We start from the raw sequence: 248,986 nt of genomic DNA on the forward strand, positions 1-248,986 counted from the left end.
CCTCTGGAGGCAGCGCCATCATGAGGGCTCACGGCAAAGACCTGGTGCCTGGTGTGTCTATGGGGACCCCACAGCTGACGGGCAGGTGTCCCCCAGGCCCTGCTGCGTGCTGCAGCCCGCCCCTGACCCCTGAGCATGCCCCCTCCAGCACACGCAGCCCCAGCTCTAGCACTTGTCATGCGTGTCACTGTTGTCTGATTCCAACCCTGCGGCCCTGAGTGGACCTGGAGCTCCGCTGGGACCAGAGGCCTCCTGAGTCAGCAGAGCCCCCAGGCCAGCCCTGCAGCCCTGCAGCCCTGGAGCTGGAGTGAGCACATGGCACCTGCCACATCAGGGCCATAAAGTTTACGGTCCCCTATTAACATTACGTGGTAACGTAATGGGGGGAAAGCTCATTAAACCAAAATAGAAATAAAAACCTCTCCCAATGTTTCCTGAGCGATGTGTCCTAATTCATCTCATATCCCGTGAGCGCCTGCCCCGTGCAGGGCCCTGGCACACAGACAGCACGGGCTTCTTCTCACAGGCTCAAAGGTGGACCAGGAAACAGAGCCCTGGGCGGGCTGGGTCTCTCCCATCCTCTCTCTCTCTCCTTTCTCTCTCTCTCTCTCTCTCTCTCTCTCTCTCTCTCTCTCTCTCTCTCTCTCTTTCTCTCACACACACACACATACACACACACACACACGCACATACCCTCACATACACGCACACACATGCACACACAGGAACACACACGCTCCTTCAGACAGCAGCAGCCGAGCACCGGCGCCAGGCGTGCGGGAGCAGATGACGGACTACCTTTGTTCTAAGGCCGCGGCGGGGAAGCCCGCGGCGGGGCCGGGGCTGGGGGACAGAAAGGGAGAGGCCAGTCCTCCTCAGCCTTTGGGGAAAGAGGGTGGACACAGCGTGGCCGAGACATACATGCCCGGCCCAGGCCAGGCCCAGGACAAACCGTCTCCCGGCCTCCGAGGGGAGGGCACCCTCCCACACACGGACCATTCCTATGCGGGCACCTCCACGTTCCTGGGCACCGGGCTGGGCAGCCTGGTCTCCCCACCCAGGAGGAGAGGCTGGCACGTGGAGTCGTATGCAACCTTAACGGCACGGGGGGATCGGTACCGCCAGGAAACACGTGTGTGTGTGTGTGTGTGTGTGTGTGTGTGTGTGTGTGTTTTCACCTGAGATCGCACCATTTCCTGGGAGTGGGGTTGCCTTTGCTCTGTAAGATCCCCTCAAAGCATCGTGGTCCTAGCAGCCTGGTGCCCTTCCTTTGTCTCCTAGCATTCGTGGTCCTAGCAGCCTCACAGCCCATCTCACCATGTCTACCCCCTCCTGACGCCACCCCGGGCACCCGGAGGCCCTCCGTCCATGCGTGCCGCACGGAAGGTAAATGCCCACATCGCACCGAGCGCTCTGTCATCGGCTCCACCGCTTCCTGAGGTGGAGGTTGGGGCTGTTCCCGGTAACTCGCTGTTACCAATCACAGCGCGAGGCCATTATCCTGCGCCTCACCTATCAATCAGCGGGTGAGGAATCTCCCCAAGGAGGAAGCCCGAGAAGGGCCTGGACCTTTCAGGCTGTGGCTCCTCTGGCAGAGGCCCTTCCTTCCAGCACACCCGCCCATTCCGAAGGCGGAGTGAAGAAAACAGTCCCCGTCGCCAGCCCAGCAGCCGGGGCTGGAGTTTGCACTGGGCTCTGCGGACACGAGCACAGTCTCCTCGGGAATAGCATCACGGCTTCCTGGCGCCCGTGCCCGATGTGAGCCCTGTGCTTCGGAGAAGCCGAGGACTCTTAAGTGAACGGTATTCCATTCAGTGACTCGTCCTGGCAGCAAAGGGGGGGGTGGGGGGTGGGGATGTACAACCGGCTCTCGTAAACGGGGAAGTAACCGTGAGGGACGCACACGGGGCTCATCTCGGGGATGGCACCCCAGCTCTCAGCGGCCAGAGTGCCCCCCGCCCGGAGGCCAGCCCACTCTGCTGTCTGCATGCCCCACCTGTGAGCGCAGAGCTAAGGGTCCCAGTGCTCATGCTGGCACCTGAGCCTCTGCAGTCAGTCCCACAGGGTAGGGAGGGCGGACACCGGGCCCCTCAGGCTGTGGTGACAGTAGCAGCTCTCATCTCTCACTGTGCCCCGCCCCCCGCCCCCCAGGCAGCCCCCCTCCTGTTCCTGGGCCCAGCAGGAGTGGCTCCGGCTTTTCCAAGGCGGCCTACGGCCTCAGGAATGGTTATGGCCTTTACAGGTTTACAGGCTTCCGCTGGGACCCCCACAAAATCATGGGGTCCCCGAGAGGCTGCCCCAGGCGGCGGGGTGAGGGCTGGGACTCGGGGTGCCGGGCTCCGTTCCCTCCCAGCTGTACCGCAGACATGCTGCCGGAGTCACCATGGCGGCCCGTCACTCCACCCTCCCACCCCCTGAGCCCGAGGCCGCCCTCCGAGGGACAGCAGGCCCCACGGCCTGGGCACCTCCAGCGTCCTTGGGAAATGGCCACCAGCAATGACAGTCGGCGTCACAGGTGTGTGCTGAGCCAGGAGCTCACGCCAAGCTCCGGGGACACGGGGACACCCTGGGCCGGCCAGGCTTTTCCTGTGACTCCGGCTTTCTGTGTGTTCCCGTCGGCCACCTCCGAGGTCGCCAGGCGAGTCAACACGGAGAGGTCTGTAAGCCTCGAAATACCAGACAATTTCACAACCGTAACTGCCGGCACCCGAGCAGCCTGCCCGTGCCACAGGCTGGGGACGGCAGCAGCCTTGTATCGGGGGGCTCAGAGCGAGAGGCCCCCCCACCCACCGCACCAGGGAGGTCTGACTGCTCCCCCAGAGCCTGGGCACCCTCCCCGATCGCAGGCTGCCGTCAGCACCCGTGGCTGTCTCTCCTGGGAACACTGAGCCCCCTGAGGGCCTGGACCCACGTGGATCCCGCTCTGCCGGGAGCCCTGAGCTGGGCCTGCTCGGCGCTCCCAACCCGGCGAGCGGCACAAACAGAACAGGAGGCAGTGAGGGGACAAAGGGAGGGGGGAGGCAGGGCCGTGGGCCGGAGGAGGCAATGCCTTCTGCATGAGCGAGCAAGCCATCCCGGCCCGGCTGGTGCTCCCGGGGCCTGGACCGCATCCAAGGAGGCTGGGAGGAACACCCCACCCCGCCCGCCGGTCACCGCCGGTCACCGCCGGTCATCGCTGGTCACTGCCGGTCACTGCCGGTCACCGCCGGTCATCGCCAGTCACCACCGGTCATCGCCGTCCATCTCCGTCAGGCCAGCTGAGAGGACAGCCAGGGCCTGCGCCTGAGCTGCCAATCCCCGGGAAGGAGCCCGGGGCCTCGCCGGCCAGGCTGCCTGCCATGAGTGCCCATGACCTTGGCCAAGTGAGAGAAAGCGGGCGGCCTCGGAGCTCTGGCCGGGGTCTCTCTGGTCTGGACGGGCCAGGAGGGAGGTTCGGGGTTTCCTGAGTGGAGGAGCATCTCACCTGGGCCAGCACTTTCCACGCTCCCGTGGGGAGGAGCCGGACGGACCACTGTTCTCATTACCCAGAAGGGAAAGGCTTAGCAGCAAAGCACGCTTCCCACGAGCTGGTGCAGCTCGGAAGGGGCCAGCACAGCCTGCCCCTTGGCTCCGAGTCCTGGCATCGTTTCCCCTGAAACCCCGTGCTCTGGCTCTGCCCGGCTCCCTCCGTCCTCTCCTAGAAAAGCCTGCACCGAGGCTGGATGGCCCTTCCACGCCAGCACCGCCTCCTGCCATGCACAGTGCCCCTGTGAGCAGCGAGCTGGGCCCTTCAGAGGACCCCGCCCTCAGAGGGCGGGGGAGCGGGCCTGGTGCTGTCTGAGGCCCCGCCCCTGCACCCAGGTCCTGGCCACCTGCAGAAGGCAGGCAGGTGCCAGCCTGCGGGGAGAGGGTCCCAGCAGCTGAGGACAGAGAGTGCAGGATCACCCCAGATCTGCTGCGGGCTCTCTGGAGCCTCAGTTTCCTTCGCCGCCAGATGAGAACATTACGGGGTCCGAGATGGTTCTGGGGGTGCATTTCTGACCCGAGGTGCAGCTCCTGGTGCTCGGCAGATGGCAGAATTAGCCTTATCCTCACCGTTAACTGTGCCACGTCCGTCTCTGCGCCACACTGTTTATAAGGAAGTTTCCCCGCCCAGCTGGTGCTGCTCAGTAGGAGGGCCTCAGCCGGGCACCGAAGGGCCGAGGGTTCATGCCAGTCAAGGGCATACACCTGGGCTGCAGGTTCCTCTCGGCCCCGCGGGGGCTTATGTGGGAGGCAACCGATCAATGTGTCTCTCTCACATCCATGCTTCTCTCTCTCTCCCTCTCTCCCTCTCTCCCTCCCTCCTCCCCGTCCACTTTCTCTAAAAATCAACAGAAAAAATAACCTTGAGTGCGACTAACAAACAGATAAAAAATGTAACAAAATAAGTACGTTTCTCCTTGTTTGTAAATAAGCCAGGAGCCCCATGGGAGCCAGGTGCTGGGGCAGGGTTCCCCGCCAGCAAGCCCTTCAACCCTCGGCTGCCCCGACTCAAGCTCTTCCCTGTAAGCTGGGACGTCGCACCTGCCCTCCTTGCTCACCTGCAGCAGAGGGCAGAGGGCAGAGGGCAGAGGGCAGAGGGCGGAGGGCAGAGGGCAGAGGGCAGAGGGCAGAGGGCGGAGGGCAGAGGGCAGAGGGCAGAGGGCAGAGGAGGAGCAGCGGCAGGATGCACATGAAAACACTGTCTAAGCAGAGAGCTTTCCAGCCACACATACATGCCGTGGGTCCCAGCTGGGAAACCCCCGCAGATCCCGGTGGACTCTGGGAGAAGAGCCAGCTCCCCCTCCCTGAACTCTGTGACTACTCCCCCTGCCTGCCACCCCTCCTCCCCTACCCCCGCACCCTCCATCTGCCGAGAGGGCTGCCCTGACCCCTACTCCACCCGTCCCATCAGGCCGCTCTCCAATTACTCACCCACGGGACGCAGGCCCCAAGGGCTGTGCTGTCTCTGCATCTGTGTCCCCATCACCAGCTGGGCCAGCCTGGCCTCCCGGCCTGGACTGGCTCCCGCAGGGCCCGGTGTGGGATGAGCTGGGGGCGGGCTGTCTCAGGCAGGCACTGTCTCCTCCCACCCGTGGCTCCTCCCCCGAGGGCTCAGGTGCGCTTGGGAAAGCGGAGAGGCAGGGATGTCCTTCTGCCCCCGCCCTCACCCCCCACCCCTGTCCACACCGAGGAACCTTCCTGGGAGGCCTGGGCATGAGCCAGGGTGGCTGTCAGAGCCCCCTTCAGGCCAGAAAAAAAATTCCAAACGTGGGGATGCTGGGGACAAGCCTGCAGGGGGGAGGGGTGGGAACTGGAGGTCAGGGGAGGTGTCGGGAGGGAGAAGGGGTGCAGAGGAGGGAGGAAGGGGGCTGCCTCCTCACTTTCCCTCTAAAACTGGAGAGACAACGTGGAGCAGGGCTGAGAGTGGACTCCAGGACCAGCCCCCTCTCGCCTGGGCCCCTGGACAGTTCACGGAGCCTCTCTGTGCCTCAGTTTCCTCGTCGGTAAGGAGAGATGGAAGTGGGCTCCTCACTGGGCAGCTGTGACGGTGAAAGGACCTCAGGGTCCTGGTCAGCACCAGGATGTGTCTGCTGCTGAGTTTCAAGTTCATGAACCCTCAGACCCATGGATCCTCACTGCCCTGGCCCACAGGGCCACCTGCCATCCCGGGAGTGTGCACCTGGCTCACAGCCCCACCTCCAGCTCATCCCCATGTCACCACTGTCTCTGTTAACCTTCTGCTCAAATATCATCAGTATGAATGTCTCAAGTAGGAGAAATAAGCAATAAATATGTCTTACAGCAGAACTCCAGAATCCCAAAGACAAAGAGAGATCCTAAAAGCAATGAGGGAGAAAGGCAGGGGGGGGGGGGGGGGGGGAGGCCAGGAAATTACCTAAAATATGTGGCAATTACATCAACAGAAGGAGCTTGATAGAAGCCAGAAGACAATGGAATAACATGGTCACATTACTGAGAAGAAATAGCTGAGGATCTAGAATTCTATACCCAGCTAATGATCACTCAATAATGAAAACAAAATAAAGACATTTTCAGGGAAAGACTAAGAAGGTTTCCTTCTAAAATGCCTTGCTGATAAAATACTAGCAAAATAAATAAAAAATAATAGCAAAAAACAAACAAACAAGAAAAAAAAAACCCCACACACACAAAAAAAGTGCTCTGGAGAGAACAAAATTAAACCCAAAAGGAAAAAAATTAAACACAAGAAGAAACGGTAAGCAAAGAAATTGGCAATCTAAACAACTATTGACTATATAAAATAATAATGACTACTTTGAGAAGTATAAAAATTCAGGATGAAAATATATTACTGGACAATATGAAAGATACAAAAGGAGATATCAGAGCTAAAGCCTTCTAGAATCCTGTGTACAGGAGGAGGTAGAAATATAAGCTAGGAATGCACCTTGAAACTTTAAAGACCAGTGGTGCTCCCTGGCCGGTGTGGCTCAGTTGGTTGAGCGGCGTCCCATGCACCTAAAGGTTACCGGTTCGATTCCGGTTGGGGCCTGGGTTGTGGGCTCGATCCCCAGGAGGAGCAAGAGGCAGGAGGCAGGAGGCAGCCAATCTATGTTTCTCACATGGATGTCTTTCCCCCCTCCCTTCCTCTCTCTCTAAAATCCATAAAAGCATATTTTAAAAAGGGCAGTTGCTAAGAGAAGAGGAATATCATATACACCTGGGTGGTGGGTAGAATAAAGAAAACTTAACCAGTTTAATAGAAAGCAAGAGAAAAACGAGGAGCATGGCAAAGGCAAGGTTAAATAATAGACACAAAACAAGATGACGGAAATAATTATATCAGTTATTACAGTAGTTATACATGGACTAAACTCTCCGCTAAAAAGGCAAGGATCACCTCACTGGGTTTCTAAAACTCATGCCATCACCAGAGACATTCCCAAAGCATGACGGCAGAGAAAGGCTGAAGGGAAACTTGTACAAAGCAAATACTGACCAAAATCAATTCCTTTTCCTTATTAAACCAAACAGACTGGAACACATACACCGTTATTACGAATAAAGAGGGTCACTGCCTCGTGTCTGACAGAGATCGATAGTCTGACAGAGAAATGCCAGCCTTGTATGCACTGAGAATAGAGCCTAAAACGCACAGAGTACAGTTAAGAAAATTAGAGAGATTGCTAAACCTGCCACAACAGCTGTACATTTAAACACATCTTCCTCAAACTTGACAGACCACACACAAGGAGACAAATGGAGACAAATTTGAAGAACACATTTAACAAGTTTGGTGTAAATATATATTTACAAGTTTGTATATATATATATATATATATATATATATATATATATATATCCAATACCAAGCATATTAGTTAGTATTGGTAAAATATATATATATATATATATATATATATATATATATATATATATATATATATATATATTTTTTTTTTTTTTTTTTTTTTCTTACCAATACTAAATGCATATTATTTTTAAAACGGGTGGGCTATTTGCCAGCAGTGACCATATTGTTGGGAACAGAGCCCGTCCTCACCAGGAAAAGGGACACTGAGGGGGACAGGGCGTCCCTGGAGCCAGGCCCTTTCTCCCTGGCCTCCGCATCCTCAGGGAGATAGCGGAGTTAATCCAGCCCCGAGGCTCAGGTACCTGAGCCGTCGTCTGGGTCCCTCCCAGCTGTAATTCCGCTCATTATCGCACGGATGATGACGGGGTTCCTCGCTCACTGTAAAAACCTGTCAGACCCGCGCTCGGCGGGACGTCCGCTTTCTTTCCCTGTTTATCGCTGAAGACGAATGACGCCTCTTTCCGCCTCGGCTTCCCCCTCGTCCTCCCGATCTGCCCCGGAGACAAACGGCCCACTCATCCCCAAGCGCCCTCCTCCCTCTTCCGTTTCTCCGCGCCCTGGATTTATGAAAGGGACAGGAGAAACCCATCACCGCGCGCCCCTCAGGCCCCGTCCACCCCTGACAGTGACCTCCCACACATCCCGCTCCCCGCCCCCGCCCCTCCCATCCTTTCTCCACCCCGGTCCGGGTCCCAGTGGCCCTCCCTCTGGTGGGAGCTGCCCTGGGGCTGCAGGGGCAGGTGGGGCAGGTGCCCACTGGGCCGCCCTCTCCCGGCAGTGGAGCCTGGACCATGGTCTCTGCTGCTCAGGATCCAGGCCATGGGGGCTCTGCTCTGCCGGTCAAAGGCTTTTTTTAAAATCGGTTTTCTGTTTCCAGGCTGCACAGCTGGAGCATCTGGCAAATGTCTGTTGGGGGGGGGCAGGGAGGACTACCAGATGTTTGAAGCTCCTCCCTCCCCTCCCCAGTAACTGCCCCTTATTTTGTCTCTGGCCCAGGCAGAGGGCATCCTTGTCCGAAGTAGCAGGTCTGACTGGCCTAAGAGATGAAGGGGTTTGACCGAGGCCGCGCAGCCAGGACTGGGGTCTGGCCCTTTTGCCACGGCTCACACCACTTCACACTCACCGTTACCCGCTCCCCCTCCCCCGCTCCCCTCTGGGACCCGTAGTGATGGGGGGCTCACATTTATCTGTTGGCATTCATTCACGCACTGACCCTCCCACACTGCGGTGTGCCCAGGCCGGTCTACCACAGGACGCCAGGCCCGCAGTGCACACGGCCTCCGCCCCACGAGTGAGCCCTGCCCAGCACAACCGACTGCTCCACGCTCTTCCTCCCACGAGGCCTCACTGCAGCCTTGGGGGCAGCCTCTCCCCATCTTAGACGAGGCGGAGGGAAAAATAAGGACTTACCCAAGGTCCCTCAGGGGTCAGGACCCAGGTTGGCCCGACCCCAGAGCCGGGCTTTCCCTAGTTCACGGGGACTCTTCCAGCCTCAGCAACGGTGTGTGTGTGTGTGTGTGTGTGTGTGTCCCAAACTTCCTGTCCTTCCTGTGTCCTGGTCTCAGTCTCCAGAATGTCCTGTGTGCCGATGGTTACTTTTCAGAGGGGGGCTCGGCTCGACTGCACACACGTTCACGAGCGCTGGGCATCCATAGGCACCCAGGAAAGGCTGGTCTCGGGGGCCCTGTCCCGGCTGTCTGGGGGCACAGCAGGGAGCGGTGGCCGTGGGTTTGAAATCAGAGAGGCAGGGGGGTGGGGCGGGTACAAACCGACTGAAATGGACACACCGCCTGAGAAGCAACAGCCATCCGTGCCGGACAGACCACCAGCAGCACCCACAGAGCTAAGGTCAGACCAGGGCGGCCCGAGGACAGGCCAGGGGGTGGGGGTCAGGCTGGACCCCGGGGGCCGGACCTGGCCTTCGCCAATCCCTGGATGGCATGGCAGGTGACACATCCGTCTGCTCCAAGCCGCAGCTTCAACACCGGTTTCTTGGCATCATTATATCAAACGTGGCAACTGCAAAGGCCTTTGAGAATTTCCAGCTTAAATAAATTCGCCCCAGATATGGATAACTAGAGGCCCGGTGCACAAAATACACGCATAGGGAGCGTCCTAGGCCTGGCTGGTGATCAGGGCTGATCTGTGGGTTGATGGGGTGGGGGAGGGGGTGGGGGACTGGCAACAGCCTTGGCCATCCTGGGGCCTGTGGGCTGGAGGCAGCTTCTGCATTGAACGTCTGCCCCCTGGTGGTTAGTGTGCGTCATAGCAACTGGCCGTTCTGCCATTTGGTCGATTTGCATGTTAGGCTTTTATTAAATAGGACACTATCACACATTTGATGCGAACTTGATACGTGCCAGAGCCTGTTCTAAGTGACATATTTAGCTCGCAGGTGAGCGAATAGGGCGGTGCTGACATCATCTCCACTTTATTTGGGTAAATGGTGGGCTTTGAGGCCCAGAGGGATCAACTGGCCTCGCCCGCAGCCAGTGAGCGGCCCGAGAGTCTCGCTCTGGACTCCATGACCCACCCCCACTCTCCTGCCCCTGAAATGGTGAGAAGCGCCCTTCACGGTCACTGTCCACGTGTGATCTCACGGCGTCGGAAACGAGCACTGCTTCATGTGAGATTCCGCTGCTTTGTTCACTCGGCGTTTTCCGGTGTCCCGGATGTGCACGGATTAATACACAGGAGCGGGACACGGTGGAGGGAAGTGCCCCTTGGGGCCCGCGGTGCCGGTGTGGTTCGCACGGGGCACATCATAAAGGCCATGACCTCATTCTATGATAGCTCCCCAGGCACCGGGGGAGCTCGGAGCCCGACAGGGCTACCCCACAGATGCCCCCCCACACCCCCTCCCCCGTCCTCACGGCGAGCCGCTCTCTCCGGTACCCTTGTCCCCAGGTGCGGCAGGCTGCCCACGGCGGCCACCTCTTCCCGGACACTCCAGGCCGACAGGCCCTGCGGTCTCTGTGTGGTTTCTGTCCATTCCCGCTCCGTAAGCGCCGAGTTTGCCGGCTCCATGTGAGATCCTCACACCTCCCTTTGGGGGTCGCTGGGGCTGCATATTTGGGCTGATGTCCCGGCAGCCACAGGTGCAGCCTGGGGCCTGTGGTGCCTTTTCCAGACAATTCCGTGGAGTGTTGGGGGGTCAGGGAGGAAGATCATAGTAAAGCCGACCTCAGCCCTGCACCCCAGCTGTGTGGTCTTGCTCCATTCACTTCCTGGGGCCACTGGGACCCTGCCACGGCCCACGGCGGTACAGTGAGGGGGCCGGAGTTCACCCCGGCATCTCCGCCCCACAGCCCGCCCTCAGCTTTGTAATGACAGCCTTAACAAAACGCCCGTGGCCCCGTCACTTGATGTGCATCAGGAGGTGCTCGGGGCTGAGAATTTTATTTTTTAATATATTTTTATTGATTTCAGAGAGGAAGGGAGAGAGAGAGAGAAACATCAATGATGAGAGAGAATCATGGATCGGCTGCCTCCTGCACGCCCCACACTGGGGATGGAGCCTGCCACCCAGGCACATGCCCTGACGGGGAACCGAACCTGACCTCCTCATTCACAGGTCGGCGCTCAGCCGCGGAGCCACGCCGGCGGGCAGGGCTGAGAACTTTAAAGCCTTCCGGTGAGGCAGGCCTCCCCGTGCCCTCGGGCCCGGCCACGGCAGAAAGGAGCGAGTGGCGAGGGTAGAGGTTTCCCGGGGCCAGCGCTCTGCTTGTCGGCCTGGCGACCGCCCACATCTCGCCCACCCCCTCCAGCGAGCATTGAGGGCAGCTCGGCACACGGTGCCCCGGGGCCTCGGAGGTCCTTTCCCTCCCACGGGAGCCCCCAAAGTGGCTGCATCCGATCTGTAACTGATACCACCCCCCATGCCAGCAGGTCTGTCCCTCTGACGCCGATAAGATCAGGGCTGCTGCATGCAAATCCCAGAGGGTCCGCAGGTGAGCCCTCCGCCAGCCCCGGCCCACGCCAGCCTCCTGCCTGCACTGGGCGCTCAGAACTGCTGCACGAGACATGGCGGAGCCAGCTGTCGCCATGCAGGGGCCTCTCCAGGCACCCCCCTCTGTGCACCCCAGGACCCCGTTAATACTCTATTACCCTCTCTGACCTGAAGGCCTGTGCTCACCCGGGCAGTGCTTCCTCTTTCTAACCAGAGCCGGTGGTCAGTGAGTGCCAGACAGGGAGCGAATGAACCAGTGAAGAAGTGAGTGAAGGAGTGAGTGAGTGAGTGAGTGAAGGAGTGAGGAAGTAAAGGGGTAAAGGAGTGAAGGAGTGAATGAATGAATGAGTGAAGGAGTGAGTGAATGAGTGAGTAAATGAGTGAGTGAGTGAATGAGTGAGTGAGTGAGTGAGTGAATGAGTGAAGGACTGAGTGAGTGAGTGAATGAGTGAAGGAGTGAGTGAGTGAGTGAGTGAGTGAAGGAGTGAAGGAGTGAGTGAATGAATGAGTGAAGGAGTGAGTGAGTGAGGACAGTCCTGGAACAAGCCAGCCTGGCCCTCTGGTCCAGATCTGCCACTCGCTAGGAGGGCCAAGGTGACAGCAGCTGCCCTGCACCCAGCAGCGGAACAACAACCTCAGGACAGACATGCCAATGCGGCGGAGGAAAGACGGCTCTATCTGCAGGCTGGGCCTAGTGGCGATGGTGCGGATAAACGCCTGTGCGGAGTGGGCTGAGACAGATGGCCTGCAACAAGCACAGTCCTCCCAACAGAGAATTCCCAAAAGCAGAGTCTGAGGCTGCCATCCTCCCTCCCTCTCCCTCCCCCCCTCCCTCCCTTCCTGCTGATTTCCCAGCTCAGTCCCACCTTCCTGCTGCCAGGGGTAAGGATGGGGGCGGGGAGGGGCCCTGGGTTAGCCCCCAGCTCCCCTCCTGCTCTCCTCTGGATCATTCCCCCCGCAAAGCAAACGTGAAAAGGAGAGGAATACTCTCACCAGCAGAATTTGTACGTGGGACAACCAGTTCCAGTAAAACCTGTGCTTGGAAACACCAGTAAGAGAAAACTGAGCAACTAACTCATGCATGTCTTCAACAAACCTTACCGAGTCCCTAGTAGGTACCAGGCACTGTTATAGGCACTGGGGTGCGGACACACACACACACACACACACTCATACACACACACACACACACACACTCACACACACACTCACACACACACACACACTCACACACACACTCACACACACACACACTCACACACACACACACACACTCACACACACACACACATACTCACACACACACACACACATACACACACACACACACACACTCACACTCACACTTACACACACAAAACTCAATGTGCTGAAGGTGGTAGAAAGTGGTTGAGCCATGCTGATAGGGATTCACACACACTCACACTCACACTTACACACACTCACACTCACACTCACACACACACACACACTCACACACACACTCACACACACACACACTCACACACACACTCACACACACACACACACTCACACACACACTCACACACACACACACTCACACACACACTCACACACACACACACACTCACACACACACACACACACACACTCACACACACACACACACTCACACACGCACTCACACACACTCACACACACACTCACACACACTCACACACTCACACACACACACACACACTCACACACACACACTCACACACACACACACATACACACACACACACACTCACACACACACACTCACACACACTCACACACACACACTCACACACACACTCACACACACTCACACACACACACTCACACTCACACACACTCACACACACACACTCACACACACTCACACACACACTTACACACACAAAACTCAATGTGCTGAAGGTGGTAGAATGCTGATAGGGATTCACACACACTCACACTCACACTCACACTTACACACACTCACACTCACACTTACACACTTACACACACTCTCACACACTTACACACTCACACACTCACACACTCTCACACACAAAACCCAACATGCTGGAGGTGATAGGAAGTATAATATTTGGGTCGTGTTGATGGGGGATTCACACACTCACACACACACACACAGTCTCACACACACACACAGTCTCACACACACACACAGTCTCTCACACACACACAGTCTCACACACACACAGTCTCACACACCTGGGGGGGAGGGGGGGGAGAACACAGGAGCTGGGCTCATGCTCAGCTCTTCCTCTTGCCCGTGGCCGCATAGCCCGTGGAGAGGCTCCTTTTGGCCGTGGAGCGTTGAGTCTGGGCGAGGATGGAGGAGGCACTGCATGCCCAGTTCACCCTCCTGAGTGCCACGAGCCCTGGCCCTAGGAGACCGTGGTGATGGGGGCGGACGGAGTAGGGAGCGGCCAGAACACAGCCCTCAGCCTAAAGCAGAGGCTCCCCACTGAGCCCAGCCCATCACCCCCCCCCCCCCATCAGCCTGTGGACCCGAGGGGGGAGAGTGGATGCTGGAGGTCGCTGAGCTGGCGCTGGTTTGCCATGAGGTGTTATGGAAGCTACAGCTGATGGGCACAGAGACGTTAAGTGACTCACCTGGGGACACACAGCCTGCAGGCAGCAGCCCGACTTCCTGCCCAGGCTCCCTCTCTCCGCTCTCCGCTCGGGCTGGGCTGGGGATGCGGACTCAGGCCATTTGGAGGTAAAAGGGAGAAAGGAGCGGCCTCCCTGGGCAGCAGCCTGGTCGCCGGGGAGCCGGGACCCCTGAGGGGACTGTGCCAGGCCAGGCCCTCAGAAGGCCGGGCCCTGAGTCAGGCTCCGCAGTGCGGGGAGTCGGGGGCAGGGCGGGGCGGGGGGCTGGGGGGGGGCGCACACGGAGGAGGCCTGGGCCCCTGCCCCTCCCAGCCCTGCCTCCGGAGTCGGAGGCTCCGGGAGCCTGGGCACATCACCAGAAAGCACCCCTCCAGGGGTGGCAGCCATGGGCCTTTGTGGACTCCCAGAAGCCTCTGCTTCCTCCGCACGCACAGCCTGCAGACCGGGAGGGGGCAGGGAAGCCAGCCTTTGCCCCAGACGGAGCTCTGGTCACACGTAACCCCACAGCCGCCCTGGAGAGCGAGGAGCGTGGCTGCTGGGCTCCTGCCCACAGGGAGCCCCACCTGCAGCCGCCGGGAGCCTTCTCTGCCTGCCAGGCCGCAGCACACAGTAGGCGCGCAGCAGTCCGTGTGTGCCCGGTGAATAAGCAACAGTAACAGCAGGGGACTGGCCACTCGAGGCCACTGGAACTTAACGCGCCAGCTTCTGTCTGCAGGCAGGTGTGTGTGTGTGTACGTGTGTGGTAGCACGTGTGTGCATATATGTGTGCATGTGCGTGTGTGTGTGTGTGTGAGTGTGAGTGCGCTGAGGATACTGATTCCGGGTTTGGGTCCAGTGAGAGGCAAACACCAGGGTGGCCCAGCCTTGGAGATGGGGAGGGGGCAGAGCAGCAGTGGAGACAGCCCAGCCCCCACCCCGTTCCCCACCTCCAGCCTCGCACCTGCTTCCTGTCGCAAATCACTCCCAGCCTCCGGGAGACAAGCTGCTCGTCTTAGCGGCTCGGCCCTGGGGAGCACTTGGCTGAGATCTATAGCGGGGGGACTGGAGGGTGTGTGCGTGTACATGTGTGCGTGTGCGTGTGAGTATGTGAGTGTGTGTGCGCGCGCGCGCGCGCGCGTGTGTGTGTGTGTGTGTGTGTGCGTGTGCGCGCGCGTGTGTGTGTGTGTGTGTGCCCGCTGTGTGTGCTGGGGAGAGAGGTGGGCGGGGTGAGGGAGGAGGAAGGGCAGAGCTTCAGGGAGTAACCCGAATGATGGGGGTCTGAGCTGGGCGGTGGGCAGGGGGTCGGGCTTTGGGGCGGGGCAGGCACGTGCAGGGCGGAGAGCTTTGTAGAACCAGACGGAGCCGCCCGCCTCTCACGGAGCCCGCCCAGTGCACCTGTGTCCGGGCTGATGGACCCGAGGGCCTCCACCATTTGTCCAGGGACAGTGGTGGTGCCGCGGTGTGCGTGCCGGCTCGGGGTGCGGACTGGGGGCGGGAAAAAAGGAGAGGCGTCTCTGTCCTCTAGGACCCGCGGCCCCATCGCCACGGCTCAGGGGCCCAGATCGGACACATTGTCCTCCCTGTGGCCTGTCAGCCTCCACAGACCAGCTGGGCCGCATCCTGCAGGCCGGCCGGCCATGCTGTCTGCTCTCTCCCCGGCCCGGTGTTCTGGCCTTAGGCCCCGGGAACAGGATGAAGAGGACGGGACGGTGAGGGGGGGTGAGGGGGCGGGGGGCGGCCAGCTGCCACGCTGCTGAGCCAGCAGCAGCACGGGGCGCAGATGCGGCGTCTCGTCCCGGGAGCTCGCACCCGGCCTCGGTGGGGAGGCGACAGGGCCATCCATTACAGGGCCCTGAGCGGGGACGGAGGCTCATCAATCACCTCCGGAGCCACAGCCGCTTATTAACGGAGCTGTGCTCGGCCACACTGGGTGCCTCCCGCCGCCACGGTGTGCTGACGGCGATGGCGGGCAGGCCCCGGCTCCCCTCCCCCGGCTCTGTCCCGCCTCCGTGAAGGCCGGCAGGGCCTCCCAGCCAGGGCAGCCCGGTCAGTGCACCCGGGGTCAGGACCTGCTCGATGACCAGGCGGGAGCGGGCACACGGGAGCCCGCACGCCGGCCCGCACACCGGGAGCCACTGCAGCGATGCACCACATGGGCCAGCTGGCCACAGCGGCAGAAACCATTTGTCAAACCGGCTGCCAGCAACCAACGACCGTGGCCTCCCTGGGGGCCTGGCCAGGCCCTGTGGAGCGGGCATCCTGAGCCCAGTGAGGTGAATGCACCACACACTCTCACACACACACTCACACACACACTCACACAGTCACACACTCACATTCACACTCACACACACACACACTCACACACTCACACACTCACACACTCACACACACACTCACTCACACAGTCACACACTCACATTCACACTCACACACACACACTCACATACTCACACACTCACACACACACACTCACACTCACTCACACACACACTCACACACACTCACTCACACAGTCACACATTCACACTCACACACACACACTCACACACTCACACACACACACACACTCACACACACTCACATACACACACACACACTCACAGACACACACTCACACACACTCACACTCACACACACACTCACACACACACACACACACTCACAGACACACACTCACACACACACACTCACAGACACACACTCACACACACTCACACACTCACACACACACTCACACACACACACACACTCACACATAGTCACACACACTCGCTCACACACATACACACACTCACACACACACTCTCTCTCTCTCTCTCTCACACTCTCTCTCTCTCTCTCTCTCTCTCTCTCTCTCACACACACACACACACACACACACACACACACTCTCTCTCTCTCTCTCACACACACACACACACACACACACACACTCTCTCTCTCTCTCACACACACACTCTCTCTCTCTCTCTCTCTCTCACACACACACACACACACACACACACACACACACTACGGCAGGCCCCCCCTGGGCTTTAGGCCCATCAGACGGGAGGTGGGCCTGGCCGGCGGCCAAGCAGGAAGTGCTAAGTGCTCCTCTCCCTGCTGCCTGGCTCCTCCTGCCCATGGAGGCGTGAGGGGCCGTGTCTGCCCAGCAGGCCTTTTCCTGAGCCAGGGCAGGTGAGAGGCGGGCTGGGCCACCTGGTCTCCCGCCAGGTCCCCGTCCTTCAGGCTCCTGAGAGGCAGACACACCGAGACAGAGCGGCCCAGCACAGTGTGGCCCGTGAGGGAGATCGGGGAGGGCTTTCTGTAGGAAGTGCTCGCCGAGGTGGGCCCTGGAGGTGAGCGGCGGCTGACCAGGGACCGAGACCTTGCAGGCAGGGATGGGGTCGGGTAGGAAATGGGGGTGGGCACCTGTGTCTTTCTGTGACCACCATGTGGAAGGTGCCAGAAGGCATCCCACTGTGCCTCTCCTGTCCCAGTTAACATGTATTTTTAGTACAGGGGAACATTTTTTTAAAAATTCAGAAGGCAGAGGAGTCTACAGTGCAAATCCCCTCCCAACCGCCTCCCAGTTCCCACCCCAGGGGTTTCCTATGGGCCTTCCCGAGACGGCCTCTCTATTCTAAGCAGACACACACACACATGCACGCATACACATGTACACACACCCTCTCTCCCCCGATGGCGGCGTGCGCCACGCTCTGCCCCGCACCTGCTTTAACAGCTGGATTGCACCTGAGACCAGGCGCTCCTCCCTCACGGCTTGAACAGCCGCATTGTTCCCCGGTGGGTGGATGTTACCGGCCCCTCTCAACGCCCATCTGCGTGTCTCCGGTCTTGGCTGGTGCTGACATGACCGTGCCTGCGTGCACATCTGTTCACACACGTGTGCGGGCCCCTGAGGGGAAGCTCCCAGGGGAGGAATCGCCGGGTCCCCGCTGAGCGGCACTTGTCTGAGAGTCCTGGCCCCCCCACGCCCTCCCCACTCTGCACGTGTCCAATTTAGCTCCCCAATGCAATGCGTGGGGGTCCCTGCTGCCCCCAGCCCTCCCAGCACCCACCAGTGTGCTGATTCCACTCAGCACTTACCTTCTGAGCCCCCGCCGTGGGCTGGTGTGGTTTGAGGCCCACAAGCCAGACATCGGAGTGGGGGGAGGAGGGTCAATGAGTAGGTGTTTGCTTCCTGACCCCAATGAGGGACCGTCTGAGTGTCATCCCGCAGGTGCGTGGGCCTGCGTGGCCTCCGTGCAGGGGCGCTGGGGTCTGCCCACTTGCAGCAGGCTCGGCAGGGAGCGGCTGTGCACACTCCTCCACCGGGGCACACCCAGGGCCTTTGCGCATGCTGTTCCCTCTGCTGTGACACCCTTCCCCCCCTCGCCCAGGTGTTGACCACCTCATTGGGCCTCGGGGCCTTGCCCAGCCAGCCATGCCTTCCTGGAGCTGGGCAGAACCGGCCCTGCCCTTCAGCACACATCTTGTGGCACCCATGATGTGTCTGCATGTGCCTCTCCGTGGGACAGACCGACATGGACTCGTCTCTCCACCTCACACAGGCTGCTTGGCACACACTGGGTGTCCGCCCGTGCTGAACAGGTGGACCGATTAGAAAGTCCTGACGGGCTTTTATTGTTTTAAAATGCAAAATATAGAATGCAAAATATAGAATGCAAAATATAGAATGAGAACTGGGGGTGAGGTCCCAGGGGCGGGAAAGTAACAAACGGTTCCCAAGGCGGACAGTGTTCGGCGCTGTGAGTCCAGCCCGGGGCCTCCCTGCCCGGCTCTGCGGACATGTGGGCGAGGCGGCTCTGTCCGGGGGCCACCGTGCATTGTGGGATACTCAGCAGCATCTTTGGCTCCTTCCCATGAGAGGCCAGTAGCGGCTTCCTGGTTGTGACAACAAAAACGTCTCCAGCCGTTGCCAAGTCTGCCTCCGCGGGACAGCGACAGGACCGAACTGAGAACCCAGGGCCAGCACGGGTAGGGTTGAGTCCAAGAAGCATGCCCTTTTCTGCCCTGCATTTGCCAAAGCCAAACCGCTCGACATTGGCAAGGCCCGCCCAGGGCTCCTGTCAAGCTCTGACCATCTCCACAGCCCCCAAAGCAGGACCACGTGCCCTGGCCCCGGGCCCCAGCTGCTGCCCGTCTCTTCAGGCGCCTGAAGGCTCGGCGTCCAGTCCTGAGGGCCCGCAGGCGGCCGGGAGTGGGCAGCGGGGGTCACAGCTCCAGTGGGGACTCAGTGACCCGGCGGCTGCCGCGGACGCTCCGGCTGAGCTCCCGGTGGAAGGCCAGGATCCTGGCGGGGCTCCGCAGCTCGGAGGGCGGGGGGCCAGCGGCCTGGGGGCCCGGGCAGGACACGCCGCCTCTGTCCAGCAGACGCTGTGCAGGGAGTCCCGACGCCTCCGCGGCCACGGTCGGGCGAGGTCCAGGATCGGGTGCCGGCCCCGGAGGCAGGGGAGGCTGGAGGCGAGAGCATCGTGACAGGCCTCTGCTCCCCGCGCCCCTCGCTCCCACACTTTCCCGGGGGCAGATGGCGAGGAAGCTGCCATTTCCCAGCACTTCCCGTGCCCGACCCCAAACACGCCTCCCCCTGAGCTCACGTCCTTCTGCTGAGCTCCCTGAGGCCCACCCCATCCCCGGGCACAGGTGAGCAGAGGAGACGGGGGCCCATGTCACCCAGATGCCTGCCCAGACACTGGTGGGAGACCCCCTGGAGCCGATGTCCTCTGCAAGCCTCCTTGTTCCCAGTGACAAGAGCGGTGACCCTTCCCATCAGGAGGAACCATGGTCTCCGGGACACCAGCCTCCTGCCCAGCCCTGCCCTGCCCTGCCCAGCCCTGCCCTGCCCAGCTCTGCCCAGCCCTGCCCTGCCCTTCCCAGCCCTGCCCTGCCCAGCTCTGCCCAGCCCTGCCCTGCCCTGCCCTGCCCAGCCCTGCCCTTCCCAGCCCTGCCCTGCCCTTCCCAGCCCTGCCCTGCCCAGCTCTGCCCAGCTCTGCCTAGCCCTGCCCTGCCCAGCCCTGTCCAGCCCTGCCCTGCCCTGCCCTTCCCAGCCCTGCCCTGCCCTGCCTTTCCCAGCCCTGCCCTGCCCAGCTCTGCCCAGCTCTGCCTAGCCCTGCCCTGTCCTGCCTATCCCTCCCATCCCTGCCCACATCGGTTTTCTCTGAATTCAGAGAGCTGCCCCGGCCCTGACCGAGGCGGCCATTTTGGACCAAACCTCTGGGAAGGACGATGGGGAAAGCTGAACGAAATGTAACAGAAGAGCTCTCTGCACCGTCTGAGAGCTCCGGGGACTGGCTGGTTTGTGGGGCCATCACCGGAAGCAGGAGAGAAGCCGGGAATAGCCGCCCGGCCCCGGGGGCCGCCTGTCCCCTCCGCCGCGGCTGAGGGCGGGTCTGCGTGAGGGTGGCGGCTGAGCGGCGGGAAGCCGAGCAGGGCTCCAGGGGCCACGGGGAAAGACGCTAAGAAACACGCCAGGCTTTGCCCGGGACCCTGAAAGGCTGCCCTAGGAATCAGTGTGAACAGAGAGGAAGCAGACCCCTGAGCACGGAAGCAGCTGGTGTGAGGAGTCTGCACCGGCCCCGCTGCCTGTCAGAAGCTACAGGAATCCCCTCTGGATACAGACAATACCAAGCTCACCCTCAAAGGATGATGTTTGCACAAGTGTTCATACACAACGTCCAGCACTCGCTGAAAAACAGCCAGACACAGAACATACGATTTACGGAGAAACACACACTAGCCCAGCAAAGTGTAGCTCAGTGGCTGAGCATTGTCCCCTGCACCAAGAGGTCGCCGGTTCTAGTCCCAGTCAGGGCCCGTGCCCCAGGGTTGCGGGCTCGATCCCCAGTAGGGGGCGTGCAGGAGGCAGCCGATCAATGATTCTCTCTCATTGATGTTTCGATCTCTCTCCCCCTCTTCCTTCCTCTCTCTCTCTCAGACCAATAAAAACATAGAGAATAGAGAGACGAGGAGAGGAAACCAGTGTTGTGGAGTTGGCCATTTTCTCCTCCTTGACCTGGGGATGCCCTCACAGGTGCGGGAGGCCCTGGGATAGTCTCGGAGCTGCCCACTGCCGCGTGTGCCCTCTGTGTGCGTCATACCTCCCGTGGGAAGTGTATTTAAGAACGTCCCCTCACCTCCAGAGGACCCAGTCGCGCCGTCTGTGCTGGCCACTCCGCTTCCGTCACCGGCCAGGGCTCGGGACACCACGGTCCTGGGAGGGCGCTGTCCACGTCAGGACTCAGGAGAGCGCTCTGAGCTGGAAGGAAACGGTCTCAGTCAAGCCTCCACCAGAGTCCAACGTCAACACGTCCCTGAGCCTTGTCCTCACTCTTTCATTCCCAGACACCCTCGCCCACGATCGGGCCTGGAACTCTCCGCGCCTCCCCCACACGCCTCCGATGGTTCTGCCATGGCCTTGGGCAGCCTGAGCACCGCCTCCCGACCGCACCTTCCCTGCCTGCTGCTCTGGGGCCCGCTCCCACCTTCCTCCTCCTTCCCCCTTCCTTCCTTCTTTCCTCCTCCCTCCTTCCTTCCTTCCTTCTTTCATTTTATTTATTTGTTTGTTTAAAACATGTATTTTACTGATTTTAGAGCAAGAAGAAGGGAGAAGGATAAATCATCGATGAGAGGGAAGCATTGATTGGCTGCCTCCCGAACACCTGCTATACCTCCTACTGGGGAGCGAGCCCACAGCCTGGGGATGTGCCCTGACCAGGAATCGAACCAGCGACCTCTTGGATCCTAAGTCAACGCCCAACTCGGTGGCCCACTTCCTTCTTTTGAGGTTGAGGAAGCCGAGCCCAGACAAGGAGGGAGACTTACACCAACTAATGGCCAACGCAGGACCACCAAAATACATGCCCCCCAACTGTGAGAACAGACCGGCCGCAAGCTGAGGACAATCTCTCCTCTGGGTCAGGCACTGGACACCCCTGAGAAAGGCCACATTACTGCCTTTGGAAGATCAGCGTCGGGGGCTCAGAAAGGCCAAAGGGCTCATCCAAGGTCCCCAGCTGTCAGAACGGAACCTCGTAACAAGAGCGGCTCCCTGAAGGGGACGCCCCCCTGGCTGCCGTCTGAGCCGGAACAGCTGTTCTTACTGAGCTCACCGGCGTGCCTGCTGCCTCTCGCCTTAAAGGCTTTTATTTTCAGGGGAGCAGGGAGCTGCGGGCTGGGGAGCTGGGCCATTCTGCAGCGGCAGCATTTTTCTAACCTGCTCTCCTGAGCTGTGAAGCGAGGGAAGCCATCAGTAGGGAAGGGAGGGGGCAGGGGCGTGGCTCGGCTCCTCCTCGTGGCACTGACATGGGTGCTTCCCTGCCTCCCCGCCCCCACAGGTCAGAGCCCAGGGCTGGTCCTGCCTGAGCCGCGCTGACCTGTCGCAGCCGCTGGCATCTCCGGCTCCAGGGTGGGGTGGCGGCTGGTCTGGAAGAGACATCCCAGTGGTTACTCTGCATGATCGGGAGGGAGCTCACACAGGTGGCCACCGGACAGAGCAGGGCCGCATGCAGAGTTCTCCCAGCTTCCTGTCACGGACCCCCGGGGAGGCTGGCCAGGCCTGCGCAGGGGAACCGGCCCGCCGCTCACTGGCCAGGTCAGCTGACCCAGCCCGCCCCCTCCATCCCAGGTGGAGACCAGCACTTGCTTGCAGGGTTTTGTTAGAACCGAATGAGAATGGGTAACTGCCCCCAGAAGAGCAGGCAGATCAGGCCTCGCCCTAAGGCCCCGCCCCCCACGTACATTTTTGGGGAATATTCTAAACTTCCTGAAAGGCAGGCGCTAAAAGAACAGAATTGCCTGGGTCCCCGGAGGCCCAGCTGGGCTTCTGGTTTGATGAGTGAGGGGGGTGTAGGCCTCTGGGTCTCACTGTGGCGTTTTAAAGGAGCCTCCACTTCTGCATGCTGGGATCTGGGGCTTGTTGACTGAGCCCCATCAGAGAGCAGGACGTTTCCAGAAGGAAGAGAGAGGCAGAGCGGGCGGAGGAGGCCACAGGGCAGCTTCCTGGCCAATCAGCCAATCATAGCCTCTGTCTCCCCCCCCCCCCCCCACGCTCCGGGCTGTGGCCCAGAGGACAGGCTGTGGCCCAGCCCCCTCCCGCACCCCCCACTCCACTCCCCCGAGGAAGACAAGCTCCGGCTGTGCTCAGTAAACGTCTGTGGGATGCGGTGGCAGAGCTGGGTTTTGTGGTTTGTGGGGGGCGTCAGTGAGGCGTCCCCAGATCGTGAAAATGGGGTTATTCTCAGAGAGCTGGATTTTAAAATAAAGCAAGACAGGTGTGCAGACTCAGTGACCTCAGGGGAGTGGACGCTTATAACTGGCCAGGGCCTTTCAGAAGGTCTGGGGAGACCCCGGCCCACGGGGAGACGTGTCCGGGAGCAGGGGCACCTCCTCCCGGGAAATAATGCAAGGTTGTGCTCAAACTGTGCCCAGAAAGATGGACAGGAGCTGGAGGGCAAACGGGATCTTGCCAGAGGAAGCGGCACGTGCCAAGGTCCTGAGGCACACGGGAGAGAGCCGTCTGGGGAAGCAGGCACAGCGCCAGGGCGACCCTGAGCTCCAGCCGCTGCGGGTGCGTCTGTCTCCCACACCAGCCCACAGCACAGAGGAGGCGTTCGGGGCGTGTTCCCCGCGGGATTGGGGCACAGGGAGAAAGGGGGCAGGGCAGGCCAGCAGGTGGTGGGGCCACTTGCCCAGCCCCACAGGAGGAGGGACAGGGCTGCCCGGGAACTGACCTCCAGGGCCCCGGGCGGCAGGAAGGCGGCCGTGTACTCGGCCAGCGCCACGTCGTCCACCAGGCTGCGCACCGTCTGGCAGAGCAGGCGGTCGGCCGGCCCGTGGCGGCTCAGCTCGCCCAGCAGGTGTGTGAGCAGCCGGTTCCGGTCCCGGCACTTCTGGACCAGGGAGGCCAGCTTGGCCTGTGGGAGAGATGCAGCCGGTGGGTCCTCGGACACAGGGCATCCAGGGGCTGGGCATCGGCTCCCTATTCTGGACCCCCACCCCCGCCTTCGCAGCCCTCCCTCAGCCCTCCCTCCACCGGAAGCCAGAGTCCCGCTGACAGTTGCCTGAGTTGACAGCAGGATGGCTTCCCTCTACTCCTCGCCTTGCCCATCGGCACAGTGGGCATCGTGAAGGGCACCAGGACCAAAGGAGACAGTGCAGGCAAAGCACCCGCACAGGGCTGGCCACTCAGCCCCGGAACCCAGCCATTCCTGCCCGCCATCACTGACTCTTCGGCCTGCACCCTCCAGCCCATCATGGCCCGGCCTCCTTCTCATCGGCCTGTTCCCATCACACTGGCCACCCCCAGCCCAAGCCCAGCACTTCCTGGTCACTCCTTCGTGGCTCCCACACGCCCCATGTACAGAAAAGCTGGATCACCTCTCCAGAGGCCGGCCTGGCCACCTCCCTGGGTGTCACCTCCCCAGCAGGCCTCCCCATCTCAGGGCCGGGTGTCCCTCTGTCCCTGGCCCCGGCTTCCTGCTGTCCCTGCAGGTAACCATACTATGGGCCTGGCTTCCCCACGGCCTGGAGCACCTCCAGGTCAGAGCTGGGCCCGGCCTGTCACATGTCATCACTGGGCACCCACCGTGTGGCCCTCGGGACGGATGTGTTCCATGAACGACACGAGTGGAGGGGTGACAGGCCCGTCCTGCCCAGGGAGGCCCTGCGGGGAGCCCTCTGCTCCGGGAGGGGAGGAGGGGCACTGCCCTCCTGGGGCTCAGGGTTGCTGGCGCGTCAGTTTCCCGGCAGCGGGGCCAGGGTGCCCGTGTAAGACACCCAGGAGCGAGCCCAGGCACACGCCACAGGCAGCAGGTTTGGGAGTGAGCGCCGTCTGTCCCTCCCCCTCCCAGGACTCTCCCAGGACGTCCCATCTCTAACGGGAAACAGCTTTTCTGAGAGTGCAGGCACAGCACCCGCTCGAACGTGTTACCTTCAGAGGGGTCACGGCCAAGGTGGCCTCGTGCTGCCGTCTCTGAAGCTCGTCCACCTGGAACAGACCGTGCTGTCAGGGCTGAGCCGCCGCCCCACGCCCTGGCTCCCCGGGGGTCCCCCAGGCCGCTGTGCCCCTCCTCTCCCACAGGAAGTCCCGGGGGCGCCTCTCCCGGCACCGGTCACCCCGGCAGGGTCGCCCTGAGCACAGCAAGGGAGCCCCACGCCAGATCGGCCACCCCTCCCTCCAGGAAGGAAGCCTTCCGGGTCCCTGCCGGGTGCCAGAGCCCCTGGCACCACGTGACACCTGCAGGTTCCCGGCCACGCCCTGGGACGGCGGCCTGTGCCAGCCCCTTTCTCTGCCTCCGTTCTCCATCTGTGGGGAACGTTAGTGACATGCAGGGGTGGTGACTGCAGCCAGGACTCCGTGAGTGAGGACCAGGCCTGGCACCCGGGCAGCACCCAGGACTGTGCGCCAGGGCTACCATCTGAGGGGCCAGGCACAGAGAGACGCTGCCTGGGCCCTGCAGCCCCGCCCAGCGTCGGCGGGACCAAGAGACCCGGTGCCTGTGGGGCAGGACCGCCGGCCAGGCCCACCCGCGTGCCTGAGCCACAGCTCAGGCCGGTCCACGGGGGGCATCCGAGTTCTTCTCACTCACCCTCCTGTCCCCACAAGCAAAGTCCTTCTCGCCTCCCACCTCTCTGACCCTGAGCACACGCCGGGATAGAATGTGAGGGGATGGATATGAAGCTACATGCAGAATGCCTTCCATCTTGGTTTCGTTTTGTTGTTTTTTGTTTGTGTTGTTGTTGTTGTTAATCCTCACCCAGGGATATTTTTCCATTGATTTTTAGAGAGAGCGGAAGAGAGAGGGAAAGAGAGAGAAACATCGATGTGAGAGAAACACATTGATCGGCTGCCTCCTGCACGCCCCACAATGGGAACAGAGCCTACAACCCGGGCATGTGCTCTTGACCGGAATTGAACCCAGGACCGTTCAGTCCGCAGGCCGATGCTCTATCCACTGAGCCAGACCAGCTAGGGCTCATCTTGTTGTTGTTGTTGTTGTTTTCCATTTGATTTAATACCATGGTGTGATTTCCATGTCAACACAAACAGACCACGTTCTTTCACAGCCCTGCCTATTCCTTCATCATGAGGCCGAAACATAACTCATTAGGCTAATTCTTATTCTGAAAATGCATATTGTTCCTGCTTCTCTATCTGCAGACCAGTGGCCGCTGGACCTGTCTTTCGGCTCCTTTCTGGATAAGCTCAGGGTAAAGGCCAGCTCCCAGCGGACTGTCCGTCACCGAGAGGCACCCGGTGAGTGGCAGGCGTGGGGTAAGCCTTCTCTCTGCTCCGGTTCAGGAAATGGCCTGACTCCGTTGCTGTGTACCGGCTGTTTCCGGTCACAAAGCCAACGAGAGGAAAGTGAGAAGACCACAGGTGAGAGAAGACATTTCCAAATCAGATCCCGAACGAGGGACGTGTGGCTAGGACATACAGCAAATTCTTACAGCTCAACAACAGCCAAAGGCAACTGCACAACGCACAGGGGTCTGACCGGCTTTCTCCAAAGAAGATCTACGAATCTCCAAGGAGCACGTTTTTAAAACGGAGGTAATTACAGCTTCACATGCAGCTGTGAGAAGCCATGCAGAGACCCCGGGTATCCCGCTGGTTTCCCCTGAAGGGAGCATTTGCCACCAAATAATGTCAGTTCCATTACCGTATTTTCCGGCGTATAAGACGACCCCCTAATTTTACAGTTAAAACATAGGTTTAGGCCTATATTCGCTGTATAAGACTACCCCCCACTTCCGAGGCAACACCAGTTCTTTTTTTAATAGACCGCCTCTCCGACTCTGGCCAATCTGAACAGTGTGTTCTAATAAAAAGCCTGTATATAGATACACTCCACCAGCTTCATTCAGGCTTTTCCAGTTTGCTTGTATGTATGTGTGTGTGTGTGTGTGTGCATGTCTGTCTCTCTGTGTCTGTGTATGTCTCTGTGTCTGTGTGTATGTCTGTCTCTGTATCTGTGTCTGTGCATGTATGTCTATCTATCTATCTATGTCTGTGTATACATGTATGTCTATGTGTCTCTATGTATGTGTACATGTGTTTGTGTCTCTGTATGTGTCTATCTGTGTGTCTATGTGTATCTGTATCTGTGTCTAAGTGTATGTCTAAGTGTCTGTGTGTTTGTGCGTCTGTGTGTTTATGTGTGTCTGTGTTTGTTTCTCTGTGTGTGCCTGTGTATATCTCTGTATGTGTACATGTGTGTCTGTGTGTATGTCTATCTATGTCTGTATATATGTATGTCTCTGTGTGTATGTATGTGTGTGTGTCTTTCTGTGTATACGTGTGTGTGTGTGTGTCTACTTGTGTGTCTATGTGTATCTGTGTCTGTGTACCAGGCTGTATACAGTTTTATCACCTGTATAGATCTCCACCACACACACATCCTTGAACAGGCCTGACACCACTGGATCTGTGTTCTTTTTAGGATGGACAGGTGAGCTGCCCGGAGGTTTTCTCCCTGTGCTGCCCTGTGCTTTGTAAACCTGATAGAGACTAACCAGTTGCTGGCAATGGCCGCTGAGGGCTGACCTGGTTCCTTCTGTTCTCACACCCTCCCGGAGGGTGGGCCGGTGCAGGGGAGAGGCCGCCCGCCCGCCTACCTGGCCCTGGAGCTGGTCCCGGTGCCGGAGGGCCTGGTCCCGGGCCGCCTGCAGCTGCCGGCCCGCGGACGCCTGGTCCCGGAGCTGGCACTGCAGGGTGAGCACCTGGTGGTGGAGCCGCCGGACACGCAGCCGGAGGGCCTCCTCCGGGGTCTCGGCCTCGGCCTCGGCGTCCGGGGGCTGCGGGACACAGACTCAGTGACAGTCTCAGCTTACCTGCCATGTCATTTGCCTTCACAAATGCGTTTTCTGTCATTGGTCCTCATCCGAGAGTAGTGTTCCATTGGTTTTTATGGAGAGGGGAAGGGAAGGGAAAGAGAGAGACACACAATGTGAGACAGACCATCTCCTGCTGCCTCCCGGACACACCCCACCGGGGACTGGGGATGGAACCCGCAACCGAGGTAGGTGCCCGTGACCGGGAATCAAACCCGAGCCCCTTCAGTGCTCCGGCCCGTGCTCTAACCACTGGGCCACAGCGGGCAGGGCAAGCTTTTTCCTGCTTCTGTTTCCCTAACAGTTAAGAACTTGGAGAAGATAAAGGGGCAAAAATCACTCCTCATCCTGTGAGCTGGTATCACCGTCGTCAGGACACACGTGTGTTCTTCCCCCTCGCTCTGTGCTCTTACACACACGCTCACATCATGTGTGTGTGAGTGCGGGGCCCATGCTGGGCTCCTCCAGGGCGGATGTCGGGCGCAGGTCTGGGAAACTGAGGCCTGACAGTAATACTTAGAACATTGTTTTCAGAAACACCTCTTCCGCCTGTATTTCAAAGGCCTGGGAGTCTGATTTACAGCCGCCGGCCGGCCGCCATTGCCTAGAGCTCAAGGTGGTGAGGGTTCCATGTCAAACCCAACTCTGAGCGGCTCATTACGGGGTGCTTCATGGTGCGTTTGTAGGAAACATAAGATACTGCGTTTTAACAGCTTTCTTTTAAAACTATGTGTTTTTATTGATTTCAGAGAGGAGGGGGAGAGAGAGAGAGAGAGAGAGAGAGAGAGAGAGAGAGAGAGAGAGAAACATCAGTGATGAGAGGGAATCATTGATTGGCCGTGGAGCGTGTAACCCCCAGGAATCGAACCCTGATCTCCTGGTTCTATGAGCCATGCGGCCGGGCTAAACAGATTTATTAAACCGGTGCACGGCGGTCCCTCACACTGTGGCCCCAACGCAAGGGCCAGAGGAGGGAGGCCGTGGGAACTGTGGGTAAGTAATTGGGATGCTGCTGCCCCCAGTGGCCTGGAGTCTACATTGTTATTTCTAAGAGCATTTATGCAGACACCCAGGCATGCACATACATACACGCATGCCCACATGTGTGTTTCTTTCCTTTGTTTATATATATTTTATTGACTTCAGAGAGAAAGGGGGAGGGAGAGGGAGAGATAGAGACATCCAGGATGAGAGAGAATCATGGACCAGCTGCCTCCTGCACGCCCCCTACTGAAGTTTGAGCCCGTAACCCAAGCATGTGCCCTTGACTGCAATCAAACCCTGGACCCTTCAGTCCCCAGGCTGACGCTCTACCCACTGAGCCAAACTGGCTAGGGCTATTTTTCTACATAAAATTCCGTCTATATCTCTGTGGTTCTGCTCCTTCGGCCACGCAGGGAGCAGCTGTCCGTGTCGCGGAGGAGGCTGAAGGGCGGCGTGTGGCGCGCGGCCCTGTGCCCGCTGGGAGCTCAGGTTAGCCTGAGACACGCTCCCTGACTCCCTGAGCCAGCGTTTTCTCCCCGGCTCAATGGCGGTGGCTGCGCCTCCTCTCGGAGCTGCGGGAGGGAGGGTGGCACGTCTAGGGGGGAGGGGTGCGGGCACAGTCTAGACTAGGGGTGTCGAACTCAATCAGAGAAGGGGCCAAAATCTAAAATCCAGCCTAAATCGCGGGCCGAATGGTTTACTGAACAGTCATAAACTGACAATGTCATAAACTGACAGCGGAGTGCAGTGATGACAGCGCGGTGCGGGCCACATTGCAAGGCCTGGCGGGCTGGATTTGGCCCGCGGGCCTTGTGTTTGACACATGTGGTCTAGACCGTTAGCACGAGGAGATGAGGGAGCGACGCAGTCAACCTACCTGGTGGCCGCCACCCGGGGGCGCCAGCGCGGGCCCCGGGCCTGCAGAACGCCGCGGTCCGGTCTCCTCTCTCCCCGCCTCCGCCTCCTGCGCTCCCATCCCGCGGACGTCTCCTTGCAGCGCTCCGGGCACCCCGGGACGCTCTGTGCCCGAGGACGGGCCCCTCCTCCTCTCTCCGGGCTGGTCTGTGTCCTCCTCCCAGGGCGGCCCGGGGGCTCCCGCTGTCAGCGGCTCTGAGGGCGGACCGGCCTGCACCGCCCTGTCCACGGCGCCCACCTGGCTTCTCCCCCGGGGGCGCTGCTCTGCTCCCCCCGGACGCCCCGCGCCCGCGCTCCCCCCCAGGGCGACCCCCCTCTCCAGGGCCCGGACCCGGAGCAGCAGGTGCGCGTTCTCCCCACGGAGGGCCCGGACCACGTCCTGGATCCCCAGCACCACGTCCCTGACCAGCCCCCTGTAGCCCAGCCCCAGCTCCGAGATCAGCGCCTTGAGCTCCCGGTTCTCCCGGACGGCGTCCCCGGTGAGGCCCCGGCCGCGCCCGGCGCCCGCGGCCGCGGCGGCCTGCAGCCGGCCCAGGCCCCGCCGCAGGCCCTCGTTCTCCTCCTCCAGCTCGGAGAGGCGGCCGTAGCTCCTGGCGTTGCAGTCCTCCAGGTCGGCGAGGAGCTGCAGGTACTGGGCCTGCTCCCCGCGCAGGCCGGACAGCTCGCCCCGCAGCGCCCCGAGGTCCCGCTCCAGCGCCCGGGCCCTGCCCGCCTGCCGCTCGCTCTGCGCCCGCAGCGCCCGGATCGCCCGCCGCAGCCGGGCGTTGTCCTGCAGGACGCGGCGGCCCTCCTCCTTCAGCCCGGACACCAGCTGGCGGAACCGCCTCCGGGCGCGCTCCAGGGCTCGGGGGGGCGGGCGGGGGCGGCTCGGGCCCAGCTCCGAGGGCCCCCCTGGGCCGGGGCGCGGGTCCCCGGAATCGAACCCCGCCCCTGGGAAAGTGTGTCCGGTGCCCGGGGCCTCGGTCTCTCCTGGCCTCACGTCCTCACGACCCTCCGAGGGGCCTGCTTCCTTCGCAGGACACGGGTCCAAACCCTCGGCAGGCTCCGGGCCACCGCCCCATCTCCCGGCAGAGCCCGTGTCCTCCCCGGCCCCGGGGGCCGCCTGGCGCCCCCAGCCCCCGCGCCCGCGCCTCAGCGCCCACAGCTGCTGGAAGCAGGCCTCCATCTCCTCGGCGAAGGCGTCTATGGTGAGCGCAGGCCCAGCCTGTCCTTCGCGTGGGGGCCTCGGGGGCGTGGGGGGCCTGGGGGGCCTGGCGGGTTGGGCGCCCTCTGGCGAGGAGGCCCACGTGGGAGGCGGCGGCAGCAAACTGCCCTCTCCTGGTAGGAAGAGGGCTTCCTGCGCCTCCCTTTCCTCGGCGCCCGCGCTGGGTCCTTCCAGACACAGCAGCTCCTCCTCCTGGCCCGACCCCCCATCCCCAGGGCCTTCCTCCAGCAGCAGGAGCGCAGTCACAGCCCACGGGGGGCTGTCCTCGTGGCCCTGGGGGCTCCTGGGGGCCCCGTCCCCCGAGGGGAGCTGAGTGCCGGGTGGAGACGGCCCTTTGGCACCGTGAGCCCTGGAGGAGGCAGCTGCGGAGGCCTCTTCCTCCTCCTCCTCCTCCTCCTCTTCCTCCTCCTCCTCCAATGGAAACCCTCCCAGGAGGCCCCACATGTGCCCTTCTGCCCGCCACCTGCTGCCCAGGGCCTCCTCCTGCGGCAGGGGAGGGGGGAGCTCCCACCCGGGCGGAGGGCAGGAGGCGGCCGGGGGCCCGGAAGCCCTCCGTGTGTTCTGCAGGCCTCCCGGGGCGCCAGCACCGTCCTCCCCGTCCTCCACGCTGGGGTCCTCCTGGCCCTCCTGCCGCCGCTGGCACCTGTCCCCGAGGTCTTCCTCCTTCCCGCCCCGCGTGCTGCCCGCCCCCCACGCCCCCGCCGCTCCCCACTCCGCGGCTTCCCCTCCCTCCTCCCAAGGGCCGCTCCCATCCCCCGTTGGGATCCCATCGCCGTGGCTCCGTGCCGGGGGCCGGTTCCAGCAAGACTGTCCCACGGCTCGGGGCGCAGGCAGGGGCCCCGCATCCAGCCCCTGCTGGGTCTGGGGCTCTGGGAACACGGCCTGGAGCAGCAGGGCGGCGGGGTCCCCGGCGGGCCCCCGGGGCGGGAGCACGGCCGCCGTCTGCAGCAGGAGGGACTCCTGGGCCCAGGCCAGCTCCGCGGGGAGAGGGGAGGCGTCGGCGCTCTGCCCCGAGGGGCAGCCACAGAGCAGGAGGAGCGTCTGTCCGAGCAGGGCGGGCTCAGCCGGAGCGGGCTGGGGGGGAGAGGGGAGGGGGGAATCAGCCCCCTCTGCCGCGTACCCTCCTCTGTCACATACCCCCTTCTGCCACGTACCCCCTCCCCCCGCCTCCTCCTGTCCCGGGGCTTCCTCACCAGCCACACAGGCCTCCCTAGCACCCCAGGGCCTTGGCACCTGCTCTGCCCTCTGCCAGAATGTCCTTCGCCCAGAGCCCTCCTGGCTCACCCCTCGCTCCGTTCATCTCACCCATAAGGTACTTCCTCAGAAGGGCTCCCTGAGCACGTCCACTCCCTGCCATTCCTGCATGGCAGCCCCACCCCGTTGGTCTGTGTGTGAGGGCACAGCCCTCCATCCCCCGCCACATGCACACACACACGCACACATGTGTGCACACAGGCGCACATGCACACACACATGCACACACACAAGTGTGTGCACACACACAGGCTCACACACACAGCACCTCTGCTGAGCCCCAGAACCAGCCAGGCCGAGCGGCCTGAGCTCTGCTCGCGGGCCTCTGCCTTTCATTTGCAGGAAGCGCTGGGCCTCAAAGAGGGCCAGACAGGGCCGGGGGTTGGTGGGGGTGGGGGAGGTTGGCTCCTGACCCTCGGGGGACAGATGGGCGGAGTGTGGCTGCAGAGTCAGGGCTCGGGGCCAGCCCAGGGCTGTGTGGCTTGGGGGATCACAGCTCTTGGGGTCCTGGAGCCTCCTCTGCAGAGCAGGGGCGAGGCTCCTGCCTCACAGCCGGTCGGACGTTTCCACGGGATGAGGCATGGCAGGTGGCAGCTGGGCCTGGCACACAGCTGGGCATCTTTACCCACCCGCCCACCTCCCACAGGGAGGGCACACGTAGGGCTGATCACCCAGCTGGCACCTGGGCACCCAGGAGGCCTCTCCTTACCCGTCCGTGGTCAGGAGCCACCAGCTCTGCCAGGAGCCAGGCTGCAGTCTCCAGGCTGGGCACCAGCTCCGAGGGGCCTCGCCCAGCCTCGACGCCACCCAGGCCGCAGGGCGCCTCGGCCGGCTGGCCTGGGGATGGATGGCACCCCGGGGTTAGAAAGACCCTCCTAGGACCCTGCCCAGGATTGTCGCCAGTGGCCCCACCCCTGCTGCCGGGGCTGACGGCACTGCCCGCTGACTCACACCCTTCACACCCCCAAGGCCTGGGGATCCCCAGCACCCTCCGGGGGAGGAACCAGGGGCTCAGAGATGGGAAGTGACCGTCCCTGCACACAGTGGGTCTGCATCTGGCAGCCGCTTCTAACCACAGAGCCCGTGCAGGGACAACCCACGCCACCTTCCTCCCGGCTTCCTCATGGGCCGTCATCCCTGTCCCCTGCAGCCATGTCCCCTGCAGTCTGTCCCATGTAGCCTGTCGAGTTGGTGTGGGGGCCAAAGAGCCGGCTCCTGGGCTCCTGCAGGCAGACCCGTGCCTTCCAAGGACGACTCTGACCTTGTCTGCTGGTCAGCACGGCTCCCGGAAAGGGGGCGGAGGGGAAGTGGGCCTCGGGGAGAGTGGCTGATGGGAGATATGACCCTCCTGTGCACGCGCACCTGGCTGGGGGCCTGCAGAACCCACAGACATTCGGGGGATGGGTGTCCCTGGGCTCCGGGGAGCAGCGCCTGTGCACAGAGACCTGGGAGCCGTGGCTGAGCCTGCCATCAGGGACATGGTTCTCGTTGGGGACAAGGGGCTGCTGAGGCAGCAGCTCCCAGGCCTGGCGGTCACTGGGGTGGGGACAATCGCCTGAGGGGCCTGCGGCCCGACCTGGCAGTGTGTCATGGGCACTGCGGGCTCCGGCCCTTCACCAGCCGTGTGACACTGAGAGGGGCCGCCACCTCTGAGCCCGGCTTCCTGTCTGCAGTCGGGACGGCCGCCCCTGCCCTCAGGGTAATGTAAATGAGCTAGCCTGAGGAGGGTGTCCACACAGATGCCCCCTGCTCCACGCACTGTGACTCCCCCATACCTGCGGAGGCGCACGGTCCCGGGGCCCCCTCGGGGTGGGGCGGTGTCTGCCCACCTGGGCGTCTGCGGGCCTCCGGCGCCTCCTCCCAGGCCAGGAGCAGCCACTCGTCCCGGGCACGGCCCCAGGCGTCCTGCAGGGAGACACGGAACCAAGAGCTGAGTGTCCATCCACGCCGGTCCCCGTGCGTCCCTCCCTGTGGGTGCAGTGGGAACCCAGGGGAAACTGAGGCTCGGAGCAGTGGCCCGTGGCTCTTGGCCTGGCCTGTAGCCCTGTCCCATGCAGCCATGTCCCATGCAGCCATGTCCTGTGCAGCCTGTCCCGTGCAGCCTGTCCCATACAGACTGTCTCCTGCAGTCCTGTTCCGTTTAGCCTGTCCCGTGTAGCCTGTCCCGTGCAGCTTGTCCCATGTAGCCTGTCCCGTGCAGCCATGTCCCATGCAGCCTGTCCCATGTAGCCTGTCCCGTGAAGCCTGTCCCATACAGCCCTGTCCTGTGCAGCCTGTCCCAGCTCCTGGCCCTACAGCCCTAACTGCCTCCTGTTAGCACCCAGGCTCCGCTCCGCAGACAACTAGGGGCTTATCTGCAGCCAGGACGCCTCTGGGCTCCAGTCCCCTCTCCCTCCTGCTCCCGCCGTGTCCCACCAGGGACATGGGCAGTCCTGTCCCAACAAGGCCAAACGCTACGGCCAATGCCCCTGGGTGGCGCCCCTGCCCTCGGCCTCTCCCCAGCCCGGCGGGTGTGCAGCAAGGCGCCCTGCAGGGCACTAGAGCACACGCCTTCTCCCGCTGCAGGCAGGCGTGGGGCCGCAGAGACTCAGCTCTGACCGCCACCCACGCACCCCTACCCCGGGCTAGTCTAACCCGTCCTAACGGTGCTGCCTGCTGCCCTCTGCCCACACCAGACCCTGAGGTCCTTCTGGAGGGGAACTGGGCTCCGTCCGGGCTGCACCCGCACCTTAGCCTAGCACACAGTAGGTGCTTGATGCATGTGTGACAGCCGGATGCGTAGGCAGACCCTGCAGACGGGCAGGTGGCTCAGACCCGCTAGTGCATCTATGGGCACACGTTTACCCAGTTCCTGCCATGTGCCAGGGCTTGGTCCAGGTCAGAGGAATGGAGGTGAGCAGGTAATGTCCCTCCCCCCTCCCCAGTCCCCCGGGCGCTGCCCTGCTCCCAGGGACCCTGTATCAGACCCTCGCTGGGCCTCCTGCTCAGAGCCACCCCGGCTCCCTCGGGCTTCAGCGCTGAGACAGGCCCTGGAAGCCACCATGGGGTCCCGGGCTGACGGACACTCCTCACCCTGGCCCTGGCCCCCACCCTCAGCGGCCTCTCCCCAGCTGCCTCCCCGCCGGCCCTGGCTGGCCTGCCTCTGTGCGCCTGCGTCTACTGCTCCCTCTGCCCGGCTGGCACGTAATGGGGAGGTGCTCATTGCCTGCAGCTTGCTGGGCACCCCCTTTCCCCACACACACACACCCCTCAGTCTCAGCCCCGCCCCTCCACATGCCCACCTCCCAGAAGCCCCACTGAGCTGGAAGCGGGGCAGGCTGCTCTCCTGGTTCCAGCCTTTCATGCTTCCCACTGCGCTGAAGGAGAACCCCCCACCCGGCTCAGTCCGCTCCTCCCACCCCATCTCTGCTCCGCCCCAGACCCTCTCCCTCTGCTCAGAGCCTTGTACCCTGCCACCTGCTCCGGGCACCTCCCCTCCAATGGAGGGCGCCCAAAAAGACGGTGCCACCCCCCTTTCATTTCACAAGTGATCTCCCTCCAGGGCTCTGGGCAGTCCTGTCCCTCACATGCCAACAAGTCCAAACGCTACAGCCAATGCCCTCGGGCGGCGCCCCTGCCCTCGGCCTCTCCCCCGGCCGGAGAGGGAGATCCATTCTCAGAGAGGGAGAGCGGCTGGTCCCAGGCCACACAGCGCACACGTGGGAGGACAGGACCGAGCTCGGGGCTCTGACCCGGATCCAGGCTCTCTCCCCTTCCCGCACCTCTCCGCTCTGTCTCGTCAACCCTTCCCGCCTCCCCCGCTCACGGGAGCACTGGCCTGTCCCTGTGCATGCTTTCTACTTTCGTTTTACTGTGAAAGATAAGGAGGAAAACAGGAACTGTGTGAGATCCAGACACAGCACTGCTCATGTGCGAGACTGCATCCCGCTGGGCTTGTCTGTGCAGACACGTTTACATCCGCCCCAAAGCCGGCTCGGTTCTGTGCTTTTCCTGTGTTTCAAGGGCCGTTTCCTCGCGAGTTCTCCTGCCACGTGGCGTTTTGCACTGCCAGATGGTCCCCGATATAAGGACCGCCTTCACTTAGGCCCCCCGGGGGCATGCAGGGTGTTTCCAATGCTCGCCAGGAGGGAGCGTGCTGAGGTTCTTGTAATGTCTGAGAAACGTGCAGAATGAAACGCAGTCTCGAGGTCGGGCCTATTGTGATCCTCACTGATGGGACGGGACCCACCTTTGGTGTAAGGTGACCGGCCTGTCATCTGGCCTTCTGCCTCAGTGTAGGTCACAGCTCCCGCCTGTGTGCTGGTTCTCACACTATCTGCACAGTGTCTCAAAGCCCCGGCGTGCTGCGGGGCGTGAGGGTCAAAGGTGAAATGCCATTTCTGCCCAAAGGCAGGCAGTCCCAGGCCAGGACTCGCTAAACAATGAAAGATTCCGGTCACGGCCACCAGGGGTCGCTCTACTCATACCTCTGGGCAGAGAGGCTGGCAGAGCAGGGCCCAGCCTTCCTGATGCTGCTGTCACCCACAACAGCGGTCGGCAAACTCATTAGTCAGAGCCAAATATCAACAGCACAATGATTGTAATTTCTTTGGAGAGCCACATTTTTTAAACTCCAACTTCTTCTAACGCCACTTCTTCAACATAGACTTGCCCAGGCCGTGTTATTTTGTGGAAGAGCCACACTCCAGGGGCCAAAGAGCCACAGGTGGCTGGTGAGCTGCAATTTGCCGACCACAGACCCAGAACATGGTCTCAGCTCTAAATTTACAGCCCGAGACTGGCAAATTAAAGGCTGTGACTGAATCTCCTGGCATCAGCCTCCTGCTACCCGCCGGGCCAGGCCACAGCCTCTGGCGCCCCTGCTGGAGCAGCCAGCCACCAAGTGCCACCTGTGTCTGCCTCCCTGTCAGCTCGCAAGGCCAGGTCGGGTCACCTCGCCAGCCCAGTGCCCGGCGCCCGGCAGTGCCATGTGCATTCTTGCTAATTGATCAGCTGCCTCCTGCACGTTCCACGCTGGGGATCCCAGTCTGTAACCCAGGCCTGTGCCCTGATCGGGAACTGAACTATGACCTCCTGGTTCATAGGTCGATGCTTAACCACTGAGCCACACCGGCCGGGCAAACCAGTCCCTTTTCATTTCCTTTCACCAGGACCCTGAGCAGGAACTCCTCCCCACGCTCCTCCCAGGCCTGGGCTTGTCCTTGGAGCGGCCATCCTCCCGGGACGGGGGCTCGGAGCGACCTGCGCCAGACTCCGCAAAGTGTGTGACCCGGGCACGGCCTTGCCCCTGTGCACTGTGGGTTTGGGGACAGGACGCCAATCCCTGTGGCTACCTGCCAGCATCCATGGAGTTCCAGCTGGGAAATCACTTTTAAAATATGAAGCAAATAAGTTATTATCTTCCCACAGTGACTGCCTTCCCCGTAACTCTCGCCGTGACGGCCACAGCTGCCGGGGCAGCACACCTCGCTGCTTCCCTGGGTGAGCGGCCTTGCCCCCTGCCTCAGTTTCCTCATCTGCAAAGTGGGGTCAGGAACCCTGCGGGTCCTTGTAGGGGAACAGCAGAAGCTGGCAGAGAGTGTAGCACTGGGCCAGGCCTGCAGCAGCCACGCAATATGCCAGCTTCTGTCACGGTTTTCTGCCCGGTGCCCACGGCCCTGGGGCTGGCCCGCCCCGGGTTCCCACTCCCGTACGTCACAGCCAGCCTTGCCCTGCGGTGGTCCCTTCCGCTAGAAGCTTCCGTTCCCCTGGGGCCGTGGCGCAAATATCTCCTTACGTTCATTTATTCCCCGAGCAGGAGCGCCACCCCAGCCCTCCCAGGCGGGTCGCCTGTTCGCCGACCAGGTGTCACAGCCGTGGCTGGGACCCGGATTTAGGGCCAAATGGCCCCGGCAGGTGACGGGGAACAAGGGGAGTGGTAGAGGAGAAGCGGCGGGCTGTCCCAGTGAGAACTGGAGCCACCGAAGGGGGGTCACGGCATCATGGACTCCCATGAGGTCAGGGAGTCTTAGAGGAAATGACCTTCCCGCCCGATGGGGAGAAGGTAGCAGGGACTTGGGGGGCGGCCTGGGGAAGGGGCAATGGAGGCTCCTAGACACGAGGAGGCGTGCAGGCTGCGAGAGCCTGTACACACAGGGGCGCAGGGTGCGGGGGAGCGGGCAGGGGAGGGTCGGGCACGGCCTGGAGCTCAGCCAGAGCAGCAGAGGCCTCGGGTGCTGTGGGCAGGAGGTTACACTCCGCTCTGAGGCCTGAGGGCCAGGGGAGCAGGAGAACAGGCCACCAGGGTTCTCCGGAGAAAGGCCCCTGACGAGGACCTGCTGAGCCTCAGCCCCCGCCCCCGCCCCTTTGGCCCCGCCCCTCGGTTCTGGGGAAGCGCGCATGTGCACTGCTCTCAGTTCTGAGGCCGACCTCACAGGTGCATGGCCACGGCTGCCACGGCTGCCACGGCCACGGCCACGGCCAAGCTCACACATTCCAGACCCAGACCCCACTGGCAGCAGCTGGCTTTGCAGCTTCCTTATCAATAGGCTGGAGCATTTTCATTTTAAAATCGCAGGTCACCCTCCCCTCTGGGCTGGAGGCTGGCGGGCCCTTGCCTCTGCCCCCACGCCTTCACCAGGGGGTCTTGTCTCCCCTGTGGGGAGGGGTCTCATCTTACCCCCCAGGGTCCTGCCCACCAGTGGAGACCAGTCAGTCACCTCGGACTGTCCAGTCTAGGGGCAGCGTGGGGACAGCTATTGTGTGCAAAGTGTGGGTGCGTCCACCCAGCTCCCCCGGGACCCCACGAGCCCAGGAAGAGATGATGGCGAAGGCGGTGATGATGGTGGTGACAAAGATGGCACTGACACTGAGTGTGACTGCCCACCCGCCACGCACCACACGGGGCTAAGGGCCGTCTCCGAACCTCTCGTCTCATCCTCACCAGCCAGCAAGGAAGTGGGTCCCGGGTCCCTCCCAGCTCACACCTGCGGGCACGGAGGCTCAGGGGGGTCAGTGACCTGCCCGCAGGCACCGCGGTGCCAGGAGGCAGTGCTGCCGGCCACGCAGGGTCCCCGCCTCCGCCCCGCACACCCCGCGCCCAGCTCGCAGCTCCGTGTCTAAGGTCTGCGCGCTCTGTCCTGCGGTCCCTACACGGCAGCCTCTGCTGCTCCCTCTGCTCCCGCCTGGGGAGGGGCTGGAGGCGGGCTGGCTGGGACTGGACCTGACAGCCACTCAGGGAACTTTCTAGAGGATTTGACTGCACCACGGTACCCAGAGAAGCCTCGAGAGCCAGAGCCTGGGGCGTGGGGCCTCTAACTGATAACTGGCGAGACAGAGAGGTCACAGATGCAGGCTGACAAGGGGCTGGGGGCTGAGGGCGCACAGCTACGAATCCGGCTGACGCTGCCCCACAATCCTCCAGAGCCATCCCCGGCCTGGCACCTCCGGGTGCGGCACAGCCTGGAGCCAGGGCTCCGATCCGACCCGTGTCCCCTCCTGGCCCCGGGACCTGGTGACTGAGTGCCCATGGCCAATGCACTTAGCCTCCCGGGTCTCAATCTCTCCATCTGCCCAGGGGGTGGCAGCCTGACGCCCAGATGTGCTGAGGGTTAAGTGGGAACACAGACTGTCCAACATGCCAGGTCTCTTAACTATTGGGTGCCACCCTGCCTCTTGGGAAAGAAGGTGTGAGTTGAGCGTAGGGGGAACTAGATTGGGCGAGTGAGGACTGACACCAGCAGCCTAACGCCGTGGTAGGCAAACTACGGCTCGCGAGCCACAGGCGGCTCTTTGCCCCTTGAGTGTGGCTCTTCCACAGAATACCACGGCCTGGGCGAGTCTGTAGTGAAGAAGTGGCCTTAGAAAAAGTTTTAAAAATTTCCAAAGAAATTTCAATCGTTGTGCTGTTGGTATTTGGCTCTGTGGGCTGAGTTTGCCGGCCCCTGGCCTAAAGGATCGCCTTACGCTTAGGAAGATCACAGAAAGGATTCTAAAGGACAACTGCCATCCAAACACGGTTTATTTTCCAAAATTACAGTCGGGGGCCAACGTTCAAACGTACAGTGTTCCTTTCGTCCATGAACATAGCGAAGGGGGAGCGAGCAGGACACGCAGCCGGGGACAGAGGAATATAAAGTCAAAGATAAACAGACGCAGAGAAACGCTCATTAAAAAAAGGTCCCGCAGGGTACAGGGCATCAGGCTGACACGCACGATTAAAGGTCCAGTGCCTTTGAAATAGGTGGTCTGGTCGGAAGAGAAATTTGATTTTTTTTTTTTTAATGAGCAATGTCGCTTGAGCTACGGTGGCTCACTGGCTTTTCCTTCAATGCAAGCTGACCCCCGGAGAGAAGCCGAGAAGCGGGGCCCGGGAGGAGCTGAGCGGGCTCTCTTGGGGAGGCGGGGTGCGGCGCAGACAGCAATCGGACTCGGAGGACTGCATGACCACAGGTCCGTGCCCGGCCTCTGAGCCTCGGCCTCCTGGGAAGTGAGGGTGCCGACAGCATCCACCTCAGCCACCACCATTCAATGCAACGGCGCCTCCGAGACAGCCCGTGGGTGCCAAGCACAGGGCAGGGCAGGTCACATGTAAGCTGTTACCTTTCTGTCAGCCACGTGACTAAGCAACGGCCTTTGCCCTCGCCTCCAGAGCCTCAGAAACCTGCCCGAGGTCACCCGCTGGCGAACAGGAGAGCCGGAAGGTCCGCCCGGCGAGCTCCGCGCCTGCAGCCCCCTCAGGCCCGGCCTGCCCCCGGGGAGCTCACAGCCTCAGGGGGAAGGCAGGTGCACACGCAGGCCACGCCGGGACCGTCACCGCCTTCGGTGCCGTGAGGGAGGCCGAAAGGGGCGGCTGCTGTCCCAGGGAGCGGGGACCGGGGACACTCACAGCCCCTGAGAGCTACATCACACTACGCCCCAGGGCGCAGCCAGCCCAGGGCCTGGCATGCGGCTGGGCCATTAGAGCTTGGCTCTGGGTGGGTGGACCGCAGGGACCAGACAATGAGGGGTGAAGGGTGGCTGGCTGGCTGCCTGGCCAGTGGTTGGAAGCAGACGGTAGGGTGAGATGATGGAGAATGGGAGACACGTGGATGGGTGGACAGGTGGATGGATGAATGGGTGGGGGGTGAGCAGGACTGGCTGGCTGGCTGGCTGGCTGGCTGGGTAGGAGCTGCCCGGGGTGAAGGGTGGACCGAAGGGCTGGTGGGGTTGGCTGGGTGGGTGAAGAGGGAGCCTGGAGAATGGGCGGGTCAGTGACTCAACCAAAGTCTGCACCAGAAAGAGAGAAAAGCAGTCACTCCTGCCCCCGGGCGCCGCCACTTACCAGGCTCCCGTGGCCAGCAGGGGGCGCGCTGCGCACGCGCTCGCCCCGGGCCTGAGCCGCCAGCTCCTCGCGCAGGCGCCGGTTCTGCTCTGCGAGGTCGTCCACCTGGCTCTGCAGGCCGATCTCCGACAACTGCAGGCCGTACAGGCAGCAGCGCAGGTCCTCCAGCTGCGCCAGGAGCCGGCGCTGCGTGGCGTGCTGCTCCCGCAGCCGGCGCGCCGCCTCGTCCCGCTCCCGCTCGCCGCGCTCCGCCCTGGCCCGCAGGGCGCGCAGCTCCTCGGGGTCCTCGGGGTCCTCGGGGTCCGCGGGGTCCGCGGGGCCGCGCTGGGGGCCGGCGGGGCCCGGGGGCGGGGTGCTGCCCGGGGGCGGGGCGCTGCCCGGGCCCGGCGCGTCCAGCTCGGCCAGCAGGCGGCCCGCGGCGCGGCAGAGGCGCCGCACGTCCCGCTGCAGCCGCTGCACCTGCGCCCGCAGCGCCCGCTCCTGCTCGCGCGCCAGGCCCAGCTCGCGCCGCTGCGCCCGCCGGCCGCGCTCCAGGGCCTCGTCCGCCTCCCGCAGCCGCTCCCGCAGCCGCCGCTGCCGCCGCGCCGCGCGCTCCTGCTCCAGCACCTGCGGTGGCGGTGGGCGAGCGTCAGGGGGCAGGCCCTGGAGCCTGTCTTCGGCTTAAACTTCGGCGTTTTGTGCATCGGAGGATATTTTCACATTAACATGTCGCATCAAAACCCTATTTATCCGTTAGGGAGTTTTCCGGCGCCCCCCTCCCTTACATCTTGCACCGGAGCCGAGTGGTGCGGGGACAGTCATCCAGCTCGGCTGGGCGGGAGGAGCCGGGTGTGTCTGGTGCGTGTTAGGGAGATGGGGGGAGGAGACCCGCAGGCACACCTGGAGACAATTCCCCGTGAGGAAGCCCCACGGGTGAACCGTCACCGGTGGTGCTGGGTGCTCTGTCCCCCCCCCCCCAAACAGGTGTGCCTCATGGGCTTTCAGAGTGGCCACAGGTCACTGCGGACACGAGGCGTCCATGGCGCAGTGCACGCTGCCTGGAGCGCTGACTGCAGGGCGGAGCCGCCGCTGGGCCAGCATCAGGCACAGGGCAGCCGAGCTGGTGCCTGCACCCCTACCGCACCTGCTCCGCAATGCACGGGTGTCGGGGAGGGAGCCAGAGGCAGAGGTCCAGGTCACCCAGGGATCCTGAGCAAGCCCCTCTTCACTGACCGCCCTCGCCTCCCCTGGGATGGGGTCCTGACAGGGGTTTTCCCGGAGCATGCAGGCGTCCTGAGGCCAGAATGGGGATGGGGGAGGGGCCTTAGTGTCCACAGAACCAGGGCCGTGGCCTTGCCGCGCCTCACACCGTCTCCCTGGCTCTCCGTCTCCCCAGCACACGGTGAGCATCTCTGATCACAGGGCCGAGTCCGATTCACCTTGGAAACCTTGCATGTCCTGGAGGCACAGCTCAAAAATGCGTATCAGTGTATCTTCCACGGAGACCCGTGACAGAATCGCTCACACCTCTGGGTTTTGTATTAAAAACTCCCCTGGGGCCAAAACCGGTTTGGCTCAGTGGTCGAGCGTGGGTCTGTGGACTGAAAGGTCCCAGGTTCAATTCCGGTCAAGGGCATGTACCTTGGTTGCGGGCACATCCCCGGTGCGGGGTGTGCAGGAGGCAGCTGGTTGATGTTTCTCTCTCATCGACGTTTCTAGCTCTCTATCTCTCTCCCTTCCTCTCTGTAAAATATCAATAAAATATATTTTAAAAAAAAACAAAAAACAAAACCTCCCCTGGGGCCCGGCTGGTGTGGCTCAGTGGTTGAGTGTTGACCACTTGCAGACTCGATCCCCAGCCGGGGGCGTGCAGGAGGCAGCCGATCCATGATGCTCTCTCGGTGTTTCTGTCTCCCTCTCCCTTCCTCTCTCTCTAACAATCAATAAAAACACAAGAACTCCTCTCAGGACACTGCTGGTGACTGCTACAAGCCAGGGAGGGTAATGAACTTGACTTTCGGTGCCAGTCATTCAATAGAAGGGAGAATCACCACTCGTGTGCCGCCCCCCCCTTCCCCCTCCCCCCATCTCAAAGACTCCTTTCAACATAACCGCACGCCTTCCCTGAGCCCGAGGGGACGAGCTTTTGTGAGCGTCTCTGAGCGCTCCCATGATAAGGAGCACACGGCCACGCGTACCCCGCTCCACGGCCCGGGCCGTGTCCTGAAGCAGCGCCTGCTCAGCACGGAGGCCCGTTCTCACCGCCTAGTCGGCTCTACCTGTAACCCCGCTGTGACTCAGAGCTGACTTCCCGCCCCTGGCGATGGCAGCCTGCAAGCAATCACTGCCCAGGACAGGACCCCCTGAGGCTCTGGGGGCACCACTGCCTCCGTCTCCACCTCCGGCTCCTGTCATTTCCGCCTCCGCAGTATTTCCTATGCGCCCCGCCCTCCTGCCTGCATCATCTCCCCCCTGGAGTCTTTCCATAAATGCTACTAATGACAAAAGCGGCCACTGCTGTGTTTACACTTATTAACTCACTTAGCCCTCATCGCAATCTGAGGGTGCTGGTGCTATATCCTTCCCATTTCACAGAGGAGAAAACTGAGGCCCAGAGAGGTTACGTCAGTTGCCCTAGGTCACGCAGCCATCTGCCTCCAGCTCTGATTTGTCCCCCATCCCGCCATCTCTCTCTCCCTGCAACTAGAATGACATCTCCAAACCCTGGTCCAGAGCCTCTCCTGCTCACGTCCCCAGCGCCTGCTCTCTCTCTCTCTCCTTGAGAATCGGTCCGCGCAGCGGCCCTGGCGGTCTGGCCCCGTGGGAACCCTCCAGTCTCACCAACTCCCTCTCCCCACGCACACCCCCTGCCGGGACCCAGTATGGCCTCCAGACCTTCGTGCCTCTGCCCGGGTGGCTGCCCACGCCTCATCTCACCTGCCCTGCCCGCAAGGCCCAGCTCTCCGGCCGGCCCTCTGTGGCTCCTGCCCCATGCATTGCTCACCATGCCGCACCGCCCTTGTGACCCCAGCGCCCAGCTCTGAGTCCTTGTTTCCTATTGGGTCCCCACCTGCACTCCAGCCCGGAGGCGGTGACCGGGGTCAGCCCTCTCCCTGTCCTTAGGCCAGAGCTGCGTCCCACCCCCCCATACCGGCACGGAGGCCCCAGAAATGAACGTCTGCCCAGAGCTCCCAGTGAGTGCCCAGACCCCGCAGGTCACCCCGCCCACGCCCCCACCCCAACGGTCCCCCGGGAGCCTGTGAGGCAGGCAGGGCAGGGATCCCATGTTCCACATGACCTCACCCAGGCCCCCCACACACTGTCTCTGCTCAGGTGTAGCTGCGACCACATCCAAACCCGGGGGGGGGGGACCCCCGAGGGGAAGAGAGTTGGTGCTGGAGGGAAGGGGAAGGCCCATACCTGGCAGGCGAGCTCGCCCTGCAGCACCTGCAGCTGCTCCTGGGCCCGCAGGGAGGCGCTCCTCTCCTGGCACACGCGGGCGCTCAGCTGGTCCACCTTCCGCAGGAGCCTCCGCTCCGACCGCTCCAGCTCCTGGATTCTGCACGGGAAGCAGGCTCGCTCAGTCCCACGCGGACACGGCCAACACGCCCGAGGTTTGCACACGCCCGGACCGCCTCTGTGTGGTTATTTGGCCCATGTCGTGCTCGGACACAATTGCATTTTGTAAACCATCACACGTATCTTCCTAGGGATGAGCTACCACACTCCAAAGGCCTCTATGGACTAAGAAGGCTCCAGGCGTCAGAAATCCCAATAGGAACCTCGTCTTTAAGCCGGAAACCCCGAGGCTGGCCACTCAGGGAGAGCTGCGCCGGACAAAGGTAGGTACCTCGTGGTCTCACTCACTTGTGGGACACAATGAATGTAAACTGATGGACAGAAATAGAGTCAGAGGGGGAAATAGTCTAGCCCAGTGGTTGGCAAACTGCGGCTCGCAAGCCACATGCGGCTCTTTGGCCCCTTGAGTGTGGCTCTTCCACAAAATATGACAGCCTGGGCGAGTCTGTTTTGAAGAGATGGCGTTAGAAGAAGTTTAAGTTTAAAAAATGTGGCTCTCAAAAGAAATTTCAATCGTTGTGCTGTTGATATTTGGCTCTGTTTAAAAAAAATAATAAAAATAAATATATATATATATATATATATATATATATATATATATATATATATATATTTGATATTTTACAGAGAGGAAGAGAGAGGGATAGAGAGCTAGAAACATTGACGAGAGAGAATCATTGATCAGCCCTTGACCGGAATCGTACCTGGGACCTTTCAGTCTGCAGGCCGACGCTCTATCCACTGAGTCAAACCGGTTTTGGCAATATTTGGCTCTGTTGACTAATGAATTTGCCGACCACTGTTCTGGACTATAATAGAAGTAATTCTGTTATTTGCAGATTTTCAATATTTCCTACAACTTCTGTGATATACTGTGTCAGTACAGTTTTGATATTATAATGTATTTAAAATCTTTTTTTCTTAAAATATTAATGTTTTGTTGCATGTAATATTATACTTAAGATTGTTTTTCTTGAAATATGAATGTTTATTGAATGCAACATTATTATATTTAAAATCGTTTTCTTGAGCTATTAATCTTTATTGCATGTAACATTATTATATTTAAGATTGTTTTTCTTAAAATATGAATGTTTATTGCATGTAACATTATTATATTTAAAATCATTTTCTTGAGCTATTAATCTTTATTTCATGTAACATTATTATATTTAAGATTGTTTTTCTGAAAATATTAATGTGTTTTTCTTGAACTATTAATGTTTATTGCATGTAACGTTATTATATTTAAAATAATTTTCCGCCGAAACCGGTTTGGCTCAGTGGATAGAGTGTCGGCCTGCGGACTGAAAGGTCCCGGGTTCGATTCCGGTCGAGGGCATGTACCTTGGTTGCAGGCACATCCCCAGTAGGGGGTGTGCAAGAGGCAGCTGATCAATGTTTCTAACTCTCTATCCCTCTCTCTTCCTCTCTGTAAAAAAATCAATAAAAAATATATTAAAAAAAAAGAAAAGAAAAGCAAAATGAATTTAAAAAAATCATTTTCCTTGAGCTATTAATGTTTATGCATGTAACATTATTATATTAAAATAGTTTTTCTTGAAATAAAAATAAGGTAAAGGAACTGAGCCTGAAGCAAGCACCTTCATGGCCTCAGTGAACCCTCACCTTGCCAGCCCACAGGTGGGCTGCATGACCCCTTCTTCACACGGGAGAAAACTGCAGATCAGAGAGGCCAGGCAACCTGCCCCAGGTCACACAGCATTTTGGAGCCCAGGCTGTCTGACACCCAAACTGACACTTTAACCCTCTGCTCCGTAGCCTCCCGTCTGAGCTACATTCCTGTGACTCTATTCTGTAGAAGTGATTGAACTCAGAAAAAAAAAAGTTTGTGCAATTAAAATAATTAGTCTCTGTGACTACAGAAGTAAGAAGTTGGAGGGGTCATTTGTCTGGCAGGGACGGCAGAGGCACGTGAAGGCTGTTTGTTTCCCTGGGGGAATGCTGAGGCTGAGTCACATGCAGCAGAACACCCAGCCTGGACGAGCCGCTGACCACAGCCACGTGACAGGGGAAGCGCGTGTGAGTGGGGGAAACCCGAGGCCGAAGCCTGGCTGCAGCCCACGGGGACAGAAGGAACCTCAGAGACGTGCCTGCCACCTGCGTGCACCGAGCACCCCAGTCTCCGAGGTGCCGATCTTACCTCCCTAACAGAAACCAGGGGCACCTGGGAAGAGTGTGCCCGCCTGCCTGGCCTGCCCATCGCCACTCCGTTACCAAGTCCGCCCCGGCCACCCGCTCACCCAGGACAGCGTGGCTTCCCTAGACGAGGACCTAGCTTTGCCTGCTGGCTCTGCCACGTACAGCACTGGAGCCCAACTGGACTCATTCGCCACTCTGACCCTCAGTATCTTTATCTGTTAAAAATAGAGTTAATTGCACGTTGCTCAGAGGTTGTTGTGAAGATTAATAAAATGATGCATTCTTATTAATAAGTAGAGGCCCCGAAATTCATGCACGGGGGTGGGGGGGTGTCCCCTCAGCCCAGCCTGCACCCTCTCCAATCTGGGACCCCTTGGGGGAATGTCTGACTGTTGGTTTAGGCCCAATCACCTGCAGTCAGACATCCCTCTCACAATCCAGGACCGCTGGCTCCTAACTGCTCACCTGCCTGCCTGATCGCCCCTAACTGCCTCCCCCCCCCCCCCGCCAGCCTGATCACCCCCAATTACCCCTGCCTGCTGGCCTGATCTCCCCTAATGCCCCCCCTCCACTGGCCTGGTTGCCCCTAACTGCCCCCCCTGCTGGCCTGGTCACCCCTAACTGCCTCCCTCACCCTTTCCCCCCCCCCCAACCCCTGCCATTAGCCTGGTTTCCCCCAACTGCCCCCTGCTGGCCTGGTTGCCCTAAACTGCTCCCCCCTCCACCAGCCTGGTCACTACCAACTGCCCCACCAACCCCCCGCCCCTGCTGACCTGGCCACCCCACACAGCCTGCTGTTCGGTTGTCTGTCCAGTCGTTTCTGTCATGATGGCCCCTGGCTTTTTATATATTAGGATAAGCTAAGAGACCCCTCTCCTCCTAGCTCCGAGGCCCTGGGGGGGCGCTCCAAAAGGGGCAGAAGGGCGTGCGGATTGTAATCGCGTCCCTTCCAAACTGCACGAGAGGAGTGGCCCCAGGCTCCCCGGTCAGAGCCGTCCCGAGTGGCTCTGATCTGTCATAAAATGGGTGGCCCGAAACGGAACAAGGAAAGCCTCTCTGGCCTCTGAGAGCGGCCTGAAGCACTAGCTGGGAGACAGTGCTTCACTCGGCCATCGTCCCCGTCGGGAATGGCGGGTCTCCTGCGGGCAGGCGGAATAACGGCCCGCACAGACATCTAGGCCCGGACCCCCGGACCCGGGAGTGCTGCCTTCAGGAGCATGTGAGACTGCGGTGTGACTACGTTCAAGAACGTGAGATTATCCTAGACTGTGCGGGGGGGGGGGGGGGGGGGGGGCAGGAGAGAGGCAGACGGCTCGCACACAGAGGGTGCAGGCGTGCGGGCTGCTAGGCTGGCGGCATTGCAGACGGAGGCCAGCACGAGCACTGCCCCTGCAGCCGCTGGCCAGGCCAGGCAGCCCCCGCCGGCTGAGGAGCGCGCGCTGGCCAGAGCGCAGGGCCCCCTGTACCTGACCCCAGCCAGGGAGGCCCTGCCTCCGGAGACGCAGGGCTGTGGGGCCGCTGTTTGAGCCGCAGGGCTGGGCAACAGGAAACTCACACACTCGCCAACACGAAACACTCACCGAAGTACAGTTAGACCAGCATGAACGCCCAGTTAGACCAGCATGCAAGGCGGGAAGGAGAGCTATGAGCTGGGAGACACGCTCGGGTGGTGGGGAAAAGTCGTCCCCTCACGGCCGCCACTCTGGCCAGGCTGCCTGGGTCCCAGGCCCAGCCCCGGGGGCTCGGTGCAGCCCACCCGCAGAGAACAGAGGACACGGCCCACATTTCCCCACAGACGGGCCCAGGCTGCCTGGCCCAGGTCAGCCTCAGCCCAGCACAGCGGCCACGCACTCACAGTGCCCGTCCCCGCCCCTCCCTCACACGGAGGGGTCGCCTGTGGCCGGGGTGTCCCGCCCATCCTCCCACGCCTGCTGACCTCCTGGTTTTCACTGTCAATCATTCTGGAGGAAGATTTGAATGGGCAATGCTGTGTGGGCCACACTGCTCCTCTGTCCAGGGCTGGGGCCCTGTCCTCCCGCTCCCCGCCCCCAGGACGTATGCTCTGGGATGGATGTGTCCCCCCAAATTTGTACATTGAAGTCCTAACCCCAGGGCCTCAGAATATGACTGTCTTTGGAGATGGGGTCCGCACAAAGGAATTCAGTGAAAATGTGGTCCCTTGAGTGGGCCCTAATCTAATCTGCCTGGTGTCCTTATAAGAGATCAGGACACAGACACACACGGAGGAATGACTGGGGACACAGAGACAAGATAGCCGTCCATCAGCCAAGGAGAGAGGCTCAGGAGAAATGAACCCTGCCCACACCCCGATCGGGACTTCCGCCTCCAGAGCTGTGAGAGGATAGATGTCCGACGTTGAAGCTGCTCAGCCTGTGACACTTGGTTGTGGTTGTCACGGAAACTAATACAACTTAGTGCATGGCTCTTGGGAAGTGAGTACAGGTTGTAGAATCAGTGGGTGGGTGGATGGAAGATGGATGATGGATGGGTGGATGGTGGGTAGATGTATGTATGGATGGATGGATGGATGTGTGGATGGATAGATGAATGGATGGATGGATAGGTGGATGCATGGATGGATGGATAGGATAGATGGATGAATGGATGGATGGATAGTTGAGTGGATGGATGGATGGATGGATGGATGGATGGATGGATGGATAAACGGATGGTGGGTGGGTAGATGAATGGATGGGTGGTGGGTGGATAGATAAATGGATGGGTGGTGGGTAGATAGGTGAATGGATGAATGGATGGGTGGTGAGTGGATGGATGGATGGATGGATGGAGAGATGGAAGGATGGACAGATGGATAGACAATCACAGGAGTGATACATAGAATAACTAAATAATTTTTTTGATATGTGAATTCCTCCATGTGAAACATATTATAAAGAAGAAAAATAGTAAAGCATATGTAAATACACATTTAATGACTTGCCTTTATTAAAATGAAGGGGAATACAAGGAAAGGCCGAAGTCTCAGGCAGACCCCAGACTCTGACTGCTGGGATACTGGGAACCCGTGGGAGGCGATCCGCCATGACCACACTGCGCCTCTCCTCTGAGGTCCATGCCGAGCCCGCCTCCCGCTGCCGGCCCGGGCACCAGACCGCGATCCTGGAAGAGCCCGGGCTTCGGAGAGAGGCCTGGAGCCCACGCCCAGCCTCGGGGCCGTGTGGCTGCCTCCGGACAACTCCCCACCAGGGAGTTCAGGGTCAGCAGCGAGAAACAGACACAGAGCCTGCTGCGCCAGTGGTGGGTGAGCCCAAAGGCCCATCAGAGATGACGGACAACCCAGGGACTAGTGACTGCCCCCGGCACCCCGTCCCTGGGCTGGGGGGACCCCCGGGAGCAGGTGGTGATGCTGGGGCGGGGCGGGGCCACAGCAGGAGCAGGACCACGGAGGGACCGGGAGCAGGACTGAGCTGTGGCCACAGTCAGAAATGTCACGCAGAGCAGCAGAGCTGGGTGGACGGGAGAGAGAGAAGGCATGGACAGCAGGGCCGGGCGGGCAGGCCACGTGACATGGGCGCCTGCTCCCTCGCCACGGGAACGATGCTACCCGCCTTCTGACCGGCTCTGACGCCCGGGCCCAGGCAGCGCACCCCGCAGAGGCCCACGTGGCACATTTACCTGCTCCTGAGCCCCGACTCCGACCTCACGTACTTGTCCACCGCCGCCAGCAGCTTCTGCTCCGAGGCCTCCAGCTGCCTCCGGAGGGTCCCTGCGTCCGTGTCCATGTCGGGGCTCCCGGGGGCCGCTCCTCCCGGGAGGCGTCCCTGCTCCTCGCCGCTGTCCTCGGCGCCGCTGTCCTCCTCGCTGCTGTCCTCCGCATCCCGGAAGACCCAGGCCGTGTCGATCTTCACGTCCACGTTCACCACGTCCCCGCCGTCCCCGCCGGGGGCCCTGACCACGTAGCTGAAGGTCTTCTCCGCGCGCCCGGCCGCCGCCGCCGCGGGCTCCATCCTGGCATGGCACGGGCCGCGGCCTCAGCAGGCAGGTGCGTGTGCGACGCTGGCTTTCTGGAGCTCGCGAGGCGGGTGCAGCCCTCCAGATTGTGCAGGAGAATGTCCCCTGAGGAGGCAGGAGCAGTGCATTATTCACAAGGGGCTCGGTTTCACCGGCCAAGCGTCACGCGATACGCACGGCCCTCTCGGCTTACGCGCCGGCATGCCAGCACTCCCGCCCAGCGAGGCACCGCGGGTCCCCGGAGCTCAGTGCTGAGCCTGCCGCGCACAGGAGGGCACAGAGGGGCACAGAGAGGGGGTAGAGGGTCTCGCAGCGCGGCTCGAGCTGGCACCAATGATGGGGGTCTGTGCCCGGCGGCCAGGACAGCCGGCCTCACCCAGGACCCCGCCCCGCAGGCGGCTCTCCTGACCGGGTCCAGCTCCTGGCCACCCTGGAGGTGGAGCCACCCTAACCGCCTCAGGGTGAGGAACCGGGCCGGGAGGGGGCGCTTGTCCAGCCCACAGATATGGGGGGGCAGAGTGTGAACCTGACTGTGAACCTGGGGCAGGGATGCCCCAGCCTGGGGGAGCAACACTTCCCTCCGGCAGGGACAGCCCGGGGCCTGGAGCGGGGGCGGCCTCCTCCTCTTTCCTGGAGGAGCGCAGCCCTGAGAGAGGATTCCCCCCACCCTGCACCCCCCAGGAGGGTAAAAAGCGGCCCAGAGCCTCAGGTGGGGAAGCGCCCAGGCCTTTGGGGGGAGGATCTGGGGGGCGGAGAGAGGAGGCCCTCCCTGATTGTCAACCACCTCCCCCCGGCTTCTTGGGGGTGGAGCCCTGGTGGGAAGCGGGGGGCATCGCCATGGAGGCTGTAAGGATGGGCCCTGCACCTTAGGGAGCCTGGGGGAGGTTCCCCGAGGCTGAGGTGGTCCCAGGAGGGGCAGCTGCCGAGAGCGGGGCGCTGGAGTTCCCAAGTGGGCTGTAACAGCCCAGGGAGATGGAGAAGGGAGGCGGGAGGGCCTCCGCTGCACCCCACTGCAGGGCTGGGAGGGGGGCATCGTTTGGGGTGCAGAAGCCCCGGAGAGTTCTCAAACTCTGGGAGGGGACCCCCACCGGCTGGAGGGACTGCCCCCCCTCGCCGGCAGGCCGCGAGCAGGTGCTGCTTCAATGCGAGAAAGCAAACCAAGAGCAGAGCCACTGCCTGGCCTGGGCTGTCAGTCAGGTGGGGTCCTGCCGGTCCCCGCTGCTGACGGAAGCGGAGGGCAGGGCTGGAGCCACGCACCCTGAGCCCCTGGGCCTGCAGACAGGAGGGGAAGACCGTGAGGGGGCGTAGGAAGGCATCAGCTGGCGCAGGGCCAGCGGCCAGGTCTCCAAGGCAACGCAGTCCCCGCCCCAACGGGACAGCTGACCCCTGGCCTCCCGGCCTGCAGAGCAGCCAGGTGCCGGGTGCAGAGTGGGCGGCCGCATCATAGGTTTCTACATCACCCCGTGCCCAGCCCCATGCCCAGCACCTGGCTGGCCGCCCCTCCGCCTCCCGGAGGCGCTGTGAGGAGGCTGGGGGTGAAGGGTGAATGCCAGAAACCTATCACTGTCACTGACAGAGAGGTGTGGACAGGGAATCCGGAGGCTGGTCAACCCTAATTGCTCTGAAAGGTCGGAGCTAATCGCTCACTGTTTAGCTGAGACCTTGGCAGCTAAAGCGGCCTCCACCTGTTAGTCATATGTAAATTCTTGCTGATTTGGCTATTATTGGAATTTCCTGCCAAAAGGATATGGGTGTATCTCATAACTTTAATAAAAGGGATGGCGAGGCCAAAGCGAGGCGGTAGTCCTCTCTCGGGCTCCCACCTGGCCCCCAATATCCTCACATTAATGCTCTTCTAGTCTCTTTCATTTGTGTGTGGCCCCCTCCAGCACCCGAACCCTGAACCACGTGAGACGTGAAAGGGGCTCCCCCAGGCGGACCCATCCCTTCCCCCTTTGTGTAAGGATGTGACCTTGGGTCCAGCCGACCCCGTAGCTCTGCTCCCTGGAAACCACACATGTGGACCATGGGCTGTGTTACCAGGCAACCGCCACCACCCCCCTGAGGGGTGCAGCTCACCTGAGCGCCGGGCCGTGGCTCCCAGGGCGCCGAGGTTCCCTGAGAAGAACGCTCCTGGCACCGGGCCGGCCCTGGCAGGGACCGCGGAAGCGACGCCTGGACCGTCACGGCAAATGCCGGCTCCGTCGGCGATGCTGGTCTCCCAGGCCCGACAGCTCCGTGCCTGCCGGCGTGAGCCTCAGCCCTCACACCGGCCGTCTGAGAGACGGGCCTGGTCCCGTGGGCTATGCCATCTCCTCTGAGGACGCCGCCCGCCGAGGAGCTGGGTGACCCTGCTGCGCCTCCTGCCAGGGTCCCGGAGACCCGTGGCTGCCAGCTGTGCCAGAGAAGCGCTCTCGGGAGGCGCTGGAGAAACCAAGACGCCGAGGGGCGAGCGTGCTGCCAGTGTCCGCGGCAGGGAGGACACCGGGCTGCGAGTGACCTGCGTGGGTCTGACTTCAAAGTCCGCGCCCTTCCCGCCCGCCGCCGGGTGCGAGGGCGAGCAGACGCAGGTGGACGCGTGGGGGCGCCCTCCTGTGCCCTCCTGCAGCGGGCAGAGGACCCCGCACCACAGGAACCACTTCCGAGTCCCGGCGTGCCCCCTGGCGCCCTCCGCCCACTCAGGCAGCAAGGCGGGTCTCTGCTTCCTGGGCCCCGAAAGCAGACGGGGCCGCGGTCCTCCCTGCCCGCGCGGCCCACACGCCGTCCCACCGCGTGCTCGGGCGCCGGGTCTTCACGCACGGGCGTCTGCTCGGTCGTGTTTGGTCACTGAAGGCTGGCAAGTCGGGGGGCTGGGGTAGCAGGTGCTTTGGGTTTAGATTAATAAGAGAACGAGCATCCCTCAGCGGTTCCGGGCGCTTCCTCTGGCCCCCAATCCTTAGATTTGGTGGGAACAACCTCCCCATGGGGCTGGGATGCCCCCTCGGTGCCCACGGCCGGCCCTTCTCCCCCCCGGGGTTGCCCTTCCGAGAACTCCCCGCGCTTCTCCTGGGTGCCCGCCCCCACGTGACTGCAGGTGTTTTCCTTTCAGCCAAAGGCTCTTCTCACCGGCTGTGCCAGGAGGGCGGGCGCCCCATGGGCACCGAGCGGCGTTCCCGTCCTCGGGATCAGCCCGCCATTGCCTCCCGCTGCCTCTCCCGGCCCAGCGTGGCTGTCCTTCCCTGCGCACGCACACGTCCATGTCACCTGTCCAGTCTGTCCAAACGTCTTCCTCCCGGAGGTGTGGGGGACGGCAGGCAGGTGAGCGGGAGCCTTCTTCTGGACACGACCCTCTCAGCCTCCCCCAAGCCCCACCCTGAGAGAACAGTGGCGGCAACACCCCAATGCTTTCTCCAGGAGTCCTCTCCTGAGGGCGCCCGGCCTCCTCGGCGCCCCCTGTCCTCCTGGGAGGCCTGACTCGGGCTGGTCTCCGTGAGCAGGAGTGCGGCCCGGTCCCGGACCACTGCGGGAGGAGCGCCATTCCCAGCATCTCTTCCTCCTGCAAATCACACCCGGGATGGAGCCAGTCCCGGTGGTCAGCGGGCCGGGCCTCCCATCCTCACTCCTCGTGGCCCCAGGACTGTCATGCTCCGGGACTTTCTCCACGGCACACGCACGGGAGTGATGGAGCTCGGGGTTCCTTGGGGTTCGCCCTCCACAGCGAGCGAGGCCCCGGCCCCCTCTCTGGCCGTCAGTGGCTGGACACACGTCCGGAGGGTTTTGTGGGCTGGGGCGTGGCTTTGGGTCCAGGTCACAGGGACACCGGCCCAGTCCCTCTGGGTGCACAGGGCACTGTTCACGGGGTCGTATGTACATGGTCTGTGTCCACCGGCAGGCCGGCCACCGCCACGGCGGCACACAGGCCGGCCACGGCCGTCCCCAGGCCACGCGGACGCTCTCCCGGGCGCCGTGTCCGGTAATTGCACTTGGTTCCCTGGAAGTCGGGTCTCCGCCCCGTGGGCTCTTGAAGGCCCCCCGTGGGGACTCCCTGGCCCCGAGCGTGACACAATCCCGTCCTCCCTGCAGAACTCCTCCACTCGGCCTGGCGGGATGCTGCCATCCAAGGCCCCCTCCGCCGCCCTCAGGGCCGTGAGCCCGCGGGGACCAGCTTGTGAATGTGGTTCGTGTGGGGTGGGGTTGCCATAGGGCCTCAGTTTATCCCACCGGCTCTTTTTCTGCCCTGTGGAAAGGAAAAACAGTGTGATCGGATGCAGGAACAAGGGGAAACTAACATGGCGGGGGAGCCCCAGGCTGACCTGCCCCCCCTGCCCCAACTGCTGTCCTGCCGCTCCAGCTGAGCCCATGAGGGCCTTCCCCCAAATCCAGGGGAGGAGGAAACAGGACCTGGATAGCCAGCCCCACAGCACCCACCTCCCCTCACCCCCATGGCTTCCCACCCCTGTGGCTTCCCGCCCCCATAGCTTCCCGCCCCCGTGGCTTCCCGCCCCCACCTGATGAGGCCCCGCACTCCCCGGCCCTGCACAAACCCTGCGTGAGCACTGCTTAGCGTGAAGGCTGACCCAGCCAAGCAGAGCCGGCCTTCCCCGCCTGGCTCCAGGGAAGGTCACAGGCGCACCAGGCAGGCTCCCCCTGGAAGCCCTGAGATTTTCTCTGAAAAGGAAAGGGTACCAACCCCCGGTCTCGGCTCCCTGCCGTCCTCAAGGCCACAGAATGAACGCTAGCGAGAAAAACAAAAAAAGGAACAGAAACTATAAAATAAGACAAAAGAAAATGAGACAAGAAAGGGAAAAAGAGAGAGAGGTGTAAGAGGCGGAGTATGGGATTTAGGGGCAGCATTTTCTAAGAACGTGGGGCCCGGGGTGAGGTGTGAAGAGAGAAACAGGAAGTGAGGGGTTTCCGAGCCGCCCCTTCCCGGCCCCGGGTCCTGGCTGAGCGTCTGCCCCTCTCGGGCTCGGTTTCCTCACCCGTGAAACGGGAATGACGGTAGCCACACAGGGCTGGTGTGAGCGCCGGCCAGGCTGACCTCGCTTCTCTCCGGGAGGGAAGACCTCAAGGTCACGCCCTGGCTTTGGCAGAGGCCACGGGAGGGGAATGGCCCCTGGGGGAACCCCAAAACCTGTGGCTAGGGGTTGCCTCCTCCTTCCCAGAGAGGTGACGTGGAGGGGGGCGGCAGGTCTTTTGTGAGAAAAACATCATGCTCCCCGCCCCAACACACACACCCCCACACACACCCCCACACACACAATTCATCCCAAACTGCACTTCCCAGATGCATGCTCCAAGCAGCTATTGGTTCTTGGACATGCAGATTTGGGGGGGAAGGGTCAGGGCAGAAAGGGGGTGTCTGGAGACGGCCCGTTCTCCAGCAGCGGGACCGGCAGGAGAGAAGGTTTCCCGCTAACGTGGCCCTGGCACAGCCCCCACGGCTGGGCGCCAACACCCACCTTTTCCTCCAGCTCCTTCAGGTGCCGCCGCTGGGCCTCCAGCATGGCCTCCAGCTCCCGGACTCTCTGAAACACACCCCCTGCGTCAGCAGAGTCCCTTCGGGTTCTAAACCCGACCCCCCTGTTCACCAAGGAGCAGTGGCTTTCCCTCCCCCAGGAGGCGCTCTCAGCCCCCCCCCTCCCAAACTCTGTTCTGATCTCACTCACTAACGGAGGGTTTTGCCTGCTCCGGAAGTGGAATTAGAGCTCTAAAGTGTGTGCTCTTATGACAAGGTCTCTTTAAAACGTAAAATAAAGCCTGGACCACAGCACGGCGGTGTCCTGGGCAGGACCATCAATTTGAGGTGGTGCAAGACCCCAGGGGGAGTGGGCGGAGGGAGTAACAGGGGCAGGCCCAGGGTGCAGAGGGCCTGCCTGGGGTTCACCCTGAAAGTCCAGGGTCCTGGGGCCTCCAGTCCTGGAACGGTGCTTGGTACACAGACATTAGAAAACTCACAAACAACAATGGTGCGATAAGGGAGAGGAAGATGGTGCATTTGTAGAAGGGGCAGGGGCTAAGCAACCCAGGCTGCATCCTCTGGGCAGTGGGGAGCCAAGGAGGGTCTCTGGAGAGGGGGTGCTGTGCTGAGAGCTGGGAAGGGTGAGGTGGGGGTGGTGGGCAGGGAGAGGGACGGTGTCCAGGGAGGGTGTGGTGATGGCCTGTGGTCCCAGCAGATGTCCCTGCAGGCCGGCTGGGGCGAGGACACTAAGGCACCGGGCACCAACATGACACGGGTGAGGAGTGGCCGTGGCCGTGGCCGCAGCCGTGGCCGTGGCCGCCGCACCTGCTGGGCCTGCTGCAGCAGCTCCATGCGCTCCCGCAGGACCTGGCTGTCGAACTCGCGGCTCTGCCGGAGGATCTGCCGGCGCACCTTCTCCACGGCGGCCTGCAGGCCCTCCCGCTGGCCCGCGCTCAGCGCCACGCCCGCCTTCCCGCCCGGCTCCTGCTGCAGCGCGTCGTACAGCGTGGCCTCCAGCTCCTGGATTTTCTGAGGGCAGAACACACAGGCAAGGCCTGGTCACAAACGGGGGGACAGTCCCGGCCGGCGCCCCGGCCAGGACCCTCAGCCCAGGGCGGCAGAGCCGGGCATGGACCCGCCGGCAGCCGGCAGCCACGGCAAGGGGGTGAGGGAGCTGGGCCCAGCCCCGCAGCCGTTTCTGGGAACGTGTCTTCCTGGATCCGAGGGCAAGAAGAACAGGATCATAACCACCCCTCAAACGTGTGATCCAGACCGGCCGGCAGGGCTCGGGGTCAACCCAGGAACCAGGAGGTCGCAGTGCGATTCCTGTCAGGGCACAGGCCCGGGTTGCAGGCTTGATCCCCAGTGTGGGGCGTTCAGACGGCAGCCGATGAACAACTCTCTCTCATCATGGATGTTTCTATCTCTCCCTCTCTCTTCCCCTCTCCATCTCCTTCCTCTCTCTAAAATTCAATAAAAGCATATTTTTAAAAAATGTGTGATTCAACTGGTTCTTGATTGACCCCTGACCTTGGGAGCAAGCTCCCCCTCCTCAGGGCGCTGAGGGGGGATCGCCCCAAAGCGCCACGCCCGGGTCCGCTGGCGGCTTAGCAGAAGGGCAGCTGTAGCCCACACAGTGGTGCGACGTGCGGAGCGGCCTGCGCCCTCGGAAAGGAAGACGCCCACGCAGCTAACGGCTGCAGAGCGATGGCAGCGGGGGCCTGGGAGGGCTCCGTGCCCATCGTCCGAGGAGGCATTTCTTCTCAGCTCCCCGCGAGGCCGTAGGTGCCTTCGTGTGGGGACGAAGGAGCTACCTCCTCCGCCCCCTGGATGCCCGTGCACACCGCTTCCCACGGAATAGCTCCGCGCCCCAAGACGGCACAGCCAGGCACCCGTTTGGGGGGGACGGGCAAGACGAGGCGCAGAGGTGTGGGGCGGGGGCAGCACAGGGGACCCTCTCCTGCTGGGGGGCCCTGGCTCCCTGGCCTCCTCAGCACCAGCACAGTGTGCTCGCGCCTGGCAGACTCGGGGCCCAGCGGGCCGGGCCCAGTCCCACCCGTTCTGCAGTGACTGTAACGGCACGGGATCTGGCCCGGAGGTGCCAGGCTGTCCGCTGCCCTGCTCTTCCTGCTCAGCGTGGCCTTGACCTCGCACTTCTCGCCGCTGGAAAGGCCGCCACCCGAGCACTCGCTGTGGGTCCTTGGAGCCTCTGACAGACGTGGGACCCTGAACATGAACTTTGCCTTAGTCACCAGGAAGCCCAGGACCAGTCTGTGGCAAAAGAGCAATACTGGCCTGGCAGGGGTGGCTCAGTGGGTGGGGCATCCCCGTGCAGTGAAAGGTTACTGGTTTGATTCCCGGAAAAATCTTAAAAAAAAGAAAAGCAACAGAGCAAAAGCCCTCTCAGCGGGCCATTCTGTTCTGATGAACAGGCAGCCGCTCCCTGCTTTCCCTGTTCCTTCATGATTGTCTCTTTCCTACCCACAGGAACACTGTCTTGAAGGTTTATTGATTGATTGATTGATTGATTGGTTTCAGAAAGGTAGGGAGAGGGCGAGAGAGATAGAGAGAGAGAGAGAGAGAAACATCAATGAAGAGAGAATCATTGATAGGCTGCCTCCTGCACGTACTCCACAGGGGACTGAGCCTGCAATCCAGGCATGTGCCCTGACTAGGAATCTGAACTGTGACCTCCTGGTTCATAGGTCGACAATCAACCACTGAGCCATGCCAGCAGGGCTGCTTTGCAGTTTTAAGCATAATATTATATGTAAACAAACATAAGAGGGTGTGTTTTTTTTCATTCATCTGAAATGATTCCTAGAATTGGACAAGCATGTCTAAAGGAGCCACCGAGCTGAGTGACTGAAAGTCACGATGATTTGGAAAGCGGACCCTTCCTCTGTGCGGCCATTCCCGTCCCCTCCTGCAGGTGGCGTCTTTGCGGCTCCCTGGCGGCACGCGGAGGACTCGGACCGCCGAGGGGAACTCGGCCTCCACAGCTGAGTCTAAAAAGCCACCGTGCCCACCCCACCCAGTCCTACCAGGTGAGCCTGGTCCAGCGCCTGCTTCCTGTAGTCCAGCTCGTCCTCCAGGTAGCCCTTCTGCTTGCTGAACAGGTCCTGGGGGAGGAGGCGCGGTCAGAGCAGAGGGACCGCTGCAGCCGGCCCTGCAGAGCCTGCCGCCGGCCCTGGCTCCGCACGTCTCCAGGGTGGAGGAGGGGGCTGGGGCCTCAGGAGAGAGGGGTGGGTGGGCGCCTGCTGGCTCCCTGTCTGAGTCCTCTGGCAGGAGCCTCACAGGCCCACAGACCCGGATCAGGGCTCCCGCCCTAGTGGGTGTCCAACTGCAGAGAAGGGTCCCCCTCCAACCCCGTCCCCACGCCTGGATCTCCGGAATCTGTGAAGAGCAGCTACAGTGTTTGGACAAGTTCAAGCCTCGGACTGATAAGAGGGCACAGTCCTCTCGTGGCCACGTGCGAGTCCCAGCGTGGAGGGCAGAGCCTCCCAGCATAATGACAGCCAACTGATGGTCCGAACACCTGGCCCCACGTGCCTGAGCGATGTGGGCTTGGTAGAGTTCAGATGCATGTAACTGAATAGGATCGAAACCCATGAGAATGTTGTGAACATATTGACCACGCCCTTCCTTTGCCTCCTGGCATCGGCTATAAAATAGAGACACGGCTTGCAGGCCGTGGTGCTATCTCTGCATCCGGGAGCAGTGTCCCACCCAGACCCAGCTTTCACTCTCTTGTCTGTCTTTTCTCCATCCTTCACCGCCCCTCTCAGGGTCACAGAGCCTGGCTGAGCTGGTGGCACATAGGCACCCTGGGGCTGAGGATGCCATGGCCGTGCCGGCTCACCACAGTAATCCTTTCTGGTCCTCTTACCACATCCTGAGGCTCCCGCCGACCATCTCAGTCCTTCCCAGAGGCAGGTCTTCTGCCCCACGTGGCCAACACCATCCCCCTCCCCCCGCCATGAGTGTCACTGCCCCACGCTCCCTCCCTGCCCTCCAGGTCCCACTGTCAGTCCCAAGCTCCGTCTCTCCAGATCACAGTCGCTCTCCATTGCGAATTGAAGGTTTCAGAGTTAGAGCACCTATATGGTAGCCCTTTGCTTTATTGATGAGGAGACAGAGGGCCCGAGTGGACCAGAGCCTGGTGCTGGATACCCAGTTGCCTAGTGACAGGACTGAAAACCCAGGCCCTGGGCCAGCGCAAAAGCAAGGGACCTAACCCAGGTCCTCACCAGTTCCTAAGGCCCACCCGCACCTTGGGGCTGTGCTGAGAGGGCGTGGGTGCCTTAGTTTCCAGCTCGGGGGTCTTTCCACACCACACACAGCTCCAGGCCTGTGCTTCCCGCCCACTCCTTCCTTGTCTCTCATTCCTGGTCTCAGGAGGCTCAACAGTTCTCTCTTTTGACACCCCCACCTGCCTCCCTCCCCATCCAGCTGCCCACACACTCCCGGTGAAAAACCACCAGCAGGCGCCCAGTGCTGCGCAGAAACAGGCTGTGCATCGGGGGTCTCTCGGCTCCACAGCCCCATGAGGTGGAGATGGAACCCCACTTATGGCTAAGGAAACGGAGGTGCGGGGTTCCTTCCCAGGCGCTCCGGCCCGTAAGGAGAGACGCCTCAGTTTCCCCAAGGTGCCTCCCCGACTGCACGCCGCACAGTGGCCCCATGGGCTTGGGGGCCGCTCCTGGCAGCAGGTGCCCCGCGTTCAGTACTGAACCCCTGAACCAGGCCCGGACAGCAGAGACGCCCGAAACATATAGTAAGTGAACAGCGAGGTGGATGGATGACCACCGTTACCCAGAAAGGCGCCAGGGCAAAAGCAAGAGAAATGCGTGCGAATAAGTAACGGGAAAATGCACGCCAGGCTTTCCTGGGGCGAGGGCGGGGGGTGAGGGGCAGGGGGAGTCACCTGAGCTCTTCCGTCACCTCCTCGGGCTCCGTCGCTTACCTTTTCCTGCTCCAGGTCCAGCATCTTCTGGGTCAGGGCCGCCTCGGTGCCCTCGATCTGCTTCAGCCACTGGAAGAGAGCGGGCGGAGGAGCGGCTGAGGACCAGGGGTCCCGTGAGGTGGGCATGCGGGCCTCCTCCCAGGTGGGCTCCTGGCCCAGGCGCGAGGCCCGGCACAGCCCAGGGGCGGCCTCAGGATGGAATGTCAGTCTCTGCAGATGTTCCAGCTGTTTGCTCAGGGACCGGCCGGGTCATGGACACACACGTGTGGGCACATGTCGGTGGATGGGTGTGGGGGTTACCCAGGCGAGCCCCTGAGTACCGGAGGCAGTGGGCACGCGTGGTGCGGGAGCCTGCCTAGCACGTGGTGGGCCCGAGCGTGTGGCATCTGGACTCCGCCGCAGCAGGCCGTGAGCAGCACGGAGGCTACTCTGCTATGTGCTGTGAGGCTGGCCACATGTCCGGGCCTCCTCCAGCCGCTCGCAGCCGTCCCAGGGAGAAGCCAGCATCACCCCATTTTACAGGTGAGGAGCTGGGGGTGAGGATCTGAGGTTAAGTCTCTTGTCCAAGGTCACACGGGTGGGGAGTGGGGAATTTGAACCCAGCCCTCAGCTCTGCCCCTGCAGCCCCGCCCCCCAGGCACGTCTGAGCAGCCAGTGCACCAGGGGATGCAGGCAGGAGAGGGGTCCAACCATGCAGGGGTGCAGCCGCGAGGGCCTGAGAGTCACATGTGCCCAGTACCGGTGTGCGAGGGGCTGAGGGAGGCGGGCACAGCTGCTGAGGGCTGGGGCAGGGGCCGCTGTTCCCAGGCTGTAGGCTCCACACAGGACTCACCGGCACCCCTACAGCCTGGGACGCAGCGGCCCTGCACCGCAGGGGCTGTGCTGGGGGGGTGCTGGTGCCTTAGGGACAGGTGAGCGTGTTTGGGGCAGGGAAACGGTTTCGTTCCTCACATCCTGACGTCAGCAGTCGTGAGATGAACAAACTAAAACGGGAGTCGGTGTCAGTGACCATGGCCGGCTGCTCCCAGGACAGGCTCTGCAAGACGTGATGTCCTCCTCCTCCCGGGCGCACAGAGCGCGGGGCGCGTGCTGTGCTCAGAGGGCCGGGACAGGTCCTCCCCCGCGGTGGACAGAGTCTGGGCCACGAGCAGCGTGGGCAGGCGAGGTGGCGAACTCCACATCGGAGTCTGCCGTGTGCAGGACTCGCTCCGGGAGTGGGAGCCGCAGGGCCGGGGCAGGCGGTGGCCAGTCCGCCCCCAGGCCTGGAGGAGTCTGGGGAGCCCGGCAGGTGCCACTGCCTCCAGCTCTCACCGCCCACACGTGCCGGGCGGACCCTGTAACCCAGCTCCCCCTCAGGGACGCCCCGGTTGGACTCTGGGCCAGCCATTAGCAAGCCTGACCGGGGGGGCCTCAGTCACCTTCTCTGATCCCGCGTGACCAGCGGGAACACGGACTTTTTCCAGCTCCCATCTTTCTGATGAGCCTTGAACTTGAGGGAAGGGAGGTGACTCGCCCTCACCTGTGAACCTCCAGGGCCCTGTGTCCAGGCCTCTCTGAGGGGCATGTGCCGTGTGTGGGGAGGAGCAAGACTCTGTCCCTGACCTTGGCCTCCCCTGACCAGAGCCGGGTCTGGGTGCTGGGATGGGGCAGGGCTTCCGGCGGTGAGGGGAGGAGGCCTGGGCTCGAGGTCACTAGGACAGCCTGGGACGGCCCTCCCTGGTTTACATGGGTCCACGCCCACGCTACGAAGCAGGCCTGGCCTCTCACCCGAGAACTGCGAGGTCTGCTTGCTCAGGTGCTGGTTTGGGTGGCAATCCGGAGCTGCGGGGTGATGGTGGAGGGGTGACGGCAGAGTCAGCAGGGCCTCTGATCCCGTGAGAACTGCTCTGCAGGGTGACCAGCCCGGCCAGCCGGCTGTCCGGCTGTCTGACGGGGACCGCCCCTATCTCAGCTGAGATGCCCACGTCCCTGGAAAACCCTGGGTCCGGAGCAAGCCCCACGGGTGGCCACCCAGCTGCCCTGTCATTGCTCTCGGCGGGTCCCACTGACCCGCTTTCTGGGGGGCTCACAGCACCCACATTCTCTCTAAGGGAGAGAGCCACTCCTGGGCATTTCACCTTTGCTCACGGACAGGTGGCAGGATGTGAAAACACCCGTGTCAGTCCAGTCCCCAAGACTGCCCCCAAACGGGGAGCTGGACCCCATCCCCCTGGCAGAGTTGGGCTCCTCAACATGAGCCCCGGCAGCAGCTTCTGCTCGCACCCACCCGTGTGGGATCTGGCAGCTGAGGGAGGAGCTGGCAGGAAGGGGAGGAGCTGATGGAGAGAGGAACTGGCGGGGGGAAGAGCTGATTGCGGGGGGGGGGGGGGGGGGGGAAGCTGGGGAGGGAAGAGCTGGGCGGGGAGAGGAGGCTGACGCAGTTCTTTGTGGTCAGGGCACCCATGGTGCCAGGGTGACCAGCTGGGAGGATTCTGGGTGTCAGGGCAGATGGGAGAAGCCAGAAGAGGCTGGAGGAAGTGGGTGGGTGACAGAAACCAGACAGACTGTAGCCACAGCCAGGCAGGCCCCAGGTCCTCGGTGGTGAGGGAGAAGCCAGCATCACGGCCCCTCGGGCAGCGCTGCCCTGGAAACCGGGCTGACAAAGTGCCCAGAACCCTCTCTCCATCACCGGCCAGGCCACGTCCGAGCCTCCCGGCCGGAGGTGAAATGGGAGAGACACTCAGGGGTCGGTGCTCACCCGCGGTGGGGACAGGAAGAAACGTGGGAATGCCCTCAGCGTCTCACCGCGGAGGGAAGGCTGAGCGCGGGGGCCACAGCAGGGGAGCTGACAGGAGGCTCAGCCTGGAAGTGTGAGGGGTTCAGTCCATGTGAACAGGGGCGTGGGCAGGGCCGAAGGAAACACACCACTGTAGGGGCCGGCCTGACGGGGTTACTTCCTTCCCTGGTCTGCGAGTTTCCCACAGCCGGCGCGCCTGACCCTCTATCAGAAAGCAGGAGGCATGCACGTGCGCATGCACCACAGACCGACAGACCGGCCTGCGCCCTGAGCGAGACCCGAGGGCAGTGGGTGCTGGGCTCTACCTTCTCACACAGCGCCAGCACAGTCCCGGCCTGGATGATGGCCACCTGCTCCTCGTTCCTCAGATTCTAAAACACAAAATCGGGCAAGGCTGTTTGGCACGGGCTCCCTCAGACCTTCAGCGCCAGACAATGACAGGTCCTCTCCGAGCAGTGTCCTCCACCCTCTCAAGGTCAGCCCCAACCTCTCAAGGTCAATCTTCACTCTTTCAAGGTCAACCCCACCCTCTCAAGGTCATACCACTCTCTCAAGGTCAGCCAACATTCTCAAGGTCAACCTTCACTCTCTCAAAGTCACCGTTACCTTCTCAAGGTCAGTCCCACCCTCTCAAGATTAGCCCCCAGCCTCAAGGTCAGCTTTCAATGGCAGAGACATTCTCTCTGAGGGGCTCGGAGATGAGCTAATGGAGAACTCCACTTCTGGCAAGTGCAGTCCAGCCGCCCCTGGGAACACGGCCATATAACAGCCATACATTGTACGTATCCCATCCCTTACGCTAGGAAGAAATGAAAACAGAACAGAGCCACAGAGAACACCGGACCACCACGAGAACACGGACCCCACAGCCAGTCGCTCATAGTTACCCCGTTATCGCCAAGGATATCTAGCTTCTTCATGAGGTCGGAAACATCCACGTCCTGGAAGAGACGCCAACGTTCATTTCTGAGTGAGCCACAGAATACATCACGCCAGCCTCTGTGCCAGTCCCCACTGCTCCCTAGGGCCTCCCCCTCCTCCTCTCACAGGGACACAAGCTCCTCCCCTTCCTCCTCTTATAGGGACACCCAGGCCCCTCCCCTTCCTCCTCTTATAGGGACACCCAGGCCCCTCCCCTTCCTCCTCTTATAGGGACACCCAGGCCCTGCCCCTTCCTCCTCTTACAGGGACACAAGCCCCTCCCCTTCCTCCTCTTACAGGACACCCGGGACCCTCCCCTTCCTCTACTTATAGGGACCCCCAGGTCCCGCCCCTTCCTCCTTTTTCAGGGACACCCAGGCCCCTCCCCTTCCTCCTCTTACAGGACACCCAGGCCCCTCCCCTTCCTCCTCTTACAGGGACACAAGCTCCTCCCCTTCCTCCTCTTACAGGAAACCAAGGCCCCTCCCCTTCCTCCTCTCACAGGACACCCAGGCCCCTCCCCTTCCTCCTCTTACAGAGACACAAGCTCCTCCCCTTCCTCCTCTTACAGGAAACCAAGGCCCCTCCCCTTCGTCCTCTCACAGGACACCCAGGCCTCTCCCCTTCCTCCTCTTACAGGGACACCCAGGCCCCTCCCCTTCCTCCTCTTACAGGACACCCAGGCCCCTCCCCTTCCTCCTCTCACAGGACACCCAGGCCCCGCCCCTTCCTCCTCTTACAGGGACACCCAGGCCCCTCCCCTTCCTCCTCTTACAGGACACCCAGGCCCCTCCCCTTCCTCCTCTCACAGGACACCCAGGCCCCGCCCCTTCCTCCTCTTACAGGGACACCCAGGCCCCTCCCCTTCCTCCTCTTACAGGACACCCAGGCCCCGCCCCTTCCTCCTCTTAGAGGACACCCAGGCCCCGCCCCTTCCTCCTCTCACTGGAAACCCAGGCCCCTCCCCTTCCTCCTCTTACAGGATACCCAGGCCCCGCCCCTTCCTCCTCTCACTGGAAACCCAGGCCCCTCCCCTTCCTCCTCTCACAGGGACACAAGCTCCTCCCCTTCCTCCTCATACAGGGACACCCAGGCCCCTCCCCTTCCTCCTCTTACAGGAAACCCAGGTCCCACCCCTTCCTCCTCTCACAGGATACCCAGGCCCCTCCCCTTCCTCCTCTCACAGGAAACCCAGGCCCCTCCCCTTCCTCCTCTTAAAGGGACGGGGAGGGGGGGTGACTGAGTCATCCCAGCAGCCCCTTTGGCTTAGGTCCCTGCTTTCCAGGACGGCCAAGGCAGCCTGTGGGCCAGGAGGACCGTCCCAGGAGTGGGACAAACACTGGGCTGTTACACAACCACGGCTGCCCTGTCCACGGCACCCCCTGCCTGACGGGCACCACGCTGAGTGCTCCTCTTGGTTACCAGACCGCCCAGTTCTCATTAACGAAAAAGAGACGGAAGGTCAGGGAGGTCATGGGCCAGCGCTGGCGTTAATTCAAGGCCACTTCCCAGCTCTGCTCTTTTATCGTGGGGCACAAATAGGATAACCATTGGTGATTCACTGAAACAATGAACTATGACTTTCAGGATCGGGGGCAGGGGTCTCTTATGAAAGCGCATTCTGTCCCTGGCACCCCTCCCCGCCCAGCCCTGCCCCGCACCCAGCCCCTGGCCCGCTACCTTCACTCCTTCCTGGTGGCAGAACAGCTGGAGGGCGCTGCCATGGTTCTCGGGGAAGCTGGCGATCTGGAGGTTAAAGGCGGGCGACCTCCGCTCTCTCTCCTGGGGAGAAGATGGGGTTGAAACACAGCACTTGACTGCATGAGGTACCACTTGCCGCTTCCCCCTCGTTACTTGGCAAAAGCTAGCCAATTCCAGCGGGCAAAGAGGCTCCTACAGAGCGCCGTTCAGACTGCGGCCTCCCGGTCCGTGGGACACCCCGGCCTCCTGCGGGCGCCTCTTCCCCTCTGACCCGGGGGCCGGGAGAAGCGGTTCACCACGGCCGGAGCGGGGAGCCAGGAGGCACACACGCCGTGGACTTCCGTGCTGGGAGCGAGCGCCCAGGCCCCCCGCACAGCCCTGGGCTCAGGACCCCGTGTGACCCTCGCACAGCCCACGTGGCAGGCGTGGTGCTCTCCTTCTCGGACGGGAGACGGAGTGGCGGCCGGCCGGGACCCCGGCCCCACGTACTTGGATCTAATCTGCTGACTTCGTTCAGGTGCTTCACCTAAGGTGACCAGATGTCCCGCTTTTGGCAGGACCGTCCTGATTTTTAACAATTTGACCCGCGTCCCGCGGCGTTTTAAAAAAGTCCCGATTTTAAAACGCCGCGGGACGCGGGTCAAATTGCTAACAAATTGTTAACAAATTGTTAAAAATCAGGACGTCCGGTCACCTTAGCTTAACCCCCTCACACCCCAGCGGCCACCCTGGTCCGCCTTGGCTGGAGTCCAATCTCAGCGTTCTCCCAGGAGAGGCTCTTACTCGTCACCAAGAGGCGGCACGTTCTCAGAGAGGACAGCACCGTCCGGGCACCCGCAGGGAGAGAGCCCAGCGGCCAGCCGTCCCGGGCGAAGGCTCCTCCCGGCTGCCCTGCCCCCGGGAGCCGGACAGGCCGGCGGCAGGGACCTTCGCGAATGCTCCCCGGACCTCACACCGCCCTTCCTCCGTACTGCAGTGAGGCCACAGCGGGCTTCACCATGTCAGAGGGCCTCTGAGTGATGGCTCCTCCACCACCGAGGGGGGCAGTGTGGCCAAGGGCCTCGTTTAGGGCAGGGGTGGGCAAACTCATCCGTCAACAGAGCGGTTTGCCGACCACTGGTTTAGGGGGAAGGTCGTAGCAGATACAAGGGAGAGGAAGTCCTTCATCCAATCAGCTTCCCTCTCACCTGGGCTTCTCAGGGTTTAAAGGAACCTTATCCACCTTCTGAGCCAAGAAACGGAACTGGCCACCGCTCCAGCCAGTGGCTGCCTTTCTGCCCACTGACATGGCATCTCCGTAGAAAAGGTCGTAAGAGCCAAAACCGATTTGGCTCGGTGGATAGAGCGTCAGCCTATGGACTCAAGGGTCCCAGGTTCGATTCCAGTCAAAGGCATGTATCTTGGTTGCGGGCACATCCCCAGTGGGGGATGTGCAGGAGGCAGCTGATCGATGTTTCTCTCTCATTGATGTTTCTGGCTCTCTATCCCTCTCCCATCCTCTCTATAAAAAAATCAATAAAATGTATTTTTTTTTTAAATAGAAAGAAGAAAGGTTGTTAGAGAAAGCTCCTATTCCGTGTGAATGGGAGTTAGGAAATCACTGAATGGCTCTGAAGGACAGCGGAGAGGCCTGAAGACAATTCTAGTCAGCTGAGCAGCGCTGGTAGGATGCTCAGGAGGAAGAGGAATGGCAAAGACCCCTCAAAGGCTTCCTAACAGGGCCGATGCATCCACAGTGCCCGCACCCTCACGTAACTTCTGATTTCTGCTGCACAAGTGAAACCCTGCTCGCATGAGCGAGAGCCACGGGCAGTCACCCGGCTCCTGAGGCCCCGCCGCGGTCCAGGCCAGCGACCGACGGCCAGACGCCAGGTTCCAGCCAAAACAGAACTGTCACGGAAGCCGGAGGAGAAAGCAACGTCAGAAACGTGGCCCGAGGGTCCCGCGCATGCAGAGGCCGGCGGAGCCGCCCTGCAGGGACCGTCACCAGTGCAGGGGACGTCCGGGGCGCCAGGGAGTGTTCAGCGAAAACAGACACACAGGAAGAAGTGGGAGGTGACGTGGCAGCGAGGCGCTAGGGACAGGAAGGTGTCCACGGGAAGCCACGAAACCGTCGGCATTGTCACCCGAGGCCCGCCTGTGCAGGGGGAGCAACTGAAGGTTTAACGCAACGTCTAGCCCGGCCGGTGTGGCTCAGCGGTTAGCATCGACCTGGGAACCAGGAGGTCGTGGTTTGATTCCCCGTCAGGGCAACTGCCCTGGTTGTGGGCTCCATCCCCAGTGTGGGGCATGCAAAAGGAAGCTGGTCCGTGATCCTCTCTCATCATTGATATTTCTCTCTCTCCCTCTCCCTTCCTCTCTGAAATCAATAAAAATGTCTTTTAAAAGCAAGTAAACAGCCGAAACTGGTTTGGCTCAGTGGATAGAGTGTTGGCCTGTGGATTAAAAGGTCCTGGGTTCGATTCTGGTCAAGGGTATGTACCTTAATTGCGGGCACATCTCCAGTAGGGGGTGTGCAGGAGGCAGCTGATCGATGACTCTCATCGATGTTTCTAACTCTCTATCCCTCTCTCTTCCTCTCTGTAAAAAACGAATAAAATATATTAATAAATAAATAAAATAAAATAAAAGCAAGCAAATGAACAAAACCCCCACGATGTCTACCATGTACAATGCTCAGTCACCCTCTGGCCAGGGAGGGAGTGGCTTCCAGCTGCAGCTGAGTTACCGGAAGGAACGTGTGAGCCCCGGGCTGCAATGCCAGGTCTGCGCACTCTGTGCGTGTCCCGGTTCACTTACCTGCTCTCCTTGGCCGACAGAGAGTGGGCCAGGCCAGCACCCACACGGCCCAGGCCGCTGGGAGCGGCGCGGAGCCTGCCGTTCAGGGGGTGCCACGCACAGCCTGCGGGGCCACACTGAGGGTCCCGCCTGCAGCAGGGCCGAGACCCGGCCAGCAGAGGGCGCACCGGGCGGCCGGCATGCAGGCAAGAGGTCGTTGTGGGAATGAAACACAAATGAAAAAGGCAAACTATTGCAAAAACAAATCATTTTTATTAAGGTGCAAAACAAGCCGTAGGCAATAAATAGTGAGCTCTGGTACAGGTCCGTGGACCGCGGCGAGCACCCCCCACCCCCGGGACGTTAAGGCAGTGAAATCATGTGAACACACAGGTTTCGAAAGAAAAAGAAAGGGACCCCGGGGCGCGCCCCCCTTCCTCATGCTCGGCGGCGGGGCGGGCGTCACAGGAATTTCAGTTTGGACTCAAAGAGAATGTCCGCGCCGTTCGAGAGCTTACAACACAGGGAGTCCCTTACTTCGAGCTCGAGCACCCTGAACTCGAGCAGCTCGTTCTGGTCCCGCGCGTCCTGCATGTCGCTCCTCAGCTGGCGCTCCTCCATCTCCAGCCGCTGCACCTGGAGCAGACACAGCGCGGCTCAGCGGGCGGCGCGCCGTGCTCCCGGGGCCACGAGGGGCGTGTGGCCCCGGGCCGGGAGGGCGGGCGGGAGGGGGCCGCGGCGCGGAGCCGGGCGGGTGCAGCACCCCGAGCCTGGCCCGGAGGAGGGCTGCCTCGTGCGTTTGCTGAATAGATGGGTGATGGGGAAACTGAGGCCCAGAGCGAGGAAGTCCCCTCCTTCCCTGGGGTCGACGGTGGGGAAGGAAGAGTGACCTGCCCTTGTCCTTCTAATCCGGCGAGTCCAGCAGCCAGAAAGGTGCAGCTGCTGCAGGCCCAGGGCTGGAGAAGGTCACACTGGCTGCCCTCCAGCTCCCCCCAACCCCGTCCCCCTCTCCCCACTGGGGGTCCCTGGCTGAGCTACTAGCTGCCCTGCGCCTCAGTGGCTTCCACGGAGAACAGCCGCCCGAGGCCCCTGGCTGCAGGACTGAGAGAGTCACGGAGCACTCTGACCTCATCCCAGGGAGCATTCTGACCTCACCCCGGGAGCACTCTGACCTCATCCCAGGGAGCATTCTGACCTCACCCCGGGAGCACTCTGACCTCACCCCAGGGAGCACTCTGACTTCACCCCGGGGAGCTCGCTGACCTCACCCCGGGGAGCACTCTGACCTCACCCCGGGGAGCACTCTGACCTCACCCCAGGGAGCACTCTGACCTCACCCCGGGGAGCACTCTGACCTCACCCCCAGGAGCACTCTGTCCTCACCCCGGGGAGCACTCTGACCTCACCCCGGGGAGCTCGCTGACCTCATCCCGGGGAGCACTCTGACCTCACCCCAGGGAGCACTCTGACCTCACCCCGGGGAGCTCGCTGACCTCATCCCGGGGAGCACTCTGACCTCACCCCAGGGAGCACTCTGACCTCACCCCGGGGAGCACTCTGACCTCACCCCAGGGAGCACTCTGACTTCACCCCGGGGAGCTCGCTGACCTCACCCCGGGGAGCACTCTGACCTCACCCCGGGGAGCACTCTGACCTCACCCCAGGGAGCACTCTGACCTCACCCCGGGGAGCACTCTGACCTCACCCCCAGGAGCACTCTGTCCTCACCCCGGGGAGCACTCTGACCTCACCCCGGGGAGCTCGCTGACCTCATCCCGGGGAGCACTCTGACCTCACCCCAGGGAGCACTCTGACCTCACCCCGGGGAGCTCGCTGACCTCATCCCGGGGAGCACTCTGACCTCACCCCAGGGAGCACTCTGACCTCACCCCGGGGAGCACTCTGACCTCACCCCGGGGAGCACTCTGACCTCACCCCGGGAGCACTCTGACCTCACCCCGGGGAGCACTCTGACCTCACCCCAGGGAGCACTCTGACCTCACCCCGGGGGACTGGAGAGGGGTCCTGCCCCCGAGGGCAGGCAGTGGAAACAGCACCAGAGCTTCCTGTGGCCCCGGCACTGAGCGAGCAGGTCAGACAGCTCTCTCTCCCAATGCATAGACGCCTCAGGGGACAGCGGCCCAAATGCAAACGACCACAAGGGGTCAGGGCAGAGCTGGGGCTGCGCGGAGGCCCTGCCCCGTGCCAGGGCCAGGCCAGGCTATCCCGCCCTGGCATCCAGGACGCCTAAAGCCCAGGCCTGGCACCTGTGGCCCAGAAGGTGCAGCCAGGCACACCTGGAGGGACACCGAGTCCCCAGTGGCGCCAGGGCTTGGGGGTGGGGTGGGGGGGACTGCACGTGGGCACCGGGGACCTCTATGGGGGAGGGCAGGGAGTTCCCGAAACCACACTATGGCGATGGCTGCACCACTCACTAAACTGCAGACAGGTGAGAAAAAGTTAAGCTAAGGTCTGTCCCAAAGCATGAGGAGAGAACTCTCTCCTGGAGAGAGTTCCAGAAAGTTCCATGACCGGCAAGGGAGGGCAGGCTCAGCTCTGCCAGCATCATGGCCTCCAGTCCATAAACTGGACCAGGACAGCCAGTCAATCAGTGTCCTAGGCCCGTCCCCTGGGGTGGGGGGCTCTGGAAGCCCCATCAGGACAGACACATGACCTTGTCTGCAGGTGCCCGTGACCTTGTCTGCAGGTGCCCGGGACCTTGACTGCAGGTGCCCGGGACCTTGTCTGCAGGTGCCCGTGACCTTGTCTGCAGATGCCTGGGACCTTGTCTGCAGGTGCCCGGGACCTTGTCTGCAGGTGCCCGGGACCTTGTCTGCAGGTGCCCGGGGGAAGGCCCAGGTCAGCCCTTCTGCCCCTCCCTAGGACAGAGCCAGCACCAAGGCCCGGGATCCCCCAGGAACCGGGCTCTGATGAATGCAAGGAAGGGGTCTCCCTCAGAGCCGGCCTGGGGTGCTGCCAGGAGAGGCTGGGAGAATCGGGGCCACAGCGGCCTTGGAGGCCGGCAGGCAGGGGGAGGGACAGGCTTACGTACCTTCTCCTGCAGCTCCTGGTTGGTCCTCAGGAGCAGCTGCTTGTCCTCCACCCACGTGGAGCCCTGAGGAGAAGCACCGGGCATGTCCCCACGCACACGGCCGAGCCGCCGTGGCCACCACAGAGCCCCTGGGGGCGGGCTCCCAGAGGAGGACGGCCGCTAGAACGACCTCGCGGGTCCCCAACCTCGAACCCCGGAAGAGAGAAGCGGCTGGTTTGTGGAATACCCTGCTCCCGGCTCATGTCCCTAAAAGCGCAGGGACTGGGGTCTGTATCAGCAACAGAAACAGCCGCGCTGTGACGGGGCAGGTCGGCCCGCAGACCCCTCTCCTGCCGGTTCGCCACAGCCCACCGGCCGGCGTCCGACAGCGACACCCTCATCCCCTGGCCGTGCCGCCCTGACCACGGCCACCCGTCAGCCCTGAGCACACGCACTGGCCCTCCTGTCACTGCGTCCCCGGCGCCGACAGGATGCCGGCCACAGGGCCAGGGCTCAGAGAAGACAGAGGGCGGTGAGTGACGGAAGGAGGACACTCCTCCCCCCTGTGCTCCGGGGGCTCCGGCTTCCTCCCCCCAGCAGCTAGGGTGCGCCCTGGAGGCTCCCACCCCGGGGGCGGGCCTGGCTCTGCCTCTCCCCCGGTCCCACTGTCACCAGGCCTGACCAGATGCCGGGGCGCATACACGGGGGTGGCACTAATCGGAGAAGCACGGGCCGGGTTTTATGGGACGGTCACAGCCTGGAGACGGGGGCGGGGGCGGGGGCGGGCCTCTGCCGAGATTGGCAGCTGGTGGCAGGCCCAGCTCATCGGCACAGTTAAACCCTGGGCGTCCATGGCAGCTTTTCCTCAGACACAAGTCAGAAAGGATTTGGCAACCAGTTTGCTTTTGGGATTGTGTCCTATTTTCGTGCAAACAAACAGGAAGTGAGCCAGGTCAGAGCGTCAGAACTTGTAGATCTTAAAGGCCCGCACGCAGGCCACTGGGCTGGGGTGTTCTAGCCTGGCTTCCGCTGGTGCTTTCCCCCCTCAATGTCTCCCTCCGGCCCCAGGGGCATCACACAACCACTGCTCACCTGACCCCTCTCGGCCAGCAACTTCTCCAAGTCCTCGATCTTGGCCTGACACCTCAGCAGGTCGGCTTGCAGCTGCTCCCGGGTCTGGAATGAAGAGGCCAGAAGGTGAGTGGGCAGCCGAGCAGCGGGAAGGGTCACACTGCAGCGCAGGCCTCAGAAACGGGCCTGTGTTCAGAGCATGCGCTCCCACGTAGCCCCCCGGGGGCTGCCAACTCTGCCCTTGGAGGAAACATCCGGAGAACCAAAGGCCTGCGCGTTGGCAGGTCTGCCCCTGTGTTACAGACAAGGACACAGGGGCCTGGGGAGGGGCAGTGCCTCCGGGCAAGTCCAGCCGCCACTGAGGCGCACCTGCTGGAGGCCCAGGGCTGGAGAAGGTCATGCTGGCTGCCCTCCAGCTCCCCACCCCTCCAGGAGCCTCTGGCTGAGCTCCTGACGGGCCTGCGCCTCAATGGCTTCCAAGGAGAACAGCCGCTAGAGTTCCCTGGCTGCAGGACTGAGTCACAGAGAACAAAAGGGAGGGAGCCCAGTCCAGAGGCTGCTCACACGCAATCACTAGCACCACTGAGCACTTTCACACCTGCCTGGCGATCTCAGGGGCCCCGTATCTATCGCCCAGGGCGAGGGCTGAGCACTGAGGGTGGCTAACAGGGAGTGGAGGGGACGGGGCACACTGGACACACACGGTCCATCTTGGGGAACATGGCCACCCAGCTGACGCCACAAGCTACCCGTACAGCCGGGCGCCTGACGCTGCAGAAGCTCTGACTCCCCGAGAGAAGCGGGCGCCTGGAGGGGTATGCAAACTCTCCTGGCTTTTCAATATCAAATAAAATTTCCAATAAAACCCACATGGCCCTGGCTGGTTTGGCTCAGTGGATAGAGCGTCAGCCTGGCCAAGGGCACTTGCCTGGGTAGCAGGTTCGATCCCTAGTGGGGGGCGTGCAGGAGGCAGCCAATCAATGATTCTCTCTTATCAATGATATTTCTCTCTCTCTCTCCCTCTCCCTTCCTCTCTGACATCAATAAAATATATATTTTTTAAAACACACATGGCTCAGCTCAAACCACGCCCAGCCATTTATTTACCTTGTCGGACTTACACGTTATGGGCCGGAGTGGATCGTGGCTCAGGAGCGCCCTCCCCGCAGCCTCCCTCGCCACCCCTGCCTCTCGGGTGAACGGGGTGTGCAATGGCCCCGGTGTGCTCTCTAGTCCCTTGCTCTCGGAAGGAGGGCAAGCAGCCCGGGGTGGTGACCCCCGGAGGCGGGGAAGGACCAGCAGGTGGGCGTTACAGGAAGAGAGCCCAGCCCAGCACCAGGGCAGGCGTGACGGACCCGGTGGCCGGCAGGGGCTGAGGCACCGACAGACCCTCAGGTTTCCGTGGGGTTTGGCAAACGCTGGGACACTGCCGCCACGAGAGTTTGTGATGTGTCTCACAAACCCTGGCACCTCTTAGATCCCCTCCAAGCTACCCCCCAGGGCGACAGGACAGAACCACAGGGGGACAGAACCACAGGGGGACAGGACAGAACCACAGGGGGACAGAACCACAGGGCGACAGGACAGAACCACAGGGGGACAGAACCACAGGGGGACAGAACCACAGGGGGACAGAACCACAGGGGGACAGGACCACAGGGGGACAGGACAGAACCACAGGGGGACAGGACCACAGGGGGACAGAACCACAGGGGGACAGAACCACAGGGGGACAGAACCACAGGGGGACAGAACCACAGGGGGACAGAACCACAGGGGGACAGGACCACAGGGGGACAGAACCACAGAGGGACAGAACCACAGGGGGACAGAACCACAGGGGGACAGGACAGAACCACAGGGCGATGGGACAGACCAGCCCTCCCGGCCGGCGCGCACTCACCCGGGCCTCCCGCTCGGCGTCCAGCGTGCCCCCCACCTGCTCCTGCAGGAGGGCATAGGCGCGCTGCAGGGCCTGGTACTCCCTGGTCAGCTGGCAGAACCGCAGGTCGGCCTCCTCCCTGGTGGTCGTCTGGAGGGCGGGGAGGGAACCATGACAAGTGTGACTGGGTGTGGTCCAGGGCAGGGCCACCCCGCTGCCGCCCACAATGACCGGGAACCTCCGGGCCAGGAGGAGACGGTGCTGAGCGACACCATGGCCGACCCTGGAACCCACAGTCCTGTGACTTGGGCCAGCTCCGACGTGCAGGCCCTGTGTGCCTGAGCCCCCACAGCACTGCCCACACCGGGACCTCCTCCACGGAGGTGCACTGCGCGGGCGGAAACACGCCTGCAGGGGGCGTCAGTCAGCGTGTTGTCTGCACACGCCCGTCACAGGGCTGACGAGTTAAATCCCCACGCGACACAGTCCCGGGTGCTGGCGAGAGGTCAGTGTGGAGCAGGGCTTCGGTGCCGAGAGACACCTGTTACTGTGGCTGAGAAATCAAAAGCCCGAGCCTGGCATGGTCCATTCACTCTGTTTTCCTAGGAAAACTGAGCTGGGGTGGGGGCGGGGAGAGTGGACCTCCTCTTCACACCCGGTGAGCCAGGTGCCAGGGAAGGGGGCAGGGCCTCGGCTGGGGGCCTCCAGCGGGTTCACACCTGCCTCCCCTCAGTGTGCAACCTCTCCACACATGCCTGCTTCGTAAGGAAGGCGGCAGCCTGCTGTTTCCACTGGGAGGTGTGGGGGTGTGCACACGTGTGCATGCATGTGCATCTGTGTGTGTGCAGGTAGGTGTGTGTGTGTGTGTGTGTGTCAGAACAAGGGACTGGCCACCACACACCAATTTCAATCCAAAGGGTGAGTCACCCCAGGCGCCCGCTGTCCTCTGTGAAGCCGGTGCTGGGCGGGGAGAGACCCACGCCAGCCTGTGCCGCCAGCCGTGCAGAGCCCGCCAAGGGGGCCACCTCCCCTGACCACAGCCGTGTCCCCCGGGCGGGGCGGGGCGGGAGCTCTAAGTGGGCGCAGGGCCCGGGGTGCACTCACGTCGTCCAGGTCCTCCTCGGGCGTGGCCGGGGCCCGGTCCGTCCTGTCCGTGTTGCAGGACGTCTCCGACAGGGTCTCCGAGTCCACCGACTCCTCGTCAAATCCAAAAAACGTCTCCACAACATGCTTCTGCGGGGGCAACGTGGGCGTGTGAGGAGCAGACTCAGGCCGCCGGGTCCCCAGCCACGGCAGCCTCCGGGCAGCAAGGCACCCTGGGCTGGGGGCTCCCAACGGGCTGGTGGGACAGGGTGCAGGACAGGGGGCGCTGCAGCAGGCCGGGCTGGTGGGACAGGGTGCAGGACAGGGGGCGCTGCAGCAGGCCGGACCCTGGCTCCGGGCAGGGCTACTGGCCTTCCGCCCCTCCAAGGCACCTGGAACCTGCCCTCACCTGTGGGCGCAAAGCCAGGCCACCCAGGCTGTGCCCACGTGCCGACACTCGGGGAGCAGCACGCATGCTCGAAGGAGCGGAGCGGGCCGGGGGGAGGGTTCTAGACACCACACCCAGGGCGAAGCGGGGCCCTGAGCACCCGTGAGCATGTGCCCGGTCCTCACCAGGCCTGTGCTGAGAGGCAGCGTTTCTTTAACTTTCTATTACAGGAAACTTCGAGCATTTGTAAAGTTAGAAGGAACAGTGAGTGGACCCTCACGCACCCATCACTCAGAGTCAGAGGAGATGTTAACGCCGGTCACTGTGTAACGACCTCCCGATTACCCTACCCAGCACCTCTCCCACCCCATTCATTCATTCACATTCACACTCACTCATTCATTCATTCACATACACATTCACTCACCCCCTCACTCATTCACTCATTCATTCAGCAGGCACCTGACGGAGCACCTCCTATGGGTCAGACACTGGGAGGGTGGGGCCTGGGGGCTGCAGACATCAGACACAGTCTCCAGATCATCTTGGTTCAGGAACATGGTCTTTACCCCCAAACAATCCCTGGGGAGGATTTTTATCTAATTTTATAATCAATAAGAGGCCTGGTGCATGAAATTCGTGCAGGGGAGGGGGAGTCCCTCAGCCCAGCCTGCACCCTCTCCAATCCAGGACCCCTCGGGGGATGTACAACTGCTGGCTCCTAACCACTCACCTGCCTGCCTGCCTGATCGCCCTTAACCCCTCTGCCTGCTTGCCTTATGCACCTAACTGCTCCCCTGCCCTGATTTCCCCTAACCACCTCTGCCTGTCTGCCTGATCAACCCAACCTCTCTACCTCCCTGCCTGATGGCCCCTAATCCCTCTGCCTGACTGCCTGCCTGGTCACCCCTAACCACTCTGCCTGCCTGCCTGATGCCCCTAACTGCTCTCCCCTGCCAGACTGATCACCCCTAACTGCTCTCCCCCGCCAAACTGATCACCCCTAACCACCTCTGCCTTGGCCCCCACCACCGTGGCTTTGGCCAGAAAGACGTCTGGAAGATGCCGGATCTAATTAGCATATTACCCTTTTATTAGTATAGTTGGCTGTTTCTCATGATCATGAAGAAAGAACCATGACTAACTCCAGAGCCAAGCCCAGATCCCACTGGTGTGTCCGGACCTGGCTCCGCCCAGACGCCCGGGGCCCCCCTCCCCCCCACCTGAGGAACCAGGGGTGGGGCCGGGGCGCACCCCCCACTCTCTGAGCCTTCTGCTCCCAGATGTACGAAGAGCGGGGCTGGACCGTTCCCCAGTGTAACTGAGGGACACTCCCACGTCAGCAGGGGCGGAGAGGGAGGGCCTTGTCACCAGGAGTCAGTTTCTGAAGGGGCGCTGCGGGAAGCAGCCGACCACCACACGGCACCCCAACATCCCTGCCCTTGGCACCTGTCTTCCGCTGCCACTCCCGCCTCGCGCCCCGTTTTTGTTTTGTTTTTTTAATCCACGTGGGGCAGGAACCGAACTCCTGGCTACGGCCAGCATCTCCCCTGCCGCTCATGGGCCCAGTGGGCAGTGACGCACCCCCATAGCCCGCCGCTCCCACTGCCCATCCAGCGCCCCCCACGGAGCTCCGCCCTGTAAGTCGCTCAGGCCAAACCCCCAGGCGCCCTCGCTGCTCCTGGCCCTCCCCTGCGGGCTCCACCTCAAGCCCAAGCCGAGCCCCTCAGCCCCGGCCCCTCCCTCCTGGTCCAGCCACCGGCCTCCCTCGTGAAGTCACCAAACCGCCTCCCGCTGGCCTCGGCCTCCCCTGTCTGCACCCTGGCGGCCGGTAACCGCTGCAGCCTCACCCCTCTCCCTCCTCTCTTTGGGTTAATCCCCACCGAGGACATCTTTTCCCCTGCTTTCAGAGCGAGGGTAAAGGAGGGCCGGGGAGGGAGGGAGAGAGAGAAACACCGATGTGAGCGAGGCACATCCTGCATGCGCCCCGACCAAGGACAGAGAGGGAATCCATAACCCGGGCACAAGCCCTTGGCCAGGAATCGAACCCACAACCCCTCAGTGTGAGGACTGACGCTCTAACCACTGGGACACACCAGCCAGGCCTCACCCTCCTCTACTGCTGTGCTCCAGCCACTCCGCCAAGCCTGCCCGGGCCTCCCAGGTGCCTGGCGCAGGGCCTGGCACCGCCCAGACACACTCCTCCGGGCCCGCAGACTCCCTCCTCACTCCCCCGAGTCCGCACAAATGCAGCCTGATCCAGAACACTGCCCTGACCCCACCAACGCCTCCCAGCCTATCCCCACCGGCGCTCACCTGTCTCCTCCTCCACTCACCGCCACCGGCAGGTATTGGCACAGATGGCTCTGCTTTAGGCTCATCACTGTCTTCCCGCCGGCTGGGCTGGGAGCCCCGGGGTCAGGGATTGGGGTCCACGAGGGCAGGGTCTGACTCTCCGGCCCCCCGCCCCCCGTTCCTCCTCTCAGAAACCGAGCACGTATCTGCGTGACCTTCACGCCGAGCGAATGTGTCTGCCCGCCGAGCGCCTCAGGTGCGCACGGGGCGCCCCCTCCAGTCCGCAGCCACTCAGTGGGAGCCGCCTAAGGGGCTCCATCGATTCACGTGTTTCTTCTCTCCACGTGCAGGGTGGAGACAGCCAGGTGCCCAGTCCCCCAAGGGCAGAAACCCCGCGGGGCTCAGGGTGGACAGGGAGCAGGGGCTGGGACCCCGGCGGTGAGAGCAGCACCCCCAGGGGGGAGCATCTCACTCACACACACACGCACGCACGCACACACGCACAGCCCCCGGCTCCTGCTCTCCGGGGCACACGCGGCGGCCTCGCTGTTGTAAACACCGCTAATTGCCAGGCCTCTGGGGAGGCCTGTTTGTGATGTGCCCTGGGCAGCGTGGGGGTGCAGGGAGGGCCCTGCCTGGCAGGGTGTGCAGCCCCAGGAACCATCAGCCACACTCACCAAGGATCGGGACAGGACGGGGTGCGACGCTGGGACCCCCTACGGTCAGTGGCCTGGACCGTTCCAGGGGTCATGACCTCCGGCTGACCCAGTTGCTGAAACCCTGGGGCTGCTGGCCAGGCGCTCAGGCACGGAGCCCCGGGCAGGGCATCTGCGCAGACACTGCAGGTGGCCTCACAGCGGGGCTGCCCAGACCCAGTGGAGCCCCTAATTACAACGTGGCCCCAGAGACCAGACCCACCCCTCCGCCCCCAAGGCAGCAGCTGCCGGGAGGGAAGAAGAGAGGGAAGGAGGAGGCAATTCTGAGGGCGGAGACCAAACACAAAAGGGCACTCGGTCACTGTCCTCTAACAACAAAGGCTGTGGGGCCACAAACACACGGCACACGGCACACGGCACAGGGCACACGGCACCCGGCACACGGCACACCAGCACACGGCGCATGGCACACGGCACACCGCCTGTAACATGTGCCCGGGTTAGTGCCTCTAGACCCGCGGTTGGCAAACTGCAGCTCTCGAGCCACATGCAGCTCTTTGGCCCCTTGAGTGTGGCTCTTCCACAAAATACTACGTGTGGGCGCACACGTACAGTGCGATTGAAACTTCGTGGCCCATGCGCAGAAGTGGGTTTTCGGCCTTGGCGAGTCTATTTGAAGCGGCATAGGACACTCAAGGGGCCAAAGAGCTGAGGTTTGCCGACCACTGCTCTAGGGCAAGCTTTTTGTGAGAGGCTGTCTCCAGGGGAAGCCACCCTGGACCAGAGCGTGCGCCTTCATTCACAGGCCGAGCCGGCAAAGGCCGTCTCCCGCCTGGAGGGGGTCTGGTCCTGTCTGTGAGGACCGCGGCCCCTGCCTTTCCCGGCCCCTTGGCTGTCCACAGGAGCCCCCGTGCTGCCTCCCAGGAGCGAGCCGGGAGCCACTGCACCTGCCACTGAGGAGCGAGCCGGGGGCCACCGGCAACACCAGCCCCAAGCCCAGTCTCCATCCTCCTCACCCCCACCCCCGGGGTCCCCGGGAAAGAGACTGCAGGGGCTCCGCGTCCCGTCCGCTCCTCCCGCACACCTCCCCGCCCACGGGGCTCGGCCTCCAGCTGCATGCTGGTCTGCTGGCTCTTTTACCAAAGAGACGAGCATGGGGGGATGTGCCTAGAAGACGTAAAGGACCCCAGTTTCGCTCTGATATCCAGAAGGGCTTGCCCTGAGCCGGTCACACGCCCTGAGGGGGGAAGAGGGAGCCCCAGAGTAGCCAGCCCTCCACAGCTCCAGCCTCCCCTCTGCAGCCCCTGCCCACCGGCCCTACCTTCATGCCGGTAGGTCATCTCCTGGCAGCCGGAGAAGTACAGGCAGACCAGGGCGCAGAGGCAGAGGAAGAAGGAGAAGTACAGCACGAAGAGCACGTACTCCATGGTGCCCGCCCGCCCGCCGCCACCCCGTCCAGCCCCCACCCGCCCCAGGGCACCCCTTCCCGCAGCCTCTGCCCTGCGTCCTGAGGACTGGCACGGCAGGGACAGGATGCCAGCTCTGGCAGATCGGCGGGGAGCCGGTTTCCAGAGCCTGGTGCCGGTGAGTCACACAGCTCAGCTTCCGCCGCCGGCAAATTCTCTGGGGCTCCCTCCCACCCGCAGGCTCCCTGTCGCCAGTGCCACCACAGCCCGGTCCCTGGATGGTCCCAGGGGGCCCGGCTCAGCCCTAGCAACGGTGACGTCCACCCAGGCCCGGGAGGTGCTGGCGCCTCCTGCGCTCGGGGAAGGAGTGTGCTACAGCATTTGCACCGACGGAGAAGTGCTGGGGTTTTACACAGAGCACGGTCCTGGGGATGAACCGGGTCCCAGAGAAGCTGTGTCCAAGTCCTAACCCCCTGACTGGCCGACGATTCTCTCTCATCACTGATGTCCCCCCCCCCCTCTCTCCTCTCCCTTCCTCTCTCTGAAGTCAGTAAAATCATACACTGAGTGGCCAGATGATAATGATCTCTGAATGCATAATAATCTGGCCACTCAGTGTGTAGCCTATAGAATAAAAGGCTAATCTGCAAAGTGTCCCCTTGACCAGGAGTTCAACCAACAGGTTGGCCAACAGCCCATGTCCCCTCCCCCTGGCCAGGCTGGCCGGACCCCACCATGCCCGAATTCATACACCAGGTCTCCAATACATACACACACACACACACACAGTGGCCAGATCATTAGGCCTTCAGAGATCATCATAATCTGGCCCCTCGGTGTATTTAAAAACAGAAAGCCAGAAGCCAGGAGGCGAGCAGGCCCGGTCTGCATGGAGGTGAAAAGTGTGTTTACAGGTTTAAATGCAAACCGGCTCTTCCTTCTCCCGGCCCCCATGTGCCCGCTCAGGCCAGCTCGACCCCGGCTGCTCCCTCCGCCCGGACACTCACACACTCCCCCGCTCCGCTCCGCTCCGCTCCCTCCGCCCGGACACTCACACACTCCCCCGCTCCGCTCCGCTCCCTCCGCCCGGACACTCACACACTCCCCCGCTCCGCTCCGCTCCCTCCGCCCGGACACTCACACACTCCCCCGCTCCGCTCCCTCCCTCCGCCCGGACACTCACACACTCCCCTGCTCCGCTCCGCTCCCTCCGCCCGGACACTCACACACTCCCCCGCTCCGCTCCGCTCCCTCCGCCCGGACACTCACACACTCCCCCGTCACCCACATCCTCCAGAAGGAACACCGCGCTGCCCCGTCCCCACGCCCCGCAGCCCCCGCCTCCTCGGAAGGGCGGTGAGACGCTGCCACCAGGCCTGAGCTCCCTTTAACCCCCGTGAGGTCTAACCCTCACGCTCTCCCTTTGCGGGGAGCAGCCCCTGAGGCCGAAGCATCCTCAAGTTTCCCACGAAAAGTCACACTAACCGTGTCCACGCCGTCGGTCCCATGCCACGGAGAAGCGGCGGGAACACCTTCACCGCCACACGTGCAGGACGCGTGTCCCCTCCCCTGGCCCCGCCCGCACCCCGGGCCCCGCACCCCCTCACTCACCTTGGGCAGCTTCAGGCCTTTCCCACGATGCCTCTTGGGGCGCAGGAGCCGCTCCCGCTCCTGGAAGGAAGGAGACACCACTGAGGGGACGGTCAGCCTCGCCCACCCGCCAGCCTGGCTCTCTGACCGGGACCCCAGAGCCGCCCGCGCGCCCGCCCGCCCGCAGCCGGCCTGGTCCGGCCAGGCTCTGACCCCCAGTGGCAGCGGCAGTGCCAGGAGCCATGGTGCCACCCGGCAGGACGGCGGGGCACCCGGCATGGCCGAGGCGTCCCAGGGCAGACGCACCAGGGAGAGGTCGTCGATGACGTGCTGCTGCTCCAGCACCTGCAGCCGCAGGAACTCAATCTCCTGCTCGTCCCGCGTCAGGCTCAGGTCATTCAGGGACGTGTGACGCTTCAGGGACGCCTGCGCCGACAGCTTCTCTTTCTGCGCCCGAGGGAGAGAACGCTGCTCAGCCACGGCGGCGAGGACCCACTGTGCACGTCCCCGTGAGGACCCACTGTGCGCGTCCCGGCGAGTCCGCGTCCTGGCGAGGGCCCACTGTGCGCATTCCCGTGAGGACCCACTGTGCGCGTCCCGGCGAGGACCCGCTGTGCGCTTCCCGGCGAGGACCCGCTGTGCGTGTCCCGGCGAGGACCCTCTGTGCGCGTCCCAATGAGGACCCACTGTGCGCATCCCGGCGAGGACCCTCTGTGCGCGTCCCGGGGAGGGCCCACTGTGCGCGTCCCCGTGAGGACCCACTGTGCGCGTCCCCGTGAGGACCCACTGTGCGCGTCCTGGTGCGGAGTGGGGCTCCAGGATACGGGACGGGAGGGTGGATGGAGGGGTGATGGCCACCTGGTCCCCAAGCTGGAGGAACGCACGGCTGCCCAAGGACCAAGCCGCAGGCGCGGCTGCCAGCGCCCACCCACCAGGCGAGGGCGGGGCTGGCCAGAGGCAGACGGACATCCACACCCAACCTTGACCGCCAGACAGGGAAGCGGGAGGGAGCACGCCTCACACCGGATTACACGCTCGTACCTGGACCTGCGAGGGCCCAGGGAGAAGGGCATCGCCTCTGAGCCTCAGTCTACTCAGCTGTAAAATGGGGGCGACCTACCCCCCCCCCCCCGGCTGCGTTGGGCAACGAGCCTCAGAGTGCTCTCCGAACCATCTCCGCCAAGACTGCACCCTGACCACAAAGGCCCCCCCTCGTAGGAGCAGCAGAGCATCCATCACACACTGAGCCTCCCCAGCCGCCGTTTTCGGTGCCGTCATCCCGTCCTCCCCACTCCCCACCACGTCGTCATTCCCATTCTGCGGATGAGGAAACGGAGGCGCAGAGAGGAGATGAGTCTCCGGGCATGGGGCGGGGCTCACAGGGCTCCTGGGGCTCTCCCTCAGGCTCCCTGACTTCCAGGGCCGCAAACACAGTCACCCTGACTTTGTGGGCCGGGGCCTGGTGGGGTGGGGGGGTGGGGGGCCGGACCTGCGGCCCGGCTGGTCGCCGCGACGACGTACCATCTCCACGTTCTCCCTCGTGAGCTTCTTGAGCTTCTCCTCCATGCGCTGGATGCTCTGCAGCAGGTCCTCGTTCTTCTTGCTCATCCTCTTGTTCTTCTCCACCAGCGGCTTCAGCTGCACCTCTGTCTCCCGGGAGCGTTTCAGCTGCGGCCGGAGCAGGGGCGCCGTGAGCCAGGACGGCTGGCGTCACATCGACACTGGGCTTCCCGCCCGCACCCACCGAGCTCAGAGGGAGAGGGGAGGCCCGTGGAAGGGGGCCCCCAGATCTGCCCCAGGGCGCCCTGCTGGCCAGCGGCCTGTGCTGTGTCCAGTAGGCCACACTTCCAGAGGTCATGGGTCACGTGCATAAAGGTCAATCCCGCTACCCAGCTCCTCCCCAAGCACAGACCTAAGAAGGCTCCGCCCACTTCAGACAACAGACAAGCCCAGGGCGCTTGCGTGGCAGGCTCAGCGCTGGGGGTGGGGATAACTGAGGCGGCTCCAATATGAACGATATAGTTTTGTTCTAGAAACTGTTCGTCCTATGAACCAATGTTCCTGGCAATTAAACATGATCCATATGGTCATTCTTTTTTTGTTTGTTTTTTTGTTAATTCTCACCCAAGATTATTTTTCCATATGTTTTTGGACAGAGTGGAAAGGATGGGGAAAGACAGAGAGAGAGAAACATGGATATGAGAGAGACACATCAATTGGTGCGTCTCCCACACATGCACCAACTGGGGCAAAGATCAAGCCTGCAGCCAAGGTACGTGCCCTTGACTGGAATCAAACCCAGGACCCTTCAGTCCAGGGGCTGATGCTCCAACCGCTGAGCCTAACTGGCCAGGGCGGCACCGTCATCCTTATGGCTGCGTGCAAGCATCGTGTAAGTGTTCTGCGGTCACTGTGACCAACACCTGAGCGCCACACAGTGGGGCGTTTTGTTTCGCTTCTGGTTGCTGTTACAAAGGACACCCCGGAGCATCCTCTCCACGCCTCTCAGCACTTCTCTCACTGTCGCCAGGATAAACCCTGCCGAGGCCAAGGGCAGGGACAGCTTCCGTGGCCGGGTGTTCGACCAGAAGGAAACGGGGAAGCACAGAGCCAGAGGCCCCGCGTCAGCTTTTGCCCAGCCAGCCTCGCGGCCCAGCGCGGCTCCTGGTACCCTATCCGTCCCCGGGGCCGTTACCAGTTCGTTCCTCTCATCTGCCAGGAGGGTGTTCCTGTCCTCCAGCTTCCGGATCACCGAGTTCAGCTCCGCAATCTTCAGCTGAAAGCGCCTCACATCTCGCTCATCCAAGTGCTGATCCTGAAAGACACGAGTGCACGCTGAAGGGCAGGAGCGCCTCGGAGCGTCTTGGAGAACTGGCTCCCGGGACCAGCTTCTCAGAGAACTGCAGCCGCTGGGCGAGGTGGCTCCACCCGCACCAGGCCCCGCTGGGGCTCCAGAGTCCGGCCACAGGGACAGCCTCTCGCCAGCAGCCTGCAGAAAGGCTTCCTGTCAAACCTGCCGTGGCTCCCGAACCCGGGACCGGGCCTCTGGGGCCTCTGGGTTCGGGGCCCTGCGCACTCTGTGCCGAGTGCCCTGGAGAGGTGCCAGCACTCCTCAAGGGCAGGCCTGTGTCCACCTCGCTTGTGGCGTCTGCACGTAACACGCACAAGACGCTGGGACAGTGAGTGAGTGAGTAAGTGAGTGAACGGATGGATGGATGGACGAATGGATGGATGGATGGACGGATGCTGCAGGCTGCTCTGGGCCTAGTAAGCACCATGCTGCCACCCCAATGCCCGTCAGCTGGCTGAGGCCCTCGTGTCCCATCTTGGCTGGGTCCCTGTCTGCTCTCACTGCACAGCCTGCACTGACGCTTCACTTTTCTTTTTATCGTCACCTGAGAATATTTTTTCCTTTTTTTTTTTTTTTTTTTTTTTTTAGAGAGAGAGAGTGGAGGAGATGCAGGAGGGGAGAGGGAGAGAGAAAGAGAAACATCCATGTAAGAGAGACACATCGATTGATTGCTTCCTGTATGTGCCCTGACCAGGTCCGGGGATCGAGCTTGCAACCGAGGTCCGTGCTCTTGACCGGGAATCAAACCCGTGACCCTTCGGTCCATGGGCCAACGCTCTGACCACTGCCCCACACCAGCCAGGGCCTGATGCCTCCATTTCTTTCTTTTCAACTAGAGGCAAAGCCAAGCAGAGGGGGCGTCAGCGGATTAGCGGAGAAGGGCTGAGAGGAACGGAAGATGGACAGGTGGATGGAAGGAGGGAGGGATGGCCAGGGAAGGGAGGGTGTGGGGCAGCTCCGAGCCTCACCTGCGCGCCCAGGAGCTCCGCCATGTCCCCGATGCCGGGCGGCAGCTCCCGCTTGGGGCTGCTGTGGTGCCGCTCGGCCTCTTTGACCTGCACCAGCTGCTCGTCCAGAGCCTCCTTCTGCAGCAGCAGCCGCTGCGTCTGGCCGGCCTGCACGCCCAGCTCCTTCTCCAAGGCCAGGATCACCCGGTCCTTCCCCTTGATCTCATCCATCTGAGAAGAGAAGGAGGGAGCCGTCCGCTGTGGGGGCTGTGCCGGGGAGGTCTGTCCGTCCCTGGCTGGCGGAGGCCCAGGGGACGGCCGGCAGCTCATGGCCACGGGACACAGCGAGGCCGCAGCCCACGGCCCAGCCCTGCTGCCCGGAGTTTCCAGGACCTAGACAGCCACCAGGCACTGGCCTTGGAAATGTGTCTGTGCCCAGGTCTCATTCACCTTCGTGAAATCAAACCCTGGCCCTCGGGCCCCTCTGCCCCTCCGCCCTCCACAGCGAGGCTTATCACGGTGGGCTGCTCTCCTGTCTCCCACTCACTCCTCGGCTGCTCCTTCTGGGCACAGCCCCCGCCCACCACCAAGGGAGCTTCTGCCAGGGTCTCCAGTGCTTTCCGCCCGGCCCCCTGACAGCCTCCTGTCCTCCAGCCTTCTCCTCGGCAGAACAGAGTTACCCCACCACCACCACCACCGCTGCTCCAGGACCCTCTCCCGCCCTCGCTGCCCTGGGACACTTCTCAGCTCCTACTTCCTCCTGACCTGCCTGGCCCCGGCACTAATGTCTGTGGCTGTGATTGGAAGGAAGAGTTTCGATCCAGCTGCTTGCAGTCCTCATGCCGTGTGTGCCGAGGCTGGGCTGCCGTGCAGATGGCCGCGAGCTCAGGGGCCTCAGGCCACAGCAATTCGTTCTCTCCCAGCTGGAGGCCCGGCACCCACTCTCAAGGTGCCAGCAGGCTGCGACCTCTGACACCCAGAGGGTGCTTCTTGCCTCTTAAAGAGGCTCGGCCCCTTCCAGGCTGTGCCCCTTCCCCGGGCATCTCTGTCCTCACCCGACAGTAGGCCCCTCGCAGGCAGCTGAGGTCACCGCATCTCCTGACCCCGCTCCCTCGGAGCCCCACAATCACGGAAGCCTCTGTTGCTGGTGTTTCCTAGGACCTCAACTGTGTCCACACGTGAGCCTGATGGCAGCCGCAGGCCACACCCCCAGTCATGCCCAGTGTCCCCAGAGGAAGCAGGTCCCGGTGCCGGGAACCAGTTCCAGCCTGTGATAATTACAGGAGTTCCGTCAAAAGGTTGATGGGACTTGGTGGGCTCAACAAGGGTGAGCCACATGTGTAGTTTACAGGTTAACGGCTCAGGGGCACTTCCCCCAAACCTGAATAGGACTGTCTGCTGCCAGACAGCTCAGGGCACTTTATTGCCTCCTGCTGGCCAAACACCTGAACAGCTGTAGGCTATTCCCACACTGACAATGCTTCTGGACCCTGCCCTTTGAAATGTATTGTCTCCACTTTGCCTCGGGACAAATTGTATTTAATGAATACCACGTGGTCCTAGACAAGGAGAGCCTTCAGTTCCCTCAGCTGAAGCTCCTCTGACCCCCAAGGCCTTCCAAACTATCTTTTGTCTCCTGGACTCTTTAATCATCCACTCATCAGCCCCAGCTCGTTCTCCAGAACGCTGACCCCTTTGTGAAGCTGGGGATAGAACCCAGGCACCCCGGGCCACACAGTTCCACCGTTTCTGGACACAAAGCCGACAGCTGGGGCACTGCCCAGTAAGGGCACTGCCCAGTAAGGACACTGTGCTGGGCTGCCGTCTTCCCAACGCCCAGTCCAGGTCTGTCCTCGGACCTGCGCTGTGCCTCATTCGGGAACAGGGCTGTACGATGCTGTCGCTCTGGGTAAGGGGCCTTTGTGACTGGTGTCCTGTAAAAGGAGAGGGACACACAGACGCACCGCAGGGGGCCTTGTGGAGATGGTGGCAGGGACCCGAGTGACACGGCCACAACTCAGCCATGACAAGGTGGCCGGTGCCACAGACACTGCGATAGGCAGGAAGGACCCTCTGGCATCAGAGGGCGCAGCCTGCTGGCACCTCGGGTGTGGGCGTCGGGCCTCCAGCTGGGGGAGAGAACGAATTGCTGTGGCCCGAGGCCCCTGAGCTCTGGGCCATCTGTACAGCCTCGCCTCACGCAGAGTGAGAACCCCAAGTGGCCGGAATCGAAACTCTTCCTTCCAATCACACCTGTGGATGCACAGGCCGCCAGGGCCCGGGACCCTGGTCCAGCGTCCTGCCCGCACTGCCCGTCCTGCTGTGGGATCCTGCACAGGCCGCCACCTGCCTAGCTTCAGCCTCTGTAACACGGGGACCCTGAGAACATTCTAGAACCTACTTTGTCCAATTGCGGGGAGATATACTAGTAGATCAGCCACGGAACGAATTTGGCACGGAGCCTGGCGTATTATAACCATCACTCTATGTTAGCTGCTGGATAACAGAAGGCCATCTCACTTAAGCAGCAGACCATTAAACACCGATACAACGTAATTGAGATTATAGGGGGGAAATGGGAGCTTTTCACACAAAGCCTGCTGTTCCCACAGCTCTCGAGGTCGCCTTTCTTTGGAGGAGAAACTCCTGCCTCCTTTCCCTTCAGATCCCCAACCTCCCCCACGACGCGCCCACGGCGCCCCCTGGTGGCCATCCTCCAGCAGCGCCCGCGCTGGCCAGGGCCTCTGCCTGGACTCCCAGGAGCACCTCCCGGGCTGCAGGGAGAAGCTTAACCCCGGGCACCAGGGCAGCCACAGAGAGCCAGCCGGAGCAGTCAGAGCCACGAGAGGAGGTCGTTAATCAAACAGGCAGGTATCTGAGCTGCCGCCAATCCAAGTACTGAGCTGGGAAACATCGGAGCAAACCGAGGGAGGGAGGCAGCCGAGCGCATAACAGATCAACATGGTGGTGGATCGGAGAGTGACCGGAGCTGGGAGCAAGGACAAGGCAGGGCCGGGGCCAGGGGGTGGTGCTGCAGGTTAACGCCCTCCTCTCACGTGCTCTGACTGCTCCGGCTGGCTCTCAGTGGCTGCCCTGGTGCCTGGGGGTAAGCTTCTCCCTGCAGCTGGGGAGGTGCTCCTGGGAGTCCAGGCAGAGGCCTGGCCAGCGAGGGCGCTGCTGGTGGATGGCCACCAGGGGCGCCGTGGGCGTGTCCTGGGGAAGGTTGGGGAGGTGGAGGGAAAGGGGGGCACCCGTTTCTCCTTCACTCCGGGAGCTGTGGGAACAGCAGGCAGATAAGGGCAGGGAACCCTGGGAAGGAGGGACCCGCCGGCAAAGCCTTCCTACCCCCCAAGACGGCGGGTCTCCGCCGGAAGTCCGGTGCCAGGGCGCTGCCCGGAGTGCAGTGTCCTCGGAGCTGCGAGGTCACTGCGGGGAGGGGGGGCAGCGCGCGGGGCAGGAGAGGGCGGCGAGCTGGCAGGGAGGGCCAGGTACCAGCCTGGGGGCGGGGCATGTACCAGCCTGGGGGCGGGGCATGTACCAGCCTCGGGGTTAGGGAAGGGGCGGGCCACCTACCAGCCTGCGGATGTCGCGCTCACACTCGCGCTTGATGCGGTGCACCTCGTCCTGGTGCTCCTGGTAGGCGGCGCGCAGGTCGGCCGCCTTGGCCTTGTCGGCCTGCACGCAGTGGCTGAGCGCCTCCTCCGCCTGCTTGCGCGCCGCCTTCTGCTCCAGCAGCTCCTGCTGCAGCCGCAGCCGCTCACCGTCGAAGCCCCTGCGCGCCTCCTCGCGCGCCTCGGCCAGCAGCGCCGTCTTCACCTTGTCGGCCGCGCCGTCGCGCAGCACGTTCAGCGTGGCCTGCAGCCGCTGCAGCTCGCCCTCCCTGATCTTGGCCGTGCGCGCCGCCTCCTGCTCGTGCTGGCGGATGAGCGCCTCGCGCAGCGCCTGCAGCTCCTTGGTCTTCTCCTCGTGCAGCTTGGCCCGCAGCGCCGAGAGGTAGGCCGTGTGCCGCCGCTGCTCCTGCTCCCGCTCCAGCTTGGCCTCCTGCAGCCGCTCGCGCAGCTTGCCCACCTGCAGCGGGGAGAGTGGGCCAGGGTCAGGGTCAAGGGCAGGGGCAGGGCTGAGGACCAAGCCATGCCCCGTGGAAACCTCCCCACGTACCTTTGTGCCTGCTGTCCCTGAGCCCCTCCCTGGTCCCCACTCTCCACTTCCCCTGCAGCCACCCCCTGGTTCTGACCCTGACCAGCCCTGCCCAGACTCCTTGCCGCCTTGCTCCGGAGAGGAGATGTGCCCTGGGGGTGGGAAGCAGCTGCAGGTGTGGGAGAGGAGCAGAACCTCCCTCCACCCAGAGATTTACAAGGAAGAACAATGTATCCGTCATGAACGTGCCCAGCAGACATCCTCTCTCACTAACGCTGAATAAATCTTAAATCAGAAAGAAGTTTGCAGGGCCGTGACTGGGCTGAGCTAGAGAAGACAGGCAGGTGGAGGGAGGGAGGGAAGGGAAGAGGAGGAGGGGGAGGAGAAAGAGGAGGAGTGGCTCCTGCGGACTCTGGAGGGAGGTGTTGCCACAGGGCACCTGAGGCCGGAGACCTGCCCGGGTGAGCGGCTGCCAAGGGGCGGAGCCAGGCTTCACCCCAGGCGCCTGGCCCGGACCTGGTGCCCCAGGTGCCAGGCTGCCAACCCGCCTGCATGTATCTGTGCGGCCAGTACACAATTAAAAACATGATTTGTAAAACGACCAGTGGTCGGCAAACTGTGGCTCCCGAGCCACATGCGGCTCTTTGGCCCCTTGAGTGTGGCTCTTCCACAAAATGCCACGGTCTGGGTGAGTCTGTGTTGAAGAAGTGGCATTAGGAGAAGTTTAAGTTTAAAAAATGTGGCTCTCAGAAGAAATGTCCATCGTTGTGCTGTTGGTATTTGGCTCTGCTGGCTGATGAGTTTGCCGACCACGCCCTTAGACTGATTAACACTGAGTCAGCAGACCTGGAGAGAGCGGATGGCCCTCCATGATGGGGGGGGGCACACCCAGTCAGGTGAGGGCCCAGCGAGGGGGGTCAGCCTCCTGCGGCCCCCGGACTCAGGACCGCGAGGGCAGCTCCTGCTGGGGTCTCCGCCACCGGCCTCCACAGGCGTGAGGAACCTCTGGACAGTCCCTCTCCTCCCCCGAGCACACGTGTGTGTGTGTGTGTGTGTGTGTGTGTGTGTGTGCGTGTGTTATATGTAAAATCTCCTGCTGGTTCTCTCTCTGAAGAATTCTGAGTGTGCACCCTCCCACAGCTTCCTGCTCGTCTCCTGGGAAACGGTGGCCACGGCGGCCGTGAGGATGCTGGGAGGAGGGGAGCGGAAAGGGAAGAGCTGCGGGAAGGGTGGGCACAGGTGGAAAGGAGGCGGACATGGAGGGGCGGGGGGGCAGAGGTGTGTGCGGGGCGGCCGGGGGCCAGTGGGGCGGGCCAGGGGGCCCGGTGAGCAGGCAAGGGGAGTCTGGGCAGGGAGAGTGAGGTAGCTGGTCCGGGGTCACAGGAAGATGGGGGGGCTGGGGTTCGCCCCCAGGCGGTGTCTAGCCCGCCCCTGATGTTGGCCTTAGATGGGTGGGGTGCCCACTCCGACACAGCCCAGCGGCAGTATGCCCGGGATCCACAGCCTGGCTGTGTGGAGGGCCCGCCCACCTTGCTCTTCTCCTGCTGGAACTCGATCTGGATGCTGGTCAGCTTGGCCCGCAGCTCCTCGTTGGCCGCCTGCACGGTGTCCGCCTCCATCTCGGGCTTGTCGCCCTTGCTCCGGCCCTTCTTAGACATGCTTCCTCCCGGGAGGTGCCCAGAGCCCCGCTCACGCCCGCCAGCCCGCGGGCACCGCCGCCCGCTCCGCCGGGCCCGCCCGCCGCGCAGGACTCTGCTCGCCCTCCGTGGAAACCAGCATCACTCGGGAGCCTGTGGAGCAGAAAGCGGGTTAGCCATGGACGCCGGCCCACGCCTGCCCGCCGGCCCCGCTCCCCGCCCCTCCACACCGCACCTGGCGCTTCCCGCCAGGCTGCACCGGAACCACCTGGAAGCCAGTGAAGGCGCCGAGGCCTCCCCCATTCTCGCCCCTGCCAGCCTGAGAGGACCCCTGAGCGCCCCGGGCGCCCGGGGGGAGGCGGGTCCCAGAGGGTGCGGAGCCTAGGGCTTGGCAGGGCCAGGGAACTGGGGTCCCTCCCCCCCGCCCAGCTGCCTCTCGACCAGGTCTGAGGAGCAGCTCTGAGGAACGAGTGTCCCCCCTCGGACGCGGCACTCCCACAGCCTGGAGGGGAGACGGAGGGGCCTTCGCCTCAGAGCTGCAGAGGAGCCTGGGATCTTTATTCCGGGATCCACAAAATGCTGGTAAAAACGTGACGTCGGCCCCCAGACCACAAAGGCCCACCCCCTCCGATGAGCAGGAAGTCCGGCCGGCTGTGGGAAGGGCTTTCTCTGCCAGCTTCCTGCTCATTGCACCCAAAGACGGAGGGAACCCCACTCTGGGAGCTTAGAGCAGTTTATTCCGTAATGGACACGTGTACTTAATTGGCCCTTAAAATGTCTCTCCCCCCTCGCCAGGTGGCATCGGTTGGGGTGTCACCATGTGCATGAAAGGTTGTGAGTGCAATTCCGTCAGGGCACATACCTAGGTTGGGGGTTCAATCCCTGGCCCCCGTCAGGGGATGTGCAGGAGGCAACCAATTGATGTTTCTCTCTCACATCAAAGTTTTTCTCTCTCTGTCTCTCTCTCCATCCTACCTAATAAGAGTAATATGCAAATTAACCATCACGCTGCTGCACCCACAGGTCATGCCCACCAGCCAATGAGAGCGCGTATGCAAATTAACCCAACAAAGATGGCGGTTAATTTGCATACACGGAGGGAGGGAGGAGTGAAGACTGAGACAGCATAGAAGGAAGAGGGAGGAAAGTGGAAAGCAAGGCGGCTGTGCCTGCTGGGGGGAAAGCACTGGCAGCGCATGCAGGGTAGGACTGAACGAGGCAGCGTCAGGGGTGGGCGTGGCGGGTCGGATGTGTGGGGCAAGGCAACCAGCGGGAGTGGCAGCGTGTGCAGCCGACAGGACAGTGGTGGGAGAGGTGGGGGGGGGGGGCAGGAGAGGTGGCGGTGGCGAGAGGGAAGCCCGCCAGAATTCTTGCAGGTACGGTATATTCCTGCAGCAGGTCCTCAGTATATATAATAAATAAAAACACATCCTGGGGTGAGGATTTTATAAAGTCTCTCTAGGTGCATGTCTTCCCTACAGTGTGTTGAAGTCTGATCCCATCATGCTGGCTTATGAAGTCCAAGCTCAGCAGCACTTGGGGGTTTATTCTCTGGAGAGAATTCCCACAGGGAAGAGTCAGACACTGTGGCCGTGAAGTGCAGTGCCATCTGAATGGTAGCTAGCAAGGAAGGGGAACTCGCCTGCGGGGACCAACGTCAGGGCGCGGCTGAATGAAGGACCACACCCCAGCCTACCCGCTCAGCCTGGGGCAGACCTGCACCTGGGCTCGGCAGGCAGGGGAGAGTCGGGGTTCGGCAGGGCCTGGGAGACTGGGCCTCGGCAGGGTTGGGGGGAGACGGGGCCTCGCAGGGTTGGGGAGACGGGCAGGCCCTCTCTGTTCACCAGTCCGCACTGTGATGATGGTTTGGTGCTGCAGCCATGGTCGCTGCAGTGCTGCTGTGCAATCAGCACAAGTGACGGGGAGATGGTGCTGAGTCTCACTAAGCATGAGCCGAAAGCACCCGGTGATGCCCCACCCACCCGGGCGTGTCGGGGTCAGAAGGAGGGAATCCCTGTGGCCGTTTCCCTGCGACACTGGGCTTGTAGGCACCCCCTCCGCGGGGGGTAGTAAATGGCTTATGTGAGTGAAGGCCGTGGCAGTTCCTGGCACATAGCGATGCTCAAAGCTGCCAGCTGCCTCCTCCTCCCAGCTGGCACGCTCCGCCGGACTGGCTAATGGGGGGCACAGCTGGCCCGGGACTTTCCCGCGGCTCCATCAGAGGGGGCAGCGTGAGGGGAAGGGGCAATGCCAGGTGACTTCCAGGGGACCAAGACCTTTCCCTGCAGCCTCTCACATCTTCCAAAACACTGGGCCAGCCCTCCAGACAGCCTGCCCGAACCCAGGGCGCCCCTGCCCTCCACAGTTGCACCAGCAGATGGCGCTAGGCTGTGCCCTGGAGGAGGGCAGCCTGGAGCTGGCCACAAGGGAAGGACTGGGAGACCCTAACCCCCAGCTCCAGCGGATATTCAAGAGCAGGACTCAAGGATTCCTGATTAGATTTAGCAGAAACTGGTCTTTGTGTGAAATCTCCCAATCTATATGTTACACACTAACTCAAAAAAAAATATGTTTAAATATTGTGCAGCCCAAGCAAAACACATCTGTCCTCTACACAAGAACGCCTCCTCCGCCCCCCACTCCTGGCCATCAGCATCTCTTCTTCTTTATAAAATATATTTTATTGCCCTGACCGGTTTGGCTCAGTGGATAGAGTGTCGGCCTCTATCAATATTTTATTGATTTCAGAGAGGAAGGGGGAGGGAGAGAGAGACAGAAACATCAATGATGAGAATCTTTGATTGGCTGCCTCCCACACACCCCACTATGGGGATCAAGTCCATGATCCAGGCCTGTGCCCTGACCGGGAATCGAACCGTGACCCCCTGGTTCATGGGTCAATGCTCAACCGCTGAGCCACACCAGCTGGGCTTTCAGCACCTCTTGTCCGTCCTTCCAGTAACAGGAAGCCCGGGGGATGCCTGCTCCCCTCGGGTGGCCCCTACAGTAGAAAGCACTTCCTAGTTCAAGCCAAAAAGAAACTCTCAAACAGAGAAGGGCCCCCTTCCAGCACTCAGCGCCGCCCCAGTGAGCCCACGCTCCCCACCAGACTCCAGAACTACCCCCCCAGCCCCTCCAGTCACACGGCGTAAGAGAGCGAGCAGGTACCCGGCTCCCATCCGCCTTGTACCGGACAGTCTCCGGTAATCCTCTCAACAACAGTAGGATACGGGTACCTGTGGGAAGCCACCCGTGGTCCTCACCATCAGACAAGTGTAAACACGGAGCCCGGAACGCTGGTGAACCATGAGCCCTGGCAAGGGCCGGCGCTATGCACCGATTGTTTCGTCCAGACAATGGGGGCTCAAGCAACTTCCTGACCAAGTGGTCTCAGAGTAAATCTTTCTAATATTTACTGACCTTTAAGGTAGTCTGTCTGTTGCCAGAATTGCCTGCCTGCCTGAGGGCAATATGTGTACCGAAAACTGAATAAAAGGTTGGCAGGGCCTGGGCACCAGGGAAGCCCTGGGCACTGGGGACTCTCCGCCTGGCCCCCAATTTCCAAATTATCACTTCTTGTCTCGTCTCTGTCATTTGCACATGGCCCTTCTCCAGATCCCGAACCCTGAACCACGCGGGACGTGGCTCACACGGGTACTATCATTGCCCCCATCTTCTGGATGGAGAAACTGAGGCCAAAGATAGTCACTTACCCACAGCCACGTGGTTAGAGGAGAGCCCGGCAGACGTGGACTCAAACCCCAGGTCAGTCCCTCGGACCTGGGTAAGTAGTCCGAGTCCTCTGGGCCTCAGCTTCCCCGGCTGTGAAATGGAGGTCTCTCTCTCTCTGTGCAGCTCAGCGAGTGGGAGCTGTCCATGCGGACGGCAGGCACTGGCTTTCTGTGGGTGTGTTTTCCCAAGCACGGGGCACGGGCACCGAGCTCGGGGCAGGCTGAGCTCGGGACGAGACGGAGGAGGGAGCCGTGGGAATCTCAGCGGACACCGGGTCTCCACGGGGCCTGGGGTTCGTCCCTCAGAGGGAGAGCCAGCTGGTGGCAATGTGCTCCTTCCACAGAGAGAGAGAGAATGGGCGCATTGTCTGCCGGGCACCCCCAGCTCCCGAGCACGCGGCCACGTGCCCCTCCTCCCGCCATCGGCTCTGCAGCCGTCCCCACGGGCAGCGCTTCGGCCAAATTCCCTCTGCAGTCCTCCCAGTGCCCCCACCCCTGCCACCTGCAGCCTGGCCATCTGCCTCCACTTCCTGGCGCTCAGTGCCAGCTCTCCAACCCCACTCCCCTCTACTGGGCCCCACCGACTCCCCCATCCCACAGGCCTGGATCTGCCTCTGGGTCTCCATATGCCAGAGGGGCCAGGCTCTCTCCTCCCTGACCCCAAACCCCTCCCCCAAGACTTCCACAATTGCTCCAGCGAACCCACGGCAACCATCGCCCACCGACTTGTTCTGCCCAACCGTGCATCACTCATTCATTCAGCGCATCCTTAGCGAGCCTCTACTCTGCTGGACGCCGTTCTCAGCACTGAGGACACAAAATGGAAATCTTCCCACCTGAGCTTCCAGAACATTCTATCGTAAGGGCCAGGACAAGACTGGCTGACTCTGTGCTCCTGGACCTCCCTCCCCCCAGGTCCCTGGCACTGAGCAGGTGCTGGAAGAAGAGTCAGTGAGGGTAAGACACCGGAGTGACCCCCACGGTGGGCCAGGCCCCGGGACTGCTGGGGGCGGGGGCAGGCCCTGAGCAGAGGGAAGGCGGGCACACTCCAGGTTGAAGTCCAGCTGGAAGCAGTGGCCTGCTGGCTCCGTGCATCCGTTTCAGACCAAGCGCAGAGCGAAGGCACTTCCTGGTGAGACGCTCCGCCCAGCGATGCACTCACAGCCTGACCTGGCTGGGCCCCCATCTCCCCAGGGCAGGAGAGAGCTGCCACTTGGCATGTTTCTTCTGAAGCAAATGTGAGCTCAGGCCTTGGTGCTGGACTCCACCAAACACCCGCGACCACGTGAGCAGAAGGTTCTGTGAAGCCCCAGAGTCCACGCACCCCCTCCCTCTTCCTCCTGGCTCCTGGGGCATCCCCACCCCCTCCTCCCGGCTCGGAGCAGCACGTGGCCTCCGCCATGGGCAGGCCCGGGCCTCTGGTGCCACACCCACCCCGGCGGGAGGAGGGCGTCCGTGCAAATGGCTCTGCGGGTCCTCCCTTTACGGGCGTTTTCTTTTCTGTTATTTTTTTATTATCATTATTTATCATCGTTTATTCAACCACTCTCCTATTATAGATGTTTGTTGAAGAAAAAAACATGGCTTACAGAGATCAAGCAATGCAAGATTGAAGTTCCTCCAGGAGACTCTTCAGATCAAATGATTGACCAACTCCCTCTTTTACCTCCAGGGCATGGACAATGTTTTGCTACTAGAAACAATGCTGCCGTGAACACCTTTGTGTGTGTGTGTGTGTGTGTGTGTGTGTGTGTCTGTACTGCTCAGAGCACGCCCTCAGGGTGGGTTTCTGGAGTGGGATTGCTGGGTCAGAGGTAAGTGCGTATTCAGTTTCGCTGGGTAATTTCTAAGTTCCCTTGTGGGACTGGGGTACCAGTTTTCATTCCCATTGTACGTATTTCCCCTTCACAGTCTCACCCACAGCCTGTGCTATCATGCTTTTCCGTTTTCAGCAATCCAGTACGTAAAAATGGTATCCAGTAATGTTATTATAAGGCGTTTGCTTAGTAGGAGAAGTGAAAATATGCTAGTCACAGGAACACAGCGAAGATTCGGAAAAGGAGGCAAAATTCATTTCCACTCCCGACTGCCTTTCTCCCGGAGGGAAGGACCGCGGCAGGCGGCCGGCGGCGGGCGGGCCTGGCTCTCTGCGGCTGCGCACTTGGCCCGCCTGGGTTTGAAGGATGGCTCTCCCACCTCACAGGGTTTCGGTGAAATGAGTGGGGCGGTCCCAGGCCGCCCAAGCTCTGAGGCCAGACCGGACGCTAAGTCATAGCAGCGCCACACGTGCCCAAGATTTAAGAATCGTCTGTTTCCTCTCTCCCAGAGACGCTTAAAATAGGGCAAAGCGGTTACCTGGCTTAAAACCCAATATTTATACCTGCTCACAAAGTCCCGGTTACAACAAGTGCCCATCCCGTCTTCAGGGTCTCCCCCCCCCCCCCTCCGGGCTGTGAACTCTGAACCCCTGCCCGCCCCTCCAGCACAGAGGCCCTCAGAGGCGGCCGGAGAGGACCAGGCTTCGCACTTCTCCTCCGGGCTCCTGAGCCTGCCCCAGGGCCAGGGAAGCTGTCTGGGTGGCGCCTCCACCGCTCGCACCCCCTCTTGCCACAAACACGATCCCACTCTGGGTCTCCGCCTGCCCACACTCCACATCCTCCAAGGCCAGTCACGTTCATTCTTTCAGGAAACAGGCCACAGCCCTGGCCGATGTCGCTCAGGGGGGAGAGCATCGGCCTGCACACCAAAGGGTCCTGGGTTTGACTCCCAGTCAAGGGCACGTACCTGGGTTACAAGTTCCATCCCCAGCTTCCAGCCGGGTACATACAGGAGGTAGCCAATTGATGTGTCTCTCACATGATGTTTCTCTCTCTCTATTGCCACCCCCATCCCCACCCCCATCCCCATCCCCACCCCGCCTTCCAGTCTCTCAAATCCGCCGGTAAAGATTAATAAAAACCGCTGAAACCGGTTTGGCTCAGCGGTAGAGCATCAGTCTGCGGACTGAAAGGTCCCAGGTTCAATTCCGGGTCAAGGACATGTACATTGGTTGGGGGCACATCCCCGGAAATGGGTGTGCAAGAGGCAGCTGGTCAATGTTTCTCTCTCATCGACGTTTCTAGCTCTCTTTCTCCCTTCCTCTCTGTAAAAAAATCAATAAAATATATATATTTTTAAATTAACAAAAACCATGCCATCAAGTTCATGGAGCGGCTGAGCTCTGGGGACAAAGACAGGTGTCCCCGCCCCTGCTCCCTGCAGCTCAGGGCACCACACACCTGGGGCAAGGCGCAGCCTCCCAGCGGCGTGCTCCAGCTGTGTGTGGTCAGCTCAGTGAGCTCCTCAATTCTCTGAAGCAGGTGCTGTTACGCCCTGCCCCACCCTGATGTTAGAAGCCAGGAGGCCGCGCCCCAGCATCGGAGTGGCCTGCCCGGGGTGGAGACCAGGGAAGTGGCACCGCCCGCCAGAGTTCCATCTGCCCGAACCCTTCCTTCTGTGCCCTGAGCTTCACAGGCCGGGCGGCGCCTCGTCCACCCGGCGTCCCCGGGCCGCCCGGCGCCTGACGCACAGGGACACGACCCAGCCTGCTGACCAGGTGGTTTCTGGTCCAGGAATAGACCACCGGGTCAGCAGGCTGGGCCCTCCGGAGCGGCCCCTGCAGCCTCAGCGCCACCCGCCCCAGCTTGGTGCAGCCCAGGGAGCCGGCGGCCGCCCAGCATCGCCGTCTGTCTGTCTGTCTATCCGATTTCCTCTCTGAAACCCGACAGACTCCTCCGGCCCCAGGAAACTGGCCTGCACCGCTGCTGTAGGAAGCAGCCTCTTTCCAGAGCGCCTGAGGAAGTGGGGTTCTAAGTCGGCTCCCCCCACCGTGGCAGGGCGAACAGGGCAGGTGTGATGTGTCCGCATCCCAGGGCTGAGCGCCTCCACGTTAGTTCGGCAGTCGCCGCGCCTCCACGCGGGAGCCCTGGTTCCCCACCGGAGCGGCCGCCCTCTGGCAGCTCTGAAGAAGGGTGCGCACACAGCACGCCTCCTCGGGGTGCTGCTGTGGGGAAGGGGAACAGGTAACCCCGTGCTGGCACAGGACAGACAGCACCAAACGCTCGCCGAGGGTGTGATGGTCCACGTGGTCACCACTGCGTGCCCAGCACGGGGCCTGATACACTGTACACCACTTAGGGAGGGACGAGGGAGGAGAGGAGAGGTGGAAGAGAGAGAGATATGGGGGGAGGCAGGAGAGGAAGGGAAGGAGGGAGGGAGGAAGGGAGGGACGGAGGGAGGGAGGGAGGAGGGAAGGAGAGAAGGAGGAAAGGAATCTGGAAGAAAAGGATAACCACAGACAGGACCCTAAGTGGGAGCAGGCCACATCTGTGCACGTCTGGATGCTACAGGGCTGGGAAGTCATGGACTGAAGTGCCATTTCTCATGTTTGTCTGGTGTCCTCCTGCCCGCGATCTCCCAGGTGCTGGTGAGAATGCAGAGGCCTGGGTCCCGCCCAGACTGGACCGCAGGCAGCGTCCGGCATGGGCCTGGCGGTCGGGGAGCTGCCTCAGGGCCGGCTCTCCGCCAGAATGGGCGCCCGGCAGTAGCAGGTGCCAGGGAGGATTTGGTGACCGAACGAGCCCGTCCACCGACCACCTGTTCCGTCAGCGCGTCAGGGACCCGCTGGTCTGCGTGCTTTGGGGCGAGGGGACAGTGCGCATGCCCACCCCGGGCCCAGCACGGAGCCAGCCCATGGACATGGCCGCCAACAAGTCAGCACGTGAGCCCATCGCCACCCTGAGTCCCAGGCACACACTTTGCACGTTTACATTTCCAGCCTAGCCTGCCGCGGCCACCCGGCGGTGTCACCGTCCGTCCCTCTCTGGCAGCACGAGCCCGACGGTGGGTCTCACGACTGACGGCATCCTCCTCAGTTTTAATAAAATACCCGCAGGCCGGCGTGGCCCAGCGGTTAGCGCTGACCTATGAACCAGGAGGTCACGGCTCAGTCCCGGTCAGGGCACGGGCCTGTGTTGTGGGCTCCGTCCCAGTGTGAGGCCTGCAGGAGGCAGCCCATCCGTGATTCTGCCTCATCATTGATGTTTCTCTCTCTCTTTCCCTCTCCCTCTCCCTCTCCGACATCAATAAAAATATTTTTTTAAAATACCGTGTCTAACCAAGTTCATCATTCTGATAAAAAAGTTAGAGTCCGATGCCGACACAGCAGGCAGATGGCTGTGCATTCCTCTCCTTGTGATTGGCAAAAATCAGCCCAATGCCATCTGTGCGAGCTTCCGGCTTCCGCCCCGGCAGGCTGGTCACACCAGGCTCTGCTGCTGAGATGCAAACTCAGCGCCCGACGCCAACCCAATGCCCAACGCCAACCCAGCGCCCAACGCCAACCCAGCGCCCAATGCAAATGGCCGGCACCCGATACCCAATGCATACCCACACCCTATGCAAATGGCCATCTTCACCCGGGAAGCTCTGGCAGCAGCAGCTGGAAGGTTTCTCTTCGTCTCCCCTGGGGCCCACGGGCTGGGCTGGAGGACGGTTCTGGACCAGACGGGGTGACACCCAGCCCCACAGCCGCTGGATGTCCACCCCGGCATGTGGTCTGTCCAGGACAGCTGCCGGCTGCTCTGCTCCTTCCCCACGAGGGACCCTGGCCAGGTGACTCTGTCTCCCACCCCGACCTGGTGTGCGAGGACGATAAGAATGGCCTCCCCCAGGGATGCTGGCAGGACTGCAGACAGATAACGCCCAGCACACAGAGTGTCCACACGTCCCGCCTTCCCCAGGCGTGTGCCTGCCTCCGGCCAGTGACCACCGCGCAGACCCGGAGCACTGAGGCCAGCAGCTGCCAGCGCAGGGGTGGCAGTGGGGGTGGGAAGGGGTGGGGGTCTCGGTGAAGGCATCACAGTATGAAGAGGCCCCGGGTGTGGCTGCCCCGGCCCCGGGTGTGGCTGGAGGGGGCCTGCGCTGCCTGTCAGAAGGAAGGTTTGGCTTGGCAGCCATGGTGGGATGGATTAAGCAGGAAGAAGGGATGCGGTCGGACATTCCAGAGGGCTGGGGCGGAGGGCCCTCACACAGGGTCTTGTGGGGTCCTCCAGACAGTGGCTGCCATCCTCCGGCTGGAAATCCATCTTCTTCGTTTAGGAAAGAAAATCTGGTTTGACAACTTCAAGCTGGAAGTTTATGTCTCTCTCCTTAGGGATAGAAATTGGGCTGCTCAACAGATCCACGAGATGGAAGAGAAAGTCCAAACACTGAGGACGGACACAGGAAGTCCACGCCTGGGAGGGTGGGGGGCACGCAGCAGCTGACCCACTGTGTGCAGCAGCTGACTCACTGTGTGCAGCAGCTGACCCATTGTGTGCAGCAGCTGACCCACTGTGTGCAGCAGCTGACCCACTGTGTGCAGCAGCTGACTCACTGTGTGCAGCAGCTGACCCATTGTGTGCAGCAGCTGTCAGGAACCAATGAAACAGGATATCCAACTGGGTCCTCACAGCAGAACACCTCTCCGGTGGTTTTACAACATGAAATAAACAGAGAAACCACCAGCAAGAACATCTCCAAGACCAGCATTAAAGGGGGCAGGAAGTCTGAGCACCCACACAGGGCACCCACGGCAAATCTCCGGGGAGGAAAACGTCACCCCACCAGGTGGGAGGTCACGGTCACCGGCCACAAACAGGACTGCTGTAAGCCACCGCCCACAGAAACATGGGTGCACGTAGTGAAGAGGCAATTCTCCCAAAAAAGAAACCGCACGTGGCCGCACACAGACAACACACTCAGCCTCCACCTCCCTTCCTCCCACCCCCACCTCCCCATCCCCCCACACACACCCCACCCCCGTCACCAAGGGAACGCGGACCGGGACGAGAATCCTCCTCACCCCATTGGCTAAGGTTTTCAATGCCCGCGGCTGGCAGGCTCTGGGAACTGCTGTTCTCGTCTGCTCTCGGTGGGTGCACACGGGCACAGCCGCTCTGGAATGCCAGTTGGCACCTTCTGTGCCCTTTGTAACTGGGGTCACTTTTGCTCAACAGCCTCACTCCGAGAGTCTCCCCCCAGGGAGTGATGGGCGAGGAGCTAACCACACAGACGAGTGGCCAGGGGCGGGTCAGCAAAGCGTGGCCCAGCCACACCGGGAGGCCGGGGAAGAGTCGTCACCGCGGCCGGGTGTGGAACGCGGGTCCCAGTGTGACCCCCCGTCTGGCGTCACAGCCCTGATGGGGCTACTTCCACCTCCTGGCGGGCAGGAGGCTGTGAGGACAAAGGGGATTCTGAGAAAGAGAAGGGGCGAGTTCCCCCCAGGAGGTGGGAGAGGAGATGGCCGAGGCACAGAGGGCGGGTTTGGGCCGAGAGAGTGGAGGGGGAGGAGGACTGCGGGACAGAGACACCGGAAGGTGTCACCATGTGCGGTGACAGCGGCGGCACGCTGGGTCCCCACGGGGCTGGGTAGGGCGAAGCACTAACAAGCAAGCACCCGTCCTCCACACCAGTGGTGACCGGCTCCTGGGTGAGCCCAGAAGGCGGCCCAACTGAGGACCAGGCAGGTCCGGTCTCCCGCCCGCATGCCCACATCCCCCTGGCCTGGACCCTTCTCATCCCTCCCTTCCCCGGCCCTGCCTTTGTCCTGGGGGGCTGCTCACCGTCAGCTTTTCATACCGGCCATTCCGACGAAAACAAAGCCGACCCCTCCGCCCAAACCCCCCCCTCTGTTCCATCACCTGTACGGCCGGTCCGGGCCCGGCCCCATCACCTGTATGGCGGGTCAGTCTCACCTGAGACTCCCACTACTTTTCTGAGGATGAGAAAACAGTGAACTATCACAGACCATCTTTGGCTCCCACTGCCCCGGGGTGAAACCAAACTCCTTGCCTGGAAAAGGCCCTTCCCAGCTGCTCCTCTCCTCTCCTCCCCTCCCTTCCCCTCCCCTCCCCACAGTTCCCTCACTCTCCTCACCCACATCAGAGAGCAGCGCCCTGAAGGGCAGGTAGGTAGCATTCTCTGAGGGACTGCTGAGGCCATGGGGGCTCAGAGAGGTTGAGGAACTGGCCCGAGGTCACACAGCTCAGGAATGACAGAGCCAGGGCACAAGCAGGTGCGTTCTGAAACAGGCCCCCATTCCACAGGGAAAGTAGAATGTCCGGCGGCACACGCCCTCCACGGCTCTGCCCCCGGCAGGGATGGAAGGGAACGGGGACAGCAGTGTGCAGGGCGGTGGGAAGACACGCGGATACTGCTCCTTTTTCCTCTTTGCAGCACTTCCCTTCACTCTGTACAGTTTTATGCTCTCAGTGGGTACAGAACGTCAGAAATTGGTGGGCACTGAGTGAAGAGTCCAGAGCACCGCCCTGTCAGTCCCGCAGACCTGCCATACAGGTGATCAGACCGGGACCTACCTGCCGTACAGGTGCTGGGACCGGGGCCTGACCTGCCGTCCAGGTGCTGGGACTGGGCCTGACCACGGCGGACTCCCAGGTGGCAGTGTGGGCAGGATCTCCCTCCCGCTCCGCCCAGGCAGATGGACGCAGCTAGACCACCTGCCCGCACCTGTGGCGGCTGCCAGCCCTCAGCCCCCGCACCTGGGAGAGGCTCCGGACTCGGGCTCAGACTTCTGTTCCCGGTGAAGGCAACACTGCCTCCTGCCGTCCCTCAGGAGGCTGTGAGAGCGGATGTTTATTCAATGATCGTGCCGAGTCCCATCAAGACCCAGGTCCTCTCCGAACCTCAGTGTCCTCAACCCTGTGAGTAATAATGCTGACACTCTCCGCGGGTCTGTGCCCGAAACGCCTCAGCGGACGGGGGCCCTGCTCGCGCACACCGGGTGAGGAGAACGGCCCGCACGAGGACCAGTCAGTGCCAGGGGCTCTTCGAGGCACCGGGATGCGGCGGTGAGCGAGCACAGTGCGGCCCCGGCGGGCCTGAGGTCCAGGGGGAGAGGAAGCACCATAAATCCCGAAAGCGCTTGGACTTGGCCTTAAGCACCGCGGGAGCCACGGTGAGGTTTACGCCGGGGAGGACAAGGCCAGACACCTGTGCACCTCGGACCAGCTGCTCAGGATCCGCTCGGAGGGCTCCCTGGAGGAGGCCCCGGCGCTCGGACAGCCCTGAGGCTGCGCCCTCGTGTGGCCAGGGCGGAAGCGGCCTCGGGGAGCCCGGGGTATGAGCAGGGCTCAGGGAGAATTCCTAAAGCTTACGTTACTCTACATCTTAATCTATTTTCAACCTCCCCACACACTTACCACGTTCCTCACACTCCTACCCGCCACTCGGAACGGGGCGGCGGGGCCAAGGAGGTCACGGGCTGGGAGATAGCACCGCCCTTTTGTTTGTTTGGTTGGTTGGTTTTTGTAGTTGTTTTTTTAAAATATATTTTATTGACTTTCTTACAGTCAGGAAGGGAGGATAGAGAGTTTGAAACATCCATTAGAGAGAAACATCAATGAGCTGCCCCCTGCACACTCCTCTCCTGGGTATGTGCCCGCAACCAATGTACATGCCCTTGACCAGAATCAAACCTGGGACCTTTGAGTCTGCAGGCCGATGCTCTATCCACTGAGCCAAACCGGTTAGGGCAACATCGCCCTGTTTGCAGGTGGGAAAACATTGGCTCTGAGGCGCACCCGCTGGCCCACGGCCCCGCTGAGCACACAGAAGACGGGATTCGAACCCACATCTGTCAGGCCCAGGCCTTGCTTCGTCGTGTCCCCCAGGAAGCGAACATCCTGGCAGCATGGATAGCCTGGTGGACAGAGAGAGCTGAGGTCTTCCCAAGAGGCAGGCCGGGCACAGCCCTGGTCACCTGGTCATGACCGGTGGCCCCCCCTGGCCCCCACGGCACCCTGAAACCACAGAGGGGTGGGGGCGGGAGAGGTGCTGGTAGTCAGGCGTCAGGCTGCCCCGGGGGAAATGTTTAGCAAACACCAACGCTGAGGGGGAGGGAGCCCCAGACTCGGAAGAGACATCAATGTGCAGACGGGACCCGGAGCCCAGGACGGTGTGTCTAGTCCAGTGGTCGGCAAACCGCGGTTCGAGAGCCACATGCGGCTCTTTGGCCCCTTGAGTGTTCTAACGCCGCTTCTTCAAAATAGACCCGCCCAGACCGAAAACCCACTTCTGTGCATGGACCACAAAGTTTCAATCGCACTGTACATGCGTGCCCGCACGTGGTATTTGTGGAAGAGCCACACTCAAGGGGCCAAAGAGCCGCATGTGGCTCAAGAGCCGCGATTTGCAGACCGCTGTTCTAGTCCACACGCACACAGGGAGGCGGGATGTGAGCCCAGCCTCTTCTCTCCCGGTCCTGCACTCTCCTCACCCTGGCTTCACACTTAGGCTAGGAAAGGTTTGTAAGCCATGCCACCCCTGCTCCAGGGAGCCCTCCAGGACTGCCACGTCTCCTCTCCCTGAAGGCCGGGCCTCCCCAAAGAGCCAGGACTTCAGTGTCGGGCAGACCCGGGTGGGTCCTGGCTCCATCCCTCCCTGCCTGTGCGCCCACATCAGGTCCTGTCCCCCGAGAACAGCCGCACCAGAATGCCTGTGCTCCCCTGAACATCAGTGCCACCCCGTGCTCCCTCCAGTGCCACTAGCCTAATCACCACCTTCCAGGGACCACGCCTCCCACACCAAGGCCACCCCCCCTCCCCACTCCCCGCCTTCGCCCCGTGAAGCTCCCCCCTCCCCAGGCCAAGTCAGCGCAGAGAAGGATGAGGTTAACCCGCAGCCCTCAACTCCAACACAGCCCTTCTGCTTCCGGTGCTGCTGGCCTCTCACCAGCCACTGACCTTTAAAGCCGCCTGACTCCTCCCCTTCCGCTTCCTGTCCCCATGCTCGCCCCGCCCCTTGGCCACGCCCAACACCTGCTTCTGGTCACGCCCCTGGGCCCCGCCCAACAACTGCTTCCGGGGCCCCGCCCCCAGGGTGGAGACACTGCTGCACTTCTAGCCACGCACCCCTTGGCCACGCCCAACGTCTGCTTCCGGCCACGCCCCTTAGCCACGACCAAAGTCTGCTTCGGGCCCCGCCCCACCCCAGGGTGGAGACACTGGTGCGAAGGAAGCAGGCGTGGGAAGCCTGCCCAAGGAGTCATTGGCCCAAGAGGCCGAGGTCGTGGGTTCCATCCCCGCCAGGGCACATACAAGACTCACGTGGATAAGCATAACCAATGGACACAAAACTCTGGAGGGAGAGGGCATGTATGGGAGTGGGGTGGGGGAGCAATGGTAAGATATGTACACATATAATACCTTAATAAAAAATGAAAAGAAAAATAAAAGACTCACGTGGACTCACAAATCCGTGTTTCTCTCCCTCTCTAGAAAGATCAGTAAACAGAAAGAGGGCCTGGTTACCAAGAGGGTCCTGGATGACCCCGGGAATTTATTAAATTGGCATATATGTTCAGGGGGGAACAAAACAAAAGACCAGCCGAAACCGGTTTGGCTCAATGGATAGAGCGTCGGCTTGGGGACTGAAGGGTCCCGGGTTCGATTCCAGTCAAGGGCATGTACCTTGGTTGCGGGCATATCCCCAGTAGGGGGTGTGCAAGAGGCAGCTGATCGATGACTCTCTCTCATCGATGTTTCTAACTCTCTATCTCTCTCCCTTCCTCTCTGTACAAAATCAATAAAAAATAAATTAAAAAAAAAAAAAAAGACCAGAGGCTTTCCGAACATTTTTTTGCTTTTTTTATGGAATTAAATCTTGTCCGGCAGTCCACACGAAGGAATGAAGGGCGCACCCCCAAACCTTAGCCTCCTATGCTACCTTCGCTGAACCCCCATCTCCCCCTCCCCTGGAAACCCCCGTGTGGGGGGGAAGAGGCAGGCTCTCCCCGAGGTTCCACGAGGCAGGAACTCTGCTAGAAAACTGTGTGCCCTCCCAGGCCTCCGCTCCTCCTGTCTCCTTTGTGGTGGCCAAGAAGCCCAGAGAGGACCCTAAAGAAGCCGGAGGGGGGGGGCACTCCCTACACTGCATGGCTGGGGTCAGACTGGATGGAATGGGATGGAAGGCTGAGCCTGTGAGGGGGGAGGTGCTGGCTGGGCTGCCAGGGAGCCTTCCATCCTCACTGCCTCCGCCCTGGCCGTCCAGAAAGCCTGGTGGGGACCATCAGGGACACATCACTGCAAAGTCGCAAACCCACAGGAACCGGCCTCCAGTTCTCAGATGCGGTGCCTCTGCTACAGGGGGCAGGGGGTAGGGGCTGCCTCTCTACCCCGCGGAGAGGGGGGGCCCAGGGATGGCCCCGAGTCAGACTGCACGGGTCCCTCGGGGTATATCCCTCCTGCCCTGAGGCCCTAGAGCATGTGTCAAACACAAGGCCCGCGGGCCAAATCCAGCCCGCCAGGCCTTACAATGTGGCCCGCACCGCGCTGTCATCACTGCACTCCGCTGTCAGTTTATGACATTGTCAGTTTATGACTGTTCAGTAAACCATTCGGCCCGCGATTTAGGCTGGATTTTAGATTTTGGCCCCTTCTCTGATTGAGTTCGACACCCCTACCCTAGAGGCACCAGCTCACTGAGAGCTGCTGTTTTTAAGGGCCTGTTCCATGCCAGGCAGTGTGCTTGGCACGCCCATCTCAATCCACCCTCCACACCTTCCTGTAAAACAGCCTACAGCATTATCCCATTTGACAGGTGAGAAAACTGAGGCTCAAGAGGTGAGTCACTTCCCAGGATTTGCAGCTTTTAGTGGCAGAATCAGGCTCTGACTCGGAGGCCACGCCCCCGCTGCCCCAAGAATTGTGTCGGTGTGGTTTTCCAGCCTCAGGACCCAGCACCACGCCTGTGTGCTCTGAGGAGGCACCCAAGAGCATTTATTTTATTCTTTAATATATTTTTATTGATTTCAGAGAGGAAGGGAGAGGGAGAGATAGAAACACGAACTATAAGAGAGAATCATTGACAGGCTGCCTCCTACACGCCCCACACTGGGGATCAAGCCCACAACCTGGGCATGTGCCCTGACCGGGAATACAACCGTGACCTCCTGGTTCATAGGTTGATGCTCAACCACTGAGCCACACTGGCCGGGCCCAAGAGCGCTTTCAGGAACACACCGCCAGGCTCCTCCGCACACAGACCATCCCCCGCCGAGAACAACCCATACTGACCGCCAGTCCAATGCCACGGAGAGAGCCCCGGCACGGCCATCAGACAGGAGGTTCGCGAAAAGGTTCGCTCACGAACACAAACAGTTTCTGATAAAAACTGCCAGCACGTTCAGAACGCATTTCTCGGAACTCTCACCCAGCGGAGGAAGGGGGTGTGTTTATCAGCCTCCTGAGGACTGAGCAAACTTCCTTTGCAAAGGGGGTGCACGTGAGGTTCCGCTTTTATTTAGCCGCTCACTGCAAACCTCACCAGGCGCTGAGCAGGAGGGAAGCTGGGGGGGGGGGGGGGGGGGGAAGAGGGAGAGGGAGAAGCAATGGGAACCAATACCTGGGCTGCAAGAAAAAGCACCATAATAAGAAATACAATAAAAGAACTAAAAAATAAACGTAAAATGGCTGAAACCAGTTTGGCTCAGTGGATAGAGCGTCTGAGGACTGAAGGGTCCCAGGTTCGATTCTGGTCAAGGGCATGTACCTTGGTTGCAGGCACATCCCCAGTAGGGGGTGTGCAGGAGGCAGTTGATCAATGTTTCTCTCTCATCAATATTTCTAACTCTCTATCCCTCTCTCTTCCTCTCTGTAAAAAATCAATAAAATATATATATATATATATATATATATATGTATAAATAATAATAATAGCCGAAACCGGTTTGGCTCAATGGATAGAGCGTCGGCTTGGGGACTGAAGGGACCCGGGTTCGATTCCGGTCAAGGGCATGTACCTTGGTTGCGGGTATATCCCCAGTAGGGGGTGTGCAGGAGGCAGTTGATCAATGTTTCTCTCTCATCAATATTTCTAACTCTCTATCCCTCTCTCTTCCTCTCTGTAAAAAATCAATAAAATATATATATATATATATATATATATATGTATAAATAATAATAATAGCCGAAACCGGTTTGGCTCAATGGATAGAGCGTCGGCTTGGGGACTGAAGGGACCCGGGTTCGATTCCGGTCAAGGGCATGTACCTTGGTTGCGGGCATATCCCCAGTAGGGGGTGTGCAAGAGGCAGCTGATCGATAACTCTCTCTCATCGATGTTTCTAACTCTCCATCTCTTTCCCTTCCTCTCTATAAAATATATTAAAATAAATAAATAAAAACAGCCTTCTCTTTGCTATTAAAATAATAATAATAAATAAATAAACATAAAATGGAAGGCCCACGGAGCACCCGCCCCCTCAGACAGACGCCAGCACAGCCCACAGGCAGGCGGCAGCAGTGAGAGCAGGCCTCTCCGCAGCTGCCCGCACCAGGAATTGTCCCAAAGTATCGGCTGTGCCCCAATCCTGTGACAGGGGTGTTAGCAGTACCCCAGGCCAGTGTCCCAGCGGGAAGGGGGGAGGACCTTGACCCAGCTAGCAAGCAGGGGGTCCGGCTCCAGCGTCACGTTCTTACCTGCTCTGCCACACGCTGCCAGGGGCCAGGTGCCACGCCGGGCCGAGGACAGAGCCCAGGAGTGACCGAGGCCCGGCCCCACGCGAGGAAAGGCCAAACCGCTGCATTCGCTGCGCAGCTCAGCCCCGGCGTCCTGCGTCCCTGGGTGGGCACTGCCTGCCACCCTCAGGCGCCAGGAGGCACGGGTCTTTGCACGAGGCCCTGCAGACGCGTGCACCGCACGCCTCGTCACACAGGCACAGAGCTCGGTGGAGAGCAGGCACGGGGCTTGCTGAAGTTCCCACTGAAGTGCAAAGCCTTTGCTCTCAGGCGCTGGCCCTTGCGTGGTGTGGTGTGGTGTGGTGTGGTGTGGTGTGGTGTGGAGTGGTGTGGTGTGGTGTGGTGTGGTGTGGTGTGGTGTGGTGTGGTGTGGAGTGGTGTGGTGTGGTGTGGTGTGGTGTGGTGTGGTGTGGTGTGGTGTGGAGCGGTGCGGTGCGGTGCGGTGCGGTGTGGTGTGGAGTGGTGTGGAGTGGTGTGCCAGGGCCAGAAAGGGCCGCAGCCATGGTTTCAGTCTCAGCTCTGCGGGAAGGTGTCACACCATCGCACCACAGACTCCACTGCTCGGCTGGTGGCGTTCGAGCCGCTTCTCCTGTGGCCTCCACAGCTCTCTCCCCCGCCCTCCACATGGCTTACTGAGCCCGGCGCTCCCTCCTCCTCAGACGCCTGCTCTGTGCCCGCCCTGTGCCCGGGTGGAGCGGGGGACACAGAGTTTATGTGTGTCCTGGCTTCTCCAAAGAAAATGACTCCGGAACTGAGGAGGGTAAGGGGCGGGAGTGGGGGGGGGCAGGAGCCTGGGACGAGGAGGGAGAGGCCAGGGCAGGCCCAGCCTCGCTCCATGCCTCTCCACGTCAGCCTTTCTGATGTTTTCTGTTGTGGTTAATCCTCACCCGATGATTTCTTAGAAATGCCGTGAAAGGGAGGGGGAGAGACCGAGAGAGAGAAACACCGATGAGAGAGAGAGAGACACGCATCCATTGGTTTCCTCCCGAACACGGCATGACAGGGACCAGAGGTCGAACCTGCAACCAAGGAACATGGCCTTGACCAGAATCAAACCCAAGGTCCAACACTCTCCAGCGAATCCAGCGGGCGAAGGCTGCCTCCCCGGTGCTCCCGGTGGAGCCGTCTACCGAGGCCTGTGAGGTCTGGCCGGTTTCCGGTGCTGGCCACGTCTTCCCAAGGGCCCTGTCTCCTTGTGGAACTTGCATCTCGTGCTCTGCCCGTTGTCGGAAGCGGGCTGTAGAGGCACCCACCGCTGCTGTGAATCGCCGACGTCCCGGCTGGTCCCCTCGTGGACTGGGGCTCTGCTGTCAGACCACTCGGCTCACAGAACGCGGTAACATGTCTCTCTGCCTTTTTATTTTAACTCCGTCTCCCATGACATCAGCCCTCACGCCCGCCCTCTTGTGGCGGCTCTTCGGGGATGTCACTGTCCCCAGCCTTTGCTTTCAGTCTATTTGTATCTTTGAATGGAAAGAGGCCTGCCTCCCGTAGGCGGCACGCGGCTGGGACATTTTCACCCTGCTCTGACAATATCCGCCTTGGACTGGGTGGCAGGGCGGCGTCAGGAAAGTAAGACCCGTCTGACTCCCAGCAGCAGCAAGGGTTCTCTATTGAGCACCGACTGCATGCCAGTGCAAGGGTCCTGCCCCCCGGGCTCTCATTCCAGCTCCCGGGCACAGGGGCGTGGCCAGAAGCAAGGAAGCAAACCCATTTGGGAAGAAGACAGGGTGCCCAAACGGAGACTGCCGTGGAGGGGCGGTGGGGAGACCTGTCCGTGGAGGGGCATTTCCCGTGTGATGTGAAGCATGAGGAAGCCGCTCTGGCCGGGGCAGGGGGAGGCGTGCCCGACAGCAGGCAGCAAACACACGCTGCAAGCAGGAGGGCCCAGCGTGTCCCAGGAGCCAGAGGAGGGCAGCCAGGCGCCCAGCGCGTGCCTCTCCGGGGCGCTCAGCGGGCCCCTGTGCCCTCCTCCGGCCTCGAGGCGCTCCCAGGCTCTTGGTGAGAAACGAGAAGCCGGGGACCCATTCTGCAGATGTGGAGGGTGAGGCGGGAGCTGAGGCACAGGGCAGCCTGGAGCCGCCGCCCCGGCTCTGACAGGGCGGAAGGACCACGGGAGGGGGGGTGGAGCCCCAGAACCACCCCACAGCCCAGGTCCCGGGGAGAGAGCTTTAGCACTTGGCATCTTGCTCCAAACACTGTGCATGCCCATTAGCCAAACGGTGGAGACAGCCAGGCCGCCATCGCAGACAGGAAGTGCAGAGCCGCACTGTGGGGTGTTACGGCCGTGGGAAAACCTGGCGGGCTAGCGTGCCGCAGCGTGGGCGAACCCGAGGGCACCGTCCGGGCACCGCGGCCCGCACAGCACGAGGCTGCATTCAGAAAGGCCGAGCGGGGGCTCCATGCTGAGGGCGGGCGCTGGCCAGGGCTGAGGGGAGGGTGCAGAGCCACCGCTTACCGGGGTGCAGGGCTGGACAGAACTGGACAGAAGCAGGGTGCACAGCAGAGCCAGGGCGCCAATGCTCTGGCGGTCCACTTTAAAGAGGGCGACCCTGTGCTGTGTGAACCCCACCCCCATTTTTTAAAAAAGAATGATTTCCAAGCAGAGGCAGGCCATGGCCCCCTTCCATAAACCCCCACGTCCAGCGAGCGGGCAGAGGGGCAGCCTGCAGAAGCAGCGGGTGACGTGAGGGGAGAGGAAGGCCGAGGGTCCGAGTGTAGAGACTCGGAAAGCTACCGGCGCCTCTCCCGTGGCCGCCATCCCCCGCCAGCCTGTCCTCACAGACACAGGACGCCCCTCAGTGGTGTGGCCACCCTCCCCCCTGAGCGAGGGCAGGGGCCAGCCCGGGGCTCCTGGTCGAAACGCAGCCAAGGCGAAGGCGCGGGCCGCGGGCCAGCCGGCACGTCCCCCGGCCTGGCTCGGCCACGGCCAATCCTGCCACCATGGGCAGCCTCGGCGGTCCTGGCACGGCCGCTCACAGGCCTCCTTTCATTCATTCCTGGAAGCGGCCCTTCAGCCAAGGCCAGGCCCCGGGGGAGAGGACGGCCTCTGGGTCCTCCGAGGCCCCATCCCGGCAGGTAAAGGCAGAGAGCGTGTGGCCCATCACCAAGTATCAGTCACATTAGCACAGCTCATCTGAAGAAAGGACAGAGGGGGCGCCGCGGGCCACACGGCAGGACAGACTGACCCAACGCCGAATACGGGGGGCTGCTCCAGCCGTCGCCTCCGCCCCTTATTCCACCCTCACAGGCACGACCTGCAGGCGGGCGCGGCTTAAGCCCAGTTCACAGGCGGGACGCTGCCTGTGGAGGGATGCGAGGGGCAGGCGCCTCGGTCACCAGCTGAGATGGCAAATGGCAGAGCCAACATGCAAACCCCAGGCGCCCTCAAAGCTGCACTGGGCTGGGCGCTGGCGTCTGCTTTTCCTACAAAACTCCCTCGAGGCCGCACGCGGGCACGGCCGCCCGCCCGCGGGCCAGTTCCGGTGCCGGACAAGGCCTGGAGGCGGAGGTGGGGATGGTGTGCGACGACGCGAGCACACGTAACGCCACGGAACCAGACACGTACATGCGGGAATGCGCTGCCCATCACTAAATAGCGGTGCATACTTAACACAGGTATTTAAGAAAGGGTCACGGCAAGATTCAATTAGAAGCAAATAACATATACAAATCCCTCCCCCGCCCTGGAAAAATAATACACAGGCTCCTTGGGTTCAAATGCCTGCTCCCCACTTACCAGCTCTGTGCCCATCTGCGACATGGGAGGCACAGGGCATCTCCTCTGGGTGAGCGTCCAGGACCGAATGAACTTAAATCCAGGACAGACAGACAGACAGACCACAGGGCAGCCAGACAGTGAATGCTCCTGGCTTCCCACGTGTCTGCCTCACCTGTCCGACCTGCCCGTGCTACGCGAAAGCAGCCGCCGACAGCAGGCGCAGGAATGGACGGGGCTGCGTGCCAATCAGGCTTCATTTACAAAAGCAGGAGGCGGGCGAAGGGCTTGCCAGCCTCTGGCATGCACCTTGGCACTGGCAAGTGCTTGGCAAGGTGGCGACTGTTCTAATGAAGGAACCCGGCACGTGAGTCCCCTCATGGCCCACGAGCGGTACGAACTTCTCCTTCCGGCGCTGCAAACGCGTACGAGCACCGAGGGCTAGGGCAGGGCGCTGTCCGCCGGGGAGCTGTCCGGGGCCGGGAAGGCAGGCGCAAAGCAAGCCCGGTCTGAAGCCTCCAGGGCCAGAGTAACGACACCCAGGCCCCTGCTGGCTGCCAGCGGCTCCTTCTCTGAGCCTGGAACGACAGCCACACCCGTGGCTCCAGGCGCTGCCCAGAGGTGAGGAGGTGACCGGCTTCTCTCACCAGCTCCGAGGAGGCTCCTCTCCTGAGCGCCCGCCGTCTGGAGGAAGGCCATCTGACGGCCATCTCCCACGGGGCGAGTGGGGTCAGAGACTGGCGATGCCCACCCCACCCTCCACGGCCATACGCAGCCCCAGCTCCTCAGGTGCTCACACAATCCTCACCCCGGACCGGGCTGTGCAGCTTAAATGGGACAATTCACAGCCAACAGGTGGTTTAAGCCCGTGGCCGGCAAACGGCGGCTCGAGAGCCACATGCGGCTCTTTGGCCCCTTGAGTGTGGCTCTTCCACAAAATACCACATGAGATTGAAACTTGGTGGCCCATGCGCAGAAGTCGCTTTTTGGCTCTCAAAAGAAATGTCAGTCGTTGTGCTGTTGGTATTTGGCTCTGTGGACTCATGAGTTTGCCGACCGCCAGTGTAAGCAGTGATGGCTACTTCCCTTAGGGACATCACAGAAAACGGAACTGGGCACAGAGCGGTGAAGTGACGCCCCCGGTCACACAGCCAGGAGAGGTGAGCTGGTCCTCGGCGCAGCTCCTCTGGCCCAGCCCTGCTCCCTCACCGCTCAGCTCCCCGCGCTGCTGGCCACGGCTCAGGGCCGTGACTTCCTGAGAGTTTTCCTGGGAGCGGGGTGGGAATCCTGGGACCTCTAACTCCGAACACGGAGCAGGAGAGAAGTCCAGACGAACAAGCAGCGGAGGAACTGCTCCGGGTCCTCAGGCAGCCTCCCCGCAGCGGGCTCCGGGTTCGGGTTCTCACACCTTCCTCACTGTCTGCACCACCCACAGACGCCCTCGCAGCCGCCCGCCCTCCCTCTCTCACTGCTTTGATACTTGGCTGATCGGTGTTAGTGAGGCGAGGAGGGGGCCCGGAGCTGGGTCGTTTGCGCTGACACAGCCAGAGGAGTGATTTTAAGCCATTCGACCCACGCCCCCTCGTAGTGACCACTTACTAAGTCCCCCTCTGCCCAGAGACCCCACCGCTGGCCCCACACCAAGCCCCCTCCTGTGTGCAGGAAAGGAGGCTCAGAGAGGCTCGCCCTCCTGCCCGCATCACACAGCCAGGGGAAGGGGACCCAGGTGAGCCCACTGCTGAGCCTGATGTGAGGACACCGAGGCCATCCCCAGGGTGGCACCCCATTTATATCATTTTTTAAAATACGCAGAGGAAGGGAGAGGGAGATGAGAGAGAATCACTGATGGGCCGCCTCCCGCACGCCCCCTACTGGGGATCGAGTCTGAAATCAAACCTGGGACCCTTGGGTCCGCAGGCTGACGCTCTATCCTCAGAGACAAACCAGCTGGGGCGCAGCACCCTGCTTTGGGCAGCGCCTGCCCAGTCACAGCTGAGTGAGGGGCCAGCCGGAATGGGGAGCTGGCAAGCTGGCCCCCGAGCCGACCGGGAGGCAGGCTCCAGGGCTCAGAGTGAAACAGCCAGCAAACATGGCTGCTGGCCCCCGCCCGTCACAGAAGCTGTTTCTTCTGCCGCTTCTCCCCTGGCCCAGCCCAGCCCAGCCCAGGCCCAGAGAGCGGGCCTCCAGCAGGAAGCCCGAGGGCAGCCCGCCCGCTGCCGCCCCCGCTGTGCGCGTCGCTATGGCGCTGGCAGTGCGTGCCCTGGTGACTGCCTCCCCGAAGACGGAGCCCAGCAAAGCCACCATCTCCCCGACCTCACTGTGCCCCCAGCCTCAGGGGCAAGGTCTGCTGAAGGGAAAGGGCATAAGTAGCATACCGTGTAGGCCAGTGGTCGGCAAACTCATGAGTCAACAGAGCCAAATACCAACAGCACAACGATGGAAATTTCTTTGGAGAGCCGCATTTTTTAAACTTAAACTTCTTCTAACGCCACTTCTTCCACATAGACTCGCCCAGGCTGTGGTCTTTTGTGGAAGAGCCACACTCAAGGGGCCCAAGAGCCGCAGTTTGCCGAACCCGGGTGTAAGGGAATCCCAGGTGAGAGAACTGCACACGCTGTCGGCAGAGTCGGGAGACACCAGGGAGGACAGTCTGAGGCTGGGCCTTCTCGGGTGAGCAGTTCTCCAGACAAACAGGCGGGAGGGGTGTTTCTGGGGAAAACGAGCAGGACGGGGGAACCCCTCTGTGTGAGGCTGTGTCTGGGCACACAGGGGGCACACGGGGGCACGTGGGCTGGGTCAGCGTGGCGAGCGGGGAGAAGTGGGCGGGGCAGGCCAGGCTGAGGGACTGTGTGGTCCTGGGCAGCAGGAGCCATGCGGGGTGGTGAAGGAGGAAAATGGCCGTGATCTCATTCGCGGAGCCCACAATCGCCCCCTGAGGGGCCTCTGGGTGTGGAAAGACTCCAGGTGCGCGTGTCCCCCCACCATGTTCAGCACCACAGACCACGTGTTCGAGTCTCAACAACAAAACTTTGCCATCACCCAGGCCCTCCCCTGAGTTACCCACACAGTGACCTCAGGGCAGCAGGTCTCCCGGGAACTGACATGCCCACCGGGCAAGCATCCTGATGGGGCATCTGACCACCCTACCCCTTCCCCAATCTGCCCCGTCCTCGTCCATGGAGCCCATGAAAATGCCACGCACCTGCCCAGTTCCGGGGGAAGCCAGCTCCTCCACAGCCTCCCCCACACCGGGGGCCACACTGAGTTAGGGGCAAGCCATACCCTCCCCTCCCTTTCCTCCCCCCCCCCCCCCCCCCCCCCCCCCGCCCCAGTGTGAGGGGCTGAGGTTGTCCAGCCGCCCCGCCCCCCTTCCTGCCTGCCCAGGCAGGCAGAGGCCAGCGGGGGACAGCAGTGCCGGCACACACAGGGAAGCTCGGAGGGACGAGGGCTGCCCCGACCCTGGTCAGAAGGGCTGGCTGGTTGCAGGAAGGGCCTCTGGGGAGAGGGAACAGCATGAGCAAAGGCCAAGGACAGGGTGCTGCGTGCGCAGGGAATGGCGGGGGTGGCGGGAGGCGGCGGAAGAGGCCCAGCGGGTCGATACAGTATCTCCAGCGCTCTCGGAGCTGGCAGAGGCTGGCGGCGCGCCCAGGCTGACCGGCAGGAGGAGGAGAGCAGAGCAGGATGTGCGGAGAGGGGAGGAAGGGGAGGGAGGGATGCTTCTAAGGCAAGCGGCCTCCATCAGAGGACCAGGCTGCACCCTCAGGGCCCGCAGCAGAGGGTGGCGTGAGGAAGGAGAGGCAGCTGGAGACAAGGGCGAGGGCGAGGGCGTGGCGCACCAACGCAGGCCCGGAGGCCGCTGGCCTGCCCCCAGGGTGCCCGCCTGCACCCAGGGTGCCCGGCAAGGTCCGGGACCCACGGAAGCCAGTCCCTGTGCGCCACCTCCGGAGGCCCGGGCAGGAAGGTGGGTGCCAGCCTTTGCCCCCATCTCTCCACCTGCTCCCCGGCGCCCACGGGAGCGGAGCGGCGCGGGGTGTGCGTGGCCGGGGCCGCGGCGGCGTGTGCGGTGCGCGGGGTGGGAGTGCAGGCAGCGCGGCCGCACCCTCCTTCCCTGGGCTCCATCCTCCGCGCCGCCTTGGCCAGGCCTGGGGGACCCGAACCCACTCTGCGGGGAGGCCCGAGGGGCCGGGCCGGCCACGCCCCCACCCCTCCCGGGGGCGCTGGGTGGGCCCCCTCCCCGGGGGCGCTGCGGGGTGCATCCCCCTCCCCCTTCCCCTCCTCATTCGGGGGCGGGATGGGGAGGACGGGAGGGTGGCGTGAGGAGGGGAGGGCTGGCGCGGGATGGGGAGGGGTCCCCGGGAGAGGATGGAGGGAGGGATTCGGATTCGGAGAGGGGTGGGGGATGGGGACCGCAGGATGGGGGCTCCCGGAGGTGGGAAGCGGGCGTGGCAGGGGGTTCGGGGAGCGCGGAGGAGGAAAGGGGGGCTGTGGGGCGGGGCGGCGCCGGTTACCGGGTCCCCAGCCGCCCGGTCCACCCGTCATCGGTCGCGGGGTCCGCGGGTCCCCTCTGGCCAGCGCGAGCCTCCCGTGCCCCCCCCCGGGGGTGCCTGTACCCACCTGCTGGGCGCTCGGACCCGAGCCGGGCAGCAGCAGCGGCGGCGGGCGTGGCGAGCGCAGTCCTGCGCCGCATCCTCCGGCCGCCCCTCCCGGCCCCAGCCTCCGCCGCCGCCGCCCCCGCCTTGAAAAGGACAAAACGGAACGGAAAAAGGATGCGTGCAAAAAAATAAATAAATAAAAATAAACGTCGGCGGCGAACGGTGAAGCCTGGCCGGTGTGCGCGGCGGCGGGCGCGGGGCCGGGCGGCGCGGGGCGCAGAGCTGGGCGCCGGCCCGCGTGCGGCTCCGGCTGCAGCTCCGGCCCGAGCCCGGCTCCCCGCGGCCCCGCCCCGCGGCCCCGCCCCGCCCCGGGGCGCCCGGCGATTGGGCGGTCCTCCTGTCAGTCAGAGAGGAGGGCGTGGCGCTCGCCCCGCCCCCGCCCCGGGCCGGCGCCGGGTGCGGCTCTGCGGGGAGAGGAGGTGCGGGAGCCGGAGCGTGCGCACTGGGCCGGCGCCCCGCCAGGGAGGGGGGCTGGGGTTCGCAGGGTGAGCTCCCCTGGGGTGGGCGCCGCTTCGGGGTGCCTGCGGAGCAGGAGCGTCCCTGGGGGCTTCGGGGCGCTAGATGGAGCTAAGGCCCGGGAAGTGTGTCCCCGCCCTCAGCGGGCTCGCACCCAGTCCGGTGTGGGTCGGGGTGCGGGTAGGAGGGTGTACAAACCTGGGGCTGTGCCCACCAGGCAGCTGGTGGTGGGGAAGACACGGAATCGCGGTTACGGTATTTCCCGCTTTGCACAGGAATCTCGGGGTCAGAGGTTAAAGGAAGATGCTGAAGGTGGCACAGCTAGCAAGTGGCCGGATGGGGAGTCTTACACCTGAGCCCAAACAGCCCATCACCAATCAGCAGAGGAATGCAAGCCGTGATTCTCCGAGGCCGGAGGGGGGAGAGCAGCGAGCTGGGCGAGGACTCATTGTTCCTTTGTGTCTCACAAATATGTACTGAGCACCTGCTAGGACCCAGGCAGCCGCTAAGGTCTAGGGATTCCACAGGACACCCGCCGAGAAAGGCCACTGCCCTCCCCAGCGTCCGGTCCAGCACAGAGGAGAGAGGGCCTCGCGTCCGGTGCAGCATCCTCCGGAGAGTGGGGAGCACCTTGTCCCAGGTCAGGAGCACGGGCTCATTGGAGACTAAAACACAGCAGACGTCTCTGGGCCGGAGAGAGGCGAAGCGGGCGGGGGCTGAGGCCGGGCATCTCGTAGGCTACGGGAGAGAAGGTTCATCCTGGGCTGTTTCGGCAGGCGAGGTGCTAGGACACCGTCAGACGTAGGTAGGTATGTGAGTGTGCCGGACAGGTACGCTCTGACGCCCCAGTGACAGACACACCCACATCTCCGCGTCTGTCTTGCTCACCCAGCACATGGCATCTGGTCCAGCAGAGGGCTCTGCCTACTTCTAGTCTTTCCCAACTGTACCTGGGCCGCGGGGCGGCAGGAAGGGAAGGTGGCAAATTGTACCTCTTTTCCAGCTTCCTGTTGGAAGAGACACTTCACTCCCCTCAGCGTTCATTGGACAGAGCAGGCCACATGGCCACCCCTGGCTTCGTGGAAATAATAATAATAATAATAATAATTATTATTATTATTATTAATAGTAATTAATAGTAATAATAATAATATAAGGATGGGCACTGTTACCTGAAACAAAATCAGGGCTCTGTCGGTGCGGGAGAGGGGAGGATGGATACCCAGCCGGCAGCCAGCGGTGGTGGAGGTTTTATCGGACCCCAAGCTTCTACTATTTGGAGGCCCCTTTAAGAAAAAAAAAATTAGGAAAAATTACAAATACAAAAGTAGGTCTCAAAGTGAATATGTATTGAGAGTAATTTAAAAACAAATTGTTCAATGTTTCAATTTGACTGGTAACACAAACCTTATAAATCCAGAAATATAACAATTTTTAAAAATAACTACATGACCACCTTTCTCTCTACCTTTCTTCTTTGTTATTTTTATTTTATTTTATTTATTTATGTATTTATTGCTTTTTCCTCCTTTGGGTTGTTTCTTTACAGGACAATGATTTGTAATGATTTGAATTTTTTTCTGAGGAAAACCTAGATGAGTCGGCGTACCCGCCCAGGATGGCTTTCCCATCTGGTTAGGACACTTCCTGCCGTCGCTCACCATCGCAGCCATGTTCATCTACTGTCCGATTTGGGAAAACCTCTCTCACTCTTTCCTAAATGAACACCAAGATTTGGAAGAATTGCTTTTTTTCAGTTCTCTTATTGCAATTGTATTAATTTTCTCAATAACAGGGATTGTACAAATTCAAACCAGAAGGTGACTCAACCAGCACTTCGCTAGCTCGGTGCCCTCGCAGGCGTGTGGGAAGCGCAGGAGCAAGGCCGAGGCCTGGGCTGCCCCGCCCCCACTGCAGGGGGGACCTCCACGCTGCAGGGGGCACCTCCACACAGCAGGGCCCAGCCACCGGGGTTCACTTTACTCCCCAGGTCAGGCCAGGCCAGCAGGAGCCTGGGAGGCTGGGACTTGCTGAAGGAGGACCATGACGTGCGTTCCAGCCTGCTGCCCCCTAGAGGACACACAGGTTTAGAGGCGGAAGGAGGACAGAAGGTTAACAGGCTGAAGGCCCCCTGGGGACTCCTGGGGGTGAAGGAATCTGGAAAAGGGGGGGCACCCCGAGAGGTTGGCGGACTCCGGCGTGTGCGTGGAGGCCCCTGGGAGGTGGGGGGAGCGGCTGTGCCGTGGTGGGGATGAGGCAGGCTGAGGGCCGGGCCAGGCAGCGTGAGCCGTGGTCCCTGGAGGACAGGTGTCCTGGGGGCAGGGCGGACAGTAATAACAGTAAGGGCAAACACTGGTCAGGTGCCCCGAGCGGTGCCAGTGCCAGCACCCCCTGAGCAGTGCCTTGTCTAGCCTAGGAGAAGGGCCTCCTGGGGTTGGTCCCTCTGTGTTGTTCCTTACAGCTGCGTGTGACTCTGCAGTTATGTCAGAATAAAAAGTTTCCCCCAAAACACTGGTGGCCGTGAAGGCAGCTGAGCAAGGCTCCTTCGGTGACACAGGGGCCGTGGGCTTTTCCTCGGGGCGGGGGGCCACCAGGAGGGGCGAGGCAGGCAGAGTGCCACGTCCTCTGTCGCCGCCTCACGGGGACGTCTGCCCTTCTCAGCTGCAGGGTCCTAGGCCGGAGCATGCTTCTCCCCCCTCTCTGCCTTCAGTGAGTGCCGCTCTCTGCACTATTTCCTGTTCTATGAATAATACATGCTCGTTGTAAAGAACCAAACAATACAGGCAGCTCCAAGAGAAAACAGAGCTCACCCTGAATCTCGCCAAACCAGCTAACCAGCTCGGGCCCTGGCGTGACCGGGCCCTCGTATGACTGGGCCCTGGTGTGACCCGGCCCTCACATGACCGGGCCTTCATGCCGCCCCCGTGCACAGGGCATGCGTGTAATTTCACACGAGCGGCCCTTTCATGCTCAGTGCCTTTCCTTTGTATGGATGCCCTGCCCCACTCCCCTCACACTCCCCCACCAGGGAGCCCACTAACAGCCTCACTGGCTTGGCTTCACAGTTTTCTCCATAAACATATGTAAGCACACACTACACACACACACACACACACACACACACACACACACGCACACGCACACGCACACACACATGGCCTGGGGCTCATTGTTTTACCAACTGAATTCATCATCATCGCATTCGCCTGCTTCTTGCTTTCCACGCTCCTCCACGTGGCCTGGTGGGGATCCCTGCCCTGCTCCAGAGCAAGCATGTCAAACTCGCGACCTGCGGGCCTCATGCCCCGTGTATTTGGCCCGTGTTCGCCTTTGAGCCTGACACGCTTGCCCCAGGGAACTTTCCGTCCTGGGAAAGGCTGGTTCGTTCCCTGGCGCAGGCACGCCCTCGCAGACGAGGAGCATGGCGCACCGCGTCCCGGGCAGCGGTGTTTCCTCCCGGGGACGGCCCGGGAGTGGAGCCCCCGGTGGAGGAGAGGCTGGCAGGTGCCCTTCCTAAAACCCTGGGCCATGCCGCCCTCTGCCTGCATGGACGGATTTCCCATCACAGCCCTGCCCCGTGGGCGAGGGCTGCGCCTCCGGGCCTCTGCCCACAGGCAGTCCTCCGCAGCTTGCTGGCCGCTCAACACTGGGTTTTTAACATCCGTCCGTCAGAGCAGCGCGGCGGCGGCGGGGCGTCCCCGACTTTGGCCAGCGGCCCTCTCCGGGACGGGCCCCTCCTCTCCGGCTGCCTTCCCCTGGTCGCCGCTCAGGGCTCCGTGTGTCCTGGGCGCTGGTGTCTTGTTGGGCGTGTTCACACATGTCTTCTTTCCGTGAAGAGAAGGGCCTGTCATTTCGTATGCTTCTGGTTCCCATTGGCACCGGGGGAATGAAAATGTTGCTTTTAATACGGTGGATGCTTTCCGTTGTTTCTTTATGATGTGTGCCTCTCAGGAAGTCTTCCCTACCTGGAGTCACTGATATATCCTCCCCAGCCCTGTCCGTTTACATGTTTGAAAGTCGGACGTATGTGTGTGTGTGTGTGTGTGTGTGTGTGTGTGTGTATATATATATATATATATATATATATATATATTATTGATTTTTCACAGAGAGGAAGGGAGAGGGGAGAGGGACAGAGAGACAGAAACATCAATGAGAGAGATACATCGACCAGCTGCCTCCTGCACACCCCACACCGGCGATGTGCCTGCAGCCAACGTACATGCCCTTGACCGGAATCAAACCCGGGACCCTTCAGTCCTCAGACAACACTCGGGTCCTCAAACTTTTTAAAGTGGGGGCCAGATCACGGTCCCTCAGAGAGCTGGAGGGCCGGACTATATGAACTACTAATCCCTACTGTAACACCTTGGCTGCGCTCACTGCCCAAAAAACCTCGCGGGCAGGATCAGACTCCCCTGGGGGCTGCATGTGGCCCGCGGGCCGTAGTTTGAAGACCCCTGCGTCTATGCTCTAGCCACTGAGCCAAACCGGTTTCGGCTAAAGTGGGACTTTTTAATTTTAAGAATTACCGCCTTGGGAATTGAATTTTGGGTGCCGTGCGAGGTACAGGTCTCCATCCACCTTTTTCCTTCGTGGGAATGGCTAGTTGCGTCGGCATCTTTTATGTAAAGCTGCACCCTTCCTCGCAGCGAGCAATGCGGCCTGTGATGAGCAGCAGGTTCCCCAGCGCCCATGGCCTTTCTGTGTCTGTCCCTGTGGCGATATCACACCGAGGGGACTGTGAGCGCCACAGTGAGTCCTGGCACCTGTCAGAGCAAGTGCCCTGCTCGTTCACCTTCTCCGGAGCCTTCAAGCTTCTTAGCCTCGGCTCGTCCCAAAAAATGTGGCATTAGCGTGGCAAATCGGGCAAACCCCCCACAAACCCTTGTTGGGGCTTTGGCTGGGACTGCGTTACATCTGCCACAGTCTGCAGTAACGTGTCTTCTGCCCCGTCCTCCCACGGGCGAATTCCTCTGCTCACTTGGGTTTGCTTAAGCATCTTTCAATATGGTTTTCTGGGTAAAGGTCAGGATTAGGGTGAGATAGATCCGCTTCTCATGTTGTTGTGGAATCATAAATGCTATCTTTCTTAACATGACAGGTGCTCTTTATGTGATCGGAGGAGAAACCTATATGTGTTCCTTAAACAAAGCCGATTATATGTGTTATTCAAATTCTATCCTTTCTAGCTCTTTTCACTCTTCTGCCTATAAACTATTAGAGGTGTGTTGACACTTCACACTCATTTGGATGGCTACTATTTTCAAAAAAAAAAAAAAAACCACACACACACAGAATATAACGTGTCCCTGAGGATGTGGAGGAACTGGAGTCCTTGCACGGTGCTGGTGGGATTGCAAAATGGTGCAGCCACTATGGTGATTTCTCAAAAATTAAACATACAGTTAACATATGACCGGGCAATGCCACTTCTGAGTATGTACCCAAAAGAAGTGAAGGCAGGGACTGGGACAAAAATGTGTCCAGCCATGTTCATGGCATCATTAATCACAAGAGCCAAATGGTGGGAGGTAGCAGCAACACAAGTGTCCGTCAACAGCCGAATGGATGAATAAGATGTAACCCCCATGGTGGGACCCCAAAGGCCTGCTTCACCTCCCCTCGTCACAGCAGGGAGGGCCAGTCAGGTACAATAAGACGTTTTGAGAGAGAGACAGACCATATTCACATAACTTTTACTACAGTATATTTATGCCATTGTTCCTCTCAGCCTGTGCCTTATTTATAAACTAGAGGCCTGGTGCATGAATTCATGCATGAGTGGGTCCCTCGGCCTGACCAGCGATCAGGGCTGATTGGAGCCATCTTGCTCAGTCCCAAGCAGGGCTGGCCAACTGCAGGAGGTTGGCTGTGGGAGCACACTACCCACCAGGGGGCAGCTCCTGCGTTGAGCATCTGCCCCCTGGTGGTCAGTGTGTGTCATAGTGACTGGTCGCCCAGTCATTTGGTCACTTAGGCCTTTTTATTTATAGATTAGATGTTATCATAGATGGAGAGGGAGAACTGTCCAGACAGGCACGGTTTGGAGATATTTGGGTCCGGTCCCAGAACACCAGGATAAAGCGGTATCACAATAAAGAGAGTCCTAGTCCTCTTGGAGTGGAGGGCCCTGCCTTCAACCATACAAACACACCCTCGGGGAGCACAAAGCTTTGAGGCAGGCAGGTGGGTGCTGGAGTGCCAGCGTGGCCCCCTCCTTGCTGTGGCACTGTCAACAGGCATCTAACTCTCCAGGCCTCCGCTCCTAGGTAAAACGGGGGTAGCTTTGCTGACTTCTAAGGGATTTCTGAAAACGAAATGCTAGCAGCCACCTGCCCACGGGTCTGGTGTGTAACACGTGTGCAACAGCAGTTTGTTTGGTTTTCGTTTGTTTTTTTCCTTTTTACCTTTTCATTGTGCCAGCGCAGGCGAGGGTGGCCGGGTCTGCTGAGCAACGGCAGAGAGAAGCAGTGACCCTCGGTGTCAGTCAGGGCCAGACTCAGCAGCCACGACAGAAACCCGCCAGCAGAGGCTCAGCCAGGAGAGAGGTATGTTTCTCTTTTTCTCCTGTGAATGGCGTGTAAAGGAAGGTGGTTGGGGGGGGGAGGGGACACACACGCAGTATGAAGGTACCACAATCTCTGTCCGTTGCAATTTGAACTTGGAAGGTCTGTCCTGGACAAGATCCTATTGGAGCGGATTTCTCTCCCATCCGCTGATTTCCTGCACTGCTGCTGGCTACACTTTTACAAAACCAACCTTCCTTTGTTCCATCATCCTCGACTCCTCTTTTTCCCTTGTGGCTGATGTGCCGGGGCGTGTGGAGCCGTTCTCACAGCGACGCCCTGCGCTGGTGACCAGCTCAGCGTGGACGCGGCTGGACGTGGGGCAGGTCAGCAGCGTACAAACCCCGTGCGGGAAGGTCGGCGACAAGAGGCGGCTTCGGAGGAACATACGCCCGCTGCTCCCCGGGCGCCTTTGTCCCGGGAACCGTGCTTTCTGGGAAAACGAAGAAAGCTCTCGGGAGGGACCTTTTTTCTTAAAGAAGCTGAGACACAGAGCCCAGGACGGCAGCAAAGTGACAAACCCAGTTATTGTGACTCTTGACCTATAGTAATAGGACATAGAGAAACACAATAAAATGTATTTCAAAGTATTTCTTCCAATGAATACACACACACACACACACACACACACACACACACCAGCCTCCGCCCTGTGCCGCAGCAGAGGGCTGCGCGGGAGAGAAGGCAGGGCTGTGATGCGGGCACCGGTGACCTGGCCCACGTCCCCTCACCCGGGCAGCGGGGGGTCTCCCTCCGGAGGCAGGCTCTGCGCCCAGGGGTGCTCCCGGCTTGTCGCGGCCTCTCATCTTCCTCACATCGCCTTCCTGAGCGTCCTCCCGTGACCTGGAGGGATGGTGGGTTTTGCTTTGACTGGAGACTGAGGCTCACGTCCTTGCAAAGCCCTGGTCGCTCCATCCAGACAAGCCGCTGCGCCCAGCGCCCATGACTGAGTCAGAGCCCCGCCGGGGGCCTGGGAGCTCTCCGCGGTGCTGAAGGGGGTGTCTCCCTCGGTGCCAGGCTCTGGGGTCGGCACAGCGGACACACCGGGGCGTGAGGGAGGAGAGTGTCCTTAACTGTGCCCCTGCTGCCTGCTGCCACCCTCTGGGTGCCCGCCGCGCGTCTCACTGGTGCACGCTGGGGCTCCCTGGCTCTTAGCCTCTGCCTGGCCCAGGCTCTGCCCGCCTGCTCCTTCAGCCCTTGCTGCCAGGCACTGCCCAGACCGCCTCTGGCTTTGGTCCCCAGCACAGCTGGCCTGGCTGTGGGGCCACTCCCCAGTCGTGTACCTCCAGACCCTCGGGAAGCCAAAAGTGAGCAAGTCTGGGAGGGAGCTTTGGAAGCTGGAAGGCAGAGACAGAGGTTTTCAAGGCCACATTTTAGTCACTGTCCACCATTTTTGACACGTGTGTGTGTGTGTGTGTGTGTGTGTGTGTGTGTGTGTGTGTTTGGTTTATGGAAAATTGACACTGAGCCCTGAGTGCCAGGCGTCCAGGCTGCCATTCTGTAACTCTTTCCCCCACAATGAATTGGTGCAATTGTTTATATACAACTAGGGGTCCCATGCACGAATTCATGCACCTTGAAAGGAACTGGGGGCCAAGAGGTGCGGAGTGGTTGGAGCTGGTGCCAGCAGAGGGTGAGCAGGGTCAGCACCATCAGCAGGTGTGAGCCCCCAGCACAACCCTGGCCTGTGGGAGCAGAGTTTTCAGTATCCACCAGAGGCTCGCCCCGATGACAGCACCCGGCACCCGCCTTGGTCTGGAGCTCCCACTCGCTTGCTCCGCCATTCCGCCACAGCTGATGCCTGCCATGTTTTGCACTCTGCCACCTGCTGCCTAGGCCCCCCATATTCTGCATGTGCCCTCTGGTGGTCAGTGCACGTCATAGCGACTGGTTGTTTGGTTGTTCTTCCATTCGGTCTTTTTGCATGTTAGGGTTTTATATAGAAAGGTGGTCTCCACCATTAGGCTGAGCTGCTGCAGGCAGGCCTGTGTCTCAGCCAGCCCTCTAGCCTCTGAGCCTGGCACAGGGTCCTTATGGCACTGCCGATGGACCAAGGGATGCAGAAAGAGTGAGCCTGGGGTTCCCTCCTGAGACCAGCGTCGGAGGGAGGGGCCTACGTCCCCCCATAGCAGTGGCACTGAGGGAGCACTCCCCGCACCTGGCTCTGTTCTAGGAACTACACCCATATCACTTTAGTCTGTGCTGCAGCCCACAAGCTTAAGACTACTAGGATCCCCACTTTATAGCTGGGGAAACTGGGGCACGGGATGCTACTAGTTCACCTATGGCCACGTGGCAGGTACGTGGCAGAGCTGAGGTGTAGACCCAGGCTGAGCGCCCATAAAGCCCAGGTGTTAACCCCCACATCCCAGTGTCCCCACTTGGTCCCTGTCCCTGTGAATCTGTTGCCTAAATTTTAGGTTGCATTCTTAAAAAAAAAAAAAAAATTACAATTTTCTTGATTTCAGAGAGGAAGAGAGAGAGAGAAACATCAATGATGAGAGAGAATCATGGATCAGCTGCCTCCTGCATGTCCCACACGGGGGATCGCGCCTGCAACCATGGCACATGCCCTGAGCAGGAATCGAATTGCGACCTCCTGATTCACAGATCAATGCTCAGCCACCGAGCCACGCCCGGCCAGGCTTGAGTTGCATTCTGGGCCCTGCCCCAGGACCGTTGTACAGACATAACATGGTGGGGGGGGGGGCGGGCGTCCCCGCTCCCGCACCTGTGGGGGGACATTGGGGCGGTGGGTGCATCCCCTCCATGCCTGGGCTTTCAGGGAAGATCACGGCTACTCTGCAGGTTGCTCAGAGGTTAGAGGCCACGTGGGTGACTCGTGGACACGAGAGGACACGCTGGATTAGTGTTGTAGGCTGTGATTCAGATCTGGTCAGTCATTATTGACAGCTGAGGTTTTCCTCAGGTGCTTCTGAGTCAGAAAAGGAAGGGGGCTGGCCCAAGGGCAAGAAAAGGAACCCCCCGAGGGATCTCTCTGACCCCGAGCTCCTACGGCAGCCAGGTATGGGGGCTGTCACCTGCCCCGGTGCGAAGGGCTCACGTGAGGCCTGTGCGGTGTGCCGGGCGCAGCCATGTCCCACCTCCACGTTCACGTGCTTTTCAGGCCCCTGATGGCCGCAGGGAGAAGGGCGGCTGGTGAGTTCTTTCACCTGGGGCCAGGTTCTGAGGCTCAGAGGAGAGGCCGTAAGAGCCAGGCTTGGGTCACAGGCAGGAACGCGGTGGCTCTGGGGTCAGCGTCTGCTGTCCCTTCCAGGCCTGCCGTCATGGGTGTCCTGGGCCTCAGGCGAGGTGGCTCACCTTTCTGGAGGCTCCGAAGGCCCTCCCAGCGCCCCGAGCCCTGTCCCTGCCCCCCAACACCGGGGGCTGCAGAGATGTCCCGCCACGCACTCCCCCTGCTCTGCGGGCGGCCGCGCTCCTCCAGGGCCCAGCTGTGTTTCTCTAGCCTCAGGTCCACACCCTGTAAGAGCAGGGTCCTCTGTTTTCCTGTTGGTTTGTCTCAGTGGTCAGCAAACTGTGGCTTGCAAGCCATATGCGGCTCTTTGACCCCTTGAGTGTGGCTCCTCCACAAAACACCACGTGCGGGCGCACACGTACAGTGTGATTGAAACTTCGAGGCCCGTGCGCAGAAGCCGGTCTTCAGCTCTCACCAGAGATTTCAGTCGTTATACGGTTGGTATTTAGCTATGCTGACTAATGAGTTTGCCGACCATGGTATCTGTCTCACTCCAGCCCCCGGCCCCTCCCCCTCTCCCTGAGGCGGAGCCTTTGGATCAGGAGGGTGTAGGGCCCGCACCTGGAGCAGGAAGGCCGCACATGAGCCCTGTTAGCAGGAGGCACGTGTCCATTACACAGAGGGGAAACTGAGGCTCCCGCAGGGTACGTGACACGCCCCCCCAGTCCCCAGTCCCCTGCCTCATGCCCGGTCCACGGGGAGCCCACGGACCCAGGTGTCCGGGGTGCGCCGCGGGACCTGGCAGCCGGAGAGGGCAATGCCGAAAGAGCAGAGCCAGGCGTGGGCCACCTCTCCGGAGAGGGCTGAGCGGGCCTCACAGTCCAGAAAGCTCCCTCTGGCCCCGGTGAGGAGGACGGACTCGGAGGGAGCCGCCCCTCGCCCAGGCTGCAGGCCTTCGCAGGGAGAGGACTCCCTGGCTTCTCCTCTGGAGACAGCTGAGCCCCCGAGCGGCCGGCAGCACCGTGATTCCCGTGCTGGTTCCTGGCCCTCGGCGGGCGTTTCTGTTTGTTAGGGAGCAGGTACCCGCGCCGGGAACAGGGCGAAGAGGGAAAATGCTCGCGTGGCTGTTTAGACTGGAGAAGGGGCAGGGGTGGCCGGGCCCGGGGCTTGGGCCTGGGATGCTGGTGGAAAGGGTGGCAGCAGAGAGGGGTCCCTCAGTCCCCAGAGGCTGTGCCTGCCGCGCCTGCCGAGGGAGGAACTCGCAGGCCCGAGCGCCAGGCAGGCGCTGCCAGGGCTCAGGTGGCAAAAGGTCAGGAAGTTCTTAGGGACCTGAAGGTTCGCCTCAAGCAAGACGTCACTGCACCCCGCGTCTCCCCTTCCAGACCTCGCCATCCTCACGCCCGGGCAGCAGAACGGACTTCGGTTCCGCAGCTGACGTGAATTTTCAAGCATCTCAAAGGCTCGGAAACACAGAGTACTGTCACGTGGTCACATTTGATGGAAAAGACCCTGTTTCCATACCAAGCTCTGACGAGCCAGTTATTAAAGAGGAAGCCAAAATGAGAGAGACAGAACGCACACACAGCGACCGGGCTGCACACAGGTCGCGCCGTCCCCTTTGGTTCCTGTGTGAGCACCACCAGTTGTTTCTCTGTCATCGATGTTTCTAACTCTCTATCCCTCCCCCTTCCTCTCTGTAAAAATCAAAATATATTTAAAAAAAAAAAAAAAAGCAACCAGTGAATGCATCAGTAAGTGGAACAGCAAATCTCTCTCCCTTCCTCTCTCTAAGTAAAAAAAGTGAGTGGCTAAACGTTGAACTGCGGTGAGCCGATGGGAACTTGCGGCCACGGAAGGCGATGTACGACAGGAATTATGAGCCGAAGTGTTTTCATGGCCTGTAAGCTTGCGTGTTCCTCGTGGGCCCCTGTTGTCCCCGGACAGGGCCTCCGTGATAGATATCCTGAGGGGAAAGCTCACCCTGCTGTCAGGGCGCCCTATCTTCCTCTGGGCCCTCCACCATGTAGCCGTGCAGTCGCCGGGGAGCCTGTACCCTGGTGTTCCTGCGGAGGTGGGAGCTGGCTCTGGGAGGCCCCGGGAGAAGGGCCCTCGCGGGGAGTGTCCTGGGCCCCTCCCCATGGCGGGGGGGCGAGGTGCTCGGGGGCAGGGGCACATTTGTGTCCTCCCCTCTCAAGCGCTCCGAGCCAGCGGCCTGGCCGGCACCTGGGAGCAAGCATCGCACAGGCAGACCCTCTGAGAGTCTCCGCCCGCTCCCGCGTCCCCGGGCGCCCCCCGCAGGCAGTGAGAGTGGAAGAGCTCAGCCCTCTGCACACTCCTTGGGGGAGCTTGTCCTGTCCAGGCTTTTATCTTTGTCCTCAGGGCTGTTGTTAAAACCCTGGCCACTAGAGGGAACTAGAGCCAAGTGATTATTTGGTTTGACAACCAGAAGCAGGAAATAGAAAAAATGCCAGGAACAGGACTGGAGTGACTTCAAAAAGTCCCCCTCCCCCTGGCCTCCCTCTCCCCGTCCCCTCCACCGCACAGAAATCCCTGCCGCCTCCTCACGGCGTGTGTGCTCAGAGATCTGCATCTGCCAAGGAGCTGCCCCCCGAGGCCACAGCCCTGGTTCCCGCAGCGAAAGCCCGCGTGGGGCCGGCCTGGTGGGACGTGGGGCCCGGACGGCTGAGTGCTCCCTGCGCTCCGCTGCCACGGGGGACTTCAGGCACGGCCTCGCTCTCCTGGAGGACCCTCCTCCATAGTGTGGGCTGGGACCCTGGATCCCAGGTCCCTCTCCGTGCCAAAGCCTGGGCGGGGTGCTGCTCTTCCGGGGCAGCTGTCAGTCCTGTGCCCCATGCTGGTCAAGGGGAGAGAGCCAGCTCCGGGCTCCCTCTCCTCCCCCTCCTGCTCCCCCTCCTCGGTTGGATGACCACTGGGTTAGAGCATCGTCCCAACACACCAAGGTTGTGGGTTCAAGTTCTGGTCAAGAAGCAACCAGTGAATGCATAAGCAAGTGGAACAACAAATCTCTCTCCCTTCCTCTCTCTAAATTAAAAAAAAAAAAAAAAAAAAAGTGAGTGGCTATTTTATTTCTTCCCCCTCCTCCCCCTCCTCCTCCTCCCCTTCCCCCTCCCCCAGCTCCTCCTCCCTCTCCTCCTCCCCCTGCCCCTTCTCCTACCTCATTCTCCTCCTCCTCCTCCTCCTCTTTCTCCCCCTTCCCTCTCCTCCTCCCCCTCGCCTGCCCTCTAGGCCATGGGAGCCAGGGGCTGGGCCGGGAGGTTAAGGCGCCCATTCTAGAGCCGATGGCACGCTCACCTGTGTGTGAAGTAGGGGGTCTGAGCGTGCAGAGGAGTAGGATGGCAGAGGGGCAGCACCGGACCACCCCAACGTGTCGCAGATGAGGAGACCGAGGTGCAGCGAGGACTGGCGGTCAGAGCGGCGCTGGGACCAGCTCTCAGCCGCCGAGCCTGGGCAGCCGTGGTGGGCTCTCACAGCCTGGCTCTCTGTGGGGGCCTGGCGCTCGCTGACTGATGTTCTCACGGGACCCGCTGCCCAGCCCGGGGCTCAGAGCGTGGCCGGTGGGGTGGGGGGCCGGCGGGGCGGCCGCGGTGCTCATGCCGCCAGGAGGACGAGAGCGGGACACACACACACACACACACACACACACTTCCCACAGCCGGGGTGCATCGGCCTCCCCTGGGCCCGCACTGCTGACTGCACACCCTCTCGGTGGGGCCGCATGGTGGCTGCCATCCCTGCCGCTCTCACCGGCGCCCCTGCCAGGGCCCCGGGCTCCGGGCTCCTCCTGCAGAAACCTCAGGCTCCTCACTGTCCTCCGGAATCGGGGCTCCCCGCCTCCCTAACGCTCACCCAGCCATCCCACCAGGCGGCCGCTCGCTGGGCGGGCACAGGGCCACCCCCCATCACCCCACACTCCTGCCGGCCCCCTGCGGCCGCCCGCCTCCCTCCCCAAGGCCCTCTCCCTCCCGTGGAGGGCCTAGCTCAGCTGCTGGCCTTTCTCCCACCCCCACCCCCGGCCCCTCTGGGCTCCACGGCCCCCAATCTCCGAGCCGTATTCTGACGGTAACGCGAGGCCGCCCGGGTTGCGTGTCCCTGGAGGAGTCCCTGTGGTCACATCGCCTGGGCGTCCCCCGTGGCTCAGGGATCGAGGGCGGTGGACTCCAGGACGGCAGTGCGTGGGCCTGGGGCGGGCGGGACCAAGGCAAGTGGAGTTCCAAACTGGGGTCAAGTTCCAGGTCAACCAGTCCATGCAGCGCCCGTGTCCCGCACCCTGCACTCCTTCCGCCCGGCCCACCGGCACTCACACAGCCCCGGGAGTGGCAGCTCCCGCTGTTCCCAGCGAACGGAAAACAATTCCTTTCCGGGTAATTTCTCTGATGAGGGGCAACAAGATCTCTTTGCACAAATCGCCTCCACAAACCTCGCTCGGGGCGCTTTGTCCCGCTTCCTCCCCCAGGCGCCGTGCTCCCGCTCCGCTGCAGGCCGCGCCCTGGGCCGTGGGGGCGGCTGTGAATGGAGCTGTCAGCCCCGCTCCCTCCCCTGCCTGTCCTTCCGTTGTTCCTGCTGCCGGGACGGCTCCTCTCCCACGTGTGGAGTGACAGTGGGGGCTCGGGACTGAGCTGTCACCATGGAGGAGGTAGGGGCCCCCTGCCCGCCCGGTGCTGTGACAGGGGCTTCAGTGACACCATCTTCTCTCCTGAGCGCCCCTCCCCCCCCCCAGGGGAGCTGACGGGGCCTGCGGGAGGCGTAGCGTCGGGGATGGGACAGCCACAGAAGAGGTGCCGGGCGTGACCTTGGGCACGTCCTTGACCTCTCAGGGCCTCTGACGCCCCCGTGACCCGGGATAGCCTGCCTCCGGGGCGCCGTGTGCATTAAGGAGCCACCAGCGTGGTGACGTTCCGGAAGGGGCACGCTGGTTCTGGTGTGAGGGGGAGCCAGCACCGCAGGGCGCAGGGCCGTGCTGAGGTTTCCTCGTGGCCTGCGGGGGGCAGCACCAGGAGAGAGGCCTGGGCTCCCACCTGGGCTCTGCCGGTGGCTTGGGGCACGGCGTGGCACCTTTAAGAGTTCTCGTGGGAAATGCTGGCGGGAAGGGGGGGGGGGCATGAGAACTAGTGGCAGCCACCAAATGACCTGATGGACGTAGTGCCACACCCATGGGGGCTCCACACCCCCAGAAAGGACACCTGGTGCTACCTCACACACACACACACACCCCGTGCAGGGACACCAGTGCTGCCCCCCTTCCCCCCTGCAGGGACACCTGGCGCTGGGTGCAGGCAGCAGCCTGTTTACCAACAGGAAGGGGGCGGAGCCCGGCAGGAGCCTTGGGCCCACAGGCCGGGGCGACCTCATGTTTACGGCTCATGGGAGCGTCCAGGCTCCAGAGCCAGAGCACACAGCTGGCGGCCTGCCAGGAGGGCGCCTTCACGCCTCCTCTCCTCCCCGGGTCCTCCTCCCACGGCTCAGCGGCCTCCCGGCCTGAGGGGCTCGCTGCGGCAGGATGGGCCCAGCTCACCCTGGCCTCTGACCTCCTGCGGCTGCGGTTCGGTCAGTGCGCCTCCCGCACAAACTGCGTTTGCGCAGGAAGTGCCAGCCCCCGGCCCCGGCAGTGAGTGGTGAGTCTGCGGGGTGGGGCTGACGTGTGAGGCACTTAGTGGCCTCAGATCTTTAGGATCAGAGGGGAGGTGGCGCCGACCTTTAACCTCACCCCCCGCTGCCCAGGGATGTGGGGCTGCAGGGTAAGCAGGACGAGGGGACCTGTCCGGCACTGACCGCGGGCCACAGGTAACCACGCACGCGCTGTCTCACCAGCGACTGGTTTCACAAATCACCGTGACCACACGCGTTTCAGACGTGGCAGACTGCGGGCAGCGGGCGGTCAGGCCACGAGGCAGGGCCCGGCCTGGAGGCGGTGCCAGGCCTGCTCTCAGCCTGAGCCAGTGCTGCTCGTGGCCACGCAGACCACGCCGGCGTGGAGCTCGGCGCGGGGCAGGCCTGTCCTCGGCCGGCGGGAAAGGCCTCCTTTCAGCAGAGGCAGGAGGAGCAGACGGTGGGTCCAGCACACACTTTATTCGCTGTCGGGCCCTGCCGTTCTGCCCCCGTGGGGACACAGCCATGCTTCCCAGGGGCTGGAAGGGACCCTCCCCGCTCCCCGCTCTCCCTCGCGTGAGGCAAGCTGTGGAGCAGAGCGCGGCTGGCCGGGCTGTGCCCTCCGCCCCCCGCCTGGCTCCGGCCTGGAGGGAGCCAGGGCCTGGGCCACGTGACGGCTCAGAGAGCCCGCAGGACCGGCCGGCAGCGACAAGGCTTAGCGGCCACCAAATAAATAGCAAGTGTCATGTGGAGTCTACACAGCAGCACGTTCGCGAACAAATCCACACACGTGAGCGGGGCGGGCGCCGGGAGGGGGGGGGGGAACGTCATGCAGAGCCTCTCGGGACGGGGTCAGGCCATGCATGCAACGTCCACGCCGCGGGGCGCTCCACGGGGCAGCGCCGAAGCGGGCGGCTGGCGGGGGCGGCCCGCTGCACACGACAAAGGCCCTGCACGTGCACACGCGAGCACACACACACACACACGCGCACACACACACGCACACAGGGTCGGCGTCCGTGCTGCCCGCCCGCCCGGGGCGCGGCCTCACACGGCCGACAGGAAGGGGAAGAAGAAGAAGTCGAAGGCGAACTTGACGGCGCCGTGCACGGTGCTGCGCCAGTCCCGCTCGACCTTCACGTGGCGCCGGGCGGGCGCCGGCTGGGCCAGGCAGTTGAGGCAGCTGATGGCCTTGAGCTCGAACACGGGCCACTTGCTGCCCAGGCGGCCCTCCAGCACGGTGCTGAACTCGACGAGGCTGCCCTGGCGCAGGCCCAGCAGCACCTCCTTGAACTCGCCGCTGGCCCGCAGCACGATGTCCTTGGTCACGTCGTCCTCCTCGGGGCCGCGGCCGCCGTCGGCGCCGAAGGGCATGCCCACGGTGATCTCGAACTTGTAGCGGTCGAAGCGCTTGATGTGGCAGGGGTGCTTGGCCAGCCGCGTGAGGCGGCACAGCTCCTCCTCGGCCGTGGAGGCGCCGGCGCCGGGGCTGCAGGCGGGGTAGGCCTCGCCGTACAGGCAGCGCAGCCAGTCGCCCACCACGAACGGCAGCATGTTGATGGCCGCCTCGGCGCTGTTGTCGATGTCCGTCACCCGCACGTACTTGAAGCGGCCGGTCCACGTGACGCGGTGGCCCTCCAGGTGGCTGCACAGGATCTGCGTGCGCGCCATGTTGGTCTCCCGCCAGGCCCGCGGGCCGCACAGCGCGCTGTACTGCGGCCAGGTCAGCGTGGAGTTGTACACCTTCATGCCCTCCGAGCGGTACACGTAGAACCAGCAGAAGAGCACGATGGCCGACACCCACACCAGGATGAGCTTGACCACGGAGCTGCGCGTCAGCGAGCGCGCCACCTCCAGCAGGGGCCCGCGGGCGCGGCCCCACCCGCGCAGCAGCACGGGCACGCCGCACAGCGCCAGCGCCACCGCCACCTTGGTGAGCTCCAGCGACGCGCACCAGAGGGCGAGCCGCGCCGCGCCTATGAGCGCCAGGCCGGCCGCCAGCATGGGCAGCGCGAAGAGGAAGAGGAAGTAGCCGATGGTGGCGCGCATCAGCCCCAGGCCGGTGGAGTGCAGCAGGAGGACCACGGCCAGCTCGCACCACATGAAGCACACCAGGTAGGGCACCAGGTAGCAGTAGGTGCCCCGGAAGTGCCGCAGCTGCGCCATGCGGAAGCAGAGGAAGAGCAGGTAGACGTACAGCAGGCAGGGCAGGCTGGCGTTGAGCACGGCCAGCTGGCCCAGGGGCACGGTGAAGAAGGTCTGGCCCAGCAGCTTGAGGCCGGGCCAGTCCACGGGCAGGCCGGGCAGCAGGGAGAGCAGGCCGGCGGCCACCTCGGTGGCCAGGGCCCGGCGGGTGTAGGGCTCGGCGGAGCTGCTCAGGCTCAGGTAGCTGGTGGCGGTGAAGAACACGGCCACCACGGCCAGCTCCGAGCAGGGGATGCAGTCCTTGCTGGCGAGCGGGAAGGAGAGGATGACGAAGGCCACGGACAGCAGGAAGTGCACGTAGGGCTCCAGGTGGTTCCAGCCGAAGTTGCCCTCGGCCTGCTCCACGTCCAGGCCCGGCTCGAAGCGCAGCAGCAGGCCGGTGAGCGTGCGGAAGCTCTCCCAGGCCCGGCTGTCCTGGAAGACCTTGAGGGTGCAGATGACCATGGACAGGAAGCTCAGGTAGAAGACCACGAGGGGCACGAAGAAGGCGAAGAAGTCCACGGTCAGGTTGCTGATGATGAAGAAGAAGACCAGGGCGTTGATGTGGTGGGTGGGCACGATGGTGGACAGCCAGTGCATGCCCGCGCGCGAGGCCATCTCGATCAGGTACTCCTTGATCTCCATGATGGCGTGCAGCGGGAACTTGACCACCTGTGGGGGGGGAGACGAGGATGGAGCCGGGCCCGGAGGCTGCTCGCTGCCCTCACGGCCCCAGGAGGCAGCCGCCCAGCTCTGGCCCCGTCCGCGCGGGTCTTTCCACGCGACACTCTGCGTGAGTCCCCTGCACCCGGCTCCCTGCTCTCCTGGGCCCCAGCTCTTGTCCTGCAGGAGGTAACCTCCATCCTGTGCCGTAAGCTAACAGCTTCTCCGAGGACACCGTCTGGGTCACGCAGACGCAGCGCCGGTTTCCACACACAGGAGGGCGCCGGGGGCCGCGGGGGGCCGCGCTCACCTTCAGGCGCAGCGGCAGGTCGTCGGGGCTCTTGCCCGCCAGCTCGTCGTCCTCATCGTCCTCGTCCTGCAGGAACTGGTCGGTGGGGAGTATGCCCTGGGCGTACTTCTTGGCGATCTCCACAAAGTCGTCCGGCGCGATGTAGTTCTTGGCTGAGGCGGGGAGAACGGCACGGGGCTGTCACCGCCCGGAGGGCTGTCACCCGGGCTGTCACCGCCCGGGCGGCCAGGCGGGCAGTGGCTGGGCCACCCTGAGGCCTGGGCTCAGACACCCATGTCTGTCCTGGGCAGTGGGTGAGGACCCAGCCAACGAGGAGGAGGAGGAGGAGGAGGAGGAGAGAGAGAGAAAGAGGGGCAGACGGCTGCCAGGAACAGAGCAGGAGCCGAGGCCCCGCCCTCAGTGCTGGCTCTGCCCAGAGCAGCCCCGTCCAGACACATTTCCCGCCTGCACAGCAGGAAAGTGGGAAGTGGGACGCACCCTCAGTATGGTGCCCGCCCGCCCCGAGGCAGCTGGGACCCTGAGGGCCTCTAACATCCTGTGAGTGCTGAGCAGTGTGGTCCCCCACCACCACGCCTCCTCCCGTGGGCGCCCAGGGCTGTGACAGGAGCGCACGCACACGCTGCCGCTGCACACCGGGCACCTCACGGTGTCTCCTAGCTGGACGTCCCAAAGGCACCCCAGCTCCCGGAGCCCCCGATCCTCCATCCCTTCCCCCTCACTCTCTGCCCCCCACCCCCCAGCCCATGCTGGGTGCGGAGCCCCCACTCTCCCTGCTGACTCACCCAGGACCCGATGTGCCCAGGCCCGCAGGGACCGCCGTGTCTGCCTCCCCGCCCAGGCGCATGCTCCCCACGGCTAGGGTCCAGGTCCCAGGCCCAGAACTGACACCCATCACGCCCCAAGACCCGGGGACGCGGTGCACGCGGGCACGGGTGGCAGACATGGCTGTGTGGGAGCTGCCCGGCGGAGGAAGGGCGGCCGTACTCACACTCGCTGCTGACCAGGCGCTCCAGCACCCGCCGCTGCTTCTGCAGGGACTTGGGCACGGGGCCCGGCTGCGCCCCTCCGTCTGCGGGACAGAGCGGAGCGAGGATGAGGCGGCAGCCCTCCGGGTCCCCGAGCTCTGGGACCTCGGCCTGGGCCTCCGCCGAAGGTCACGACCTCCACCCGCCCCCCGGGCACAGCGCGTCCCCTTTGCGGGCACACGGAGGCCTCTGGCCAGCATGACGGTCCCCACACACGTGGCTGGGTTGTCCGTGCCAGGGCCCTCCCTGGCCTAGGCTCTGTGTGCCGTGTCCCAGCCCTTCGGCCGGGGCTCCGTCCGGGTCTGCTCCGGGTGAACACACGGCACCAACATGGCTGCCCTTTTGTCAACACCGTCATGGGCCACAACCCCCTGGGCTCTTCCCGCCTGCCACCCGCCAAGGGAGGACCTGCAGGAGGGCAGGGCGTGACAGCAGGAGCGGCTCCGGCACCAGCGGAGGGGCAGTGGGTGGGGCTGGGCTGTGCCTCTGCGGGGTCTCTGGGCTCCAGGGTGCCCCACTGTCACACCAGGCATGCCCTCAGGCCACACGGCCCAGGAGGCGCCCAGGCACCGGGGAGCCCCCGAGGCCCCGCCCCGGCCGCGGGGAACCTCGGGCAGCCGCGTACCGAGCTCGTTGACCTGGCCCACGTTCTCCAGCAGCTCGGCCACGGGCACCTGCTTCTTCCGCTGGGGGTTGAGCCTCCAGTACATGACCAGCGCCGCCTTGCGCACCGCCCGCTCCAGGTCGGTCTCGGAGGACAACCGCTTCACCTCCTGCTCGTTCTCCGAGGTGATCCCTGGGGGACGGGAGCATCAGGGTCCGCCCCCGAGCCCGGCTCTGCCCGAGGGCCGGGGAGAGATTCACGGGAGGGCGTCCCAGGCCCCTCTGGTCACCAGGCAGAAAAGGACTCTGTTCGGAAGGACCCTGGGCCCGGTCCCTGTGGGCGCCCGCCACCCCAGCCACCACTGAGGGTGGGCGGGGGCCACTGCCCTCCCGCTCGCTCCTCAGACCCCGGGTCCTCAGCCTGCGGGCTCCCTCACGGCCTCTGGGCGCCCCTGGCTCTGCCTCCGCCATGGGGGACGCACTAGCCTGCTCGGACAGCGCAGGGCGTGGCGGCTCGGGAAGGAGCCGGGTGAGGGACTGGCTACCACCACCACCAACCCGGGTTTCCACGGCATCAGCCCACCCCGGAGCTGCTGCGTGGCAGGCAGCACGGACCCCTGGGCAGGGCTCCGAGCCCCCAGCACCCACCTCTCCCGTCCGCCAGGCAGCAGGTCCGAGCTCCCCGCACCCACCTCTCCCGTCCGCCAGGCAGCGGCTCCGGGCCCCCCGCACCCACCTCTCCCGTCCGCCAGGCAGCGGGTCCGGGCCCCCCGCACCCACCTCTCCCGTCCGCCAGGCAGCGGGTCCGGGCCCCCCGCACCCACCTCTCCCGTCCGCCAGGCAGCGGCTCCGGGCCCCCCGCACCCACCTCTCCCGTCCGCCAGGCAGCAGCTCCGGGCCCCCCGCACCCACCTCTCCCGTCCGCCAGGCAGCGGCTCCGGGCCCCCCGCACCCACCTCTCCCGTCCGCCAGGCAGCGGCTCCGGGCCCCCCGCACCCACCTCTCCTGTCTGCCAGGCAGCGGGTCCGGGCCCCCGCACCCACCTCTCCTGTCCGCCAGGCAGCGGCGCAGCAGCTTGACGGCCTCGCGCCGGCCCTGCTTGGCGGCCAGCGTCAGCCAGTCCACGGCCGTGCAGTTGTTGAGCTCCTCGTCCGCGTCGTCGGCCAGCTGCAGGTAGTGCTTCCCCACCTGCGGGGGGCACCACTGATGCCGTGCTCGCAGGGCCTCCTCCTCACCCCGACCTCACCCCACGGCCGGCCCGGCCCCGACCTCACCCCACACCCGGCCCGGCCCCGACCTCACCCCACGGCCGGCCCGGCCCCTACCTCACCCCCACGGCCGGCCCGGCCCCGACCTCACCCCCACGGCCGGCCCGGCCCCGACCTCACCCCACACCCAGCCCGGCCCCGACCTGGCCCCTCTGTCCCCCAGGCCAAGAAACAAGGTTGCAGGAACGGGTCCCTCAGGCATCTGCACTACGCTGGGCCTGTGGGACCCTCAGGGCACCTGCTCCTCACAGGCACCCCCTCCCCAGATGAAGGAGAGGGGGTGGGGCAAGCACAGGCAGGAAGCAGGGGAGGCATCCTGGAGGTGGTGCCCGAGACCAGGTGTGGGCAGGACACAGGAGAGTCACGTGAGCTCCCCAAAGAGGTGGCAGGAACGACCGGGCACACAGAGAAACGCAACAGGGGCCAGGCACAGGCGGCATCACCGCTGCACCCGAGCCCGTCCACACGGCACCCCCCGGCACCGCCTCCACGGCCACGGGGCTCTGGTCCGGGCCCGCGGCTCTGGGGGCCCCCCCGGCACCCCGGCCCTCACCTCCGTCTGTGCCTTGGGGTCCCCGGCCTTGGCCTTCTCCAGGACTTCTTCAAAGGGGGCCTCCATGTCTCTCTTCGCGGGCCCTGTAGGAGGGAAAGCGACGTCACAGAGCCGGCCTGCCGGGCAGGGGCGGGAGGACAGCGGAGCGGCCAGCCTGGAGCACCCAGGCCTGGAGCGCCTCCGTGCAAACCGGCCGGGCGGTGAGGGAAGACTCCACGATGCCCCGCAGGGAGGGGGAAGGACACAGCTGGCGGTCAGCTCAGGCTCTGCCGCCTCTGGGCGCCTGGGGAGGACGGGCCCACAGAGCCGAGTCCCCCCACCTCCCTGGGCTCCCTGCCTGGCTGCAGTGCTAGGAGGCCCCCCTCAATACCGAGCCTGCACCCTGAGGCCCAGCACCCCTCCCCCACAAACCGAAGGCACGTCTCCTGAGGCTGCAGTCCATACAGCCGCAATCAGTGTGCGTGCATTCTGAGATGAGGCTTTATGATTACAACCCATCCCCTGTCGTCCTGTGGTGGGATTTACATTCCAGGGGCTCGGAAAGCCCACTGGGGGGGCCAGCCAGGCCGCTAGGGGGTTCCCGGTCCCCTCGCTGTACAGGGGGCCACGCACCACCCCGTGTGACACTGTGGGGGCGGTGCTCCCAGCTGACCACCAGCCCGGGCTCCCGACCGCGCGCCTCCCGCCCACGCCGCCGGCCCTCTGAAGAGTGAGCCCGTGCGGCACTCCCGTCCCTCCCCAAGCTCAGTCCCCTCCCGCGTGCTCCTAACAACAGCTCCTGGAAAGATCCCCTTTCACCCCACCCCGCCCCTTCCTTTACAACCCACTGTGCCCCCGCCTATGCCCATCGCCCATCGCCACACCCACCGGGCGGTGGCCCGCCCGGCAGTGACTCGCCACTGTGGCCACAGAGTAGGTGCTTCTTAGGAACTAACGGCCTGTGCCTCTCTGGGTGTCTCGGAAACAGAGGCCGAGTGAAAAGAAACAAGAGCAGCCCCACTCACGCCCCACGCCCGGCCTCCCGTCCGTTCAGGCTCCGCCGGGCTCTGGGCGGCAGCTCCGAGTCTGCGGACCCAGGCCTCCGGCGGAGGCGGCGGGCAGTGGCCTAAGGTGACCCGCCTCCAAGGCCGGGCGGGGCTGGGGACGGCGCACGGGAGGAGGACTTCACGAGGCACCAGGCCCTCCTGTGACGGGGTTTCCTCGCCACGGTCCACGGGACTCCCCGGCGGGCGCTTCAGGCCAGGACAACAGCCCTTTCCCCAGCGTGGCCGAGGCCCAGGCCAGTCCTCCTGGGTGCTGTCACCCCTCGGCCCCGGGCGCACTTGCTGGCGGAGGACTCAGACTAAGGGGACTGCTCAGCGGGGCCTCCTGGGTGCGGGCGCAGCGGGAGGGGGGTGGGGGGAGCCTGATCGGGGTGAAGTGCCTTCAGCATCAAAGCGGGGCGGCCCAGCCCAGTGGGAGCCGCCTCCACGGTCACTGACCCCCACAGGTGTATGAGGAAGGGCGCTGTCATAGGTGCAGAGCCGGCATCCACAAAACCTCAGCCTCAAGCCCCGCTCGGCCTGGCTGACCCTGGCCCCACTCTGACCCCTCACCTGCCCAGGGCGCCTGCATGGCCCGGTCCTTCCTCCCTCACACTCCCAGAACCCCCTCCCGCCCACTGTCTCCACACCCAGCTGGACAGGCCCTCGGACAACACTGGGGTGAACACTCCCTGCAGTCTGCACCCTCACCCAAAGGTGCCAGCCACCATCCCTGTGAGCACTTGGCCTGGTGTGGGCAGCGGGGGCCTGGGGACTCGGCAGTCCTGCGGCTGCAGTCAGCTGCTAATGTGGGGGGCTGGAACCCCGAGGCTGCCCACCTGCCCAGGACTCGTCCTTCCCTGTCCTCCCCTCCTTTCTCCCCGTCCCTCCTCTCCCCCTCGGAGGCAGGACCACAGAAACCACATGCTTCCTGACTTCTTATCGGAGGCGCCCAGGCCGGATCCGTCCTCCCAGGCTGTTAGCATCAGCCCTGCGGCCCGAGGAGGAAGGAGTGTGGCTGGGCTGAGATTCGGGCCGGGCCCCCACCCGCCCAGAACTCGGCGGTAAGAGCAGAGACCCGGGGCTCCCCGAGGGGACGGAGATCGGAGCACCCGTCAGGGCTGGCCCAGCAGGGGTGGGGGTAGGACAGAGACTCGGTGGCCCTTCACTCACAGCGGTCCCCCGGACCAGCCTGTGACTCAGTTTCCTCATCTCCAAGTGGGGTGACCCCTGTGGAGAGGGGTCCCCTTAGGCCTGGGGACAGGGACCCCACAGCCGTGCTCATCACAGCGGGGCGCTGCTGGGCCTCGCTGAGCTGGGGAGTCACCGTGGCAGCGGCCTCTCCCGGGAAAACATCCTGACGGCTGGAGAGGTGAGGGCAGTGTGACCGGCGGGCTGGGGGATAAGCTTCCGTACCTCACAGACGCCCCTCCCGGGAGACGCAGCCAGGAACAGGAGAGAAGGCACGGGTCCTGCCCTCTGGTGGCGGGGGAGAAAAGGCAAGCATCCCCCAATGCGCACACATGCGTGTACACACATGCAGTTTGAGGCATAATCTGATACACACGAGCTCCAAACACAGGCACACGGCCCTGAGCTGACCTTACAGCCATCACCAAAGAGGCGTTCGGGGGGGTCATAAACCTCAATGGATGCGTTCATGTGCGAGAGACACCCCGACAGGAGGCCCGAGAGGGACTCGGCGGAGGAGCCGGGGCCAGGAGAGGCCTGTGACATGAGGCCTGCCAAGTACCACAGCTCACGAGACAGCCGTCTGTGGGGCACGGGCAGCCCCTGCAGGGGGAGGGGCGGGCGCTCGGCGGGACTCCGCAGGCCCGGGCCTCAGGAACGTCCCCCAACGGACAAGGTCCCGCACCCACACAGCCCTCACGCCCGCCGCGGGCTCAGGGCGACCCCGCCCACTTCACGGGTGCAGAAACGGCGGGGTGACCCTCAGAGGCCCCCGGAACGGGGTGACCCCCAGAGGCCCCCGGCGGGGTGACCCCCAGACTGCGGCACACACGTGGCTGAGCAGCACACACGTGGCTGAGCGTGATTGTGGGAACATGTCCCCGCTGACGGAGTGTGGGCGGGTGCCTGTGGGCGGGCACGCCGGGTGACAGCAGCACGGGCCTGCCTGGCCGTGGGAGGAGGTCAGAGTGTGAGGGGCGGCCTGGCCTTCAGAGTCAGGCGGGCTGCCACAGGAGGAGGCGGTGCCGGTGGGCTGTGGGACGTGGCTCCCACGCAGCGCGGGGAAGGCAGAGTGGTCTCGGGTGCAGGGAGGAGGGGCGGCCACCCGGGGAGAGGAGAACAGGCTTTCTCCACCTGCAAAGCTCGGGCCTGGCCCGGAGCAGGACCACAGAGCGGGGCGCGGGCTGGCTCCAGTGGCAGCTGGCCCCGAGGAGTGGCCACGTGGAGAGGGGACTGCGTGAGCTCCCCCCGCCCGCCCCCCGCCCCTGCCCCAGGGCCCGGTGCGGAACCAGCCCAGGGTGAGCAGGTCCGAGCTGATTATAAATAAAACGAGGTCACGTGGCCTCCGTCTACATGCGATGGAGTGGTAGGCCCTGACCCGCAGGGGAAGCCGCACGGGAGGAAGCTGGGGGGGCCTGGCCCAAAGGGGGACTCGGGCTCACCCTGCACTGTGCCCAGGGAACGGCCCGGCCCGGGCTGAGGGCCCCCCAGCTTCCCGGGCCCCAAACCCTCACCCGCCCTGTCTGCTCTTTCCCGGCTCCTGGCCCGGCCCGGGCTGAGGGCCCCCCGCTTCCCGGGCCCCAAACCCTCACCCGCCCTGTCTGCTCTTTCCTGGCTCCTGGCCCGGCCTGAGGGCCACCCAGCTTCCCGGGCCCCAAACCCTCACCTGCCCTGTCTGCTCTTTCTCGGCTCCTGGCCTGGCCCGGCCTGAGGGCCCCCCAGCTTCCCGGGCCCCAAACCCTCACCCGCCCTGTCTGCTCTTTCTCGGCTCCTGGCCTGGCCCGGCCTGAGGGCCCCCCAGCTTCCTGGGCCCCAAACCCTCACCCGCTCTGTCTGCTCTTTCCCGGCTCCTGGCACGAAGGGCCGGGGGTGCCGCTGGGGCGCCGGCTTCTCCCACAGCTGGTCCCGGTCCAACGCGGGGCCCAGGACCTCCGGGCGCTCCACTCTGCTCCTGCTTCACCGTGGACGTGCCATTGAGCCGGGAGCGGGCCTGGGGCGGTGCCGGTGGCGGGGGCGGTGCCGGGGGCGACGGCTGTGAGCGGGAGGAGCTCGGAGGAGGGGCACTGGCGTCCATCCTGCCGGGAGAAAAGCTGCAGGTCAGACACACCCGGACCCCGCGCCAGGCCCGCTCAGGCCGCCTCTTCAGGGAAGAAAGGAGACAGCGAGGGAACGGCTGGGGCGGCCGGCCTCACAGCAGCCCCATAACCCCCCACGTTACAGAGGAGGAAACGGGGGAACAAACGCACTCCAGCCCAGTGCCGTCCGGCTCGACGGGCCCAGGAGTCGGGAGAGCTCAGGCCCCAGCCTCGGAGACCTCGAGTCCCAGCCTCACGGGGCACGAGCCACACGGCCTGGTGTCCCCATCGGAGCAGCGAGGGGTGCCCTGAAGCGGCCTGGCCTCCATGAAGTCCACCTCACGTCTGCGGGGCTGACCCGGCCTGGGGAGGGGGCTCGCAGAGGGGCTAAAGCTCTCGGGAGGAGGTCACTGGGTGGTGGAGCCTAAACGGTGACGGTGTCCTTGCAAAGAGAGGAGGGAAGCAGAGACCCAGAGGAGACCACGTGACCAGAAGGCAGAGGCAGAACCCGGAGTGGCTGCGACCCAGGACAGAGTCAGTCACGGCAGCTGGAGGCCAGGAAGGGCTCCCCTCAGAGCCCCCAGGAGCGGGGGGTTGGGGGGTGGGGGGCGGGGGGGACCACAGTCTAGGACTGTGATTAAGTCAGATGGGCCCCACTCCAGGCCAGAACCACAGGACACAGATCTCAGAAGGCGAACGCCACAGAGAGGAACACACAGAAACTCAGGGTGACGTAAGCCATGTGGTGTCTGCGCAGATCCTGGGACCGGCTCACGGCAGGGGCGGGGGGGCAGGCTCAGCCCACAAAAGTGCTGCTCAGGCTGGTGGCAGCATGGACGGATGGACACCGCTGGCACGGTGAGGCAGCCGCAGCCCTGGGCCCTGTATCTGGAGTGTGCCCGGTTCCCGGCGCTGCCCACAGACTCCCCCGGTCCTCACGGCCTGTCGGGGAGGCAGGAGTATCCAGGGGTTACAGGTGGAGACGCGGCTTATGCATCACTCCCACCCCGTTTCACAGACGAGGAAGCTTGGGGCCAGGAAAGCAGCCACAGCTCAGCGTGGACACTGGAATTCCAACTCCCCAAACCTGCGTGTTTCTGAACCAGGGGCCCCGGCCACGGCCCCCACGCCCTGCTCTCCCCTGGCCCGCTCTCCCCAGACGCGGTGCTCCTCCAGGGCCATAGCTCTGCCTGCCGCGCCCAGCCCCGTCCGGAGGGCGGTTATCGGGTCCCAGTCCCCCCAGGGGCTGCCGCACCACACAGCTGGTACCAGCTGTTCAGGAACATGTAAAGCTGTGCGGTGCGTACACACGCTTAAACAACAGGAGAATGAGTGTGTGTGTAACACTGTAGGGCAGGGTTCCAAGCAGCATGACGTCTGTGTAGGATGAAAGCAAAGTTTATCTTCAGAAGGAAATGCCTCAGAAAGGTAAATACTGACTCTCTCTTGGGGAGGGAGTACGGGTGTTTTACTTAATTCTCTAATTTTGTGCAATGACTGGGCAAGGTGTTGGGGATTACAACGTTTTTAAACCCGCCTGCAGGATGTCTGCTCGGCCCCACCCCCGCACAGGGCGGCCCCTCCGACCAGGGCACGAGGCCCCTGGAGGCTCCAGGAACCTGTTTTTGCCCCAGGGAATTAAGGGCCAAACCAAGGAACATTCCCACGTGCCAAGTTCACGGGGTCAAAGGGCGGGTCACGGGAATGTCCGGCCACAGCGTCGCCCTGTGGGCCCGAGGGATGGACGACACCTGCAGAGACAACAGGAGCGGAGCTGGCCTCTGTCTGCGGGGCAGAGAGCCAGGGCCGGGGTTCTGGAAGCGAGGCCAGGACTAAGCATTCAGGACGGCGGACAAGAGCCAGGCGAGGGCGGAGGAGGGGTGTGTCGGGCATTCCGGCAGGGACTGCCAGCAGAAAAGGCAGCAGAGGGAGAATGAGCCAGCAATGCGGCCGGGAAGGTGCCCCTGGCTGAGGAGTGGCCTCCGGGGGAGGGGACAGGGAAGGGGATGGGGAAGAGGCTGACTGGGTGACAGGGGAGGGCCTGAGGAGTGCCAGGCTTAGGGCCGGAGGAGGTGAGGGCGGTGCTGAGCAGGGGGGAGCAGCTAAAGAACCAGTGGGGCTGTGTGGGCACAGGATGGGGCACCAGGAGAGGGGCAGGTGGCTGTCCAGGGAACGGGGCGGAGGCCTGGCCAGCGCAGGCCTCTGAGCACAGCTCCGGAGCGGGACAGCGGGGCACCGCTAACTGAATGTGAGGGCGGGAAGCAGAGGGGCTGGGTCTGTGGCTAAGGACCAGGGCGGAGGCGGGGACGTGGGAGCCGCCTAAAGCATCAAACCCCCTCTGTGTTAGGGTTCCTCTTGTCACCAGCATCGGGGACCAGGGCTTGCTCTCTGTCATTTGGGGGGGGGGGGGCAGGACTAGGTGAGGCCCCTCGGTGACCTTGCTGGGAGGGCAGAAGAGGCCTGAGTGGACTTAATCCTGGGAAGCAAGGTGAGAGGTGGTCGCCTAGCAACCTTACCTGCGTCCACCTGCCCTGGTGGGACACCTCGGGGCTCCCAGGAGAACCCCAGGAGGGGACACAGCCAGTGTGGCCTCCAGCACGGCCCCTCGCCGGGCGGCGGGGCAGCAGGGCGGCCTGTCAGCCGCGGGCACAGAGGGACTGGGACTCAGTGATGGATGGGGGCAGGAGGGAGAGCCCTTTCCGCAGGCTGAACTCCAGGGGTCACTGTCCAAGGTGAGCACAGGCGGGGCTGCGCCGGCCTGGGCTGGTCACCAAATCCCAGCCTCCGCTTCCTCCTCGGTGAACGGGAGCTCAGATTGCTCCCCCTGAGCCGCCCCAGAGGGCCGAGTCCTGTGCAGACGTTGGTTCCCTGAACTGACTCCACTCGATGCCCAGCAGGTCTGGGCCGGAGTCCCAGAGCTCACCTTTCAAAACAGAAACTATGGCTCCAGCGGCGGTGGGGTGGGGAGGGCTGGGTGGGGAGGGGGTAACTGTCATAGTTTCCCAGGAGGCTGCGACCCGTTAGCCTGACCCAGAGGCTGATGCTGCTGGGGGGTAAGGGGTCCCCTCACTCGGGGACTGAACCCCACCGAGCCCCTCGAGCCCTTCCAGCGGCCCTGGGTCCCCCCGACGGCGGCCGCGGAGGGAGGGCCATGACGGGGCAGCTCGGGCCGGCGCTGCGGGGACCGGGCGGCCCTCGCCACCCCCGGGCCCCCGGCCAGGGCTGCCTCGCACGCCTCCCGGGCTCTCACCCCACACACAGGGGGGCGGGGGTTCGCGGCGAGGCTCGCGGAGCAAAGGGAGAGAAGCGCTCGGAGCGCGCGGGGCCCCAGATTCCCGGGCGCCGGGCCCCGGGCGCCGGGGGCGCGCACCCCCTCGGGAGCCCCCCTCGGGCGGGGGTCGCCGGGCGGCCGCGGAGCGGGCGGGCTCCATCCTCCCACTTCCGGGGAACTTGCAGAAGGGGGCCGGCCGCCCGCCTGCTCAGTGGGGGAAACTGAGGCCCGGGACGGGCGGCATCTCGGTCCATCCCCCACCCCCACCCCCGCCCGGCCCGCGGCGTCCCCGTCCCGAGTACTCACCCGCCGCGAGGGGACCGCCCGCGGTGCCGCGACGGCTCTGGGGCCTCCGGGCCGCAGCAAAGTTGTCGGGAGGAGCGGAGGGAGGAGCGGAGGAGCCGGGCCGGAGAGGAGCGGCCGGGACGAGCGGCGGCGCCAGCAGCGGCCGGAGCCCACGAGCGCGGCCCTCCGCGCCGAGGGGGGCGTGTCCGGGGCGGGGCTACGGGCCCGGGGGCGGGGCCGCGGGCCTCGCTCCACTCCCGGCGCGGCTGGGAGGACGCGGCGCCGGCTCGGCCCGCTGATCGGCGGGCGCGCCTGTCAATCACTGCGCGCGTTCGCCAATCACGGTGCGCTTCGCCGCTCTGTGAGCGACTTAGCCCCTCCCCTGCCCGGCCAGGCCGCGGGCGCCGGGGGCCGGTCCGGCTGCGAAAGTTTCCGAGCAGATTCTGGCCTCAGCGCCGCCCAGGCTTGGCCAGATCTCTCTCCTTTGCCTACGACCCGTGGCTGGTGGGACCCTTGGACAGAACGCGTGCCGCTTTCACCCACCGCTCCTCAGATCCATTACACTTGCTATTGCAACGGGAACTAACAGGTTGAGCGCCTACTATGCGCCAAGTGCCTTCATTCCCTTCATTGCAGGCCCGCTAGAAAGACAGGGCTCCCCTGCTGCAGCAGCTGCAGGGATACAAAAAGGTGGCCCGTTTAAATGTGTACGTGTAGCGTCGCTTTACATGCAAGGAATCAAATGCACGTGGCACTTTTTCACAGGGGAATCGGGGGCGCGTATAAAAATGAGTATTAGCCCAGACAGGCAGTGAGGCCAGGAGAGGCAGCTTGAGAACCCTCTTCTTGGGTCCGGTCCCGAGTCTGACAGGCGTGGTTTGGAGACGAGGGCAAAGGTCTGTCCCTGAGGCAGGGAGGCCCGGGGCGGGCCCGTGGCTTGTGTCTGCTCTGTGATCCTCCAGGCCACCCTGAGCTCAGGGGCGTTGCCAGCTGTATGCCCCCAACACGGTGGGAGCAAAGATCCCGATGGTTTCGGCGATGACCGCCACCGGCTGAACACGTTCCCCGGGGACTTTTGTCAAAGCTGCCGCTTCAGGTCCGCCCCCTCGCCTCCTCGTTCCCCAGCTGCCCCCCTCCGGGCGCCCCCGTCCGCGCCCTCATCGAATACGCTGAGGCTCACAGGAAGGAAGGCGATGGGCACCAGGCAGCACCCCCTCCTGCCCCAGGTTCGGGTGGGGCCGTTTACACAGGAGGTTTTCATTTTGCCCCAACGACCCCACGAGGCAGGCGCCCTGGCTCCCTTTCATTGACGAGCAAGCTGAGGCTCAGACACAGAGCTGTTTGCTCAAAGCCACTGGGCGGCCTTCCCTCCTTCTCACACACGGATGTCAGAAAAACTGGATAATTACAGAGTGGAAAGAGGAGAAGATGACGCAGAGGCGATTTCGGCTCACATTTGGGGGCCTCTGCACCTTTAAGAAAGGGTTCCCAGCACTTCTGCCGACCCTGCAGGTGTAGGTGCGTGTGCGTGATGGGTTCACCAGGGCCACGCCACCCTGACCCCACTGCAAATGTGCAGGGGAAGTCCCAGGGGCAGAAACATTGGGTCCTGGGGGCTTTTCCGATCTAAAGACACATTTACCAACACAGGTGTCTCAGATCCGTTTCCAGGTCACCGCTGAGGGCTTGAGGGGTTGCTATATATTGTTTTTCCCAATTTGTCCCTAATATGCCAACAGAAAACCGGTCTCTTGGCTATTGTAATTTGATGTCCATTGTCACTAAGGAGATTGCACATTTCGAGTTAATTCTGAGAAACAACCCCTCTCTTCTCTATCTGGACATAGAGGCTCTTTGAGGAGTCAGCTGAATGAGTTTGTTTTATTTTCAACCCACCCCCTTTTCCCGCCGCCCATCCTCACCTGGAGCTCGGGGACCGAGGGCCCACCTGAATGGCCCTGCGACAACCCCCCCCCCCCCGGGGAGCCAGCCACCCCCCTGCACCTGTGCTGCTGGAAGCAGAGGTGTCCCCCGGCAGGGCGTGGCCCAGGAGCCGTTCAGGTGGTCCTTATGGACCTGAACACCCATCACAGAGAGGACAAGACACGCCCCAAAACCTTGGCACGGACTCAGTGAGCAGAGAGAAGAGGATGGATTGAACCATTCCTCCTGGAGAGGGCTCAGGAGAGAGAAAACGAGTGCCAATTAAATTGTACGAGCCCAGCCGGCATGGCCCAGGGGTTGAGCGTCAACCTATGAATCAAGACATCATGGTTCAGTTCCGGGTCAGGGCACACGCCCGGGGTGTGGGCTCGATCCCCAGTAGGGTTTTTACAGGAGGCAGCTGATCAATGATTCTCTCTCATCATTGAGGCTTCTCTTTCCCTTTCCCTCTCCCTTCCTCTCCGAAATCAATAATAAAAATATATTTTAAAAATGTATGAGACTTGCGTAAGGAGCCTCAGTCCAGCATAGAAACACTTAACATACTCCACAGCACTGAAAAACGTCGTCACAGACAAATGCAGAAGGAGAGTGGCTGGGGCGAGGAAAATGGGCAAACCGGAAGCTAACGTGAAGTCAGTAAACGCCTTGTAGCGTGGAGGGAAAGCACGAGAAAGCCACCTGGAAGGAAACGCGAGGCTTGCAGGACAGTTCCAGGAGGAACAGGAGATGGTGGGAGCAATGACCCTTGCACGATTCTCAGTTCAATCTGCATACGCCTGGGCTTTGGCACGGTGATTGCTACCTAAGGGCTCCTGAGAGCTTGGCCACGTACTGTGAGGCAGGGATGGAACACCTGGCCCCCGGGCCAGATAACGCCAGTGAAATCCTGTGGTCTGGCCCTGCCAGGGCATTGGGCTGAGTTAACTTGGTTTGACCAAAGACAGCAGGCTGGTGTTTAAGTTGTTAACTTTGTGTGGCCCGGGAACGATGCTATAAATATCCGAACGGCGCTCGGCCGGACAGGGTTCCGCCCCCGCTGTAAGGGAGCCTGCATCACCCTGGGCGAGAAAACAGGGGCGTCTTAGTGAACCCAGGAGGGGAGGGAGCAAGGGGTGCAGGGCAGGCAGACGTTCTAGGCCACGTCTGGTTGGGGGTGAGAGACGAGGTACAGGGTCTGCTTCGGTGCCTCCGGGGTGTGTGTGGGGGAACGGGGAGAGTGGAAAAGGACAATGTCATGGGCGGGCCATCCTTACCATCTTCTCTGAATGCATTAATAGGGGAAGAGCAGTTTATTAATGTTCCGCCTGCCTCCCCCTTCCCCTCCCCCTTTCCCGCCCTGTGCCCCCCCCTCCTATGTCCCTTTATAAACACGCGCTCCCGCCCGCTCCGAGGCCTCCTGGGAATCTCGGGAGAAGTGGCCAGATTCCGACGGCGGGCTTGGTGCTGGTCACACGGCTCTGTGTCATCCCCGGGCCGATGCTACCGCGGGGGCTCCTGTCCCACCCACACCTGCCGGCACCGCTGACCCCCGCATGGCACCCACCCACCCACACTGGGAGCTCTGAGCCCCTCGTGAGTCGAGTGGCCACTTACTCATCTGGGAAGGCGAGGGCGGGCTGGCGATGAGTCATCGCGCACTTAGACGTTCCCTGGCAGAGAGGAACATTGAGGGGGTGCCGGCAGCTCCGCCCGGTCATCCCCCTCTCCTGTCCCCTCCCCCGTCTCATCACTGTCACTGTCACTGTCACTGTCACTGGTCCTCAGTGTGGGTTCCGCGGAGGAACAGACCCACAGACGTATGGAGAGTGAGATTTATGCTGAGGGACTGGCCCACGCGGTTCTGGGGGCTGAGGAGTCCCACCAGCTGCCATCTGGGAGCTGAGCCAGGACGGCCGAGGGCCGGGTTCGGTCCTGTCCGAGGGCCCAAGGCCCCGGGGGTGCGGGCGGGAGGGGGTGGATGCCCTGTTCAAGCCAAGAGCAAACCCGCCCTCCTCTGAGTTCTTGTCCACCCCCAGAGGCTGGGGTCCGCCCCCAGGGGAGGGCCTCGCCTCTGCTCAGCGCTGACCCCTGCGGAGGTCTCCTGGAGCCGCTGCACACAGCCAGGGGAAGGCGCGGCCAGCTCCCGGCACCCTCAGCCCCGCCAGGCAGCCACAGGAGCCCAGATCGTGGCTAACAGGCCGCAGGGCTGTGTCGCCGGGGTGGGCAGAGGCAGCAGTCACGTTTGCTGCGCGACCTTGTCCCTGGCACCCCGCATCTCTCGTGACGCCGAGCCCGCCTGCCCAGCGTCAGGGTGCAGGGGGCGTCCGTCATGTGCACCCTGGAGCCACGGCAAGACGGACACACTGGCTCCCTGCCGGGGGGAGGGGGGGAGGGGGGCGGCTTATGGCTGTTTTGGGAGCACCAGCCACCGGGCAGAGAAGAGGGATGGCCAGCCCTGGGGCAGCCATGCCTGCCTGCGGGTCCTGCAGGGGAAATTGCTGGTGGCTGTGGTGGCCAGGGAAGGCTCCCTGGAGGAGGTGCTGACTTCACCCTCCTCCTCCTCCTCCCTGGGACCTTTCAGTCTGCAGGCCGATGCTTCATCCATTGAGCCAAACTGAAAGGTCCCAGGTTCGATTCTGGCCAAGGACACATGCCTGGGTTGGGGTCTCGATCCCCAGTAGGGGGCGTGCAGGAGGCAGCAGATCAATGATTCTCTCTCATCGTTGATGTTTCTATCTTTCTCTCCCTCTCCCTTCCTCTCTGAAATCAATAAAATATATTTAAAACACACACACACACACACACACACACACACACACACACACACAAACCTGCAGGACAAGCCGAGCTACTGCCAAGGCTGCATTCTCGCACCCCCTCCTCCCTGCCGTTTCAGTGGCTCCGGGAAGTGGGCGGGAACGTTTCTGGTCAGTACAAGGCTCTTCCCCCTCTCAAACCCACGCCGCCCCCTGTCGAGCCCCTTGTAAGTTCGCTCTGAGGACGTCTGCAGGCCAGGAGGACACTGGTAACGAGGCCTCCTTGGGACATGGGCGGCTGAAGGTCAGCCGAGCCTCGGCCCCGCGGGACAGCCTCCCGGGGCTGGGAAACGCCAGCGGGAATCCCGATTCCCTCTCCTCTCCTATGGCTCTGCACGCTGCCCTCTACCGAATAGCAGACCGGCCCCTGTCCCGGGAGCCTGTGCCCTCACAGGGCACCGGCCCCTGCCCTTCGGGGAAAGTAACAGTGAGCGCGCTCTCCACTCTGTCTCCTCTCTCAGAGCCCGCGGGCCGGCCCCGGTGCCCGGACAGCCCGTCCCAGCAAGGCTGCCCCCCTCGGCTCACCCACGCTGCCCGGCCCCGGCCCCTCCCGAGGGCTTTGCACAGGTGTTACGGGAACAATTTGCTTCTCCAACTTCCGTGTCTGTTTTGCATGTTTGTTTGTTTTTTAATGTATTTTATTGATTTCTTTTTACAGAGAAGAAGAGAGAGGGATAGAGTTAGAAACATCGATGAGAGAGAATCATCCATCAGCCGCCTCTTGCACACACCCCCTACTGGGGATGTGCCTGCAGCCAAGGTACATGCCCTTGACCGGAATCGAACCCGGGACCCTTCGGTCCGCAGGCCGACGCTCTATCCATTGAGCCACACCGATGAGGGCTGTTCTGCATGTTTGACAGCGGGCCATCATTTCAAAACCGGGTTCCCTCCCACCTCCGTGGGCACTGCTGTCACTGCCGTTTGCCCACGTCCCAGCCGCTCCCGGAGGCACGGCCCGCACCGCCTGACTGCGTGGGCCCGGCCTAATGGATCCGGGAGATAATGGGGCTTTGTTTTTCCGAAAGGACGGAGCGTTTGACGTGTTTGACGTGAGTCGTGAATCGCTCAGAACTCAGGCGATTATTCTGAGCTCTTCAAGCTGCTCGGTTGCCGGGAAACCACCCCGAAGCTAGAGCCTTTGTTCAAGTTTCCACCAGGTGGCTGAGCCTCCGCAGCCCTGCCCCGGCGTGGGGGGTGGGGACGGGGGCTCTGGGTCAGCAGTCTGGGGGCTGGGTGGGGAGCAGCCTTCCTTCTGGGCAGAGGACCCCAGGCCCCGTGGCCGGCAGCCATCAGAATCGCCTGCAGACCTGGGGAGGTGCCGGCTAACCGGCCCCGGTCCCGCCTGGCTCCCGGACTCAAGTGTACAGCCCTGCGAAGCCCCCTCTTTGTGCCTCAGTTTCCTTATCTGTAACGTGCAGGAAGTCACAGCATTATCGTACACAGAGCCCTCAGCACGGGCATGGCTCCCAGGTGCCCATGGAAAGGTGGCTGAGGGAAGGAATGCCAGCAGCCAGGCCGATCGCCAAGAGGGCCACATGTGGGGCCAAGGCTCACGGACGGAGCCCAGGGGGGTCAGGGCCTGGGAGCCCCCAGGGCTGAGGCAGGAGGGTGGCAGGGAGGGTGACAATGCCTGTGGTTCGGAGAGGTCTGGAGACGGGGCGGAGCCTGAGCGAGACCTCCCGCTGTTCCCGGAAAGACACGGGCCCCCCCCGAGGCCTAGCCTGCGCGGGCTCTCGGCTGGGAGCAGGGAAGCGCTCACAGCCCGGGTGGAGGAGGGGGTGCCATGGGAGCTGGGACAGCGAGATGGGGGGCCGAGGACAGAAGCAGCAGCAGGGAGGGGGGCCGCTTTGGCCCCTAGAAACCTCAGAGGAAGGAAGTGAGCCCCGGCGGGCTGCTGCCAGCTCAAAGGCCGAGGGTCGGGAGTCTGAGGGGGGTCTGGGTAGAAGGCTGTGGGTTGGGGTCTGAGGGGGGTCTGGGTAGAAGGCTGTGTGTTGGGGGTCTGAGGGGGTCTGGGTAGAAGGCTGTGGGTTGGGGTCTGAGGGGGGTCTGGGTAGAAGGCCGTGGGTTGGGGTCTGAGGGGGGTCTGGGTAGAAGGCTGTGTGTTGGGGGTCTGAGGGGGTCTGGGTAGAAGGCTGTGGGTTGGGGGTCTGAGGGGGTCTGGGTAGAAGGCTGTGGGTTGGGGTCTGAGGGGGGTCTGGGTAGAAGGCCGTGGGTGGGGGTCTGAGGGGGGTCTGGGTAGAAGGCCGTGGGTTGGGGTCTGAGGGGGGTCTGGGTAGAAGGCTGTGTGTTGGGGGTCTGAGGGGGTCTGGGTAGAAGGCTGTGGGTTGGGGGTCTGAGGGGGTCTGGGTAGAAGGCTGTGGGTTGGGGTCTGAGGGGGGTCTGGGTAGAAGGCCGTGGGTGGGGGTCTGAGGGGGGTCTGGGTAGAAGGCCGTGGGTTGGGGTCTGAGGGGGGTCTGGGTAGAAGGCTGTGTGTTGGGGGTCTGAGGGGGTCTGGGTAGAAGGCTGTGGGTTGGGGGTCTGAGGGGGTCTGGGTAGAAGGCTGTGGGTTGGGGTCTGAGGGGGGTCTGGGTAGAAGGCTGTGGGTTGGGGGTCTGAGGGGGTCTGGGTAGAAGGCCGTGGGTCGGGGATCTGAGGGGGTCTGGGTAGAAGGCTGTGGGTTGGGGGTCTGAGGGGGTCTGGGTAGAAGGCTGTGGGTTGGGGGTCTGAGGGGGTCTGGGTAGAAGGCCGTGGGTCGGGGATCTGAGGGGGGTCTGGGTAGAAGGCCGTGGGTTGGGGTCTGAGGGGGGTCTGGGTAGAAGGCTGTGTGTTGGGGGTCTGAGGGGGTCTGGGTAGGAGGCCGTGGGTCGGGGATTTGAGGGGGTCTGGGTAGCAGGCCCATCGCTCTCCAGGGGTGCCTTCGGGGCCGTGGCCTCCCCTGATGGGTCGGCGCCGGTGGGTCATCAGTCACCGCAGCCGGTCCTGGCATCCCACCTGGCTCTGCTGCTTCGCTGGGCCTGGAGCCGAAATCCACCCCAGCCTCCATTCTCTCCAGGGGGCAAAGGTCAGGGGTCTAGGCCACAGGACCAGCGAGATGCCAGGGGAGGACAGCCACCGATCTGCCCGTTCCAGGCCCGGGGCTCTCCGCCCGGGGACGCCTGTGTCCGGCTGTCGGGCTCGGCCCGCGTGTCCAGCTGCGTCCGTTTCCCCGTCCCACCAGCCAAGGAGTTTCCCTCGCTCCCTACTCTCCGCCTCATCCCAGCCCCCACACAGCTCTGAGCCGGGCCGTCCACCCGTGCAGACCCCGGGCGCCTGCCCGCAGCTCACCCAGCCCAAGGCCCAGCTCCCTATGCACCCCTGCCTTCTAGGGCCCCTCCCCCCGCCCCGCACCATTGCCGGGAGCTCCCAGCAGGATCCCACCCGCCACCCTCCCCGAGGGCAGCATGGACCCGATGGCTCTACCTCCACTGCCCTCTTCGGGTGTGCCAGGCACGCGCTGGACCCGCCCGAGGGCCCCGGGCTGTGAGAGCTGCAGGGCTCGGCCGGGGGGGGGAAGGGGAGGAGGCCGGGAAAGGAATGAAGGTGCCACGTGAACTCGTTCCCCAGGGCCCGTGGGACGTGAGCAGTGCAGCACCCACACCTTTCCTCTCACGGGGTGGGTCGGGCGTCGGCAGGTCTCCTGGAAGTCGGGGTGTGGGCAGGGCTGGCTCCTGCTGGACGGACACCCTGAGGGGAGCCCATGTCCGGCCTTTTCTAATCCCGGCTGAGCCCACGTTCCCTGCACCGGGCCCTTCCTCCCGGGAGGCCCCACGCCCCCTCTCTGCCCTCCCCACGGGGCGGCTCCAGCCCAGCCTCAGCCTCTCAGCTCCCCGGCTCCCCCGTCTGCAGCCTGTCCTCCCGGGAATGTGAAAACCCAAAGGATGCTGGGGGGAGGGGAGACAGGAAACCGTGGCAGGCGCTGCCCCCCGGCTTCCAAACCGTGCTCTGCAGCCTCGCCACACGCCCCGTCCCTCCGGAGCGGCGTGGCTGAGAGGAGGACCAGCTGCTTCCTCGGTGACGAGCTCGGCGAGATCCCGGGCTGCACTGGGAGCTGGAGCGGCCCGGCCTCCCTGCGCCCCGTGTGTCACTCGGGACCGGCCCACGCCCTGCGGCGGGCCTCGTCAGAACAACACCGGCCCGGCCAACGTGGCTCAGGGCGTGAGCGGCGACCTATGAACCCGGAGGTCACGGTTCAGTTCCCTGTTGGGGCACAGGCCCAGGGTTGCAGGCTCGGTCCCCAGTGTGGGGCGTGCAAGAAGCAGCCCATCCATGATTCTCTCTCATCACTGATGTTTCTCTCTCTCTCTCCTGCTCCCTTCCTCTCTGAAATCAATAAAAACATACTTTAAATAAATAACTAAAAAACAAACACCCTTCTGAGCCTCATTTTCGATGTAACATTTGTTATTTTATTGGAAAAGGCTGGTATTCACATATTTATAGTTTTATTCAACAGCTGGATAATCTGTGAGACACCAAAGAAAACAGCGCACCCGTGAGCTACAGGGTCCAACACGGCCCGTCTGTCCACGCCCCCCGCACGGCCCCGGGCCACCCAGCCGCCTCGGAGGACGGAGCAGACAGACAGCCAGACAGCCACTGCCTGGCAAGGACGCGGGAGCCCGCACCGGCGCCAAGAGCAGAGACACCAGCCGCCGGGAGGCAACGCCTGTGAGTGCCTCCCGATCCTTCCGCATCTGCGGCTCTGCCCTCCGCCCCCGCCCCTTTTCTCCACACTCAGTGTCCTCTGGACCCCATCTCCCGGGGATCCAGGACGGGCTTTCCTTCGGGAAGAGGGTTGTCTTCCTTCCCCTTTGTGGTTTGGTATCCGCTGAAGTTTACAACCGACCTCCCTCTCGGCCCTGCGTGAGAGCCGGCCTCGGCAGACGGAGCGTGTGCCGTCTGGCCGGGCTTCCTCTCCGGCGGCAGGGCGCTTCCTCTCGGGCACTCTCAGAGGGGACGGTCTGCGGAACATCCCAGGACCGGCCGGGCCCTCCGCGCTGGAGCTCGGCTCCCACAGGATCCCAGACCGTGGACCCCGTTCTGGAAGCTCTCCCCGGGGGGTGGGGGACGGGGGGCGGAGTCCAGTCCTGTGGTCGTTCCTCGTAACCGGAGCACATGTACACGCCAGAGCGTCCTTGGCCGGGCTGGCCGCGATGCACACACATTCTTCATCCGTGTGGATGGAAAAGGGGTGCCCGGACCCTGCCTGTGTGAACGGCCGGAGCCGAGCGCCATGCGTTTGTGCTTTGACACACAGGCAGGTCCCGTCCCCGCGGAGAGGAATCTCGCTGGGCCCACATCCGCATCCGGTGACAGCGAGTTAAAACAAATAAATAAATAAATAAATAACGGTGGGGATTGGCGGGGCCTGGGCACTGCCCGTCCCTGCCTTCCCGGCAGAGACAGGGTGGGTGGCGGGCGGGGAGGGGCGGGCGGAGCTGGTCCCAGATTGTCCCTAAAGAAAAGGTGCTTAAAATGGTCCTAACATGCAATTTTCTCCGGGAGGCGGGTCGGCGTGTCTGCAGAGGAGAGAGGGTGCTGCGGGGGAGGGGGGGGGGCAGCTCCTGAGGCCAGCAGACAGGGGAGCCCCCGGGCTTGTCCATTCTCCACCTGCACCTCGTTCTCCGGGCCCGTCATCCACCTGCTCCGTCTGCTCCCCGGCGGGCGACGCTCTGGGCTGGGCTGTGGTTTCTGTGTGGCCGCCAGTGTGGCAGGCCGGTGCCCGCGGGAGACCGGACAGGACTGTGCCTCGGCCGCCCACGGGTGCACGCCACGGGCTGACTGTGTGTCCTCCTGGGACGGTTTCCTCGTGTGCGCGATGGGGATGAGAAACTGTGCGCCTTCCTGTCCATGGCCCCTGGCACAGAGCCTGCCACGCGTGAGCACAGGTGTGCGTGGAGGGTCACGATGAAGATTCCGGAAGGTCTGGCGGAGCAGGAAGTCCCCACAAGTGCCCGGGGACTGTGTGGAGCGCTGGGGGCACAGGGACGGCATGGTGCCTGAGCCTCCGGCCTGCGGGCGGCGAGGTCGGCGGGGCGGGTGATAGCAGCAGGCACACCCACGGGAAGAGGTCACCCCCCCTCCACCCAGAACCCCGGCAGACCGGGACACGGAAAGACCTGGAAAGAACCTAAAAGACGAGCCAGCGTCCCAGCGTCCCAGCGTGAACTCACAGCAGCGTGAACTCAGTCCCTCACGCACAGGGGCCCTGCAAACCACTCCCTCCCGGCTCCGAGGGCCCCGCAGGCTCATCGGAGCGTCATTCTCTGTCCCGAACCCGACCTGGGGCCGCCGGGGAGCGCAAGGAGCCGCTGGAGGGAAAATTAACCAAATGGACCGGAGAGGGAAAACGCTAGGAACGTGGGAAAGACAGCGCGGGGTCAGTCCCAGGACCAGGAGCCCTGAGCGGCCAGGCCGAGGGCGTCTGTGCTGCAGTCTGTGCCGTGGTCCTCGTTCTCCCCCCTGGGAGGCGACGGGCCGGGGGAGCCGGGGGAGGCTGGGCCACGGGGACCCCCTCTCCCCACAACGCCCTGCCGGCGCCGGAGCGGCTGCGCCCCCTGCGGGGAGGCCGCGGGCGCACGCCTAGTGCATCTCGGAGTTGACCTTGTCCTGGAAGATGTACAGGTTGTTGGTGGCGGCGATGGCGATGATGTTCTCGGCGGGGTGCCAGGCCGTGTGCAGGATCTTGCGGGTGAAGTCCAGGCTGTCCACGCTGATGTCGTCGCGCCGCCGCTTGCCGCCCACGCACACGCGCCGCGGCTTGAGCACGGCCCGCGGCTTGCTGCTCTCCCGCGAGGCCTCCAGCGTCACGTCGCGCTTGGTGTTGCGGTCGAACATGCGGAAGAAGTTGTTGTAGGCCCCGGTCATGATGACGCTGCGGGGAGGGAGGCGTCAGCGGGGCCGCGGGGAGGACACTGCCCCTCCCCCCAGGCATCGGCCCCGGGCTGGGGCTGCGCGGCCCGCGCCCCGAGAGGCGGCCCGGGGAGGAGGCCGGCCGGCCTGCCTCCGGGACACCCCTCTTCCTCCCCGATGTCTCAGCCGCCATCACCCCCACATGTCCAGTCCGCCGCCGAGGCCCCGTCGGCGCTCTGCCCCCAACATCCCAACAGAAGTCTCCTGAATGTGCCCCTCCGGTCCAGAGCGAGGGTCCAGGCATTCAGGAGACAAGGTCTGAGGTCGGAGGGCGGGGTGGGGGTGGAGGCCGCAGGGGCCATACAGGAAGAGATGCTGGGCTGTCAGGAGGCCAACCAAGGGCAGGCCCCCAGCCGGCCAGCCCCTCCTGCCCGCAGGACCCCAGGACCCTCTGTGCTCTGAGCAGCTGAGTGAGCACGTGAATGCTCTGTGCACACGGCTGCTGTGCAATGTCCACAGACATGCCCGTCCCGCCAAGGAGAGCGGTCCGTCTGTCCGTCCACTGTCCGGCCCCCTCTCCTCTCCCCAGCGAACCAGCAGCGTGGAGCTCTGATCCGATGGTTGGGGGAGGAGAGTCAGCTCTTTGCAGCCCGCAGGTGCTAACCCTGGTTCCACTGAGGGGCGCTAGGATGGAGCTGCCTCCCACCAGGGCTGGGCTGCTCAGGGTGAAGTGCGGGGCAGGAAGTGGGCCCCAGGCAGCTGGGAGGAGCTTGGGGCTCCTGGCCCAGGGAGCCAGGCATCGCCTGGCCACGCGCGCCCCCTGGTGGCCACGTGAGGAAGGGCAGGCAGCCTTCCCACCCTGTGGAAACCCCACCAACACACACATGCACACACATAGGCACACACAAGCACATGCACACACACAATTGGATTGACCTCTTGCCAGCATTAAGAATTGAACCCCCAACCCACGACCCACTGGCACGTTTATGAGGGAACCCCCAGGTGTCAGGGGTACAGCTCAGAGGCTCCTCAGGAGCCTGCCCGCACCGGGGTGTCTGGGCGGCCTGTGCAGGGCCTGGAGGGGGTGCCAGGGGTCCCCGCAGCCTCAGGGCAGGGGTCCCCGTGGAGCGCGGGAGGCGAGCTTGCTTCCTGTCCCGGAACGGAGGGCTGAGCGGTGCCCGCGGCCGGGAGGGCGGCTGCCTCCCCACTCCTTGGTCAGCGAATCCCCGTGATGGGGGGGGGGGGGCAGCTGGGGGGGGGACCGCCCGCGGGGCGAGGCGCCTTACCTGTCGCTCCCGTTCCAGGCGCACTCAAACTTGTCGAAGATGCAGTCGTTCTCGTACAGGGAGCACAGCTTGCTCCGCAGGTAGTCATGCACCTGGCGGACGAGGGGGCCGGTGAGTGGGGGCCCAGGCCGCCCCGGCCCCTCCAGGGGAGGGCCCCCCTGAGCAGCGAGGGGCTGCCCTTCGGTCTGACGCTCCTGAGCCAGCCCAGCTCACCTGGGAGGGCCACGCCTGGCACTTGGCCAACCCTGAGTGGTGGCAGCGAGGGGACAGGCACTGTGACCAGGAGACCAGACCCTCAGGGCAGCAGCCAGCGGGCAGGGGACACAGAGCTGCCTGCCAGGGGGGCTGGACCGGCCTCCTCCCTTGGCCAAGCTACATCTGCTTCATTTCCTGAGCCTCAGTGTCTTCACTTACAAGATGGGCATATGACTGCTGCCCCCCTCCCCATACGTGGGACAGCCCCTCCGGGGGGGGGGGTTCCCGGCACAGGGGAGGGGCTGGGGTCTCCGCCACAGCCCACCTGGTAGGTCTCGATGGGCCTGGCCTCCATGTTCAGGTCCCAGACCTTGACCGTGAGATAGTCCCGGGTGAGCATGTAGCGGCCGCTGTGGCTGAACTTGACGTCGGACACGGAGGAGATGATTTCCGAGAAGAAGGAGCGGTTGCTGGGGTCCTCGGGCTCCTCGAAGACTGCGGAGACAGACAGAGACCCGTCCCCGTCACTGGCCGCTCCCGCACGGCCGGGGACCAACGACTGTCCCCCCTGTGCGCCCCTGAGGATCCTCACCCTCCGCCATACCCGTAACTGAGGCCCGAAGGCACCCGCCCAGGACGGACCCCGCAGAGGGGAGAGCCAGCCATGTTTACTGAGCACCGATGCTGAGCCAGTCCGCAGCCCTTTCTCCGAGTCACTGCGTCTCATCCCCCACAAAACAGAGGAAATATATACATTCCCACTTTGTAGCCAAGGAAACTGAGGCACAGAAGGCTGAACCCTAGCCCTAGGTCTCCCAGCTGGAAGGATTTTGAGCGGAGCAGGCACGGGCTTGCTGCACTCTACCGCCACCTAGTGGTGAGGCTGCCGCCAGCACAGCGAGGTGTCAGCACAACCTCCAGGCGCTGGACCAGGGGGGTCCCTGCTGGTCACCTCCAGCCTCTCCAGCCTCTGACTTCTCTCCGGTCACCTCAGAGGCGTGTTTTGTGGCCTGGGGATAACCATAGCACCAACGCCTTTACTTCCGCAGGCTTACACGCTCGTCATTTTCTTCGAAGTTTCTGGCACAGAATTGTTTTATCGAATGACAGCAGAGTCTGCTGCACCCTCTTCCATGTCTCTCCCACCGCACCTAGAACGGGTGTCTCCTGGGCGTCAGTAAGAGGATCGGGGTCTCCTCCTCACTGACAGGCCCGCCAAGGGCATTTCAGGGCAATTAGTGCTGCCGAGAGTGTAAAGGCCCCTCACCCTGACCCCAATTACTTCACAGCTGGGGCTCTGAACCCACAGAAACCGCCACCTACTTGACTTTAACGGCTCCACCTAACAGCTCTCCCCGGTTCCCTGCTCTGCGGTGCCTCGTGGTGTCACTACCGTCACCCACAAGGGCCGGTGGGAAGCACATTCCCCGATAGCCACAGTGACATGGCGGGGCGCCGGCTGCAGGCACCTGCGCGTCCACGGAAACGCAGGCAGAGGGAGGCCAGTGGCAGCCTCCTCTCCAGCTCCAATGGGTGGCACCCCGCCTTGCTCAGGCCCCGCGGCTCCCAGCGCCCACAGGGTCCCGGCGCCCAAGGGTCCCAGCACCCACAGGGCCCAGCACCCACAGGGCCCAGCACCCACAGGGTCCCGGCACCCACGGGGTCCCAGCGCCCACAGGGCCCAGCGCCCACAGGGTCCCAGCACCTACAAGGCCCAGGCGCACACAGGGTCCTGGCGCCCACAGGGCCCAGCACCCACAGGGGCCCAGCGCCCACAGGGTCCAGGCACCCACAGGGGCCCCGGCGCCCACAGGGCCCCAGCACCCACAGGGCCCAGCGCCCACAGGGCCCCAGCGCCCACAGGGCCCAGCGCCCACAGGGTCCAGGCACCCACAAGGCCCAGGCGCACACAGGGTCCCGGCGCCCACAGGGCCCAGCGCCCACAGGGGCCCAGCGCCCACAGGGCCCAGCACTCACAGGGTCCCAGCGCCCACACGGGCCCGGCGCCCACAGGGACCCGGCGCCCACAGGGACCAGGCGCCCACAGGGACCAGGCGTCCACAGGGTCTAGGGTCCCAGCGCCCACAGGCTCCCGGCGCCCACAGGGCCCAGCGCCCACAGGGTCCCGTCTTTCCTGCAACTCCTACACATCCTTCTGAGCCTCCACCCAGACACCCAGCTCCCTGGGCATCTCGTCCAGAGGCTCCAAAGAAATCAGACTCGCAGCCCGGTCGCCCTCACAGCCCCAGGCTGTCTCCTGTATGGTCCCTCGCGGGGCTGTGCGCTCCCGGGACGGGTCTGGCCTCTGTCACCGGTCATCTGGCATCCACCCAGCGGGGACCCGGGCCAGGCCCCTCCCGCCACACACACCCCGGCTGCTCTCCCGCCTGAGAACCCCCAAGCTCTCCGGTCTGTGCATCCCTCTGGGTGCGACCCCCCCGCCCTCCAGCCACCCGCCGCTCTGAGCTCCCACCCGCTGCTCCCCGCTGTGCCCGGCCAATAGGGGCCTCGGGGTCCGGCCCCAGGGCCTCGGTGCTGGCCGTCCTGTGGGGAGACTTTGTCCTGGCTCTGCCCCCCGGGCCTCGGAGCCTCCCCGCAGAAGGTGGCTGGGTCTGGGGCGCCCCCTTAGCCCTGGTCGATGGGCCTGGCTCACTCACAATCCCCACGAGAGTTCTCAGTTCTCAAGGCTTCGGTGAAGAGCGAGAAAGAGCATGGATCCACGGGAGGGAGACTATCGGAGCCTCTCTGCTGGTTCTGCCTGGCTGTGCGACCCAGGGGACGGGTCTTAACCTCTCTGAGCCCCCCGGACGGCTGCCTCCCAGTCCCCGGAGCTGCACCCGCTGCCTCCGCTGGCAAAGCCTCGGCAGGTGGGACCGGGCCCCGAGCAGCAGGGACTGCCCCGGCCGCTCCGACGGGCCGCCCTGACCACCGGGTTCCTCTGAGACGGAGACAGGGAGGCCAAGGGCAGGAGGAGAGAGGGGTGAGCAGAGCGGAGGTCCGGGTGCAGGCGCCTCTAGAAGATTCTCCCCTGGAGCTTCCGGAAGGAACACGGCCCAACCCGTACCTGGATTTGGGGCCTCTGAGCTCACGTGTAAAAGAACATACTTCTGTGGGTCTTTAAATCTATTTTTAATTGATGTCAGAGAGGGGGAGAGAGAGAGGCATCAATGGTGAGAGAGAATCTGACCGGCTGCCTCCTGCACACCCCCCACTGGGGATAGAGCCCGCAGCCCGGCCATGGGTGGGAACCATCGGTCAATGCTCAACCGCTGAGCCACACCAGCCAGGCATATTTGTGTCGTATTAAGCCAAACACAAGCATGGCCCTCAGTCTCCCCCTGGGAGACTCAGCCGTCCCCCGGTCTGTACGTGAACAACACCGGCCTCCCCACAGGGCAGGCTGAGGGTGCGCCGCGAGCAAGCACAGCACCCATGTGCCGCCAACACCCCCACCCTCAGCCGTGGCTCTTCCCCCGCTCGGGGCGGGGGGTGTAGGGGGCAGCGCACAGTAGGGGCCATAGTGGCAACGGCCCCCACCGCCTGGCCTAAGAACTCGCCGAGCTCGGCGCAGCCCTCCTGTTGGCAGACTTCGCGCTGTTGAAACAGAAATAACGGTCTGTTCTGAGGACCCCTGTTCAGCCGTTTCCATGGTTACGCTGTCGTAATGACCAGCGGACAAAAGACCTTGATTTCTTCTGCTTCGGAGAAAGACAGGAAGCTTTGGGCCAGGCAGCAGCCATGGGGCACCCAGCTCTGCCCGTGACGGAGGCCCGGGGGAGGGGAGGAAGAGGAGAGAGAGGAGAAGGGGAAGGGGAAGGGGGAGGGGCACGGCTCTGCCCTGAGCCTCGGTCTCCTCATCTGTGCATCTGTGTCATGGCAGCTGGGGCGCCCTTTACTCAGAAACCCCCGTCTCACCCATTGGGAAAGGGACGCCATGGCTGCATCTCGGGGTCATGCTCAGCCGGTCCCTGAGTGTGAGCAGCAGCTGGGTAGGTGGACGGAGGTGGGACGGAAAGAAAGAGTTCTGATCTCCAAGTCGCTTTAAAAAACTGGCTCAGCCCGGCTGGCGTGGCTCAGGGGTTGAGCATCGATCTTTGAACCAGGAAGTCCCGGTTCGATTCCGGGTCAGGGCACAGGCCTGAGTTGAGGGCTCCATTCCCAGTAGGGGGCGTGCAGGGGGCAGCCGATCCATGATTCTCTCTCATCACTGATGTCTCTATCTCTCTCTCCCTCTCCCTTCCTCCCTGAAATCAATAAAAATAGGCCCTAGCTTGTTTAGCTCAGTGGATAGAGCATCGGCTGTGGACTGAAGGGTCCCAAGTTCGATTCCTGGTCAGGGCACATGCCTGGGTTGCAGGCTTGACCCCCCAGTAAAGGGTATGCAGGAGGCAGCCGATCAATGATTCTCTCATCATTGATGTTTCTATCTCTCTCTCCTTTCCTCTCTGAAATCAATAAAAATATTAAAACATATATACTGAGTGGCCAGGTTATTATGATCTCTGAACGCATAATAATCTGGCCACTCAGTGTGTGTGTCTGTGTGTGTGTGTGTGTGTGTGTTAGAGGCCCGGTTCATGAATTTGTGCATGGGTGGGGTCCGGCCAGCCTGGCCAGGGGGAGGGGACATGGGCAGTTGGCCCACCTGCCTGCTGGTCGAACTCCTGGTCGAGGAGACAATTTGCATATTAGCCTTTTATGATATAGGCTATACACTGAGGGCCACTTATGCATTCAGAGATCATAATAATCTGGCCACTCAGTGTATATATGTTTAAAAATAAACGAATAGCCGAAATCGGTTTGGCTCAACGGATAGAGCGTCAGCCTACAGACTGGAAGGTCCCGGGTTCGATTCCGGTCAAGGGCATGTACCTGGGGTGTGGACACATCCCCAGTAGGGGGTGTGCAAGAGGCAGCTGATCGATGATTCTCTCTCATCGATGTTTCTGGCTCTCTATCCCTCTCTCTTCCTCTCTGTAAAAAATCGATAAAATATATTCTTAAAGAATAAAAAATAAATAAAAATAAAAATGAATAAAAATTAAGCTCAAATGACAGTCATTTGTGTTCTGATTCAAAACCGCCCCCTGCGAAGCGGCCTCCAGCTGCTTAGTTTCTCAGGAGAACGAAGAGGTGACGGGGTCTGGGTGGGGCCTATGCAGGACACAGGCCCCACCCACCACGGACACGGAGCTGCGAGGGCCGGAGGAGGGCGGGCGCCTGTGCTGTCTTCACCGGAAGCTCCTGTGCAGGGTGTGGGGTTTGAGGGAAAAATAAATCCACAGCCCTGGGCGGTGGCTCAGCGGTCACAGCGCCAGCCTGTGTGCTGAAGGGTCATGGTGTGATTCTGGGTCAAGGGCACGTGTCTGGGTTGCCGGTTCAATCCCGGCCGTGCAGGAGGCAACCGATGGATGAATCTCTCTCACATCGATGTTTCTCTCCCTCTCCCCGTCCCTCCTTCCAATCCACTTAAAAAAAAAAAAATGGAAAAAAATCCTCTGGTGAGGATTAACCAAAAACAGGAAAATCCACAAGACTTTAAAATACAAGATTAACTCGGATAGTCAGCTTGCATAAAGCAACAATGAAGGGTTACACTCGGGGTTGCTCAGGCTCCTCGGGGCGCACGCGCAGGCCAGTGAAACAGCTTCCCGAGGAGCCGCCTGCCGCCCGCTCCCTGCCGGGGAGACCCAGGCTGGGCCTCTGAACTGCAGAACCGGGAAAGCAGGCCTCTCCTGGCCCGGCTCCCCACCGCCCAGCCAGACCTCCCGCTCCGGCACCTGCTGCCGCTCCACACCCTCCCGGAGCTCAGAGCCCAGTACCTGGGCCTCACGCTTCTGAGGCCCCCCCGAGGCCCCCCCGAGGCCCACCCCGAGGCCCACCCCGAGGCCCACCCCGAGGCCCCCCCGAGGCCCACCCCAGGCCCACCCCGAGGCCCACCCGAGGCCCACCCCGAGGCCCACCCCGAGGCCCACCCCGAGGCCCCCCCGAGGCCCACCCCAGGCCCACCCCGAGGCCCACCCGAGGCCCACCCCGAGGCCCACCCCGAGGCCCACCCGAGGCCCACCCCAGGCACACCCCGAGGCCAACCCCAGGCCCACCCCAAGGCCCACCCCGAGGCCCATCCCAAGGCCCACCCTGGGCTCACGGTGTTTTCTCCATCCCCCACACCGACCCTCAGCAGCCTCGTCTCCCTTTGAGCCTGCCTCTTGGCCCAGCCCCCCGCCCCCCGCCCCCCGGACCCCCAGCGGCTCACGCTTGGAGTGCTTGTCGCACAGGGCGGCCGCCCGCATGTCGCACAGGCGCAGGGAGCCCTTGCTGCTGCTGTAGACGAACAGGTTGCAGTGGTGCGGGTGGAACTCGGACGCCGTGATCACCTCCGTGAGGTCCTCCATGTTGGCCGGCTTGATGTCCACGATGTCTGGCCCGTCAAGGAAGTGTGGGCGCTCTGCCTCCCAAGCCTCCCATGCCTCCACCCGGGATCCCACACCCTGTACCCAGGGCTTCCCCACCCGTTCTCCCTGACATACCCCACATCTGAGCCACCTCTCCGCGCCCCTGGACAAACACCCCAGACTCCCCAAGTGCAGGCCTGCATGTCGAACCGCCCACTGGCTGGGTGCCCGTCCATTGTCCCAAAAGCCTGGACTTGCCACCTCCCTCCTGACCTGAGCCCTCTGCCCGCCAGTGCCACCCACGGAGGCCCCTCCGCCTGCCCCCTCACCCCCCGTCAGGAGCGGGCAGAAGGCAGAGCGTGGTGGGGCGCCTGCTGCATGCTGGGCACCCCGTGACCCTCCCCGTGCCCCCGCCCCGGCGGCTGAGCGTGTGGCACTGCCAGCTCCCCGCCCGCCCCGCGCCCACTCCCCTCTGCCCGCAGCAGCAGGCTCCTCTGGGAAAGGCCCTGCCTTCTGGGGTTGGGCTCCGATCCGTGCCTCCCACCAGCTCAGCCACCACGAGGGATGAGTGCACGGGGGCCGGGGAGGATTGCGGCCCCTCTGCCAGGTGCAGAGGGGAGGGGGGCAGAGGGAAGCTGGGAGCCGAGCTGCAGACAGCACGGAGGGCGGGGGCGGTCTGTGTGCCTCTGCATCCGGTCAGGCTGCATGGAGCCCTGCCGCCCTGTGAGCACGCGCTGCTCGGGACCGAGACCTCTCCGCCGGCAAAGGCATGTCCCCGGCGCACACACGGAGCCGGGGGGTGGGCGCCTTGTCCGGGCGACGCAGCAGGAGCGGCTGGCGGGACTGCTGCCCTCCCTCCCCACATGGGCATCGAGCCCTGGCGGGCGCTCCAGGCTGGTACACAGCCCGCCATCGACCTTCCGGCTTCAGAGGCCCCCAGGCACTTCGCCACGGGGTGTGGGTCTTCCCGGCTGCCTGGGCGCGGGCAGCTGGTGCCTCTGAATGGGAGCCCCGCCCGCGTGTGCGGTGGCCCCGGCCAGCTCGGCCAGCCCTGCGGGGTGACCCAGCTCGGCCAGCTCTGCAGGGTGACCCAGGACAATTCCCCGGCCCTCGGTGCCTTGGTCTCCTCGCTGTGAAACGGGCTAACGGTTCCTACCCCGGGCTTGCGGCAAAGCCTAGACAGGGCAGGGCCCTTGGCACAGGGCCTGCCGCATCTCAGAGCCCGTGCCTGTCAGTGGCCGCCATTGACATGACATTAACGCCGACCCAACTCTGAGACTCACCTCCCGTCGGTCAGCCCCTCCGCCCCACCCCACTGCTTTCTCTCGGTACAAAGGGGCGCCTCCTGGAAGCTGCATAAATACTCGTTCTACACCCTGGAGGCACCCCACCCCTACACCCCGAGTCTCTCCATCCCTACACCCTGGGGTCTCCCCACCCCTGACACCCTCACCTCCTCTCCCTGACACCCCGGGAGTCTATAAGGATCAGAGACCCTGACCCTGCACATGAGCGCCCCGCGGAGGGTCTGTACTGGCCCTCAAACCCCACCTCCCGGGAAGCATGGCGCTTCCCAGAAACAGAGAATCACCCAGAAACAGGCAGAGAGGACCAGGGACTGCGTAACCCCGCCTGAGCGGTTGCCCTGGAAACTGGTTTTCTGTGCGAAAAGCAGCGGAGATTAAATCACGAGAAATGAGGCTGGAGCTGGAGGAGGAGGAGCTGCAGCATCTGTGATGCGAAGGCCACCCCATCAGCCTCGCAGCCCAGCCACGGAGACCCTCTCCTGCGGTCTCAAAAGAGGACTCTGCCCTGGCTGGCGTGCTCAGTGGTTAGAGCGCTGGCCTGTGCCCTGAAGGGTCACGGCCTTTATTCCTGGTCAAGGGCATGTACCTGGGTGGCAGGTTCAATCCCTGTCCCTGGTTGGGACGCATGAGGAAGCAACCAATCAATGTGTCTCTCTCCCTCTCCCCCTCCCTCTCCCCCTTCCGCTCTCTAAAAATCAATGGGAATTAGCAAAACAAGGGGTCTGGATATAGTGGGTGCCAGGGAAAGACAGGGTGCCACACGGAGCCTGCATTTCCACGTGACCCTGGTGGAGGAAGACAAAGCCAGAGTCAGGGTCCACGTGTGTCTCTGAACCCCAAGATCCAGAGCCCACGCCCGGCACCCCTGGGGCCGGACGGCACCCTCGGTATGGAGCACAATATACCCCACGCAGACACGTGGACCCTGGGCCCACACCGGCGGCCGCACGCCTGGCCCCTTAGAGGCACTGGTCCTCCGGGGACCACGGCTTTGGCCCTGACCTGGCGGTGCCAGTGCTGGGTGGAGCCTGGGCTGGTCTGGGCGGCTGGCCTCGCTCTCTCTGGAATGACAGTGCTCCCTGAGCGGGCCAGGTCCCTGCTGCACGCCTGCTTTCCAGGTGCAACATGAGGGGCTGGCCTGTCCCCCCGAGGTGGACTCCGAGAGCGGGCTCAGCAACCAGCAGGGCGCGGCCTTGGGCTCCATCGATTCAACTGAGCAGAGCGTGCTTCACCCAGATGTCTCAGCAGGAACACGCTCAGGATGGGAGAGGCTGTTACCATGGTGACAGCAGCCTCAGAGTGAGGATGGAGGCAGCTCTCCCAGGAGCCACGAGGGGCCTCCCACACAGGCCCCAGGGACCGGGCATGCCGGCGGCCTCACCGGGCCACACCAGCAAAGAAAGCAGCTTCTTTCCAGCAAGTGTCCCTGGACACTGGCCAGGCTGCAAGCCCAAGCTGTGCGCACTCAGACCGAACCATGCCGACCGTGCAGCAGCTTCTCCAGGGAGCCTGGCAGCCGGGCCCGAGGGAGCTTCTCCGGGGCGCCACGGCAATGCCACGCAGGTGGCCTGGCCCGCAGAGAATTATCTTCTCACAGTTCTCCCTGCCAGCGTCCACCATCGAGGCGTAAGCAAAGGTGTGCTCTCGGGCCTCTCCTGGGCCTGCCACGGCACCGTCTCTGCCCTCACACGGTCCCCTCTGGGTGTGCATCCCTGGTGTCTCGGTCCAAATCTCCTCTCCTTGTCAGGGCACCAGTCTTACTGGATCAGGGCCCCCGGGGACCTCATCCGCCTGCATCACCTCTTTAAAGATCGAACGCCCACCTTCTGAGGGCCTGGGGATTGGACTTCATCTTTTTTGGGGGAGGGGGGGTCACAGTTCAGCCTCCTTCTCTTCTCTGCTCAGAACCTTGATCTTCACAGTGCGGTCTGCTCAGGGGGCAGAAACCAGGTTGCTGGGGCAGGTGGGGCCATGGGGGAGGGGCCTTCCTGCATGACTGCTCCCTGCACACGCCCTGATGCCCATGCGTGTCTCCTCTGGGTGGTGAGCCGGTCTACATGCCCCTGCCCCAGCCGGGGTGGATGACTCCCAGGTGGTCAGGCAGGAGAGAGAGCACTGGCTTCTGAGGACACAACGGCCCAACCCCACCATGCAATAACTGTGTGGCTTAGGGAAACCTCCTCCGCCTCTCTGGGCCTTGCTTTTCTCATCTGTAGAATGGGTTGGCCACGCCTGCTTTGCAGGGCTGCAATAAGGGTTTCGTGAAATGACACATGCCAAAGGCCCTCGCACATGGTTAGTACTTTTAGCAATAAACCCGTTAGATTAAATCAGAACCAGCCTTTCTCTTCCTCTGAAAAAACAAACAAACAGGAGATGAAGCAGGTTGAAAAACCGGGCTGGGGGGGGGGGGGTCACTGTGAGGGTTTGTGCTGACTTGCACGCTGGGGTTTCTGAGACCCGGGAGGGGAAGCCGAGGTGGACAGAGCTGGACAGAGCTGGACAGTCCCAGTGGCTGCCTCCTCCTGGCTCTGAGAGGGCGATCCAGCCCCACCCCGGCTTCCTGGGGCTCCGAGCCTGGCAGCGAAGCCAGCTATTGGCCCCACCGCGATGCTCCAGGAGGGACACTCGGGGCCACGTGAGGGGATTTATAACAAGGCCCTGGGGTGAACTGGATAGTCAGGGACGGGTCCTCTGAGGCAATGGCGTTACGCCAAGGCCGAGAGCCAGTGGAGTTATCTGGGCGGAGGGCCAGGGTGTGGGGGGGGGCGGGGCGTGATCCATGTGAGGGGGAGGCGGAAGCTGAGGAGCTGTGAGCAGCAGGCTGGGAGGGAGGGAGGGAGGGAGAGGGAGGCTGCAGCTGGGATGGGCCAGTTTTTTTGTTTTGTTTTGTTTTTAATATACTTTATTGATTTTTTACAGAGAGGAAGAGAGAGGGATAGAGAATTTGAAACATCGATGAGAGAGAAACATCGATCAGCTGCCTCTTGCACACCCCCTACTGGGGATGTGCCCACAACCAAGGTATATGCCCTTGACTGGAATCGAATCTGGGACCTTTCAATCCGCAGGCCGACACTCTATCCACTGAGCCAAACTGGTTTTGGCATGATGGGCCAGTGTTAACCGGCAGCGTGTTACAGACATGCCAAGAGGCCTGTCAGGAAGGGGCAGAAGCACCACGGAGTGGCACGTCCCGCCATCAGAGGGGACGGCAGGCCAGAGCGGACAGAGCTCATGCATCGGCCACGTGTGTCACACACAGTCCCAGCGTGGCCTGTAGGGCCCTGAAAGTGCCAGCTTTCCCTCAGAATCCAGAACAGGAGCCAGGAGACATTACCCCATGGCTGGGGCTGAGGGGCAGTCTGAGTGACCGGGGCGGGGAGGGGCCGCAGGCAGTGTACCCGCTTCTCAGAGGTGGAAGGACCACCTACATGAGGGACCCAGAGTCTGACTCCCAGGCCCTGCCACTGCCCAGCTGGGTGACTCTGGGCCAATCACCTAGCCTTTCTGTGGCTTATTTCCCCCTGTTGCCCTGGCCCATTTGGCTCAGTGGATAGAGCATTGGCCTGCAGACTGATCCCAGTCAAGGGCATATACCTCAGCAGCAGGCTCAACCCCCGGACCCAGTCAGGCACATGTGGGAGGCAACCAATCGATGCGTCCCTTTCAAATCAATGTTTCTCCCTCCTTCCCTCCCTCCCTCCCTCCTTCCCTCCCTCACTCCCCTCCCCTCCACTTTCTCTGAAATGGAAAATATCCTCAGGTGCGGATTAACAAAAACCAAACCAAACAATGAAAGGGGGCACGTTCGTAACTCTTGTTTCACAGTGTGGCCGAGAGGATTAAGTAGGTCAATATGTTCCAGGTGCTTAGAACACTGTCTGGCACAGCGTAAGCGGCACAGAGCAAGGGCCCAGGAAGAGGTGCGGGAGTGTGGGAGGTGGTGAGGGTGATGACCTGCAGGACAGGCTGCTGGAGAGTCAGCACCGTGGACAGCGTACAGCAAGGGAGAGCCCTGGGCCGCGTAGAGGCAGTTGGGTCAGCACCGTGGACAGCGCGTGGGCACTCTCAGGGAGGTGGAGGCTGGCCTGCCGGGCGGCCTAGGAGGCCTCAGAGAGGCCTCAGAGCAGCAGTGAGGTGCTGTCGCGGGTTAACAACAGGTTTTCCAAGCGGAAGCCTGACCTGGGGGATTGGGACTTGGGGCATTTCTGAACAGATGCTCCCCGTTTCCTCCTCTGCACCTGTGGGAGCACGAAGAGGCTCCTGTGAGCTGCCGACCACGGTCATGGAGGAGTGGGTCGTGGGTCTACGGCACATCAGGCCCTGTACCCACCGGCTCCACCCGCCCAGCCCCGCCCCAGAGGCACAGCCCGCTGCCCGGATGGGAACGGCGAGGCGGAGTGACTGGCAGGTCGCCCGTGAGTGACAGAAGCAGTTGGACCCTGGGATCTCGGTGCTTCGCCAGCAGCGGACCTGGCGGGCAGAGGGGCCTGGTGGGTCCCCGCCATAGTTCCCTGCGGGGGGACAAGCCCCGCCCTCGGGCTGCTGGAGGCCTGGAGCCTCTGCCCTGACGGCTGGCCCCCCACCCAGCCTCGCTCGGGACCCGCTCAGGAAACAGGAATCAGACCTCGTTCCAGACGGAGGGCCTGTGCACTGCCAGCTCCCACCGGGACACATCACTCAGGGGGAAGAAAATCGATGGAGCCACCTTTGCAGTCCTCCGGGGACACGCAGAAGCCGCGGCTCCTGGGCCGAGGCCCCTGAGCAGCCTGTTCCCTATGAGACGCATCGAACTCGAGGAAAAGGACCCCGCGCTGCCAACCGCCTCAGAATGTTGGTACGGAGGGACGTGAGCGGTGGCTTAAAGAGAGGTGGGAGTGGAGGTGGGTAAAACCATCAGGAACCCGCAGGAATTCTGAGAGGGAGCCTTAACCATCCTGGGGCCTGTTGCTGAAGAGGGAGAACAATGCCAGCCCCCGGCGGGGGCCCGGTTAGTGACTGATTCTTTATTCCCTACAAACGCCCTCCCAGTGAGGAACGTGGCCCAGTTCACATTCGCGTGAACAGATGGCCCAGGACATTAAGCAAGAGACGGAGCCCAGGGGGTCCAGACCCAGCACCCAGCCTGCCCCTCTGTAGTGTCTAGGACCCGAGCACCATGGAGCCCAGACTCATGGGGGCGGGGGTGTCTACACCCAAGACCAGGTGGAAACTGTGAGCCTCCTCACTAGAGTCCACACCTGCAACCATTCACAAGTCCCTACTGTGTGCGGGCCCTGCATTCCATGGGGGGGGGGGGGGGTGCAGAGAGGGCGCGGACTGGGCTCCTAACCCCCAGGGTGTCCCTGGAAAATGGGGGCGGGGCATGTTAACAGGTGAGGAAAGCCCAGTGTGACAGGGAGGGGGGCCACAGGCAGCGAGACTCCCCGATGACCCGTCGGCCAGGGGAGGTCTGCACAGCCTCCGCGGGCTGAGGCTCCATCTCTCCTCCGTCGGCCGAGCTGGCACCGAGGCCCACAGCGAGGCTGCCGGAGCCTCGGTGACCCCAGGACCTCACCATGCACGCTCCCCCAAGGCCCGGACACGTCTATAGCTGACCCACTCACAGTTCAGTCTCACAAACCAGAAGCTGCCCACAGGCAGGACCTGCAGCCAGGGAAGCCCCCAGTTCCCACAGGGACCCCAAACCCGACGCTCCCTTCCCAGCACCAGCCCTCGCCTCCTCCGCTGACTTAGGTCCCGCGTCAGCCATTATTCCCACTCCCTGCATCCACCATCAGCCCCGTGTCTGCCGTGCACGGGGCAGACCGCTGCCCTGGCCTCCACCCAGCCTGCACCTGCAGCCCAGCGGGTCCCCGGAGGAAAGTGTGCGCCTCATGCTCTCGGCCCTCTCGCCCCCACAGCTCCGCCCGCCTGCCGGCTTGCTGGATGCTCCCCTGGCTTATGGCACCCAGAGGGGCCGCAGGGGCAGGGCCCCCTCACTGCATCTGGGCACCGGCCTTTACAGAGCAGCCTGGTGCCGAAGGCGGAAGCGAGACTCCTGCTAGGAGTGGGCTCAGCACGTCCCCTGGGCTCCCTGTGACTCAGTTTCCTCGTCTGTGAAGGAGGGTCGTAGCTGCACCTGCCTCACAGGGCTGTGGTGGGGGTGAATGAGTTAATAGTGAGATGTGCTAATGCTGGACAAGAGCCTCGCTGTCACTATCGGTCTTATCATCCGTCTTCAGAACGGGGACATCGTAGCAGCCAGCCTGCGGTCTCCACTCACCCTGCCTGGCTGGCCTCGGCCCTCATGCTCATGTCTGGTCAGTTCATTCCTCACCAGCTGTGGGCGCTGGACTCGATCCGACGGCCCCTAGCTTGTCCAGACACAGGGACCCACCTCACAGGGCCCCGACTCGGTCCGGCTGGGCTTTTGACACCCTCGTTGTCACGCTAAGGCCTGGGGGGGGCCCCAGCGGGGAGGGTCCAGAGGAGCCTTGGGTGGACGGTCTCAGGAGAATCAGCTGTCCCTCCTCTGGGAGGGGTGACCCCAGGACCTTACCTCCTCCTTCGTCCCTGGTGAGGTCCCACACCCGGGGTGACAGGGGTCTCAGCTACCCCGGCGAGGAGGCGGCGAGGGGTCAGCTGTAACCCCCACAGCGTGGTTCCCAGGTGTCCACAAACTCTGAGCGTGAGCTCACGTCTGCGCGTCACTCACACACGGTGGACTCACCGGAGGCGAACGAAGCAGAAGCCCCCCCAGCCAGCTCCTTACACACCAGCCAGCACCACCCAGAAGCCACCGGGGCGACGCGGCGGGAAAGGATACTGAAGCTGCGGTCGGTGATGGCCAGGTGCCAGAGGTTAATGCGCAGGTCATCGGCCGACATGTAGGTCTCGCAGTCGCTGTTGACGGAGATGGAGTTGATGTGGTAGGTGTGGCCGTTGGCAAAGACCCTCCGCGGGCTCACCTCCACCATCAGGTCCATGGGCTTCAGCACGGGCACCTGCCGGGAGGAGGGCAGGTCAGAGTGGCCATTTGCCGGGGGCAGGCCGCCTGGGCCAGGCAGCCGCAGCGGGGAGGGTGCCAGCCGGAATCCATCCCGCAATTGTCAGAAGTAACGTCCATTGCCACCAGCCCTGCAGGAAAGCCCACCTCCTTCGCGTGGCCTCCCGGGGTTGGTTCTGAGCCCGCCATGTGACTTTGACGAAGTGACTGGACCCCTTGTCACCCCAATTTCCTCCTCTCTCAAGTGGAATGAGAAGATACCATGGCAGAGTCAGCTGCCTGTCCTTCTACCAGGAAGTGAACAGTGGCTGCCCATAGAAGGACTACATTTCCCAGCTACCCTTGCATTGGGTGTGGCCACATGACTGGTTCTGACCAATAGACGGTGAGTACAGTAATGCCCTGCACTATGGGCCAAGGTGGTTAAGAGGCAGGTGTGCCTTTTCTATCCTCTTTCTCTTCCACTGAAGGGAGGTGGAGACCCAACCTTTAGGGATGGAGGCACATGGGATGGCAGGAGGCTGTGTCCCTGCAGGAGAGCCAGTTGCCAACCCACATGCACTTTACTAGGAGCGAGAATTATATTTAAACATTTTTAAAAATATATTTTTATTGACTTAGAGAGGAAGAGTGAGGGAGGGAGAGATAGAAACATCAATGCTGAGATAGTATCATTGATCGGCTGCCTCCTGCATGCCCCACACTGGAGATCGAGCCTGCATTCCAGGCTTGTGTCCTTGACCGGAATCAAACCCAGGACCCTTTAGTCGCAGGCTGACGCTCTATCCACTGAGCCGAACTGGCCAGGGTGAGAATGACATTTCTGTGTGCTCTGCCCTGCATGGGGGGTCATTTGTCAGAGCCTCAGTGTTAGCCTAACTCATCCGAACTCCCACCTTGGACGTGCGAGGAGTCCCTGAGACAGTATCAGATGCACACCTCTGCTTCCCTTCTTGCTCTCTGCCTGGAGTGCCCCCTGCCCCCTTGGGACAGCTAGTGAACCCCAACTCCTCCTGCAAGATCTGGAGGCAACAGCCCCCCAGAAGTGTGCAGCTGCCCTGGTAGGCAGGGCTGACACCCCCTCGCCCGGACACACCCAGCACATGCCCACCTCTCTATTAGGGCTCAGCATCACTGCAGTGTCACTCCAGTAAAATGGGAGTTTTTAGGTGCCGGACAGACGGACAGACACAGTGGCCTGGCCTGGGCTCGATGCCCAGGAAAGGGGGCCGGCACTGCCACCCCCACATCACCGGTGCAAAGACTGGATGCCAAGATGAACCCAACCTGTCTCAGTCCCAGGGCCAGGAAATGAGAGTCAGGACAGGAAGCTGGAGTGCCCGTCCCGGAGGGTCCTGCAGACAGAGACCTGCCTGCAGCGTAGAAACCTGCCCGGCCACGCACAGTGCCGCCTTCACGGTCACTTCTCAGGCCTCCGCTTCCTGTTCTGGGAGGGGTGAGGCTGGTGCCAGCTCAGAGCTAATACAGCGGGTCCCTCGGTCTGTGCCAGGGGCTTCCCGGCTGGGAGGCGGGGGAGGAGAGACCCACGCCCTCCCCCCTCCTCCTGCAGCCTCGGTTTACGTTAAGTGCCGCCTCGGGATGTGTGGGTCTTACAAGACCCTCTCAGACACAGGATTCCCGCGGCCACGGCTCTGCGCAGACGCAGGCCATCAGGAGGTGATAATTGCATCTTTGCCACCAGAGGAAACCCTCCCAGCCCTTCCGGGGTGGGCGGTGGGGGTGGGACACTCCGCTACTCAACAGCCAAGATAACTGGCGTCCCTGGTTCTCAGAGTTTATCGGTGCAATGCAGAGCCGCTGTGTTCACACGTGTGTTTCTCCTCCCAGGGAGCAGCACTGGTCTCTGCTTCATGTTTATGACAATGGCGGGAGGCTCTGTGCATGCCCAGCTGTCCTCTCAGAAAAGGCGAGGCATCGTCTCCACTTTGCCAGTGAGGAGGGGGTTTTGGGGGTGCCCCCAGGCACCCAACGGCAGTGCGGGAGCTGGGAGCAGTCTGCCTGGGAGCCGGGAGAAGCGCTCACACCACAGCCAGGCAGCACCCCTTGGAGCAGCCACACTCGCAGCTGAGGAGCGAACTGGGGGAGACGGCATTTCACGTGCCGGGAACGAGCCTTTCCAAATCCACTGGGACGGCCCGGCCGGTGTGGCTCAGTGGTGGAACACTGACCTGTGAACCAGGAGGTCACAGCTCGATTCCGTCAGGGCACAGGTCCGGGATGCAGGCTTATCCCAGGAGGGGGCATACAGGAGGCAGCCGATCCATGATCCTCCCTTATCTTTGATGTTTCCATCTCTCTTTCCCTCTGCCTTCCTCTCTGATATCAATAAAAATGTGTTTTTTAAAGTCTGCTGGAATGCGCAGACAGGAGCTGAAGAGGCATCACTTCCCAACACTGGTCCTGGCCCTGCACGGCCCTCTGGGCCACCTCCTCTGAGGCAGCTGGTCCCAGGACTGGGCACCGAGAAGACCGGCCCCATGCTCCCTCGGGCTCTGTGTTCACTGCTGCCCCCAGGACCTCCAGTGGGCCTGGCACACAGTAGGTGCGGGCCTGGCACACAGTGGGTGCGGGCCTGGCACACAGCAGGTGCTGGCCTGGCACACAGTAGGTGCTCAGGAAGTGTGTGTGAAGGGGCAAATCCGGGTCAGCTGTGCGCCAGCGCCTCCTTCAGCAAGCACGTCTGCAGCACCCGCTCCGCGCCCGGTGTCTGGAAGCGGGGGACAGCAGAGGCGCGCCGTGTGCTTCCCGATCTGCTTCCGGGGGAAGGTACGGATTCTCCACATCCTCCCCGAGGACGCATGACCGTCCGGCAGCTCTCCTGTGAGACAGGGCCTCCTGGCCAGTGAGAGCATTCGGGTGCTGGTTCTGGGCCAGCCTGCCCCAGGTTCGGGTTCCCGCGTCTGTGAAATGGATGGATAACCCCATGGGACAGGATGTGGGTGAGGGTTCAGGGAGCTGAGCCAGGCAGAGTGCTGGGAGGACACACCCTGCCAGAGTCCCCCCTCATTCCCGACGAAGAACCGAGGCTGTGCAGCCTGGCGCTCTGCCCGGTCACGCCACCAGGAGGTGGCGGAGGCAGGACTCAAACTCCGTCCCGTGACCCCACGGGACTCTTTCTTCCGGTCCCTCTGCTGGGACAGAGGAGTCCTTTGGCCTCTGGATCGTGGTGAGAACGGGAGCTGGCTCTAGCACAGCTCCGTGGCTTACCCGCCGGCTCTCAGCAATCACGGAAGCTGAGTCTTCGTAGCGGCTGCACGAGGCCCAGCCCCAGGCCTCCCTGCCCCAGGCCTCCCTCCGCCCCTCAGCACAGGGCTCGGCGTCCACGCCGCTCAGCCACGGCTCTCTCTGCCTCTGCCCTCACCAGCGGGGTGGTGTCAGTGAGCTCCTGCCCCCTCTGGGCCTCAGTTTCCCCCTGTGACACGGGTTGCAGACTGAAAAGCTCCGTGCGGACTCGGGGCGCGGAGAGGCGGGTGCGCGGGCAGGGCCTGCGCTGACTGTGCTGGAGCCCATCCCGTCGGCTGGGAACGGAGCCTGGCCCGGCCCCCGCGGCAGCCCACCTGCAGGGACGTCACGGTGCTCAGGTCCTTGAGCTTCCCCTCCTCGTCCTTCAGGTTGTAGCCCTCCGGCCTCTTATCGCGCTCGGTGATCTTCCACAGTTTGATGGTTTTGTCTTTAAAAACAGAACGAGGGGAGACAAGACCCACGGTTAACACGGGTTAACACGGGTTAACACGGAGCATGGGCTGTCCGCCCGCCCTCGCCCGCTGACACTGACGCCCGGCCCAGAGCTCGCCGGGCCGCCACCCCGTGCTGGGAGAGGCAGTTCGTTCCGGTTCCCTCCCCCGGGAACAGCCCCAGCAAACACCTCCGCGCGGAGGACCCGCCTGCCTTCTCTCCTCCCCACCAGGATCCCACGGTGACGTCACAGGTCAAAGGGCACGCTCAGGGTAGTTGGCAGAGATGGCCCTGACTCAGCTCTAAGTCTCCAAGCCCCTCCCTGATGCCCCCGAGGGAAGCCCTGTATTTCCAAGCAGCACCCCCGCCCCCGGCCAGCACCCCCTCTCCGGGCAACTCACTTCTCTGCCACCCGCCCACAGCATGGAGAGAGTAACTGGGTGGCTGTGAGGGTAACTTTACGTGCTGACTGGGCCGAGCCGCAGCCCCCAGCCATTTGGCCAAACGTGTGTGAACGTCGCTGTGCAGGCGTTCTGAGAGGAGAGTAACCTCTAACCCACAGTGCACAGCCCCTCCCTGTCTGGGGGGCCTGGCCCAGTCGGTGAAGGCCCTACGAGAAAACAGACGGGGTCCCCCAGGAAGAGGGGACCCGGCCAGACGGCCTCCAGGGGCCTGGACTGAGGGTGCAGGTGGCGCTGCCGCAGGCTCCCTGTGCTCCCGGCCCCTCCTTCCTCGGAGTGCCAGCCCCCACCCCGGGGGATAGTCAGCCGTGTTCACGGCTGCTGTGCGTGACCATGGCAGGGCCCGTGTCCAACAGGGGCGGCGGGACAGGCGCACATTCATGGGGCCGAATTACACGCGGCTCAGATGTTGTTTTTAGGAAAACGCTCACTGTGTCAGGTGAAAACAGCATTTGCTGTAAATCATTACATCACACGCCTACACCTGCTCGGGCACACACAGGCACATACATGCACACATACGCTTAGGCATGCACGCTCATGCATGTACACACATGCTCAGGCACACACATGCTTGGGCCCACACATGCCTGTGCACGCGCACACATGCACACACATGCTCACACACACACAGGCACCGCGCACGCAGCACGCCCTCACCGTTGGTGGACAGCAGGGAATGGGCGGCGTTCTGCTGGGGCAGCCATTTGATCTTGTTGATTTTCTCCTCTATCTCCAGGCTCTTGAGATAGTCGAACTCCGGCTCGTGGCTCTGGAAGGTGCTGTAGACGTCGTACTCGCCCTGGCTGTGCGGCGCATTCTTACTCTGCAAGGACACCGCTGGGCCTGAGCGGGGCGGGGGGAACGGGCCGGAGCTGGGCCCAGGGTTAACCCATGCGGGCCTCACAGCCACGGAGGCTGGCGCCCCCGGTGCCGCTGGACCCACCCAGGTCACAGGAAACCCGGCTCGTTCAACTCCTGCTGTGTGGCTGTGGGACAAGCCAGCTCCTGTTTCCTGAGCGCCTGCTGTGTGCTGGACACGTAGCTCAGTGCATCCCACGCCTCCTCTCCTTCTGTCCTCAAGGCCCCTCTATGCTGAGCACCGTGACTCCCATCTTTCAGGTCAGCAAGGGGAGGCTCAGGGGTGGCTGAACCTGCCCAGGCCCCGAGACCACTGAGTGCAGCTCCCCCCACAGGGCCCGTCTGTCGCAGAGGCTGGGGCTGTGGCCTGCCCCTCACACCCACAAGTCCACGGGGCAGGACGTGAGGGCTGAGCATGCTCTGAAGCAGACTGTCCCCGGGCAGGGCCCTGTGATGTCAGGCTCAGGCAGGGATTGCTCCTTGGCTCCCCTCGCTGGAGGGGCCCATCCAGGCGTGGGCAGCAGAGTCCCAAACTAATGAGGTGGAGCCCACGAGGGCACCAGGGGCCACCTCCCAGATGACAGCGTTTTTATGACAACAGCACATAGTAGGTGCTCAATAAAGGAGCCTTTTCTCACCCCTTTCTGTCAGCGGCTCAGAAACAGCACCCCTGGGCGGGGAGTCCCAGGCCGCCCCATCTTACCCGAATCCTGCGGGACCACGAAGGTGGTCTCTGCCTCTCCCTAACAAACCGCCCCCGCCCGAGGGCCAGCCACAGCCCCCTCCTCCCAGGGCGGGACAGCGCCCAGGGTGCGTGTCCGGGTCCTGGGTGCAGGGCGCCATCGGCAAACATCTGCTGAGTGTCCTGGGCCTCCCCGCCCCAGACCTGCGGCCCCACCCTGCACCGCACCTTCTCCAGCCAGCCGGGACCCTGCGGGAGGCAGGGAGCTCCCCGGGGACCAGCCGGTGGGCCGTGGGGCACCTGCCGAAGACAGCCCCCCTCACCCCCCGCTCCGGGCCCCCGCACCTCTGGCTCCCGCTGGAAGACGACCACCCGGCCGCCCTTGTCGCCTGTGGCCAGCAGCTCTCCCGTGTGGTTGAACTCTACGGTGGAGATGACGTCGGCTGGGGAGGGAGACAGGAAGGCGAGGCTCGTTAGGACCCGGCCCGTGCCGTTCGCCCCACCCAGAGGCCCTGCACCCCCGGGGGCCCCGCCAGGCAGCGGGAGCCTGAGGGGGGAGACCCTGCCCCTCCTCCCCGCGGCACAGGGCAGAGGCCTGTTCCTTCGGCCTCCTTCCTGCCTCCCGCCTCGGCTCCTTCCGGAAGCAGTGTGCGGGTTCCCTCCTGTGCCCGCCCGGTGACTGGGAAGCAAACCTGACACTCACTGACCAATTCCGGGGGCCACTGAGACCAATGACACCCCTTCCTGCCCCACTGAGCTCCCGTGGATGGGACCCCTGTGGCCTCACAGTCCTGGGGGCACTCACAGGCAGAGCGGGTCTCCTTTCAACAGCCGCCCGTCAGACCACGCCTCCCGGGCCCCCCTCCACTGCTCTCCCACAGCTGCCCGGGCGATGGGTCCCCCAAGTCATGGTGTGTCTCTGCTAAAACCCTCCACTGGTCCCAAGCTGAACCCTGATCCCTCCACCCCCCTCTTCTGAGCAGCCCCCACTCGGTGATGGCAGCTCCGTCCTCTGCTGGCTGGCCCGACTCTCCCCCTCTCCCCTTCCTCCTCCCGGCTCAGTCTTCATGCCCAATCCCCCCCTCCCAGGCTCTGCTGGCCCCGCCTTGCCCAGCTGGGCTGACCTCCGCAGGGAGGGGCGCGGGAGGGGCCCAAACCATTGCCTCCAACGACCCCCATCTTATGTCAGAGGAAAGCCAAGGTCTCAGAGTCGAAGTTGGAGTCAGACAGGGTTTGTTACCTGCATCCCCGAGGCAGCCACATCAGGAACCCAATCTCCCGCCCCCCGCCCCTGCGGGATACCCCAACATCGCCACCCCCCACCCTGCCTCTGGGCTGGGCCCTGGTTTGCTTGGGCCTGTGGGACACCAGCAGGCAGGCCAGCAGCCTGGGCCGTGGCCATGCCCGGCCAGGCCAAGCCCGTGGATCTGGGGTGGGGGGCAGGAGGACAGGGGAGGCGTGTGTGACAGCCCAGGCCGGGCCCCGGCCTGAACAAGCTCCGGTCAGCAGGACCAGCACATGCGTGATACAAACATCCGTGTTCAATGCCAGGGCGTTCCGCTTTTAACGGAGAGTAAGGGACACCCTAGCTCCCAGCCCCTCCCTCCCCCCACCCTGACACTCCCCTCCCCGCCCGTGGCTCCTGCTCAGTTCGAAGCTCCGCTCCCTCTGGCTCCAGAGCTGCTCCCCGCCAGAGGGCCTTTCCCGCTTTTAGTCCTTAAACTCGCTTTTCCTGTCCCGAGGCCGGCAGAGGCCGGAGCCGCGGGGACACGGCTTCAGCGGGAAAGAAACAGGAGGAAGAAGGCACTTCGGGGGCGGGTGGCGGCGGGCGGAGGCATCGGCCAGGAGGGAGGCCCACGGCACTCCACTGGCAACGACGGCACAGGAGCCGCCTCGGACGGCACAGGAGGGTGGCAGTGGGTGCAGCCAGGCCCCAGGGCTGGCACGCCTCCCCTCCCCCGTTTCCCCTCCCCTCACCTGGGGACACGGAGAGCCACACGCCAGGGTCACAGCCCTGCAGCGCCGGGTCCCAGACGGGGCCCCGTTCTTGCTGTCTCCTACCAGCAGCCTGGGAAGGGCAGGATAGCATGTGGTGTACACATGTCATCATACAGACCAGTGGCCGCAGCCTCACCAGCAGCACACACCGGCACAGAGGAGCCTGGCAGCGAGGTCCATCCTGCCCGCAGAGGTGCCTTCGGTGGTTGGATTAAGATATTTTTAATTCTCTTTCTTTAATTCCCTTCTCCTCCTACTTTCCTGACCCTGGACTTTCCGTAACGAACACATATTTTAATAGCTCCACCGAGGTACAACGGATACGCAGAAACGCGTGTGTTTGCGTGTGTGGTGTGATTTGTGTGGACACATGCATAATTTATAGGACATTTATGACGGAGCAATAACAACACTGTTACATTAAAGCAGCGGTGTAACCAAGGGCGCCCAGGCCAATGTGGTCCATAAGTGCTGGGCGGTTACCACGGTAACAGACACTAAACGTCTGCAGGCGATTTACAGCGTTTACATCAGTTTCATATCCGCCCCCATCCCGGCCCCGCAGGAGGTGTGACTGTGCGTCCTGCTGGCAGAGCCTCCGGAGCGGGCGTGGACCAGGTAGATGCCCTGGTCGGACCCGGGCTCCAGGGCTGTGGCTTCTTGGCCATGGGCTGGCCACACCCTCCTCCAGGCTCAGCTGTGCCATCTTAGCACCCCAAGAAACCCTGTACCCCAGCCGTCACTGCCCCTCCCAGCCACTGCGAGAGGACGCGTCACGTGACGGGAATCCTACAACCTGTGGCCGTGCCGCCCCTCTCCCTCAGCCTCAGGAGCAACGGTCAGGGTCTCGTCCTTCTGATGCTGATGACACTCCACTGGGGTCACGTGCTTTTAAAGACAGGCCCCGCCTCCTTCAGGCAGAAATCCAGGCCCCAGAAGAGGGCGGGGTGGGCGAGGGAGGGAGCCTAGGGGTGACCTTGGACCCTGGACCACGCTTGGCCCACCTCTGCCAGCGGAGGGGCCAGAGCCGGGGCCAGAGCACGTGGGTGCCCAGGGGGCCAGGGCTGGGGCTGCCAGCTCCTCCCTGCCAGGCCAGATGCCCCTGCAGAGCGGCTGCTGGCCTGGCCGCCACAGAGGCAGATGGGCCGGGGGCCGGGGCTGGCCTGTCTCTGGGCAGGTGGTGCTCAAGGCGCAGTGACGCCCACATCGGCTCCACACAGCCCTCCGAGCGCCACCCCTCACTCCGACCCCTGCGGGCCCTGCAGGAGGTCAGGTGGCTGAGGCCAGAGCTGCAGGGGCAGGGACGGGGCAGGGGCAGGGGCAGGGGGCCGAGGAGCCCCCCTGCTCCGGCCGCCCCTGCAGCACAAGCTCCTGGGAGCTGAGGCAGCGTCACCCAGCTTCTCTCCAGCAGACGGAGCTCCAGGGCCCCGCCCTGCCCCGCCCCGCCCCCGGATCAGAATCACTGGCGCCTAGAACCTGCATTTGACACGGCCCCGGGTGCTGAGGTCTGAGAGCCAGCTGTGACGGGAGCCCCCACTTTCACAGCCGCCCGATTCTCGGCGAGTTACAGACAGGCTGGGCCTGCTCGCCTGTCTAAAGGGGAGTGAGGGCTTCATGAGACAATGCCCAACTGCCTGGCAGCGAGCGCCTGCCTGGAAAGTGTGAGCTGCACTCAGACCGGCTTATTCCCACGATGCACCCAGACCAAGCCCCAGCACCGCGGGAGACGGAGGAAGGGGAGGGCAAGGGGCAAGAATTCACAGTGAGACAGAGAGAGAGAGGGCGGAAATGGGCGGCTCTGCACCAGGGTCCCGGCTCTGCATCCCACCCTCCCCCGGCTCTCACTTCACCCCGAGCCTCAGTTTCCCTACGTGTGTGATGCGACAGGAACCGCCGAGGCCGGAGGGCTCTGCCAGCTGTCCAGCGCTGTCCCGTGCCTGCGCGGGGAGCCAGCGTGGGGAGCTAGAGTGAGGAGCCGCGTGGGGAGCCGCGTGGGGAGGAGCACGGGGTCCGGTGCTGGCCAGACTGGTGGCAGCTGGCCCGGCTGCACCCCCTCCCCGCCGCCCCCCGCAGGCGCGGCCTCTGCCCCGGCAGGCGAGCGGGCCAGTGGCCGGCTGACAGACACCTTCGGGCCTCATCACATCAGCATGCCCATCGGAGCCCTTGCCAAGCCCGCGTCTGCTCAGGCGCAGGGAGACGCGGCCCAGGCATGAGGTCATGGTTGGCAGAGCCGGCCGAGCCCGCGGCCGCCTGTCCGGCCCCGCCGGCCCAGCTCTGTCCGGCGCCCCTGGAGGACGGGCTGCCTTCTGGCCCAGCCTCCCCCGCAGGCGGCCCAAGGGCAGCACCCTCCCCACGCTCCTGAGCCTCCCTAAGGCCTCCTGTGGCTCCCACCCCCTCCAGCCCTCGCCGCCAACACCGCCCTCCCCTGCCGCCAGCCCCGGTGCTTTGCCTTTTCCTAACCGGGGCCCTTTACCTATCCGGCAGGGACTGCCTGTGTACCTACTGCGCGCCAGACCCTCAGCAGGCACCGAGCACCCAGAGGAGCCCTCCAGGCTAAGCGAGCTCTGTGTGCTGTGCGCACAGCCTGCTCTGCCCCCCCTGCCTCGGGGAGGCCCCGGAGCCCCGCCTCTGGGGGTCAGGGGGAGAGGAGGACAGGGGTGCAGGGCTGCAGGCAGTGGCCAGGACCCGCACAAGAGGGGCTGGGACAGCAGCCACAGCCCCAACACCAGGGACACCCAGGTGGCTGAGGGTGAGGGTGTGGGCTGGGAGGCGGACGGGCAGGGTCCCTCCCGCTCGGCGTGGCTGTGGGCCAGGTCTGTGCTCCTGGCACTGTGGGCGCCGGGGGCCAGCCCAGGTCCCTTCTCTGCGAAGTGGCCACACCCCCCCAAGGAGAGTCCACGCACCTCCCGCCGGGTGCCCTGCGCCCCGGCCCCCCGCCCTCTCCCACCCAGGCTCCCTGCTCCCCCGTGAACATGAGCAACCTCGGCCAGCAGGCGTAGCTCTGTGGCTGAGCATTGACCTATGAACCAGGAGGTCATGGCTCGATTCCCGGTGAGGGCACAGGCCCGGGTTGCGGGCTCCATCCCCAGTGTGGGGGATGCAGGAGGCAGCGGATCCATGGTTCTCTCTCATCACGGATGTTTCTCTCTCTCTCCCTCTCCCTTCCTCTCTGACATCAGTAAAAACATTTTTTTTTTTTTTTTTAATAAGCACAGCGAGGCACCCTCAGGCCCGGCCCCCAGCTGGAGGTTCCCAGGCTCTCTCCTGGAGACAGAAACCTCCAGCCCAGGGGATAACCCCGTCAGGCTGGTGGGACCTCACACCCACGACCTCACACTGGGCGGAGGCCTTCTGGGTGGCGTTCCTCCTGCCCTTCCAGAAAGCCTGGTGGGTGGCGCCTGTCTGACCTCCTGGGGGTGCCCCAGGGAGGGTGTCAGCCACGGGTGGACGCCGGGCCAGGCTGGGGCAGGGGCGGCTGGCCGGTGTGTGGAGGAGGCATGGACTGCCGCCCTGCCCTCCCGTATCCTTCCATCCCCACACGCGTGTCCCTGTGCGGTGGTGACCGGCACATGGCTGTGACGGGGACCCCCGTGACTCCGGGACCAGGGAGTCCGGGACTGCGTGCTCGGAGGAAGCGGGTGCAGAGACCGAGAGTGGGACAGCAGCACAGGGCTCAGCACCATGCAAAGCCCTCGGTCCTGGAGCATCCAGCCGGGATCTGACGCGCTGGGCTTGAGGTCTCTGCTCTGCCCTGCGCGGCCCGGGGGCCTGGCAGCCAGGTGGCTCCGGGGGCCATGGCTGGAGTGGGGCCCACGGGGCAGCTCCAGAGCGCCTGGCAGTGAGCTCGGAGGTAAACACCGCCATCCGGGCTCAGGGAGGCCCTGAGCCAGCCCCTGAGGACCACTCGGTCAAGGACACGGGGTCCCCCTGCTTTCCTGACCAGCACCACCTTCCCGGGCCGGCTGGTGAGCCGGCAGGCGGGGAGCCGGGGAGCCGAGGCGGAGGGAGCCGCTGGGCTAACGAGACCGAGAGCTGTGGGAACTTCCATTACCGCCCCAGGCAGCTGCTGAATCCCTGACCAGGACGCCCTCCGCGCAGAGCAGAGCCTGGAGAGGGAGGCCTTAGAGAGGGACCCCCAGGCAGCTCTGTGCCCCTTAAAGGGGCGGATGGCTCCTCTGCGGCTGGAGCTGGGAGACAGACACTCTGGAGCCAGCAACAGGGCCTGGTTTGAAGGTGAGAGTGACGAGAAGGCTCCGTCCTCTTCCTCGGCTCCCCGCCCTCCATGCTTTATTGATGTTTTTGTAAAAGACAGAAACCAAATCGCACTCCAATCCAAACTCTGCTTCCCACTGTGACATCTGCAAGAAACATGGGCTGAGGAGGAGGAGGAGGGGAAGGATGAGGAGGAGGGGAGGGCTCAGCACAGCGCTGGACCCTGGCTCTTAGCAGACACTCCGCAGCTATTTGCTGAACGAATGAATGAATGAATGAATGAACAAACGAATGAACAGGGGGGTGAAGGAATACGAGAATGCCACCGTGAGGACAAGCCTTCGCCTCAAGCTCGGCGGCAGGAGAATCCCCGTGTAACGGCGAGCAGGGACCCCAGGGGCAGGCCCACAGCAGCCACGCACACACTCTCATTAGTGTTTATGGCTCCGGGCTCATCGGCAAGTCCCAGGCCCCGGGGCGGTGAGGAGGGGGGGGGCCCCCGGTGACACAGGGGAGGCCCAGGCCTGGGAGGCAGCCGCCTCGAATCCAGATGCTGACATGACAACATGGAGAAAACCTCATGTGCAAGCCCAATGAGTGCCACCCTGAGGGTCACAGGGAAGAGGGAGGGGCGCAGAGAACCACGGCGAGTAGACAGGTCGATCCAGGGTGGCCTGGGCAGCTTCCGGAAAGTTGGCCTGTGGGTGCCAGGCACCTCACCAGCCGGGAGCAGAGGGACCTGGCACGCCCTTCACTGCCCATTTGGCATCTGCTTGATGGACGCCCCACGTTCACAGGGAAATCTCCTGGAGCCCGCCTGGCGTCACCGTGGAAACCTGCCACGTGACCTTCAGATGCCCTTAATTACACGGGGCCCAGCTCGGCACCCCAGGAGCTGGCACGGGAGGGACACGCCTGCTGAGAGCTGGGCCTCTGAGGCTCAGGGCCGCTTTGGGGGGGGAGGCAGGGAGGGTTTGCAGAGGCAGACGCCCCCCGGCGGCTCCCCAGGCGAGGGAAGCTGCCCGGATGCGGTCACGCCAGCTCAGGGGCCCAGGCAGGTCACGCCGGACCTAATGGCGCCTCCCGTGTCCTACACGCCTCGCCGTGCGCTTTAATGGGCCTCTGCTCCCGGCTGCCCTGTCACCACGCGGAAGGAGCAGACCCCGGCCCGGCTCAGCACCCAGGTGTGCCCGGGAGGAAGCCTGTGTACCAGCCTGTGGGGCCTGGACTCAGCTCCCCTTTAGATGGAAGGTAAAATGCCAAGAAGATACGGGCCATCCAGTGACAGGCACCCTGCGGGCTGTGGCAGGTGGTGTCTGGCAAGGGAAGGGGGGCCACCGAGGGGCACTCTGGCCAGTTCGTGGGCAGGGCCAGGTTGCATATAAGGTGCCATGGCGCATAGACCAGTGGTGGCAAACTCATTAGTCAGCAGAGCCAAATACCAACCGTACTACGACTGAAATTTCTTTTGAGAGCCGAAAACCGGCTTCTGCGCATGGGCCACGAAGTTTCAATCTCACGTGGAAATTTGTGGAAGAGCCACACTCAAGGGGCCAAGAGCTGCATGTGGCTCTCGAGCCGCAGTTTGCCTACCACTGATATAGACAGATAGGTCGACACCACGCTCTGCCACTTACCACCCGAGGGAGCCGGCGAGTGGCCCTTCTTAGAGGCACGTGTGCAGGGTCCGAGTCCTTCACATGCACTTCATCGGACTCTCATGGGACGCTCAGGACAGCCCTGTGGCGTGGGGCAACTGTGACCCCCACTTTTTAAAAATTTTAAATATATTTTATTGATTTTTTTTTTACAGAGAGGAAGAGAGAGGAATAGAGAGTTAGAAACGTCGATGAGAGAGAATCATCAATCAACCATCTCCTGCACACCTCTACCAGGGATGTGCCCGCAACCAAGGTACATGCCCTTGACCTGAATTGAATCTGGGACCCTTCAGTCCACAGGCTGACGCTCTATCCACTGAGACACACCGGTTTTGGCGATGACCCCCACGTTAATGAGAAAGAGGCTGAGGATCAGAGAGGGCGAGTGAGGAGTCTGCAGTCACACAGCCGGAAAGCGGTGGCCGGGACTCCAACCTCGCCCAGGAGTCCTCCCATGAGGCCGCCCTCCCAGCGCTGATGGGAGTGTGACCTCTGACCCTCAGGGACGGACAGGGCGGGGACAGCAGTGCACACAGGTGTCTGGGGCAGAGCCGTGGATCCAGGACCGTGGACAGAGCCCTGTCCCCTCACGGAGCTGGTGGATCCCGCTCCCTTCGTCCACAGGTTCAAGGACAGCGTGTTTCCTCCCTCAGAGGTGAGCATCCGGGGCACTTCCCACGGCCCCACGCCCGCCGGCGCCAACCAGGCGGCCATGCCAGCCGCACGCCCGGGGCTCCGCGCCCTTCTGTGAGGCCAGGGACACGGCTCACAGTCAGCCTTCCAGCTGCTGAAACCCATTCGCATGCGGCAGACTCATGGCATCTCATTTTAAAGGCACATTTGACGTTACTTTTTCTGCTGTAAGAAAAGTAAAAACTCGCAATAAGCTTGTCCAGCCTGAGGCGAGGTGCCCTGGGCCACAGTGCCAGGTCCCCTGGGGAAGCACCCCTGTGCCCTAAACCCTGAACGGGGGCAGAGCTGCCGGCACCCAGCCCACCCTCCCCTGGTGTCCTCTCCGTGGCCCCAGGCAGACCTCCAGCTGACTCTCACTCCTCCCGGGCGGGGAACCCACTGCCTCCCTGGGCAGCCCATCCCACTCGAGGCGGCTGAGGCGTGCTTCCCGCGTCCTCCCTGTGGCTCCCCTGGCCCAGCCCCACACGGAGCGCCTGCGCCTGGTCCCCGGCACAGTCCCGAGGACGCCGGTCCATTCTTGTTCCAATCATGCTCATCACAGTGTTTCTCCGGGAACTTCTCACCAGCGGTGTACCCGCCCTGCGCCTTGGACCCAGCCCGCCATTTTCCGAACTCTCCCTCTGCCCCCTGTGCCCACAGCCCAGCCCGAGCCCGAGTCAGCTCCACACACACACACACCCATCCCTCAAGATGCTACCCCGGCCAGGGCGCCGCCTCCTGAGGCCCCCCTTGGGAGTGTTATGCACACAGCAAGCCCACACCGGGAGCCCCCATTCTGCAGAGGAAACACCGAGGTCCAGAGAGGCCCCAGGACTTGACCAAGAGTGGGAGCTGGACTCAGAGCCAGGTCTGGCCTCACCGCCCAGAACACTGCCACCTGCCCACAGCACGGCCTGTCCGTCCCCACGTCCCTGTCTCCTGTCCCCGCCTCTGGTCCCGCTGCCTCTGCCGGCTCAGGCTCAGCAGTTCCACCTGGAGCCGTGCCTCCCGCCCCCTCCGCCTGAGCTCTCCCCACTTCCTGGCTGAGCCCGACGCCCGCCCAGGCCTCCCTCCCGGCCTGCCCACTCCCCCTCCCCCTCCTGCTCCTCACACTGACCTGCTGGCCAGGCCTGGGCTGCCAACGTGCCCGCCGGCTGCACAGCTGCCAACTGGCAGGGCCAGGCTCTGAGCCCAGACCCTTCTGTCGCTCAGGATGTGGGCTGCCCCCCCGGACCACACGGTGCCCACCAGCAAGGGCGGCTGCAGCCATCTGTCAGGACGAGGAGCTGGGAGACACTTCTTCCCGACGCCCACTGCCTCCCACGGGCAGCTCGCCGTCAAGCTCCTGGCCTCTCCCTCCTTGGGAGGGGGCGGCTCCTGTGCCTGTGGGAGGAGCCGGGACAGGAGAAGCCATCCCCCCGTCCTGGGAGCCAGAGCCGGGGTGCCCGGGCGCCCACTCTGCCCCGCCCTGCAGGCCCACAGTCCGGGGATGGGCAGGGACGCGGGTGAATCCCCTCAGCCAGGCCCCCAGCACCCACCACGCGGGGCCACAGCGTCTTCTGAGCTGACATCAGGGGGCCAGGGCCTGCGCTCAGGCACCTGTCAGCACCTCACAGAGGACCGGGAGGGGGAGGGTGACGGCCGAGGGGTGACGGTGCGGCAGTGCTTCTGAGGAGACAGGGAAGAGAGGGAGAGGAGGATGGGCTGGGCCCGGCTCCCCCTGCCAGTCACAGAGTGAGGGCGTGGCCTCCCCAAGTCCACCGCCTGTCAGCCTCTGGGTCTTCTGATGAGAGGCACCCCTTTCTGGGGCTCCTGGCCGTCCTCTCTGTGACCTTGGTCTGCCCTTGGGGTCTGGCCCCTCCCCCTCCCTGCAAGCCCCAGCGGAGGCGCTCCAGGCTCCTAGACCCCAGGGCCCACCTCGCCGGCTCCCTCCGGACTCCGCTTCTGGGTAAACACATGCAGCTCAGAGGCTCTGGGCAGGGGGCCCCAGGGACCCCGGCCATGGCCTTGGCCTCACACAATAATTTAAAGATGCCACCCAGCCGAGGGCAATCCAACGGGCCTCCCCGGGGAAGATTCCGATTCAGGCCAGACCGTGGCCAAGGATGGGGCTGGGCCGTGTATGCAACTGGGGGAGGGGGGCAGGTACAGGGAGCAGCCACCGGGAGGTGCTGGGAGGAGTCACGAGGCCTCCCTGGCAGAGGTCCCGGCAGAATCGCGTCCTTCAGTCCAACCGTCTGAGATGACGGAGTATTTCCTTCTCTCTGGCCAGCACGGCCTGGCCGCCCACAGCGGGGACTAGGCCTTGAGTGACCAGTGACTAGGAGGGGGCGGAAGGGAGGGGCAGGAGGAGGACCGGCCAGGGCACCTGACTTGCCACTTGCCTTGCGCCTCAGGCAGGCCTCGCCGAGCCCCTGCGTCCTCATCTGTGAAGTGGGGAGGCCATAGCAACCCTGGACTGTGCCAGGATGGAAGGACTCCGGGGAGGGGGGGGGACCCTCTCTGGGGGACAGAGGGCTTGACAGGAACTCGGGCCAGTGAACAAGGGCTGCCGCTGAGAGCGAGCGCCCGAGCTGTGGGCCCCTCCCACCCCGTGTGCCGGCCCTCGAGGCCCAGCAAGGTCAAGGCACTCACTCGGGCCACACAGCGGCCAAGCAGCAGAGCCAGAATCCAAACCCGGCCAGCCGCCTGCCAACTCGGTGCCCCAACACCAGCTCCGGGGGCTCCGGGGTCACCCCAGCTTCTCCAGACCTGCACCCAGCGCCCGGCCGGGGCCCAGCACTGCTCCCCGCGAAGGCCGGCTCCAGCAGGCACCCGCCGGCTCTCCGCCGCTGCGGCACGCGGGGCGGGGTGACTCAGCACAGCGCCCGCCTCCCCGAGGGACTGACGGCCCCCGGGAGTCCCTGTTATGACAGAGGAAACTCAGGGACGGTCGGCCCGGAGAGGGCTCCAGAAGGTTCCTTCATGCCTCACCAAATCTCCCCTGTGCCCACCCTGTGCCCGGCCCGGAGAGTGGAGTGTGGACAGACAGGCTGGGCATGAAGACGGAGGCACGAGTCCGTCTAGCACGGCCCCTGTGGCCTTCCCTCCCTCGGGAAAACCAGGCACGTTTCCTGGGACGAGTGAGGAAGCCAGCCCCGGGGGCTCCAGACCCACCTCCCCTGCAGCTGGGCCGAGGCAGAACCCACTCCCCCGCAGCTGGGCCCAGGCAGAACCCACGACCCCCTGGCCTGACCCACTGGCTGGGGCTCCACAGACAGAACTGCAGCCCGCAGGCCAGATCCAGCCCACGATCAAGGATGTTTTCTGTCTGCTTGGCCAGTATGGCTCAGTGATTGAGCGTTGACCTATGAACCAGAAGGTCAGGGTGCACTTCCCAGTCAGGGCACAGGCCCGGGTTGCAGGCTCGATCCCCAGCAGGGGGCGTGCAGGAGGCAGCCGATCGATGATTCTCTCTCAGCACTGATGTTTCCATCTCCCTCTTTCCCTTTTTCTCTGAAATCAATAAAATGTGGTGGGTTTTTTGTTTTGTTTTGTTTTGTTTTATGTTTTGTGCCTTTCTGAAGGACCGCAAAACAAACAACTGACAATGACAACAGAGCGAAGAAAAACATGCAACAAAAGAAATTATGGAGCAGGCACGGTGTGCGGCTGGCAAAGTCTCAGGCCTGGGCATCTGCTGTTCCCAGAATGTGTGTCACTCTCCCAGCACCTCACCTCTCAGAGGAAGCAAGGGCCCCGCTGCACCCGGAGAGCTGGCGGCCGGGCCGGGTCGCGCCTGCCTCTCCCTGCCCACCACAAACAGAAGGGTTCAAGCCATGGAGTGCACTTTCTCAAGTTCTGGGGCCAGAGTCCACAGGCAAGGTGCCAGCAGGTGGCCCCCTCTGCGGGCTCTGAGGGCAGATCCCACAGTACCCCTCTCCTACCATCCAGGGTGCCAGCCCCCCTGGCCGTGCTGTGGCTTGTGGGCTCGTCTTCACTGACCTTCAGCCTCTATGTCTCTTTTCTTTAAAAGATCGGGTCCGTCTTTTTCTTATAAAGACTCCGATTGGGTCAGGGCCCACCCAGTCCCGAGGCCTCCTCCTAGGTCCAGCAATTGCATCTGCAAAGGCCCTACTGCCAACAAGGCCACCGTCTGATGTTGTGGGTGTCCATGAATTTGGGGGACACTATTGTGTCCCCATTGTTTCCGTCCATTATGGCTGCCCCCTCAGGAGCACCGTGTCATGGGGTGTGGGCACGGCTCCCTCTCTCCCTCCCTCTCTCTCACACACACACACCCAACTCCACTGCCAGGTGGGCAGCACTCCCCACGGCCAGCTTGTGCACCAACATGCCGGCTGGCACAGGGCCGTGACAAATGGCCGGCTTCTTGCCAAGCCCACTGCCAACGTGTCCTTCCCTCAGCACAAACCAACGGTGGTAACGGCGAGAAAAAGCTGGTTCGCTGAGCGTGAATCACCAGCATGCCGCCCTCCATCAGTCCCCCCACCAGCACCCCCACCAGCCCAGCGGCCTCAGGCTCTCACAGGTCCCCCTGGGAATCGGCACAGCCCACCAGACTTCCGGTCCCGGGATCCCATGTACTTTTTCTGTTCCAATAAAACTTTATTTACAAAAACAGGCGGAGGGCCGGAGTCGGCCTGCAGTCTGTTCTATACCACACGCCACAGCAGGAGCAGCCTTAATTTCTGACCACGACATGGCCTCTTTGTAACTCATTTCCAAGCTTGTTTTTCCTATCCCTGGGAGCAATGAATGGATGGCTCAAATTAGGTAATCGATAGTCAATCCACAGCGCACCTCAGGCCCTCATTCCTGGCAGAAAGACAACAATGACCATCAAAAGCCTCACTCCGATGTACCTGAATTTAAGAATACAAAAAGAAATGTCGCAAACATCAACAAGGAACTTGAAAAGGAAGCCCGCAGACACCGGTCACGTATGATCGAACACACGCCAGCTCTGCTGCTGAGAGCTGCAGCGGGGCCCGTGGTTACACACAGGCGAGTGGCCCGGGGTCCGACACGCCGAGTCCCACCCTGCGGAGCCCCCGCCGCTCAGCCCGCTCCCGGGATCTGTAACGAGGAGCTCCGATAGGGATGAAAAGCCGAATCCATCACCTGTTTCCCCCACACACCTTCCCCTACGCCGCCCCCCTCCCGGCTCAGCCGCTCCTGGAGCTTTGCTTGCACGATGCCCTGGATGCCAGCCCGGGGTGAGCAGACGCCCGTCATGACCAGGAAGCAAGGCTCTGAGTGCAGGCTGCCCCTGGGGAGCGGGGAGCGGGGTGGGGCCGGCTGCACCCACAGCACCCAGGAGGCCTGCGCACCCTCTCTGGGGCGGCCTGCTCCTCCCGGCCAGGTGCCCTGCGGACACCGAGACCCAGAGAGGCCACAGGCCTTGCCACTGTCAGGCTCCATGGCCACCTGTGGGGCCTCCCCCCATCTGAAGGTGCCAGTTTCATAATCTTAGGGTGCTGCCTGGGCTTAACTGGCCAAGACCAAACCCGGGACGGGAACTTCTGCTGAAGATGTGGCCCCGTGGGCCCTCCCCGGGTCCAAGGTGAGCTGCACCGCCCAGCACCGGGATCCGGGAGTGGCGCCACACATGTCCTCTATGTGCAGGTGCATGGGCACCATACCATGTCCTCGATGCGCAGGCGTGGGCACCACACCATGTCCTTGATGCGCAGGCGTGGGCACCACACCATGTCCTCGATGCGCAGGCGTGGGCACCACACCATGTCCTCGATGCGCAGGCGTGGGCACCACACCATGTCCTCGATGCGCAGGCGTGGGCACCACACCATGTCCTCGATGCGCAGGTGCATGGGCACCACACCATGTCCTCGATGCGCAGGCGTGGGCACCACACCATGTCCTCGATGCGCAGGTGCGTGGGCACCACACCATGTCCTCGATGCGCAGGCGTGGGCACCACACCATGTCCTCGATGCGCAGGTGCATGGGTACCACACCATGTCCTCGATGTGCAGGTGTGGGCACCACACCATGTCCTCGATGCGCAGGCGTGGGCACCACACCATGTCCTCGATGCGCAGGCGTGGGGCTTCCCCGCTGCCCCCCGCACTGTCCCCCGAACCCCTCAGACCTGAAGGTCTGCCAGGATCCTTGGGGTTCCCAGAAGGACACCATGGAGGCCCAGAGAGGTGGAGCAAAGTGCCTGAGCCCCACACCCCGCATCATCCCATCACCCCCCGCCCACCAGCAGCCTGGCCACAAAGTCCCGCTCTCACTGCAGCATCGGTGGGTGCAGAGCGCGGCGGCCGGCCGCTGGGTGCTGGTGAGAACTGGCCGTTGGGGTCTCGGTGAGAGGAGACGCCCAAAGCCAGTCCCACCGGACCCTCGGAACCTCGGTGGGGACCACCCAGCCGATGCCACAATCGTGGCCCCACCGTCAGGACACTCACAGCTCTGGCCAGCGGGGCCCCGGCCCAGGAGGCCATCACTTAGGAGTTGCCAGGGCCCCCGTCTTCAAAGCAGAACCCAATCTAGGCCAAGAGGAGCAGCAGCAGGTGCTATGCCTCCCGCCATCTGTCCTCCGCTTCCTGAAACGTGCTGCGAACACGCCTTGGTGAGCCCAGGAACGCGGGTCCGAGCCACCCGTGTCATGTGGCAGGCTCTCTCAGTTTCTTCCCCCTCAATGCCATCATCACCTCCACTGTCTGCCTGTTCATACCTTGTCTCATCTGACCCTCACGACAACCCTGCGTGCAGATACACTGCCTTCCGCTCTGCGTGGGGAGGCTGCTGTCTCCTGTCCCTGTAAGTTTCCTCTCCGTGAGCTATGGATGCTTGCAGGGCAGGGGATGGAGACAGTTTGCGAGCGAGTTTTTCTTCGCTCGGCCTCCTGGGCCAATCCTAGGTTTTCTGGAAGGCTCCTCAGAGCGCGTCACAGCCTCCCCTCCCCATCCCTTTTCGTCCAGGGCCGCTGGGTTAGCAGTCCCCAGCCGCAGCCCGGGCCAGCAGCACGTGGCCGCACGTAACAGCTCTGCCGGCCACGGACAGTCCTTTCCACGGTGAGCACGGCTTCCACAGAGCAAATCAGGCCGCGTGTGACTGTAAGCGGAGAGGTAAACGGGGTGTCCCCTCTCCAGAGGTAAACTGGGTGTCCCCTCTCCAGAGGTAAACGGGGTGTCCCCTCTCAGAGGGAGGCAGAGCCACACGGAGACATCCACGCGAGACAAGTGAGCAGAGACTGCTTCTCACTGACCCTGCGTACGCGCCGGTTCGCTGGTCTTAGCAGAATGACTGACCTGCAGTCGGAGGCCCCGGAGATAAAGCACCGGTTTATTACGAGCGCAGGTGCGCACGCGTGGCGATGGCGTGTCCCCGGTCTGTGATGTGCGCTGACTATGGCACCACGTTCAAACGGGGCTGCTCCCTCGGCCCCCACGGCTCGGAGGGAGACCAGGATTGAGAGGAGAAGTTCGGCATCTAACCTGAGCTTGGTTCAAATAGCTCCCCGCTGCCCCAGGAGAGCAGAGCGGGGGTCTTTCCTCTCGTGTTTGTCTAAATTAGGAAGATGTGGCCTGGGCTCCTGGATGCTCTCTCTGGCCACAACCTCTCCCAGCCAGGCCCAGAGGGCAGCCCTCCTCTCCCCGCCCCCACGCCGGCCCCATCGCCAGGACAGTGGGGAAATCTCTCCCACTGCCCCCTCTCCAGGCTCCCGTCTTGCCCCCAAGCCCCTCCAGGTGGGAAAGGCCTTCCTAAGTCAAAACCCTGACCCGTCAGTCCAGCTCCATGGCCTCCGCTGGCGGCTGGAGCTCCCGGGCCGAGGCCCGTGCCCGGGTGCGCTTCTCGGCGTCCTTCCTAACCAAGCCCACACTTCCGCCCCTTCTCCCCTTGAACTTGCCGAAGTGACACTAGAGTTGTCTCTGAGCCAACCGCCTCCTCCACAGCATCCGGGGGCCCCAGCCATCTCTGGTCCCCAGGGCCTCGCAAGGGGTCAAAACCAGCTGGAGACCAGACCATGCCGGGTGGGCAGACAGACAGACCGGGAGCCTGCGCTCCACGGACTCACGTTCTGGGAATTCCCATAAAGGGCATCTACCTTTAAAGCTCCATGCCCTCAGCGGTTTGGCTCACCAAAGGGTCCCGGGTTCGATTCCGGTCTAGGGCAGGAACCTCTGTTGCAGGCTCCTCCCCAGCCCGGGCCCTGGTCAGGGATCGTGCAGGAGGCAACCGATCAATGTGTTTCTCTCACATTTATGTTTCTCTCTGTGTTTCCCTCTCTCCCACTTTCCCTAATCATCAATAGGAAAATGTCCTCGGGTGAGGATTAACAAAAATAAATAAATAAAAATAACAATAGGGCTTTGTGCCTGAGCCATCAGCCCCATGTCCTGGCGAGCTCAAGCCAGAATCCCCATCCCATGAGCAGGAAAAGCAGACACGGGAGCCCAGAGCCTGGTCAGGTCCTGTCCGCCTGGGCCATGGATTGGCAGGGTGGGTGCGAGAGGACAGATCAGAGACTCCGAGGGAGGCCACGCCCCGGCACCGTGGCACTGACCGGAGAACAACAGGCTCCTGAAGCGAAGAAACAGGCTGTCCGAAACCAGTTTGGCTCAATGGATAGAGCGTCGGCTTGGGGACTGAAGGGTCCCGGGTTCGATTCCTGTCAAGGGCATGTACCTTGGTTGCGGGCACATCCCCAGTAGGGGGTGTGCAAGAGGCGGCTGATCGATGACTCTCTCTCATTGATGTTTCTATAATAGCTCTCTATCTCTCTCCCTTCCTCTCTGTGAAAAATCAATAAAAAATATATATTTTAAAAAAGAAGAAGAAGAAGAAGAAGAAGAAGAAACAGGCTGGATGTCCAATGCCCAACTCTCACCCCCATCGTGTCCCTGAGGAGACCCGAGGGAGCAGCCAGGGCGCTCCCCGGCGCTGTCCGCGGTGCTGACCTCCAGCCTCCGGGCCTCTGTGGCTCAGCTCGGCGCTCCCACCTGGCGTGGCCTCGGGCCTCCAGTCTCATCCTATTTCTCCTGAACTTCCCTTTCAAACATATTTTTTATTGATTTCAGAGAGGAAGGGAGAGGGAAAGAGAGACATTAATGATGAGAGAGAATCATCGATTGGCTGCCTCCTGCACACCCAACGCTGGGGATCAAGCCCGCAACCCGGGCCTGTGCCCTGATCAGGAATCCAAACGTGACCTCCTGGTTCACAGGTTGACGCTCAAACACTGAGCCACACCGCCCGGGCCCCTGAACTTCCTTCTGAATGAGTTTCCTGGCACCTCCGCTGCCCTGCGTGAGGCCGTGCCGGAAGCAGCCCTGGCACAGGATCTGAGCGGAAGTGTTCCCGGGAAAACCTGGAAGGGGTGGGAGGTGGCACAGCTTAGAGAGGCCCAGAGGGGGTGAGGCAGCTGAGTCCCCAGGACGGTGACAGGCTCGGTCCTGCGGGGAGCTCTGGTCAGTGTGGGTCACCCTCAGGGTGTCCTGACCAGGAGTGAGGGGGCGAGGGGTGTGCACCACACCTGTCAGCCACGGGGCCGGGGTGAGGGCCGCCCCTCAGAGAACACGGATGCCACGCGCTTCCAGCTCCCCAGGCACAGGCAGACGGCATGCCAGCCGCCAGGGGTGGCCAGTGCGGGCTCTTGGGAAAGGAAGCCCTGTGTGGTTCCCACGGGTGAAAACAGGACGGGGGTCTGAGTGGACCCCTTCACCATCAGCCTCAGCCCCACCTCCCACCTCCTCACCTCCAGCTCCTCTCCACCCGACTCGGTCACTGCTGGGCTCCACACACTTCCCGGCCACACCGGCTGCAGAGGTCAGTCCCCTGCCCTGCCCCGCAGGCCTGGCCCCTGCAGCCCCAGCTCCCAGCCTGCACCTCACCGTCCTGCCTAATGCATGGCCTGCAGTCCCTCCACTCGGCAGCCGCCTGTCACCCACTCAGCACCCTGGGTCCCTGCCCCTCACCCAGCCCAGCCCCATTCCTCAGTCCTGGCCTCTGCTCCCCTCGGAGCCACCCCCAGAGGAGGGAAGGGACCTCGCGGTGGAAAGTGAGGGGAGGGGCCCCCACACCCACTGGAGAGGATGGCTCCCCCGGTGTCTCTGGGCAAGGACTCAGCCCTGGGTCTCAGCTTCTCTGCCTGTAACTCAGGGTCGCAAACCCTCCTGTCACAAAGCCGCCATCAGAATGAACTGCCTCGTGCCTGCGGCTCTCAGCCCCACACGGCTCCGTTCTCCGCCCCAGTCCCTCCATGCGCATCTCCCAGGCCAGGCCGGGCTCCCAGATGCTGGGTCACGGCCAGCGCACCGCCTGTCGGAGCCAAACGCAGACCGGGGGAGGCAGAGGCCGGGGTGAGGATGACCCCTCGTCCTCGGATCCGTCCTGCTCCCCAGGCTGCTGGGCTTGGCTGTCATGCTCTGATTTAACTCAGAGGCTGTGACATGTGGTGCCATGTGTGCCATGAGACCGCCAGCCGCTCGGGCGGGCCCAGGGCGAGGAGGCCGCCAGACCGGCTAAGGCGCCGCCTCCCGCACCGGGTCCCAGCACCTGGCTGCCCTCCGGCCATCTGCCCCCTCCAGCAGGCCTGCGCTTCCCCCACCCCCACCCCCACCCCCCACCCTGACCTGGGGCTGCAGTCAGCTCCACCCGCTCCTGGCAGGAAGGTGGGCGAGTGGGCAGAGGTCCCGGCTCAGGGCCAACCCGCTGAGCCGCTCCGAGCCCCCGGCCACCTGCCTCAGCCCCGGGGGCCGCCAGTCCATGCCGTGGAGCTCTGCCGACCATTCGGTTCCGTTTAGTTCGGGGTCATCAGGCACAGCGGAACGGCCCGGCTCCGGGGCCGGGAGGGACGCGGCGAGGGCCGCCGAGACCCGCTGAGCACGGGCTGTGTCCCGGCACCGCTCAGCGTTTCATTCAAATGAACTCGCTCCAGCTTCCCCAGGGCGCGAGAACACGGTTTCATCATCCCATTTGTCAGATGAAGAAACTGAGGCAGGAGAGGTTCCTCCCCTGCTGGCTAGCGGAGTAGACATCTGAATGCAGGTGGTCTACACGGAGCAGCTGCTGGCTGTGAGGCTGGGTGGGCCCCGAGCTACCTCCCCCCCCCCCACACACACACACACACACCCACACCCCACAGTGAGCTCCAGGTCCCCGGAACCCGCCCAGCGAGGCCCCTGGGCTCCTCCTGTCACAGCCCAGGAGGCCCAGGCTCAGAGGATGTGCAGGGCTTGCCCAGGGCCACCCAGAGGACTTGACCTTGAGTCCATGGGGCTCTGAGGCCATGTCCTGAATGACTGAGCTAACAGCCTCCCTGCCTGTTACCGCCGTTCACCCCCCATTTCCACACGTTATGGGGAGCCCTGTGTTACACAGGAGGCCTCTGGGAGAACAGAGCCCTAAAGACACCCCGAGTTTGTAACTTCCAGCAGATTTGATTCTGGTCAAGGGCCCAGGGCTGGTTGTGGGTTCACTTCCCGGCTCCACCAGGGCATGTGCAGGAGGCAACTCGCCTCTCTCTCTCTCTCTCTCTCTCTCTCTCTCTCTCTCTCTCTCTCGTGGATTTTTCTCCCTCTCTCCTTTCTCTCTCTTTCACACCCCCTCCTCCACTTTCTCTAAAAATCAGTGGAAAATACCCTCGGGGAGGTTTAACAACAAAGCAGTTTGGCTGGATTTATCGAAGAGCCTTTTGTAGCCAAAAAGCTTTCTAACAACCCTTGCACCCTGGCTGTCGGCTTACTCCCGCATGCGTGTCACCCCCCACCCCACCCCCACCCCCCATGGCTGCTTCCTGTAGGTTCCCCCAGCGCTCAGCTGGAAGACGACCGGAACCTCAGAGCCTGGTGGCCAGAACGAGAGCTAAGAGATCAGGGAGCCCTGGGTTCGAGTCCCCGTGTCTCCTCCCCCTCCCCCGCCCCGCACCGCGCCCCCCGCCACTTTCTGGCTGTATGACTTCCTTGGGCGACTGGACCACTCCTGGTCTGCATGGTCAGAGAGCACGCCCAGCCTACAGGGCCGTGAGCGGCTCTGGAAGGTGCTGGGTGCTCGGCAAATGGACCCCCGCCCGCCCCCAGGAGCCTGCAGACCATCTGGTCCCAGGGCTGCGAGCAGATGGCTCTGGGCACAGCCCGCCCGGGTTCAGCCCACGCAGCGTGCAGGCAGCGCGACAAGGCCGGCGCCGGGCTGGCCAGCAGCAGCACCAGCACCGCCCGGGGACCAGCCCGGGGACGAGCTAAATGCCACAGCCCTTGCCTGTGTCGGGCCTGGACCACGCCGGCGCCAGCACCTGACTAGGAAAGAGCTGGAGATCCGGAAACTGCAGCCAGACCGAACGGTGGTCGGCGATGGCAGCGCGGGTGCCGACCGAGGGCACACAGACCGGAGGCAGCCCGGGACCAGCGGCTGCTCAGCGAGGCCCAGGCCCTGACTCCGGCCGCGGAAGGGTGAGCCTGGGGGCCAGAGGAGGGCCGCCAGCCACACTGCAGCCTCTCTCCCACCCACTTCCTACGGGTCTCCCAGCGTCACCCGAGCCTCGCTGTCACCCCCAGCTCACAGATGAGAAGACGGAGGCGTAACGGTCACCTCATCAGCCAGGACGACTGGACATGCCCAGCGCGCGGTGCCACCTCGGTCCTCACACAGCAGTTCCCTCTCTCAGCGACCCCGCCTTCCCCGCCCGTCCCGCCCCGCTGCCCCGCCCAGGGCTCTGCATTTCAGAGGCGGCCGGGGCGGACTCAGGGCCTCCTTTCTGTGCACACAGGACGGCCTGTGGGAGGAGTCATGGCGCACACACAAACGTCTCCACGTCCCGAGTGGCATGGAGCAGGACGGAGGGCGGGCGCTCCGCACTTGTTTCTGTGACGCGTCAGGACGATCCTGCCCAGACCGGAGGCGGCGGCACTGTCACGGCCACGGCCGGCGGCATCAGACGCCCGCCCCTCGCCCTCGCACGGTGACCCCTGCCATCTCTGCAGCAGCTCGAACATTCCCGGTCCTGGCCCCGGCTGCCCGGGTCTGACGTGACGTGCCAGTCTCGTGCACATGTGGATCGGCGGCCATGGAGACTGGCTGATACCTGCACAGCATGCACGACCCCAGCCTGCCCTCCCCGCCCTCCCCAGCCACCGAGGCAGGCACCCAGGTTCCCATGGATCAGGGAGAAGAGTGAGGCCCAGGAGCTCCTACAGTCCGCATCTCTCATCGAGCCAAGGGTCCTGCTTGTGAGAAATAAAACCTGTCGGAGGCCCGGCCAGTGTGGCTCAGTGGTTTGGTGTTGATCTATGGACCAGGGGGTCAGGGTTAGATTCCCGGTCAGGACACAGGCTTGGGCTGCAGGCTCCATCCCCAGTAGGGGATGTGCAGGAGGCAGCCAATCAAGGTTCTCTCTCATCAAAGATGTTCCTCTCTCTCTCTCCCCCTCTCCCTTCTTCTCTGAATCAATTAAAAAACACATTTTTTGAAATCTTCCAGCTGAAGGAGGGGTGGATAAATGGATGAGACCACACAGGAAAGCAGAGGCGCCACGCCTGGTTCCCCCACGCAAAGCCCCGAGGCCCGGCCACGGAAGCTGGCCGCTGCTGGCCGCCCCGAGGCTGCGGGGGCAGAGCTCCGGCAGGCCCAGCCGGGAGGTCGGGGGAGCAGCCTGGGTCTCGGGGGCGTGCAGAGGGCAGTGCCCACAGGGGGTCACTGCCGAGGAGAGGGGAGGGGGCACGGCTCTCTGGGTGGAAACTCCCGGTCTGAGCCCACGCGGTGCCGAGAAGGTGCCAGCAAAGCCCACAGCCTGGCAGCTCCGGTGCAGACGGAGCGGGAGCGGCCGCCCACTCCCCGTTTCCATGGGGATCCCCTTGAAATAACCCCGGCGCCAGGCTGCTATTCTCCTGCGGGGGCGGGGCTGGGCAAGCGGACGGGAGGCAGCGCTCCAGCACCGGACTGCGGGAATGCGGGCCCACGCCTGGCCCCCCTCCCCCCCCCCCAGCAGCCATGCCCACACCGGGCCTCCCCTCCCTCCCTCCCCCCCCAGCAGCCATGCCCACACCGGGCCTCCCCTCCCTCCCTCCCCCCCCAGCAGCCATGCCCACACCGGCCTACCCCTCCCTCTCTTCCCCCCAGCAGCCATGCCCACACCGGCCTACCCCTCCCTCCCTCCCCCCCTCCCTCCCCCCAGCAGCCATGCCCACACCGGGCCTCCCCCTCCCCCCCCCCCCAGCAGCCATGCCCACACCGGGCCTCCCCCTCCCTCCCCCCCAGCAGCCATGCCTCATCCCAAGCAGCCATGCCCACGCCTGGCCCACGCCTCCCTCCACCCCCCCCCACTCCAACAGCCATGCCCGCGTCTGACCCCCCTCCCTCCATCCCCCCCCCAGCAGCCATGCCCACGCCTGGCCCACGCCTCCCTCCCTCCCCCCCCTCCAGCAGCCATGCCCACACCTGGCCCCCCTCTTTGCCCCCCCCAGCAGCCATGCCCATGCCAGGCCTACCCCTCCCTCCCTCCCCCCAGCAGCCATGACCACACCTGGCCCACGCCTCCCTCCCCTCCCCCCCAGCAGCCATGCCCAAGGCCTGGGGGCAGCAAGGCCACGCCTGGGAGTGGAAGACGGGAAGGGAACGGCGATCGCACCCTCAGCATCAGCGGCCTCCTTGGAGATTGCTCCATGCCGGCCCGGGGGACACGGCCCAGGGTCCCCCCAGGGTCCCTCACCACAGCACCGTGGCCTGGGCGAGCCGCTGGACTTGGGTGCCGTTTCTCATGTGCCCAGTGCCTCACCCAGCCGGCAGCCACCACGGCTCCGGCCCCGCGGGAGGCGGAGGCACTGCCCGAGGACCCTAGACACCCTGAAGGCCCCCGCCTCCCGCGGCCGTGTTTGTGGAGCCCCCGGGGCAGGCGGCTCCGATGTCTCTGTGGCCATGACCCTGACCATCCCGCGCTGCGGGCACGGAGAAGGCCGGGCGGCTGCTGCCGGGCTCCGACCTCCAGAGCAACGGCCCGTCCCGATGCGGCAGGAGAGGACGGAGGGCAGGGGCGGCGGGAGAGGTGCAGCCCCTTTCCTAGGGCCCCCTCTCTCTTTTTTTTTAAATATATTTTATTGATTTTTTACAGAGAGGAAGGGAGAGAGATAGAGAGCCAGAAACGTCGATCAGAGAGAAACATCGACCAGCCGCTTCCTGCACGCCCCCTACCGGGGATGTGCCTGCAACCAAGGTACATGCCCCTGACCGGAATCGAACCCGGGACCTTTCAGTCCGCAGACCGATGCTCTACCACTGAGCCACACCGGCTTCGGCTCCAGGGCCCCCTCTCGATTCCCGGAGTTCCGGTCCTAGATGGTGCGGGGGCGGCATTTGCTGCGGCAGCGAAGTCAGCTCCGGGAGACGGGGGCCGGGGGAACAGCAGAGCCGGGCGGAGCCCCAATTCCACCGCCCGCTGCACGTGTGACTGGGCAGGGAGCATGGCCTCTCTGAGCCCGTTTCTCCTCACTGCGGGGTGCAGGGGGTGGGGATCGGGGGGTGGGGTGCAGGAGATGGGGGGTGCAGGAGGTGGGGTGTGGGGGTGCAGATGGCAGCTGAGCTGAGGATTGGCTGCCTGTGGCCGTCCCCTGGCCCTGCTCCCAGCACCTTTCCCACAGACACTGGCTTTCCCCGCCTGCACCAGTGCCCATTCACCCACTCATAAGGCCTGGGAGCCGGGAGGAGGGCTGCCCAATGCCCATCCGGGTCAGAGGAACCGAGCAGCACGCGGCCGCCCTCAGAGCTCGCCAAGCGGGTCAGCGGGGGGATCCGGCCCTTTCGGCCCGCAGGACGCACCAAGCTCCCTCCCAACGACGAGGGAGGCAGGGAGGAGCCGGCCAGCGAGCCGAGCTGTCCCAGGCACGGAACCCCCACCCCCAGGCAGTCGGGGAGGCCCCGCAGACCTGAGCAGGGGCTGGTTTGGCATCTGAAGGCCTGGGTTCAAATCCCAGCCCACCCACTGTGAGCTGTGAGCCCCTGACCCCATTTCCTCTCTGTCCACGGGAGACGGCCATTCCACACGCCACGGGCGCCTTGAGCGCCTGGGCCTGCGCGGGGTCCCCAGCCCACGTCACCGCCGGTCACCGCACCACATGCTCCTTACAGGGATACAGACACGACCCACCCCCAGGTCTGCAGCCCCTGCCCCAATTTCCCACCTGCCAGCCCCTGCCCCATATGGACACGCACCTGTGCCCGAACAAATGTCCCTGTTTGGGGTTTGGGAAACCGGGTCACTGCAGGAGAGGAGCCGTCCACAGGGTGTGCCGGGGGCCCAGGGCTGCCCCTGAGGGCTCCCCACTCCACGTCCCATGTTCCCTGGCCTGGGACTCGGGGCATCGCACAGAAGCAACCTCATCGCTGGCTCCTTGGGGTCCAGCTGGATGCCCAGCCCCCGGGGCCTGCAGGTTCGGCCCCCTCAGCCCAGCGCAGGCCAGCACCCTCCCAGATACCCCACAGGAGCCTCCGGACCGGGCCGGCCACCAGCCACACCCCACCCCGCAGGCGGCCACTTCTGGCCCCAGTGGTCCAGCGGCAGGCCGCCCCTCCGGGGTCACGGGCGGGGCTGGGACTGAGTGGGTCAGAGGGCAGGTCACAGCCTCAGAATCACCCACAACCTCTCCCTCGGATGCAGACAGTGGACAGTGGGTGGCCCCCGGCACCGTGGCCCGGAGTCAGCGAAAAGACCAGCCTCTGCCAGGACCTTCCCGAAGCCAGGTGCACCGTGCATGCTGTCACCTGTAAGCGTCCCCAGGGGACAGCTTCTGGCCCGGGTCAGAGCCAGTGCTATAAGCACACAGGCAGGCACAGAGGAAGGCTGGCCCAGGGGACCCAAGTGCCTCGGCGCCATCCCTCCCCCCTGCCCCCGCCACCATGATGTGCGAGTACCAGGGACTAAGGCAGGGAGGGGTCCCCAAAGAGGAAGAGAGGAGTGAAGGCCATCGGAGGGGCCCCAGCACCTGCACCCAGCTCCTCCGGGCCGGGGGAGGGCGTGACTTCTGGGACCCTCAGTTTCCTCACCTGTAGAATGGGAAGAACCCCGCGCCTCGAGGCTGTTCACAGTTCAGCGAGATGAGCTGCCAAAAACATGTCGCAATGGTTGGGGGGTGGAGGGGACAGCGGGGCCTGAGGGAAGCCGCCCTGGGAGGTGGGGGTGCCATGCCGTTCGGGCAAAGGCTGCAGGACGCCAGACCACCTCTGTGACTCCGCTTCCTCCCAGGGGACCCCGGCCCCGCAGAGATCTAATTCCGCCCGCCTCCGGGGCAGCCCCAGCAGGGCGGGGAGCAGGAGGCCAGGCCTGCCCAGAGCTGGTCTGAGCTGCAGTTGGAGATCCATTCCTGCTTGGGCAACGGGGGCCTCTGAGCCGCCTCTGTTCGGCCTCAATGGGCCCTTCAGCCCAGGGCTCGGGAGGACAACGGTCCCTACTGTGCCAGGAGGCAGTGCCCGGCCTGGGAGGCACAGCGGGGCCGGGGGCCTGCTCCCCAGGCAGCTGGCGAGTGCCTCCTGGGCTCAGGCAGAGGAGCCTGGACCGTCACTTAGCACATGTCCCTTAGCACACGCTGCTTCTCCAGCCTGGAATGTGCTGGAATGCCATGTCCTTCCTTCCTTCACCCGCCCTCATCCTCCCTGCCTACCTGCAGTGGTCATTCTAGAAATAGCTGTTGAATGAATGAATGAGTGAATGAGTGAGTGAATGAATGAATGAGTGAATGAGTGAATGAGTGAATGAATGAGTAAATAGTTGAATGAATGAATAACTAAACAATTGAATGAGTGAATGAATGAGTGAGTGAGAGACGGCAACAACCTTGATCTTCAATGTTGAACACCCAGCATCCCCTGTCCCCCTTGGCACAGACAGCGGACCACTGATCGTCTGTTGAACAAAAGTTGAAAAGAATGTTCGACCTCATTGGTATTCAGAAAAGGAATTAAAACAAATATTTTTCATCCATGCTATTTGCGAAGGTCAAACAAATTAGAATGCCTAATGCTGAGCGGCAGGCGGTAAAACGGGAACTTTCTGGAGAGTAAAGTGGTCACCCATGACGGGAACATTAAGCACGTTCATGATTTCACATAAAACTGCAGGCCTGGGACTCTCTCAGGAAAACTACTCCCGAGTCCGGGGGAGGGGCATGAGCAGGGAGCTTCATACGCAAAGTTCATTCACTCAGTGTGGGTTACAGAAGCAAAAAAGAAGAAAAAAAAGAAGAAAAAAAGCCGCCTAATTACCCAGCAATCAGGAGTGATTACATGAACCATGGCGTGTTTCATAGGCAGGTGCGCAGCCGATAAAGGAAGAGGGGAGGCAGGCTGGGTACCAGTTACAGTTCTCCTCTCCTCTCCTCCCTGCTATTCCTGGGGTCACACAGACCTACTTTATTAACAGTAAACTTGGGGGGATGGCTGGGGGCTTCTACTCCACTGCCCCTCCCCGGACCTGTGGGGAGAAATGGGTATAAAGGTTGGGATCTAAAATGAGAGCAATCGGCCAGCCGTGTGGCCCAGTGGCTGAGCATGGACCTGTGAACCAGAAGGTCATGGTTCGATTCCCAGTCAGGGCACATGCCCAGGTTGTGGGCTCCATCCCCAGTGGAGAGCGTACAGGAGGCAGCCGATCAGTGATTCTCTCTCATCATTAACGTTTCTTTCTTTCCCTCTCCCTTCCTCTCTGAGATCAATAAAGACACATTTTAAAGTTTAAAACAAAAGCACTGAGTGCCCAATGGGTGACAGACTCTCACAGTTCCACCAATCACAAAAGCCAAGGGGGTGGGAGGCAGGCCAAGGAGTCCACCTTCCCAGGAAGTCCCGCCTTCCCCATACATCGTGGTAGGGCCAACTACCCAATTTGTGGGGCCCAGTACAAAATGAACACACCTCTGGGTTTCTGGTACTTTGTCATTTGGGGGATCTTAATTTACTTGGTTGCTTTAAAACTCAATGCAGAGAAGTTGTTGACTGTAAGGAAAATAAAGTTAATTCAAATTTTGGGGAGGAGGGGAAATGAACACGCAGCAGCGGGAGGCGTTCAGACACGAAGCCCTTCCCTTTCTCCGTGACTTGTCATGGCTCGTTTGTTTGCTGTTTAATGCCAAGGGAAATAAAGTTAAGGGTTCACATTATCGGCCTGAGTTTTATCACTCCTCATTCTGTGGTGCAATTCAAGTCTCCAATGCACATCTAAGCTAAGGTGACCAGACGTCCCATTTTGGGCGGGACAGTCCCAATTTTTAACAATTTGTCCCATGTCCCGTGGCGTTTTAAAAAAGTCCCGATTTTTGGAAAGATTCTTAAAAATCGGGACTGTCCCGCCAAAAGCGGGATGTCTGGTCACCTTAATCTAAGCGCGTGGCACTGGGACGCAGAATCGCCGAGATACGCCATCTGCAGCCGGGGGCTCCCCACCCGTGAGCTTTGTTCTCCCCAGAGCAGGGAAACACTGCCCCAAACCAAGTCTGTTTTTATTCCACTTTTTTTTCAATCCTCACCAGTGGAAGGGAAGGAGGAGGAGAAGGGGGGTGGGGGGGAGGGAGAGAGGGAGATTGATCTGAGAGAGACACATCCATCGGTTGCCTCCTGCACACACTGCTACCAGGGCTGGAGAACCTGCAGCGGAGGTACGTGCCCTTGACCAGGAATTGAACCCACAACCCTTCAGTCCCTGGGCCAACGCTCTAACCACTGGGCAACCAGCCAGGATTCTTTTTTATTATTATTTTTATGGATTTCAGAGAGGAAAGGAGAGGGATAGAGAGAGAGAAACATCCGTGATGAGAGAGGAGCATCATCGATCGGCTGCCTCCTGAACACCCCCCACAGGGGATTGAGCCGGCAACCGGGACACGTGCCCTGACCAGGAATGGAAGCGTGACCTCTTGGTTCCTGGGTCACAGCTCAACCACGGAGCCACGCCGGCCGGGCTTTATGCCACCTGCTGGTGCTCACACCTTCCACACGCCCCTCCCTGCCGGCGGGGGAGGGGAAGGGAGGCGGAGCCCCGGGCCCTGCTTCCCCTTCTCACGGAAGTAACCGAGCAATAAGCACCGGAGGGGGCTCCCTGGTCCCCGGCGCCTGCCAGAATGACACTGCCTCCTTCCTGCGGCCGCATGGCGCTCCGCTCCCCAGGAAGCACGGCCTCTGGGCTGTCGCCGCCTCTGCGCCCGCAGTCACAGTGCTGAGCCCGCCGCCACGCTGGGGAGCGCGGCCACACCCGAGGGCAGGGGCCACGCGAGGGAGCCGCCCGGACACACGCACCTGCGGCCTCTGCTCTCACACACGCCATCGCCCCCCAATGTCACGTACAAAGCAGGGGTTCACGGATGAAATTATTAAGGACTTCAGGGTGGCCATGGCAGGTCTGAACCAGCCAGGTCCCACACCTGACAGCTGCACGGCGCCAAGCCAGCTGGGCAGTTCTTACCACCTCACGCTTAACTGGAAAGCAGCTTTCAAAACGGTCTGGAGGAGAGATGGCGGCTCTTCTTGCAAACGGACCCGGGCGTTTAGAAAGCCTGGAGGACCATCAGCCACGGGCAGAGCGGCGGGCGGGCCCAAGCCGTGGGCGCTGCTCCCCTGCGACGCCCCCCGGAGCCCCAGCCTTCTCAGCCGCCCTCAGACCCCATGCCCCTCGCACAGACACAGCCGTGGCCCTGCGGGCCCTTGGGGTAAACGCCGGAAGCTGGAGCCAGTACAGAACCAGGCGATGGGGTGGGAACGTGGATCAGAAGTCCATCTCCATCTTGCAGAAAGAAACTGAGAAAACCCTGCTCTGTGACTCGGTTAGGATGAGTGTGTGGCTCACGGCTCACAGTGTGGGGAGGACGACACCCCCATCACAGGGTGGGCCTTTGGAGTCCACAGCCCCGCCCCTCAGGGCCGGTGACAGCCCGGGGCGGGGAGCTGGGCAGGGAAACTGAGGCTCGGGGAGGCCTGTGCTCTAGGACACCCAGAAGTGTCCTGTAGGCGCCTCCGTCCCGCCCCCGGCCCCTCCAAACGGAGACCACGTGAGCGTGTGATCCAGGGAGGCTTATGCAACGGGCATCCTAAACGGAGGCAATGGAGCAAGATCTGAGCAGCCCTCACCTGCTTTTCCAAATTCAGAGGTGGCTCCCCAACACTCCCTAGGCTGGCTCCCCCACACCCCTGGGCTGGCTCCCCCACACCCCTGGGCTGGCTCCCCCACACCCCTTAGCTGGCTCCCCCCACACTCCCTAGGCTGACCCTGAAGAACAGACACCATTGTGAGCGAGGGATAGTGACTAAAGGCTGGCTGTGCCGGGCTGGGCTGGGCGAGTCCCGGCCCCAGGCTGTTTAAAGCCTTGGGGGAGTGGAGGTCCATGGAGGAGAGACTGCAGCATTACGCGATTGCACATCCCTCCCTTCGAGTGATCAAAGCAACAACCAGAGAAGAAACTGAGGCCCGGAGAGACTGAGCAGCCCGCCCGGGGCCAGGGACCAGGGACCGGGGCCAGACCCACGGGCGCGGGTCTCCTGACCCCAGACCCCAGGTATCTCATCGGGTCGCACACCCAGCCCCGAGTCCCAGGCAGGAGACCGGAGCTGGGGGCTCTGAGGGAAGCCAATAAAAGGGAGGGAGGCGGTTCCCACAACAGAAAGCAACTCAAACCCTCCTGCTCACGCCACCATCCTGGGGGCGAGGGACGGGCAGCGGCCTCGGGGGCTGGACACCCGTGAAGGCTGTGCGGGAGGTGCCATCGGCGACACGTAACGGCACTGGGCTTCCGCCCCTGCACCGGTCCGTCCTGAGGTGGGTGCGGATCAGGCCTGGTTCGTCCACGGAGTCCCAGGCGAGGCCTGCACCCTCTCTGCCCGGCCTCGCGAGGCTGCTGGGCTTCGTGCTGTCACCAGGGGGCTGGCTTCCTGGGAGCTCTACTGCCCACCCCCCACATCAGCTGCCTCGCCCGTCCCGGAGCCAGTGGGCGCGAGGGGGGTGGGGCTGCCCTGGGGTCACGCTGGCCGCACACATCTCCTGCTGGGAACCAGCCCTGTTCCCCGGAGGGCGAGGACTGAGTGCACGGAAATCAGCCATAACACCCACCACAGGGTGCCAACCCGCCCAGGCTGGGCTTCCCAGGGGCCGCACCCCCTCGCCAGCGGGGCTCAGGCTGGGCAGAAAGCTGACGTTATCCAGGGCACGATTCAAAACCAGGAAGGCAACACCAGGCGGCAGGGCGTGCCTCATGCTGGGCAGAGAGCGGCCTGTGTCCCCTCCTGACCTGGCCGGTTCCTGAGCAAGTCCCTTCCCTCCTCTGTGCTCCCTGTCGGCCCTCAACTCTGCAGTGAGAAACCGATGACTCTGAAGTCACGTGGCGCACACAAAGGTGGCAAAGATACAGGGTTAGAGACACAGGAACACGTCTGCCCGTGCATGGAAGAGACATGTGCATACAACAGAGTTTGAGGGCAGAGATGCTGCAGGGAGGGACAGCTGTGGGCCCAGCAGAAAGCAGGCCCCAGACTGCCTTCCCTGCCAGTCATCTTCCCAAAGAGGCCCAGCCACCTGCCACCTTCCGGGCCACCTCCCCTGGCTGTGAGATCCTGTGGCTGGTCCATCACTGCCTGCCCAGAGCCAGACCCAGCGTAAACACTGCTCTGACTAATTCACACTAAGGTGTGAATGATTAGCCAAACCTAAGCTCTTCCTGAAATAGTTAAGACTTTACAAGAGACTCAGAAACTCAAATAGGACTCCTCCTGAAGATGGAATTTAACTTGAGCCCCAAAGGATGAGAAGAACAGGGGGAAGGGGGTGTGCCGAGAGGACACAGCCCATGCCAAGCCTAGAAACAAGGAAAGCGCCTGCTGACGGAACAGGAAGGGGATCCGAGCATCTGTGGACAAAAGGACCCGGTGGGACAGGCATTCGCACACCCAGGTCTTTTTTAAAACTCCCAGCATGCACTATTTTCTTGCGGAGTTCTTACAGGAACAAGATTTTTAAATTTTTTTTAAATATATTTTATTGAATTTTACATAGAGGAAGGGAGAGGAATAGAGAGTTAGAAACATCGATGAGAGAGAATCATCGATCAGCTGCCTCTTGCACACCCCCTATTGGGGATGTGCCCGCAACCAAGGTACGTGCCCTTGACCGGAATCGAACCTGGGACCTTTCAGTCCGCAGGCAGACGCTCTATCTTCTGAGCCACACCGGTTTGGGCAAGACTTTCACATTTTAATGGCGCGGTTATTCAATGTTCCTAGCAGACCCAAGGCTGGGTGGAGTGCTCTATGTCAGCATGATCGCTGACTGTCCCAGCAACCCCCGAGGCCGTGAGCACTTCTCCCTTTGCAGAGGGAGGGAGGGGAGCGCAGAGAGGTTCAGTGACTGGCCCAAGGCTGCACAGCACGGGAACCAGCAGAAGCGGAATCTGAACACTAGTCCCTCTGACATCCAGATCAGTAACGACCCTGTGCACTGAGCACAAAACGCAAGCGGGGTGCAAGTGTGAGCGTCGGCTTTCACGCAGGGAGGCCGGGATCCCCATCCTTCTATTTCTGATCGTTTTGCTACTGCTTCCTCCCCTGGGCCCTGCCCTCCCTGAGGCAGGAGCTTCTGATCTTCCCTCTGCATCCCTGCACCTGAGCCCTACCCCTACAAACAACGGGCGCTCAGTCCTACCCCCTACAAACAACGGGCGCTCAGTCTGGTGTGCAGACAAAGGCCAAGCCTCGGTCTCTTCATCTGTAAAATGGGGATAAGGAGCATGTGGCTGTGTGTGAGGCCCCAGAGCACCATGAGAGCTCAGCGTACCCCCACTGCTAGTCATCCATCTATCATCCCAGGTGGCTCCTTCCTCCACCGTCCCTCCTGACCCTCGCAGACACCCAAGGACCTGCAGGCAGGGTGACACTAGCCACTCCTGTTTTAAAGATGGGGAAACTGAGGTGGGAAAACTGAGGCGGGGGTACTGAGGCGGGGGTGTCTTCAACATCACAGGACTCCCTTCTAGAACATGGGCTCCCTACCCAAGGGCAGATCTCTGTCCAGTTCCCTGGGCTAAAAAAGTGACCGGCACAGCCGAAACCGGTTTGGCTCAGCGGTAGAGCATAGGTCTGAGGACTGAAAGGTCCCTGGTTCGATTCCGGGCACATCCCTGGTAGAGGGTGTGCAAGAGGCAGCTGGTCGATGTTTCTCTCTCATCGACGTTTCTAGCTCTCTATCCCTCTCTCCTCCTCTCTAAAAAATCGATAAAATATATATTTTTTTAAAAAAAAAAGTGACTGGCACAGTAACAATTTGCTGAATAAATGAAAGGAACGACAAACCCTCAGGTCTCCTCTCGCTGCGCCTGCCCCTTGCCCTCCCTGGGAGGGGGTGAGTATAAGGAGAAGGGCAGAATGGATGAGCCTCGGGGTCTGCGAATGTCCCCTGCGGTGGGGGGCGGGGAGCCTCCTCCCTTTCAGCCTCTCAGCCCTGTGCTGCCCGCCCTCTGTGTGGAGACGGGACACTGGGCTCCCTCCAGGAAGCCAGACGGGAGACCTGCCAAGATCCCTCTCTCTGGGCCAGAGCCTGACTCCGGCACCTGCCAGCAGCCCAGAGGCCTCTCCCGCGGGCACCCCACAGCCGGGAGCAGAGAGAACACAGGACACACATAGGTCCTTCCTGGACCTCCCAAGGCCAGCGGCACAGGCCACCCAGCCTGAAGGGCACCGGCTCCCTCTCCCCACACACCCGGCAGCAGAGCATGACTCAACGGTTCTCTTCCGGGGAGCGCCCCCCCACAGCGCCCACAGCACCCACAGCCGGTTACACGCCCAGCCTCTGCCCCCCGGGTCAGGACGCCCCGGAGCCCGCACTGCCCGGGCCCAGCGCTCCCCCGTCCTCCGCGGGGCTCGGGCTACCGGCTTGGCTTCATTTCCGGCGGAGCCGGCAGCAAGGACACCACCGGGAGGCGGTCACCGCTGCGGAGCCGCACAGGCTCCCGCCCAGGCGCCCACGCACCCGCCCCCGGGCCAGGCCCCGCGCCCTCCCCCTGGGACCCACCGGGCCCCTCACTGAGACCCACCCTCCTGCAGCCGGGAAGGTGCAGCGACCCTAACCCTGCGAGCCCCGGCGCCCACTGCGGGAGCTGCCCTCCCGGGCTCCGGCCCGGAGGCTGCCCTCCCCCGGCCCCGCCATCCCCGGCCCGCACCCAGGGCGCGGGGAGGTGCTCCGGGGACCTTGGCAGTCACTGGCCTGAGGAGAAGGCAGGGCCCTCCGCACCCTGCGGCCTCCGGGCGGGGCTGGGCTCGGCTCCCAGGGCCCATTTGGGGGTGACAGAGGCAGGGAGGGCCCTTTTGGGGTGCCATGTCCCACTTTTTTTTTTAATCTGACAGTTTGGGGTCAGCTGCTTCCTCTCAGTAAAACTCACCGGGAATAAAAGCCCAGCCCCACGCCGGCCCCTCTCCCACCCCTGGGCCTGCCCTGGAGGCACAGGGAGGGGCCGGGCGCAGCCTCCCCGGAATCAGGCGATGCCTCCCCCACCCCCACCCCGCCCCATCCCTCTCCGCCTCCGGGCGGACGGACAGCTGGAAAATTCCGCGGGCTTTGGGCAGGGCCCACAGGGCGAACCCGGGTTCTAAGTAGCCCCTCTCCCGGGGCTTCTGCACCCGCTTCGCCGCAGGGCGGCCGGTTTGAAAGCGGGGCCCGGGCCACCTCGGGGTGCCGCCGGCGGGCGCGGAGGAGGCGCGAGCCGCGCCGGGGCTCCCTCCCCTCCCCGGGCCCGGGCGGGGGGCGGTGGGGCGGGGGGCGGGGGGCGGATGGGGCGGGCGGGGGGACAGACACACAGGCGGTGCACACCTTCGGAGGGCACTCGGTGCGACGGCATCGCCACGCCGCGGCCGGAGGCGCGGACACGCTAGTTACCTTCGGTCACGTAGCCGTGGTCCCGCAGGAAGCCGTGGTTAATCTTCCGCGCGTCCGCGTCCTCGCCCATTGAAGGCCGCGCCCGGCGCCCTGGGCATGCCCCGCCGCGCCACACAGTCCGCAGAGGCCGCGCCGCGGGCCATGCCGCCGCCTAGCAGGGGCGCGGGCCGGGGCCGCGGGGCGCGGGCATCGCGGCGGGAGGGGCGCGGGAGCGGAGCGGGCGCCGCGGTCAGACGCGCGCGCGGCGGGGGCGGGCCGGGGCCGGGGCGCGCATCCCTCCGGCGGGCGGGCGGGCGGGTGGTGCGGGCGGCGCGCTGCGTCCGTGCGCCCGGCGGCGGCGGGGCTGGGTGCGGGCGCCGGGCTGCGGCGGCGGCGGAGGGAGGGGCGCGCACGGCGCTGCGCTCCGGTGCCGGGCCGAGCCGGTGCGCGGGCGGGGGCCGCCGCCGCAGGCCCCTCCCTCCGCCGCCGCCGCCCGCCCGCTGCCCCGGCCCTCCCCGGCCCCGCGCCCCCAGGTGGAGCGGCACCTGGGCGCTGCGGCCCCGCGGGCGGGCACCTTGGGTACCGGTTCCGCAGCGGGGAGGGAGGGAGGCGGGAGGAGGGAGGTGCCGGCGGAGGGAGGGGGCACCTTGAGTGCCAGGTGCTGCCGTGATGGGAGAGGTGACCAGTTGAAGGACATGAGAAGGGGGGCAGGTGGGCAGCGTAGGGGACACCGGAAGAACGGGGGCGGGGGCGGGGAGGGGGTTCAGGCGCCCCTTCTTTGGTAGAGAAGGCGGGTAGGACGCGTTCTGAAGGCCGCCCCAGGGCAGAATCGGGTCTGTGGGAAGATGCTGGGTGGGATTGGGGGCCTCGGGGAGGGTCAGCACTCTGCAAGGTAAAGAAAGCTCTCTACAAGGCAAAGAAATCACGGAGCTCTGCCTGGAGGAGGCCACCTACTCCCAAAGAAAGCTCTCTACAAGGCAAAGAAATATCAGAGCCAGCTGGGAGTAGGTGGCCTCCTCCAGGCAGAGCTCCGTGATTTCTCCCCATGCTCACCTCTCTACTCACTGGTGAGACAGTGTTGGGACAGCCCGGGGTCACTCCAGAAATGGGATGTACAATACAATTGGGAGTCCCTGCCCCTCCCTGTCCTTCTCCCCACCAAACCCAGCAGGGACCTCCCGCTGGCCTCCCATGTTACCAGTGTGATCTGAACCGCAGGGTACACAGCGCCAGCCCCCCACCCCCCAATATCAGTCCCTTCGTTCACTGATCCGCCACCTCCTCCAGGCCGGCCCCTCTGGCTGCTGACATGAGATGCTGCCGCTTGGGGCTTTCTGGAAATAGTGCCATAGACCGGCCGGGAGTGGCTTAGTGTCTGGTTCCTCGGGTTCCGAGTTTGTCTGTGGCGTTCACGCATTAGCTTGCGTTACGTGCAGCTGCACTTGGTGCGTTTGCGTTGCTGTATCATACTCCATTGCAGAAGCACACTGTGGCGCCTCCTCCTGCGGTGGGTGTTTAGCTGGTTGGGGCCTGGAGGTGAGTGTGAATAAAGCAGGTCTCGGCAGACACGGGGGCTGGCTTCCGTGGGGTGTAGACACGCATCCGGGAATTGCCAGGACGGCCTGTGAGTGGAGAGCTCAGCCGCTGATGTCAGAGCCGATGGGAGAGAGTCCCCGAGCTCCTCCACCTCCTCACCAGGTGTCACTGTCAGGGGTTCTAGCCATTCCCCGCCCCCACCCCCGCCCCTGGCACCCCTCCCGCTCCCCACGCAGGAGGAACTGTAATCCTGCCCAGCCCTCACCCTCAACCCTTCACAGCCCTCTATCTCCCGGCTCTCAGCTCTCGAACCCCCCCAAACCCCCCTGCGGCACTGGGCTCACCCTCTCTGGGGGGCAGAACACTGATTTTCCTGCCTCCAGTGCTCCGGGGCTCCGGCATCCACAGGCTGGAGCCTGAAGGTCTCCCAGGACGGCCCCACCCCGCCCTCCCGCCATCCCCGGAGCACCACCCTTCTTCCCTGAACATTCCCGGTTTCCCGAGGCAGGCAGCCCCTCTAAGACTGTCTCTGCACCTGCCCCTGCCGGCAGTGCCGTCCCACACCGCTTCTCCCCGCGGGCCAGCCTCACTGTCGTGGCCACAGTGACTTCGGCAGCAGCTAACCGCATCGATCGGCTGGCCGGCCACAGGGAGGGCTCCATGCTGACCTCCCTCGTCCTCCCTCCTGCCTCCTGCACACCGGGCCGATGTGCGCTTCCCGTCCCGCTTAGGATTCGGCGCAGTCGTGCGACTTGCTGTGGCTGGTGAATGTGGGGAGGGACGGGTGTCCTTCTGAGAGGGAGCTTTGAGAGCATGAATGTGGTTTCTCAGATTCTTTTTTTCTTCTTCTTCTTCTTCTAGACTTAGGGTGTTGGAGAAGTACCTGTGGAGACAGGTCCTGTGTCATCTAGGGACCCTGAACGCCTGCAAGAACAGGGGCCCCTACACAATGTGTAGGGTGAGCAAGAAACAAGCGTGTGATATGTTTGGTCACTAAGATGTGTGGCTTGTTTGTTACTGCAGCATAACCTCCCCTGTGCTGACTGCTACATCCCCATCCGCCAGGAGGTGGCTGTGCACTCCACGTGGGTTATGGTAATCTGTCCGCGAGCACGGGACTCTGCCTCAGCCAGAGGGCCGGCCTAGGTGACAGCGCAGCCGTGGCCGACCCTGCAAAGAGGGGGGAGCGGCCCACAGCATCTGCCTCCACTCGTGCTGCGTGCCCTTGCCGAGTTGGCTGCAGCTCTGATCCTTGTCTCCTGGACTCTGGGAACCAGGCTGATGGAGCAGCCCCTGATGTGGACAGTGCCCGGCTCATGGCAGAGGCAGAAGAGAAAGACGGGGCTGTGAGCTCATTCTCTCCCCCTGTGGGAGCGCACTGACCACCAGGGGCAGCTCCTGCACTGAGCATCTGCCCCTGGTGGTCAGTGTGCGTCATAGCGGCCGGTGGTTCCACCATTAGGTCCATGTGCATATCACCCTTTTATTATATAGGATACTCTACAGCAGCGGTCTGCAAACTGGGCTCACAAGCCACACACGGCTTTCGAGTCACTGTTTGCCGCTCTGTTAACTAATGAGTTTGCAGACCACTGGGATAGGGGCTTAATCCCAAGGAACAACAACAGTCTATAATTATTGGAATCGAGAGTCTAGGTCATCGGTCGGCAAACTCTTTAGTCAACAGAGCGGCAAACCATGGCTCAAAAGCTGCATGTGGCTGGCGAGCTGCAGTTTGCTGACCACTGCCCTTCGGCACTCATCTCATACATGAAAAAAGGCGCCCATTCACCTCTCCCACGCCGCCAGCTAGTAGGGGGATCCCCAGGTCTGTGAGAGTCCAAAGCCTGTAGAGTCACCCATACTGGCTGGTACGAATGTGAACCAGGAGGTCACAGTTCGATTCCCGGTCAGGCCACATGCCCTGACTCCAGGCTCCATCCCCAGTGTGGGGCGTGCAGGAGGCAGCCGATCAGTGATTCTCTCTCATCCTTGATGCTTCTCTCTCTCCCTCTTCCTTCCTCTCTGAAATCAATAAAAAATACATGTTTAAAAGAAAGAAATGGGCACATTCACACTTTCCCCCTAGGTGGGCAGGCTCACCGTGACCACAGTGATTATTGCTCCGGCCCAGCCCCACCCCCCTGGATGGGCATTGACACTGTTGTCAGCCTCCTGAGCTCTCAAACACTACTGCAGCCACGTCCCTTTTCCTCGTTCCTCGTTCCTCATACCCCCGTGGGCGGTTTCCGAGGATGGACACCTGAGAGGAGGAGGTACGTGTACGCCGATAGTTACCTTCCTACGTGTTGCCAACTCAAGAAATGTGGGCACACCTACGACGTGTGTCACATTCGGAGTGATGCCTGGCGCTGGCTCTGTTGGTGAGTGGGCAGGAGAGAGCTGCCCAAGGATGTTTGTTTGATTGGCGTCTCGGGTGACAGTGCGGCCAACGATCTTCCTGTTAGGCCATTGGTGGTCCCGCTTCTGCGAATTGCCTGCGGGTCCCTTTGCCCATTGGGCTGTCTGGCTTTTTCTGTCTTGATCTCCTGGAGCTCCTTCCATCATTTGGCTGCCTGGCCTCTGTCTGCTGACGTGTGCTGCCAACGTCCTCTTCCATGTGCTGCTTTTCCCTTAACGTGGCCCATGGTTCTTCCTCTCCTGCAGAGCCACTAGTTTGGATGGAGCGGAATTTGTCCATCGTCTTCCTTTAAATAGGCTGCCTTTTGCGTCCTGTAGGATAAATCCCTCTCTACCTCCTGAGTCACAAAAGAAGGGCTGTCGCATGTCGTTCTTGCACATTTAAATTTAGCCCATCTGGAGCATACTGTTCCGTTTGGGGCGAAGCAGAAATCTAATTATATACCTGCCACATATAGAGCCCGCTACACAGACAGCCAGCCCTCCTCCCGCCGCGCTATCACGCAGCCAGTTCTCCTCCGTGCCGAGGTCCTGGGTCCGGGAGAGGGGATTTTTGGACTCTCTGTTCTGCTCCGTTGAGATACTGGTTTATCCCAACACAAATACCGCCTGTGTCGCTTGCTGGAGCTTTATAATAAGTCCCTGAGCTCAGGTCATCTTAGTCCTCCCACTCCATTCTCTTCTGTTTTGGCCAATTTGGCCCTTGGTGTTTTCGTATGAGTTCTAGAATGTGTTTGTCAGTCCACCCCAAAAAGGCCCATTGGGATTTTAACTGGATTGTGTTGAATCTATAGGTCAAGTTAAGGAAAATTGTCCCCTTAACCAAATCCAGTCTTCCATCCCATGAACATGGTACATCTCTCCGCTTCTCTCCTCAACGTTCTATCCTTTTCACTGTGCAGATTTTTCACATCTGCTGTCCGATTTCTTCTTCTCTGTCTCAGATTGTAAATGGTATTTTTAAATTTTTGATGCTGATTGATCTTATTTCCTGCATACCTGCTAAAATCTGACTCATTCGCCTAGGTTTGGAGGGCGGCGGCTGGTAGCTCCCGGCAGATTTCTGTGCAATCACGTCAGGTGTGAATAAAGGCAATTTCCCTCCAGTTCCCACTGTCATTTGTTTCTCTTTCTTGCTTATTGCCCGGGCTCTCCCCTCCAGGACGATGCTGAAGCGTGGCCGCCCTGGTCTTGTCCCTGGTCCCCGGGGAAAGGTGTTCCGTCTTCCCCCCTCCGCCTGGGGGTTTGCAGAGGAGCTCTTCATTAAATGGAGAATGTCCCCTTTTATTCCTAGTTTGTTTAGAGGTTTTTACCAGGAAGAAAGGTTGGGGTTTTTCAGGTGTTTTTTGTGTGTGAGGTGATTGCATAGGGTTTTTTAAATTATTATTATTGTTAATATGCTGAATTACAATGACCAATTTTTCAAATGTTAAACGCACCTTGCATGCCTGGGATAAACCCACTTGGCCATGATGTACTATCCACTGTCTATGTTGTTGAATTAGATTTGTTAAGAATTTTTGATTGGCCCTGGCTTGTTTGGCTCAGTGGATAGAGCGTCGGCCTGTATACTGAAGGGTCCCGGGTTTGATTACAGTCAAGGGCACATGCCCAGGCTGTGGGCTCCCCAGTAGGGGGCTGCAGGAGGCAGCCAATCAATGATTCTCTCTCATCATCGACGTTTCTCTCTCTTCCTCTCTGAGATCAATTAAAAAATATTTTTAAATGTTTTTGATTGATCCTTAAGGAACATTAGTATTGGTCTGTTGTTTTCTCATCCCGTCTTTGTCTGGGTTTTAATACCGGGTAATTTTGCCTCTCAGAATGACTTAGGAAGTTGTTGGGTGTTTTTTTCTTAAATTTTCTGGAAGAGTTTGTGTCGAATTGGCACTATTTGTTTCTTAAATGTTTGGTAAAAGTCATCAGTGAAGACATCTGAACCTGTAGTTTTCTTTGTGGAAAAGTTCTACATTATCAATTCAATTTCTTTAATAGTCCCATAGGTCTACTGAGGATATCTTTTCTTCTTCGGTAAACCTTGGTAGTTCATGTCTTTCAGGTAATTTACAAATTCCATCTAAGCTGTTCATTAGTAAAAAGTTGATCCCAATATTCCCTTATTATTCTGTTAATATCTGTAGGCTCTGTAGATAATAGACCTTCTCATTCTTGATATTGGTAACCTTTTCTTTTGTTGTCCTGGTCAGTCTGGCATGCAGTCTATTAATTTTATTGATAAAAATCTCCAGGAATGAAATTTTGGCTTTATTGATTTTTCTCTATTACTTTTGTTCTATGTTTTGTTAACTTGTGTTCTGGTTCCTATTGTTTCCTTTCTTCTGCCTACTTTGGGCTTAATTTGCTCTTTTTCCCCCCAGTTCCCTAGGATGGAACCTAAGGTAATTTATTTGAGAATTTTCCCCCAATGTAGATATTTCATGCTACAGTGTTCCCTCTAACGGTCACTGTCAATGACAGCTCACAGGTGGTGAAACGCGGTGAAAACACTCTCGCTGATGGAAAGAGTACTTTCCAGTCTCCCCGTCGGTTTCTTCTTGGATGCAGGAAGTACGATGAGCTGATGTCTTCGATACCTGGAGACTTTCCAGAGCTGCCTCTCTGTCGGTTCTAATTGAATTCCATTGGAGCCGGGAGCATTCTCTCTGTACTGTGAATCCCTCCGCATTCACTGAGACTTGTTCTGTGGCCCGGGCTGTGGTCTGTGTGGGTGAGTGTCTGGCTGCGGACCTGACAGGAGCAGGCACACCGCCCTCAAGGCGGAGTGTTCTGGGAAAGCAAACCGAGTCCGCCTGATGGAGAGTGCTGTTTGTGTCTTCTGTTTCCTGACACATTTTGGTTCCACTTGTTGTATCAGTTATTAAAAGATGGTCACTGCTGCCCTGCTGGTGTGGCTCAGTGGTTGAGCGTCGACCTATGAACCAAGAAATCACCGTTCAATTCCCGGACAGGGCACACGCCTGGGTTGTGGGCTCCATCCCCAGTGTGGGGTGTGCAGGAGGCAACCGATCCATGATTCTCTCTCATCATTGATGTTTCTGTCTCTCTCTTCCATTCTGAAATCAATAAAAAATGTATTTTAAAAATAAAAGATGGTCATTGAAATCTCCAGCTGTAACTATGGACTCATCGGATGATGCTGGTGTAAACAAACTTACTGCACTGCCAGTCATATAAAAGTGTGGCTCATACAATTATGGGCAGTGCATGATGCTTGATAATGATATCACTCTAGTTACTGTGTTATGCATTTATATACTATACTTTTTACTCATTATTTTAGAGTATACTCTTTCCATCTATAAAAATAAAAAATAAAAATAAAAAGCTTGCTATAAAACAGTAGCCATGCCCAGCCAGTGTGGCTCAGTGGTTGAGCCTTGATCTCTGAACCAGGAGGTCTCGGTTCAATTCCTGGTCAGGACACATGCCCGGGTTATGGACTCAATCCCCAGAAGGAGGTGTGCAGGAGGCAGCCGATCAGTGATTCTCTCTCATTGATGTTTCATTAATTTCTAGCTCTCTCGCTCGCTCTCTCTCTCTCTCTCTCTCTCATCAATGAAAGTAGTTTTTAATGACAAAACAGCGGCCGTGTGACACCGGCAGCAGCCTCCTGCATCTCATATGTTCGCTGTCTCTCAACGGCATCCTGTTCTCTTGTCCGTGATGTGATGGCGTGTCGTTGAGCGCTGCACCGTGCGGTACAGGCGTGCAGCCCGGGAGTGACAGCCATCCGTGCAGCCAGGTGTGCCCGCCGAGGTGTGTAAGTGCCCTCTGTGCTGTTCCCACGGCGACGCAGGCCCCCAGGGATGCATTCCTCAGCACGGCCCTTGTTAACGGCGCGTGCGGTACCACGGCTGGTTTGGCACCGTGTCTGCGGCACCGAACATCTGCCAATCCCAATCCGTTTCGATGGGCTGACTCTGCGCCTCGTTATGCGTTGTACTCTCTGGCTTCTTTGCATGGCTCATCATTTATTTCTAGATAGCGGATATCGTGGCCTTTACCTTGGAGGGGGGAGGGTGTTTGCATGTTTACGAATATCCTGAGCTGTGTGTGGGCTGCACTCAGCTCAGAGCCAGTCTGACCTCGCCAGTCCCCGTGGTCCCCGCCGGGCAGGCGTGTCTGGAGCGGCTCTCCATTGAGGACTGAGGCAGGGCTGGCTCTCCTGAGGGGACACCAGGGCCGCCACCTGGGCGTTTCGGGGCTGACTGGTGAGAGCAGGCCCCGTCCTCCGCTCCATAGGCTCCAGGCCCTTCCCTCCGGGCCTGGGGGTGGTCCCCTCCCGGCTTCGGGCCATTTCCTGCACGTGTGTGTGTGTGTGTGTGTCAGTGCCAGGCTGAGCCTCACGCGGGCACTCTGCACCTGGAGGCCACTCCGCAGCCCTCCCCTCCCGGCATTCTGCCCCGGAGTCCCACCGCCTGGGCTGCCACCCGGCCAGTCCCTCCCCGCGGTCCCACCGCTCGGCTCTGCATGGACAGCCTCTCCCTGCCGCGGGCCGGGACCGCTCAGGGCGGGAGCGGGAGCATCTGAGCCCCCGTCTGCTCGCAGCCCTGACCACTGCCCTTCCCCGCCTGCAGGCCAAGCTCTTGGAAACGGTGTCTGGTGTCTGTCCTGTCCATTCATCCTTTCGGGTCGGAAGGTAAATCGTCCCATTACTCTGTCTTGGCCGGACGCCCAGCAGTTACACTTCAGACAGCTGAGTCCCTGATCCACACCCGCTGTGGAGGGGGCAGGCACCCCGTCCTCCTCCCGCCTCCAGAGAGGGGGGCCCAGCACGCCCCCCCAGCTCTCCCTCACCGTCCAGCCCCGCCCCCACGCTCCCCCTCCTGGTCAGTGAGGGCTCGGAGTGCCTGCACCAGCGATGCCCGTTCCGTGGGGGGCTGTCCCGCCCTGGCCCCCTCCTGTGTGCTGTGCTGTCTCACCGCACGTCTCCGGAGGACGGCGGGGTGCCCGCTGGAGCCTGGCACGTGGTGGGCCTCTGGAGCGTGGCTTGCCGCTCACTCCCGGGTCCCGCCGGCCCACTCCACCCTCACAGAGTCAGTCAGTCTGAGGGCTGGGGGTGCGCAAAGCAGCGGCCTTCGCCAGGCGGCGGGACAGAGTGCCTGCAGCAAGCGCCTGCCTCCATCCCACCCAGGGGGTGCCAACTCAACCCCGGAGAGCAACGGCGGCATCCGGTTCTCACCCGGGACCGCCCTCCAGCAGAGCCAGCCCTCCAGCAGAGCCAGGGCACAGAGCGCCGCCCGGCCCAGCCCTCGGGGACCTCGGGGAACGGCAATGAGGCGGAGGGAGCAGCTGGCCCGGCGGGAGTGCCCGTGCCTGCACCGTGCTCTCTGGCGGTCAGTAATTCACTCACGGCTCCTGCCTCCACTGCTCAGCTCTCCGCCCGGCCGGCCGGCCCTGGGGGAGGCCCGGGGTCCCTCCTGGGCCCGCGATGGCGGGGGAAGGAGACCCCAGGCCTCCCGGGACAGGCGCCCAGAAGTTGAGCATACAAAGGGGGAACCCCATCTGTAAGGGGGGCCACAGCGAAAGGACCCTCCCAGCCTCCCCCAGCGACACGCACCCCTCTTCCCCGGCAGAGCCCAGCCTCCTCATGACGCCTCCTGCGGGGAGCCTTCCTTGATTGCTCCCGTGGCTGGGTCACCCTGAGTCCTTCACAGCATCTACTCTGCATTCGTGAGTGTAACCGGAGATCACTGGCCACCGGAGTACCCGGCCTGCAGGCGACACGGGGCAGGGCCCAGTGAATGACACCAGCCCTGCCCTCGAGACCCCTCAGGAACTTGGGGCTGCGGCAGCACAGAACGGGCACCGCGAACCCAGCTGCAGCGGTGGGACTGGGGCCTGCCTCCAGATTCACCACCCCACAAACTGTCACCCGGGAAACTGTCACCCCAAAACCCATCACCCCACAAACTGTCACCCGGGAAACTGTCACCCCCAAAACCGTCACCCCACAAACTGTCACCCGGGAAACTGTCACCCCAAAACCCATCACCCCACAAACTGTCACCCGGGAAACTGTCACCCCCAAAACCGTCACCCCACAAACTGTCACCCGGGAAACTGTCACCCCCAAAACCGTCACCCCACAAACTGTCACCCGGGAAACTGTCACCCCAAAACCCATCACCCCACAAACTGTCACCCCGGAAACTGTCACCCCAAAACCGTCACCCCACAAACTGTCACCCGGGAAACTGTCACCCCAAAACCGTCACCCCACAAACTGTCACCCTGAAAACTGTCACCCCACAAACTGTCACCCCAAAACCGTCATCCCAAACCGTCACCATGCAAACCATCATCCTAAACCGTCACCCCGCAAACCGTCACCCCAAAAACCGTCACCCCACAAACCGTCACCCCTCAAACTGTCACCCGGGAAACTGTCACCCACAAAACCGTCACCCCACAAACCGTCACCCGGGAAACTGTCACCCCAAAACCCATCACCCCACAAACTGTCACCCGGGAAACTGTCACCCCCAAAACCGTCACCCCACAAACTGTCACCCGGGAAACTGTCACCCCAAAACCCATCACCCCACAAACTGTCATCCTGAAAACTGTCACCCCACAAACTGTCACCCCAAAACTGTCATCCCAAACTGTCACCGTGCAAACCATCATCCTAAACCGTCACCCCGCAAACCGTCACCCCAAAAACCGTCACCCCACAAACCGTCACCACTCAAACTGTCACCCTGCAAACTGTGACCCCACAAACCGTCACCCTGCAAACTGTCACCCCAAAAACCGTCACCCCACAAACCGTCACCACTCAAACTGTCACCCTGCAAACTGTGACCCCACAAACCATCACCCTGCAAACTGTCACCCCCACCCATCACCCCGCAAACTGTCACCCCTAAACCGCCAGAGCTGCCCAGTGCCGCTTGCTCAGAGACGTGCGGATGGGGAGTCCTGGGTGAGTGCGGCGCCCGGCTGGCCGGCTGGGCTGGGACGGGCAGCCGGTGCCCCTTTGTTTCACAGACGGAGGGAGTGGCACCGGGAGATGGAGGCGCTGGTCCCAGCTCACCCCGGGGAGCTGAGAGGGGCCGGCCTCGAACCTGAGCTGTGTGCCCTGCGTGCCCGCCCTGGGTGGGTCTGGCCCCGGTAAGGAGCGGCAGGGGAAGGCCGGAGTCAGGCTCAGCCACTCAGCGACCCCGCACCTGCCCCAGCTCCCCCACCTCCCCGGGGCTCAGCCTGCTGCCCGCGGACTGGGTGGTGAGCAGACACCTCTCAGGGGCACCCCACAGCCCCTGGCACAGAGCCCAGTGATCGGTGACTCCCCCTCTCCACCAAGCGCCCCCCTTTCTGCATCATGTGCCCCCACGGGCCCGAGGACCCTGCAGGACCTGCTGCTGCCTGCACCGCCCAGCTCTCCCGCCCGCACGGCCTCCTGCGCTTCCCCAGCTCCCAGGGCTGTGCACCTGCCGGGCCAGCCTCCGCCCGACGCTCCTCCCAGACCCTGCCAGGCCCCTGCCCCTTCCTTCAGACTCCGCTCGAATGTCACCTTCTCGGGAGGCTAATCGGATCCTCTACTTACAATCGCAGGAGCCCCCCCTCCTCCCATCCCTCTCCGCGGCTCTGCTTTCCCTGTGGCTGTTTTACACGGGACAGCATTTGCTTCCTCATTACGGCTGTTGGGAGTGTCTGTCCCCCGTCTGAATGCCGCTCCGCGGGGGAGGGGTGTCGGTCTTGTTCACACGGAGGTCCCGGGCACGCAGTGGGTCCACATGTGCTCGCAGCGATGGTGCTGGTGGCGGCGGAGCCATTTGTCAGGGACGTGAAGACAATGAGCCGCCCGCCAGGCGCACACACGCCCTGGCACGCCCGCAGCAGCGCCCTGTGAGGACCCCGCCACGTGCTGCTAATCAATTTACTCAGAAGAAAAGGCCGGGTCACCCGTGTCCTTCAGAGGGAGGGGCGCACGGGCGGCTCCCGGGGCTGGCAGGACTGCACTGCGAGGACAGCACACGGGGGGGACTGGGGGGACCTCCGCTTCCTCTAACTGCCTCTAACAGCGCCCTCCTCTGGGCCGCACGACACCCTCCCCAGCCCCCAGGCCCCCAGGCCCCCAGACCCCCAGCCCCTCAGTCTCCCAGCCCCCAGCCCCCAGCCCCCTAGCCCCCCAATCCCCCAGCCCCCAGCCCCCCAGCCCCCAGCCTTCAGCCCCCCAATCCCCCAGCGCCCAGCCCCCCAGCCCCCAGCCCCCAGCCCCCCAGTCCCCCAGCCCCCCAGCCCTATACCCCTATCCCCCCAGCCCCCAGCCCCCCAGCCCTATACCCCTATCCCCCCAGCCCCCAGCCCCCTAGCCCCCAGCCCCTAGCCCCCCAGCCCCCCAGCCCCCCAGCCCTATCCGCCTATCCCCCCAGCCCCCAGCCTCCAGCCCTATTCCCCTATCCCCCCAGCCACTAGCCCCCCAACCCCCAGCCCCCAATTCCCCAGCCCCCAGCCCCCAGCCCCCAATTCCCCAGCCCCCAGCCCCCAGCCCCCAATTCTCCAGCCCCCCAGCCCCCAGTCTCCAGTCCCCCAGCCCCCCAGCCCTGTCCTCCTATCCCCCCAGCCCCCCAGCCCCCAGCCCCCCAGCCCTATCCTCCTATTCCTCCAGTCCTCCAGCCCCCCAGCCCCCCAGCCCCCAGCCCGCAGCCCCCCAGCCCTATCCCCCTATCCCCCCAGCCCCCAGCCCCCAGCCCCCCAGCCCCCAGCCCCCCAGCCCTATCCCCCTATCCCCCCAGCCCCCAGCCCCCCAGCCCTATCCCCCTATCCCCCTATCCCCCTATCCCCCCAGCCCCCCAGCCCTATCCCCCTATCCCCCTATCCCCCTATCCCCCTACCCCCCCAGCCCCCCAGCCCCCAGCCCCCAGCCCCCAGCTTAATGGTTCTCTTTCTGTGTCTCTGGTGGAGCGCTGCTCACAGCTTTCCAATCACACCCGCCTCAGTGTACTGGTTACCTAGCAACAGCCATAAATCAACAGAACATGCTGGAATGTTACAGCCCAGCTCCCCGGCTGTTAGCGCTTTGGCCTTTTCTAATCCAAACGTGCTCACCCGCCCCAGGCGCCTGTGCGGCCCCCTCGGCCGCCAGCGTCAGGGGCACCCGGACGCCAGCACGCTGAAGCTGCCCGCGGCTGTCAGACTCTTCACGTGAGCCTGCGCCTTCCCAGCACGCCGGCCAGCACCCAGGGACCGGCCCGAGGCCTGGCCGCTGCCTGGCCGCTTCCCGGGCAGCCCGACAGCCCCGGGACCCGGCCAGCCCTGCAGCCTGGGGCCTGGCAAATAGCCCCTCGACACAGGCGGTCGGTGCTGGTGGCAAGTCCTTTCCCCGGGGACTCACCTTGGTGCCCAAGACTGTGACTTGGCAGCTTCCCTGGAGGTAGAGCAGTAACCAGGCTCACTCTCCCCTTCACTGGTGTGTCAGTGTCCACAACCACACCATCACCACCAACAACACCATCACCACCACCAACACCATTACCACACCATCACCACCAACAACACCATCACCACCAACAACACCATTACCACCACCAACATCATTACCACACCATCACCACCACGAACACCATCACCACCAACACCACTACCACATCATCACCACCAACACCATCACCAACAACACCATTACCATACCATCACCACCAACAACACCATCACCAACAACACCATTACCACACCATCACCACCAACACCATTACCACACTATCACCAACAACAACACCATCACCACCAACATCGTTATCACAACATCACCAACAACAACACCATTACCACACCATCACCAACAACACCATTACCACAACATCACCAGCACCAATACCATTACCACAACATCATCAATACCAACACCATTACCACACCATCACCACCAACAAAACCATTACCACACCATCACCACCACCAACACCATTATCACACTATCACCACCACCAACATTATCATCACACCACCACACCATAACCACCAACAACAACACCATCACACCACCACACCATCACCACCACCATCATCATCATCACATCACCACACCATCACCAATAACAACACCATTACCACACCATCACCACCAACACCATTACCACACCATTATCAACAACACCATCACACTACCACATCATCACCACCAATAGCAACACCATGACCATTACCACCAATAACAACATCATGCAATCATAACCATCACCATCATACCATCACCACTAACTACAGAAACACCACAACAGCAACACCATCACCACCACACCAACACCACCAATAACTTCATCACCACTACACAATCACGACCAACAGCAACACTATCACCATTACTGCCATAACACCATACCATCATCACCAACATTATCACCATTATACCAGCAACAGCAACAGCAACACCATTACCACCAATAACAACACCACATCATCATCGCTAACAACACCATCACCATCATACCACCACCAACTACAGAAACACCATCACTGACTGCAACACCATCACCACTATCACCACAATCATCACCTTTACTGTCACCATCACTTCACCATCTCACCGTCTGTCAACACTACTGTCAACACCATTGACATGACCATCACAGCACCATGACCAGCACCACCATCGCTATCACCACCACAGCATCACCACCACCACCAATGTCATCCCCATCCCACCACCACCACCATCGCTGTCACCACCACAGCATCACCACCACCAATGCCATCCCCATCCCACCACCACCACCATCGCTATCACCACCACAGCATCACCACCACCACCAATGCCATCCCCATCCCACCACCACCATCGCTGTCACCACCAGAACAGCCAGCCTGTATGGAGCACGAACTCCATGCCGGGCGCTGGTCTAAGCGATGACCGTGTTTTCCTCGGGGAACCCTCACACGCACACATGCACATAAGCCAGGCATGAGGAGCATTAGCTCCATTTTTACCGTGAGAAAGCCGATTAGAATAAATTCAGGGACTTCCTAGTGAGCGTTAGCGCTGAAATCCAATCAGATGCCCGGTCTCCTTCATTCCGGTGAAAGCATTTTCTCTGAGGGTCTCCCAGTGTCAGGCACCGCGCTAGGCGCTGAGGGCGCAGAGATGTTGGAGACAGAGGCGGGAGGGCTACGTTCCAGAGTGCATGTGTGTGAGCGTGTGTGTGTGTGTGTGTGTGTGTGTGTGTGTGTGCCCACAAGCAGGCATGTGCGGGTACATGTGGGGGGGCAGGGACACAGACCATGAAGAGGATGGGGTGACTCCCATGGTCCTGTCTGCATTCTTCTCCTGAAGGAAAACCATGGACTATCTCCGTGCGCGCCCGCCCGCCCCAGCGTGGCGTCACCTCATAGACACTGACAGCGCTGGGCGTGGTGCTCTTTGGGGAGTTTTCTCTCTGGGGCTCACCGCGGTGGGAACAGTCAGACAATCGGGGTGACACTGAGTGGTGGAGGCCCGGAGCCTGGCAGAGGCGAGGGGACGAGCCGTGGGCGGGTCACATCTTGCGTGGGCGGCGGGGTGTCGGCGGGATGCACCCACGGCTCCGAGGCCTCCTGCTCCCCCGCCCCAGCCCCAGCCCACGTCGCCGGTCCCACGGCAGAGCCACGCTCACAGTGCGGCCTCGGTGAGACCGCGGGGCCTGCGGCGGGCACTGGCCACTGGCTCCGCGCTCCGCCTGCCCTGCTTCCTGACTGACTTTTGCAGGTGAACCCGGAGCTCTGGGTGTGGGGGTGTCACCGGGCGACAGGAGAGGAGGGGCTGGAGCGGAGGCCGAGGAGAAGAAGCGGGTCCTCATGATGCAGCTTTTATTTCAGAAACTAAGAAACCGGGCCTGGCCACGTCCTGGACAGCAGAGCAGGTGGCCGCCGGCCGCCCGTCCGTCCCCGCCGCGGGCGCGTCGGGCCCCGTGGTCCCCGGGTCCGGAGGCCGAGGCCGCGGGCACTCAGTGCGGCTCGAAGTGGGCGAAGAAGGTCCGGATCTCCTTGGGGCCGATGGTGACGACGGGGCCGCGCGGGGCTCTGGGCCGGGCGCCGCCTGGAGGGGCAGAGGTGGTCAGCCCCGCCCGCCCTGCCCCGGAGCCCCCATTCCCGGACCCCCGGCACCACAGAGTGCGGCTGCCCCTCCTGCCGTGCCCCACGGCCGCGGCCTCGCATCTCTGCCCTCCCCGGGCAGCGGGCCTGCAGAGGAGCCGGTGCTGGTCCCGTGGCCTCAGGCCCCAAGAGGCCCCTCTCTGAGGCCACTGGGGTCCCTGCCCTTCCGTTCGCTGGCCCCCCGAGTCCTGCCCTGGGGTCTGGGCTCCTACCGCTCACCCACCCTTCCTCCTGCAGCACCCGTGCATGACCCCCGCTCACCCCACACTGACTGAACGCCCCCTCCCATTCCGCCACCGTGCGGCGCAGTGGACAGGAGCAGAGGTCTGCCCCGGCCCGGCCCGGAGCAGGACAGGCCGGAAGGCAGGCCCGGCACGCTCCGGCAGAGGCAATGGTGTCGGCCAAGCCTGGGCGGCAGCAAGCAGCCTGTGGTTGGCGGGGGCACGGTGGTGTGTGCGGAGCAGGCCCAGCCTGGCACACTCAGACCCTGGGGCACGCCGGCGAGCGTGAGTCTCACGCGGGCACGGGCAGCGGTGTGGCCTGCACACACACGCACTCGCCCGCGCGCGCACACACACTCTCGCACACACACACAGTCTGCAGCACACACACACTCTTGCACACACACACTCGCACACACGCACTCGCGCCTGCACACCCCTGTGTGGAGCCTGGCAGGCGGGTACTGGCAAGAGCCGCTCCTCCCAGCTCAGGCAGACTCAGGGCGGCTGCAGAGCCAGAGGAGGTGAGGGGCCTGGAGGGGCCGCGCGGGCAGCACCCACACCCGGGCCCCCACACCTGGGGTGCGCGTCCTCCAGCTCCAGCGCCGCAGCGAGTCCGCACTCCAGGTCCCCGTCAGCGAGCGCTCCTCCACGGCCACCAGCGAGCCCAGCCCCCGCAGCACGGACTGCGGGGACAGCGCGAGGGGTGAGCCCAGGGTGAGCCCAGGGGTGAGCACGGCTTCAGGGGGCGGCGGGGGCACCCCCTCACTCCATTCCCACCGCAAAGCTCTGGGCGGGAGCCCGGCCCCGGGGGGGAACTGAGGCCAGGAGGCTGCTTCCCGCTGCCCGCGGATGGGTGTGCCCAGGAGGTGGCGGCGCTCAGAGCTGCCCCCACACCGAGCCCTCCTGCCCGGCCCTTTGCCAGGAGTCAACCCAGCCGCCCCCGCAGGGAGGGAGGCAGGGCCCGCTGGCTGTGGAGACAGGGACAGTGCTGGCCGTGGGGGACAGGGACAGTGCTGGCTGTGGAGGCAGGGACAGTGCTGGCCGTGGGGGACAGGGACAGTGCTGGCCGTGGGGGACAGGGACAGTGCTGGCCGTGGAGACAGGGACAGTGCTGGCCGTGGGTGGGGCTCTGGGCCAGCTGCCCGGGCTGATGGACGGGACGGGCACGGGCGACCAGTCCCCGGGTGCTGTGACCTGCTTGGGTCTTTACACCTGCTGGGGAGGCCCGGCCGGCTGTGACCGCGGGCGGAGGACGGCCGGAGGACAGCGTGACCGAGGACACACGCCCAGCCTGCTCCTGGCACCCTCGCTGGCAGCCGCCTGGCAGCCGCGCACCGTCCTCCTGAGACCCGCTGGGCCACGGACCAGCACCATCCACTCGGCGTCCGCCGGCCATCTGCCCCCCGGGGCTCGGCACGCCGCCTGGGCGGGGCAGCACAGGGCGACCGACGCCCGAGTGCCACCTCGGCCTCCCCTGCCCTGACCGCACTCAGACCTGCTCCCGGCCTCCGAGGGCCCGCGCGCGGGGCGGGGGGGGGGGGGGGGGGGGGGGGCCTGTGAGGGAGGAGACCGGGGGGCTGGGAAAGGGGGTGTCCGGAGGCACACAGGCGGCGGGAGGCATCTCAAACAGCCTTTCAGGGAGAGGGGTCAGGCGGGCACCGGCGGGGGCGGGGCGGGCGGGGAGGCCCCCAGAGCCCATTCGGTCCGGTCCGCAGTGAGCGCACCGACACGCCTCTTGCCAATGTGGTTTCTGAGTCGGGATTGTGACTGGGCATGTGACTCCTGGCCCAGCGCCCCCAGAGGCTGGGCAGGGCGGTCTGGCGGAGGGACACCGGGGGCTCACCTTCAGGTTCACGGTCACCGGCTGAGACAGCACCGGGTCCTCCCCGATCTCGTACAGGTGGTGCAGCCGCAGCAGGACGCGGCGGAGGTCGGCCTTGGCCTTCCTGGGGAAGCCTGGGGGAGGGGGCGGGAGGGCGGCGGCCGTGAGGGCCCACTGTGCCCGGACTCACACACTCACTCCCCTGGGCGGCGGCGCGGCTCCGCGGCTCAGCGAGGAGCGGGAGGCCCGGCCCTGCGTCCCCGTGGCTACGGCCTGGCGCCCTGTCCTCAGCGTGCGGCTCTGGAGCATTCTCCCTTCTCGGCCTGTGGCCACGGGACCCTGAGGCCCGTGCAAAGCGAGCAGAGCGACCTGTCACTCCAGACGGGAGCGTTTCCTGTCAGGGGACTGAGGCAGCCCATGGAGCCCCGTGGCCTCCATCTCGGTGCCTGGCCCCACAGCCAGAGGGTGTGCTGCTGACCCCAGACAGACAGCGGCGGGACAGCGGCGGGGGGCGGGGATAGGGGTGAGGGAGTGTGTGCAGGGGGCGGGGGAGAGGGGGGCGTGCTGTGGGCACAGGGCCAGCCGGGCCCTTGGTTGCAGTGGCAGAAGGTTTGTAAAATTCCTTCTCCGAGGTCCTGGCGCGGTGGTTCAGGACGGGCCTCGAGATTCGCCCCCCGCCATGAGGAGGGGCGGGTGAGGAGGACGGTGAGGATGACAGCCTACTTCATAGGGGTCGGGGGGATCCTGCCCTCCAGGTGCTCCCCCGGCCTCTCCAGGGAGGGGTTTGTCATCGGGGGCTGCGGGGCTCGCAGGCCCAGCCCCTCTCCTCCTCCTTGGGAGCCAGCCGCCCACAGGAGTCAGGTTAGAAGTCAGCCAGCAGGGGCGGGGGGGTGAGGGGGAGTACTGCCAGTAGAGGGGGCAGGGACGGGGGGGGGAGGGGTGAGAGGCCGCCGCCCAGGGTCTCCTGTGATGGGCTGAGGAGCTGGGGTCAGTGTCAGGGAGCCTCTGGGACGCAGGCATGAGCCACGGTCTCGCACATGCTCTCTTTCAGGGACAAGGACGCTCTTTGGCCTGTCCCCATTCCACGGCTCTTACTCTGTGGGGGCCAGGTCCTGGGTGGGACTGTGGGGACCCCAGGGTGGCTGGGGCGCAGCCAGCCTGCCTTCCAGCCGCTCAAGTGCAAGGGGCAGCGGAGGGGCAGCTGCAGCCTTGGCAGCAGGAGCAGTGGCTCCGGGAGGTCTCGCCTCCACCGAGAAGCCCTCCCTGACGCCCAGCCCCGGGCTTCGGTCTGATCACCGTCATCCCCGCCCGGTGGCTTCACTGCTCCCCCCTCTAGACCGGGAGCGCAGCGGGCAGAGACCTGGCCACACCGGTCACTGCGGCCCCCAGGCCCGGCCAGAGACCTGGGCCTTACGAATGCATGGGAGCTCCGGGCAGGCGGTGCCAGGGCCCCGAGGTGGTGGGAGTCAGGTGCCCGCGGCCCCCGGAGCGCAGCCCTAGTTCCGGCAGGATGTGGACAAAGGTCTGCAGGTGAGGTGGGCTTAGAGGGGTCCAGGGAGAATCCTTCGGGCAGGTCCTGGGCTGGAGTCCAGGCCCCCGCCCCTGAGCCCTCGATGCCTCTCCGTGGGCCTCAGTCTCCCCACTGGGCAGGCGAAGGGACCAGGTGACCTCCTGAGCCGTGACTCCTCTGAGGAGGTGCCCGGCGGGGCGGTGGGGCCGGGCAGCAGGGTGGGAAGAGGGCCGGCCAGGCCCGCCCACCTTTCCCGAGGTCCTGCAGGTGCTCGGCGTGGTCTGAGCTGTAGTTCCAGCCGGGGATGCTCAGGGTTTGCAGGTGGAGACTCGGGGGCAGCGTCACGGCCTCTTGCTGGCGGGCGCTCAGGGAGTCAGCCTCTGCCGAGCCCACCGACACCGAGAGGGGGGCGGGTTTGGGGCCACTCTCCTCCTCCTGCTTTCGGAGATCTCCAGCCCCGGTCCCTCCAGCCCAGCCCACCTCCCAGCCTCCCCACGGGCAGCCTACACGGCTGGCCCAGCGTCCACCCAGGCTCCCAGCCCAGGTCCTCCCCGCCCCAATGCCCCTCCTCCCGCAGGCCCCGCAACTCAGGTGACGAATCTGAGCTGGAGGCCCCTGAATCTCCGGTCCATCCACGGCAGGTCCGGGGGGGCCACGGCCCAGAGGGCACTGTTTGCTCCGGGTCAGAGGCCCTGCTCACACAGGGACCCGTTTTCTATTCACGCCTGGGAAGCCGGCTCCTCCCTGGTCACCCGGTCTCTGCTCTGAGGACACCTCAGCCCCTCATCTTTCCGGGAAATTGCTCCTTTCAACGCTGGGCTGCAGCTGGAGTGCCACCTCCCTGCTGCACCCCAGGCCGCAGTGATTGGTCCAGGCTGGGGTCATGTGACCCCACAGGGCCAATCAGAATCTTTCCCTGGGACTTTTGCGTGGGGGTTCCTTTGTGGGGAGATGGCGGAGGAGGGCGAAACAGCCTCATGCAGGTTCCAGCCTCGGTCCGCGTTACACCCTGCCCGTCCCTCCATGTCTCTCATTTGCAACCAACAGAGACCGAGTGAGGGCAGACGGAGGGAGTGAGTGCAGCCCCCGCCCCTGGGGGGGAAGGCTGTCTTCGCCAGGAAGGACACGGGCGGCCAGCATGGGGCCTGTGGGGGCAGGCAGCAGCTCCGGGCAGTCGGGGGAGAGACGGCTCCTGAGAAGCCCAGCTCTGCCCACCTGCCTGGGCCGCTGCCCAGCCTCTGCCCACCCCGCTGCTCTGTCAGCGCTTTTCCTGTCAAACACGAGAACCCTGAGACAGCACTCGGACTGGCCACAGGCTCATCTTGGCTTGGGGGTGACACTACCTAACCCCCAGGTCACCGGCCCTCCCGTCAGCCCCGCCCGCTGTCCGCCCTGAGTCTCAGAGGACATCCCACGAGGCACCCCTCCCGAGAGGACGCAGCCTCAGCCCGGGCCCCGAGGGCACCCACGCCCCCAGGTCCTCGCCGGCCCACGGGCTCCTCCTGGGCGCCCCCTTACCGGTCAGCCTCCCCAGCACCACCACCGGCCTGTGCTGCAGGGCCAGCCCCGCCCGCGGGCGCAGGCGGGTGGTCACGGCCGGGGGGCCCAGCAGGAGCCAGAACTCCGGGCGGGCGACCAAGGGCTCTTTCAGGGAGACGTTGAAGAACTGGGTCAAATGCAGCTCGTTCCACAGGCGCCGGTGGAGCAGCACCTGCAGGCAGAGCCGGGTGGCAGGCCTCTGGCGCTGAGGGGGGGTTGGGGGGCAGCGCGGGGCCCCGCCTACCTCCACCTCTCCGTCCCCCTGGCTGGAGACGCCGTGCGCCTGCCCGGAGAGCAGCACCAGCCTGCTCCCGCTGTCCTCGATGTAGGCCGACTGCACCATGGGGTAGTAATTCTGCGGACACAGACACGGCCAGGAGGGCCGTCGGGCACAGGGCAAGGCGGGCCGCCCGGTCCGCGATGGCCCTCTGGCCGCCCAGCCGAGCCCCCGCTCAGGCGCAGTGGAAGCTCCAGGTGCCGTCCGGGAGGGACTCACATCGGCCCCCCTGCCCCCTGACCTGTGGGCTGGGGACCTGAGCCCACTCGAGCCTCAGTTTCCCCTTCTGTAGATGGGGTGCGAAGACCCCCTCTGGACACGGGCCCCCTGGGGCCCTGGGCCCATGGGTGCTGGCATAAGGGCCCGTGAGCTGAGCTGCAGGCACACAGCCGTGCCTCTGGCTCCCATGGGGCAGAACCCCCCCCCCCTCGGGGTGACAGGCTGGACGGTGGGGGCCAGGCTGCAGAGGGTGAGCACCAGCAGACAGAGATGCAACCCGAGGTCAGAGGCCAGAGGCCAGCGGCCGGGCTGGCCCCGCTGGGGCGCCTCCCCGCGGCAGCACGGGGGCTCCGCCAGAGGCCGCCGCGCCCAGGCCTGGCCGGCGGGCGTACCCGGGAGATGGCGTGGGCCTGGTAGTCCCGGTAGGGCCTCCGCTGCATCTGGAAGGCGTTGCTGTCTGAGTGCAGGACCTGCAGGCTCCGCAGGGCGGTGCTGGCCCGCAGGACGGCCTCGCGGTTGACCCGCAGCGGCCCCACGCGCAGCTCCTGCTCCAGGCGGCCGCAGAGCAGCTCCCGGGCGGCCGGCACGTGGGCCAGGCGGGAGTAGATGGCGTAGGTGGGCTCTTTGGCGCCCAGCGTCCTGGGAGGCAAGAGCCGAACTGATCAGCAGCCTCCGGGCCTCCTGGATGCCCTTCCCCCGCCCCCTCCTCTCCTGCCCCCTCTTTCTGTCTTCTTTCTTTTTTCTAAAATATTTTATTGATGTCAGAGAGGAATGGAGAGGGAGAGAGGTGGAAACATCAGGGATGGGAGAGAATCATGGATCGGCTGCCTCCTGCATGCTCCCTACCGGGGATCGAGCCCCCAACCCGGGCATGTGCCCTTGACCAGAATCGAACCCAGGACCCTTCAGTCCACAGGCCAACACTCTATCCACTGAGCCACACCAGCCAGGGCTGCCCTTTCTTGCTTCTTTTCCCCTCTCTCCCGCAGGCAGACGGGCAGGGTGCCTTGTCAGAGACAGGGCGGGAGGCGCCGGGTCCCTGAGGGCTCAGGCCCAGTCAGGCCCGATGGCTTCTGGCAGGGAAAACACGGGGGCCCCTGTCCCGGCCCGCGCCTTCAGTCCTGCCCCCGACCTCCCCCCGGCGGCACTGCCACGCGGGAGCTGGGGGCCTGAGCAGAGGCGGGCCCGGCACCGGCACGGGCACCTCCTGCGCCGCACCGCGGCCGGCACCTGTAGAAGTGCTGCCGGATCTCCGTCAGGAGGCGCCCGCGCTCGATCTCCAGGCTCACGGCCTCCCACGCCGGGCCCGCCGGCCCCGTAGGCAGAAACACGTAGTTGTCGGAGACGGGGCCGTCGCTCAGGGTGCCGCCGACCGTGTACTCCAGGAACTCCTGCGTCACGCCCACCGTCCGGTTGCTCCATCTACAAAAGCAGCCGGGAAAGCAGGCCACTGCCGCGGGCAGCACCTCCCGGCTTCACCTCACCAGCTGGAGCCACGTGGCCGCCCCCTGCTGCTCCAGCTGCCACGCAGGCACCAAGGGAGGAGGAGTCGCCTCTGCACCCACTCTGGGTGTGGCTAAGGGCCTCTGCACCCACTCTGGGGCGGCTTAGGCCTCTGCACCCACTCTGGGGTGGCTTAGGCCTCTGCACCCACTCTGGGGTGGCTTAGGCCTCTGCACCCACTCTGGGTGTGGCTAAGGGCCTCTGCACCCACTCTGGGGTGGCTTAGGCCTCTGCACCCACTCTGGGGTGGCTTAGGCCTCTGCACCCACTCTGGGGGCGGCTTAGGGCCTCTGCACCCACTCTGGGGCGGCTTAGGCCTCTGCACCCACTCTGGGGGTGGCTAAGGGCCTCTGCACCCACTCTGGGGTGGCTTAGGGCCTCTGCACCCACTCTGGGGGTGGCTAAGGGCCTCTGCACCCACTCTGGGGTGGCTTAGGCCTCTGTACCCACTCTGGGGCGGCTTAGGGCCTCTGCACCCACTCTGGGGCGGCTTAGGCCTCTGCACCCACCCTGGGGCGGCTTAGGCCTCTGCACCCACTCTGGGGGTGCCCAGCACCACGACCAGCGAGGAAACGCAAGTCAGAGCCATGTGGGACGCGATGCCACTCCCCGCGAGGAGCTCGATCAGCAGAGGCAGGAAGTGACACCCATCGGTGCGGCCGTGAGCCCACGCTCTGAGGGGGCTGGCAGGCGGGGCTGACACTTGGCAAACAGCCTGCCAGCGCCTCCCACGGCAAACGGATTTATCCTGAGACCTAGCGATCCCGCTCCTGGGAGTCCGCCCGAGGAAAGGAAAACCACCACACGTGCACAAAACCAGGCGCATGCATCGTCATGGCAACCTTCCTCAGAAGAGCCAGACCGTGGACACCACACGAATGCCCGTCCGCTGTGGGCCAGTGAGTGAGCTGGTGTGGCTCAGCGGCGGAATAGTACTGAGGCGTGAAAAAGGCACGCCGCGCACACCAGGCGTGCCCCACGAATGACGCCATGGGGACGTGGTGCTACGTGACAGAAGCCGGTCACAAAAGGACCACGTGTGGTCGGCCTTCGTTTTACGAAATCTCCAAACGGGGCAAATCCAGAGGGACAGGAAGGCGACTAGTCCTGCGGGGGAGTCTGGGACAGGGAGCGTGAGACGTCTCGTTAGGGTGAGAAATATGCTCTGACATTGGTGGCGGTGGTGACGCTGGCACAGCTCTGCGACCATGCTAAAGTCATAGGTGCATGCAGTACGCTGGGCGGGCGGGATGGCGTGTGAATTACAGCCATCCCGCCCTTATCCACCGCAGGCCTGGTGTGGCGCTCCCTTCCCTGGCGCGGTGCCCCTCAGCTGTGCCAGCAGGTTCTCCCCTTCGAGGCCTCAGGCCGGGCTGCTCCTCTGAGCACCCCCACCCCAGCTCCAGCAGTTCCTCTCTGGGAACGCCTCCGATGCTGCTTTGCGGGAGCTCACTGGGACTTCGGGGAGCCCAGGGAGAGAGCTTACGGGGAGACAGGGGCAGGATGGGCGGTGGGTCCTGGCTAAGGTGCGGGCATCCAGGGCTGGGAGGAAGGGGTGGCGAGCTGGAGCTGGCCCTGGCAGGGGCATTCCGGATGGTGTGCAGGGCCCAGCACAGAAGGACCCAAAGCCAGCGGCTGACTCCACCTTTCCCACCTGACCAGGGAGCTCCGAGCATGCTCAGGACATTTCTGTGGCTCCCTTCCACCACCTGCTGAGGACCAGTCTCCTGAATGAGCAACTAGATGAATGGACGGATGGATGATTGACAGACAGTTTGATGGACATGTGCAAAAACCGATGGTTGGTGAGTGGATGGATGGATGGACGAAGAGATGGATAAGTGGATGGATGGATGGATGGATGGGACAGTTGTGTGGATAAATGGGTGGGTTATAAGGAAGAATGGAGGTGTAATGGGTGAATAGATGGGTGAGTAGGAGGGTAGATGGGTAGTTTGGTGGGTGAATGAATAGATGAATGGATTTTATGTTTTACTAAATTTTAAAAAGGGGGTAAAATGATTATTATATTTATTCCCTCGGATGGAGGTCCCTCAATACCCCTTTTTCCTCAGGATCAACAGCTCTGGAATAAAAAAGTTTAAGAAAGTCTTTTTTTGCACTGGCCAGATCTCATACTCCTAGAAATAGAGATGGCAAGACACTGAAAGGCCTCCCCACCCTCAGGTCCTTCCCCCAGGCAGGGAGGAAACACAGTCCCCTGTGGGGGATGACAGCTCGGGCGGGCCTCGGGGAACGCCTCCGCCTCAGAGCCAGCAATGGCTGCACCTCACCTCTCCCAGATGCTGTGCATCAGGTTGGTGTCCCGGTCTAGGAAGACAGTGTAGCAGTCGTTGGACACGGACACCAGGTTCTGGCCCCTGGGCCTGGTGCGTGGTCTTCTCGGCTTGAGGCCGAGCTTGGAGGTGACTGTCATGGAGGCACCTGATGCTTGTTTGCCATCCGGGGCCTGCTCGGCGGGCCTGATGCTGTAGTACCGGTAGCTGAGGCCCTGGATTGTGGTCAGCACATACACGTCATATTTATCCGGGATCTTCTTCGATCTCTGGACCTGCGGGGCCAAAGGTACAAGATGAGAGAGGTTCGGGGTTGGAGAACCAGTCTCCGCAGTAACCCTCAGCTTGCCCTCCTCCTGTGCAGGGTGCTTACCCAGGAGGCAGCGGGGTCTGTCCATCATCAAACTGAGCTGAGTTCCCCTCCCTGCATCCTCCCTGCTCAGCAGCCTCCAGCCCTGGCCTCATCGCCCTCCCTCTTGGCACCAGCACCGAGGGGGCAGCCCTCTCCCTCCATCCTCCAATTTCCCACGGAGGGACGCTTTCCCCGGAGGAGGGGGATGGTCTGGGTGCGGGGCCCAGGGGCAGCCCCTGCTATCAGCGCCTCCATAACCACCCTGTGAGGGACAGGACGGCCTTTCCCTGGCAGAGTGCACATTTCCATGAGGAAACGCACCCTCAGGGCGGGGCGAGCAGCCCCGGGCAGGCAGGCCACAGAGGCCTGCCGGGGAGGGACGGTCCCGGGACCCGGGGCCACGTCAGATGCCCCAGCCCAGTGCCAGCCCCCCGGGTAGGTCCCTCCGACCTCCGTGGACACGCCCCCCACGGGTGGCCCCGGAGGGCCCGGCCCGGGCAGGTGTCAGCGGCAGCAGCAAGTGCGTCCGCGCAGAAACGGGCCCTACCTGGGCCTCCGCCGGCCAGCCTGACTCGTCGGTGACGTTGACGTGGGGGAAGCTCACGGTCAGTGTGATCAGAGCGGTGACCGGCCAGGCCAGGGGGTTGTAGACCGCGGCCAGGTGTCCCTCGGGCTCGGAGCCTGCGACGGGGAGCGGGCTATCCTCCTGTCCTCACACGCCCCGTGGGGGCCCTCGAAGGCGCAGGAGCAGCAGGCCGGCGAGAGCGCCCCGCGGGGCTCCCCGGAGAGGGCCAGGGGGGGGTCCTCCCCGCGGGGCTCCCCGGAGAGGGCCAGGGACGGGGTGCTCCCCGCGGGGCTCCCCGGAGAGGGCCAGGGACGGGGTGCTCCCCGCGGGGCTCCCCGGAGAGGGCCAGGGACGGGGTCCTCCCTGCGGGGCTCCCCGGAGAGGGCCAGGGGCGGGGTCCTCCCCGCGGGGCCTCCCGGAGAGGGCCAGGGACGGGGTGCTCCCCGCAGGGCCCCCTGGGAGAGGGCCAGGGACGGGGTGCTCCCTGCGGGGCTCCCCGGGAGAGGGCCAGGGACGGGGTGCTCCCCGCGGGGCTCCCCGGAGAGGGCCAGGGACGGGGTGCTCCCCGCAGGGCCCCCTGGGAGAGGGCCAGGGACGGGGTCCTCCCCGCAGGGCCCCCCGGGAGAGGGCCAGGGACGGGGTCCTCCCCGCAGGGCCCCCCGGGAGAGGGCCAGGGACGGGGTCCTCCCCGCGGGGCCCCCCGGAGAGGGCCAGGGACGGGGTCCTCCCTGAGGGGCCCCCCAGAGAGGGCCAGGGACAGGGTGCTCCCCACGGGGCTCCCCGGAGAGGGCCAGGGACGGGGTCCTCCCTGAGGGGCCCCCCGGAGAGGGCCAGGGACGGGGTGCTCCCTGCGGGGCTCCCCGGGAGAGGGCCAGGGACGGGGTGCTCCCCGCAGGGCCCCCCGGGAGAGGGCCAGGGACGGGGTGCTCCCTGCGGGGCTCCCCGGGAGAGGGCCAGGGACGGGGTGCTCCCTGCGGGGCTCCCCGGGAGAGGGCCAGGGACGGGGTCCTCCCCGCAGGGCCCCCCGGGAGAGGGCCAGGGACGGGGTCCTCCCCGCAGGGCCCCCCGGGAGAGGGCCAGGGACGGGGTCCTCCCCGCGGGGCCCCCCGGAGAGGGCCAGGGACGGGGTCCTCCCTGAGGGGCCCCCCGGAGAGGGCCAGGGACGGGGTGCTCCCCACGGGGCTCCCCAGAGAGGGCCAGGGACGGGGTCCTCCCTGAGGGGCCCCCCGGAGAGGGCCAGGGACGGGGTGCTCCCTGCGGGGCTCCCCGGGAGAGGGCCAGGGACGGGGTGCTCCCTGCGGGGCTCCCCGGAGAGGGCCAGGGACGGGGTGTTCCCCGCAGGGATCCCCCGGAGAGGGCCAGGGACGGGGTGCTCCCCGCAGGGATCCCCCGGGAGAAGGCCAAGGACGGGGTGCTCCCCACGGGGCTCCCCGGAGAGGGCCAGGGACGGGGTCCTCCACGCGGGGCGCCCCGGGAGAGGGCCAGGGACGGGGTGCTCCCCGCGGGGCTCCCCGGGGAGAGGGCCAGGGACGGGGTGCTCCCCGCAGGGCTCCCCGGAGAGGGCCAAGGACAGGGTGCTCCCCGCGGGGCGCCCCAGGCCGCACACTCTGTGTGCTCCCGGCTCACCCGCCGCTCAGCCCACCCAGAGAGAGAGGCGCAGCCCCAGGGGCCCGGCTCCGGAGGCCGAGCCCCGAGGCTGAGTGCCCGGCGTGGGGAGCGGCCAGAGAATGCTCTGGAGCCTGGACGTCACGGCCAACGGCCCCGCCCGGCGTGCGAGACCCTCTCTGTTCCGCCCTGTGCCCCACGTGCAGCCAGCTCAGACCCTGCCCGTGACCCCGGCACAGCACACGCTGCCCAGCGCCTGGCCCTGCTCGGCGGCTCCCTCAGGCTGCGGTGCCCTCCCGGGCGTCTCCGCTGACCCCTCACTGCGCCACTGCTCGTGCCAGCCCGTGGGGGGGCCGCCCTGCCAGCCGTGGGAGGGGCCGCCCTGCCAGCCGTGGGAGGGGCCGCCCTGCCAGCCGTGGGAGGGGCCGCCCTGCCAGCCGTGGGAGGGGCCGCCCTGCCAGCCGTGGGAGGGGCCGCCCTGCCAGCCATGCGGGGGTCCGCCCTGTCCTAGCTCTCCATGGCTGTGCGTCTCTCCCTCCAGCCCAGGCTGTAGGCAGCGCTCTGTGTGCTGCTCCCGTCCCCGGGGCCCCAGGGTCCGAAGGTGGGACGGGGTCCCTCACAGACACGGGGGAGGTGGGAGGGGGAGCAGGCCAGGTGAGCAGGGACGGCGGGGAGAGGGCCCGGGCGGTGTGCGGGTGAGGGGGCTGCGGGTGGGAAGCCCCTCAGACCCGTCCGGCGGTGTGATCGTCCCTGCGAACTCGTGGCGCCCTCGCGGCCGAAAGCCCGGGTGCAGGGCTGCGCGGACGCCTGTGCCCCCGCTGGCGCCCGACCGGGAGGGGGCCCAGCGTCAGGCTCCCGGGGTCACCGCGGGTGGCCTGGGGAGTCCGCAGCACCACCACCACCTCTCCCCCGCCCCCCCCCCCGTGTCCTCAGCTGGAGGAGCGGGCGGGAGCCGCCCTGGCATGCGGGGGCGGGGGGACGTGAGCTGGCCAGCGGCGGCCTGCGATGCCCGCCGCCCTGTGCCGGGAGAGAACACGGAGGCGGGAGCAGTGACGCCCCTGCCCGAGGTCAGGCGAGGTCAGGGTGTGGCTGCTGCGTCTGAGGGTCAGGGGTGCAGGCCCCCCCCCCCAGGCTCTCTTCTCAGAAAGGACGGAGCGCCCGCCCCCAGCCTGCACCCGCCCCGCGGCCTCGCACCTGGGGAGTCCGGGGGCCGGTCCAGGACGATGGCGGCCATCAGCCGGAGCACGCCCCGCACCCCCGCGCTCAGGTGCTCCACGGACATGTCCCGCACCTGCACGGCCTGCGTCCCCGTGATGCCGTCGTGGTGCTGCACCTGCGGCCCCAGAGGAGCGGTGGGCCCCCTGCCGCCAGGGCCTGCTGGGCCCTGCCCGCTCCGCCGGCCACCCTCCTCTCCCCGGCGGGCGGAGGGGCCCTCGCACCGCACAGAAGGGCCCCGGGGCACGGGGAGGGGAGCAGCTGGCTTTGGGGAGGGACTGTGGCTCCCATTGGGCGCCCCCGGAACACACTGGGCTCCTCGGGACACGCTGGGCACCCCCAAACACGCTGGGCGCCCCAGACACGCTTGGCACCCTGGGACACGCCAGGCACCCCCCGGACACACCGGGCTCAGTCAGGCCCTGCGCTGTGGCAGGGCGAGATGCAAACGTTGCCCTGTGCCCTGTGCTGGGCCAAGCGGGTCCTGCACATTGTGGCATCAGTCGCCCCCACCCACGGGTGGGCATGTGTTCTCAGGGCACAGGGACGTCCTCTGCCGAAGGCCTCGGCAGCACAGGGCTGGCACCAGCGCCCCCGTCCCGCCTGGCCACCGGCGCCCCTCGCCCTGGCCCGTCCCGCCTGGCCGCCGGCGCCCCTCGCCCTGGCCCGTCCCGCCTGGCCGCCGGCGCCCCTCGCCCTGGCCCGTCCCGCCTGGCCACCGGTGCCCCTCGCCGGGGCCCGTCCCGCCTGGCCGCCAGCGCCCCTCACCGGGGCCCGTGCCGCCTGGCCCCCAGGGCGCCCCTCGCCGGGGCCCGGCCACCTGGCCCCCAGCGCGCCCCTCGCCATAGCCCGTCCCGCCTGGCCACCAGCGCCCCTCGCCCTGGCCCGTCCCGCCTGGCCGCCGGCGCCCCTCGCCGGGGCAGCGAGCGCTGGAGGGAGGCGGCCTTACCTCGGAGACGGCCCAGCGGAGCTTCCGGAGCTGCCTCAGGGCCCAGCCGGGGTCCAGGCGGCGCGGGGGGCGCGGCCACATGCAGCGCGTGAACAGGGACTCGCCCGCGTGCAGCAGCGCGCTGGCCCGCCGCGCCAGCCCCTTGAGCCCGCTGCGGGAGGCGTAGAAGCCCGTCCACACCTGCGACTCCTCTGGGGACGGGCGGCAGGGTGTGAGCCGGCCCCAGAGCTGGCCCGGGGGCGGGGGCGCTGTCTCCCAGGAAGGCCTGCCCGCCCTCCCCCCCCCCCGCCCCACCAGGCCAGCGGGAGGAGGGTGCCTGGGCGGGCGGGGGGACAGGAAAGCCCAGGGAGGGTCCGAAGGCCTGGCTCAGCCTTGAACCAGGGGCCTGCAGGCCTGGGGGAGGGGAGGGAGGCGAGGGGAGCCGGCAGGACCCACTGAGAGCCGAGCACCGCAGCCTCTGAATGGGACTCTGGGACAATGGGGGCAGGGCGGGCCTGCACTTAGCAGGTCCCTCCGGCGGCCCAGGAAGGGAGGGAGGGTGGGAGGGTAGGAGGGGGTTAATGAGAGGAGGGGTTGGGGGGGGGGGTTGGGTGGGAGGAGGGTGGAAGGAGCTGAGAGGCCAGGAGATGCTGACCTCACGCAGTCAGAGGATGAGGCCTGACCAAGGTGGGGGCGGGGCTGAGGGCCTCCACAGCGGGGCTCTGTCAGAGGGGTCCCGGTTGGCCCACACCAGTCCCGGCCGCCCCGGGCAGGGGCAGCAGGGCGTGTCCTGCAGCCAGCTCCCCACGCCCGCCCACTGCGCTGCCTCTAACTCCCCGGGGGGCCGTGGGGGAGCTGGGCCTGCCAGGGGCTCTGAGCTGGGGGCTGAGCACTGGTGGGCGGCCTGACGGGCACTCACTGCAGGCCCCGACGCAGCCTCCCGGGCAGGGCCTGCTCTGCTCGCACCCAGGGCCGCGCCTGGTACAGCGGGACCAGGGATGGCGTCGGCTTTTCCTCGCGGCATCTGCGGGCCCTGGCTCTGCGCTGGACCCAGGACCCGAGCTTTCCCTGTTTCGCTTCATCGTGACGACGCGATAGACTGAGCGCCATCACCGTCCCGGCCTCGCCGGGCACCGAGCGGGCTCCGGCCGGCAGCCTCCCCGCCTGGCGGCGCCCTGGGGGCCCGCGCCCACGGCCTCCGGACGCAGCGAGGAGCATCGGGCTTCCGAGGGGGACCGGGGGTGACAGGGAAATGCAGCACACAGTAGGTCCGGCCGCGGGTCAGGACAGGTCCGGGGAGGGCCGTCCTCAGGGATGAGTGGAACTTGGGCAGGAAGAGGCAGGAGGGGCCCTTGGCTCAGAGGAGGGAAGCCCCAGTGCACGGTGCGGAGACAGGACCTACTGTGTGCGGG

General features: G+C 63.1%; 5 protein-coding genes across 9 annotated transcripts in view; all 5 read right to left on the reverse strand.

Moving 5' to 3' along the window:
* Positions 1–18,567: 18,567 nt before the first annotated feature.
* On the reverse strand, positions 18,568–53,769 carry LOC311621434 (uncharacterized protein C4orf50). Its single transcript, XM_084881470.1, has 14 exons — positions 53,186–53,769; positions 50,771–51,211; positions 44,792–44,930; positions 41,393–41,998; positions 33,867–33,996; positions 32,801–32,928; positions 31,301–31,911; positions 29,596–31,120; positions 27,519–27,698; positions 24,832–24,888; positions 23,633–23,815; positions 22,277–22,325; positions 21,038–21,159; positions 18,568–19,361 (listed from the first exon to the last, which is right to left on the reverse strand). Exons 2-14 carry the CDS (start codon positions 51,100–51,102, stop codon positions 19,119–19,121), a joined length of 4,305 nt encoding a protein of 1,434 aa, XP_084737596.1. The 5' UTR covers positions 51,103–51,211; positions 53,186–53,769; the 3' UTR covers positions 18,568–19,118.
* A 1,454-nt stretch (positions 53,770–55,223) lies between these two features.
* JAKMIP1 (janus kinase and microtubule interacting protein 1) lies at positions 55,224–119,592 on the reverse strand. Of its 4 annotated transcripts, none has more exons than XM_084905741.1 (22): positions 119,281–119,592; positions 92,555–92,815; positions 90,462–90,956; positions 86,910–87,119; positions 85,786–85,905; positions 84,612–84,758; positions 83,397–83,537; positions 83,112–83,171; positions 76,777–76,905; positions 75,694–75,822; positions 73,812–73,895; positions 72,741–72,803; positions 70,226–70,324; positions 66,890–66,991; positions 65,176–65,229; positions 64,594–64,659; positions 61,513–61,581; positions 59,591–59,668; positions 57,372–57,575; positions 56,548–56,613; positions 55,776–55,851; positions 55,224–55,322 (listed from the first exon to the last, which is right to left on the reverse strand). In XM_084905741.1, the coding sequence occupies exons 2-21, from the start codon at positions 92,681–92,683 to the stop codon at positions 55,801–55,803; spliced, it is 2,496 nt and encodes an 831-aa protein (XP_084761867.1). In that variant the 5' UTR covers positions 92,684–92,815; positions 119,281–119,592; the 3' UTR covers positions 55,224–55,322; positions 55,776–55,800. The 4 variants fall into 4 exon arrangements, with proteins under 4 accessions (XP_084761867.1, XP_084761866.1, XP_084761868.1 ...); XM_084905740.1 differs by having other exon boundaries at positions 55,272–55,322; positions 55,776–55,820; XM_084905742.1 differs by lacking the exon at positions 64,594–64,659 and having other exon boundaries at positions 55,273–55,322; positions 55,776–55,820.
* A 16,013-nt stretch (positions 119,593–135,605) lies between these two features.
* WFS1 (wolframin ER transmembrane glycoprotein) lies at positions 135,606–149,802 on the reverse strand. Its single transcript, XM_084905480.1, has 8 exons — positions 149,618–149,802; positions 145,790–146,040; positions 141,753–141,835; positions 140,975–141,119; positions 139,954–140,124; positions 139,292–139,372; positions 138,304–138,455; positions 135,606–138,002 (listed from the first exon to the last, which is right to left on the reverse strand). The coding sequence occupies exons 2-8, from the start codon at positions 146,037–146,039 to the stop codon at positions 136,194–136,196; spliced, it is 2,691 nt and encodes an 896-aa protein (XP_084761606.1). The 5' UTR covers position 146,040; positions 149,618–149,802; the 3' UTR covers positions 135,606–136,193.
* An 8,940-nt stretch (positions 149,803–158,742) lies between these two features.
* Positions 158,743–217,779, reverse strand: PPP2R2C (protein phosphatase 2 regulatory subunit Bgamma). 2 transcript variants are annotated; one of them, XM_084864220.1, is made up of 9 exons: positions 217,490–217,779; positions 183,437–183,534; positions 182,209–182,374; positions 180,970–181,082; positions 177,212–177,389; positions 168,955–169,119; positions 163,021–163,190; positions 162,501–162,592; positions 158,743–161,233 (listed from the first exon to the last, which is right to left on the reverse strand). In XM_084864220.1, the coding sequence occupies exons 1-9, from the start codon at positions 217,557–217,559 to the stop codon at positions 160,942–160,944; spliced, it is 1,344 nt and encodes a 447-aa protein (XP_084720346.1). In that variant the 5' UTR covers positions 217,560–217,779; the 3' UTR covers positions 158,743–160,941. The 2 variants fall into 2 exon arrangements, with proteins under 2 accessions (XP_084720346.1, XP_084720347.1); XM_084864221.1 differs by having other exon boundaries at positions 217,424–217,556.
* A 15,557-nt stretch (positions 217,780–233,336) lies between these two features.
* Positions 233,337–248,986, reverse strand: part of MAN2B2 (mannosidase alpha class 2B member 2) — a gene marked incomplete at its 5' end in the record, with an annotated part of 30,556 nt that continues 14,906 nt past the window's right edge. The window contains 12 exons of the mRNA XM_084881476.1: positions 233,337–233,462; positions 234,317–234,425; positions 235,586–235,698; positions 237,323–237,454; positions 238,593–238,785; positions 238,858–238,968; positions 239,502–239,748; positions 240,340–240,531; positions 242,907–243,184; positions 243,809–243,942; positions 246,626–246,764; positions 247,596–247,786. Of these exons, the coding sequence (XP_084737602.1) occupies positions 233,371–233,462; positions 234,317–234,425; positions 235,586–235,698; positions 237,323–237,454; positions 238,593–238,785; positions 238,858–238,968; positions 239,502–239,748; positions 240,340–240,531; positions 242,907–243,184; positions 243,809–243,942; positions 246,626–246,764; positions 247,596–247,786 (1,931 nt within the window). The 3' untranslated portion in view covers positions 233,337–233,370. The remainder of the gene's footprint in view (positions 233,463–234,316; positions 234,426–235,585; positions 235,699–237,322; positions 237,455–238,592; positions 238,786–238,857; positions 238,969–239,501; positions 239,749–240,339; positions 240,532–242,906; positions 243,185–243,808; positions 243,943–246,625; positions 246,765–247,595; positions 247,787–248,986) is intronic.

Source organism: Pipistrellus hanaki, assembly GCF_964339955.1.
Source record: "Pipistrellus hanaki genome assembly, chromosome: 1".
NCBI lineage: Eukaryota > Metazoa > Chordata > Mammalia > Chiroptera > Vespertilionidae > Pipistrellus > Pipistrellus hanaki.

Bases quoted from the DNA above. Each gene is read 5' to 3' on its own strand.
- WFS1 (XM_084905480.1), bottom strand. From the start codon at position 146,039: ATGGACGCCAGTGCCCCTCCTCCGAGCTCCTCCCGCTCACAGCCGTCG. The intron at 141,120-141,752 runs GTGAGGGCCGGG...TGCCCCCCGCAG, and splicing joins ACCCCAAGGCACAGACGGAG to GTGGGGAAGCACTACCTGCA. The intron at 140,125-140,974 runs GTGGGTGCGGGG...CCCGTCCCCCAG, and splicing joins CTGCCTGGCGGACAGGAGAG to GGATCACCTCGGAGAACGAG.
- JAKMIP1 (XM_084905740.1), bottom strand. From the start codon at position 92,683: ATGTCTAAGAAGGGCCGGAGCAAGGGCGACAAGCCCGAGATGGAGGCG. The intron at 90,957-92,554 runs GTGGGCGGGCCC...TCCCCGCTGCAG, and splicing joins TCCAGCAGGAGAAGAGCAAG to GTGGGCAAGCTGCGCGAGCG. The intron at 76,906-83,111 runs GTGAGTGAGGGG...TTGCCCCCGCAG, and splicing joins AAGGCCTGAAGCTGCCCAAG to AAGCATGTTGTGGAGACGTT.
- LOC311621434 (XM_084881470.1), bottom strand. From the start codon at position 51,102: ATGGAGCCCGCGGCGGCGGCGGCCGGGCGCGCGGAGAAGACCTTCAGC. The intron at 32,929-33,866 runs GTATGGGGGAGT...ATCCATCCCCAG, and splicing joins GGGACCGTGCGCCTCCGCAG to GCCAGCCGGCCGAGGCGCCC. The intron at 31,912-32,800 runs GTAAGGAGAGGC...TCTCCCCCCCAG, and splicing joins TGGCTCCTGACCACGGACGG to CCCGCTCCGGCTGAGCCCGC.
- PPP2R2C (XM_084864220.1), bottom strand. From the start codon at position 217,559: ATGGGCGAGGACGCGGACGCGCGGAAGATTAACCACGGCTTCCTGCGG. The intron at 182,375-183,436 runs GTGCGGGGGCCC...GTGTCCTTGCAG, and splicing joins TCTTCCAGCGGGAGCCAGAG to AGTAAGAATGCGCCGCACAG. The intron at 163,191-168,954 runs GTGAGCCGCTGG...CTGTCTCCGCAG, and splicing joins GTGCGACAAGCACTCCAAGC to TCTTCGAGGAGCCCGAGGAC.